The following is a 278271-nucleotide window of genomic DNA, read 5'->3' on the forward strand; positions in this document are numbered from 1 at the left end:
CCTCATTAAGCTCCATCAGAGCTGAAGTAAACCCGAGCAGCAGCCTATCATGTGGTGTGACCAGCTGATGTCTCCAGCACTGTCAGAGACCACACTGCCTCCATGTGTGTGAAAATGACAGGCCAGGCTTCAGCGAGAAAGTCATAATTACACACTGCCATGTAAATTGCATGTCTGCGTGCCCTGAAACAATAGGGAGAGACAATAACACCTGGGATAAGCATGGCCCATTATGGCACAACTGTAGGCATGACGGGAGTGAGGCAACAAGCCTCTGAACCTCCAGGCCTCCTACGACAGGACGAGCCTGGCTCACTTCTCTCTGAGTCTCTGTAGACTGAGAGACATGCCCCCGTTGTTGATTTGAGGAACAGGATTGGAGGCCCAGTTTTGCAAGCAGTCCTGGAAATACAAGGGAAGTGGTTAAAGCTCTTTTTTTTTCTTCTTTGTTCCTGCACATAAATCATAATCATGACTTGGAGATGTGTTTTAAATGCATGGTAAAGGAGCGCAGGGTTTGCTCACACAGCATCGAGAGTCGCAAAGTTTTCCAGGTTGCAGCATGCACAAGTTCACTGCTAAGTTCCCCATCTTGTCTCCAGCTTTCTCACTCCAAGTCCAGTGGACCTCAGACTTCTCTGTACTTCTGATGCAATTCGACAGGCTTCCCCTGTTTGAGAAAAGAAGTCATTGATGTTGTCGACTGCGTGTCAGCAAGCTGAGGGTTGACTGACAAATTCAGCAGTGTCTCCACGGGCCTCATTAGATCCTCACTCCTCCTGGGTGTTTGTGTGCGTGTACACCTCACTGTGTGTATTTGTATTCAGTTAAAAGCAACATATACGGTTGCATACTGCATCTTCTATGAATTGCACGCTGGGTAGTTATGGATAGTGGGTTTCTCGTACACAGAAATACACAGGTTTGCACTTGCTTGCACACACAGGTGAATATTTGCCCTCAGGGTACATATCATTGTTTTTCTGGGCAACAGTATGCAGAGAATGCATTTTCCAAATGATGCTCAGAGAAGATGTTCATTTTGCTCACCCTGATTTATGATGCAACCCTTTAGTTTGACTCCGACCTAGTCTATTTTTCTATACCAAAAAAACAGCACAAAACAGAGAAAATCCAGATTTTATTCCTGCACGTATCACATGTCAGAGATGTAATGGACTGTGTGTGTCCCAGCAGGTGTAATTACAAATATTCAGTGTTCATGCACCATAGCCTCATGAATGATTAATACAGAAATCAAATATTAAAACAAGTCAACACAGAAAAATAATAATGACATGCATAAACAGTTGAGCAGGAATATCTCTTAAATGCTGACACTTCTCACACACACATAAGTTTCAGCAGGGTGTTATTAAGCACCGTTGGCATGCGGTAAGTAGACTGTTGTTCGCAGTAAGCTGTAGCAGCACAGTGAGATATAACACTAATGTGATAAATTAAAAAAAAAATAATACAGTGTATCTGAAACGTTTGATTCCAACGTGAGAAAGCCACCATTTCAAAAGGATGCTTATTGTTACAAAATGGTTGCCGGTGTGTGAATAAAGCACATTAATTGATTTGCTTGAAAGCAATTCTTTTGTGGACAGAATCACACATATGCATATAATTACTGAAGCATACAGTTCAGCCATGTTTTATGTGCTGGGACGGATCGATGCACGCTTCTCTTCAAAGTCGGACAATCGGGTATTCGATGAAAATGAATTTCCTCATAGCTGCAACACCTGAAAGAGGATTTTATCTCCTTTTATATTTACCCATGCCTCCTTCCCTTCTCTCTATGACTGCCTTGTTAGAGTGGGATTGGTTTTAACTGGGAGCTGATGAGGGGTCAGGAGAGATGCGAACAGCCACAATCTTAGCCTGGGGGCAGATCGACTGGTGGCCAGAAAATTTATTCAGAGGGTGCTGTCCCTGCATCTGCCTTACTTTGAAGTTGCTCTCTCAACTCTGGCTTGTCGTACGTGACTGTGTGTTCATCCCCCCCCACCCCACCCCCTCGCTAAAGAGAGTGCGAAAAAGCAGAGATGGAGCACTCATGTGTGTCGATACCCATGTATGTGTTTCTCCCTGTGATGTGTGTTCCTATCAGAGTGTGTGTGTGTGTGTGTGTGTGTGTGAGACAGTGAGGGCGGATGAGAGAAAGCAGGAGAGGGAGGAGAGAGAGATGCTGTGTGCCAATCCATACTCGCTTTGGAGGATTCAAGGTCATTCTTTCATGTTTTGCCAACCATCGGTCAATCAGTTTCCAATCAAAGCGGTGCTTAATTCAGCAGTAATTCCCATCCCCGCATCACATTTTCGCCTCACTGTTTCAGAGGTGTTAAAGCATTTCCCTTGTCTTCCCTCTGATCTGCTGCAGTGTGTCCAACATGTCTTGCCAGGCCAATCCCGCCCTGTCAAGCTCCATAATGATACCCGTTAAAGTGTGCGGAGGACATGTGAGATTACACAATGTGCTACATCCATCTCACTTCAGGAGATTTAGGTCTCACTTGATTGTCTTTGAAGCGTACCCAAGTTATGTTCTTTTATTAATCTGACGAGCCCTCCAGAACATCTCCATTCGGTTTTGTAGAGCTTGAATTTTGCAAGATGGAGCAAAAAAAAAAAAATACAAAAAAATATGGAGCTCTTATAATAGATGTGGTGCATAAGATAATTTCTTGACAATATGTGAAACACATTGTTGCTCACCTGTTTTTCGTATCTTCTGATTGATTCAGGGCCACTGGTGTTAATTTATCCTTGATATCTATATATTTTTAAACATCCTTAAGTCCTTTTTCCCCTCATATGACCCCATTATGCAAACATCAAGTGTGTACCAACTTTCTTTCAGACATTACATAAGGATCAACAGATTTAAAAGACTAAACATTTGTCTTTTCGACCAAAGGGCAGGATCCACTGCAGATGAACTTACACAACTCGTTTGCCTCACCGCTCTGCCATATTAGCTCACCTCCTCAGTCATCACACTAAGTCTGGATGGGAGTGCCTCGTGCAATCATGGATCTCACAAAAATAACCTCATATCCGTTTTAATCCACAGAAAGGTCCCCTTTCCAGCCTGGTATGGGCGTATATGGCATTTAAGACTGTGAGGATATGATTAGATGACAGTTTTTACTGCCTAAAGGGTGTAACTGAAACACTAAACTGCGCAGAGAAGGGAAAAGAAAAGAAAAAAGAAAGTTTTATTCCTGCCTTTCTCCTTCTCTCTGGTGTTTTGTTGCATTTGTAGTATCCTTTTCCAGAGGAGTCCTGTTTGTGAGATGTTTGTGTGCAGAAAAACACCGAATGAAGGCATCTTATTTTAATGGAATGAGTGTTGACTGTGTTTATTTCTATATGATCAAATTAGAACATGTGACACAGTGAGATACAGACCGAATCAACACATTTCCATCCAGCGCCTCAGACAGACTCCAGTAAAGATAATGAATGTCTGAATGAATGAATGAATATTGCCTTTGCGAAGGCTAATCAATGCCGCTCGTGCAAAGGGTGTAACATTATAAGACTTGAAAGACATCAAACATGTCCGAGTCCTCCAGTGCGGATTTACATGGCTGCTAAGAAGAGCTTGCTCACGCCTCTTTGCTGAAATACATGTTCGTGTTTTTCTGTATTGCAGAGGATGCTTTTAAGGAGCATTATTTCTGAGAACTTCAAAGCCTGCCAAAAGCACTCTCCTTTTGGAGCGTGCAGCAGCTTGAAAAAGTACTTATATTTTCCAAATGGACAGGAAGAGGCCCTCACTGGTATTGAGGTGATGCTAATGCAGGGTGGCGCTAGTTTTTCAGTGCAGCTCAGTTTACAGCACAAAAATACAGCCTGTGTTAGATACCATTAATCTTTTACAGGCATGATTAAGTATATCAACTTTAATTTCCTGTAATTTTAATTACTAGAAGACTAATATACTATTTATTTTGCTGTCTACATGGAAACCTTTGTTTTATGGTTTACGGAAAAAAAAACAAGCACAGCCAACAAAGCCAACAGGTCCTCATGGACATTTACTATGCACAGCTCAGTGAGCGCCATAAAGCCGGAGTCAGACTCTCCCCAGATGTTGCATCCAGGCTTTCTGCTATCGCCTGGTTTTATTGATCCAGTTAACATTATCGCTCACAAGGTCACAGTCTTCAACTGTCTGTGTTTTCTCAGCTGAGGACGCACTGCGCCGCTCCTCGGAGGATTGGAGATTCTTTCCTGTGATGTGAACCCTGCCCAAGTGAGAGGCTGTTGACTTTATTTAATATGTCCGCCAGATTTTTATGAGCATTACGCAAATGAAATGGTTTGCATTATGCGTGAACTATACATTCCGCAGAGGCATGCATGGCTGCAGACAGCTGGAAGTAACTTGAGCCTCTCGGTCACTTATCAGCCCTGGCATCCCTACCATTTCCCATAGCCATCTTCAAGCCAGAAGAATCCAGCCATTGTTTTCATCTCTGTGGGGCTCTGTGTTAACTCAGCAGTGCCTCGCTGATTGTTGCACAGATATTAAAGAAAATGGTAGATTTGTCTTTGTCCATATAACCCTGTCTTGTGACATCCAAGCTCTGTGTGTGCGTGCATTTGACTGTGTGTGTGTGTGTGTGTGTGTGTGTGTGTGTGTGAAGGGGGCTCTACTTGATGCAGTTGTAGAGAGCAGCTGCACCTGCCCTGTATGTCAACACCAGGCTCTGGAGCAGACACTCAAGAAGAGAGGTGGCTTTCACACCACTGGCCTCACTGAAGCTGCTTACTTTCCAAAGACAACAATGACCACGCTGCTGTGCTGCGCCACGGAGCTTTTAGGCTCTATAGGCTTGGCGCCTGGTGTGTGTGGCCTCGAGATTATCTCCCGACTGAGCCCTCTACATACAAGCTTATTGGACTTCCTCATGTCCCCTTGTTTTCGTGGCTCTAAAGTTTCCAGGATGCTTTTTGACTGTCTGTTTTACACATAGAGACAGGATCCCCCGTGGGGGTTGTTAGGAGGTTACAGGGGGGTAGTAAAGGGGTCAGGGAGAAACTGTCAGTCTATTTCCTTTCTCTGGCCTTGGGAAACTGCACCACAAGTCTTCTGCATATTTTTAGCGTCCTTGCCGGCTGTTGTGTGTGTGTATCCACAGGAGAAGTTATTCCCAGTCCATGAGGACTTTTGTTTTTCACATGGATTACTTATTATTAGTGTTGTGTTTTTGGTTTTACCCTCTCTCACTATAGAATGACCATGTGCAGCTCACTATCAGAATAATGCAGCGGGTCTGGAAACCATCATCTTTACGCGGTGGTGCGTAAATCTTTCTTCCTTAGAATTACTGCACAAGCCTCCGCTGGTGGAAGCCTCATGCTTGAGCGTCTACAGCTGGTAGTGTAGCATGGGAGGTGGGGTTGCAGTGGAGAAAAAGATGTGTATGTATTGCATTCCTTGTGTACGCTTTAACTTGAATTTTTGGGCATAATGAGTAATGAGGAGATTGAAGTCTGTCACATCCAACAAAATAGATGTTTAGACCTATGTTGATTTGTGTTCATTTATGTGTTAAATACCATTTAAATTAGGTCATTTATAAGTCTTATAGTAATCTTGGATAAAAAGTGTTCTTGTGTCTAAGCTGTGAGAGAGCAGATACTCTTGGAAAGTGAAAATCTATTTTCCTGGTCCTTTGAATGCTCTTATCAATTCAGAGATGTTAGATGTTTTGCTGTTGGTGAATTGATGTGCTGGCAGTGCACTCTTTTCAGGGAACTGCGGCATGCTGATCAGACGCATCCAAACTCAAAGAACTGAAGATGGATATAATTGTGAAAAAAAAAAAGAAAATCCAAGAAATGGCATGAGATGACTTGGATAATTGAACAAGGCACAAAAGCCAACTCACTCTATTCTTTGGCGAACTTCGTTCCAAGGTTAGAGCGGATGAGTGATCGCATTCAGCCGAGAGACTGAGTTCCCAGAAACCTGCCGGGCAGTCATGCTCATTTACGTTCAGACATTATTTACAGAGAATCACCTGAACGGTGCCATAGCCCAGATAATATTGCTCACAGACGTGTCTTACCTGCTGCACCACATTTCTGCCTGCATTATCTCCAGCTCCATCAACACCTCTCTCCGTCTCTCTCTGCAGCTCATGCCTTCATGTGTGAATGAGCTGTTCATGTGTGGTCGTTAAAAAAAGCAGCTGTGGGTCTGTGAAATGACTCCAACCTTTTTTAATACCTGTACATGCTGTTCCGTGTCGAGTTTACATCATCTTTAGGCTATCTAGGTTGTTATCATTCTTTGAGTTCTGGTGACACTTTCAGGTTCTTTGTGCTGCGCTTCAACACACAGTGAGCGCTGCTGGCACAGTGTGTCTTTAGAGATAGAGGAAAGAGAAATTTAACTGTGGGGAAAAGAGCTACTGTAAAAATGCTCCAAGTGAAGAAAACCACCTTGAATATGTAAACAGAAAGCATGTTTAACCACATTAAAATTTTCCCGAGCCGTGCTGTTGTTCTTGCTTAATTCCACAATACAATTATCACTCGGTGAATGGGAAGGAACGTGCCAATAAAAATAAGTCATTTCTGTTTTGCTTTGGCCCTCCTCTGTATAGTGCTGCACTCTGCAGCTGCACCGTGCTGTGGAAAACAAACAGTGCAGTGCAGCTGGGCTCCTCAAGACAGCGATGAGGGAATTTTAATCCCATTTTTTTTTCTTTGGCACCAGTCAGATTTATTTGGTCATAAAGAAGGAAAAGCACCCCACCATCTGAGAAGGATTGGGAAGTGAGAACGCAAATTATGCCAGAACCCCACTTGCAGACTTAGAAACACAACAGGCCAGGAAATGAATCCCCAATAGGTCAAAGTGCTCAAAGCACAGAGGAGTCTAATTAACTCAGATAGTGACACATTTCTGGGATACCTGGAGCGCTCCGATCAGCCTGTCACACTTAGAGAGAACTCTAAGAGCAGACTAAATATGCTGCAGTGCAGATTTTTACAGTGATATCATTCACAGGAACAGTTTTATCACCATGAGGCACATACGCACTACAGCCAAAGGCTAACCTACACGTGTCTCTCATCCATTCCCTGCAGCGTGGTCTGAAAACAAACTATCCAGAGAGCCTCAAACCATTTCCAGCTGTCACGTCTCTGCTCCAGTATAACTCCTAACCTGATATGACAGGGCAAGACGAGGTGAGGGTCAGGCCTCGAGGAAGATTCATGACATGTAACTCAGACTATGAGCGTTATATCCATAATTGCCTGTGGTTGAAAAGATGGCCGTGTGCTGCACCTATTGTGTCTCATGTTACCTTTATTAACTTCTCACCTTACATAAGACACTACAAGTCTCCATACATACAATAACAAGATTAAGAACAATGAAAAACCACAGTTATGCAGTGGTGGAATGTAACAAGTACATCTACTCAAGTACTGTAGTTAAGTATAAATCTGAGCTACTTTTTACTTGAGTGCTTCCATTTTGTCTCTGTTATTTTATACTTTTAATCCAGAGGGTTTTAGAGGTAAATATTGTGCTTTTTCTCCGTTACATAACTTTTATTTGGCAGCTGCAGTTACACGGCAATTTGCTGATTAAGAATTACCCAACACCACAATAACACAGCTAAAATTGGCAAAACAGTAAATGCTACTTCCAAAGTCATGAACCAGTAATGTGATTTAAAGTATAACAGCAATCGCAGGGTTTATCTGCAAAACAGACACTTTTTGCAGACAATGCTGTGCTTTTAAACAGGCTGAGAACACAATGTTGACATATCATCACCTTTTAAGCTGATATTGAGAACTTGTTGGCAAAAGGTTGCTTATTTACACAAGCAGCGGCTGTGGAGGAACATGATCATTCATGTTTTTGTCCATCTGATGAATGTCAGGTCCAACAGTCACTCTCTTTTAGCTCTGTTTTTGGTCTCTACCAACTCCTGAGGGAAATATCTGCCTCTTTAGCTGCTCAAAGCTCCACTATGTTCACCCATCAGTTGCTAACTGTGTCTGTCTACCATTTGTTGAGCAGGTAGTGTTCAGTGGGTTTTTAGGCCTTTTTCACTGAAAGCATCACTTGAAAGAGCAGTGACAGTGACTGAGACTCCCCAAAGCTCCGTAAAGCCGGAGGTAGCTGCAGATTCAGGTGATAATTCTCTATATGCTGCTGTAAAGTGATCCTTGTCACATGATCGCATTGTTGCATGTTCGTTTGATGCATTGCTATTATAAAAGTACTGATTATTGCTACTTTAAGTAATATTTTGAATGCAGGACGATACTTATCATGGAGTATTTTATACTGTTTTTGCTAATTTTTAGTGAATTACCTATGAATGTGAGAGACAGTAGATACACTCTGTTATCTGTTTGCATTATACATCAAATGTGATATAAAAATAATATAAAAAAAGATGACTTTTCTTAACAAGGTTACAAGATGTTTTGCAGAAAAAGAAAAAAATCTGTTGATGAAACAGATAAAAACAAGAAAAGCAGACAGAGAAGAACCAAATAAAAATAGTGCAGGGATCATAAAACATCAGAGTTTTTGCAGGAGTAGAATTATAAAACCCAGTAACTTCTATTCAAAAATTCATGAAAGTCTTCTTATGCTAAAAGAAAGTTTTAAGAGATGATTTGAAAGATGCTGTAGCCTGATTTCAGTAGGTAAAGCGTTCCAGAGGCTGGGGGCTCTAACAGTGACTGGATCACCTGCACGATCGAGGAACAACCAGCTGAACTGCATCCACTGATCTCAGAGAATGCCGAGGCGTGTAGGGACTCAATAAATTGTTCACATAGAAGAAAATAAACTATATTAGTTTGAGGACAGATACAAACATAAAGGATCGCAGCCTGTTAGTTGCTGTCGAGGTGCTCTGGATAGCAATCCATTAGTATTAGGCTGATAAAATGCAGTGCAACAGGCATCTGGATTTTTGTTCAAAGCTCCAGTTAGCTTAGCTCCATAAAAAAGATAAATGTGTCCTCGTGAAGGTCCAGAGAATAGCTTGTCTACTCATTCCATTCCTCCAGTACACTGCGGCACAGGACAGGCTGCAGGCCCTAAAGCTCTTTGGTTAAAGTGCAATAAAAAATAAGACTCTTGCTCAAAAGTCTTAAAAAATTAACTTCACAGGAAACATCGCATGGCTGCTGTTTCACGCAAAAGCTCAAACTGAGTTTGAATGTTGTCTCCAGAGAAGTGCAAGAGGTTCCATTATGGCTGCATGGTGTCTCTGTTTAACTACCATAAACGTCTGCTGTTACGAGGCGACATGTTTAATCGGGCTGCAAAAACAGCATTTATATGAGTGTGTATGTTCTATGCTGTTTGAAATGTCACTGCAGCCAGACGCATGTATCTGCTCCATAGTCTCAGCCAGTGTTTTAGCCCCGTCTGTGGTTAAAGGATAACATTTGTGTGGCAAAGACGGTACGATACAACCACTCCTTTCTTGGCTGTTTTTTTCTTTAATGATATGCCTTACCCCGTGTTAGCTGCTCAGATTGAATTTCCCTTTTTTTGTATGGGAGACCTTGTGGAGTAAGTCCTCCATTAAAGATATGCAAAGAACGCAAGCAAGGAACAGAGCTCTACACATGAAGAAAGGCAATCAGGATGTTCAATATAGAAGAGTCAGTCGCAGCATCGTCCTGATTTCATTTCCTGAAACTCCTGATGATGGCTGAGACTTCGAATGAAAGACGGTGTGACAAGAGAGGGAAAAAAGAAGCAGTTTTTGTTTTGTTTTTTAAGGGGTGCGTGCATGGAGGGGGGGGTTAGCTCTTTATCATGCCTCACTATCCAACCTCTTACCTCCCCTTTTGGGCCTTTAGGAGCATCCTGTGACCCCCGACCTCTCGGACAATAGAGGCCAGGACGTTTCCCAGTGAGCAGCGATGGAGCCAACAACAGGAACATGAGGGGTGCTCCTGGGAAACAAACTGTTTATTGTGCAGCAGGATGGACAGCCCCCCCACGTCCCAGTCAGTTACTTTCACACACAATCACAGACACTAACTCCACACCTCTGCACGGTAAAGTCCTGTCAAACAACAGGTGGCAGCTTTAATACCTCTGAACCATGTTGAAAATTCAAATCGTCTGAAGAGAGGGTGTGTGTGTGTGTGTGTGTGTGTGTGTGTGTGTGTGTGTGTGTGTGTGTGTGTGCATGCGTGTGTGTGCGTGTGTGTACTTGGCTGTAACAAGAGTACAAAGAGGATATTTCCCTTTGACCAAGGTCACAAAATATTACAATATATGCTGTGACTGGAAGGATGCTTTCCATTATTTGTTTAATATGGGTCGACTCTCTTTGCACATGTCTCAGGACATGGCCTGTAGAAAATATGCACTCATGATTTCAGCTGTTACTTTCTCCCTCATTTCTGCACAGGCTCAGGCTGCAGATGATAAGTTTATATTTAGTCAGACTTTCGATATGATAACAGTACCAAGCCGTTTGTTGGTGCTGCCACTGCCTGTCTGTTTCAGAGGAAATCCCTCCTTTGTCTCTTAAGGAAGCTCAGCAAACTGGGAAAACCTGACATTGTCATCAGAACTCAAACAGCTGGAAAGCATTTGATTACGGAGAGTCACCGCTAAATGTATTAGTCAACACTCCAGACTAGTTATTACCTAGGCTCTGGAGACTACTCATTGCAAGAGCTGCACAGTAAAACTGTTTCCAGAGCTGTCAATCACTGTGCCAGAACTGTGGTGCAACACGGAGACACAGAGGGCTCTGTGGATTGCTCTTTAAGTGCTTAACCCCAAAGGATTACTGGTTCTTTATGACTATATGTGTGGTTTGCGCCTGTGCTCCACATGATGCACATCTGATAAGGGTGGATCAGAGGTGAAAGACACAAGGGACTGGATCTGAGCTCATTCTTTTTTTCTCTCTGGAGAGACTTTAAATCCTGATAATCAGAGAAGAATTAAAAAAATATAACCCAAATCATTTTGGAGATGATGAATCCATAACTCATGCTTGGTTTTATAACAACAACAATGTTTAGTCCAATCCAAATGTGGAAAGTGAAGTATGTTGGGACAGGAGCTTAACATAAGTGCACTTCGGTTTTACCTGAGTTTTTCCATTTTGTGGTGCTTTTTTCTTGTATTTTAGGACATTGCAGATGAAAATTCTTCCACATTTAATTCACCACATTTCTCCAGCGGCTGAGGACACGAACAGATGATGAGCTTTAAATCTGATGCATTGCTGTAATTTAAACAACCGAATATGTATTAAACAACAATTACAGCAGTTTAAAGGTGACCATTTTTTAAAATTAGTTCTTGTATTTTTGGTGCTTGTTGAAGCCGAGTCTGAAGTTATTCAGTAAACAAGTCATCACTCAGCCTGTCACTTTAAACAGGTTTGGTCTCTGAAAACACTGAAATGAAGTATTATTTTTATGCTATGGACCTCTGCTTGTAAATGAGACATCCCGTAACCAGCTATGCAATTAGAGCAAAATAAAACCTGCAAAGTTCTCTGCAGCCACAGTTAAAGCATATAATGCCTTTTAATAAGCACATCCTTGAAGTCATAAATGTTTATATGATTGCATCATTTAAACTTTGCAAGCCAAAAAAAACATGCAGTCACCAGCTTGTTTTAATGCCCAAAACACGAGAGGACGACAAGGGGAAGCTGCAGAAAGCTCTAATAATGCACTTCTAGTCATTGATCCAAGTTGTAAAACTCACTAACAATGATAGAAGAAAGCAGAAGTAACATTTTGAGGAATAATTCAGAGACTTTCTAGGTCAAAGGCCACCTTAACACTGACAAGCAAAATCAAATCACAGCTAAGGAAATGAGCCATGAAACACTGATTGCCCCATACATAATGACCCTTTTTTCCAGTTGCTTAGCTCAAGAATTATTTGATTGTGCAGAGTGCTGACTTCACTGCAAACATGAGCACTGCTTGCACATATTGCCTGAATGTATAATCAAATCAAGACCATTGATACAAGGAGTGAACAAATATCTCTTAGTATGTGGGAACAATGGATCTTTGTTCCATAAGAGAGCCCTCAGAAAGCTAATACACTGACCGAAGGTAGAACACCTCTGGGGACTGTGAGCGCAGCTTGTGCTCAGCATTAATTGCTTGTGCTTTTATTGGATAATTCAGACATTAGCGAGATCCATTTAAGTTAATTTTGAAAATGACCGTGAGCGTATGTGCTTTGTCGTGGCAACCATGGGAAAAGTGCCACCGAGAGAAATATGCTTAAGCTCAGACCATAATTGCCACAATAAGTGGAATGCTTTCTGTTATACAATAGAACTTCTACTAATGATGATTCATGTGACCAAAAAAGACGGATCACTGGAGTCTGCTGAGTCCATGGTTTCAAATAACAGCACTATAGGCTATATTCCTCATGAGAGAGGTCAGCTAAGCTCCTACCCCCACCCATATCATCCCAGTTCTGACATGTTCACACCTTGGCTCATACATCAATTCAGAACTTGGGGCACCAGTCATGTAACTAAAAACTCAACTTCTGGATATAGGTGGGAAATTCCCCGTACAGGTCAGTGATATGTTGCCTAATAGAAACAAAGACATTACTTGCTTATTGCTTTGAACGTTTACAAGGTAGCATCACCCCATAGCTGAAGGACTCACTAGTCTATCTGTCAGCTACGAACCCTATAGGTTTAAAGTACGCAGTAGCAAGCAAAGCAATGTGATTTGAGATATCAGAGGAAACTACAGTAGGGTGACTGTGGGTGGCTTTGTGAACTGAGGCTTTAAGCTAACAAAGTGTGGGCTTGACTGTGTCTGAAAACCTCATGCTGACAAATGGCCTCTCCAAGTAGACAAACTCAGAACACAAGGCCCCTGCTGCACAAGACCCAAACTGCTACCTCTGCTGCTGGCTGAATCTGATTACAGGCAGGCCCTGAGGACAGGCAGGTCATTGAGAGCACAGAGATGAGCAAACAATAAGATATTATCTGAAGGAATCTTCTGCTTTCCAAAGGAAAATGGTCCCTCTCAGTGTCACATTGACGGTAGGATCCTCAACCTGACACTGAATCAGCCATTTAAGAAGAATGAACACTGCAACCCATTCATACATACTCACTAAAATAATGAGAGCTCTTTTTTCACTCTTGTTTAAGACATATAAAGGGAAGCTCATGAGGCTTTGCAAGACAAGGCTGCGCAGAAACCGGAGCATGCAGCTGACTCAGATGAATATGCCTTTACAATGATTGGGTATTGAATGAACAATTCTATAGTCTTTTTCTTTATTCTCATGTATGTGTAAATAATACACGTGTTTGGCTTCATTGTACTTTGTTGCTCCATTGTCTTGCACTTTTGCACTTGAACAAATTCATGCGAAAACAAAACTGTAAATAAAGTCATTGATTGTGAGCATGCAACATTCATTTTGATAAATTACTGTATAAATCTTGCAAAAACGTTTTCCAGTTGAAGCTGTACTTAATCTGCTCTGGCTGTCTTTCCTTTGTGTGTTTTTGCTCTTTTCAAATAGTGACATCTTGTGGACACCTGGCCTCAGTTATTGAGTTGAAGACAGTATATGTTGTATTACCATATACCATGAATTACCCGTTATTACAACACAGTATTCTTGTCTCTAATTTTTAGTATTGTTAACTTGATGATAAAGATGATCGTATTCATCATAATAAGGATTTATTTACTTTAATATAATTTCAATTTTATACAACAAACAAAAAAAAATCAAAAATTATCTTGATTTAAGGCAGTGTGTGATAAAGTGGCAAGCAGAAGGGACAGAATTGGTAGCCACAGCCAAAATGTAAGAAACGGTCAATTTCAATTTCTTGGAAGCATTCATATATCGTGATAAAATTTAATTTGATCTAAATAAGTCACATGCACTTGTTTTGTAGAAATATGTATGATGATTAAATGCACTAATAACTGGAAGCCATATAATTTTGATTTTCGAGAAGTGGACCGCGTCACAGGTTCGAAATAAAACAAAAAATTTATTTTGAACTACAACTATGGAAGCTGTAATAAATACACGATTTGTCGGGAAACTCTCGCGATATTACCAAAAAACAGATCGCCAGGCACGGAGAGGAGTAGGGATGAGAGGAGAGAGCAAAATATCTCGGCTGTTCAGTAGCTTATGAAAAATCTAAATTTAACATACAGTTTCCCGCATAGATTGAACTAGAAACCAAAAGCTTCCAGCCAGTTATATGTTAGACGTGATTTTGTGATTATACGTAAAGTGAGATTTGGAAGTACGTGGCCACAGAAGCCAAATTGTATGTGTGAAGTGCTAACCGTTAGCTGACAGGCTACCTAGCATAGCCATTGATGCAATGGCGTTGAAAAGAATTCAGAAGGTGAGTGTGTTTTTTTGTCTTTCGTGTGCTATCCATACCTTCAAGTAGACATATTTCTCTCGGAGTCGGAGGCTCTGTGAGGATCATACCAGTGTGCAGCCTTTTCCATAGCTCAAGTTAGCCATACCTGCCTGCTTTTCTTGCTCTTTTTAAAAAATAATTCACAGACAAAGACGAGCTAACCACTGGTGGCCCTGTTGGTGCATTGCTACAGTAACGTTAGCTATCAGTACCGTTAACTAAACCCCTCATACAGTGGCATTATTTTGACAGCTACGTTTTGTTTGTGTTTAACGTTTCATTCGTCCTTCTGACGCTTTGTATATTATTAGTAGTTAAGTCAGCGTTGCTAGCTGACGTACCGGCCAAAACAAGTCGTTTCGCAATGCATTTCTACGCTAGCAGTAAGCTAACGATAGTAGGTGCTTTGGCTGAAGTGGTTGACAGTACAGGATTTGCTCTTAAATTCTTCGCTTGTCAGTTGTCTTTATCCCTGTGGTTGGTCACTAACAGTATGGCTGTCGATGTGACTGACAGCTGCTTGCTGGTTGCCAAAATTGAACCCTAGTGTCAGTCTCGCCATATATGGAATGGTAAATGGGGCACTGGAGCAGGCCACGGTGTGTATTTATATAACAGAATAGATACGCTTCCTTTCAAGAGATGTTAAATAACGGGCTTAATTTCTATTTTAACCATCTGTTGTTTTGCTGTCTGTGCTTAATAGTACGTAATGAGCTTCGGCCATAGCGTTTACATACATTATTGGTATAATATCTCCCTTGGTTAGCATATTTCTTTCTTTCTGTTGAGCTTTGTTGAGTTGAAGTCAAGATCCATGAGTTAAATTTAACTGATGACTAAAATGTTTATGAAGTCATCCGTGTTTTAACCACCATTTACACGTCAACAGCCCTGGATCATGACTGTATAGCAAATATGGCTGCCACTGAAAAGGCAGGAAGTAATTATAGCCCCCAGACCCCCAAAACTTAGCCAACTTTACACAAGACCAGACATTGTATGGATAAAGCTCTTGCTAGGTTTCAGAAATGATGCGCTAAAGCTGTACTTCTCTCTCAATCCCTCAGAATAAATAGAAGTTATTTCAACAGATACATAATTCATCCATGATCCACCATGTTGACATACAGTGCTTTGCCCAATTGTTTTGATACCCATATTTCCCTGTGCACATGTACCCAATACAAAAATATAACAACCCCTCTGTTCATGAATGCATTTTAAAATGTACGTGAATTCCTTGTTACAATCCTGCGACGGACCAATGAATTCAAGGCTGTTTTATTATCATTGTCTTGCTTTTAGGAACTATCAGACCTGCAGAGGGACCCACCTGCTCAGTGCTCTGCTGGACCAGTTGGAGATGATTGTAAGTAGTTATAAAATTGCTGCAACCGTGTATACCTAAACACATTTACATCATGTGATTAAATCAGCAGTGTGTCATTGGTGTGTCTGGAGTTTGCATCTAAATGTTTATACTCAAGACATTATTATTTTTTCCTCCAGTGTTTCATTGGCAGGCAACGATAATGGGTCCGGTAAGTGAAACTGTATCTTAACTAAAATGAACGATGACCAAAACAAGATGCAAAAACAATGAAACAGTTGTCAACTACCTTATCTTGTTTCTATTCTTATTTCAATAGTGTGACAGCCCATATCAGAGTGGAGTGTTTTTCCTCACCATTCACTTCCCGACAGATTACCCCTTCAAACCGCCCAAAGTGAGGATCTGCCTTTTGTCACCTAATAAAGCACATATTTCAACTCGATTAACTGACTTTTACTATAGTAAAAGTTATTGGCCTTACTGGAAAATTACAACATTCGTCTCCTCGTTTTTCACAGGTTGCATTCACAACAAAAATTTACCACCCTAATATCAACAGCAATGGAAGTATTTGTCTGGATATACTGAGATCACAATGGTCACCTGCACTTACAGTATCAAAAGGTAAGGCATTATACAAGATTTACACGAGTGTATCAACATTTTTATGTATTAAACAGGGCTGTCTGTCATGGAAGTATTATTGCTATTTTTAACCCCAGTTATACAAGTCAGATAGATCACTCTGCCCAAGGTGGAAACCTTCATCATCTATCATGACGACAAGGGAAAAAACCTCTCAAATAATACACATAGATTTGACTGCATAGATTCAGAAAGAATAAACACAAATACGTCACTGCTACTTGGTGAAATGATCAATCCTGATGATGAAACCTAAATATAAAGTCGTCCTTTTGTCCAAAGCATGTTACATTTTCTTCTAGAACCATAACTTTGATTATTTCTTGGACTACTAAATGCCTCCATCTCTGTCACCTTTCAGTTGTACTCTCAAGTCCAGGGCTCTCGTATGCCTTCAGGTGGTGTTTAGTGTTCTAACCCAGTGCTAAAATACTGTATATGTCGGAAATCTTCATTTTCTTGCCACATTGCAATGTGCAAAGACCACTGATCTCGTAGCCTTGTCTTTTTCTCTCTGGTCTTGCTTCTTTTCCCACTCAAGGCTGGTGGAGCAGGTTTGTATCATGTGAAAAAGTGACGTTGACACATTCCTTCTATTTACTCAGTTCAGCTTTCTCCAGGCGTCTTCAACCTTGAGTCAAGTCAGGTGTTGAGACTGAATGTGAAGTACCATGTCAAATCATATCCGTGACATGAAGCGTCATGTTTACATTTAAAAAGGCTTCTCAAGTCAGAGCAGGTGGAATCCATTATGAAGGATGTGATCATTAAAAAAATATTCTCAAGGCACAAATACGGCCGTTACATTTTAAGGTATTTGTTCACGTATATGTTGATATTGTCTTTTATCACTCGGCCCTTTTGTGACAATTATCTAAAGATGTCAAAATCACACTTTGCTGTGTCGGTGTTAGGAGTAAGTCTGAATAAAGATAAGTGCCTTTTACGCCTCCAGGCCAATGCCAGTGAATCCCCCCTCATTGTCACATTCAGATCCTAATCGAAATACTTTGTGATTCTTTCTTCCACAGTATTATTGTCTATCTGCTCTCTTCTTTGTGATCCAAACCCGGACGACCCACTGGTACCAGAGATCGCCCATACGTACAAGGCTGACAGGGAAAAGTGAGTGCAAACCTGACCACATCTCTCAGCTTTGCTCATGCTGACTCGTTATTTTTGGAGATAATGTTCTGACTTTGCGTGTTCACCTGAAACCTTTTCCAAACTTTGCATGTGTTTTGCAGGTACAACAAATTAGCAAGAGATTGGACACAGAAGTATGCAATGTGAGAATGCCAGGGAGATCAAAATACGAATGAGAACAAAAGAAACACGTTTGATTTGTAACTTGAGGCAAACAGAGGAAAAAAACTAGACAGCAGCCCATCTTTTGGAGGAGGATGAGATACAGTGAGGTACAGTGCCACCTGGCTTTCCATGTGCTGAGCTGCTACCATGTGCTGTCCTTCATGACTTCTATGGATCTGTTGAGCAGGACCTGATGGGCTCCTTAAAGCACTCCCATATGGAATACCGGAAACTCTTCACAGTCCATACCGTCACACTCAGACTTTAAACTGTTACTCCTGCTATTGTGATTATCACTATCATTGTTGCTATTACGCATCATTTTCACTGTCCATGATTCATTATCATCGTGCTACTCAGAAGCAAAAGGTTTGATTTCTTTAGGAGATTGGCTGTCCCTTCATTTCAGAGGTACTGTGTCCCACTGGATGTCTTGTTATTACTGTATTTCCATGTATTTAGTGGCCTTTCTGTGTTAATATTTTCGGTATATGTGCAATCGAGGCAGAATGTTCCCTGTCCAACGCAAAATGGTGCAGTGCCATTACCAGCAGCTGATCTGTTGGCACATACTACCCCGAAACAATGTGAAAGATGTAAAGAATCATTGGTCTCTAACACCCACTGCATTTTAAATTGCAACAGTATTTAGTGGTTTTGATGACACTGGAGAGCTGCTGTTAGGAGCCAGCGGGCCCTCGTCCCACTAGTGTGGGGCTCCGTAGGGTGAATGTCAGCTTCCATTTTTCTCACACATGCCGTCATTGCCCTTATATCCTGTATAAACAAACACCCACGGCTGGTGTCCATAGTGCACAAAATACTACTGTTGTTTGACTTGTTACTTGTTGTGTAGCTACGAACATAGCAACTCTTTGGCCTATAGCTAAGCTGTGTGCCACCTCCTCAGTACAGTTACTCAGGTATCTAACCAAATCATCAGCCTTTACATGCAGTGACCCATGGTGAGAAAAATGAGCAGGGCTCGTATCATCAGGCTTCTAACAAATAGTATTTATCTGAGTTCACTGGTTTGTTCACATAGAAGAAAACACGCTTCCTTAAGAGGCAAAATGATCAAAGACAGATCAGCACTCCTGAAGTTCTTTATGCATATAGGCCCTGATGTCCTGTGTTGCACAAACATACGCTGTCCCAGACGTACTGTCATTTTGTTCCTGTCATCACCATTCTCCTTTTCTCTTTCTTTTGAACAACTCTTGGATGTTGACAGCTTTTAAATGATGCTGTTAAACACGTACATGCTACTGTTTTTCTAAAACGAAATGGCCTTTGGTTACGGCTGGTGTCCCTTACACGCAAAATGGGAACTTAAACAGATCTGACATTTCGCAGAAGCTCGTCATTAAGTCGTGTGCATCGTTACTCGAGGTGAATAAATAAGGTGACTTGCCATGAAAGTTTAATCTGCTTTAAATATCAGGTGATGTTATGTTTGTCAGCGTTTCCTTATGTTCGTATTCACGATCGGGTCCTCAAAGGTTTGTTTTGTTTTGGGATTAATAATCGACACTGACAGTAAAATAGTTTATCTGGGTGATTCGTTTGTGACCTTTTGTATTGTATCTTTGAAAGCTTTAGTTTTAGGCTTTTTTTTTTTTCCATTCATGTCACCAGAATTGAACATGATTGTGATGTGTCATAATGTAATATTAGTTTAATATAATCCATTGTGACTGTTGGATAAAGTAGTTAGGAAATGATTTGTTTTTTTCTATCTTGGCTCATAATGTGCTGATGCTGCCAATATAAAGGGAATTATTTGATGTTAAAAAGGAGAAAAAGTTTCGCTATTGAGGCATTATTGAGTGGATTCATCCAGAAAGGTCCATAGTAAAGCATGAAAATTTTAGAAGCTTTGATTGTAGAATTAACACCATGGTTTAGGCGCCAAATATAGATTTTCATAATTGTTAGCTGCTGTAGAGAAAATAGTCCTGAAATACAGTATATACTAAAAGGTTTTGAAATATATCCTCTAAATGCAGTGGAAGTCTTTTTTTTTTCTTTTCTTTTTTTTTACTGCTCGACCACAATTGAAAATGATTTGTGTGTAATAGTACTAGTTCAAACTCTGTGTGCTTTGTTGTTTGTTAATCCGGCTATTTATTTATTCAAAAGCTGAGTATCTTCCAACTGTATGATCGGACGCAGCCTCAATTCATCCTGTGAGTGACATTGACTTCCTTTGTCCAGTGTGCTCAATAGAGTTTATATAGGCAGCTTGGCATGCTTTGCACTCTGGAGAACCTTCTCACAGCCATTTGCCAGATATCAGGGATTTCGTTACAATTCATCTGCCTAACACCTCTGACTAAAATTTTAGCCTTAACCCTCATTTTGTGTGTATATAAAGAGAGAGAGCGTTGTCATAAACTGTAAATTTGCTATCAGGGCTGCATCCCCCAAATGGGTGATTCATTTCATCAGTAGACATGGAATCCTGCTTGAACACCACCAATATTTTTTGTGGAAAATTTCGGCCTGGCTTTCTCTGAATGCAGGACCAGCCTTCATTGCATCTTAAAATTTGGAATATGTGTGCTTGAACTGCCACCACGACCGTCCACATGTCCTCACATAGCCTACACAAGATAACTATTGACCGTGTCATAGCATATGAATAAAGCTCATCTTGGTTTACTGTTGTCTGCAGTCATTTTTCTGTGTCTTTATGATGAACCAGAACCAGCTGAGCGTGGTGTTAAAGGAGGAGAAAAATATGAAAACAATGCACATGCCCTGCATCTTACTTTGCTTTCCACATAAGCTCTATTAAAGTTGCCCTTAAAGTACTTTGAACAACCACTGCATACCTGTGAGCGCTCCACTTTTTGGTGCGTTTGTTTCAAACATACAGCATGCGACGGTTGTGCGGTGCAGACAACAATCTTCGAGCAGAGGAACGATCTCTGACTTTATCTCTCATTTCTAAAGTGGGGATTTACAGCATCTTAATGAATCCTCGTTAAACTGGATAGCGCAGATTAATCGCTGACTTTGGAGCACTTCAAAACGCACAGTAGCTCCGCGCTTCCGGGGTGTCCGTGCGTTACATATGCAGGACGCCGTGGCTGAATGTAGCCACTAGCTAAACTAGCTTCCTGTGCAGCTGAAAGTCAGCATCATCGCCACTCCTCCGAATAGGAAGGGCGCATCCCGGATAGCTAGCTGGCTAGCTGTGCTCAGCATAACGATGGCAGTGAACCTCAGCAAAAATGGCCCTGCATTAACAGCTGCATTTAAAGAAGTGGTAGATGAAAAATCCAGTACCAACTGGTAAGGAGCAGCTTTTTTAAATCGGTGTTAGCCTCATGTAGGAGGCATTGTGTTAACATCAGTGTTGGCTAGCATTGAGCCGGTCGTCAAGTAAGTTAACGTTAACTTAACGTTAGATGAACTTAACCTGCGACTTAATGGTACTTTGTTAACTACAGCAGACCTTCTGTATATTAAATCGAGGGTAACTGAAGCTAAAATCAGCGTTTTTCTACACGGGAGTTCAGCTTTCTCACATTTATCACCAGTCTGACGTGTTTTCACGCTAAAGATAAGCTAACCGAACAGCTAGTAAGGTCGTTAATTAGCTAGCTACATTAACAAACTAACAGGCTAATGTTAATCACTGAATCTCTATGCACAGCATGCATTTTTGAAACCTCTCGTCCGTCACAGAGAGTCAGATGAATACGCGTCCTCACCCACTTCCTGGTGAGATATCAGAAGTTAAACATGAGCAATATGGGAAAGTCTAAACTACGAAGTTCCTCTATGCGTTACTTATCGTTACAGCAGTGTGTGCGCCTGCCTACAGGTTCAAATGAGACCTGTTGATGGCAGCTCCAGTGTTTAATGATGACCTCAATTCATTAATCCCAAGGAGCAATTGTCATGGGACTCCTGCTGGCCCACACTCCTAACGTTAGTCTGCCACCACGACTCTCAGTTCCTGCAAAACGTGTCTGAAATGGTGCTGACAGCAGCATGCAAAGATGTCAGGATGAAACAAAGAAGTGATCATTCACTGGTTTCAGTGTGACTTCCACATACCTGGCTCTGACAGGAAGCACTGAAACCACTGATCAAAGCAAATGCCTCTATAAGGCCGCTGAGCCTGACAGTGAGCTGGTGCTCCAGTGTTTTAAATTTTGCAAACATGAACATAAACTGGTCTGAAATTGACATCCCAGGTAGATATTTAGTTGTTGCTGTAACATGTAAGCTGATTATCATGTCAGTTACAACATATCAGGTGGCTAAATACCAATGATATAAGCAGATCTTATATGTTTCAGTGTGTTAGAGCAGGCCAAAGGATGATTCCTCCGAGAAGTACTTATTTAAATCAAAATCATAACACATCTGTGTCTTTTTATTAAATGAGACCTAAAGGCGAAAATATTATTTGCAGTAATAGTTAAGTCTTCTCTTTGCACCATTAAATTAGGGCTGCAGCTCAGTGTCTCTTAATGTGCAGATTATTTTCCAGATTAACCGGTTACTTGTTTTGACTGTTAGAAAATGGTGAAAAATGCCCGTCAGGGTTTCCCAGAGCCCGAGGTGACATCTTTAAAAGGCTCGCTTTGTCTAACCGACAGTCCAAAACCAGAAGATATTCAGTTTCCGATTATATACAACTAAGACAAGCATTAAATCTGCATGTCTGAGAAGCTGCAACCACAGATTATTCTCAGTTCTTCACTTGAAAAATTACTGAAATTATTAATCGGCTATAGATTATAGATCAATGGAGAGCTTGCGGATTAGTTTTTCAGAAATCAAATTACAGTTTCAGGTCTGTATTAGATCATAGTTTTAGCTCTGCATCATTTCCTAGTAGCTGGAAATTACTACAGAGTACAGTAATATGATATTAAAGGCTTGAAAATGTCTATAGATTAATGGATTTACTGGAAGATGACACAATTAAAGCCTCTGCATGTCAGCATAATGTTCTGATTTATTTGATTATGTAGTATTTTCTTTCTATTCAGTGCCTATAAAAATACCCTCCAGTCCATATTTAACCCCCCCAAAAAAAGCTGTTTGGCCAAACCCAGATCACCAAAACAAAGACTTCTTTAAATGCATCTGTGCTAATGAATGCTAACAGAGAAACGACAGTAAAATGTGCCTTTCCTGCAGGAAATGGCCCAGAATTAACGAGGGATTCACTTTATATAGGACTGCTGATCCGTACTTATTTTTATTGGACATTTTATATATTAGGAAAAGTCAGTGGAGGCCTGACTGGTGCAGGGAACACGACCTGTAAAAGTTACCAACATGGCTGATTAAAATGGGATTACACTTCTTCCAAAACCAACTTCTCCTTTGAAATGTATCCTCTGAGAGGATGAAGGTTGCTTAAAGTCAGTTTACAAAACATCCAGTGTTGTGTTTAGTGTGAAATGGTGCACATCATCTTGTGGAGCAGACTTCTGTCTTTAGCTGGTGTTTTAATGTCCCTCATCGTGTGTTTTTCACAGGGCCTTGTTCACCTATGAGGGAAACAGTAATGACATCCGCCTGGCAGAAAAAGGGGGTGAGTAGTTATCAAGTTTATATGATTTCAACAAGACATGATCAAATGTGTGCAGGAATTTCATTGTCAGCATGCAGCCGCAGCACTGGAATATCAGCACAAAAGGATTGCGTGCCTCTGCTTTCTCACCCCATCATTTGTAAAGGGAAAAATGTCCGCAGTTACACAACCGACCACAGTAACCATTCGAGTTTTCCACAATGTTTATGTATCAGATGGAGGACTGGAGGAGCTGGTCGAGGAACTGAACAGTGGAAAAGTGATGTACGCTTTCTGCCGGGTCCAGGATCCAAATTCTGGTCTGCCTAAATATGTCCTCATCAACTGGGTTTGTGCTGCGCTTAACTGTTCTCATTGTTTGCCCTCTTTGAAGTGGCCATCCCTGAACTTTCCGAACAATCCTGTGTGTTTCAGACTGGAGAGGGAGTGAAAGACGCCAGGAAAGGAATATGTGCCAATCACGTCAGCTCCATGGCCAATTTTCTTAAGGTAGCACTGCAATTATTTTTCAGTGCAGCTTAAATATGCATTTTCATGTCTCCTGCAGTCTTTTTATGCTTACAGAGGAGGCTGTATGTGTGCATGTTAATGATGGTTTTGAGCCAGACTTAAAATACTATCCAGCCTGCTGCAGGCATTGTTGGAATAATGCTAGAGCTTTGTTGGATTGGTGACATTCACGTCATGCAGACAGCTCAGACTGCTCGGTTTCCCTGTTTGTCTGAGCGTTGGAATGAACCTCTGTTTCATGCTGTTCCAGGGGGCTCACGTCACGATAAACGCCAGAGCGGAGGAGGACGTGGAACCTGAGGTGATCATGCAGAAGGTGGCCAAAGCCTCCGGAGCGAACTACAGCTTCCACAAAGAAGCCTCCAGCCGCTTCCAGGACAGCGGTCCGCAGGGTCCTGTGGTATGCAGCGCATGCAGTTCCTGCCTTGTGCCCTCCCGTTTGTTTGTGCTTCGTGCTAGAAAGATAAGCAGAGAGGGCAGGAGCTTTACAAGGCTCCTTAATCTCAAAACGTGGGCGCGTTTAAAATGTTTGTGGTTTTTTCCCTCTTTGTTGCGGCCTTCCATTCACTCCCATTTCCACCGCTGAAGACTTGTAGTCTTCTAACGAAGCAGAAAAAGCTGACTTAAAAGAGCAACCCAGCCACACTGAATTTAGTCTCTTTGTCTGTTTGTCTTTTTCGTCTCATGCTCTCTTTACGAGAGAAAGAAACCATCGATTCATATCTGATAGTTGTTATACGATCAAAACAACTGGTGCTACATAAATCAGGCACATCCTGTGTTAAAAAATTAACTGAATACATGACGTGACATCAGTTAGAGGGAAGCTAAATGCTTTGATCTTTATCAGTTCGATCGGTAACGACTGAATAACGAGCGGTAACAAAGATTCGAGATGGATTAGGTTTCGGTTAAGTGCCAACAAACAGTTCTGGTAATTGAATCCACTGGTTTTTTTTTCTTATTATGTGCAACCCCGATTCAAAGAAGCCTGGACTCTGTGTAAGACATAAATAAAAGCAGAATAGAATCTTTGCAAACAAACTGTTTACTGACAGCGGCTTCATGAAGTGTCCCTGAGCTCATGCAGTAACATCCTTTATCCAATCATGTGTTCACAAAGTGGTGAACCTCGCTCCATCTCCCACCCCGATCATGACACTATCACCTGTTAACAATCAACCTGTTCACCTGTGGAATGTTCAAATAGGTGTTTTTTGGAGTGTTCCACATCTTTCCCAGTCTTTGAAGCGTGTTGCTGCATCAAATTCAAAATAGTGTTTTTTTTCTCGTAGGGTTCAGTGTACCAGAAGACCAACGCCATGTCGGAAATCCGAAAGACCAACAAAGACACCTTCTGGGCTCAGGCGGAGGTAACTACCTGAACATGTGTGACGCTCACACTGACTTCAGCCTCACCTCTGTGACAGCGCGATGAGCCCCACGAGCAACTCTTTAAAAAGTTTTTGTTTTCATGCAAGATGTGTTTGAATCATTGACTCATTGAAATTGCAAGAACTTCCCACAATATTGCAGAAGTTAGCACTTTGGAAAAATTTGACAGATATTGCCATTTCTCCTCAAGCCTTGTGTTAAAATACAAGGCAGGCAGTTTTCATCCCTCGTGGATGTAACTGTAGTCAGGAAAAGCTTTCCTGTAACTTTCTTTGTTTGCAGTTTTGACTCATCACCGTCCCTGTCACAGCTGCACTCAGGCGTCGGTGGTGCAGTTTTCTTCGATAAACTGCAGTGAAATCAAGCTTTTTAATGACAGCGGTATTTGCACAACGCTGACCTCGCTGCTCTGTTTGGCTTTCAGAAAGAAGAGGAGAAGCGTCGGCAGGAGGAGCGGCGCAAAGCAGAGGAGGAGCGCCAGCAGCTGGAGAGAGACAGGAAAGACAGGGAGGCCAAGGAGGCGATGCAGAGGGACAAAAGGGACAAGGAGAGGGCCTCTCAAATCGAGCAGCAGAAGTAGGTGTCAACTGAAGCAAATGCATGCTGGTTAAGACCGACCGCAGCCGCACCTGTTAAAAGGTTTCCTCTGCTCTCTCAATCGTCACTGTTTGATAGGAAGTACCAGCAGCAGCTGGAAACCGAGAGCAAAGAGAAGGAGAAACAGCGTTGGGTGAGTGTCTCACTGTCCCATCATCTGACAAGATTACACCTAGTGAGGTAACCTGACGGAGACGCACAGAGCAGATGCTGAAATGACTGTGAATGTGGATTTCTGTGAAGTTTCATATGAAGTGTTTCTGTCATGATGCTGATAGTTAGAAGTTTGGGCAGTGCGCACATCTCGTAAAGGTAGCTAATGTCAGCATTGCCAACACTGATATCGACACCATCAGGAGGAGCAGGAGGAGCCCCATGTGGTCCAGAAGAAGGCAGTCAAGAGAGGTGAATCTGTGGAAAAGGCCAACGTGAGTTCCCCGTCCTGAAAGTGCTCTCCTCCGGCCAAAGTGCTCTCCTCTTTCATCTCAGAGTTATTCCTCTTCCTAACCGAATGTGAACCCTTTGAAGCTCTTCTTCCGGTCTTCACTGCATGATCTTTCCTCTCTCTGCCATCATTTACAGAAATCAGACATCTGTCCGCTCTGTTGGCGTTCGGCCTCTACATCACGAGTAACCCGTCGCTGCGTCGTCTTACTGTATGGTTTGTCTCCTTCTTCTAGGAGGCGGCGTCTCTCATCTCTCAGCGTGCTGTAAACCCCAGAGAGATGTTCAAGCAGAGAGAGAGAGGAATAACCCCCAGTGACTCAGACGTCCCCCCTGCTGCCCCTGCCAGCCCCCAGCCAGGTATCACCCCTGAGTACACCGTCACCTCTCCATCTAAACCTGTCTGAATGTCACTGCTTCACCTACGTTACTGCACAGCTTTCTGAGCCTCTCAGGTAGCGGTAGGTACAGGTAGCAGGTGATGTTTCCACAGGACTCTCTTTCCCAGAGCTTTAACTCTCCATCAGACTGTCTACTGGTCTCTGGTCATACTTAACACTGTCCCCATCATGGTGTCCTCTCTCCTTCTGCTCAACCCTGTCTGCACTTTGTTTCCTCTCTCGTCCATTTTTGGTGGCATGTTGTGGGGGTTCCATGTGCGTCTCTGCTCAGGGCGTCTGCAAAGCCCTTTTCTGTCTAAGCCACTGTATGAAAGTGAGCGAGCCAGCTCACCTCAGCGCCAAGCTTCTCCTGTGCCAGCAGGCTCCGCCTCTCCTGTCCGTGCCACAGGTGTGAGCTCGCACACACACACATACACACGCGCACACACAGTACATGCATACACAACATACTGGGTGACAGTCTCATACTCAACTAAAAGCCGCATGCTTCATCCCTCATTGTTGTTTCTGTGTGTCATCATCTTCATATTCTGTATAATTTCGTCGTGAGTCATGCTTCCATTCGGTGTAATTTCCAAAGAAACTCCCAGATCAGTGTTTTGTTACCCCATAAGTGAAATGTGCCAAGTGTGGCCTCATGTCTGGTGGTTTTCAGCCTGTGTGGACTTGTGAACGTGCTCCTCTGTGTACATGCATGTCTGTGCTTGTGTTTTTGGTGATAAGAGCCCGACGTGGATGATGGACAGTCCAGGTGTGAGTATGATGAGCGGGAGGCGCCTCCCCAGGAGCAGCCGAAAGGTGGGGCCCATTTCACACCAGCCTCAGTGGTTAACCCTCTGCACACCAGCTCCCCACCCCTCCCATCTGCTTCTCATAAAATGCTGTTGTGAGCACATATTATTCCCTCCAGCAGAGTGGGGCTGTCAGGAGCAGCTGATGCCACCTGCTGGTAGAGAAGCAGCTCACACGCAGTGAAACTGATGGTAATCTCTCTTTTCAGAGGAAGTGCCAGCTGCCAACTCCTACGTCCAAGAGACGGCTTATGAAGAGCCAGCTCAGGTAGCTGTTTACTCGCCTTAAACAGGAAATGCGATGACTGTTTTTTCCGTCGTGAATAATTCTGAAACACAACTTAACCTCATTCCACGTCCAGGTGGAGGAGAGTAACTCCTATGAGGTGACTGCCGAGGAGGCATCAGACAGAGGAACCTGTGCCAGAGCCTTATATGACTACCAGGCTGGTGAGTTGTTTTTTTTAAATCACGACACAGCTGATGCATCATCTGTCGAATAACTGTGACGACTATTAAAGGGCAACTTAACGCCCTGTTTAGCTCAGACATGTTTTCATGAATTCAGAAAACCCACTCAAACCCACATTCAACAAACAAAAAAGACCTACTTTACACTTTGGATTAAAATATGATCTGTATCCCGGCACGTTATGTGGGTAAAGAAAAACAGATGTCGTGTCGAAATCAGTGAATCACTGAAAGCAGCACAGGAGGGAAATTAATGATGTACAGTAAGAAATAACTGTGTGTGACAGCGTGTGCTCGCCTCATCTGTGCAGCTGATCAAACAACAGATGAACAACCCATATAAATAATTAATTAATGAACCCAGAGAGTGCAGGTCCTGCAGCACACCGAGACAAACTGACACAATGGTTTTTATACAAAGAAAAGAATAAATGAACGTTTTACATTTGCTGAAGTTACAAGAGGGGACAGATAGTTAAGAATTTGTTGTAAACAGCGTTTCACAGAGTTTATAAAGTTTCCCTTAATTCAGCAGCTCAAAAAACAGATTTTTTTAAAGGGAGTCTGGGCTGATTTGCCGCCACCTCAGATGACTCACGTGCAGGTTTTTTCTCTCAATGAGGATAATGAGAGTGCATTAGAAGTTCAGATCAGATCGTATCTGCAGAACGTGTCCGGATACGGATCGCAGTTTAATACCAGGTGCAAGTCAGGTGTCGCTCTCTTTGCTCTTTAAGCAGCTGCTTGTTTGTAAGTTTGCAGAATAGGTTTTATAGTCTAATGAACTTTTGCTTAAATGTGAGGTTTGAAAATGTCCATCACTCAGTACGTTTGCTGACGCTGCTCCTCCCCCTCAGCTGACGACACAGAGATCTCGTTCGACCCCGACGACATCATCACCGGGATCGAGATGATAGACGAGGGCTGGTGGCGAGGCTACGGCCCGGACGGCCATTTTGGAATGTTCCCGGCCAATTACGTGGAGCTCATCTAGCCCCGCGCGCCTCTCCCACCCCGCCGCCCCAGATTGTCACACTGGCAGCCCCGGCAAAGGACCTCTGCAGTAAAACAACACACAGCAAAGTCAGACCTCGCACACACGTGAGCTGATCAGGCCGGGAGGGAGCAAACGACCCTCCACGCCGTGGACCAACAAGCCGACGGTAATCGTGGGCCGGACGTTTTTGAATCCTCTCCACATTTCAAGAAAGCAATTCCATTAAATTGTTGATGTTGTAAGCAAATGATGGCATAGTTTAGGGATTTGTGAAGAGCCGTAGGCCGACCAAAACTCCCTCCCGCTGCCCCCGAATGCTCCATCTCTTACCTGTCAATGTGATGCAGTACAGTCTCCGCCTTTGTTATGTCTTAAATTCAATTGTGAGCATTAACAGCACTTCTTGTTATCATTCCTTACAAAGTGACTTCAGTTCTATTTCAGGTATAATTTTGTTGTCACTTGTAGCAAATGCTCCTGTACATTTCAGGAAAAAAAAAAAAAAAAAAAAAAAATCAAAGATGGCGGTACCGGCTGCAGTGTGATCCTCTGCCTTGTTTTTGCCTTTCTTTACCGGCAGACTGAATTTTCCCTTTTTTTTTATGTGATCAAACTTACATCCTGTGTGAATTTCAAGCCATGTTTAGTACTGATCTGACTGTGGTTGAAGTGAATATTTAAAAAAAACAAAAAGACAAAAACCGATCATGTTTGCTGTGCTCTGGAGGGTCTTCATTAAAAAGGCGTCGGTGGGAAACGCTTAAAAACGGTTCTGAGTGTATAACAGCTGTTTTCACTTCAGGTCCTTTGTCATCTGAATCAGATTATTTCAACATATTTTACTTGTGTTTTTTGGGATCTCGCTGGTCTGAGGTTGATTTTGAGTGCACAACAGATCTCTAATAAGTAATACGTGGTGTTATGATGCCAAAATGAGGGGAAGCAGATTCATGATTGGTGACGTTTTCATTGAAAACTCAAACAGTTCGCTGTTTTTATCCTGCAACAACATTCTTCTCTTTTAAGCTTTTAGGTCAGTCGATAAAAGGAAAATTGATCATGAATGGAAAAGGGCATCATGTATTCACTGCATTATTCATGTTGGTTTTTTTGTTTTTTTCCAGAGTCTATTGTAACGCACAGGCATCCTTCATAATAAAATGAATAAACAAGCCGTGTCGTGATGTCGCCTCTCTCGGGCGGGCCGAGCAGCACCGGCCGCATACGTCTCAGAAGAGTTTGAAATAACAGAGAAGACCTTGAGGGATTTTCAGAGGTCTAACAGGAACTCAGGCGTATACACACACTCAGTATGTGCTCTTCAATCAGTTTCCTGGAATGAGGCAACAGCTGGGGAATTCACCTCTAATGCGTAGGTTTCATTTTCACACGAAAAATCTGATTTTACTTCTCCCACATCCTTCAGTTAAATCTTTGTGCGGGTGATTTTCAAACGATTTGAGCTGCAAACTTATTAAACCGATAAAAAACCTGCATGAAAAGTGAATTTCCAGTATTTTTTTAACCTCCATTATCGACATATTTGACATCTCGTTTAGTTTTTTCACCTTCCGGACGTATTTACATGGTTTAGATCCACATACTGACATGTCAGATGATGCAGACAGACGTTGGTGACAAAATGCAAAGATTTTATTGTGCAAATCGACTCTTTTCTGCAGAATATTTCTCAAAAAGAAGCAAACTTTCACTTTTTAGTTCCTCAGTCGTGTTTCATGAGAGGCAACCTGCAATAACACCTCACCTTAATAACAGTTTATTGTAATGCTCCAGTCCTGTGAAATACTCACCAAATATTCAGTCTCTGTAGTGGAAATTGTCTTTAACCGTAATATTTGCGTGTCTAATGAATCAACCTGGACTTTTCCAGATAACCCACTTTCAGGATGGTTTCCTCTTCCACCTCCACCATCGAGAAACTACACAAATATGAACTCCCACTGCTATATGTAAGTTACTGTACGCAGTATATATCGGTTTTACACCTCTGCTTTTAATGATTGCAGATACACTTCTGTTAGTTTGTTCTCATCCTGAAGCGACCGGATGCATCTTTCAACCCATTTATGGTGGAAAAGCTCATTTGTAACACGGCTAACGACAGTTTCTCATCATGACTGGACTCTCTGGGGCCTGTTCGCACATCGTTCCCAGGATAGTGACTCACCTCAGATAGGAAATCTTTTCTGTGTTGGATTCACAATATTTTCTCCACGCGCTCTCATTTACATCGCGCTGCCCTCCCCTCAACCTCGTGTGTTTATGTCAGTGAAAGTCTGAAATGAATAGCTGGGGATTTTCTCAGTCTTACAGCCCATGTTTTTGCTCATCATCTCCACATTTGTTGTCAGCTGCAGGAGATCGCTCTGCAAAACATACTGTCACAATTAAGTGGAATTAAAATGCATTTCCTATTAAGCCTCATATATTACATTCACTGTGAATATGTTGTTCAAATCTCTAATTATTTTTTAGTTTTTTCACTCTCTCCTCATTAAGAATCACTATTTCTACATTTTAGGAGCCACTCATGCAAATTAAATGTCTTCTTTCTCCACTAATCACAGGTAACCAGGTGTCATTAACATCTGTTTTAAGAGCTAATTTCTGTCCATGTCACTCATTTTTGCAGAAAGCAATCGTTGATCAGCTCGACAATCACAGTTTCTCAAAAGGCAAAACGAAAACTTGTTTTGTATCTATCAAAAAAAAAAAAAAATCCCTCTGAGATTTGGACAGTTTGCAGATATTTGGTTATTTTGACATTTAAATGTTAATCGTTTTGAAATGTCATAGTCTATCCGCAACAGCTGGGGGAACAGGGCATCCCCCTTTGTAACAGATCAAAAACATGCGGAGGAAATGTGGATCGTGTCGAGTGCAGCTTCATCACTAATCAGTGTTTTTATCACGAGATCTGTGAGAGTGTGCTGAGTGGGACAGCCGGAGGAAAGTGGAGGGAAAATGTAACAAGATTTAAATATGATTTGGTGAGAAAATGTCAGAAAATGGTTCAAACAAACGCTGGAGCAACTGTGAAGCCAGTCACGCTTTATATTAAGGCTCACGTATTCACCATTAACCACTTCCTTATTAGCATGCTTATTAATGCCATATTGGCTCTTTATTAACCAACAACATCCTTACTTACTATCACTAAGCAGTGGTTAGGAGGTTATTGAGGGAAAACTCTATCTGTTCTTAATTAATGGCCTAGTTGTTGTAGAATATGGTCAGCAGAATAAGGCTTTAATGAGTGCTTTATAGTAAAGAGCCAATATGCTGTTAATATGCATGTGAGTAAGCAGCTAATGGTGAATATGTGTACCTTAAAATAAAGCGTTACTGACATAAAATCTCAAGACTGCTCCCTCTGACTCATTACTGGCAGCAGAGAAAAAGATGACCGTTTTTGTTTTTTTTTTATTCATCTCTAGTGGAAAAAGCTGCTTCTGCAGTGTCCTGGCATTTTATTTTTAACCACTACCTTTCGGGCAATGGCCAGCAGAAACCATTTTAAAGAAGTAGTGATTCACCTCTTCCTTAAAATGTCTTGAATCCCTGCAGCGTCCTGCCGGCCTCTCTACTTTCATTACCTACACATGAGCTTCTTGAGTGCGTTCCCTGAGCTACCTGTTCTTTATTTTAACACCCCAAATAAACAACAAATTAAGGAAGGAAGAGCCTTCAGAGTGCTGCAGTAATTCGTTGTTGTACTTCTTAAAAGCATTTTAAACACATGAACACACGCTGTAATTAGCCAGAGACAAGAAATAATTGATGCTTACTGACTCTCGCTGACAGTAAGCAGTTCAATTCAGTTCTTAAAATACACTGTGTTTTTAATGCAGACATCTGGGAAATGTTATTCCTATATTAAGACGCCTTTCAAGCTTTATTCAGCTGAATGTTTCTTTCACTTCCCAGTGAGTCCAGTCTATACGCTGAAGGTGACGAGGCTTTAGTCATTGCCTCACTAACAAACTTGGTTATTGTAAACTAAGAAACTGTGTGGAAGGAATGGATTCTTATTATCTCTTGTGACTGTTATGTTCCTCATGCTGTAATTTGTGGTAATACATACAAAAGCACTGATGACAGCCTTGTAAATATATGATAGCAATTTATTTTTTAATTTTCCTGATCTTAATTTATCTAAAAATAAATGACAAAATAAAGGACAAAAGTCTCTAAATGAAGAGTTTGATCAAATAATTTAAACGCAGCTGTTGTTTTTTTGCCTGAAACTCAGGAGATGAAACAGAAAACAGACATTGTGAGAGAGAAAAAAAAAAACTCTGTTTCCCAGACTCATTTGCTGCCGACCGATTTGTCGACCAATGAAACTGTTCTGTGGAGACGCCTTCCTATTTCATGGTGTGAAGTTGAAGAGGGCGCCGCATGAATTACTGTCACAAAACACAGTCCAGCCAGAGACTTGAAGACAACTTCTGGAAATGGGTGAGAATGAATTTAATCTTTCTTGGAGGCAGATTCACAGTCACTGATTGCTGCTTTTACCACAGCAGGTGAAGAACTGTATGAGTTTAGTTAGTGTTTAGTTTTTGAATGTGATAGATATTAACACTTTACATGAGCTTGTTTCTATGAAAAACTAAAAAAAAGTTCGCTTTTAGAAAAGTAAATGGATGTGTGTTCCTTTAACATGTGAAAGAAATGAGCTGTTCTGATGTAGAAAACGTCTCAGGTATTTCTTATCAGCCTCAATCTTAAGAAGTGCTAAATGAATCGCTCACAGTGTTTGACTGAGATCACTGTCTGGCAACATAAACAGCATCGCGAAAGCATGTAGTGCACAAAGAAACAAACCCATAAAGAGCGAAGTGCTTGAAAAATAACACTATAGCAAAATATGTCTTCAAGGCACGAAATGGAGAAGTTAGAGGCTACTGAAAGCAGAATTAAAGGTTCAAGCCGCAGCACAGGAATCAAGTGATCTCAAAAGAGAAGCATATTGGTTTTGCATACAAATGATATCACTGTGGGTGGAGGGCTATGAGGTTTGTGAAGAATGACATTTCATTCTCAGAATCACATTTCATTCCCACAGCGTGTGATTGTTAATATCTGTTTTACTTTGCTCACAAGATGCACTTAAAGAACAGCTTTAAGACGTGAGGATAAAATGTTCAGCATTTCTCAAGAGCTCGTATCGTACGGCTGATATTAACAGTATGTGCACCGCTTCCCCTCATGCTTACCCAAATACAGGGGATAATAGGCAGTTTTGCTTAAAGTTCATTGCAGTTGAGATGATCTCAATATTGCCAAATACTGTAGTTTTCGTGTTACAATATCATACAGTGCAGCATACAAGCGGTTTTGTTCATGAGCAGGAAGTGGTTTTGCAACCTGTGGTTTTATATCACACTCAGTCGACAATATGTTCTACAGATTTCTATTTTTTTGTGCCGGTCGATCATCTGACCATTATGCAAATCATCAAAACGGCTTCATTCCCAGCAGCGATGACGACAATTCAAATCCACACTCTCTTTTGGAGTAAAATCTGAAATGTGTGTGTGTGTCATGTCAATGTTTGAAGCTCAAGAGGACCAGAGCGAGACGTCGCAGCAAACGGCAGCCAGCGACGAGGAGAAGGGGACGGAGAACCAGGTACTGTACAGACCTCAGGCCCAGAAAATGTCAGTTGGCCTTCTGGCAGCAATCTGGGCAATTTCCATCAGTTACAGTTAATCAGTGACTACAGACATGACTCCTCAGAGTGAGTTCTGTGTTGTGTTTTCATTTCCCTTTTTAGTGAATTTGAGATGGTGAATTTCTGAAGTGCTGATGGTGTGTGTACAGTTGTTTCATCTTTATGGCTGATTGTGAATTGAGTAATGAGGAATAAGTGATTCTGTATTCTGAGAGGGCTTTGAATCGCACGCACATCTCACCCATACAGACGTAGGCCACCGCAATATTTCATTGCACATACAGAAACTGCAGGAGGTCGCTCAAAGCCAGTGTTCTGGTAACTGAAATGAGAGGTACAATATGAGAAACACAAATTAGCTCATCAAATTTCCAAAAGCTGATGTTATTTGAAAGCCTGGTGGTTTCTGTGGTGACTTCTGGCCTGTCGATTGCATCAATCCAGCACGCCACTGACAATCATTGTGAGAATCGCATATCAACACACTGACATCTACATCACCCACACAGTTTTCCAAAAAAAAAAACAAAAAAAATTTAATCTAGTGGAAATAAACTGAGCGTTTCACAATGATATTCGCTCTGTGGCGTAGAGTGAGAGCTGCTGCGAAGGGGCTACAGTGTGTGGCTTCGAGTGCAGACGTTTCCTGTAGGCAACCATTGATGCATGAACCTGAAAGTTTTGTGAATCAGATCTGAAAACTGTAACTGAAAGCTGAAAAGCCCTTCGTGAATACCGGTGAATTTTATGCAAGATCCAAAGCAACCTTTGTCAAACTGATTGTTTTAGACGCCGGCGGGCTTGTTCCACGTTTATCACTCAGCGACGATTCTGGAAATACTGCGAGCGGTTTTTAGACATTCAATACAAGCATTATACGTGCGGTGGGAAAAGCAGGTGATAGAGAATAACAGTGGAAAGTCAGAGCTGTTAGCTGGGAACAGCAGTGTGGAGCCGCTGCACTGTGACTCAGTAGGGGCTATCTTGGTTTGAGGCCTGCACCTTCACTATTACTCACTGTAGAGGCCTACTTCTCGGAACCAGGAACCACATAGAGGAACTTGATTCAATATGAAACCACCTTGAGCAGTTTTGTTGTACAATGACTGCCTCAGTAATAAAGCAGCCTCTGCGTGTGAGGACTGAAAGTAAAATATTGAAATTGCCCACTGTGGTCTCTTTTGGCACCCAATCTACTGAAACTGATGGACACAGCAGCGATGTGAGATTCCACATTTAAATATGTGACGTGAGATACAGTAATCTGTGATTTCATTGCGATAATAGAAGTGAGTATATCAGCATGTGTGCTGTTTGAACCAGTGTTGACACATAATCTCACAGAAGCTGCGTCACTTCTCTTCTTAAGTCTTCTTTGTTTTCTACGTCTCTTACCGAAATCTCTTCAACTGATGATTTGAGGTCTGCGTGCCTTCGCTGTTTCATTTCTCCTTTCTTGCAAACCACAAATAGTGACATTGGCAATTTCTTGCACTGGACTTCTGGGTAGTCTCACACTTGATAGAACTAATTTCTTGGCATTAACATCCTCTTCCAAGTGACAGATGCATGCAACCACTTTGATATCAGCAGATATTACAAAGCAGTATTTTTTTTAGAAGGTCTAACAATCACCCCTAATGTACATTGTTTACTACACTTTATGTATAAATCCCCTCTTTGGGCTTATGTTTGTTTTTCAAAGTGACATTTGTGATACCAGTGACAGACAACTCTAGACCAAAAACCCCACAAGTCTGCTGCTTTCTCTCCAGACAGGATGTGTAGCGGTTATCTATTGAAAGTAGCGGTAAAACCCTACCCTCTGATTTTGATGTTTCATTTCAACATTTGCATCCCATGAGATGACTCTGTGCCTTGTTTTTTCCCATCTGCGATAATATCGTCAACTGTAAAACAAGTTTCTATATAAGCGCAGCGGACCATGCTGCGTTTACGAGAGCTGCTTGGTTTTGATGCAAACGCACATTTTCTCCCTCCTCTAATGCGTCTGTTTTCTCTACGCTAGGCTTCTCCCTCCGTCATTGAGATTCATGACTCTATGACTGAATGTGAGGACGAAGCGAGGCCCAGTCTAGTGCAGATGGAGGAGAAGGCATTTGTATCAAGCCTGCACTCTTTTATGAAGAACAGAGGTACACCCATAGAAAGGATCCCACATCTGGGCTTCAAGCAGAGTGAGTTCATGACTGTACTTGCTGTTGAATGAACTTGAATTCGAATGAAAATATTCTCATGTGTGGGTTTTTTTTCCACTCACAGTAAATCTGTGGAGGATCTTCAAAGCTGTGGAGAAACTTGGGGGCTATGATTCAGTGAGTACAAGTTCTCTGTTCGACTGTTGTTCACTTTCCTTTAAGTGATGCAAAAAGCTTCGGCGTTGACAGGTGTCTAAGTGGAAAAGGGGCCATAGGTCAGGTGCTGTGACATGGTGGTTTCTACCACGCCGGAGGACATTTGGGCTGCAGAGGTCTGGGCGTATCACCGCCCATGCCCTGCTGTCTTTGATGTTGACACTGTGGGACAAGCTCTGAGAGTGCAACTCATATTGAAATGGCATTAGAGCGGTGCAGCACTGTGTCCCAGGGGGTAAACACAAGAGCATAATCCAGCTACGTGCGTATAAAGCTAAAAACCAAAGTGTTCTTTCACTACTTGAAACCGGCAGACATGGCATTTCGAGGGTAACCACCCTTTTTTAAGCAAAAACTTGACTTGAAAGCAGGTGTGCAAACGCCTGACTATCACTATCTACACTATTGAAGGGCATATTACGTTTGAGATGTCAGAATGTAAATGCTAAATGCTGCGTTTATATAGCGCGTTACAATTTTGCGTCTCATTCACTGATTCTCTCACCACGCTTGGTATCAAGGCACCATTTGAGGTGATGGTCGGAGCACCTGGAGGAATTTCCTCTATATGGAAAGTGAAAATATAGAGAAAAAAAAAAAGATAATAATATAATCAGCAATAATTTGGGCGCCCCCTGGTGGCAGTCACAAAGTAAGCAGCCCTTTGGTTGTGATCAGGAAGGAGACCATGAGCACCTGGTGTGATGAGCCACTGACTGTCTGTTATCCAACAGGTGACCGTGCGACGCCTTTGGAAGAAAGTGTATGACGAGCTGGGAGGAAGTCCAGGGAGCACCAGCGCCGCTACCTGCACTCGCAGACACTATGAAAAGTGAGGGTGATCCAGTTTCCGACTAACTTGTAAATTCAATCGCTTCATCAACCGATTCATAATCAGAAATGTGTCTGTTTAGGCTGGTGCTGCCCTTTGAGAGACACGTAAAAGGAGAGGAGGACAAACCTCTGCCTCCGAGCAAACCACGGAAGCCTTATAAGAGAAATTTGGATGGCAAGGTCCACAAGGCTGAGAGGAAGAGGAAAAGGACTCAGTCGGATAGAGAGATGGATTCTGAGGTGATATTCGTTAAAATGTCTCAAAAAAAGGACACTTTTGTGCTAGTGCAGAATGTGTCTTAAAATGCCCCCTGTATTATTTCATAGATACTCACCCAGAGGAGTCCAGAGGCTGCGTGCCAAAGTGAAGCAGTGATGCACCCCCACCCGGCTCTCTGGGCTGCTGCCTCTGACAGACACCATCCAGACTGCCCCCAGCCAAACAGAGCCGCCTCCAGTCGTTGCACGTCTGTCTATGCCCGCCTCGTCCAGGTCCCCACATCCAGCCCCTGGACTGCTCACATCCCATCTGCTGCCGGAGAGGTCATCTCTCCCCTGGAGAAAAAGAAGCGAATGGCTCAGGCTAGCCTTAACTTACCCCTGAGTCCTCAGAGCGAGGATAAAGAGAGGCCCTCCGTCATTCAGTGCTCCCAGTCTCCAGCCCAGGTGTCTACCAGTCAGAACTGCAACTCCTCTGACGGCTCTCCGGTTCCTTTATCCTCCTCCTCTTCCCGCAGCCCTTCCCCTTACTCTGTTTCATCAGAGGATGGTGCAACGGGGAGTGAAGATAAACCTGCATCAGTCTCTGAGCTACCCCATAACTGTTCCAGCTCAGAGAAAAATACATCCAGCTGCAGTGAGGAGAGCAAGTCTGTGAGCTGTGGTCAGATATCCAGAGACCCTGCAGGACAGAATAAAGACGTTTCTCACACCAGCTCCAAATCCGCGGACTTGATCAAAGCCCACATTAAAGACTCTGCCTGGAAGCCAATCCGCAAAGGGAGTGGGAGATATTTCCCCCATCCTTCCCACTCATCCTCCCCCTTCAGTGTGAAATCCAGCTGGGCTCCAACATCTACCTCTAGTTTCACCAAAGTTATTCCAAAATCTGCTCAGGTTCTGCGGCCCGCTCCCGTTTGGCCAAGTTATAAAACCCATCAGGGCAGGTTGATGCAGCAGGACGACTCGCTCACCTGTGCAAAGAAGCTGAACAACATGGCTCCGTGGCTTTATCAGACAGAGAAGAGGGAGAAATCCAGGACAATGCTTCAAAAAGTTCCTCCCGCTCAGCAGAGTTTGTCCCATTCTGCCGCCGGCCTGCCGGTGTCGTGCATCCTGTCAAGCTACGATAAGTCGGGGAGAGACTCTCGGCACCAGCCTACTTTGCACCCCACGTTTCTCCCCAACAGAATGAGACTACCTCAATCTCAGCTAATGTACCACCACGTCCCAGTGAGCCCGGCTCACTCTGCTCTCATTGGCCCTGCAGTTTATCCATATCCCTACTCCATTCCTCTGTTAAATCCCCAAAGTGGATATAACTTACCTGCCATGAATCCCATTTATCCTCACAAATTATGATTCTTTGTTTTTCAACTCCAGACATCAATAACTGTTACTTGACAAAAATTGTCATGAGCTTGTTGGCCCACTTTTCTATTGCTCGGTGTAGCTGTGGTGAAGCCTTACTTGTGTTTTAAACATTAGCATTAGTTTGCAACACATACATATTTAGGTTCTGTAGCTTCACACACAGTCACCCCCCCAGTGGCAAACGAGCTGCCTTAATTAGCTGATGGCCTGTGCTGACCCTGTGAAGGGAAATGAAGTCAGTGCAGTGATCGTTAGAGACATTTATAGGATCACAGTGAAACAGTGTGACTCATCCAAGTGCATCAAACAGGTGCAGTATTCCAACCGCAGTGCTACGCTGGTGCCTGCTGATAACCTGTAACATCCCTTTGTAAAGTGAAAGAATGGAAATTCTGTTTACACAAAATAAAAAGCAAACTTCTGGTAATCCCACTCTAAACCATTACAGGTGCAGGAAAATATATGTATAAATTTAATGAAATATCTTTATGGTTGTAGCAGCAGGTTACTTAAACTCACTCGGCCAAGTTGAATCTAATATTACAGTTCTTGCACATTTGTACTCTCTTGCACAATTTCAATACTTGGTGTTGAAAGCAAAGAACCCTCTTATTGTACTGTATTGTGAAGTCTGTCGTACATAGTGATACTGTATGAAAACTTTAAGTACTATGTATCAGTGTTGAATATTTTAGCTTTGACATGCAGATCTCACTGTCATTCAAATGTATTTAAATAGAAAATAAGTAAATGATTTTAAATACTTAGAAAATAAAGAAAAACATACTAAAACCTTTGGTCCTCTGTTTTTGATTAAAGAAATGTTGCTGATTTCTCCATCCTGTAAAAAAAAAAAAAAAAAACTATTATATTCACCTGTGTTTAGCCTGTAGTGTGCCTTTTCGTGTATGTCACTATGCACGGCTGTTCAAGCACAATTTAACAAAATAAAACTGATTTCTCTGAATTCAGTGATTAAACGCCCCAAAAGATCTGAGCTATCCTGAAAATACTGTGGCACTGCAATCCCTCTTCCTGAGAATTTGCTCTGACTTCATTGCACTTAAGGCTGTTTTGGAGCACAAACTTTTCTTCTGGGCATGAATGCCAGTTCTGTTAAGCATCTCCTGATCTGCTTTACAAAGTGACTGCACCTCTCTAGGATATGGTGCAACCTGGCTACAACCCTGCAGGTCTGACGTAGCACAGATAAACCAAGAGAAGAAGCTGCTGTGAAAACAGTGTCCAGCACTAAATGTCACTACAGTAGCATTGCCACATCGGATGCAGGATCATATACTGGTGAAAATAACAATGAATTCTGAGGCAAGAGCAATGAGAAGGAAAGAGAAAGAGGAAATCAGGCAAATGAGATTCTGCTGCAGGCCGCAATGTGGTCTGAAACAAGACAGCTGGAGCAAACCAAGCAGATGATGGTATTTCTGTTAAATTCACACTGTCTGATAGAGATACAAATGGGCGAAGGAGAGACACAATTGTGCACAGGAGACATGGTTTGTTAATTTTGGGACTCTCCGTGGGAAACAGATTTCCATGTTTTGATGGTAGAGATATCAATGTCTTTGTGTGTGTGTGTGTGTGTGTGTGTGTGTGTGTGTGTGTGTGTAAATAATCACATTATTTTTTGCTGTGTTCATTTGCATCAGGCAGCATATACTTGCACATGACATGCTTTCATTGCCTGCAGCTAAGAGTTCTGACCTGTTAATAACACCTTTAAGCATATTTCAAGAGCACTTCCTCATGCAATGCAAATTAATTTTGTTTTCACTGAGTTTCATTCCAATTAAATTTTGCTGCACCATCGTACTCTGCCACCACCATTATACTTACAAAATAGGGTATTCATGAGCAATTATAACATATGGTATAACGTGTGTAACGTGCAATATCCCCTGTGCTCGCAACCTGATATTTGTGTCCACAAATTCCCGAGTTTGGACTCACAGGAAGCGCTGGTCGAAGGCGTTGCTAAAATCCCGCTTCCTGTAATAGGACAGGCAGACACTTATACCGGCCATGATAGCAACCCAAACCTTAATCTCTATAAACTAAAGTAGCTGGGTGTATAGTCCGTTTGTAGGTGTAAACCACATTAACAGCCTGAGAAGAATCTTGCCTTACAGACCTTAAAGTGGGATTGAAACTATAGGCGTACTCTCGCGAGAAGAGCGTCAGTGGCGCCAATAAACACTTTCTTGAGTGCATACACGCCGCAGTGTAGCTAGCGGTTATTTCTTCGGGAAACTTTAAGTTTCGCTAAAGCTTCGGTATTTTGTCAGTTTACTTTTGTAAAGGAAAACATGTCGGACGCTTTGTCTGACGGCAGCGACATCAACCAAGATGACAGTCAGGAGGATGTTATGACCCCGGCGGAGCTGATCGCTAAACTGGAGGAAGTGAGCAGATTTTAACACAGTTATCCCCCTTGACAATGACTGAATGTGTCGTCAACCTCATGTAGTCTTTTGACAACATTAATAGGCTAGTTGATAGACAGTCAGCGGCTTCCTCACTGTCTCCTGTCTGGCCCTGCAGGCTTGGCTGAATGAGAAGTTCTCCCCCGAGCTGCTGGAGAACAAGTCGGAGGTGGTGGAGTGTGTGATGGAGCAGCTGACTCACATGGTAAATTAACCGGGGAATACCTCCTGAACTGTGGGCTGTGCGTTCAGACACACTCACAAAGCTGCCTACATGTCTAAATGTCACCAGACGGCACATCCAGTTTGCTGCAGGCCCGTAAGCAACCGCTGTCTTCATCAGTGATGGAGGAAGTATTCAGGTCCTTTACTCCAATAAATGCAGTAATACTACACTGTGACAATAACCTGCACTGAAAACTCAAGTATTCCCACAAAAACTATTCGTAGTAAACTGTACATAAAATATTGAAAAAATGGCTTTTGTGAGTGTTGTACTGTTTCTGTTTGGCAGTACAAAGAACAATTTAAAAAGTAAGATAAGATAAAACAAGACTTTATTGATCCCACACCTGGAAAAAACAGTGGCAAGGGTCAAGATAAAGAGTATACAGGATACAGAATAAAAAAAATCAACTATGTATATGTACATTATGTACAGATTATAAAAGTACTACTGCCAATAATCTTCTGAGAAACCTATCAATGCCAGACGGTGTCCTGACCTTCCCTCCAACAGGAAGCCAACTTGCAGCGGGTGAAGAAAGGTGACGCGAAGGCCAGCATCCATCGCATGGAGATCGACAGGATTCGCTTTGTGCTCAGCAGCTACCTGCGCTCTCGTCTGCAGAAGGTCAGTCAGGTCGCCAGCACAGCGTGCGAATAAAGCTCTCACCATGCCCGCTGTTAAAATGACCTGATGTTTGCGTGTCTAGATTGAAAAGTTTTTCCCGCATGTCCTGGAGAGAGAAAAGTCTCGAGGGGATGGAGAGCCGTCGCTGCTTTCGCCCGAGGAGTTTGCCTTTGCCAAAGAGTGAGTGTGGTAGAATAATGTCAGAGCTGTTCGTGTCAACTGGTGCTGTTTTTGTGACGCTTTGGGTAAAATTACATCTGGCATGCAGGTACTACGCTAACACAGAGACCTACCTGAGGGCTGTAGCTCTGAAGCGCATGCCCCCCAACCTGCAGACCATGGACATGCTCAAAGCAGGTAAAATCTCATTTTATTCTCTGCATTTTTACCTCACAGCCTGTCTTTATATCTGTTCTGGCTGATGGTGCCATTTGCTCTGATTCGTGTTGTACTGAAACTCCAGTGCCCGAGCCATGCTTGGACTCCTTCGTGTTTCTGCGAGTGAAGGAGAGGCAGGAAAACATCTTGGTGGAGCCTGAAACTGATGACCAGAGGTACATTTCATCCCAATTTCTCTTGAGTTGTTACTCTCAAGTTCCACTAGGTGGCGGTGTTACCTTTTCACATTGAGTGTTGTTATATTTTTGTGCATAGACACTGAAACACTGATATCTCCACTCTTGTCTCAGGGAGTATGTTGTGGATCTTGAAGAGGGATCTCAGCATCTAATGCGCTATCGTACTATAGCTCCACTTGTATCAAGTGGAGCCGTGCAGTTAATATGAATGTCGAGGTAAGTCACAGTGAGTTCAACGGTGTCATCTTCCTCATTAACTCCATGCTGCCCTCACACCCGCTTGTACAGACATCTGCTAATTCATTTCTGCAGATCTTACATAAGCAGACATCTGGATGTATTTTTAGCTCTTTTTTTGCACTGTTCATTGTCTCTCGGTAACAGATTATGGAAGGAAAAGTGACTCTTTTAAGAACCACAATGTGTTTACAGTAAAGCAGACTCGTCATTTCACAGACATGCAGTTGAACACAGTTAACACGTAGCACTTTTTACGTTGCAGGTTAGCGTTTTTGGCTCCAGGTGGTCAGAAAACGAGCAGTGCCTGTTTTTGCCACATAGCAGTGAAGAGGAAGATCAACCTGCAGAGATTACATCTGGAAAGGCACCCATCTGTCTCTGTTGTCAGGATTAAGGACTAACTTGTGGGACGTGAGCACAGACATTTGTGGCACCGCGTTTAGAAGTCGTTACTGACACCGAGAGAAGCGCATGCTGACAAACGAACCGTGTTCACCAAAGCTGCTTCTGCAGTGCTGTGGCGTTATTTTTGGATCTTTTTAATCACGTCACAACACAACTTTGGTTACATAATTATAATGTATTCTGGTGTGTTGGTGTTTGTGAGACTGGGAAATACAAATCTAGTTACTTTATCCAGATGACTCACATTATTGGCCTCTTTCCTCTGCTGCTCAATAACAAGATGCGTCAAATGACCTCAAGGTGAAATTTCATCAGTTCACTCGGCATCATAGCACATATCATCCCAAGGTGCATGTGTTGGTGTGGGTGTATGTTTGACAGAACATTGTTTCTTCTGGACATATTTTAATGGCGTTCACCCTTAAATGAAAATGCATCACTGTCATTAGAAATGCTAGAAATCCTGTTGATGGGAACTTGCTGTCAAATCCAGAATTCTGTTATTTGTGCTTAAGGTCAGGGTGAATACTCCGTTCTGATTGGCTGCAGTGTGTTCGTTCATTCCTGATAACAGCTAATAAGTAGCTCTAATGATATTGTTGCCTGCTCTAAATCAATGTGCATCGTATCAGTCTATCTAAAATGAGTTTCCATGATAGCAGGGACGCGTCCATTAACAATTTATTGCAGCACGTTAACGTCTAACATCATTTTTTAACTGATTAAAATGAGCATGACGAGATGTGACTACAGCATGAAAAAGCTCGGTGCATTCAGTCCGCCTGCTGTTTGAAAAATGTTGGGAGCAATACAGGCGCCATCAAAACAGCCTTGTTAATGCAGCATTGCAATACGTCCAATCTGGCCTGCAGACCTCTGCAGGTTTTGGCATCGACTGGCTGCAGACACCTCGACAGAAATAAATTAGATAAACAAAACTCTACTTCAGGCTGCTGCTGACAGAATACGAGGCCTGTCGTATGTGAAAATATTAATAGCTAGTACTACTTGCTACTCTTGTCAAACATACAGTCAAATTATATAATGTTAGTCAACAATATGCGATGTTACTGACCTCGAATCTCGCCAGCACAGTGTTAGCTGTCAGGCTAATGGCTGAGCTGACAAGAAATATCTCCTGTTGCCATGTCGTGTCCAAGGTTCGTCCTATTTACTGGAGCAGTGAACAATGTTTCCATTGCATAAGATCTTAATGGCATGGTAGTAATTGCTCCTGGTATTTCAGGGTTTGTTCCGGGCCAAACTGTCTGGTGTTAAGGGAAATTTTTTTAACTTTGGCAACTGATCGTGGCATCAGCGGGAAAATGTCCTGCGAGGTGTTCTTTATCAGGAATTAATGGACTCCCCCACCGCCCATTAAACCCGGTTAACGGACCCCTCATCCCTTCAACGCTGCACCGCTTCACAAGTTTAAAGTTTCTTTTGAGTGTGTTTTTAGTTTTAGCCTAAAAGGATGTGGGACATTGTCTTTTCTTAGACGTGATTGTTGTAATAGCATTGTTATGTAAGCGTTTCAGAGGGAGCAATCAGTGCTTATTGTTTGCCCTCACACAAATTGCCCAGCAATTGGAACTAATAAGGGACTGAGGGAGTGTGGGCTTCACAAAACTGAACCACGGGTCAGCTGAATGTCGTCTGCTGCTCTGCACTGCTGATCTGGCTAATGTGGAGGCTTATACAGAACGAATGCTATTCATGATAAAATGCTGGAAAATGAAAGCAGGGTTGTCTCAGACCTTGAAAGTGTTGATTTTTGAGAAGAATAAAAACTTTTATAAATGATGGAGTGGTGATTTTATTTTATCAACGCACCACCGAACATCGTCGTGTTACCTCAGTCAGCCTTACGTGCAAATCTTAACCAGTAACTCTTTGTACACAAGCTGTGAGGTCTTCATTCGTCAAGATGTCCTTAAGTTTGGTGTCCAAATACATCTCAGGAATTCTGGAGCTCGTTTAACTCAGTATGTACATGCTTGGATTAATTCTTGAATAACTTCCTCAGCATGCTGAGAGTCGTTTGTAATCCGGCTCTCCTCGGCTTCACGCACTGTTCGTGCTGATCTGTGGGGCAGACATTCCTCCTCAGCACAGGGGCCAGCACGGTGCTTGGATCCAAGCCTGGGTCTCAGTGGGATACATGTCCATTGAGAGGTCTGAGAATAGAGCTGGGGATGACTGGAATAGTTTCCACAGTGCAGTGTAGAGTTACATACAAGCCTGCATGTACTTAATCTCCACATCAGCAGTGCACAACACAGTTCTGAGGTGACAATACAGACGTTTGACCTAAATCTTGTCGGCTAACACACAGGAGTTTTTACCTGGAACCTTACTGTAAATGAATCGATATTGCATGCAGGTGTAAAACAGCAGTAGAAGAAGAGAAGACCACAAGACTTGGCTGATTGGTCAGGAGAGTAGAGAGGGTGGAGTTATGTAGCATGACATCTTAACGAGGGAGTACAAATAAGATTCTGTGCCAGACTCCAGCAGGCAAAGTGAGACCCCAGACGACAAGTAAGTAAGAGTTTAAGAAATATTTGAGACTCCTCGTGGGTTTTGTTGTGAGGTTATAGTTGCAGAATTGTACACACATTGCACAGATATTAATATATTTTTTTTCTCTTTTCCAGAACTGAGGATCCTTTTCCTATCACTCAGCACCAGACTGCCAGTATGGAGGTGTCCAGTACAATGTAAGCACTTCAGTGTGTGGTGATTCTGCTGCATTATCTTGCATCACTTTAATCTGAATTAGCACATTTGTGGTTATTCTTGTGATGCATTCCTTAATGCAGCTCACAACCCAGATACAGCACAGTGTCAGTATGTGCAAACTCTGAATCAGGCGTGCAGGGCAGCAATCTTTACTGAAATCACTGTTCATCTCTTGAAAGTGTCCTGCCAGTGGTTGGCCTCAGGTCAACGGCCCAGTCAGCTGGACTCGAAGAGATCGCTGTTAGGCTGTGTCTCAACCAGCGGAAACAACTGTGTCCTCATGTTTGGGTTCCCCTCCTGAAGCCCCAGCGGCCTTGCATCCGTCCTGCACTTTCAGATCAGCTGCCCTCTGACATCCTGAGCCAAGTCTATCTCACCTACCCTCTCCCGTTTTTCTTGGATGACTTGGACGATGATGAGGTTTTGCTCCCAATCAAGAACAAACGGGTGGTTTTCGCTGACTCACAGGGATTGTCTCTAACAGCCGTGCGAGAGTTTTCTGATGAGGAGGAGCAGTCTGACCTCAACCCGTTACCGTCGCTGCAGGGTTTAGGGAGGATGACAGAGGATGGCTACAGCTGCACCGTCAGCACCTGCTGCCCGGGAACACAGCTCAAACTGGGCTTCCCGCAGCCCTCCGCAGATTTCCAGGCCTTCCGTTCCAAGCTGGCAAAGAGCATGGTTATCCTGGAGAACTGCAGCATCGATGAACAGGCCCTCAGAGGCACCGTCCGAGTCAAGAACATCAGTTTCCAGAAAGATGTGCGTGTGCGCATCACCTTTGACTCATGGCAGAGCTACAGAGATGTGGCCTGTACGTACCTGCAGAAACGCTTCGGAGGACCTCAGACAGACATCTTTGAATTTGACATTGCTATTCCGAAAGTGCTAGATGCAAAAAGGAAGGTCGAATTCTGTTTAAGTTACTTACCAGGCGGGCACAGCGAGCCTTTCTGGGACAATAACAACGGACAGAATTACAGCATTGATGTGTGTGTGAGCTCACATCTCTGTCGCGGGAAGAATCTGAGTGAAAGGGCGTGAAGCGCTCGACCCAGAAATGATCCCTAGCCTTCTCAAACATAACACATCAGACCCGTGTTAAGTCAAAATGGATATCTTTTATTACATTTGCATTGTTTTAATTTTGAATTGGACGTCTCAATATCATTTTTTTGGGTACGAAAACTTTTTTAACGGGTCGGTTTTGTTGCGTTACTTCTTTTACGGCTTTCTTTCACATTCAGCATCGAACATGTGTTCCAGTCTGTCTTGTCATGGCTTACATTTTGGCCACTCACGAACACATATATCACTGTTGTGTAACAGGGAGGGGATCCCTTTCACATGGGGCATTTGTGGGATTCCCATATAGGTCAGAGATTACCAGGCAGGGACAGGAGCCCCATAGCAAGATAGAAGCTATTCTTAGCTCAGCTCAGTTTATAGAGTCCGGCCTGGCTGACACAGACTGATTGCAGGGAACTTTGGGATACCATCTTCCCCATTACCTTTGTCCTAAAACCCCAACACACTAGTGGCCCTGCATTCATTGTCACATTGTGTTCAATGTCCCATTGCACCATATTTTTCTGTAGTAAGAGTCTGGCGTGCAACATTTAGACACTGTCTAATTAAGGATTGCAATGAATTTCATAATCAGAACTCTACAATTAGCTTTTTAAGGAGCATTATGTTTTCAGCAAGGATGCTGAAAACTAGTCCAAGCTACAATCTAGCATCAATATTAGACATCTGGAAATCTGAGGGGTTTTTTAAAGGGAAAAAAAAACATGTGGCAGTGACTTTATAGAGAGAAGTAAACTGTCTTTGTTTTGACCTCTATAATCTTTAAAACCAACGACTGATACAACCAGTGAGAAATCACATCAAACTAGAGGTCCAGCATAACAAAAAAAATGAAATCTAACACATTTTACGGGGAAAAAAGGAAATTCAACAGTTTTGAAAAAGATATTCAGAAAATGGCACAAAGACACCAGAGAGTGCAGATGACTCTCGACAAATAGGGAGCAGGGAGTTTGTCCGGTCTTCTAAAGCCTATCACGTCTCAGTTATGTTTTGTTCAGCAGTCATGGGTGGATGTTTACTGGATTTCCAGCTGTGATCAAGATGAAGTTCGGCGATGCATATTGTGAAAGTCTTTTATTTAATACTCGCTATTCTAGTCCAGGCAGGAGGGAAGAGAGACAGCAGCATGCACACACCCCGTGAGGTGGGCTGTTTCCACTGCGTTCTGACCTACACGTGATGGTCTCAACCGTTTCATTTCATGTGTCTGTCGGTGTTGTATTCTCACACACGCCCAGGTCTGTCCTCAGCGTCCCACACTGATGTTGCACACCTTGCAGCTGGGGTCTTTCTTGGCATTGGCTGTGGTCAGGCTCTTAAGCTGGTGGTGCCCACTGATCTGCTCCACAGTGCCCTGATCCAGGTGAACCGGCTCCGTGAAAAGCACCTCGAGGATGACGTCACTGGCGTGGCAGTACAGAGGCTCCTCCCCCGGCCTCTGGGGATCGGTGTACGTCAGGAAGGGGTTGGAGGCCAAGTCCAGCATAGGAAGACGGGTGCGACAGAAGGTATCTCCCTCTGAGCCAACGGGGGCCAGCACCAGCACCACATAGTGGTAGGCTGTGTACATACAGTAGAAGTCTGCAAAGTACAGGCTGACGTTGGGGTTCAGCAGGTGACCGGCTGGGATCTGGAAACGCAGTGGGCCGTAAGGGGAGTCTTTGGGAGGGAGGCCTGTATCAAACTCTGTGTTGCAGCTGAAGAAGACTCCTTGCAGTTTGCCGTTGATAGGAGAACCATGACTTCCACTGCAGTCTTTAAGGGCTGGACGCATCAGGCCTCCACATTCCCTTCTGATCCAAGATATGAAGGCAAAAGAAATATGCTCTCTTGACATGGGGTTGATGACAAAGTCAATCACTCTTGTGTCTATAAACTACATAAAAAGCTCCAATGAGCAAGCAGTTAGCTTAGCTTAGCAGAAAGACTGTAAACGGGGGAAACAGCTACCCTGGATCTGTCCAAAGGGAACAAAATCATCTTATCAGCACCTCTAACGTTTGTTTAATCAATGCAAAATCCGACGCTGTGCTCTGTGTCTTCACAGCAGGTAATGTGCCAGACTATGTCACGGCCGGGTGCAGTCATTTCAATTGGTGGATTTTGTTACCTTTGGACATAGCCAAAGCATGTGTGTTTTCAGTCTTAGCTAACCAAACAGCTTCCTATTTACCATGCAAACATGACTGTGGCAGGCTATCGATCTTCTTATTTAACTCTCAACGAGGAAGCAAATAACCATTTGCTACTTTCCCATTGATTGGTGCTGGAATTGCTTTGGGTATATAATGAAGAGATAAGACTGCAGCACTGACCTGACGTAGTCGAAGTAGTCTGGTTGCTGGTTGCGATAAAACACAGAGAATTTCAGCAGCCTCCCTGAAGAGCCCTTCGCCTTGTCAAGAAGCTGCTGCAGGTGTTCCATGGCATAGTCTGCAAAGTTGATAGGAATTTTCAAAAGTCTGCACCACTTTGAAATGCTAATGACTTCTCTGTGCTGAGGCACAATTGTTTTTTTAGCCACTTCTGCACACTGCAGTTCTCTGTTCTTATCTGCTATCGCTTTAGTTACAGCTCCCAAACTCCATATAATACATCATCAGTGTTACTTTAGCTATTAGGCATGGCGTGTCATACCCCCGGTGCAGAACTCCACCACCTGGCTCCACTCTGACACCAGGTAGTCACCGTCTGGCTGTCGGACAGCAGTTTGGACGGCAACGCAGTATTCTGTCCGCGGGCTGAGGAACCAGTGTCCCCTCACTGCCATGGGAAGAGGCACAGCCTTGGCCACCAGCTTGGTTGGGACATCCTGAAGGACGAAGCAGGAAGGAGTTGATATCAGGGACAGGATGCAAGGCTATAACAGGCTGTTTAATTTACATTTCAAAACAAATGCTAATGCAATTGTTAAGTCAACCATTTCCCTCCATAAACTCTGCCGTATTAACATGATATTCCACTTCAAGCCCAAGGTGCTGTAGCTAGGAAACATTGAATCAAATCAGCGGCTTTGTTTTGGCCAAGGCCTCTACGAAGCACGGCTAATTAGCACGGGCTCAGAGGCCCATATATCCATGGCAACATCTCTGATGCAAGTTTGTTTGTGCCACTTTGTGTATCAGAGGGTGAGAACACATCTTCCACTCAGGAGCAACTCACTCAGTCCTTCCTCTGCTTTGACTTCACAAAAGCACTTTTTCAGATATTAAATACCAGCTGCAACAATGGGCCATAATTACAGTCATTCAGCTATTTTGCATCTGAAACGAAGGGAGACCATAAATGTTCAGCTTCAGGTACTGGAGCTAAATTTAGACACCACATTGATTATTTAAATGCTAATAACATTTGATTGTGGGGATTCAACCAATGTTGAAAAGGTAAAAATTTTCCTTTTGCAATATTTTATGATGTTAAGCAGGCATGTTTACGATGTTCACTTCCTCAGTTGTTTATTAGCATGCTAACATTTGTTAATTAGCATTATTAAGGGCCATTGAGGCTAATGGGAAAGCCATTATTTCTGCGGGTATTTGTTCATATTGGATACATTGAAATTAACTTGATAATGGAAAAGATGAAAAGCCACCAAAGTTATCAGGAGTAATCCTGCAGACATGTCATTGCATAACTTTTCATGTCAGCCTCTCCAAGAGCAAGACATTTCTCTAAAAGCCAAAAATGTCAAACTCACGGTGGGGCTAGAGGTGAAGTCAGAGGATCACTAAAGTCATTAGTACTTCATCTACTGGGGACCATGAATGTCAGTATGGAATTTCATGGCAGTCCATCAAAGTTGTTGAGATATTTTAGTCTGGACCAAACCACCCTACAGACTGAATGTGCCATCCCTTGAGCCACGCCTGACTAAAACTAATCTGTAAACATCCTTATATCACATGAAAGTACATGCTGTACGTGCAAGAGATACAGTTGATATGCAGATCTGGGGGACAGCAGATGGAAAGTAGCTGGTAGCTAAATGCAGTACCAAGCGTCTCCTTGCTGTCTGAAATTAATAGTTTCTGACAAGTCTGTTTATTTATTTTTTTTTAAAAAAAGATAAACTAAATTGCTGCCTTATGTCTGAGCAATTTGTTAACATGAAAGCCGTTCTGTGCTGCAGATGAATTTGTCAGTTTTTGTCCACTTTTAGAGGAAACAATGTACAAGTGAGTCACTGGCCTGAAGCTGTTGACTGCACTCATTTTCCTTTTTCGCCTGTATTCGAAGTGACTGAAAGGGCGCAACCGCTGTTTTCTGTGTTCAGAATAATGCAGGATATCATAAGGCGGTTAGACGCATCTGTTGACCCAATGAGACCTCAATAAAATGCACATGTTCCTGTCTCATTTCAGCTGTCCATTACAGTACGGGGACCTCTTCATCATTCCTATGGGGAAAATTGATGCATGTGAATCTGGAATATGAGCAGCAGACACAATGAAGGGATAGACAGACGCATGCGGGGGGAGGATAGATGAAGGTGGTGCAGCAGTTTCAGTATGTCAGACCCTGTGTTTAAAGCGATTGGGGTCCCTGCTTTCTTTGCGGCTCAGGTCAATGAAGAAGTGCGTGGCTCTGGCGGTGTCCTCAGGGGTCATATCCCACACGATGCGGAAGGAATCGCAGGTCACCTCGCAAATCTGGATATTGCAGGGAGTGGAGAGAGGGGCGTCCATTTCTGTCATTAAACCAGAAGATAGAGGAGGATAGTTAGACCAGAGTGTAATGTGGGACTGTAATACCAGCGCTGGAGAATGGCAGCATCTGCTGAAAGAGATTAAGTTGTGTAACAAAGAGCTACAAAGTGGAGACTACAGCAGTTCACAAACACCACAGCTGAATACACCTCAGACAGAATCCAATTAACCTTTCATTTAAGGATCTGTGAGCAGGTTTTCATTCACCGTCCTGGTCTTCTCTTCCCTCCTCCCCTCTTGTCTTGCCCTTAACTGACATTTCCCATCATTACACAACTCGATATGCTCCCAGCTGAGTGACTGGCCTCTGCTTTCCCCCGTGCCTTTCATAATCCACCTACAGTAGTCTCCCAGCAACCACACGTCTGCAGCCTCCCTCAGTCTTCTCCTGTAATTCTCAAGGAGGGGGGGTCACAAACAACAACGCCGCTGCACCCGTCAGCACCAACTTAAAATAAAGGTAACTTTTTAAACACTTGCCTCGCTGAAGTGCATGCCATTTTCAAAACAGCTGAGCAAGTGAACTGCTTGCAGCTCGAGGGAAATCTTCCAGCAGCTTTTATATCGTTTGGGCAGAAATAGGGGAGGTTTAAGTCGGTATCAGCTGCAGATGATGTATGATCATATTTCCTTTGTTGCCCATCAATGGTTCGATCCAGGCTGCTGCGCATGGCCCTGAGTGCTGGGCTGAGGGCAATCTGTTGGTCAGGCTGAGTTTGTGTTTGATTAGCTGTCACCTTCCCCCTCACAAACTGATGGTGAGCCTCTGCAGAGTGTGCACAGTGGTCATCTTCTTGTGCCCTCAGACTTAGTGCACATCTATTCCCCCATAGCGTGCTTGTAATTTGAATCAATCTTAAATGTGTTATTGCAACCATAAAAGCATTTTCTCTTTGTGTCTCTGGAATTCCGGCATCTCAACACCAGGAGAGCGAACTTCATCTTCCCCTTATCAAAATCTCTCTCACACTGAGCATATGCTAAATCACAGATGTGCTTAAAATAGCACTTGAGTACAATCATTACGTGCTCATTCTGTTGCCTGTGTGATCCTGCAGATGCCTGCTGTAGCGTCCCCGTCTGACTGTGAGGTCTGTTAAGGTGTTCTCCAGTCAGTATGATGGACAGGCTGCAGCAGCTCATTAAAGCCTGTGAACTGTGAAATTTGTGCAGTAGCTCGTTCACGCCTGGGCCAGGGGAAAGAGCTGCCGCCTCACGCACGTGTGTTTCCACACGTCTGTTTTCCAGCTGCTGTTCTCATTTCTTTACCATGGTGTCTTTTCCGAGACAGAAACTGGGGCAAGAGGGAGATTCTCACAGGACATGTCATCAAAGCGCCATGTCTCCGTGTGTGTTCCACTTCTGGGTCGACTACATGTGAATACAGTTCAAAAGCAGGTTTCCGTACCATTCACACAAATCCCATCGACCTCATTTATAAACCAGCCTGCAAGAGGAAATATGAGCCAATTATCTCTGCTGCAAAACTCGCTTTGATAGCCAGCTGCTTCAAATCAGACATCTGGGTATAACTAATAATTCTAACAGGGATGCACATTATACATTATAGTTTATCTCAAAGTGTGTATATTGGGCTGTTAGTGCTCAGTTACAGTTCAGAGATGTTGCTATCTCTGTGAGACGGCATCATGAAAGAAGCCGCTGCATGCATATGGAGCAGGACACAGAAAGCAAGTCTGTGGTTCAAAGTCATTTTTTTCTTGCAGGGAGAAGACTTAAAGCCACATTTAGATGGCAGCAGGAGGGAGGAAGAAAAGGCACAATTTCCTCAGTACATTTTTTAACCTAAAGGGGTGAACTGGCCGTTACACAGTATGAAACACTGAGAAATATTGTGTGAAGTTCAATAAACAAGCTGTTATACAGAGATATTGTATGACTAATACAGTTTGAGGCGCTGCACAATTAAACCGAGCAGTAAAATAGAGAGAAATGAACACCAATCATCAATGCTGCTGCATGAAAAATCCTCACAGTCTCATGTGAAACAGCGCTGGAGGGATGTAATAAATGCCCAAAGTTGGCAATAAATCTGATTACACTTACATCCACAGAACAACATGCAAATCAAACTCACGCATTAACACACCAACTACTATATTCATCTGTCTTTATGAAGCACACCATCACAGCAGATTATTTGGTCTCCACAACTTCATACACAGGCAGTCCAACACATTTTGTTCTCTGAGCACTGTGTGCATCTTTAAGTCGTCTGATTTAAAATAATTCCTTACTTGTTTGAGGCTCAGATTTGTGATGGGAGAAGATTGCACTCGGGCTGAATTCTGTCTTCTTCTTCCGCTTTTCTACTCGCCTCCTCTGCTGCAGCTGATGATAGATCTCCCAGGAAAACTGATTAGGAGGTGAAACGAACACACAGGCTCCTCTCCCTCTCTTTCTCTTTCTCCTTCTCTCCGGTTTGATTCTCTCTCACTCTCTGTGTCACACAAACACTCTACCTCCCCCCCGCTCCAACTCGCCGTCTCCCTCCCTCCCCCCCTCCCAGTCTCATTTTTGCTGTGGGCTCTGAGGATGATGTTTACTTGACTCATATATGCAGCTACACAGGATGAATTAAAATCCTAAAAGAAGCAAAAAAAAAAAAAGAAGAGAAATTTCTGTAGTGTGACCACAGTGAGACAGTCAACCTCGTCAGCATCACGCTCTCGACAGCCAATCACACACAACACATCACTTGCCAGTAAGACTGCCCTGAGGCACAGAATCCACACACTCTGATATAGACTGAACACTCAGCTGCTTGCATACATGTCACCTCTCAGACGTGGAGACAGTATGGACACGAGGGCTGTGAGGAAAAAAATGAAACACTATTTTTTTACACGCTCCACTGGCTAAAGGGATTATGCTAAGCGATGCCCCAGTAAATTACATAGAGCACCATCAAGACCTCAAAAAATATACATGTGCCAACTGTTATGCCATATGGACTAACTCCACAGGCCATCTCCCCCCAGCCCAGCCGGAGGCGAGGGATGCCACCACCTAAGTCCAGAGTAAGCAGATTTCCACTTGCATTCATTTTCAGAGGGATGTTTTTGCACTCGTTCAACCTCGGGGGACAACTTAATTTAGGATTTCATTAGAGATTAAAGAGACCCTTCCCAGATTAATGGCTATAATCTGCTGCTAAAACAATGGATATGTGCATAGAATAAAGACAGAGAACAAAGGGATAAACTGATAGTGAGAGTGCAGTCCTCTCACAAACACATCATATTTGTATTTGAAAAATGACAAAGATGTATTGCCATAATTCCACAGGCAGTGTGCAGTATTGAAAAGCTTCATTTATTTCTACCCAGCCGCAGATAAGTGATACCCTCGGAATGTAATTAAGCTGCAATCATCCATCATTAGTCATGCCATGATGGTCTGCCTCTGTCCAAATAACCCTCTCCGCTCCAGAGGTGGGAATAGCCAGTTTGTTAGGGGAGGCCTGGCTGTGTGGTGAGAAGAGAATTTAGCCCCATTTACACGAACTGTTTGTGATGTCCTACAAATGACAATGTCCCTTCCCTTTCAGTGATACTGAAGAGTGTTTTAAGATCATCACAGCCCACCCTTTGCATAACAGGAGACCAACCCCAAGATCCCTGCATCATCAGCAGGACCAGACACCACCAGGCTGGAGCGGATGTCCGGCCAATCAGAAGGGATTCATTTCTCCGTCTTTTTCTTTTGGTGGGAGATGCAGGAAGGTACAAGAGCAATGTCACTTAAAAGAAATTAAAGTGTCATATTTGCATGTCTTCATATGAATCTGTGTGTACCAAATTCTGGACACATTTCACAGGTATCTTAATTCTGACTTGATGTTTATGAACATAACATGAGCAGCTTATACGTTTTCTTTGGGTGCGTGGATGAGCAACATTTTTAATTAGTTTACTTGCCGTTTATTTTTGCAGGGACAGCACACAGAGTTATTGAGCAGTTAATTTACATCATGTTGTCCCTAGGCAGGAAGACAAAAACGACCACAAATACACATAAAACAGCACAACAGGCCTACTTGAAAGTCCATCAGCAGGAGATAATAAACAGAGTCAGTGTGATAAAGAGAGGCATTCACTGGAGGTGACACTTCTGTGCTGACTTTAGGCAAAGCTCAAAGCTGCTTTTAAGCACTGCATAAGTTCCAGAGAGAAAGCAGATTTACCAAAGACTGTCTTTCTGAACTGCGGTACCCAGTCACCCAGAGATGCTATGCTATTAATATAGCACTATGTATATTATTATTATACTGTAGATTACTATCCATTGGCACTGTATTGGCCAATTGCATGTGCTATTACAACTATATTGTGAAAAGCAACATTGTACTTGTAATGTAGTAGCCGACTCCCATGAGACTCCCACAGTATTTATATGTATATGGTCCTACTGTAACTCGATGTATAATTAATCTTAAAGAGTTTATTCTGTATAATAAATGTTAATTATAGTTAATATTAATTATATGTTAACTATTATATATAACCTTCCTCTCTGAATATATTTTTGCTGTTTTATTATGAACTCGTACTATATTAATATATAGGCCACAAAACGTCGTCATAGGCAGATTAATTACGATCATCGCGGACACGTTAAACGATGACTATGCGCGTGTTTCTGCGCAGCTTTGACCCGCGTGAGCGCACAGGCTGATGACACTGCGGAAGTGTCATGGCGGCGCGCAGCACGCAGTGTCAGAGGCAGCGCTAGCACAAAACAACTTGTAATGACTCTTCTCTGACACGACTGGAGTCAAAATCTAGTGAGGACATCCCAGGAATCATCAGGTAAGTCTGCGGAGAAGAACGGTGCGCCAGAGGTTCATCTTTTCAGCGTTAAACCTCAATATCCTGCTTCTGTCGGCTTGTGTTCGTGTTTTGATTTGGCCACGTGTTGCTGAATTCTGGCTGTTGTTGACGAAAACAATCAGTAAATCGTCAATAAGTATTTGGAATCAGCCTCGCGTTAAAGTTTAAAGTTGTCGTTTGGCTGCTGATGAAAATGGCTGCCAGTTGTTGACTGAACTACAAGCGCAGCTGTGAGGCCCAAAGGAATATCTGATGTAACGTAGAACAAGTACATGTTCATGTGTTCTGTAGCTGCTGTTGTACATGTACATGAAGCTGATGTGAATGGTCAGTAAGGTGTTTTTGTTATATGCTCTCCACTTTTCAAATGATGTCATAACATCATGTGCTGATGTAATGAAAACCCGAGATTATAGCAAGTATTTTTTAGATTATTATTATTATAAGTGTTAAACATTATTAATTCCCTTCAGTTAAACGACAACAATCTGACAGTATTACTGCTTTACTAGCTTAGCAGTAACAAAGACAAAAATAACCACAGCATTTTCATCACTCCATCATCAAGAAGAAGTCGGTATACCTGCTATCTAAACGTGCAAACCTGGGTGGCTGACACACAAACATCAGGTCTTTTTTCCTTTTGTCTCCAGTTTAGGATGGCAGATTCAGGCTCAGGTGACCCCAGTGGTCAACGTGTGCCAGCCCCCGGGGGGAGCAGTGTAGGTCTACTGGTGGGACGCCGGCCATCAGCTGCCATCTCTCCCGGCCGCCTCCCCACAATGCGATCTCGAGACCTCACCCTGGGAGGAGTGAAGAAGGTACTGAGTCACATTGTCCATGATCAGCTCCTCAATAACTCCTCATCCACAACACTAATATAATATACTGAGTAGACATTTTCTGATTGTTTTGTAATTCTTCACAGGCTTAATCAGTTTTTGTGCTTTATTCTGCAGAAAACGTTTACGCCCAACATTATCGGCCGGAAAGCCAAGGAGGAGTAAGTTCATATTTGACGCAGGCAGAAAAAACATGTCAGAGAAAATGCATTTTTCTGACTGATGACTTTGTCGTAACAGAATGAAAGTTGACAGCGGGCAGAGGAGGGAGAGGAGGGATGGAGATCGAGGTCGAGGCCTGAGAGAGAGAGGCAGGGGCCGAGGTCGCCCAGAGGTCATCCAGTCCCACTCTATTTTTGAACAGGGGCCCGCCGAGATGGCGATGAAGAAGAAAAGTAAGAGTTCAGCCGGAAAAGCGCTCGCTCTGCACTGCTGGCATTGGCTGAGGTTTTTTCTTCTGTATCACCCACAGTTGGCTTTGAAAATGAGAGAGAAGCTCCGAGCGTGGGACCCTCGCCCATCATCAACATTAAAAAGGAGAAGAGGGAGACGGAGGAAGAGACCAAAGAGATTCTGCTCAGTCTGGAGAGAGATAATGTTCGTCTCATGGTTGTCACTCATCGTCATTTAGTAGCTTTGTTTTGCATTTTCCCTGAATGTAACGGTCCTCCGTTCTTTCAGTTTATAGACGATCCCTTCCTGAAGAGTGAGCAGAGGAGCTGCCCTGTCCAGCTTCCTCTGGCAGTGTCAGGATGGGGATTCAAGGAGGAATTTGGTGCCGCTGCTGTGAAGATTGAAAAGTTCGAGGAGGACGGTGAATCCATAGAGCCGCCGGTTGAAGGTAAATACAGATTAGTGATGTGTAGTGTGTTTGTGAGCTGTTTCTCATGTCAGTCTATTGGATAATTTCAATTGCATCCTGTTACTGGACCATTTTCAAAAATTGTTGTCCTGGTGGGAAAATAGGGTCCATCAAAATGCACATTGTCTCCTCTCTTTAGTGAAACAGGAGCCAGAGGAAACTGAAATAAAGAAATCGGAGGCAATTTTCAAGCCGCCTCCTCTCCCTGAGCCTGAAGTTCTGCATGACCTGCTGCATCGATGGAGTCTGAGCAAAGGGGAGGAGCTGTTCTTCATGCAGCTGCCTGACTCGCTGCCCGGCCAGCCCCCGACCAGAGAGCACAAGCCGGTGAAAACGGAGGTGCAGTCAGCGGACGGACAGTCTGTGCTTCTGAAAACAGAGCCTCAGGTAGGTCCCGCTGTTGTCCTCCACATGTTAAATATACAGTAGACTGACGCTGAGGGTGTGAACGGCATGTTGATTTTAAACAGGAGGAGGAGGCTGAAGACGACAGCTGCAATCTGAAAGACTTGCGGGAGGGTCTTATAGGAAAGATGCTGGTGAGGAAGTCTGGCCGGGTCCAGCTCATACTGGGACATGTGACGCTTGATGTGTCTCTAGGAACGCCGTGCTCTTTCCTTCAGGTGTGACAGTTGTATATTTATGAATGTCTTTCTTTCTGTCTATATCTGTTTCTCTAGTTCTATTATTTTATCATATTCTGACGTGCTTTTCTTCTTTCTCTTCTTCCCCATTTCTCAGGAGCTGGTCTCTATTGGTACTGAAGGAAGAACAGGCGACTTGTCTGTTTTAGGAAATGTCAAACACAAAATGGTTTGCTCCCCAGACTTCGAGGCTCTACTGGAGAGCAGCGCTTGATGCTTGTCAGAGCAGCTGAGCACTGAGCCTCCTCAAGTCTGACAGGTGGACTTTTACTGTGGACTGTCCCTGGGATCTGACATCCAATCCAAATACAATGGCCGTTGATTGTGCCTTTTTGTTTTCAGGGTGGCTATAAGAATATATGGAAATAGACTATCTATAAATATGAAACACAACTGAAGTTTACTTTTTTCTTGTGGGATATTAATTCAGGGTTCAAGGGGTGAATGCTGTGCCAAAATTCAGTACTGTTTAGATTACTTGACAAGACTGTACATGGATGTAAATGTGTGAATAAAAAGAGTTTTTTGTTATCCCAGTATGTCAGAATCAGATCCTTTAAATGTTTTGATTCAACTAAATTACAAAAGAAAAACCCCATACATTTTTGGCTTTGTTTGCTTAGGTTTGAGATGTGTGAGAATTCTGCCACCTCCCAGACATAATGGAGGTGAAAATTTACATTTGATTGCATCCATTGCAGCTCGATGTCTGTGGAAGTGAAATATCGCGTGTGCGCCGCTCATCAAAACATTGCTCTACAGCGCCACTAGCGGCCAAACGTTTTTACACAGGTAATTTAGTGTTGGCACAGTACGTCATTCTGACCACCAGGTGTCAGAGCAGAACTGCGTGCGTATTGTGAGTCCAACTGAGGGCCGGTCGCTTCAAATACGTAGCCAGCATCGAGCCGCCCGTTGTCTGCCCATGTTGTCCGCCGGGTGGAGTTTGGCTACAGTCCGCAAGACAAAGACATCTGACTGACCACAGAAACCGTACTGTACCGGCGCTGGATGTGACTGAAGGTTGGTTAACTATTTAGTAAATTAAACCGTATACGCGTTAACCCGGCGGATTGGAGAATAGCCTGTGAGATACCAACTTCACGTAACGAATCCAAGCTTACAACAAAAAGGTTGGCTCAGCATTTCATCTAACACCCGGACGGTACTCTCGAGGGCTGAGCCAGAGAAGCTAGCTGAGCGAGGTGGAGCACGCCAGGAGACAAAATTTAGCATAACCGTTAGCTCGGAGGCCACAAGCTAACTTCAGACTTTTAAATCGTCCGCGTGAGTACAGGGCTGTTGAGTCTCACGAGCCACCACCAGCTTCGGTTACGCTTCTAATTAATTACCTTTGTGGGGTTAAAAGGCTGCTAAATGATCCAAGTGAGCGCTGGCTGTTAACCGTTTGTAATGGTGAGCCGAGCTAACCCAGTGTGCTTCCACCCGGGATGGAGCCTCTCGTTAGCCGTCCCGCTGTATCATCAGAGGGGATGAGGACGGAGGGCCTCTTACGTTATCTCTGCACCATGGCTGATAACTATACCGCTACCGTATAAACTTATCTGGCCCTTCACTGAAAAGGGATGCTTGACTGCTAATCGGCCGTTTCATTAAGGCATCAGACAGGCGAGCGTTAACTTTGTTCACCGGCATTTAAAAGCTACGCAGAGGACAGGGTCCAGGAGGACACGTTTTCCGCCTGGCGTTATTAAATTACACTGTTTGTATTCGGGTCATAGAGGACATATTGTTGTGACACGGATGGTACTGATCCGTTTGTTTGTACATCCTTGCAGGTCTGTGTGACACTGAGCTGCGGAGCCCCAGACAAGAGAAAACCACCTGCTGTGCCCAGTTGTTGTTCGTTCATTGTTTACATCTCCTCGACCAGCTGGAAGATTTGCTCAGATAGCAACAGGACATCTGCAGCAAGGGCCTGCTGTTAATTCATCACAGCCGCTTCAAAGACTCGACCTTTCTTCTCCTGGAGTTGAATTCAGCCGAGTTTCAGAAGCAGATTGATTGGGAAAATAATGAAATTCACTGACATCGTCCAAGTGGGCCACCTCAAGATGGTCACATGTGCTTGCATCAGTTCCCTGTTCAGTGTGAGGAGAAGCTCCATCCCCTAGTTATCTTGATGAAGGCCTTTTTCTGACAAAAGATAAGGGCCACTTGGGGCCAGGAGGTGGAGGGCTGTGCCTCCGCGCTATCTGCTGTGCCCTCTGATTTCAACTGTTTATTAGAGTTCATCGCCCTCCTGACGTCAAGATGGAGCTCTTCTTCAACCCCTTTGACAACCTGGTGTGCATCCTGCTGGGCATCTCCTTCACCGTGTGGTTCACCCTGCTGCTGGTCTTCATCATCGTGCCTGCCATCTTCGGGGTGTCCTTCGGCATCCGACGTCTTTACATGAAAACCTTGCTAAAGATCTTTGAGGTAAGCGCTTGCTGCATAAAGGACAAATACTCTCTGTTCATTTGTAGAAACAAGCGTTGGCTGGCTTTTGCTGTGGCTGTACATTTACTTTCATGCCATTTAAAGCAAATACTTTTTGCTTCTGCTAAACAGTTGCTGGTATGAAACATGTTTTTAAAGCTGCAGTTCCGGTGAAGTAAGTTAGAAATGTGCTGGCTTCACGTGCACATCTCAGAGTGCTGGTCAGGTGTAGGTGCTTTAGGCTCGTCTATAGCATCCAGCCAGTCGCCTTTGTATTCACAGATTAACATCACAGCCACGGGGCTATTTTTCCCTTGTTATGTAACATGAGAAAACGGTGGTACAGACCTTGTCAGTAACTGTTGCCTGTGACATGGCTCCAGTTTTCACTATCTGTGGATGAGTTTGAGTCAGCAGCGATGGCATTAATGCATCAGCTTCATTGTGCAATGAAACCTGTTAAAGATGCCAGTATTTCATTTTTTAGGTCTGCTCTCTTGTTTGACTCCAGTCAGTCATCCAGTGTCTCCTCTTCTTCTATCTCTGGTGTATCCTCACTAGTTGAGCTGTCACCACTTTCCAGCATGTACCTCTGAGAGAAGATCTTGTACCAGAAATAAATGGACCAGAGGGAGACATGAGAGACGCTCTTAGCTCATGAGTCCAATAGCGACCATTAGATTTAGTGAAAAGGTCAAAGGACAGATGGAGTACAGACTGTACGAAGCTGAAGCTGTTTTCTGGTTTGTAGGTCATATGTAGGTCTACGTTTCAGTGAGTTTCAATGAGTGTTTGTTATGGTCATGATGTGGTCTGACTACATCACTTCAACACAAGCCCTGCAGTGGCTTTTTGTTTTTGCAACCAGTTGCTCAAAGCGAGTTTGTGTTGCTGTCAGCCCATCAGTGTGACAAACATCACTATTTCCTGCTCACTTAAGTGAAAAGTATTTGTGCTGTGATCCCACACCTGTCATCCTTCAGAGGGGATAAACAAGTGAAAACCTCGTCTTTGACACGCAGCTCTGTGCTCCTCCTCTCTCCACCCAAAGACTCATTACTGTCAGCTGCAGCTGCATTTTAATAAGATGACTCAGTAATACAACTCGTCATGACACGACTTAAAGGTATCTGTAAAAGAAAGCAGGAGGAATGCTCTGTTTCCCTGTTTCAGTCAAGATAACTCACATAAATAATCAACTGGACCTGTCCGTGCTGTGGGCTAAATACCTTCAATCATTAAATCATTTGTTTTTAGAAAGTTTGTAAAATGTGTTCGTTTTCTAGTTACTCTCAGGTTTCCCTTAAATACTGTCAAAACAAGTTTCAGCTTGCCCAAAGTTATATAACATGTTTACGTTCAGTTACAGTAGAGTAGAAATATGAAATCATCTGATTTAGTGGTGTTTTTTTTTCTGCAGCCTTGAGGTGCAGGAAGCATGACTGTGTTGCCAGACATTCTTCGAATTTTTTTTGCAAGTGCTCTGGGCAAATTCCATTGTTTCTGGCATATTTTAACAGGCATGTCTGCCATTTCTGTATCCGAGTATGCGTATAGTCAGCATTATTTAATTGTCAGTTTATTCCCTGTCATCAGACAAACCGAGGAGTTATCATGCGCTGTATTCTGGCACTGTTGGTAAAGTGAAACACATCCATCATTTCCTGATCTTCCCCGCTTGTCTTCCTCAGAGAACGCTATGTCCTTTTCCTGCCTCGCACCAGGCACAACCCATTTGTTTTAGTCTCAGCATGCAGTGTGCACACAAAATCCTACATACTGAGGCAGGATATAAATGCTGTGGTCGCAGATAAACTGTGTGTTTTAACTTCTGAGAATTTGTTTCCTCAACTTTCATGAAGTTTTTTAAAGCATTAACAACCACACCGCAAAGATTATCAGCAGAAAACAGTAAGCAGTTGTGGGTCTGATCATAATGAAGAACTTGCTGTGCTGGAAAATTACAAAGTCAGACATTACAACGTGGCAGCTGTTTGCTAGAAAAACTTTTTGCATGTTGTCTGAACTGTTTTTTTTAAATGCTTTATGACAATAAGCAACAGCTAACCTGAACACATCTGTCCTATTGTTTTTGTCATAAACGTGCTGCATTCCATGTATTTTGGGTCACTGTTGTACTTTTACACCCCCCTCGTTCTTTCTTTGTAGTGGGCTACACTGAGGATAGAGAGAGGAGCGAAAGAAAAGAATCACCCCCTGTACAAACCCTACTCAAATGGTAAGTCTGTTTTCCTGATTTGTTTTAGGCTCCGTCTACACATGTATGGATATTTGCAAAACAAACATTTTCCTCTGCCCTTGGGCTCCTGTTCACATGCAAACAGCCTTTTCAGACACTAAATCTGTGTGTTTGTGTAAAATGGAGCATTTGGAGAAATGATAATGCCATTACCTCCATTTGAGCATGTCCATTGTTGCTTTGTGTAACAAGTATGAGAAAGAAAAACAGCAGACTATTGTTGGGTTTCCATTTGGACGGCACTGCGGGGCCGTGTGCCAGAAAGGTGTTAAATAACTACAAATAAATAAATAATCAGCAACTACTGTTTGTGTTTTTACTGCCAAATGAAAATGAGCTCACGACACATGCTCGGAGTGTTCTTCTCTGGTGTTTGATGTATCGCTGATATAGATTTTATTGCCATCTACTGGCCCAGCATGCTTGTTTGAGAGAGGCGAAAGTTTAAAATATCTGTAGACATGTGGTTGAGGCCTTGGAGGCGAGTATTGCTGACATCCTGTGTCTCTGGATTGCTCCAGCTATCATTGCCAAGGAGCCCACCTCTTTGGAGGAGGAGATCAAGGAGATCCGGCGGAGCGGCAGCAACAGAGACCTGGACTCATCCCCTGAGTTTGAGATGTCCGACATTTTCTATTTTGCTCGGCGAGGAGTGGAGAGCATCATGGATGATGAGGTGACCAAGAGGTTCTCTGCTGAGGAGCTGGAGTCCTGGAATCTGCTGACCCGCAGCAACAACAACTTCCACTACATCAGCCTGAGGCTGACCGTCCTATGGGGGCTGGGCTTGCTGATCCGCTACGGCTTCCTGCTGCCTCTCAGGTATTAGAGCTTCTTTGATATTAGAAGAGTGATCTGTTCCTCACAAGCTTTTGGGGAAAAACCTAACAGACTGTTAGAGCTAACCCTAACGTAGCTCAAAGACGCCTCTGCATCGACAGACAGATTTTCACATCTGACTCAGGGAATTAAGGATTTATTTCAACTAAACCAGAGTTGGTGACTGAACAGTGTAAAGAAAAACAAAGACATTTTTGGTGAGTTTATTTCTGTCAAGTTACAATGAAGCGTATTTTATGATGAACTAACAAGACAGTTAAGCTCGTTTTAGTTCAGTGAAAGAGAGAAACTTGAATTCAGAAGGTGTATTTTCCTGTAGTTTGAACCAGGATGGAATAGCTCCACTGCTCCCCACATTTCCAAATGCTTTCAAAATAAAAGCCATAGACACTGTGTAACTGCATACCAGAGGGAGGTTAAACTCACTCAGAACATTTCATTAACAGGTAACTCAGTAAAATAACTCACACCAGGTGTAAGAATATTTCCTGTCTTGACATTTTGTGAGTGTATTTTGTTTATTAGACTAATAAACATAGCAAAGTCGCCCCCGCACACATCTCTCAGCTGACACTGCGGGGGGGTCGGGGGGCCACTATAAGTAGCCTTTATGTTAGAAGTTCTTAAATAGAAGTTTCTCTGTGCATTAATGAGAATATAAACCATTACACCCGTAACAGCTTTGATATATTCCATATTTTCAGTAATGAAATAGGTCTTATTTTCCATTGTGATTGTCACATGATCCTTTTTTGCTGGCCTGACCGAAGCTTACTTGACCTTAGCGTGGTCATATGATAAATACTGTGGTGAACTGACATGGGAAAGGGCTGATATTTGATAAACATAACATTTGTTAAGAGACTGCAGACGGCCTTATTAAAGAATTATGAAGATTCATAGATTTGGGCACACACTGCATGGGGTTTGAGACCCACATGAAATGCTGGCACATGCAGAGAGTTAAAGAGGGAGATCCTCATTCAGGGTCAGCTTAGAGAGGCACAGGGACAGTGACTCAGTACTAAGCCTGGCTGGCTCATTTCCAGCTGCCAGTGGGGAGACAAATCAGGCCACGGCTACACAGACAGACATCAGTCTAGTCTCCCATCCAGCTAATAGATTCTCTCATTCTTTAATTGTCCAGTTGAATAATGGCCTGACTCTCTCACTAGCACGAAACCTTCACCCCTCTGATGTTTGTGTAATCCTCGGCCAATTTAATGAGCAAACCTGGACGATTGGTTCATTCATTTTAAGTCGACCTGTTGGCTGTCTTGGCGTCGCCTCACACTCTCCTGCAGGTTCTGGAGTTTATCGGTGCTGGTGGGGAGGAGAGGAGAGCATGAGACCTTTAATAAATAACAAGAACACTGCTCGGCTGGATAACATTACTCATGACCTTTACATGTTATCTGAGCGGTTCCTCTTCTCAGTGAAAGCCTGTGGAAACTTTGTGGCCGAGGATCATGTTCCAGTATTTAAATTCCAGTTAAAAGACAATTAGTTTTACATTTGTAGAACCAAAACATGGACTCCCTCCTGTCCGTGTCTTTACAGAAGTGCTCTCTGTTGAAGGAGTACTGTAACCTGTCTGTCTGTGTCTCCATCAGGGTAACACTTGCCTTCACTGGTGTAGGCCTCCTTGTGTTCCTCACCTCTGTTGTTGGGCTGCTGCCGAATGGAAGGTAAGACTGCCGACCGGCTGCTCTGTTCTTATTCATCAGAGAGATCAGCTCGGATCTCTGGACGTGATCGTCTGAAATTCGCCGTGTCGACACACAAATCATGCTGTTGTCTGCTCTTTCTTGCAGGGCTAAAAACTTTCTGAGTGAGAAAGTCCATTTGATGTGCTACAGAATATGTGTCAGAGCTCTGACTGCCATCATAACCTACCATGACAGGTAACGCTTGCTGCACCTCCACAAGTCATGTGTCTGATAACTGATTGGGCATGAACAATCCTCAAAGGTAAAACAATAGATAGCAGACCTTCTGGTAAAGTGTTTAGAGTCAATATCAGATTAGGACCGGATGTGTAAAAGGGAAGATATGGGCGAGTTAGTTCAGGCCCTGAAAGACTGAACACAAACACATGAGACGCTCAGGTATAATCTAATTAGATCAGATGAACATGACTCATAATGGTAATGTCAACAGAAATAGCAGAAGCAACACAATAATCCATACAGCAGCCAGACCGGTTTCCTTAAACATTATGTACTGGCAGTGCTGTTCATAGTGTAGTGGTTATGACAAAAAGAATTGAAAACCCAGTATATGTTTAAGGACAGCAGGCCATTGCTGCTGGTGTTTTTACAGACTTGAAAGTTATCTTTGTATTTTGAAGCAAATATTTAAAATCTACTCATTTTGGCTTCGAACATGTAACCTTTTCCCTTCCTTATATGTAGGTTCTTTGCAATATTCCTACAAAACGCAGCTCATTTTGCCTGACAAAGTGTTAGCTCTGTATCATTCACACAAGCTGGCTTTTTTTCACAATGGTTAACACGAGACGTGCTGCTGTGTTTTTAACAAGGCGGCCCCACTGTTTCCATGCAGTTTCCCAATGTCTTGGTCAATTTCTCAATTCTGCTTTTGTGTACTGTGCGTTGGCAAATCTATCTCGAGAAATTATTGATAGATGTGATATTACATTTGTGTCCTATTTCATAATCACTAATTGCATGTAGCCATACCTCTGGCGAAACAGTTGGTTACGAAAGTGTAGCAGTGCCACTGTTGATTACTGGATGTCTAAAGAAAATCAAAGTCCGTTTGGGCAGAGCTCTGCACTGACGCTCACTTGTTCACTTTCATAGACGTAACTACATTTGGCAAACAAAGAGATGATGTGCATCAGATTGGAAATGGTGTTATGGTGCAAATGCATCCAGAGGAATAGAATTTGCAAGCCACTCAAATGCTGCTCGTCTCGCTCACGCAGCCCTGTTATTCTTGTTTCTCAAACATGATCCACCACAGACCTGTTGCTGTGACAGGACAGGGGTCTACATGAGATTACGTAATGACAGACGAGTTATCTTTAGAGAACAGAAACCAGGGTGTTAGCAGTTGAAATGTGAGAACCCATAGGGCAAGTATGAAAGGAAGGGGGCCTGAGCGTAGACTGTCTACATTCATTCACATTGTAGTAGGCATATGAGCGCAGGTGAAGAACAAAACCCCTGTCAGTAATGCTTTCTCATACACAAAGCACTCTCACAGTGATATTTTACACATAAAACACGATGTTTGGAGCTGCTGAATTCACATCGCTGTTACAAGCACGACTTTCAACATCCTGAATGGATCCAAAATTGGGCTTCAGTTTAGTGGTAGTGAGGATTTTGTTCTGAGTGTGGTTTATTTTTATTGAAATGTGAGTAATGATCTAAAAGGAACACCAAACTATTGACAGAGCCTTTGCAGAGAGGGTGGCACAGGCAACAGGATGTGGAGGAGGAAGTTGATGCTTTGTGTATTTGCTTATCGTCTGTTGTCTCACAGCTGGTGGTGTTTTTGGTTAACTGCAGTGCAAGCTTGACTGAAAGTAAACAGCTGAAATGTCATCTGAATCTGAGATCAAAGGACATTGTTGAACTGCTCATCTTATCTGAATGCAAGTTTTAGTATTTATTTGCTCATATCTTGAGGCGCCAGCCAAATTAGAAGCAGTTTCTAATTAGAATGTTCATTTTCATGCCAATTTAGATTTTTCTTGTCATTACTCTGAGAGATTACGTTAGAAATTAAGCTAAAGAATGAAGATTTTATTGATGGGCACACTTTAAAAACTCATTTGGGGGAAAAAAGACATTGATACAGAAAATACACAAAGATCTGAATTATTTCTCGTGTTTTTCTGAATGTCTGCCATCAGGTTTAGCCTGCTGTAACATGTATTCCTCTAGTCTGAGGCTAAAAATACACAAGTGCCATAGGAAGTGTTGCTCTGTCTCTATTTAAGATTGTAACTCTATCATTGGAATGTGGACTCGGTGTGTTCAGGTCCTGCATACTGTGGGGGTCACGCTTCGACATATAAACCATGGGCTGCTTTGTTTCTCCCGAGATGACCGGGGGAGGCAAAGCGTATTCACGTTTCTGTGAAGACTGATTTTCTTCATTGCCATTTTGTGTACTGATTGTGTTGTTTGACACTTTGTTTCCGCTCTTGATAATGAATCCTCCAGGAAGTGCCGTCATGATGCATACACTAACAGCCCTTTGTCTCCAATTTTCCAGTGAAAATAAACCCAAGAATGGAGGAATCTGTGTCGCCAACCACACCTCGCCCATTGATGTCATTATCCTGGCCAGTGACGGCTGCTATGCTATGGTAACTATACTGCTTCCTCTGAGGAAGCGAAAACAACACTGACACCGGTCACTTTTTCCATGACAGCTGCTTGTCTGTTCAAACGACATTCCTCCCAGAAATAGATCTGTTGTTGTTTACTTGTTTGTTTGTGTTGTTGTGTGTCAGGTTGGCCAAATTCACGGTGGCTTGATGGGGGTCATCCAAAGATCCATGGTCAAGGCCTGCCCACATGTCTGGTTTGAACGCTCAGAAGTCAAAGACAGACATCTAGTGGCCAAAAGGTAGTATTACAGCCTTTGTTTTTATTCAGTATCGGTTACTTTTTTTTCCCTTTTTTGGCACTCAGAGATGGCGCAAAGCACATTTTACTAGTGAATTTGAGAGTCAGCCTGTTGGAATTTGTTTGTGTAATTTGGAAAAAATGTAATTGTTCTTTGTAACTTCGAAAGAAGAATCTAAAAAATAGGATTTTTAGTAATAACCTTCATACTTCTTGTGTTGCAGACTGAGTGATCACGTAGAAGATAAATCTAAACTGCCCATTCTCATCTTCCCAGAAGGTGAGCCTGTACAGTGATCTTAACATCCAGTTGTTCTTTCATCTTAAGGCTCATAAATCTCAGTTTATGTATACTCTTAATCTCCAGGCACCTGCATTAACAACACATCAGTCATGATGTTTAAGAAGGGCAGTTTTGAGATTGGTGCCACAGTCTACCCTGTGGCCATTAAGGTGAGAGTGATGTCTTTCTTTCTTTCGTCAGATGTTATCTTTACCTGCAACATCAACTATTTTCTTTTAAATAATAAGGGTAGTGATACTTGATTCTGGTGCGTTCCATCCTCACAGTATGATCCCCGATTTGGAGACGCCTTCTGGAATAGCAGCAAGTTTGGAATGGTCAACTACCTGTTGCGCATGATGAGCAGCTGGGCCATCGTCTGCAGCGTGTGGTACCTTCCCCCCATGTCCAGAGAGGTGAGACTCCATGGTTAACTCAAGGCTTTTTTCCTGGGATAAGTCACATACAAAATGGTGTGATCATGTGCATTGTGCTCCAACAAAGTTTTAACAGTTAATAGCAATGCTGGAGATTATTACTCATGGGCCACTTGTGTGCCTTTGTTATATTCATGTTAATCTTCTCCAACAGGAGGGTGAGGATGCTGTACAGTTTGCCAATCGAGTAAAGGCAGCCATAGCCAGACAAGGCGGACTGGTCGACCTCCTGTGGTAAGATAACACCCACTCAGCTCAGTGGTTTCTGCCACTTTCACACAGAAACGCTATGATTGACAAAGGATCATGAATATGCTTCAACACTTTGGTGACCATTCATACCAGACCTCTGTCATGGCTAAATGCACATTTTTCACATCAGACATTCTGACCTGACATAGCAAGAAAAGAACAAGTAATCAGAAACATTATCGCGACTGTATTCAACTTCAGTGATCTAGTGAAATGGCCCTGGGATCACAAATGCTCACTGGCTGCAATGGCTTACTGGGCCATGTTAATGTCATTGGTTCCACTGGTGCTTTTCCTGCTATGGCAAGTTAAAATTCCTGCCATGATAAAGGTCAAAACCAGACTCAGGTCTGAAACTTCAGTCCCGTAACATCACTTCTAATTGCTAGAAATATACCAGATTTGTTTAATATGCAGAGATAAAAATGGTCACTGTAGACTTTCGACAGTGGTATAACTTAATATCATAACTTGTATTTACTTTTCTTAAAAGTTAATGCAACAGTCAGAATTTTAAAGCTCTGAGTAGTTAGTAAGGAGCAGAATATATACCAATTAAATCTGCTACATTATTAATCACAAATAATAACACAGGGTATTTAGTCCAACATTCTAATATTTCATAAACTGATTAAATTTTTTACTGGTGACATTTTGATGTGTCGATCACAGGTGTATCTAACAAGATAATTTACACCTCTGTCACTCTGCACCATCGTTAACACGATCGCTTTCACCTGTGCTTCTCAAGCAAACATAAGGCAAAGAGACCAAACCTGTTCTCAGTGTTACTCCACTAACCAAGTAACCACTGTCTTTGACACACTGTGGACTACAGTTTAGAAAATCTAAAGGAATAAACACTGAGAAGTTGGTGTTAAGCAAAAGATTATCAAATAGGATTGTATTGTTGTGCACCAGGGTTTCTAGCAAGTTTGGTCTGAATTTCACTGCTTTTGTAGAAACTAAGTAGTGATAGAACCCAGGTTAACTGCATAACTGTCCACTACATTAATACTGACTAATAACTGTTTCATAGGGATGGAGGATTGAAGCGAGGAAAGGTAAAAGATACTTTTAAAGAAGAACAGCAGAAGCTGTACAGTAAAATGCTGGTGGGCACCCAAGAGGACCGCAGTCGCTCCTGAAGGACCTGTGTGGAGGTGGACTGGCTCAGAAACCCACTGGGGTGCCTCTGACTAACCAGGCAGTCAGCAGGACTGTCTTCCTCTCTACTGGAGCTCCCAGACTGGAAAATTCCCTCTCTGATGTCAACAGTACTCCATTTGGCTTCCTCGGTCACTGCCTCAGCCTGGCATGTTCAGTTTGCATTGCCGTTACGGGCCATTCCAAGTCTGCTGCCCTTTGTTGGAATGGCTCGACTGAAGCCTTGTAACAGATTGAAAGCAAGTTGCGCACAGTCGAGGAGCACTGTCTTCCTTGTTGGCAGTCTTTTGAGGGAAAACTTCTATTGTAATCTATCACTGAGTTCCTGTCTTTGTTTGATATTTTCAACTTTTTAATTTTCATTTTACCATCATGTTTGTATCACATGGTTTTAAAGTTACCTGGGATATAGAGGAGAGTTATTGTAGATAAAAACTAGTTTGTTCTAAAGCTAAAACCTGAGACTGAGTTGGGGTTTTGCATGACTGGCTCGTTCCCATGATTTAGCACACAATGCCAGATTTTGTTACATTTGAGATATTTTTATGGCCTTTTTTTAAGAGGGGAAAAAAAGCTTTGTTTTACATTAACACTTGTATCAACACGGGGTTACTATAGGAGTTACATTGCAGGTGAGCTCTTGATATGTAGTCTGCTTTTTCCATGGAATGTGTGAATCCACACATTATGAAATGGAAAACGTGCACCCACGCTTACTCGGATGGATGTTTATGGGTGGAGGCAGATATTCCTGTTCCAGCTAATAATGCGGCAGTAAAAGGATTTTAAAGTCTGTTCATTAAGAATTTATTTGGGATGCTTTTAGCGTCGTCCCATGGCACAGTTAGTGACGTAGGATGATGACCATCACAACTGGACTCCTGACTAAAACATAGTCATAATGACAATTAGCTGATACACATTCACACTAATACACTCTCTAACAGGCACCATGTTTTCATTGGCTTCCTGCTTGTGCAATGACCATTTTGCCGAATTTATTTTAAGTGAACGCTGAAAGCTATTGTCTTTATTTCCCCCTCGTCAATGAGCTTTCTCCTGCTTGGCAGCCTCTTCAAGGAAGTTTCAAGGAGACAGTCCAGCTGTAGTTTGGACTCCCCGTCAGGCTGGAGATGAGGACCGTGGTGGGAAGCCTTCGGGGGTTTCTCCCTGAGGTTCCCATCCCTGTAGTTTGCTGTTATCAGGGATAGTCATTTAGACCGTGTCAAATCTGTTCATCAAAATAAATGTTCAAGAATGTGACTCTACCTTTGACTTCAAGGTTTTTTTTTTTTTTGTGCTTCTCACACTTCACATTGCAGTGTGTCCCATCACGAGTGTACTGCAAATGACACCAAATATAAATGTAGTGTTCACCACAACAAGAGTTAGTGTTCTTTTACTGGATTTTTTCTTTTCCAAAATCAAAGTATTTTTCATTTGGTATTTTTAGAACTGAATGTTTGTTGCTCAAACAGTGCTGCCTTAATTAGTTCTTGCTTTTCTGGGCTATTCTTGGCAGCCGAGCCAGGACTCTTGTTAAGGTTTCCTGTCTGATTTATTGCCCAGTGGGCACCAGGCTGCTGTAACACAGTCTAGCATGAGGATTAAGAGCTTTATTTTGACCGTTTTATATTTTGTGTTTATTTGGTAGCTGACTATGCACTCGGGATCAAATGTCTTTCTGTGGATGTTTATTGTTGATTATTTTGCAGCTGCTTCATCCCAAACCCAGGCATCTCCTCCCGGCTGCAACAAATGTCCTCAGTCTCCTTTCAGAGAGGTTTCCCCTTTAACTATCTTTGTTTCCAAACCGGTGATGGATGTGGCAGCATTCTTTTGCATCTCTGTTGCAATAGTTTCAAATGGATCTGTTGTCGCTGGTGAATAAAGCACACAGTGCTCAGAGGAGGAGTAAGAGGAAGCAGGGAGCTCAAAAGGTTGGCTGTGTAAACCATGCCATGGTTGAACAGCTTACCAACAGCACTATGGAGAGCTCATCTTTGCTCTACCCTGGGCTGGAGCTCAGACTGCTGGATGGCACAGATCTAAGAGTTTTACAGCTCTATGGTTCACTGGGTAGAGAGAAAGCTACTGTAGCTGTGTTGTAAAACACTGTGGTGGTTACTCTGCCGTTGTGATGGCTGGAAGCTGTGGGAGGCAGGCTGTTCTAGAGAAAATTACTAAACTGTGGGTCATGCACATAAAAACAAAATGCTTGCATGCTAGCTTCTGCTTGTGCAAGACTCTGCACAAGAGCAGCTCATGGGCTGTGCAGTTGTAGCTTTGATGACAATGTAGGTAAAGGTGGCAGGGATTACCAATAGGCACAGGCCGAAGGCAAAGTCACATAAAGATAAGAACCCTCCTGTTTATACAATTTTGAGGTTTGCCAGCTGTAAAACGGCCAGAGGAGAACAATTAAAACGAAAGCAAGCCGTCCTCAGTGAGACGATATTTCAATGAAAGCGCTTCACAGACAGAAAATGACTAACTTCCTGTTGAGACTACTCATAAAGAGCCTGTGGTATGTTGAGTGGTGAGCTGAGTCCTCGCAGGCATTTGTAATGTCCTTGGGTAGTGAGGTTTAAATTATGATATTTTAAGTCATCTTACACGTTATTATTGCAATATAGTATTTAATATAGTATATGAGGTTCAGGCTGTGGTAATAAAAATTGGTGAGGCTAAAATGATTATTTGCAACAGAGCTCATGCACACAAGTTTCCTTGGGACTCAAGTATTATGGGATTATGTTGTGAGGAGGTTACACTTGGAGTGATGGCCACGACGTTGGCTCAACAGAGTCAGACTTGACATGAGGAAGAGTGAAATTGACTGCTCGAAGCAAACGGGCGGAGGCGGAGCACCGCAGTTTACGTTACCCAACACTGCACTGCTTGGTCCGGTTATCTGAGCGCTTGTCGAGGCAGCAGCAGATGCGCCGTCCAACCTGGTTTAAGTCCGCTAAGAAGCCACTAGTCCAATTAACCGAGAGGAGGCGGAAATCCACGCATGTGGGCTGCTCCAACAACTTGCTGCTCCTCAGCTCGACGATGGATATGAGCGCCGCTCCGGCACACCGTGACGACCTGATACCCGCCATCAATAACCGAGCTGGAGCAGAAGCAACGCGGTATCATCAGTGACATGTTGGTGTATTCTGGGCTCTGACAGTCGCGATCCGGGCTCTCACTATAAGCCTTCATAAGCCGCTGGAGCAAAGGCCTGCACGCGCGTCATTAGCGACGCTGCGGAGTTTCCTCGCGCTGCTCGTCAAGGTGGATCGTTAACATGGAAACGCACACCGATGTGCTGCTCGTCACCGCAAATGTCGGCTCGCTCTTTGACAATGTAAGTCGATGGGTAAGAGTGAAATTAAAACTACACTACACTGCGGTGCTGCCAGAGGATTATTCGTAATGCTGTTAGGCTGATAGAGAAATAATTAGCCGAGTGGGTACAGGAGGTAAGTTTTACCTTGAATGGGCTCCGCTGCTAGCTTACATCTTTGGTAGCCTTGAGGATGTAACAAGTTTGCTAACCTCCTCACGCGCTTCGTGAGCTGGTCACTAACTGTAATTCTCGTGTATTGTGCGTCTAACATCTTATTGCCGACTAACTCAGCCGTGTTTCTCTGTGAGCTGTCAGTAGCATGTGCTAAATGTTGTTCACCCGCTGTCGTCGATTTAAAAGAAAAAGCCGCGAGCCAAAGTTAGTCAAGTTTCACGCCTCACGTGACCTATTCTCGGTCCCAGCAGGCGAGGGGACCTTTGACCTCGTGAAAAGCCAGACCTGTATGTTTCTAACGTGTTTAAAATCATTGTCTCACTATATCTATTAAAATTAAGTGTACTCAAGTCTAAGAGGGGGCTCACAATTCATAATTGATTCAGTTAAACTCAGTAAAAAAAACTATTCTTTCATAGGAATCTTGGTGGTAATTGTGATTTTACAGTTTTATATGAGTTAATCTGTTGGTGTAATTGCTGCATATTTTAACCAGCACATTTTGGGTTAAATAAAAGTTTAACCCATGCAGAATCTGACCTGTCTGTTGACCATAAGCCACTTTGACTCTTCACATCAATGGACTAAATATAAGTTATATTCCCCCAAACATCCATGACATGTCATTCAGTGCATGTATGCTATTGTGGTGGTCTTCCAGGCCCTCTGCGGGTGTAGCCCCCAGAATCATCACCACCTCCTGTAACTGGCAACTGCATGATGGGCAAGCAATGAAAATTTATATTTATATTCACAGTTTATAGTCTTGGGGGGGGTCTGTGTTACTCAATAGTCACTTTATAGAAATCTTATTGTACTTCAGGGCATTGTCTTTGTCAGCGCCACTCATGTCACTTTTTCCATAATGTCATGCAAATTCTTGTCTAGCCTTGGATGCTTGTATCTTTAAAAAAAATAACAGCAAACCCACTTTTAATACAGTAAAGGATTAAAGAGATTAGATTGGACTTGAAATATTGTAAACACATGGCTGAATATCCAGTGGTTTTGAGTCAGTTCTATTCTGGGCTGACAAAACTTTCAGACACAGCAGGGAGGAGGGCTCTTACACTCATGGAAATTTGGCTCAGGACCATGTTTCCGGTTGCCAGATCTGGCTCCAGTGAAAACATGTTAGATCCCATTGTGGGAGATATGTAAACAGATGACTATCTTCCCCCTGGGGACTTGAGCTTTTCTACTTACTTAAGCCCCACTATTTCTACAAACAAACACTCCTAAACGTTCACCCAGCCTTCAGGATAAGAGCAAGACCTTAAGCACATCACAGGATAAATCCTATTGCTTCACAGTGCTGGACTGGCCGAGTGTCCTGTCACAGCAGGTTAGTCAACTGTAACTGCTCGTCTGTGCCACCAGCTACATTTCTAAGGCACCACATAGCAGTACCCTGGAGATTATGTCCACTGTTTCTTGTGAGCTTGTGTAATGACTGTAGACTCATTTGTATTGGATAGCTGTTATTGTTGCACGAACTTTCCCATAAATCATACAGTTGGTATCAGATTATTACACGCACGCATTATTATTAAAGACACATTTCAGCCAATATTCCTTATCAGACATCTCGGAGCAGCAAAGCATTAACTTAATCTCCGCGCTGGATTTCGGTAAAGCTAACAGTTTCTTCGGAACAGTGATCCTGTGGAAGCTCCCCCAGGACCTCTCTTGTTCAGCATGCCTGGTCTTGTTGCTTGGCATGGGGCTACAAGTTTGTCAGAGGAGTTAAAAAAAAAAACACCTTTGTTTCTGGATTGTGAATGTTTGAAATTCTTTAGGCGTTTCAGGTTTTCCCTCTCTGATCTTACACAGCGAAGACAGAATTGCATCCTTAGTATTTTATCTCTAAAACGTACATTACAGGTACATACAGTATGAATGAATCAAGGTCATTTGACAGAGCCATCGTTCATGAGCGCACTCAGACTGTGTTAGAGTGATGTGAGAGTCCTTCAGGTCACAATGCCTGAGCTGCAGTCATCCCTGTCACACTGCCATGCAAATACACTATGCAAAGCCATTTCTCAGCTGGCATGAATGCACCTGGCCTTGCAGAAGCTTGTACATTACTCTGTGATCACACTGTGGGGCAAATTCTGGAACGAGCGTGTAGAGAAACAACATGTTTCAGCTTAGTTAAAGGGACAGTTGTGGATTGTTATTTCGCTCATGGCCTTTAAAATGCTGGAAAGCCAGTTTTAGAGTCGATTGTCTGATACGAGAGCAGACATAAGAAGCATTCACTGTCAGTCTAATTGTATTTATTATTTTGAAGGAAAGAACTGTCACACTCGCTGTGGACCTGTGCTTTCATTCCCACAATTCTTTAGATTAATTTAATCATTAGTTTACAGCTACACAAGGCAACAGCCATGTTAGATGTGTCCATTCAAGTAAGGTGAATCTACAGCGTCCCACTGTAGATTATGTAAACTGAAGTGTGACTCCACACAGGGGACGGACGGCCTGCTACGTAAGCCTAAACCTTGTTTGACAGATTGCTGTGTGTGAGGTTTATCCGCCTGCTTTCCTCATACATGCTTCAGTCAGCTGTCAAGTGACTATGCAGTATTAAACTCAGCTTTAGGGATAATGTGTGGACGGTGGCCAGATTATGACATGCAGATACACTTGAATGAGACTTAATCCTATAATATTATAATATTTCCAGATAATCTCTATTATTTGTTTTAACCTGTTAGAGTTAATATTAGCTCAGAGTGTTTCCTCTCTGTGATTGATGATTCACTGACTTCCATTTGTTGAAGCTCTAATTATTTTATTCAACTAACAAATATATTCTTTTTGTATATCCGGTTTGTGTGATGGCATGCTCTGACACATTATTGGTAATTAAAGCTTCTCTAAAGATTATTTTTGTATTTACAACAGATGAAATGTATATGTGTTACAAGAGTTTATACAGTGGTGCTACAGCAGTGGCAAAGGCAGAGTTAGCTGTGGCTAGGTTGCTAGCTGACTAGGCTCAGTGTGTTTAATCATAGATATATGCAATGCACATCCATGGGGTTAAAAGTGTTTTCAGGTAAACTAGCTAGACATACAGTCTGCTCCACCGATTAAGAGAGGCCAAGGAAATGTAAGGAGGAAAAGAAACGTGAGGAAAAGGAAATGTTGAGTGGGGACAAAAGATAATTGTGTGCCCATACCAACACATAGGAATGCTAGATAGGGTAATTCCCTCGGGATTAGACCAAAACAGAGCTAAAAGGAGACTGAATGTTGGTCTCGGAGTCATCATGTCACCAAAAATGAGAAGCCGTTTGAGTGATGATGCTGGTCTGTGTCTGCTGCTTGTGTAAACAGAAAACTGTGTACTGACACATTAGCATTAACATCCTTACAAGGGGGTGTCAGTGTTGTGTTTACAGCTTGTTGCACTGCCCCGACGTGGCAAATAATGATAATAATAATAATAATAATAATAATAATAATACTGCAGGTTTACTATTTAGTTTTGCTCTACTACTTCCAGAAAGATTGCTTAATTCTTCTGTTTTTCATTTCATTCATTCAGGTGGGTGAAATTCAAAATGAATGGTTACAAGAATTATTCAAGGTAAGTCAGGGCTTCCTGGGTCTTGCATTAATAATTCACAGTTTTAAACATTTGGTATTTCCACTCATTACTGGCAGCTTCATATTTTTCTCTCACATTTTTCGCCAATCTCGTGCAGTTCAAACAAATAAAAACTATGTTACCTAGTTGGTTCTGGCCCTCTGTCTTTGGCTGCTGACATCCCAACATACACAGCAGCTGTGTTGTTATGGATCCCTCTGCCTGCACAACAGCTCCATGTTACCCTGGAAAGCATACTGTGCTGATAACTGATAACATAGCACACCACGCCTAGCACTGAAATTCAATAATTCAACGACCCCTAATGCATAGTTAACTTCATCCTTCTTCACTCTTCATTACTCTGTAATGTAAAACCTGCAGACTAAGGTCTGTTTGCACCGCTTTCTTTCAGACTATCCACAGCTACAAGCCGCAGTTCATCGCCCTGCACTTCCAGGAGGTGGGAGGGAAGGACTACATGGTCAACATGGGCCATGCCGAAAACTTCTTTCGGTACGACTAATGTGCTGTCCAGTAGAGCTGGAACTCATAATTATTTTCATTATTGATTAATCTGCTTGATTATTTTCTGCATAAATTAATTTTTGGGTTAATAGAATGTCAAAAAAAACTGTGAAAATGCCCATAATGGTTCATAATCAGATGACTTGATTTATCCACCTCGCAGTCCCAAACATAAAGATATTCAGATATTCAATTGTCAGTTAATTTTCTGTCTGTCGACTAGTCAATTAATCAACCGATCTCTTCAGTTTAAACAGAACAAGCTTTTTCGCTCTTTTGTCCAATGACATGTCTGTTGCGTTCTGTTGTTTGCAGGAGCATTGAGTCCAGTGAGGAAATGAAAGACTTCGACAGGGTCTGCATCTACGTGAACAACCAGTTCCAAGCAGAGGACAGCTTCACGGTAAGAAACTTGTTTAGTCGGAGTAGTTCACATGTTCTTCCACTAGATGGGGTCCTCCTCCATGTTAGTGCTCAGAGGTGGGTGGTGTACTCTGCTGTTGGGTGGAAAACAGGAGCTGCTCAGTGCTTAAGGGAAAGCCAGAGTTTGTAGACCCCTGTGGAGCATCAGAGAGGGCCATTTCAGCCACCTGACGGCATCTTTAGGCCGTGCCAGAGAACGTATGAAGTCTGTTTTACTGCACATGAGCATTAATCTTTGCACTCACATTTTATCAGGTTGAAGATATGGTTTCATTGTGAAAATACAGAGTAGAACTGACAGCATGTGATAAATAAGAGGCTGATCAAGATGGATAAAATTTGTACACGCCCGTAATATATTAGATATTGTTGATCATTAGGTTTTAGTTTTATTACTTTAGTGTTGTTTTCTTGCAAAATGAGACAATATAAAATGTCAGTGTCTTTAGAAACATGAAAAATGTCATTGAAAATCAGTGAGATTAGAGTTTAATTCAGTGTGCTCATAAAATGTCACCACAGAGCTCATCTGAGCATAGTCTAAGTCTAAATCTGATTGTTAAAAAAAAAAAAAAAAAACACTTCATCAACAAGTTTTGTTTTTTAGAATAAGTGGCTGTCGTGGTGTGGCAGAGCAGAACTAATGAAATTTTACGGCATCATAACTGCAGTAGTTGTGCAGATCTTTGCAACTTACTGTAATCTGGTTTCATGGGTGTGTGTGTGGGCGTGTGTGTGTGCGGTTGCATGTGTGTTTGTGTTATTGGGTTGGGCTTCATATATCAAGGTTCGCTGCACAATCTCAGATGGTGCAAAACTGCAGCATTGTGTGAGTGATCTCAGATATACTATGAAACAATGTTGTAGTAACACAATATGGGCGCAGACAGAGGAGATGTTCTTAAAGACAGGTTTGTTAAGTTACTCGTGCCACTGCCTACACTTCTTATTGTCATCTATCGTTGAACCTGGAGTCTGTCTCGGTCGCTGAGGTTTGAGCGGGTGCACTTCAGCGCCTGGCAGGACGCTGCTCGAATCATGGGCTCAGGCTCAATCTCCACACCTGTCATGAAAGCCATTTCTTGTTTCCAGCTTCTTTATTAGTGACTCACACACCACGAGCAAGTTCTCCACCTTTTTTCCGCGAGTTGTGCTGTGTTTGTAGATGCTCATAATGAGTTTCCCGTGTTAGTTTGTCTGAATTTCGGCCCTGGCTGACATTAACATCTCCACAACCCCAGTTGAGAAAAGTGGCTGAGTATTTCTTAAACTATTAACCCCTCACTCCTCCCATGTGATACCTTCACACTGGACGTCTGACAGTAGGGGTCAATGGCTGCATCTGTAGACTGAAGGTGTGTGAAGTAAAAGGGGAAAGTCAATGGCCAGGTGTGGGGAAGACAGGCCAAAGTCAATACATTTAACTCTAGATTAAAACTATTGATCCCAGCCCATTTGTGCACGATAAATAAAGTGTGAGGGGAGGTGGAAGACAGCTGGGACTAAGTTTCCCCTGCGCTCGAGTGTTTGCACCCTCCGCTGTTTGCCCTGAGAGGGTTGCAGCCCCCCACCCCACCCCACCCCACCCCAGCCCTCCTAATGCCTCATTCTCATTTCGTCGGTGCCACCTGCATTGATTTTCAATTTGTTTCCCCTTGGCTGCGGATCATCAGTTATATGGCCAAGAGAGAGTTTGGGGGGTTCTCCTTTCAGAGGGGCTGCAGGAGTAGAGGGGGCAGACTTGCATGCATTCCCAGTACAAATGGTGTTTTGATAAAAAATCACTTGTAAGTCAATATTTTTTTATTAAACTGTGCACAAACCTGATTGATGAAGATGGGTGTTTGGCAGAGTATGTGGAGGAGAATGTGTATCTCTGTTTGAGTGTGTGTGTGTGTGTGTGTGTGTGTGTGTGTGTGTGTGTGTGTGTGTGTTTATGTGCTTTGCTGTACTGTTTAAACATAACATTGTACTGATCCAACCTAAACTGGGCTAAATTTAAACCAGTTTTCTTGAGCTACTTATCAGAAAACAGTCCCTGAGTCCTCCCTTTCATGAATCCTCCTTTTGCTCTAATTGTACACTAAAATTACAAAATGGCTCTTTCTGAGCTCGCCTCCCTGAACCTCTCCTTTTTAGTTGTACAGTGAAGTTAGCGCCCCTCTCAGACTCGTTCAAATAGCTCTAACCTTAGTTTGGACAAGTTGGCCGCTAATTGCCGCTCACCGGAGCCGACCACGGAGACGCTTCCATTTTACGGAACGAGGATGACTTTGGCACCGAAGATAAATGATCTCTTCAGGGAGAGATCTCTCATGCTCTGTGTGTGTGTGTGTGTGTGTGTGTGTGTGTGTGTGTGTGTGTGTGTTTGTGTGTGTGTGTGTGTGTGTGGCGGGGGGTTGCACAGCGGTCCGTCACGCCCCGAGCCCTCTGAGTGCCGGCTGATTTTTCTTCGGCCCCCAGTCACAGTGGCAGCGTTGGCAGACAGCAGGGCTACTGCTTAATACCTTTTAAATTGTTTTAATTTTCTGTCTTTATTGATCTCACAGGGCATGATTAATCAGATCAGTGGAGCAGGCAGTTAGTACATTAAAAATTGTCAGTCCCATGTCAGGGATGATTGGGTGCTGAAGTGTGTGTGTGAGAGGCAGAATGTGGATGTGTTGTGCAGTTATGTGTTCTGCTGAACGTCTCTATTCTTTAAAGTTTCATGTGTCTTTGGGTGAGTAACAATACACTGTGTCGTACTGGATGGTTCGATACGAGGCGCACCATTCAGCTCAGGTGATGGAGGAAATGAACAGTTCAGTTCAGTTCATCATCTCCGAGGTTGAGCTGAGACAATTTCTCCTGTTTTTGTCCTCAGAGTTTCACTGTGAATCACTGATGTGAAACCACTGCGAATGGGTCAGACTGAGCTTAATTTTTCCATTTAAAAATCGTAAACGTTGTAGTTTTATAAAGTTTGGTGTTGCGATATCAAACATGGAGAGATGAACGGTGCATTTCCAGGTACTCCATAGTTTTGCTGCAGTGAAAATAAATCCTCATAATCACTGACGACATTTCAAATTGAACACGACAGTCATTTTGTGTGTTTGTTGGGACTTTTCATTGGAGACCCTTTTGCTGGACTGAACGTGTCAATATTTATCTTTTGGTGATTGAAACTAAAGGTGTACACAGCAACTAAACGAGTAATTTCAGTATGAATTTCTTAGATTCTTATCACAGCTGCAAACTCCTGAGCTTTTGTGATGCTTTGGTTTTAAAACTGAAACCAATTTTACATATTTCTGTGCTGTTGCCTTGTACGTTTATCAGATATTGACCATTCCTCTCTCTCCACAGGCTTTGGGCAGCATGTACTTCATCCACAAGACACTGAAAAACATCTCTCAGTATGATTTTAATGGTAAAAGCTTCACTCTTTATGCATAATGTTTGCATTGATTTTGATCATTTTATTGTTTGTCAGCTGCTGGTGGATTCAAAATGCTTTTTTCCTCGAAAAAAAAGATCATTTTGGATCTCGACATAAACCCCTCCCATTGCATCCTGTGCTGTTTTGGTAATGGCTCATAAATGCCTCATAAGAGCAGTGTCGCATATGATTGACCAGATTCTTGTAATTTTTTAATATGAGGCATTTCAGGATATTTCTCTGTGTGTAATGACAGTTTGATGGCCACTTCTTTCCGGCCAGATATTTGCAAAGAACCTGAATTTAAAGTGGAGCTGTTATTTTCCTGCTGCATAGTCCAGTCACGTTAGGTGTGAAAAAGCTCCTCAGAAAAGCTTATGGAAGAACCATAAACATCCTGCAGCTGCCACCGGCTGTGTGGCCCAAACCGATTGTTGTTCACCAAACACAGTCTAATGGCTCACTTATAGATCCTCTCATCACGTATGCTGCTCTGATGAGGTTAACACCAGTTTATTGATCGCTGTTTGCATGTTTTCTCACTCTTTTACATGTCACCCCTCTCTATCCCCCGCCCCCCCCCCCCCCCCCCCCCCCCCCCCCACACACACACACACACACACAGATAAGGATTTTAAAGCAGTGTCAGGCCAGAACAAGCACGTGGGCTCTCTGGAAGGGGTCACCACCGTGGAGAAAGAAAAATTCCCAAAGAATTTCTGGCCTGATGTGAGTATGTATGCATGAGTGTGCATCTGTGTTTGCCTGCATTTGTGTGTGTGTGTGTGTGTGTGTGTGTGTGTGTGTGCGCAGGTGTGGGGAGGGGTACGTGAGGGCCAAAGGGAGATGCTGGGACAAATGAGTCTACTGGGGCTGCAGGGGCTGTCTGCCTGCTCTGACAGGGAGATGAGACAAATTATTTGAAGGAATCAATGATTATCAGTTTGGCCCTTCAAAGACACGGCTCACTGCTGTTTAGCGACTCACTCTAATTTGTCTCTGTTGCAGTTCAAGTGGTCCAGAAAGGGCTTCATGAGGACCCGCTGGATCATACACAACCAGTACGTACTGCATGCTTAACCTCACCCTGATCATCAGGGTTGGACTCGGCTCGCTTTCACTTTTGGTTGTTTGCTGACTTTTATGAAATCCTGTTTATGGAAAAACTCTGAACTTTTAGAACAAAACCAGCTCGCAAAACAGCCTCTTTCAAACAGCTTGGAAGGCCAGTGAGGTCGTCTGTTAAAAGCCATTGATGCATAAATACAAAGAAGGCCTGGTTTGATACAATAGCTGTCAAAGAAGTGAAAGAAAGGAAATCACAAATGATTTATCTGTCGTCAAACAAAGGACAGTCTGTTTTCCTTTCTGCTTCCTCAGAGGAAGGCTGATATCATCGGAAATGTGTCCGTGCTAGTGCTGATACAACACTTGACTTTTGATATTTGTGACACCTTACTTTGAGATTTAGGAATTTGTTTTCTACAAAACCATTCTTTTAATTTAGAATCGCAGCTTAATATTTTATTAACAGTGGATCATATGACTACTTGTAAGTGGCAGGGGTCACTCTTTGTGACAGATTCACAGTTATCACCTGATTCTGCAGGTTCTACACAGCGTTTTAGCATCTGTTAGCTGACTGCTTTGGTTGAGCTCCATAACTCTTAAAAAACATTGCACACTACCTGCTCTGCAACAGCAAACAGACCAAATTAGCTACAGGCTAATGGACTAAGTAGAGCATTTAGCAAATAAAGAACTCCAAATGAAAGCCAATGCTGCTTCATGGTTGCTGGATGTGTACATACGCAACTGTTAGCTGTCACGTTCACCATATCAACTCGGTGATAATATGCTAATGTTTGTGCACAGCTTGTTTCCGCCGCCCACAAGACGCCATCAGTCAGTTAATGCATGTGTAACACAGAAGCCAAAGTTCAGATGATTAGTGTTGCCTGAACGCAAGCAGCCAAACAAGAACTTTACCTGAATACAAGTCTAACATTTTGATTTAATCAGTAAACATCTGACCACACATTTGATGCTCACTTGCGATACTTGACAGTTTTCGCATTTTGTTTAGTGCAAAAAAATAAAAAATATTGAGGCACAATACCTAACCCTCCCTCAGAGTTGTTTGAGCTTTCACAATTCAGAAACAATCACTCACAGCTGCTGCAGTGGCTCAAACTCACACCTTCTGTTTTCTCATCACCCCAGTAAGTTTTCTTGTGTTGGAACTTAGATTGATTTAGTTTGCTGACTAAAGTGTCCAATAAGAAATTATCAGCTATTTTATATGTATGGTTATATGTCTGGCCAATGAAGCACTGTGCCCTGACACTGTATGATGAATCTACAGGACTGTGAACGCATTTATTTTAATTAGCAGAGGGTATATATTTGAATTCTATGTTTGGAATCCACTGAATTGAAATCAAGTTAAACATGGCACTGAAATCTGTGCGGTCGGTGGGAACGTTGGTCACTGTTTGCTCCGCTGTGTTGTTACCTGGGGGCAATAACAAAAGGAGCCCACAATCTGTGTGCCACAGCATCACGCTGTGAGTCAACACAGCTCCTTGGTTGGATGTACATTAATTGTTTTCCGGTGACAGCCAAAGAAAAGGAGCGAACGCTCGGCACACAAGACGAATGTGCTTGTTTGTGGACTCAGTATTAACACGAGTGCACTCGGAGATTAGAAAGCTCCTCATAAGTGACACCCGTTTGCACAAGCACACACACTCACCTATCAGCTGTCAGGCTTTGGTGTTAACAGATCGTTTCCTGTTTCTAATCTCCACCTGCTGCGTATCACCATATTTTCTGTGTGTGTTTGTGTGTTTTCGTCACAGAGGTCTGGACCTGGTCAATGTTCACCTGTTCCATGATGCCTCCAACCTCATTGCCTGCAACTCCAGTCCTTCCATTTACTCAGCCAACCGCAAAAACGCTCTCAGATATGTCATCAACAGGTCAGACTTCCAGCTGCACGCAACTATAAAACACGTGATGGCAAAATATACATTAAAGTTAAACATTAACGAAAAGGATCTCCATGCTTGACTGAATAACTTCTCTGGAAAGAGGTTTCTTAAAGTCTCAGCTAATATCACAAAGCCTTTTCTATCTTGTAAACAGGATATTTCAGGAATTTACATAAACTCTGACCTTTGAATGGAACAGTAAACTAGTAACTAAATATAATCATATTCATGTGAATTTGTACAAACATCTGTGCTATGTCTTTGCAGGATATCAGACAGTCGCTACACTCCTCTGCCTTACTTCTTGTTTGGAGATTTCAACTTCCGTCTGGACACACTTAGTCTGGTCCAGGTAAGTTTAATGTCTCCTGAAGCTCAGGTGATAAAGATGTTTGTCAGCCTGCCATTTTGACACCGACCCTTCCCTCTGCCTGTGTTTCTGTGAGCAGCATCTGTCCACTTCAGCAGATGTGCAGACCGTGAAGAAAGACAGCAGTAACGAAGTGGAGAAAATCATCTGCGAAGAAAAAGACAACGACCACCAGGTGATTAAAAGCGCCTCAGTTCACACAACGACTGACATTTTATTTTTAGCGCTGCTCTCATTCACCTGCGTTCACTTCCTGCAGGTGCTGCTCCACATTGAGGAGAAGCTGTTCGCCTACCTGCACCAGGCGGTTTTCAGGGAGGACAACGGAAGAGCAGTGAGTTCACAATTTCAACTTTAACCCACACTGATCCCATCAGCTACTCCACAGTCTCTGAGAAGCTCTGCACTGTGACTATAATACAACAAGCCGCTGAGCAACAATCTGACATGTCTTCACTGATTTTAGATTAGATCTGTTGGCGGAAATGAAATCCTATGAATGACAGTACAGTAAATACAGAAGTTTGGAGATAAACCAAACTGATAACTGACAGGGTTTTCACTCGTACTTCAGTTGTACTCGCTCACCTCATGATGTTTTTAATGTGTTGAGGTTTCCTGTAATCAGTGCTGGCCTCTATCCCTCAGCTTTTGAAGTATGACAAAGAAGCTGCAGCCTTCCATGATGTTGTTGGGGAAGAGGACATCAAATTTCCACCCAGGTGAAATTTCTAAATGAGCTCCTTGCTGCAGACATACTGGTCATAAACTCCCACCTCTCCCTTAAATGTCTCCCTCTGTCTCTCTCAGCTACCCCTACAGTGAAGAGTACACTAAACCGACCCAGTACATGAACACTCGCTGTCCTGCCTGGTGTGACCGTATCCTCATGTCTCACACTGCCCAAGAGCTCATCCACAAGGTCAGTCAGTGCTTACTGCCACTGTAGCTGTGTGGTAAAGAAAATTCAGTTTTATTTAAAGTGCAGAATAAACATTATTCTATGGTTTTAAAAAAAGTCCTTGATTTGATACAGAGTCAGGCAAAAACAGGTGTCTTATGTCTGGACAATGGCCCTCGAACTGTTACTATCTAACTGGCTAAGAAATCGGTAGTCTCTGATGCTGATTTTTCTAAAATATGCACTTCATGGCTACATAAATGATTAAACCATGTTTCCTGTGAGGCTAACTGTGCATGTTCCAGGCAAAAAGTCAGCATCATCATGAGTTGGTGATCCGCCTAGAAGACGAGGGAATAAGGAAGCATTCTTGCATTGAAGTGCAGAGCGAGTTAGACCTAGTATTAAAAATATAATAAGGTGAAAGATGACATCAGACTGTTACTTCACTCCAACAGCACCCTTGTTAGCCAAAGTTGACTTAAATGCTATTGGAGTGCAGTATCTGCTATCAGATGATCTAAAAATTCATTCTTCTTTGCAGAGAGAGGACGGTGAGAAGAGTGTCGTTTACAACACAGTGGGTCCTAATGTCTGTATGGGAGACCATAAGGTAACAGATTAAATACTGTGTGCGTTGTTAAGTATAAAAACAGCCCTGTAGAGTAACTGTACAGTAACCAACTGTTTTCTTGTAGCCAGTTTTCATGTTCTTCTCACTGAAGACAAACAACCAATGACTCGGATCCCTCTGAACGGTAAGAGCACATGCCAGTGAGTGTGTTTCTGTGCTGCACAGCATGTTGAGGCGTGTGTGTGTGTGTGTGTGTGTGTGTGTGTGTGTGTGTGTGTGTGTGTGTGTGTGTGTGTGTGTGTGTGTTGAATCCAGAGGGGGGGATTTAGTGCGTGAGAGCGATCACAGTAATCTTGCTCCGCTCCCCAGAGAGCCATAACCCAGCCTGGCCCATTGGAGTCGGGATATGAACTAAGACGAAGTGCCTGCGGGACACCAGCGCTCCTTTGTGTCCAGCGTAGTCGGATCACAGGCGATCAGCACCTTTCACTGATCTATGTCTATTGAATCCTCTCCACTGTCACTGTGGCTACACACTAAGTGCATTGCTGGCCTGCTTTTCATTAATTACCATCTGGATGGTCGGCGGGAGAGACATGCATTGTGCCAGACAGCGTATTGGCATTTTTACGGCCATGATTTTGTTTTGCTGCCGTTTAAATGTATTTTTTTTAAGGATGGACGGCTGTTTCATGAGGGTCCTTCTTCACAGGGCTGCAAAACGATGAGACCCATGCAATGAAGGGACTTAAAAGATGCTACAAACAGCTCGCTTTTTCTGTTGTGTTTGACGTTTGGAGATGCAGAACAAGTTCAGTGCAGGAACTCGGCTACATTTTATTGCATCATAACAGATTAACGTATGATCATGTGGGAATGGTTCGCCTTGTTTGTAAAGGGAGGTTTTCTTTGCAGCTTTTCGTGACTTCTAATGACCGTGGTTTTAATGGTGAAAGATAATAGGGCACTTTTTATAAGCCCTGTCAACAGAATACTGCGTCCCCACCTGCTTCGTCATTCCTATGCTTCTGTTTCTGTTGGTGCGTGATGTATGAGGTATATCTATGGATGTGTGTGTGTCTGCTGCAGAGTTAGCCACAGTCTCAGTACCAGAAGGTAATCAGCATGATGGTTACCCGCCACAACCCGCCCGTCAGCCAGCTGTGGGTCTCGACACGTAGCCCCCGCCGTGAAAACCGCGTCCTCACATCATCGGCGTCTCACATCTGATCTCACCACCACACACCGTGGACCCCAGCTTGAGTGGTACCAGCACAGCACAGCAGCTTCCCTGGATTACTGATTCTCCTCTCACTCTCAGATCTTAAGTCCAGCGACCTGAAAGCTCATTTCATGGAGGACATTCCTACGATTTCTACTCGCAGCCGCCAAGATTGTTTTTTTTTTTTCTTACCTCTTTTTTTAACGCAACCAAACACAGACATCAGAAATTGATTTATTTCTTATTGGCCCTTAATAATTTATTAAATGTCTCCAGTCAGTCAGGCCACTTAACTGAGCTGGATAGCTTCCACTCAGTAGGTTTTAAATTAGCAGTTGAATTCAGTCAATCAGAATCCACTGTCGTGAAACTTACATGTAAATATTTTTTAGCTAAACATTATGAATGAATTAGCCGCAGTCTGTGTAAAAACTAAGTAATGAAAACTAAAAAATGTGGGATTTTTAATCAGACCAGGCCTACTGACTGTTTGTGTATGCTTTTATTTTGTATTTTGTGACAGTTTTAGGTCAGGTATTTACTTTCTGAAGTTGTTTACTATCACTGTAAGCAGGATTGGACAGTAACGCCGGAGACACAGCAGAGGAATGCTGCTATCTCAGTTTATGAAGAATTACTCACTGACATGTTATTGTTTTCCCACACATGTAGCTGCTCCCTCACCGCGGCTTTAACTGTGTCACTCTTGATAGCATACAAAAGTCTATCTCAGAATTGATTTTGATAAATTATATCATGATTTTAATATCAAAATTATGTAGAAATGACACTAGACGGTGGATAAAAGACAACAACAACAAACCGACTACAGCAGTCTCGTCTGTTCATGAACGTTATGGTAGGAATTAATTCACGTAACACGGCAGCAGAGTTTCACCCTGCTGAATTTAAAGTAGCATTCCTTACTGTTTTACTACCAACTGTACATTAATACCAAGTGCTTTATTCCACAAGCTACAGCTCAGCAGTTCTCAATGTTTCGATTTCCTCACTCAGAGAATATCTATCTATCTACAGTTTGTGTGTGCTGCAGGACGTCTGCACAGAAAGCTCTTCCACCTGCTCTGGTTGGCACTGACCTTTATGACATTGCCAAAAGAATTAGACTGTAGGCCTCATGTGTTTACTTCTAACCGTAAGGAGTGTGGATGTTTCCAACACACGGTTTCACTTGAACGTCACACAGTCCTGTATGTATACAGTATACATGTACGTGTGTGTGTGCGTGTGTGTGTGTGCGCGCACCCACACGCAACACAGAAGTTTGCTTTTGGATTCAATTTTTGTTTCGTTTTCTTCTGTTGATTCAGTCTCATTCTGTAGCACCAGTGCTGTCATATATTTTTTTAATGTGTGAATTATGGGTTAGATTTTTTTTTTTGTGAACTGGCTTTAATAATGACTAACTGAAAGAATTTAAGATGTCCATCCATTAGCTATGCCCGATTATCCTTGAGGGTCGGGGGGCTTGTTTTGTGAAACTTCTTTTGTCTTGCACAGCTCGGTGGTCTTTCGTGCATAAAGTCACAGATATCCTTATGAAGTCTGGACTGTCAGACGTGTTTGTAGAGAGGGACTGAAGTCTCGCCGCAATAAGATTAAGAGTCAGTGATGCGAATGTGTGTGTGTAGATCAAGAGGAGTTTGTAAGTAATAAACATTTAGCTGTTCACCGTTGACCAGTCATGGGGGTGGACTTCATTGTAAGGCCAGTATTACCTTTAGATTAACTCTGGTCAAACACTACATCATTGTGATATTTCACTTTTGTAAATAAAATATTCCCCTCTTAAATATGTTGCATTGTTTCTGAGTGGTTTCACCAGCACTGTGTATGGAGTCAATGATGCAATCAGGGATGTTGAGACTGAAAGCACTGAATTATGAGAAACAACTGCAGTCATCACAAAGCTCTTCGTCTGAGTGGCACCTGTCTGAAGGTGAATGTGAAAGTGTGATCATGCACGTGTCATTTCCTGCATGAAGCCGATGAACCTGAAAGACAGAGTAACCTGTGTCTCCTGTAAATGCCGCTGCCTTTCAGGTTTTAGTTGTTGCCAGGAAATGACAGGTGCATCTTGACTGGAGTAAATGACAGAATCTTTTAGTTATATTGACATGAATGAAAAAATCACACCAGTGCTTGATTTTGTGCCGATGTAAACCAGAGTCATGCAAAAGGGACTTTGAGCCTGCGCTAACTAAACCCATGGCATGTTTTACTGTATGTCTGTGTAATGTATTCAGTTTCCATAGTTGTAGAAGTCAGCCGTGGGGTGAGCTGCGCTTATTTTGCGTCAGAAGAAGAAAAATGGCATCTATAACGGAGCAGGTATTGAGGCTGCCCTCTAAAGCTGGAATGGGCTGTGCTATTTAGGAGATTTTACTCAGACTGAAAGTCTTCAAGGGCCAACAAATCTAGAGACGGATTCACACTTGTATTGCATTTCATTTTTGTGTTGATTCAGTGGTTTAACCCCGATTAATCCAGATGTTTTTAAAAAAAATCACAGCAGCAGGTTGGAAGGAAACGTGTAATGATCATGCAGTGAATGATACCAACAGTAGCTCAGCTACATTGTTGGCACAGAGCAGAATTGTCTCCTCTGACTGCATCATTCAGCCTGATGTCAGCTGTCTCCACCGTACGGAGTCTGAACCCACCGAGCCTGAATGGTGAATGAACTGGTCTGTTGGTATTGATTTCATGTTGAAGTGGACTGCGGGGGTCATTGTCTTCAATTAAGCCCCACCATCACCCATCACACAAGAGAGGACCTTTGACCTTTGCACTTCTCTTCAGCAAATACACAAGCAGAGCTGCAACCAAATAATGTATACCAGCAGTTTACCAGCAGGTGTCAGGTGTTTTTCTCACAGTGTCCACCTGGAAGGATGCAATAATGAAAAACAAAGCTGTCGACTTTGTCAACACTCAATTTAAGCATTTTGCAGGAATATAAATCATACTTGTTTCCTTGTAAAAACCTTTTAATCCACTTTTTCTCTGTACTGATTTCATCAAAAATGAAAGTGTGTTCCTGCTTTTTAACACCCTGCATTTCAGGTCTGTAGGTCTGTTGTTCATCAGCACATAAGCCCATACACATTACAGCAGAATGTGTCATTTAGCACCTGAAACAGGTTCAACTGTTCAAAAAGAGAACACATGAATTACTTCAGCTTACTCTCTTTTTATTCATTAGTATTAATTATAGCATCATGCAGTCATTTCCTCTGTTTTTACAAAACGATGTGTGCGACACAACCCCCCCTACATACCAGTGTAACATGAAACAGGCCAGAGATCATTTTTTACAGTAACTTAGAAAAGTAAACGTCTTTTAGCTTCATTTTACAGCCTGTTCGTCTGTCATTGGACCATTTGATGCTCTGGATGACCATCAGTGACCTTTTCTGAACATGCGTAAATGCCCATTCATTAAACTTTGTATTCAAAATCAATAACTTTAATACAGCATGCAGGTCTGCTGAGGAGCCTGTGTGTGTGTGTGTGTGTGTGTGCGTGCGCGCGCGCCCACGTGCATGAAGTGTGTCAGACTTGGTGCGGCCCGAGGCGCAGGACGGAGAAAGCCCTGCGGTGTTTGCGCAGCAGCAGCCGGATCTTGTCGTCGTCAGAGTCCGGGTCCAGGGGCTTGTTGTACTCCTCGTCCTCCACCTCGTTCTCCGAGGCCTCCCCGCCCTGCCCCGCGTGGCTGGTCTGCGTGGAGCTCGGCTCCGAGGCGCTCTTCTTCCTCCACTTGGTGCGTCTGTTCTGAAACCACACCTAAACACGAGGATTTACGGTTAGTGAAATGACCTCGTATTTCTTGATATCATCTTGTTTACAGTCTAAAGGCATGAAAAGCATCCCTGACCCTGTTTCCGTATGATGGTAAGATCTGTATTTTCGAGAGATATGGATGCAACCCGGTTATATGGATGCAGGTCAGGTTTTCATGACCTCCTTTTGTAATTAGGGCACAGATTCAGAATTTCAAGTTTCAATCAGTCACCCTAAGAAGTACAAGAGGTGCATATAAAAAGACGAAAAGAGCAACATAAACTTGGAGGGATACGTTTTAAAGTCAAATATAAGCTGTCAGTCACTTCATATAAAAGCATCATTTTAGCAGCTTTGATGAAAATGTGTTGTAATCTCTACCTTGACCTGTGATTCAGTCATTCCCAGAGAATAAGCCAGTCTCGCTCTCTCAGGCCCGGCAAGGTACTTTGTCTGCTCGAATGTTTTCTCCAGAGCAAATATCTGATGGCCGCTAAATGTTGGTCTGGTGTGTTTCTTCCTGCCTGACATCTCCCCCAGAGGACCACTGCCTGAAAAGACCAAAGGAGAAAAATTACTGGAGAAAAGTTTGATTTCCAGGAATTAGAGTCACCCACCGAAATGCTTCAGGTCATGATGAGTAGATTTATCTCTGCACAGAAAAATGTTTGTTTCATAATAAAACAAACTGCTCATCCTCTGACCAGAAACACTTTGTTACTCATTAGTTTGAATATATATCACATGTGGTAACTTTAATATAACCATTAATAAAAACAGCTTAATGAGCAGCATCGTCACATATTACATAAAAATTTTATTTAATGGTTGTATTTGTATTTTAGATTACAGCCCTTAGACATGACTTTCAAATAGACTCATACATTTAAAATCCTACATTTCATTTGTACAAACTGCCTGACGTGTCGCCGTCTTTGAAGTTACTGTGTATACTGTAAATGTGTGTGTCTCATCACACTAGACTGAATGTGTCTCTTTTAGTGAAGACACTGTCGAGTCCTCAGAGACAGACACAGGGAAGTCGTAATGTGCTGATGGTCTGGATGCGGAGTCCAGTCTGCAGTGTTTAGACTCACTGTTGGTGCACTGCTGCCTCCCTCCTCTCCAGTCGCAGCCGCTGTCCGCCCAGCAGCTCATGCTGCGACCCTTCATGGGGCACTCGGCGCCGGGCTTGGAGAAGCCGCCCAGGTTGGAGTTGTAGTCTCGGTTATAGTACATGGAAGTGCTGGTGACGGAGGGGCCGAAACCCCCCATGGTAGAGTATCCGGACAGCAGGGTGGTGGTTCCCGTGGAGCCCATCCCCACCATGGAGCGGCTCAGGATGTCGCTGATGCCGTGAGGGGTCCCTGCCTGCAGCTGGCTGTTGAGGCCCGGGTTGAGCTTGTAGAAAGAGTTGGGCACTGAGTACTGGCACACTGGGGCCTTGAGGTCCGAGGGGAACTGGTTCAGGCTGTTGTTGAACAGGAAAGACCCCTGGATGTTTGGATCCATGGGGAGTGCTGTAACTCTGCCTCCAGGTCTCAGTAACACATCCAATAAGATCCAGGCAGGAAAAGACCTCTGATGGGCCCACAAGGAGTTCTCTCACCTAGCAGGCGATGTCAGGATCTGGGATCACACCCACCGTCCCCAGATACTCAGATAATTAAGAGCACTAATAGCAATTTCAACAAAGTCCGTGGTGTTTGCCGAAGTTGTTACCACATCAGAAACAGTGCAGCAGCAGATAAACTCTTCACTCTCGCCCTTCACCTCTTCTCAGCCACAGCGCGGTCTGTGATAATCCCATATCTGAAGTCTCGGGCGAGCTGGATTTTAGTGTTCTCCTAAAGACGTGTCCCTCCGGCCGCCTCTCTCCTCGGATATCAAAAATAAGCAGTATCTGGAAATGGAGTGGCACCTTGATAAAGCTAGGCCACATTAGAATGCAGCCTGGGATTGGCCTGGGTCTCACAGCCTTAATGCCGTCCTATTGGCTCCTCTCTGAAAGCCAAGCCTTTTATTGGAAGGCAGCAGATTAATAGTGTTTTGAACAGGTGGAGTGGGAACAAGTTGATTTTTTGATGGCCTGCCATGTCTGACCAAGTGTGGTGGAGCAGAGGCAGCTGAGCCTGGAGTGCACAGAGGAGGAGGAGGAGAAGAAGAAGGGTTACTCTGCTTCCTGCTTTAATCCTGGAGAAATTAAGTTCTGGAGGAAATAAGCACGGTTATATTTTACATGATGTGGATAACAGAATGTACGTTTAGGCACCAGTTCATATCGGTTAAGACATTATTTATCTGATCCAGGTCATAAAGAGTCTGTAATTGATCTGACACTGTGATCCAACTGTCTTTTACTCTTCCATGCTTTATGTATAATATATTCAGAAAATGAAAAGGAGTCAAAAATATATTCAAAGAAAAAAAATCCTGTTACTGACACAGTTCACAGTATTCTCAGATTATCTTATCTTCATTGCTGCTGCTGTGTCTTCCAGTTTCAATATGTGGTGGCAGTGCAGCGCATGAATGTGAATGAATGAATGATATGAGTGCAATAAATGTATCATATTAATTTACTGTAGGGTTCTGTATTAAAAAACTGTGCAATTCTGCCTTCACAATATTAATTATTTACAAATGAATTAAATGAAATTGGAATGAAAATCTAGAATTCAAGCACCAGATTCCATTGTATGTTCAATTATGGTGTGTAATTGCTTCTGGGAACGTTGACTCATTTTCGACATCATTTGCGACTTCCGGACTTCACTTTCATGATGCGTTGCAACACTTTTCTGCCAGTGAATACCTCTGTTATACAGCTCGTTAAACCTTGTAACAAACCTGATATGAAGTTGCTTCAGGACCACACACCTAAGATTTTGATAGATGTGTGAATTGATTTTAATATCATGCAGTAATAAAATAAGAGTGTGATACACAAATCCTGTGGCACCTCATGTAGAGAGAGACGCTGAGGTTTTATTCAGCTAAATTCCATTTTACTTTCCACCATATTAACCACAGAATAATTGTAACTGTTTTAAGATGCCTAGTAATGAACCTCATGGACAATTTAATCATACAAATGTTATTATTATGGGATTTAATGTTCTGCTTTTTGAGCAGAGTGGATGCATGATTGAGTTTTTCTAATTGTTACAGTTTTCCTAATTTTAATATGCACATGTTTTAACTACAGCAGATATAACTCACATAAAAGATTGCAAACCTATAATCAAACATTCGGTCTGCGGGGCACGTATATAAATAGATTCTTCACATCAGGTTTGCGTTACATGTTAAAGTATGCAAACACTTCCCAACCCTGGATATGTTTAAGGAGTGGCCTGAGGTTTTCTCACTGTAGGAAAAGAGTTAGGAACTTTCCAAGAGTGTTGATGTAATTATGGGTTTTCCAGTTGAGGCTTCATCCTGTCACATGATCAGGACTGCCGGCCAATGAGGACTAAGTGTTGTAGTTTTTCTTTAGAGTGCAACAAAGCTCTGTACGCCCTGGTGTGTAATTACCCAATAGCAGCTGAGAGGATTTTGAAGTATGGAGCTGTACTTATTGTCATCACATAAGTATGTGTGCAATTCCTGTAAATTCAGGGAGCCTGTCAGGGATGTGATATCCAGTGTTTTGGTGGCATTTTCCATGACGTGTAGAATCAGGTGACTTTTCCAGAGTTTCTCTAAAAGGAGGTCACGTCCTAAATAACTTACTGTACTGTGATAAAATGGGAAAATCATGCTCAGGACATTCAAATGCTAGATTCGCGTCATCTTTGAAGAATTAAGTCATTATTAACATCTCAGGAGGGGAAAAGATGCATCTTGTTTTACAGTAAACACAAGTGCAGTGAAGTGATACCTGCAAGCCAGTGACTTTAAAAGGTTATATACAGGCAGAGGCTGAAGCTTTCTCTCTGTAACATCAAATACAGGCAGCACATCATGAATTATAATTAGAGCAAAGTTGTGAGAAAGACCAGCTGTGCGTTTCCTTTGTATCAGTCGGCTGTATAGTATTTCTTTCAATCAATTTCATTTTGTGCACAGAAATGTGCAAAGCATGTGTTTGGATGATCTTTATCTGTCAGCGTAAACAATCACAAGACGCTGACAAGAAACAGAGTGATTCTTTTCTAATGTCTTTCTCCTTCTTTTCTAAAAAGACCTCACGAGGTTTTATTGCTGCTCCGACAGTCACTGATTTCAAGGAAGTCACATGGATTTGCACTAAAACAATGTTGGCACTGTGCCCTATCTGGCGTCAACTTTAGGTGAATTTCCAGGCTGTGGTTCCTCCCTCGGTCCCTCCCTTTTCACTCTCCATGTGATGTAGGAAATGTTTGTGTTTTCAAGGCACATGTGCTCGCTGTTTTAAAGACAGCCAGCTCTCCCCCTTCATGACAACTGAGCCAAGATCGAGACGTGAGCACATCTTGCCTCAAGACACGAAGAAAAGAGCCGTCTGCGTCTTCAGCATGGAGAAGGAGAGTGACCACAGGGACTCTGGTGAGATATTTATTGTTGCTCTTTTACTGGATATGCAATTTTACAACACTGCTCTAAATACCAAGTAGGTCCTCTGCTCATCACCATTTGTGATTTGCTAAAGTTAACAGAAAGAATCAGTTCTGATGTTATTGCTAAGCTAAATACTCATACTTACAAATAAGCTGATTGTAATTAATTCACAATTTTACATTTTAATAACAAGTTTAGTGTAAGTTGATTTTTTAATATTTTAAATTTTTTAATGTTCTTTTTAATGTTGACAAAACGTATATTTCTCCTGTCTGAGGTAAATTACTTTGGTCTGAAAAAAGCTCTTTCAGTTTTTTTATTATGTGCATCATGAAAACATCCTCGTTTTCCCTCCTTTTTTTGAAGCGCGACAGAAAACCACATATCTGTCCATTAAGACGGTGACTGTTGTTGCTAAAAGTGGAATATATGAAACGGAAGTGAGTTGTTCATGCTCTTACCATTTATGAGTGCTGCAAAGCATAATTAGGGAAGAGGGAGAAGACTTGAAACAAGTAAGGGCACTTGAAGTAATAAATGTATGATAAAGGAGAGATAACGTGGTTTACTGGAAATCTCAGCTCTTGACCGAGGGGAAGAAGCTTTGCATTCAGCAGCCGTAGGCTTGTCGTATAGTGACACGTGTGTGAGTCACACCTGCAAGATGCATTTTTGTGCTCAAAGGCCGGCGAGTGACTGTCATTCACCGCAACTAATTTTTTGACAAATCAGCTAATGTCATGAATGGACAGTGTTCACTTGAATTCATCTTCTCCTGCATGACCAGTGCACCTTCACCTGGTCATCAAAAGCGAAAGTGTCTGCTACTTTCACTATGACTTGTTTACAATTTAACCGAATGTAAAATCACAACTATAATGCTGTAATAAAATAAATGATTGACTAGCATCTGTTTTATGTGGTCATAATGTGACCTTGTGGATCAAGAAATAGGGTCACATATTCACAACAGCTTGAGTTTATTGGAATTAGTTATCTATGATTCCATATCATTTTAGAATTAAAGAGAAAATGTCCATGTAATTATTCACTTCTTATTGTGTAAAATTCAACAGAATCCGTGCAAAAAGTTTCCTGTTTACTCCATTGCATTCAGGTGACAGTGGCAAAGCTTCATGCACGTTATTGTACAGATGTAATCCACGTGTTTGGACTGAAAAAGAATTTACTGCATGCAAACATGGCTTGCACATCAAGATCCTTAACTGTGATTTTGTTGTTTGCAGTTACTGAGTCAGAGAGGCCACACAAGTGTGGCTTGTCCTGCCTCGGTCCTCTGACCTTCCACCCTCAGGCTGTGGGAGACAAGGTCTGCCTCAGCCAGGGCTGCCGACTCGCAGAGAGGAAGGAGGTCACTTTCAAGAACGGCCTGGTGTTCAGCAGCCGCCCAGTTAAGATCAATGAGAGGATTCGTCTGCGGGTGGAGAAAGATACGTATCGCTGGCATGGAGCTCTGCGCGTGGGCTTCACCAATGTGCCGCCTTCATCAACATCTCTGCCTCTGCCCGCCATGGCCATCCCCAACCTCACTGAAAGACATGGGTACTGGGCCTCTCCTGTGCACGAAACCTACTGCCAAGCTGGCTCACAGCTGGAGTTCTGGGTTTCTTATGGAGGCTCCATATACATCACAAGCAGCAACACCGGGCCGAGAAAGATACTTGAAGGAGTGGATCTGAGCCGGCCGCTGTGGGCCATGATAGACATCTACGGACAGACACGCTCCATTTACCTACTGGGTCAGTTCACATGTAAATAACTATGACGTGTGGTTTGCAGTACTGTCTGTTTTCCTCGTTCTAATTTGTGAGCAGGATTTTTCACATGCGCTGACAATTCCAAGTGACTGTTTGAGCTGAATGTAATAAAAAGAAGAATTAACGCTTTCACTCTTTGCTGCAGGCTCAGAGAAAAGAGGGGTTTTTTACACCAGACGGTCCTGTCCTGCACGTGAACGCCTCACCTCAACTGATGTTGAGAACCTCTGCAGTTTGATTCCTGATGGAGACAGTGATGAGTCCACATCATCGCTTTCCATGGAAGAAGGTGAGAAAGAGTCTTGCCAGCAAAGTGCTATCTGATTTCAGCATTTTGCACATTTTTAGTCAGAGAGGAGGAGGAGGGCGTAATCAGTGAAATCAGGTGCAGGAGTGCTTGTGTTCAGTTAAAAAAAACGGCATGTCAGTCTCGTAATTGTGATTTCCCTGTTTCGATCGTAGATAACAGCAGTGTACTGGACTGTGTGGTGTGCATGAGCAGAGAGGCCAGGACCTTCCTGCCTTGTGGCCACCGGTGTCTGTGCAGCCACTGCACCCCCAGAGTGGTCCAGCTATTTGGGAAGTGCCCGCTGTGTCGACTGGACATCGGCGCTCCATCGGTGGAGCTGTGCTAAGCTACTGAGTGACTGTAACAAAGAGAACACGATGACTGGCACCTGCCCAGCGTGCCCTGGTGGTGACCGGAGAGGTTTGCCATCTGTGTCCCTGACGGACCAACCAGGGAACTTTGTGACAAGTTATTCAACGGTCTCCTCCTTAATATGTAAAATATTGCACAGCACATGTAAGATAAAAAATCCTGAGATGCTGATGTGAAGATACTGAGCTCTGATAGCGTAAAAGAACGTGTGAAACTTTAGGAAACAGCATTTTTAATGTGGCTGTTGAATAAGGATAAACCTAAGGGGGTTTTTGATGAAGACAGTTGATGGCACTGACTGATAATTTAAAATGTAATTTAAATGTTCATACTGTACAGTATATTTTACCTCTGTGGTAAAATCAATCTATTGTTTTTGTAAAGTTGTTTTTGTTCTCTGAAAATGATGTTTTATATCATTTGATTGTGAAAATATGAATGTAAAAAAGGAAATAAATTTTATTGTATTTATCATGATATTCTCTTTTCGATCATTCTTATTTTGTGTGTTTGTGTGATACAAATTCCTAAAACAACACCAGCACATGGCAGAAATCCTGGATCTTTGCAAACGGAGGTAGAGATCCATGTGCACACTGCAGACAGACTACTGATGAAACTAAACCTGAAGCCTTAAGAAAGACTCAAATACAAGTTAATCAACAAAACTACATGAATACAGTAGTTGTTGTTGTTTTTGTATATAGTATATTATGTGAAAGTGCATCTATCAGTTTCGTTTTTACTTGTTTATAAGTTGGACTCTTTCCATAGTTGTAAAATGACCATAAAAATCAACTTAATGATTTGCAGCAAAGCACGTTTCACACAGTAGCTTACAATAAACCAAAGTACAGGCAAGGTGTTTTGCAGTTTGATATTGATGATTAAATGTGGCTGATGGTGCAAGAAATCAGTGTCATCAGCACCGAATGTGTTTGTCACTTATTCACATTTTCACTGTCCAAAATGAAAAGAGCTTCATGTGTTAATAGTCTACGCGGGTTAAAGGGATCTCAGTTTCTATCTCACGGGTGCAGTTTGTTTTGCAAATATAATCTTCATCATGGAAATGGAGACAAAAATGTCAAATGAGGGCACAGGTTTTGTCTGTTATGTAAGAGCAATCCTTGTGCTTTATATGACGAAAATATGTAATCCAGTAAGATCCAGCATGTGCTGTATAACGATCAAGAGCAGATCAAACTGATAACGTGATTGATGTCAGCCATGACAGATATCTGTGCACATTCATGACCTATTAACTGGATAAATTGGTTCATTTCCCATGATTTTTTGTTTGTGTGTTTCAAAATGTGGCCTTTGTTTTCCAGTTTTCACTCCCCTGAGATACAATCATGGTTTGAATCTAACATTTTCCCTCCTTTGTAATAGTTCATGCAGCAACTTTTAAAACATTTTATTTAAAAATGAATCCGTTTTTCATGTTTCGAACGCATTTTATACTATTGTCTTCCCTGTGTTGCTCCTACATTAGCAGTATCCTATCGGCCACGGAAGCGGAGGAAACAGTTGCGAGCATTTTGACCAGTGACACTGCAAAGCCTCACTTTGCACTTTTGACTCATGATGGAGGTCATCCTGACACATCCTGCTTCAGCATTTCACTGACAGGATGAGGAAGCGCTCAGTCCCTTCATATCTCATATCAGCCACAGGCCTGGGAACCTTTGGCTGTTTGATTACTCTTGGCTGTGCTTTGTCTTCATTTCCTTTTGGACAGTTATCCCCTTTTCTGCTTTTCAGGGTAGATGACTCCTTTGGCAGCATCCAACCTAAAGTCGTCCTGACACTGGTGTTTCTGTCCCAATGCTGCTGCACCACCCTGGTGGAGAAGCCATGTGTTATTGACAGCACTGTCAGCTGTCTGCCAAAATCTACACCGTACCACCGGTGGGACTTGCTGGAATGTGATCCAGGGCAATCATCGTACCAGCCAAATCCACTCCTCCTGTGTGAGTGCCGTGCTCAGACTCAACCTTATCTTCCTCTTGTCCTCTTGAGAGTGGCATCTCACTTGTTCAGCAGGGCTGACAGAGGCACAGTAGTTCCTCAAGATGACCGTTTTGCTGTTTGCCCATTTGACCAGCAAGCTTTGCGTTGTTGTCTATAAAGTGACAGCTGGGCCTGCCTGTTTGTTGGAGGTCTCGATTTCTCCAATCTACAACCCATCAAGTGTTTTGTTTGAATGGTACCCAAACGTCTGAGGCTCATAAACTCTTTTAGATGATGATGTGGAAAAAATTGCCAGAGCTGCACAGCTGCAAAACAGCATTTGCACCTCTTCCAAACTCAGTTTGAGCAGCACCATCTAATGCAGACTTCCCTTTGTAAACCATGAGGTCATACACAAAGCCAGACTCACCAGCTCCATAAAGATCTCAAACCCCCAGTTTTTGGGTTTGCTGCAGAGATACTGCAGCTGCATTCCAGTTTTTCTGCCTTTGTAAAGAACCATCATCTCATCCGTCGAGAATTGGTTCTCCCTGTCAGTTTTCATACACTTGCTCCTCATGTGGTCGAACACAGGCCTTATTTTCAGCAGGCAATCGTCACTGGAGTTCTGTTATCTTGAAAGTGGAGCATGCTGGATAGACATTTGTGCCACACATGTGGCATGACATCTTCTCTTTTGTCATATCTTGGATCTGTTGCCCGGTAGTTTTCCACTGCAGGCATTTTCACTTTACCAGCAATCAGCTTCATTCCAACGAATGCCTTCATTACAGAGGCATTAGTGTTGGTGCTGCATCCAATGAGCTGACACGAATACAAGTTTGTCTGGTGAGCAATGACCGCAAAAATGTCCTTGTCAAACAGTTTGCACAAATGGCTTAGAGCTGGGGAGCTCGTCCGGTGCAATGGAGCAGTGTGGTGTAGCAGTGGAGTGGTGTTCGCACTCTGTGGTTCTCCAACTGTGAACAAAAAGTGATCAGAAAAAACCCCACATTCACCAACCTTCCCCCAGTACGAACCACCTCACCAAATGTAATTATGCACAAACTCTGGTCTGTGTGTGTGTGTGTGTGTGTGTGTGTGTGTGTGTGTGTGTGTGTGTGTGTGTCTAGGTAGGGGCTCCTTCCTTCCTCTCATTGACTAACATACATCACCATACACACATCATACTTTACTGTAGACAGTCACATATAATATGTAGAGCAAAGCCACTCAATCCCACTGATGAAGCTACTGTTCAGCAGTCACTGCTGCTGTCGCCTTCCTCACACCGACCCTCTGCACACAGCTCGTCTTCCTCGTCGATTACCTCTGTTGAACCTGATGATTCATCAGCTGTCTCCTTCATTAACTGTGAAACCGCTGACTGAAATTCCCTGAAAACACATGTACTCCAGCAAATTATTATATAATACACATTAAAGAGTAAAATAAAGAATAATAAATATTTCACACCTTTATTTTACAGCTTATCTGTAGAGTATAGGCAGTAGTAGATAAAGTATTTAGATCTTTCACTTAAGTATTGTATTTTATACACTCATAGATTTCTAAAATCTCCATTTAAAAAGTAACTAAAGTCATCAAATTGATGCTGTGAAATTACAAACTACAATATTTCCCCCTGAAATGAAGTGGAGTTGAAGTCGAAAGTAGTTAAAATTCAAGTACAAGTACCTCAAAATATTACTTAAATGCAGGACTCTGACTTACTCGTCACCATCTTTGTCCATGTGCACTGCCATTTTGGATTTTGATACAAATGATGGGTATATTTGTGAGTGTTGGCATGAAGCCACGTGACCTGAGGACCTGACCCACCAGTGTTTGTGCACCCACTGAATGCTTGTTTGTGATCTGTTGATTTGCTCCACGTGGGCTAAAGGACACTGATGCTGGTCCTCAGCTTCTGTCTGACACGTGCAGATTGTTTTGCAGATTTAATCATACGTAATGAAAATAAGCAATCCAGTAACATCCAGCATATGATGCATGAGAAACAACAGCAGATCAAACTGATAACATGTTTGGCATCAGCCACCTGCTGAGAGCCACGACAGATGTCTGTGCACATACTGACCTCTGGTAAAGAAGAAGTTATTTAAACAGGTTAATTTCCTTTATGTGGTACAGGCTCTTTTTTCATGTTCTTCCAATTTATTGGCCTTATATTTCACCTGTATTATTAAAACCCAACAATAGTATATAACAAAATGATTACAGTTTGTACTCAAGTAATGCCCTCAAGCCAAGGAAGACACAAGAAAAACATGCCTCCGCCAGAGGCAGAAATTCCACCAGATCACTATCAGCGTCAACTGGCAGGACTGAATGTCAAAGAGAAAATAATTCTACTGTGAGCACTTTGCATGTGGCACTCAAGAAGTGACCAGCTGCTGGTAGATTTTCAGTGACATATGCAGTTGTCAGGTTGACTTGGACTGGAGGAAGTGGACCGTGAATAGAAATTATTTTGTCAGCTTCTCTTAACGAGGTTGTGAATGAACCGTCCCGCTCAAAATAGGAGATCTTTCAAATGTGAAAGTGCAAAAATTTGCTAATGTCATTTTTACATTTGTACAGTTAGAACTGTTTCATATTATTTTCGCAAAGCAAATGATTCAAAAAGCAAGTTAAGATAAACCAAAGTACAGGCAAGGGGTTCGATATTGATAATTAAACGCAACTGATGGTGCAAGAAATCAGCATCATCAGCACCAAATGTGTTTGTCACTATTCACATTTTCACTGCCCAGAATTGAAAGAGCTTCATGTGTCAACAGTTTGTTTGTTGTCTGTTGATTTGCTCCTCGTGGGTTAAAAGACACTGACAGATGTCAGCTTCTGTCTGACGTGCGGATTGTTTTGCAGATTTAATCATACATTTATAATGAGAACATGCAATCCAGTAACATCCAGCATATGATGCACGAGAAACAACAGCAGATCAAACTGATAACATGTTTGGCATCAGCCAGGACAAGATGTCTGTGCACGTTCACGTTTATTAACTGATCATTTCCTGTACGTGCTACAGGCTCTTTTGTCTTGTTCTTATCGTTTATCGGCCTGATATTTCACATTCATTTCCTTTTGGCTATTATAACAATGCATTACACTGCAATGTATAATATTACATATTTTTAACTTGTCCTAATTATGTATATGTTGAACCTCACTTGCTGTGCCTGTTACATGTAAACGTAGGGAAGAAATCATGTTTTGCACTAGTGTTTTATGAGACTTTGAGCCTCGAAACTACCTCTACAGATTGACGGTGGCATGTTTGTGATTCTGGCGACATCTGTCTGTGTTCATGGTGAAGTATGATCTCCACACAGTTCTCCACTAAGGGGCAGTGTGATACAGCTTATCTCATGACTGTCCACTGTGAAAGTGAGCTAAGAGGATATTTTTGGGAAAGTGCGTGTTCACTGATTTTTGGAAGCAGACTCTAGATTCCAACTTGGACACAAACAAAGCATCAGCCAAAAGAAACGATCCATTTACTAAGATTACAGGCATGCTGTCAGACCGCTGATGGAAGTAAAATTGCAGCTCCTACTTGTTGAGATGTACCAAAGCAAAAGTGTGCGTCATAAACTTCTTTCCACATCTGTTGTAGCTTGTTTCTCATCCGGACTGTGATCCCACTGAAAGTAACTCGAGGTGTCACTGTGGAGCTGTGGGTCATTATCTCCTGGGTCCGTCATGAAGATGGACTCCAGAGAAGCAGAGTGACCTTTGGATGCTGATCTCACAGCCAACCTGTTAAATATTTATCTTGGATGTCTGAACTGAGAGCCGCTTCTGGACTCAGTGCAGGAATCCAGCAGGCATCTGCACACTAGTGTCTCGGAACAAGGAAACAAGGGAGTGGGAACAGACAGATAAACCTCTTGGGGAGCTTAACAGAAGCTTCAGAGTGTGGTAACAGAAATACAGCTGATCTGCTTCGATGACACCGTGGACTTAGCAGCAACAGCACGACTTCTCTTGGCTTTGCCGCAAGCTTTAACTCATACTGGGTGAGTACATTTGGCCCGGTACTGGAAGAGAACATGGAAATACTGAGACTTCTCTGAGTGCTCATATGTTTGTGTGTTGGGGGGCCTCAACATATGTGTGTATGCATCAGAAACTCACTCAGGAATAGATAGCCCTTGCGATGGCAAGACAACACAGAAATCAGAGAAAGCACTCCAGGCTGCCTTTTGTGCTTGATCTGAATATGACAGACACAACATCTAAAGACCTAAAACAGTGAACAGAGCGTGCTATTATGATATGTGTGTCACGCAGGCCTATTTATTGAGACGGCTGTGGAAATCGCCTCCTCTTCCCTTGCATGTAAAACACTGGAGGGCGGTGCCACTGAGCCCGTGTCTGTATGAGAATCTCTATTATTTCCAGCTGTGGATGGAAACTATTACTGAGTGCCTTCTCCCTGATGAGCTTTAAAGTGCATGCACACACACACACGCATGCAAACATAAGCCACACAGACACACACACACACACGCCTACACGCCTGCAGACCCTCAGTCAAACATTCAAACCCACGCTGAATCATTCACCAAAGATAAAAGACACCCTGTTGGCCTGAGAAAGAGAAAGAGAAAGAGGGAGGGAGAGGGAGAGGAGAGCACCAGTGGTTCCCTCCTTCTTTTTCATTCACTTCCTCTCTCCCTCTGCACCGAGGAGACCTCACTGCTTCAGCCTGCGCTCGCCTGTAAGTACTGTACAACTTGTGCTGCCACTTTGCACCGTGACTGGAGCGAGGCTTTAGGCTCTCAGGGACGTAGATGTCCACGGCTGAAAGGCTTTCTGTCACTGTCACGTGATTCAGTGGTTTTGAGTCACATTTTTGTTTGAAAGGAAGGTGCCTGTGACACAGGTTTGAGCATCATGTTGTTTTCCTTCATCACTCGGTCTATCACTGTAAACCGCGGAGACAAACAGACAGGGCTCATGACTGCTCTGTCATTGTTGTGACAGCTTTTCTCAGAAGGTCGTTGAGCAACAGTTGAGCAGTTATATGGAGAAGGGCGGATATGAGGAGGACTTCACTACAGCAGATGCCAATCTTTTACTGTCTGTGGTTCAGAAGATGGTTATCATCAGACCTCTGTCCCAAAGCTGCTCCTGTTGTGTCTTTAGCTGTTGTTTTTGGTCTGAAACATTTTAATGTGTGAGTATTTTCCTGTTAGAGATGTTTTCAATCAAACCTTTCAAAATCAGCACCCTCGGAGCAGCATGTCCCGTGAGGATTTATGACTATAGCTTGTTTGTCCTCTGGTCCTGGGACATTCAGAGCTGATAAAAATGTTGTTTATGACTAAAATAAACCCTGATGTTTTTTTGGTTTTTTTTGGATCCACAAGTGCTCCATCAGAGCACAACCTGTGGTATGAATGACACGCTGCTCAGAGCTCCTTATCTCTCATAACTGTTATGCTTTACCCGCTGACTTGTATGTTTTCAGTGATATTTGATGATCACTGTATCTTGTGATTTTCACAGTTGTTTCCTCAGAGTAGAAAGAATGCTGGTGGTTATAAAAAAAAAAAAAAAGTGCAGGGCTATAGTCATCAAGTAATGTAGTTTTTGATTATATAACAGATTTATGTCATGGTTTGTGCACTCGCTGGAATCTTTGGCTGTCAGGCGCTTTAATGAGCGACTGTAGTAACATACTGGCACATAGCACTCATTGTTAAGGGACAGTGGTTGACCTTTAGAGCAGCATAGTAAAAGTCTGCTGGAATCCATCTATCTCAGAGGGATTGAGGTAAAACATCGTGCCTCGTTCCTCCTGTTCTGACAGCGTTTCTCTGTGATAAAAAAGGGGAAGTGGTGAAGCCTTGTGTTTGTTTAGCAAAGAGACAAAGTGAACAAGGAGCCAGTGTGGGGAGAGGTGTCAGGTCCCGGGCCAAAGCTGCAATTGCCTCTTGCGTGATTACCTCATTTAGCTGCAGAGTGACAGCGTGTCAGATGTGGTCACAGCGGGGTGAAAGTCTGCTCGGGCAGGACGCAGATTATGAGGGGAGCCTCCGCCTGAAGTCTGCGCTGCCCAGCCTACCCCTCAGGTTCAGTGGCGCAACTGTTTGGCAAAAACAACCCTGTTAAGAGCACAGGCTCGGTAAAAGGATCTACCCTGAGTTTCGCTCTACCAAGCCAGACCACTGAATTATTAAGAAAGAGCTGAGTCTGAGTCCTTCAATTTCAAGTTGGAAATGGCCATGACCGACACACACACACACACACACACACACACACACACACACACACACACACATTCACTTTTAAACGAATGGTTAGACCATCAACTAAACCCTGTTAAACGTTATTCTTTGTCCTGTCGTTAGTTTACTGGTAGAACTAACATGCACATGCATAGGAGAGCTGATTGCATTCGTAGCCGCGGACTGGATCTCTCACCTGCATTGTGGGCCTTGTAACTCGGCCTACCTGCTGAGCCAAGACAAGCCTGTCAGCATGTTAGATTTCAGGTTTTGCACTGTTTGTCTTCACTGGCAAGAACTGCGGACAAACTGGAAATCCTGGTTTATATGCAAGGGTGACGGTCAGACTTGAGCGTTGTGCTTCATTCCTCTGTGACTGTTGTCCACAGCCATCCTACAGGAATTTGGATTGCGACTGACTTATCTGTGCTTCCCCTACTTTGAATAATTGAGTCATCTCTCAGTGTCAAAGTCAGCAGGACCTGCGCTGTTTGGCTTATAGCAAAGACTCTGAAACACTTCCAGAGCGACTGGACAGATAGAACCTTTCGCAGGCCTTTGCCCTCTCACACACACATAAACACACACACACAAAAGCAGAGGGAAGCATGGGAGAGATGAAGTTAGGAGAGGCTGTCATGGGAGTCACTGGGCAGTGTCTGGGAGGTGGAGGTGACGAACTATTTGCATTCCCCTTTGGTTAACCCCGCGCTGTGAAATATCACCTTATCACAACAATGGGGCTGCTTCAGTGAAGGAGGTGCCCCGAGCTGACAAGCCAAGAGCAGGGCGCCTTTTGAACGGCGGCTGAAGTGGGGTTGCTATGGCGATGCCTGTCAACCGGGAAGTCGTCCTCGGAGGCAGGCAGAGCGAGGGCTGGGAGAGAGAGAGAGATTGTGTGCCCTGGCTAGTTTCAGGAGTGTGAGAGAGAGTGAGAGAGCACGGAGGGTGTGCGTCGTGGTCTATGTGCAGGCAGACAGAAGGAGGTGTGAGCTGACTTCTTGGTGCTACTCTTAAGGTGAGTACACTGTTTCCCATGAGAACACAGGCTTAAATCAGGGAGTGATCTTGAACAGTGAGACTGTGGAAACTTGTGTGTGCTCAGCTGCTTTTCAAGGTGGAGCAACCCGTCTGACTGCTCGGGGCTCTGCGGGATTAGTGCTGCAGACTCTCAGGTACTTTGTGTTAAAGGAGGGATGCTTTTGCAGTGAACAGGTTGACCCACGTGATCCTGTTTCGATGTTGAAACGGGCTTGTTGGAGTTGAACTTTTGGGCAAGGGGAGGTGAGAACAGCTGTGAGTTACAGCTCAGAGAAAGAGAGAGAGAGAGAAAAGGCACTGTGGGCAGTGTTTCCCAACATGTCATCCTTCATTGCTCTGCCCAGCGGGTAGGTATGTGTGCACTGACAACTGCAGCTGAGCTACAGAGAGTCAGAGGAAAACAGTTGTTCTGTCAGAGCGCTTTCCCATCCCGCTGCAGATTCTGAGCCGTAATGACCTGAAATCAGGACGGTCCAGTCATCAGCGGTGGCTCCCCTTACTGTCAGGGTGATTTCCACAGCCGGCTCTGATTCCCTTTGTGATATTTCTTAGGGTCAGAGCTGCCAGTCCTCATATCCACAGGCTGCACTCAGCTCTGGAGATGGAAAATGACAGGCATGAGGATGTGTGAGATTTTTCAGCACTTGCTGTGTTCTGTGTTTTCTCATGCTTTGCTTGGCACATGGTGTTACAGGTTTACCTTCACACATCTTGAACGATATGAAGTGTGTTTGTTGTAAGAAGAAATCTGCACGGCACTCCCGCTCCTCTTGGACGGGGGGGGGCTTTAATTTATTGCCCTGCAGCTCCTCCTGGGAGCACATCGGCTCTCCATTGACAAGAAACACACAGGCCGACTCCTCCTGTTGCTCAGCCTGGAGGAGCACCATACAAGGAGGTGAAATACTTGCCTCCTGATAAATGTGCGTATCCCCCAATAACTGCATATCATAAACTTGCGGCTCCAGGACCTTGTATGGACTGCGTCTGCACATCTGCAAAGTTGCAGGAGGGAAGCATGGTTGTGTGATCAACCTCGCAGGACCTCCAGCATCTCTCACATAACTGCAGAGTGACTCATTTAAAGTGTTTAGAAATAAATCCCCCCTTTATTTATTCACCAAATGTGCTTGTAATTACCTTCTCACTACTTTTTAAGGGAGGATTTCTTCAGTTTTACGACCGTTACGTAAGGTGTTTGGCAGCAGTAACATTGTGTACGTGCAAATGGGTGATAAGACTTTACCCTCCTGTCTGTCTTGTCAGTAAATATCAAGGGAATAAACACTTCATCAGAGGATCGGAGTCTGTTTAGATTATTTTGAAGTTTGTACAACGTGGCTACGAGTGTTTAAGGTCAAATGTAATGCAGGTCAGCGTTCGGCCAAACAAAATGACCACCTTGAGTAAATATTGAGGTCACATTTTGTCCGGTTTCCTTCATGCGTGTGAACAGGACTTAGATCCCTGCAGGAGTTCCCACCTCGTGGAGTCAATGATTAACTCACCATTTCTGCTCATGGAAGCAGAGAACACTTGTGCTAATGAATGGCCATCGCTTTACAATTGACAGTTTTATTTGTTTTATTAAAGTGTCAGGACTTTCAGTCATTGTCGCTGCTCATTACAGACACTTTCTCCCTCACTACATGATTTATGGACGACTCCGGCCACCAATCATTTCCTTCCAACAGATCGCAGAAGGGTCAACGCTGTGACAGTTATTCATTCGGGTATGTGCGGTCACCTTGACAGCTTTGTTCCTAGTGAGAACAATGCAAGAATCCCTGCATGTGGTGGAGGAGAAGGAGGTCATCGTAGGTCAGGGTCTTCTCAGAGAGACCTGGTCGCATCCTTCAGTGGAAGAGGGAAATGCGGCGGCTGATGCTTGTTGAACTCATAGGGAGTTGACTTGTCATCCGTCGGCCTTGCTGTGGCACTGAATGAGAACTGAAGGGTGGGTGGTTTTGTCTTTTCACACACTTCCCTGCCGTAGCCTTTTGTGCATTACTATGTTGCTATTCCTGCTGTGGAAACCTCCCAGTGTGATTCACAGGAGTCACAGGGGTGTGGTGAAGTTCACTGACCTTGTAGCTGCTGAGTAGGTCTGCTCCGGCTCAGCAACCTCAGATAATAGTCTGGTTCCTCATTCGCTCCTTATGGGTAGAAAAGGAGAAGAAAAAAGAAACATGCTTTTTCAATGAAGCTTGCTTTTTTAGGTTTATACACAGTACAGATGCTTAATTTGATGATGTTGATGGAGCTGTTAGACTTCTGTTTCGTGGATCAGTCTAACATCTGGCCCAGTGCTTTGAGAGACCGGATGAGTTTCCTGGGGACAGAGGCAGAGATTTCCACACTAAAATCCCATGATTCTCATTTTGTATGTCCTTAGTTACCCTGTGACAAATGTAAAGCACGGAGAACGCAACAGAACATACCCTGCCGGCTTTCAGTCAGCTGGATGTATAAAATGACGTGTTTAGCAAGTCTAAAGCAGGACATCGTCCCATCTTCAGCTGTGATGCGAATGGGCCTTTTATGGCTCTGTTTTTCCCTCCATCCCAAAGCTGAGCCTGTGGTGCCGCTGAACCTCTCACCTAGCAGGGGTTTACCTTGTAAATATGTGGGTTATAAAGTTCATACATTTCAGAAAGATAACATCAAGGCACTCACACACCACACCACCATGTGGAAGCTTATGGCTGCCTCTGCTGTTGAGTCTCAGTAATTATATAAGAATGTACTGGGCGTTCAGAGCAAACCCGGGGAGAGCCAGACCTCTGGACAGGGATTTTCTTGCTAGATATCGACACTGATTTTTCCTTATTAGGTAGGATTGTGTTTGGTGCTCTCAAAGGGGGAATGCATGCACTGCTGGAGAATTTCTCTGTTGTATTTTTCTCCCCAGAGAAATGAGACACAGACGCTGTTATGACATAAGCTTAGTCATCAGGATGCTGCATCGATGAAGCAGGACAGTTTTTGGGCATCTGACATGGGGGAGTTCCAGTGTTAGCTTTATAATTATGTGGTCTAGACAAAAAGTAGCCCATCATTCTAATAAAATTAAGGCAAATTAGAATTTTATTTGTTGACTTTAAATAAGAAAAATAATTCAGTCCCACAGGAGAAGCGTGAGGATCGGATTTTTGTTGTCACAGTGTTGCTTTCTCTGGATGCATCTCGATCCGTAAATAGCATTTACACAGGACTGCAGTGTGTGTTAAAGGGAAACTCCACTTTTACACTAAAACAGTTGTATAATGTCTTCTGTAGCTCTGGAGGAAATTTTCCAAAGTTCCTCAATGACAATGGTGATGATGATGATGAAGAAAAAGATGTCATCAGTGATATTTTTGCTCTTACTGTCTCAGCTTAGGTATGAAAATTTGAAATGTTGAACAGAAATCACGTGCTGCAGACTGTATGAGTTTGACAGGAGTGGACACTTTATCGAATTAGAAGAGGTGCTACAGAGTTGCATTATGGGAAATGTAGGATCCCAGTGTTTTAACAGCTTGACCCTTTTTTGACCTGTGAGTTTCCCAACACTATAGAAGTGCACTTCATCAGCGCACTGCCTTGTTTTTAAATGTGTTCATATTTTTCAAATCACCACACCCAGAATGAAATGCATGGGCACAGAAAACACAGGGCAGCGAGTCTGAGCTGCGGCAGCTGCTGTTGATGCTTGAATTGCAGCAGCGTGGAGGTGAAAAGGAGCTCCTTTATTTACTCTTCAGGTTTTCGGTATCATATAAGCCTGTTTGGACAGAGTGCTTGTTGAAAATGCCAACTCACCGTCATCAATGTGCTGTGGCCTTTACAGCCAATGGCCGCCTGCTGAGAGGAGGTCTGGTGTAAATAAGGACCAGCATGTCAAACACTTTGTAAATGGGATTACTTTAAGCCATTATTTGTACATGTAGCTGGTTTGCAGTGTCGGGTATTGTTGGACGGATAATCAGCTTGCTGTGATTGCTTTGGCCGATGACAGGTCATCTGTCATGCCTGAGCAGCAGTGGTATTGTTGCAGATACGATCCTCCGCTTCCCATATTTTTCCTGTTATGTAATGCAGTTTACTGGGAGATGATGACTCAGACGGAGTGACATCGTTGTCTGGAAACTGGAACATTGATTCTATCACCGCTGCCTGCTAACCTTGTGCAGAGACACAAAGTGTGTATAGTATTCTTGGTCTTGACCACAGTGATTATAGACTCTAATGCTCAGCTGCAAATGCCACATGGAAAAGTCATCAGTGCAAACTGTGTTGGGTGGCTCTCAGCCTGTTGTAGCCAGGCCCACTCACTAGTTCCTTGCCAAGCTACAAAGCCATTTGGACCAGAAGAGAAAAAAATAACCTAATCCTTGTATTAACCCTATTTTTTGCTTCAATGTGTACTGTCTCTAATGTTTTTGTTTCTTTTTAAAGGATAAGACAAGATACATTTTGACCGCAGTCCATGCACACAAAGAGCCACTTAACAATGTTTCTGCAGAGGCCAGGGTTGCAGGGATGCAGGACTGCTCGGTAGCTGGGGTTTCTATGCCAACGCTGTTATTATGGGCCATTTAGCCGCTGTGGATGAGAGGTGCCTGCCTCATACAGGATCGGAAATGGCCTCCCCCTCGTTTTCCCCATGCCTTTGATGTTGAAACAGCAGGCCTAATCTGTTTTTCTGAGGTGCAGTTGATTAGGAGCTGATCTCCACTTTCAGTAGCTGACCTTCTCCATCATCCAGCCCCTCAAGTCCAGCTTATTACAGCATTGTATGACTGGGAAAAGTGAAGCGATGTGAGTCCCACTCATTGTTTTGGGTGGGTTTTTCCTTAGTAACAGGGAAAACTGGGTGACGTTAACTTTCCCTCTTTGGAATACTAGTGGGATGGGATAATGGAACAGTTGTCAAGGCTGCCTGGATGTAAAATGTGATTTATGAGCGAGGGGCTTTGTGGAACCCCACACAAGTGATGACTCAAAGGGTTAAAAAGGGCGCGTTGTGAGATTCAGAGTACAAATTTAACAGATACAGTGTTCAGATCTTCAGATTATTTTCACAAACATTGGTTATCTGCAATAAAAAAAATAACAGATCTGCAGCCCTCAAAGGCAGTGAGAAACCTGTTTTCCCATTCGGTTTGTACTTTGAGCAACAAAGTCCAAATGAGCACACACGTTTCTGCTCAAGTTGGAACAGTTTATCTGATTTCACATGAGAGATGTCAGTATCTGTGTCTGTGCTCTCCTCCCTGCTTTGAAGCTTTATTTCAGGCTCAGCTGGAAAAAGGTGATGTCACGTATTTCCATGCAGCAATCAGGGTTTAGCAGCATTTGAGTCAGAATGTGATGAAAGCTGAGGGATTGAGAGCTTAAATCAAAGTTTACCTTTGATTGTTACTGATTTTGTCATTTTGTGTAGAACAACCTGAGAGTTAAGTTGAACGGTTTGGACAATAGTGGGACAATTTATCCTCAATCATGAGCAATCATGAACTGGGAAAACAACATCAATGACGTGCAAGTGCTTTGTATCTGACTGCACGTATGATAAAATGAACAATAGCAACGAGGCACGGCACAAACACTTGACTGAAACACAAATTAAACAATCTGCCTCAAAGGTGCTAATCAGTTTCTCTTTTTAAAAAAATGTAGCTTGGCTTATATTCTTTGTAAAACATTTCAGCGACAATGGAAAAGTGTAATTTCATATTCTAATGTTTACATTTTTTGTGTCTTTACAGATATTTTTGATGCTGGGACAAAGAATTTGACATCTGTCAGACAAGGACCAAAACAGATCCCATGCAGTCTCAGGTAAAGCCATTTTTAACTGTGCTGAATAATGACATTAATAAATGCTGTTGTCTTCAGGAGGTGCATTAAAACCCACAAACTCCAGGAAAAACGGTCGTCAGTCCAGTCCAGTCTCACAACAACAGGCCTTTGGTACAAACAGTTCTACCGTTACCATGAGGCACAGGGGCTTTCCCATGACCCCCAGCAACCACACACAGAGGACCAAAGCACCTGATTCAAATACATATAGGAGCTAGACTCGCCATCATGGGTGGGGGGAGTAAAAAGATCACTATGGAGACCACAAGACCACGGCTAGCCCTGCTGGACTTTGAGGTTACCATCAACAGCCCCTTCCCAACCCCTCTGGCCCCGGCTCCACCCCCTGGCTGGAGAATAGGGAGGCCTGGTGAATAGGGAGTTAATGGGCTCATAATGGTCCTCTCCTGTTTCAGTGCCCCCACTCTGCACCTTGAATGAGGCCTTTCTGCGGTTGTGGCAAGAGAGATGATGAAGTGGGTGGAGCAGCACTTCCCACTGGCCGTGCTTTAAATAAATTAGGGGCCTTTTCATCAGAGGCTCCCCCACAGGGGCCAGTTATTCTCTGGAGAAAAGCTGGGCTGCTAACAAGTTCACATGACCTCCCGTAGAGAGCGGTGTTTACCCAGAGCGAACAGGAGGACATGACAGGAGCAAAGTTCACTCATTGTTTTTCTTCATCCTTATTTCTCGTTTCCTCCATGTTTAGCAACGCTCAGCAGTGTTTGGCGATCCAAACGGCTCCCGCATGATCTTCTCCAGGGAGCCCGGAGCTTCCTCTGGTCAGCAGATCCTAACTCCTCCAGAGCTGACCCATGAGGTGGTCATCTCCCCTGGGCTCCCTACACCTCCTCTGAGCCCTTATCATGCTACAGGGCTGCCATTTGGAGAGTATAAGGTATGCACAGTGTACCATGGAGGCTGTGGTAATAACAATGCGGAGAGGGAGTGCATGGAATTCAGTAAACAAGTGCTCCTCCCTGTGGAAAAATTCTGCATGACAGGCTCCCGTCACTGTTGCATTACACTGAGGTGCTTGTGTTTCTGATGGACCTATAATTCTTCTCAAGGTGTCAGAGGTGAATGGAAGTGGACCAAAAGGCCTCAGCTTTGGATCTTACTATGGCCCCTCACAGTCGCATGGTAAGGTCACGATGTTTGAAATCAGTGCATCACTTGCTGTACAAGTCAAAATAAGTGTTCAGAAAATAGATATTTAATATTAAGAGCTGGAGGTGTTAGTTGAAGTGGATGTCCTGAAAGAAACCAACGCCACTTCAAGTATATAAACTGAAGAAGGTGTCCGTCGAAGTGTCAGCTGATGTGTAAACACTGAGAGCAGTGGAGGCTGTGAGAGTTAGAGCTGAAGACGTTTGCTTTTCTTTAAAGGTGATGACCTGAAAGGATTCAAAGTGTCAGTAAAAGCACTGAGAGGAGTTAAAAAGAAAAAGTTTAATGCATTTGAAACATCTGAAAGCCACTGAAAGAGGTTGAATTGTCATTTGTAGAGTAAGAGATGAAAGCAGTTGAGGAGTAAAAGGCGAATGCAGTTGAAATCTTATTGCTGTGACTGTAACTCAGGTGGACTGTCCAATGGCATCCAGAGCTCTGCCACGTTACCACGCGGCTGGACCCCCACCAGGGAGGAGAGGCTCATCAAGTTCTCAGGAATCGGTCCAGTGGATGAAACCGGGATGCCCATCGCCTCCAGATCAGTAAGACAAACATGCAGAATGCACTGTTTCATAATCAAACACCAGCTGTAAATTAAACTGTTTTTATTTTTATTTTTTTGCAGACATTCTTCACGAACATGTGTTTTATGTTGATCTTGTTTACTGTTTTTTTTTTTTTTAATTCTTGTTTCATCCAATGTGCTTTATTTGTTTACCTTCTGCACCCTCCCCTCTTCTCTTATACCAGAGTGTGAACAAGCCCAGAGACTGGTACAAGAGCATGTTCAGACAGATTCACAAGAAGCCAGAGGGTAAGGACACTCCTCCTCCTCCTCCTCCTCCTCTCACACACACAACAACAGAGAATTCCTCTCTGTCAGTGTCAGGTACTGCCGAGGTGATCCTGCAAACAGATTATTGCAGAGGCAAAATAAGACATGATGAAAGAGCCCTAAAGTCTTATGTCATTTCTCCTTATTAGCTCTGACAATAATCCACCTTCTTATCTCAGCCCCTCCTAAATCTAGCCGTTCATCTGTCTCTGTTATGGAGACACACTCCCTGTTATTTGTGTGGTTAATGGCACCGAGGTGGATTTACTGAATTGGTCTGGATTAGTTTCATTTTAGAGGAATAATTTCAGCTGATTGCTCCTCTTAAACAATACAGGAGGAGAACTGCTTCAGTGCAGCTCACTGAGGGGCTACAGGTGATCTTTGGTGGAGCAAACACAGCATTTCCATGTTTCTGAGAGAAATGTTTTTCCATCTGACAGCTGTATGTTACTTTGATTACAAGTTAAAATTTTCTTTCACTTGAATCAACTAGTGGCCCAAATTGAACCTCATGGCAGCTCCACCTTGGGCAGCCCTGATAGAGAACATATAACACCTTGAAAGGTGCCACTCTGCAAAATGCGTATTTTTACTTTTGATACTTTTGCCCATTTTGCTCATTAACACTACTGTGTTTTTTCATAAGTACATTTTGAACACAGGGCACTTGCTTATATCAGAGAATTTTTACACCGTGAAGTTACTACTTAAACTCTAATTAAATACTCTCTCCCTCACTTGAATCGTAGGTTTCACTGTAATATAAATGCAGTCATATTGTAAGGGAGTATAAGAGTATCTAAAGACATGTATAAGTATTTTATTTTGCTTGATTTATCTGTTTAAAGTACTCCAGTGTGTGTAAAAGTCTGTCTGTTGGGCTTGTTTACCAGAACCTGAGCTGGAGGATTCAGAGCGGTGGTCAGCTGAGCGTAAGTGAATCCACTGAAGTCCACATTGTTTTCCTGTCCAGTTGCATAATCAGTTTTTACTTAAGACTGATCTGCGCTGATCCGCTGATCTGCAGGGCTCCAGTTATCTGCCAACACTGAAAAAAGTAATGAAGCAGACAAGAATCTCTTCAGACTAACACCTTATGGAGCTCTGCCAGACTGGTGAGTTTATACTGATTTGATGTAAATGCTTCAGGGTTGCAGGGCAGCTTAGCATATAGCGTCTGGGAAGAAACTGCCAGTCCATCACATGGCACATAAGCACAGAGTGACAGTCGCTCACTTTCACACCGCTGGGCAATTTAATTAAGTATTGAACCATCCTGAGCTGCATGTTTTTTCACTGGACGGTTCCATAACGTGAACATGCACAGAGGGAGGCCCAGAGGCAGGAAACAGGCTTGAAGGAATACTTCAATATTTGGGGAAATTTGATACTCGCTTTCTTGCCAAGACATACAGAGAAGATAGATACCACGCTCTTCTCTGCACTCTAAATAAGTCTAGAAAGGAAGCTGCAGCCAGTTAGCTTAGCTTAGCACAAAGACTGGAAAGGGGGGGGGGGGGTTTGGAAACCTCATGGTGACAAAAAGGATGAAATAAATGAGATATAAGGTGTTCATTTGTGAGCTTTAGAGGTGCCGGGAGCTGGTTTTGGTTACCTCTGGATGGAGCCAGGCTAGCTGTTTCCCCCCGCGTCCAGTCTTTGTGCTAAGCTAAGCTAACCCTGGCTACCTTCATATTTAGCAGACAGATATAAGAGTGGTATCGATCTTTTCGTCCATCTCTCAACACATCTTTGCCAGTCAAGCTTTGTTCAAAAGAAACACTCAATAAAACAGTAACACATACGAAAAACTGATAGATAGTTTGATAGAATGCAAAAGTTCAGTTTCCCAGCATCGCAAAAATTATGAAAAATTCAAGAAATGTCAGAATTTAATGTGCAAATTCAGCCACTGCAATATGGTGTTTTAGCACGAGGGGAGATTTAACCTGATGTCCTGATGATGATAAACGCTGCAGATGACGTCTTATGTGAATACCAACCAGATCTCAGGCCAAGAGCGGTGGAGGGAAAAACGTGTGCGACAGACAAGTTTGGATTTGTTGCTACAGGCACGCACAATGAAGCCATGATTAAGTTGCTGTCCATGGTCTGTGTGTGTGTCTGTGTGTGTGCTGGGGTGTTATGTTTCAGGAGTGAGGATGTAGATAAGCTGTCAGACCCGGGAAAGCAGCACCCACAACCGAAGAGCATATTCGACTTTGAGCCTGGAAAGAGCACCGCCTCAGAAAGCTGCAGCCAGGTACGACCTCACATGCCGTCACGGCTTCAGAGCAGGCTGTGATATCACTCTGATTCCAGCAGAAAAATACCGTTTCTGCATGATTCAAAAACCTCCAGATTTATCCGGCATTGTTGTTGGCTTGAATCACTGCAATTCTTTGTGCAGCCTTGCACTGTTTTCCCAGCGTGGGGCTCAGGAACAGGTTTGAGGACGGGCACCTTTTCTTTAAGGATTATAGTCTAAGTCCTCATATTTCATCTTCTCACGCGAGGTATCTTGTGAGTGTGATCGTTCCACAGCGTGGCTGCTGCGCACCACCAGATGTGCTCACTTCTTCCTTTATTCTGTGATCCAATAGCCTTCCAGCTTTCATTCATTTAGCTTTTCAGACAAGAAAAGACATGATCCAGGTATTGTCCTGACAGGCAGTGACACTTTGACTAATTTATTGTCTCGTGTAATCTGCACCGTCTAGTAGCTGTTGTAATTGAGTGTGCAGGCGTTTGTATGCGCTCTGTGTTTAAACACCCCTGGTGAGTTACACAGCGGTGTCTCTAAAGTTTTTTTCTTTTGTCCCAGATCTGGCGCATATTGTACCTTGAGTCTGCGCCCGTGAAGAAAAGGAATCTTTGTTTCCACTCCCCCACGGGAGCCGAGGTGTCTTGTGATCCGTATTATGGTGTTAACCTCTTGTGATGTATAATGGCTCACAGCATGGGGACTTATTTCATTTCCTCTTTATGACAGCGGCCTATGTTCTATCCCCTGGACAGCGTTCAGAAGGCCAGCGCACAGACCATATCAGGTGTTGTGCTGCTTCACAGTGACATTACAGTTTGTGATTGTAGTGAGGATGACTCCCAGCCGAGGGGAAGGCCTTGGCGTTCAGAGAGACATGTTCAGCCAAGGTTTTACAAAAAAAAAAAAGGCCTGAAAATGGAGCCGAGGGTCCGTGGTTCTCGCCAGCAAAGCCTTTTAAAGTAATGCTTGATAGAATCAGCTGGTGTTAAGCCTTTGTAAAGAAAGAAGGTGAATGCTGGTTAAATCAAGTTCTGTATGATATGGACGAAAGAAATATGTGTGTCCTCATATCTCTGCTGGCATCTTGACATCCGGCCTGTTCACATGTGCTTGACAAGCTGTAATTAGTGTGATACACATTCTAAAATATTCACCAAACGGCTTGAAACTAAGGTCCGCCTCTCCCTGGGCAGATAGCCAATCGTACTTTAGGATAATTGGGTTGGCTTGTGGGTGGGCCAGTCAGATTTCAGGGTTGACCGTTGCCACCCCCTGGACTCGCTCCTGATGTTAAGTTGTCTTCTTTTTGTTTAAAGAAATGGTGACTTGCTGTAAGATCAGTTAATTCTGTGCAGCAGACTGTTCAGATGTCCTAAATCCCTCTTAACTCCTAAACACACTGTCAAAAAGGTGTTAAATGTTGGCAGCGTGGCTGGATTAAACTGTAGGAAGCACCAGGACAAAAGCTGATTGTGGTCCATGTTGAGCCCCGCTGTAGGTGGCAGATTCATTACTCCCAAAAACCAACCAATACTCCTCAATACACTGGAATAATGTTATCTGGTCCAAGTTTTCTGTGTACAAATTTATAAAAACACCCTTATGTAGGAATATGCACCATGCTAAAATAAACTAAAATAAAGATGGTATGAAAACTAGATTTTAACAAGTTACGTACAGCTAATGGAGTAAACCTCCTGTGATCACTTTATTGACAATGTTTGAAAAAGAAATTTCTGTTCAGTGTTGTTTTTCTGCTTTTTCTTTAGGCTTATTTGTCCCCGCAGAAACAGCCTGAGAAACCAAAGTCCCCTTCTATCGAGGTGAGCAACTGTGACAGCGTCTCAGTTTCTGCTTTTATGCATTCACTCTATCGAGGTTTCACTCTATGAATGACTGAAAAGGGACACCGTTAGCTCCAAAAGTCACATTGTTTCAGCACACAGTGTATTAGTGTTTTAATTTTGCCCTTCCAACTCCACCATTGCTCGGCCTCAGGCCAGTCTGGTCTCTGAGCTGAGTCGGTTTGAGGCTGAGCTGGACTCGGAGATCCAGGGCCTGGAGAGGAGACTTTCCCAGAAGAAGCAGCATCGAGGCCGGGGTGAGGTACTGAGCCCCCCTCCTGACTCTCTCTGTTGAAGCACCCCCCACTTCCCGGTCTAGCAGAATCCTCACCCTCACCCTCACCCTTACTCCCCCTCTCTCAATGAAGGCCACGTGTCTCAGAGAGACCCTCCCTGCTTGCTAGCTTTGACCACGTCTGTTGTTTTCCCTCTGTGACCTGGATGACAGCCCTGGAATCGCCTGCCTGCCTTGCACTTGGATTGATCTGCTATGTTAATCACCTGCCTGCCAGTCCCCCCACCCACCCCCCTGCAAATTTGGCTGCCAGAAAATGAAGAACTTTTGCAATCAATTCCCTTTAAATCATATTTTTTGATCATGTTGTTTCCCTTTGCAAACCCCCTCGTGCTTGTTGTAGAGAGCCACTTGGACGCAACCCTGCCGACATGTTGCTGATTCTCACGCTGTTCCTGATTCCTGTGCGATGAAATTTGCTTCATAGCCTGTGATTTGACTGAAATCACAGACAGCTCAGACAGATCAGGAGTGGTGTTGTTTTTGAGCCTGAGGAGGATAGGACCCAGGGGATTTCGTGCTCCTTTGGGAGTGGTCAGCACCTCGACTTTGTCTGAGTTGTTGTGAGATTTCCTCTGAGCTGTGAGATACAGTAGGCTGCAGGGAGCAAACAGTGCTTAATGTTCACTCTGCTTTCAGGAGGCCCGAGGCAGGGATCCAGTAACCGCTCCAAAGACTGCGACTACAAACTACAGGTCAGTGACAACATTACTTAAGAAAGCTATGTGGAAGATGATTACTCTGAAGGATATTTAGCAGGTTATAATGACATCTTTACTGACCTATTTTCGGCATTACAGCGTAACTTAAACCTATGTTGCATTACATGACAAGTAGATTCAGCTTTCAGTCCTGACTTTGAATGTGTTTCTTTGCCCTTTTTTTTTTTTGCATTTTAATCATTTTTGTAAGCTGAAACACTCCTGTTTTCTGTACAGTAATGCGGTTTGTTGTGTGGATAAGTGCAGCTCACACACAGAGATACGTCAAGCTACTTAATAAACTGGAAGTAGATAACTAAATGTAAATAATGTTATTGATGGTGATGTTTAGCAGATCTTAACATCACTTTCATTGTATTCTCGAGGCGCATGCAGGGCAGGTTAAGGCCCGGGTCAGTCGCCGCACAGCAGACCTCCTGAGTCCAACACTCGGCCTCTTAATCCACTTTGATATTACTTCATCAAGTGGGAGCAATGGCTCACTGCTTCCTGCTCTTTTAACAAACCGAGCGCTGTGATTGGACAGCACAGACATTAATGCTTTGCGGGGTACCTGGTCTGTAAGCCGATCAGGTGACTCTCTGTCTGTTGAAGTTTAACAACTTCGAGTACAGTATTTGTTACTTCAAACAGCGGGCTGCATTCCACATTTCTCACCATGTGTGTAATGCTTTCTGGGAGGATTCTCGCTGTTGTTTGCTAAGTTGAGTTCATGGGCTTTGACCTTTCCGGGCTTAGTGGGATAAGGGGGCTTTTTTTTCTTATTTTAAAGACCCTGTTGCTAAGCACGTGTGAAACCAAACCATACAGCAGCAAGAAATTGTCTGTTTTTTACTGTTTCCTGTTATCTAGACAAGTTAGCTGTGTGTGAGTCCAGCTGCAAATACTGGAACACAAAACAACACTGTCTGGAAATATGCAAATAATTTCAGAGGAAGCCAGGCAGGAAGCTTTGGGTTTTGGATTAATTCTTAACAACCAGACTCATGGTTCTGATCATGTTTCGGGGCTGTAAAGATAATTTAAGCTCCAAACTTCATCTAAACCAGATTTTTCAATTCAAGGATAACGACATGACTCACACAGTGTCATCTGCATGCCCTTCTAGCCAGTCTGATTATTTGTCTCATCCCTGTCCAATGTACGAAAACCAGCCGCTGCAGCCAGATGTGTTGTAATGTAAATCTGCAGGAAATCACCACACAGGCTGTCTCCCAGCAGAAATGGGCCATGTGGATTTCAGTGTGTGTCTGTTTGATGTCATTAGAAACCCCCCCCCCCCCCCCCCCCCCACTGGGAGACACAGTAACTTATATTTTTTCCATCTTTTCAGCAATTCACCAGCATCAAAACAGCCTGTCCATCGCTCTGTTGGCACACCACTGACCTCTGCTCCCACATATGGTAAACATGGAGTTCCTTCCCTTTTGGCTCTGCAGTACACATGCACAGGGTGATTTCCCCAGCAGCTTCTGATAGGAACACTTTATAGTGTCGGTACTGTCCATAAATTGACCATGTTTCACCTCCCAGCCTGAACACAATGACCCACCAAAAGACATGAACGTTCTGTGAGCAGGCCTCTCATTTAATCAGCCAGCACATATTTGATGAAAGCTTCTGGTAATCTAATATATTTTGACGGTCTCATGATTCTCTTTCATGGCCGCTGTTGTTCACTGCTCTGGCGTTTTCGACGTGGCGAGCGGTGTGCTCACGGAAAGCTTTTGCAGTTTTTTCCTATAGAATCAGAAAGTGCCGTAGATGGGTGGGGAGGAAGCCCACAAAAATAGGAAGTGGAACTCGGAAGAGCTGATTAAAGATAAGCTTTATCCAATTGTTTTTCCTGGTAGAGTTCAGCGGCAGCCAGCACTGAATGAGATCTTTTTTCAGTGTATGTAGTTGTTAAGGCTGTGATTCTCATCGCGACACCTTCGAAAACAACATTTCCTGAATGAAAGAGTGTATGTTTCAGACTCCACTCTTACTGTTGTGCCCTGACTTTGTTCCTCAGTAGAGCGTCTTTCCCCTGCAAATGAAACCATGGAGCTCCCGCCTAAGAAAGAGGAGAAAAAGGTATGTTTCTACAATGTTCTTGTTACCTAAAATGCAGAGAAATCTTTCAGAAATCCATTTAGTTGTGTTCTGTTAAGTTGTGATGCTTTGTTTTAGTGATCTGAGCACATGCTGAATTGTTCACACGATAAAGGCATCTGTACAAATCTTCCCCAAACACCGAATGATTTGTTTGTTTTTCCAGATGAAAGCAGCGCGAGCCAAGTTCAATTTCCAGGCTCAGTCACCCAAGTGAGTTACACTGTTAGCTGATATAATAAATATGCCATTTCCTTCCTTGCATCTTCATTTGCATGTCTGAAAGAAAACATTGCATTATGGTAATATCAGATGTGAAGCTCTGCATCAGATCTGGAGTCTAAATTCTCCTCCTAATCTACATTTGAAATAGCCATTATATACGCATGCATTTTGAATTTGTGTCTTGATTCTGTAAACGAATGGATTTTCCTTGTGCGTCCTTATTTCTTATTTCTTCAGGGAGCTCATGCTGCAGAAAGGCGACATTGTTTACATCCACAGGCAGGTTGACGCCAACTGGTATGAAGGAGAACATCATGGGAGAGCTGGCATTTTCCCCACATCTTATGTGGAGGTGAATTTCTTCATGTCTCTAATTTGATGCTTTTTCTCTGTACTGTTGCTTTGTGCTGATTATCTGAGACCCTGTGACGCTGTCTCAGATGTCTTTCTTCTGTCCCTCATAGATTCTGCCTCCTACAGAGAAGCCCACCCCCATAAAGTCCCCCACTTTACAGGTGTTGGACTACGGGGAAGCTGTGGCTCTGTTTAACTTCAATGCTGATCTACCTGTTGAACTGTCATTCCGTAAAGTGAGTATTACGTATATCAAATGAAATGAAGTCCTTCAACCTGTCAACAAGTCTCCTTAGTGCAGTTTTAAAAAATATCTGTTATATTTTCAAAGGTCTGTATAAAATAATGATGGCGCTATTGTCATGTTAGATTTGATGGTGTAGCCAATGTGTTTAAACAAACTTTAGTATTTAATTCTCATTGGATGTTAGATTTTTCTCTGTTTAACTTTTCAGAATTGTATTTTTTTTTTTTTCTCAGGGTGAAGTGATCGATATAACCCGGCGTGTTGACGATAAGTGGTTAGAGGGGAGGATCTCAGGGACCAGCCGGAGCGGCATCTTCCCAGCCAGTTACGTCCAGGTCAACAAGATGCCCCGCACCAAATACTCCACGGACGAATACTCACCTGGCCCCATGTCTCCCGTCTCCCCTGGACCTCAGAGTCCAGGGCCTCCACTCCACTCACCCAGCCCGCGGTCACCGTTATCCCCTTTCACCCCCACTTCCCTCAGCCCCAAACCTGAGCACTCCCCCCTGAAGCCGTCCTCACCTGTGCCTTATGGCAGCCCAGCTTCACAGTCACGCTCCCCCACTCAGACGCCTGTACCCAAAGAAACGGCCAATCGGTGGCCCCACAGCACCTCCAAAGCTGCTTCACCCACCAACCAGAACAGCCACTGGGCTGGGACACACTCGGCTAACCAGAGCTCCACGGCTAGAGCTGTTTCACCTTCCACTCAGTCATCAGCGTCCGCACTCAGAGCAGGAGCTACCACAGCGAACACTCCCACATACACTGACCCCTCACAGGTCTGCTCGCACTGCCTGCCTGAGAAAATCACTGCACCTCCTCACCGCTGGTGTTACTTTTTGTGTTGGCAGCAATGTTCTCCATCATTCCTTTGTTCATTAACCTGACATGAGGCTGTTCTGTCTTCCAGGGTGCAATACCGAACCAGGCTGCTCCGTCTAATCCACACGTTAACTCCCTGCCACACACGCAAAACAAGCCCGGCTCAGCAGCGGTGCAACGGCAACCGTATGTCTCCAGATTTTTGTCACATTGTTGCAGCTGTGGTGAATTTGTGGCTCAGGGCGTTTGTTCATCTGTTGTTTTTCCATGTTCTCTATTTTAGATACAAAGCTGTTTACAACTATAAACCACAGAACGCAGATGAGTTGGAGCTCAGAGAGGGAGACATCGTGCAAGTGATGGAGAAGTGTGATGATGGCTGGTTTGTAGGTAAGGAATAATAATGATGTTTTTGTAACCAAATAATCACGATTTTGGGCCCAAGAAGTGTTTGCAGTGTAATCAGGCCGAAACTTATGTGTTTATAGGCAATGCTAGACTATTGTTTCCAAAGTTCATATATGTATAATGTCCTTGTTTAGGCCATTTAACATGATTAGCAGATGGATTATATATAAAACAAAGAAATTATCTCTTTTGTAATTATCATTATTACTCTACATTGTTTTACCTGCTAGATTATAACCTATCCGATCATTTTTACCAGTTGAAATATCTTCAAAAAAAAGACTGCAATCATTTTTTGGTGGATGATCACAAAGTGCTTTTTAAAATAAGCATTGTTAAAAAACTACCTACCTACCTAAATACCTCATCAAGGAATCACTAAAGACAAACATGGGATTTTACATTATGTTTACAGTATTAATAGAGAAATAGAATAGATTTTTGAGGCACCTAATATTTTTGTGTCATTGTGATCAGTATCAAACCATTCTGCAGTGTCAGCTCGCCCTCTAGTGGACACCACGAAACATTTCAGATGTAACCACCACTATAAACTTCACACTGTTTAAGTCGTGGAATATACTGCATTCATACATGTGTTTGTTTCTGCTCTGTTCTCCGCAGGTACGTCAGAGCGGACTCGTGCTTTTGGGACTTTTCCTGGGAATTACGTGGCACCGGTTTGACCTCCCCACTTCCTGCTTGCCCACATCCACCTGGACTCACATGAGCCCGACCAATCACTTAAATTCACCCCAGCAGATCGTGCTTTGACACCCCAGTGTTTCTCCATGCCAGTTACCCTCCACACTCCATCTGGTGTAGTTGGCCCTGCATGTTCTCTCTGTTTCCCAGAACGGAGGGGAAGGCAGGGGACATTTCTCACCTCACCTCCCTGCATGAGTGCATGTGTGTGTGTGTGTGAGAGAAACAGTGTGTGTGTGTTCCACTGAGATTTGGAGAGTGTTTTCACACACACCACTTGAGAGGAAAGACTGAATGCTGATGATTCAGTTTCAGATGCAAAGAATGGACTTTTTTGTTCCGCAGCTATTTGCAGCTGCAGGAAATTTGCATTCCTTCCTCTGAACAGCTGAACAGTTCCTTGAGGTCCTGATTCTGTGTGATGCTGCATTCAGCTTTTTGTCACCACGGTGCCATCACAAACCACTGCAGAGAATTTTTAATTAGGGTGGCACATGCTTCTGGTAATTAAATGAATTAATGTTTCCTTCAAATATCTTCCTCAGATTTCCTTTCAGATCTGTGAAAATACCCTGGGCAAGTTTGAGGAAGCAACATGAACATCTGTAGATATGTGCTTAAAGTGAAGCGCAGCAAGGGCTCCGGCATGCCAAGGTCACGGCCCTTCACTAGGCTATGCAGAAGAGCAAGTATAATTATTGCATGTACTGGTTTTTTAAGCAGGTTATTGATTAGAGAGTATTTGGCTTTTATTGGAGGCCCTTTGTCCCTTTTAAGCCATGGAGTGGGATGCCAAACGCCACAGTAAAGAGAGAGAAATCATGTTCTGTTCAGTGCTGGAATAGAAGCTGCTTTGCTCTGAAATTAAATTTCAAACCTCTGTAAGTTGCACAAGTTAAATCTACATAATTCCTCCAGAGCTAATAGTTGAATGATCTTTTGAAGTATTTGAAGTAATGCCGTACATGCCAAATCTAACATTTCATGACATTTCTCTTTTAAATTCTCTCCTGAGCAGTCCCAATTATTTCTGCTTCATTTACTACTACTGCTTTCATCATGTTTTCTCTGTTTTTGGGGGGTAACACTCTCAGTTTGACAGTATTTCCAAAACCACTTAGCCTACTGTATGTTTGCATCAGTGCGACTTTTGACAAATGTGGCCTTTCTAAGCCTGATTAGAAATCCTTATCATGAAGTCATTTGGCAATTTTATATGATATATTCATGATTTGACTGTAAAAATGAATCATATTTAGTAGCCACAGGAGATGATTGTACAGATTGTAACCTTTTATCAAATTGAAAATATAATATATATTTGCTTATAAAACTATGTATCTCATGTGTACGGTACGCAATTTTTTAAAAAGCAATTAAACATTACAGAGTGATACTGAGAGTCGCTTGTGCTCATGTGTTCATTTTGTTAGATGCTTCTATGTTAATTCAGTGAACTCTTAAAGCAGGAATGGAGCTACGGGTATTTGTTCTGAATCTTTCAAATGTACACCTAGAATTCATATACATATATAGTCAAAGGTGGTGTTACACAAGATGACATTGTATTTAAAGATGTTTCTGATTTTCATCCTCCCCATTCAAACACATGAGCAGGGAAGAATATTACAAACGCAGCTGACACAACGCCACCACTAATATGACATCAGTGCTAAAACATATAATTGAATTAACACCTCTGTAATTGTAAAAAGCATTAAAGACATAATGAAAGTAAGCTTCAGGGCAGAACATTTTGATTTTGGATTGGATTTTATTAGACTCTACAGGTGTACCTAATAAAGTGGCCACTGGGGGTACCCTACACTGACGCTTTAATGATAAATTGCAATGCATAAACACTTCTACATAACAGTGGCACAGACAACACAAACCACAAACAATACACATGCAGCAGAAACACACATACAAACAATTTTGCTTTTTAGGCACAAAATGATCAGAAACTTTAATAAACAGAGATGAACTGTTATTGATCTCGTTGCTGCAGCTCTAAGATTGAGTAATTTCCTTTATTTTAAGTATAAAGTGAAATTAATAAATAATAATAATAAAACATAATTTTTTTTAAAAAAAGAAACAGCTTTATCCAGTGACAAAATTAATAAATAACTAAATGGCAAATGAGTTGAAAGGAATTAATAATTGACAAATGAAGCGCAGTTTGTGTTTGTTTGTGTACTAACTTCAGCGCAGTAACCTGCCACATGCATTTGATCTAAACCAGTTATTGTCTAACCACGTAATCTGTGACCTGTTTCCACCTGCGCTGCCAGGTAAGCGATGAACCATTATTAAAAAGCTGGCAGGACCGGAAGCTGTGCCTCCGGCTGGAGCGCGTCATGCTCTGCCGTGCGCCGTCAGCAGGTGGCGCGCAGACACAAAACGCTCCCGCGGTGCGTTTCGGGATAAATGACTCAATTATGAGCGCGGCGCCCTCCCCTCGTGCTTCCCCCCTCACGCGACACGCCCCGCTTTGCTGCTTATGTCAAAACTTTTATTTTGGTAACGGCACATGGCATCCTGAGCTCGCCCCGGTGACACCGTAGCGCGCGCAGCCACAGGTGGCGTTCATGCGCGCCACCGGAACATCTGAGAGAGCAGAAGGACGAAGAGAAAGGAGTACGGTGCTCCCACACTGACGAGCGAACCCAGAAAGCCGCTTTCTGCTGGTTTGTGCGCACTTTGGAGGCAGTTTCAGGCTGAAGCGGGACCTGCTGTCTGCTGGGTGAGTTCTGACGAGGAGCGCGCAGAGATTTGAGCGAACAGGTGGAGACCGCACCTGAAATCACGCCACACTCGTCTTGGTACGAAAACATCGCATTGTTAGAAATGTCTGGATGTTCATAAAGTATTGTAGCTTGTTCAAGATTTGATTAGACTGCCTGGATGAAGCTCAGTTAATCAGAACTCTGGTGGGTGAAATGTTTATTTGTTTGGAGTCCATTTTCCCTTTTTTTAATTCTTATATTTCTGTTTGGACCTTAAGCGTCGTTCTGTTTTTTAATGGGTGATTTATGATGAGTTAATTGTAGTAATTAAACCTGAAAGGCTCGCGCCAGTTCATAAAAAGTGTGGGAACCTCGGGGAATGCAGTGAAGCCTCGCTAAATTATGATTGATGCCAAGTATGTACGCGGTTTAAGCGTGCAGTGCTTCCCACATAAGAGCCGTGTTGACTAATGGTGCATGATAGAAGTGGAAATTGCAAGTCAGTCTAAATGAACAGAAAAAGTTGAGCCCACACAGAGCGGCACCCACTGAAGACCCTCCACCCTGTCAGTGCGTCCGTCTGCAGGAGAGCGCGGAAGGTTATTTTTGCGCATGAAGCAGTCGGCGTGATTTACGGAGGAGCTGGACCAGGTGCAACCTCGGGGCACTTTAAGTCATTATTCGTGTCACATTAGTTCAAATGATGAAGCTGCTGTCTTCTCTCCTCTTAAAAGTGGCCTGCTGAGGGTAATGACTGAATTAAGAGGTCCACTAATTCAAGTTCAAGCCAGCTCTGTGGCTTTAACGTCTCCACCCTTCAGAGGTGTGGAGACATGGCTGTTCCTGCAGCTCACTTTGTCAAATGTTCAGAGATAAACAGATCTGAGCTCAGCAGGTGGGAAAAAGTGTTTCTCAGGGTTCATGAATAATCCAGAAGAGCCCCAGTGGAACCTCATATTCCCGAGCCCCGACCGCTTGCTGTTTGTGTACCCTCCCCATTGTGCCCGTGCCTTTCATGTGCTGCTCTACCTTTCCCTCCTCTCACTTTATATTGTGTTTGTTTCCTGATGGCTTTGCTGTTTTTTAAGAGAACATGCTGCTGTGACTCAGACAGGATAGCGCTGGAGCCAGAAGCCAAAACAGACCACTGTATAATTTTGGATGGAGCAAAGTGGTGACTTTTCAAGAAAAAAGGCCAGCTGGTTACCTTCTAATTCAGGGAGAGAGTTTTTTGTTTGTTTTACAATCTCATTGAGGTTTTAGCTGAAGCAAAAGAACAATTTAGTCTTCTACTTATGCTAAACACTACTGTGCTGTTGTGTTTGTTAATTCATTTCAAGGCCTCTAACAGGCAGCTGCTCTCTGTGATGAACATGTGTACAGTTATTCAGGAAGTCTGGGTGATGGGAGTTTTTTTGGCTGTGGTTTTCAGTTTTTCGCTGAGACAGAAACAGGATGGTTCTGACTGTTCTTTCATTCACGCCGCGTCAGATGGAGAAAGAGCCGTTTCTGAGGCAGAGGACGTCTACAGTTTGAACCAAAAAATCTGCTTCTCAGCAAGCGTTAAACACACTTCTGAGTGATTTGAGGTGCACTGTCGCAGCAGTGCCTTTCAGGAGCGTGCATGTAACCAACAAAGTGGAGGTTGTTGGTGTCTTTGTGATGGAGGCCTAATGGTGCATGCAGAGGATGTGGTGAGCCGATCTGATTGAGGAGTCTGTACAGTGTGAGCGGCAGTAACATGATCTCCTGATGATGATGATGATGATGCAGAGGGAGATAAGTGGAGCCAACACCACAGTGTCCTTGTCTTGCTGCAAACCTCACTTCACACTGGACACAATCCAGTCCGCTGTAGCAGCGCTGCAGCAAGGTGGTAAAAGAGACGACTGGTAGAAATGGCCTTTGTGTCCTGCAGTAGATAAGATTACCTTACATTACGGCATGAAACCCTACAGGAGCATGCACCCGAAAAGGGAGTAACCTACAAAAATTACAGGTATGGCTCCATCTGTAATTATTTCGATGACACATCCGCGATTAGCTGTACATATAATGAGACAAAAACTCATCCACCAACACCCTTTTTTGACTTCATTTGTTATTGTTTGATATTTTCTCATCTCCCTAGTGACTGCAGCTATATCTGACCGAATGGGTGTGATTTGGAGAATGCCTAGAATGTTATTCCACTCTGCTCAGTCCAGGGAGAGGCTCGCTCTCGCATTCTTCTCCTTATTATTCAGTGGGTGTGTGTGTCCAGGTAAGTGCCGACCTGTCAGGGTACGGCATGACACGCAGGGCAGAGCCGACAGCAGACGGCATCGCTGACGACGGCTGTGGAAAGTTCGCATGGTTGTATGGCCACCAGCGAGAGCCGTGACAAGCGTGATTCATGCCGGGAATATTCCCCCGCAGCCACAGTGGTGGATCTGAGAGAGAGTGTGTCTTCGCACCGAAGCTCAGCCAGAGCTTTCGGTTGATCATCTGCTATTTTCATCAGCCCTTATTCCAGCATTAGCCTGCTGGAGAGCCAGAGCTTGTTCATTTCAGTCCAGTGGATTTTGGCCCAGAGTTCAAGGAGAGGAAAACAGTCTCAGTTGAGGAGATTCAGGGAAGAGGTGAAGAGTTGACGTAGGTGGCCAAGTTTGGCTGCGAGATGCTTTATTATACAGAGCTTTAGTCTGCTATCTGCTCGTTTGATTTCCTCTGCAGTGCGCATGGTAACAACTTGTTTTTCCGAATGTTTCATTCCTTGGACTAAATGAGGTGTTAATTCTTATTAGCTTGGTTAAGCATAATGATGGTAATGGTTTCCTGAGATGCACATATTTATTGGTTGCCGTTTCACTCTGCATGTCCAGCAGGCCGTGCATTCTTTCCATCTGATGCATTCATTCAGTTTTCAATATTGAACACCAGCTGAATCATGAGCTTGGCTGCTGGTTGCCATAGCTGTGTTGTGGTGATCTGCTCATCAAAGTTACTGACTCATCAGACGGAGTTATCATAATTTTTGCCACACTCCAGGAAATTACACACACAGTTTCAAACTTGTTTTCGCAGGTTTCACTCATCCAGCCCAAACTACCCATAACATTTAATCATTAACATGCTTAATTTTAAGATTGCACATAATTTAGGTGTTACTGTGTGTCTGCTAGCTTCAGCCTTAAATGAAACTTAGGCTTAGAGTTCTCTACTGAGACTTGTAGCATGTGTCTTTTCTCATGTCTAGTCAAAGTCAAATAACAATACTTGCAGTTATGCTCACATCATATGCACCAAACACAGTGCGACGTGTGTTTATATATATGTGTGTGTGACAAAAGAGTTTAAGCTCTGCTACATGTTCCGCTGTACAAGCATCCACACGACAAACATTTTCATCTTTATTCAGTTTGTCAAAGAGATATGTTATGCAAAGTATCAATAATAATATATCAGCCATTTATTTTAGCTTTGCCAAACAGTTAAATGTGTCCTTTTAATTGATCCTTTAGTTTTCACCACAAGCACAAAATGTGTTTTGAAAACCTTTTGCAAATGAAAGCCTTGGGGCTCTCTGCGTGTTGGAGCAATTCTTGAAATCAACATTTGGAAAAGGCCTGTTCTTCTCCTTCATACCTCCGATATCTCTTTTGCCCGTAGGAGCAATCTCTCATACATGTGACATGTGCCAGAAGGCCTTTAACATGTGGAGCACAGTGTTTCCCACAGATTTACATTCTGTTTGTGATGATTGCCAACGGGGCTGGTCTAATTATTATTATTATTATCAAATAGTGCTGTATATAAGACGCGCCGCTGCACATGTTTTAATTGCCTGGTACTTTTCTGACAAATAACTGAACAATATGTACAGCTCGACTGCTTCACGCTGTGTCAAACAACAAAATATACACCGTGCTCCATTGCTTCGCTTTGTACAAGTAACTGCCAGTCGCTTGTCCTTTTTTGGCTGCTCCAAGCACCTGTACTGTAATAGCATGAATAGATGAACCCAACTGGTGGCTGCCTTGACCGGGTTTCATAGATGACGACTTATTTTGACTGCAGTTATCCTCACCAGCTCAGCTCCTTTCATGCTAAGAACATGCACAGACTAAAACGATCAGAGTTACCATGAATGCATCAGGTCTTGGACAGATGTGTGCAGATGCTGTCATGATACCAACCATTTGTGGTTGATCCGGGGAAAAGCCAACAACAATCCATTTGTAGGTTTTGCAGCTCTTTTAGGCAGCGTGACCCTCTGCTGGTGCAGTGGTGGAGGAGACCTGGTGGTCGTAAAGCTGAAGTGGCTCACCTGGCATAGGTGCTTTGTGAGATGCACTGAGGAAAATCACATGTAAACACAAATTTTGGGAGATACGGATATGACGTCGCTAATTATAGTTGATATTTATGTGTTTTGTCTGATCAACAATCCAAACCCTGAAGATGTTTGGTTCACCATCACACAAAGTGGAGAAAAGCACTAAATCAGCAGTTAATTATGAAATTTGGGGCATTTTTGCTTGAAATATCACTGTAGCCATAATTTAGCTGATTATTTGATAAATAAACTCAGTGCTACAAAATAGTAGAAACACCTCTTGTAATGCACTTCAACAGCCTTCAGTCTAAAGTTAAATCAACACCTCTTAAAACAGCTTTAACCCAAACTGAATCTAGGATGTAGGGTTTACTGCAGTCCGCATAAAGTGGATAAACCCGTGTAGGAAATTCAGACTCTGCCTGTCGAAGCCTGTCAAACTGGACATGTCGCTCTTTGTCAGCAGGAATGCAAACTTGTCCATTGTTTTTGGTGGGAAGTGAGAGTATTTCGCTGCACCTACAGCCCCGCTTTCCATCGCGCTGACCTCCTGCTGCGCGTCCGATGCTGCCCTGCGAGCCACAGAGATGACTTCATGACTAGAATTCTTCTCATTGTGTTGGCCGTGCTGAACGGTAATGCCAGGTTGGCGTGGCAGCAAAAGCAGCGAGATGTCACCAGAACAGAATTCACCTTTTATGCGTATTGGCAGCCGCCCAACAGCACTTTTGTGTGATAGTGAGGTTCCATCAAACTGTGTTCAGCACTTTGCTTTATGTGAACAGCAGTCTTAAAACCTCATCAGTGGCCAATTAAGCACAGCCCATGAGTGTGCCAATTATCCTCACCACCACTATGTTGCTTTTCTTCTCCGCTGTTTGTCTGCTCTGCCGCATTCCTTCACCACCCTTTCACTTTGAGTGTTTTTATGATGCGAGCAGTGAACGTTTACGCAGAGCATTAGCAGGGCGCTCGGCTGATAATGGCCGCTCTATGGGAGACGCCGCAGAAGCTCATGGAACTAATTGACACCCCCAAAGGCTGGGAAACTTTGGGGCGGCTGCTCCCTGTCATAATCACAACTGCACTTATTTCTGGAGGCCACAGCAATTAAGAGACCCCTAATGATGGTGAGCCCAGTAACCCTGCTAATTGGCCCAGACTGTTAATAACTAACTGGGTCTGCACTGCGTGTCCCAAACACTTGTGGAATGTGCGTCCGATGAAACGGGCCAGTGTTCGGAGGGATTTAGGGGAGTAGCGTGGCTGATGTCCTAGATCCACTTCACTGCGACGCTTTCCTTGTTCATCTGCGTTATGCAATGTTTGTAATCACTGGCTGGCTTTTATTATGTTATTTATGGACATTGAGCAAGATTTTAATTTACATTCCACTGTTGACCACAGTAAGTATTTCTGTCCACACTGTCTGATATGCAGCGCTTTGGATCAGCTTTCAAGTATGACAGTAGGCTTGAGCTCATCAGATATTAACCTGTGATTAACTGATCCAGAGGTGCAAAAACATGGCAACCCTGTAATTGGCATCTAAATACACGTTTTTGATCTGCTAAATGTTTCCATGCTTCTGGATGACTTTCTTTGAACTAAAGCGTGCATGAAAACATCCAAATTAAAGTGCAGTTTGTCTTGATGATGTGGGAAAACAACTCCAGCACATCATTGTGCCTCTGCAGGAAAGAAATGTCAACTGCTGTTTGGAAGTTCTGCATTTACTGTCAAAGGTTGATGCAAGACCGAGCTCTGTTTGTGTTGTGAGTTAAGCAACAGATGATGTCAAATTGTCTGGGTGTAGACGCTTTAGTTTTCGAGAGGAACAGTCTATACTTAAAGTAGCTTATGTCATTGTCTGCATGTGCACCTATATATTACTTACAGTAAGGTTTTCTCAGTGAGAGGGCTTTCAGTCACAGATCCAGCAGCTGTGTGTGTTTGCACTGTGCAGGCGTTGATGTGTTTATGAACCTGTGAGCGCTCATCCCATCATCGCTGTACGCCACGGAGATCTGTGTCTCCACATGCAGTCACACAGCAGGCGAGCTTCATCTGCTGAGCTCAGTCTCACTGAACTGGCCGTTGAATCGTAGCTTGTCTTCAAGTGGAGATGATTTAAAGTGTGTTCTGGCCCAGTGATATTTTAGAAAATAGTTTAAATGCTAATTTGAGTTGATTATCTGAATACAGTGACAGTGGTATAAAATACTGCTTGAGAGGTTTCTTAAGATTGTATTGAAAAGGTGTCATGTTTTGTAACCCACCCGCTCCCCCCGCAGCACCTCGCTGAAGGAACGTTATCATCCTCGTCGTGCTGTTTGTGTCAGCAGTGATGACGCCGATAACCCGAGGAGAGCTCGGCGCTGAGCGACTTGTTGATAGGAACGTTCAAACACAGCAGTAAAGCATGCAGGTGTTTTGTCATGAAGCACCTCGAGTGGAGCGACGTGAAGCTGGAAAGCCGATAATCATTGCAAGATCAGCGGAGATAACCTCGCTTTTAACACGGTGTTTACTCATATGGATCCTCGTTTTAGTCTGCGCTGATGAGCTCATGCGGAAGGTTTCGCACGCTGCTGGAGAAAATCTGAGTGACACAGACAGTAGCACACACCACACTGTCATCTCCAATTATAATTCTGCAACGTGGAATATTTTGACAGTACTGATTAAAGATCTACATCTGGGGGATCTGCCTTGTCATGTAGCTCTACAATAATTAACACAGTCAGTATCTTCAGCCTTTACAACCACACAATGTTGTTCACATGAAGTGATTTGTCCCATATGGAAAAGACGAAAAGAAGCAAAAAGGCCCGTGGACGATGTCAAGATATGATTTGTTCTTCATAACGCTGCATTAATGCCATTCCAGACAAAAGCATCTACAAGAGAATAGAACAATCAGAACCCCTCACATGGTTTCAATACTGATGGCGTCTCCAGTGAACTGATGTTAAACACTGGATTTACAGCTTTACATTCACAAACTCACAACAGACTTTGTGGAAAGCAGAATCTGTACATTTTTGTGCAAACCTTACCCATACAAATATAAAATACCCGCTAAATGACTACAGATTTATGCCACAGCCGAACATTTTGACATGTTTATTTATACAGCCCGTTCCTCTAAACATGTCTTAAAGGGCTACCATACTGCATGTCATATATCATGCAACAGCATTGTATACTGTAGACATATACATTAAACACACTGGTCACAGTGCTGAAGCTCCTTTGGACTATTTGTTTGCGTTTGTTCTCCTTGTCTCAAAAGGGCATTTGGATTTAATGAAACTCTTTGTCTTTGCAGGCACTTTAGCAATGTTAGTCATGTGTCTTTGGTTTCAGATTCCTCCCATTCCTATTTTCTGCGGTTACACAATTATGTCAGGGGGACTTAGGCCAGTGAAAGTTGCTGGAGATGAAAGGCGGCTTATGCAAACGTTCACCTGTTGATCTGATATTAAGCCTCGCCAGCAGAAAGCATCTCCTTCATGCACGTGTTTACACCCCACATGTTCCTCATGCTCACTTTGTCCCTCTCTTTCAGGGTTTTCACACCACCGTGTTCTGACCCGATCACTCCATGGAGCTGACGGTGAACCTTATCGGCCCTTCGCCATGGGGCTTCAGAATATTTGGAGGAAGGGACTTCAAGAAGGCCATAACTGTATCAAAGGTACTCGCCGACAGCCGCCATGTTGCTGAACCTCGTCACACCTCGTCAAACCGTATCCTCTGTTTTTGCGAAAGCACAGTCTGTAATGGCATGTCATGCAAAGTCAACTTCCTCCTCACTCCGACTCTTTTCTTGTCTTTGTTTGTGTCCGTGGGCTGCTTCGTACCTATTTCCTTCAGTGCTGAGCCCGTCAGAACAGAATGGAAGCAGATTACATTAGAAGGAAACCACTGATTACAGTTACAGTGGAAGTTGAGGTGGGAGGTGAGGGGTTCCTGACTCCAGAGTGTGGTATGTGAGTGTGGGTTTATGGTTCTGTGCTAAATTGCATGCATTACCGCTTGCAGCAGTAAACTGCACTTAAGCACAGCATTTATTATTTATGTTTTTTGCTGTTACTCTTAAAAAGAACAGGGAAGATGGAATAGAGGAAGCAGAAATGTTTACCACTGTAAGCAGACAGCAGACAGTAAACACCACCAGGAAACTCGGGCTCGGACTGACTTCTGTCAGTTCTGGCCACTGCACATCCTGGCCCTGCATCACCACCTCAGCCTGGCTGTTTTCCAGTGAGACGTCCCCAGTAGCTCCTCAGACCCATTAATGATAAATTATGGCAAAACCGTGGCAGGGTACCAGTGCTTCACACAAACTTTGACTTCAAAAGCGTTTATTGTTTGCCCCCTCTTGACAGCTCATGCTAGAAAAACAGGTCTCCTCGTGAATAATGGACTCTAAGTCTGATTTTGTTACTGCTGTCCAATAAACACCAGCATGTTTGCTTGTCTCAAATATCAAAAGGGTCCTCTGAAGTGACAGGGATTCCTGCTTCAGGAGAAACTTCATCACTGAAAGTTGTTGGCAAAGCCCAGTTTGAGAAATGGCTCCCCCACAGCAGTTAAGCAGGGTTGGACCATCTGAAGTGGCTGGCACTTGGCACGGAGACAACATGGGTGCCCTCTTTTATTCTTGTTGGCCTGAATGATAGCTCAGCCCTGATTCACTCTTGTACAGACCCTAGAAAAGAACCCCCCCCCCAGCTGCTCTTAGTTTATGTGAAACCAGGCGTGTCCTGATCAGAGAAGGCACTACAGCGGGTCACCACAGCAACCCTTAATTGCCTCTCGAGTGGGCCCACAGACATGGCACCTCTGCCCTCGTGCTCGGCTAAACTGACAAACATCCTGCTGACTGGCGTTCTCTTTGCATCCATTTTTCCTCCAGAAATGTAAGAATGAGGCTTTCATCCTCTCTGATTGGCTCTTTATTTATTTTGGTTTGCATTCTTTGTTTTATTGCCTCTCTCTGCTTTTAACTGCGAGGCGAGCTCTGTTTGTGGCAAATGTCGTACTTCTCTAAAGTGTAAGCAGCACTCCTTATTTTGCCTTTTGTCTTATTTAGCCTGTGCAGGAAACGAGCTGAAAGTGGTGGCTGAGACGTTATGTTTCGCCCCATTAGTGTGGAATTCCCTCTGATGTGGTGCTATAGCATTGGCTTTGACATGCGGTGAGGCTGGTTGCAAAGGTCAGGCCCAGTCAAACCATCAAGTAGTGTCACACTAATGACTTCTCCCCGAGGGTGTCATGAATCTGTCCGCTGTTGACCGGCGCTGCCTCATTCCATGTGTCCGGATCACTGTGGTGTCTGTGGGTATTTACTCTTGAGTGTTGCAGAGAGACATTTGGATTCAGAGTGTGGCAGAAGTGTGAAGCAACTCAACACCTTTTCTCATTTACTCATGTTGTGATGCTGAATATCGGCAGCTGACAAATTGTCCACGCGGCCACACGTTAGCTAAAGAGCTGTCTATGCTTGCCTGATGATCCATAAATTGTTCAGAGAAGCACCTGGGGCCAGCGACAGGTAACTGCAGCTCATTCTTCTCTTCAACAGGTCAACGGGGGCAGCAAGGCAGAGCAGGCAGACCTTCAACCTGGCGACATTATCCTTGAGATCAATGGGGAAAACACGTCCGACATGCTGAACGTGGAGGCCCAGAACAAGATCAAGAACTCCAAGACTCAGCTGCAGCTGGTGGTGGAGAGGTACGCCGGCCTGCAGATCTGATAAATATTCCTACTCCCATGACTTTATGTTGGATTTACAGCATTAAATTATGTACAGTACAGCGCCATGGGACCCTCTGAAGCATAGTTCTGCATACTGATATCTTAAATGTCCAAAATGTCCCCAAACGCCTCAGCTTCCATCTTCCCTCACACTGTTTTTAACGTTTATCATGCAAGCACAAACAAAACAAGTGATTATAATCAGGGGAAATGCCAGCATGTCGGAGAGCCACGCAGTTCCTTTCCCTCGTCCTCCTTAATAAACTCTGTTTTGAGATTTTCCAAGACCTTGTTTGGATGACAGGGAGTTGGCCACTACAAAGGTTTTCCTTTGAGCGAGTGCCGCTGTTGGCTGGCAGTTTGATTAAAGGTCCACCCAAAATCCTCATTTCTTGTCACTGTTGCACCTCCTCACTCTCTTTCTTAGTCTTTCTCTTTTATTGCAGCCAGACACACACACACACACACACACACACACAGACACAGACACACACACACACACACTCACACACACTCACACACACTCACACACACTCTCACACACGTGGGCTTTCACACGCTTCCTCCTTGGATGTCCTACGTCCATGTGAGTGAATTTTTCCCTGCTGACCTCATGTCTCCCACCAAGCCAGAAACAACACCATTACTGCTTGCTTGCCCAGCACAGTGCCACTGTGTGGCTCTGCCATGTCTTTAATCCCACTCAGTTCGCTGTCATTGCTTTTCAGCACCGACACTCTTGTGTACTCCACAAAGCTCCTGTCTTGATGCCACTCATCAAGCATTTTACCTGCTCTCAAGATTTTTTGGACCTGAGAAGCACAAATCTGTAATGCTTCATTTCTTCACTGAGCTGCGAGGGCTCCTTTTAATTATCTGGTTGGCTGGTTGATGTGGATACTGGCCGTCATCACACAGATGGTGTTGCGCGCTGGAAGAAGCTGGCTTCAGCTCGTCCTACTGGAGGAGTGTTTTCTTTTAGGTGTGTCTGCTGTATACAGTCGCAGTGGTTTATTGTTGGTGCATCCAGCGACATGTTAATCCCAGGCTTTGCTCACTGGGGTTATTTTTACATCACAAAACAACCACACCATCACTGTCTTGTCATTGACCCTTAACGCTTTTTAGTCAGGCTTTGTTCGCAGCTTCTTGTTTGGGTTTCATTGTTCATTGATGCCTCGCGGATGATGTCACGGTGGCTAAAGCACTCTGTGAACCTTTTGCTCTCTCTAATGGAGTTAGGCGAGAGAACTCATGGGTGTTGCTTTACCACACATCTATACTGGCCCCTCTTTGATACTGAGATGCTGCAATGAGCATAACTCATCGCATCTATCGAACACTTACTGTGAAAGTGCTACGACAAACGCCGTATGAACCTCACTGCAGCTGTTTGAGGTACACTCAGTAAAGCAGCAGAGCTCGGTATCAAACCTCAATAGGAAAGTCGACTGGGGTCAGTTTTATTTATATTGGCCAAAATCACAAAAAAGCATTTTAATATAAAAGGAAATCAAAACATGTTATTACATAGACTACTAAAACATGTAAAGTAGCTAAAGTTGGCATTGGATTTCTGATTCGTACCGTTCTTGTGTGTCGGCTCGTGTTTGGACAGCAGTGAACATTTGAGAACTTTGGGTTGAGGAATTTTTAGAAAAACATGATTGTTTCTAAAAATAAAGCAGCCCGCTGAAAAATCACTTCAGGAACATCACAGAAACTGAGGTATGACACAGCACTTCTGTCCAAAAGCTTCTGTCTCGTCATATATACTGGTGATAGCTTGACACACCGTCTGTACCTTCGCTCTGGATTTGACTCCTCTTGAACTCTGCTCTGTGTTTTTTAATATTTCATTCTCAGAAAGGAGAGATATTCTTACAATGCACACATGTGAAGAATCTGCCTCAGGCGGGTTAACTCCAGGTCCCCTCAGACAGCTGTGAACAGCTTGTATCAGCAGAACGTTTCCAGTGCTGATTGATGCCAGTTTCACATCCCTGTGGTAGAAAGTCATAGTTAGCATTTTTACCAGAAGCAAATTCTTCCTCTGTAAAGGAGACCTGTTACCAGAGGTTACAGACTAAACCATGCACTGATCTGATCGCTGCGTCTCATTGTCTAAAGACCGCAGCTTCCTCTGGTGTTCTGATGTACATGGTAGAAAGTTTAAACCTCAAGGTGCTCCTAATTCAGAGCAATGAGTTTTTCAGACCTGCCACATTATCTCTCCTACGGGAAGAAATGTCTTACGGCTGCTGTATCAGTTTTCATCTTCGTGCCATCTCTCTTTTGTAAACAGCATGTGGAGCCTGGGCCACGAGAGGTGTGTTTCTGGGTGATTTACCACAGGCATCCAGGCCTTCCTGTGTGCCTCATTACCCCGGGCTCAACCCAAAGCCAGTCAGCCGCTGGCCCTGCAGCCAGGGGGGCACTGTGTGTTTGCATTGGCACTTCTACTGCCCAGATTTCCCCTCCAAATTCAGAATGTGTTTTCTATTTAAGACAGTAAAACAAAAGTGACTAGTTGGAAAGACGAGATCCACCGAGAGAGTATTTTCAAAAGGGGGACAGAGTCTTCAGTGCATGCCTTCTGCAGTAATCTCTAAGATTGATGGGAACATACCGATGGATGCTCGCCAGGACATTTACAAAAGGGACATCCAAAAAACGAAGTTCACTCAGACTTATAATCCTTAAAAAGGCTTCACTTTTTCTTCACTCAGCATTTTAGATCAGTTTTAAACAACTTTCTTATTATTTAACATAAACTTCCTCACTGGCTTTATCCCATTTGCTATAGCTTGAGAGTGAAACTTAACTTTGGGTGGTCAGACATTATCCGTGTTCACAGTCGGTTGATCTCTGTGGTTTTCTGTCTTTTAAGACCTGAACCTCCCAGCCCTGGACAGACCAACGGCATCAGCACCCCTGAGCAGCTCACCGGACGCTTCCAGGTCAGTGCTGCAGCTCCACAGGAGTTTAATCTGTCTGCAGTTTGTGTGATTACTGGATTCAGCAGAACTGTGTTTTCTGTATCTGTTTGATTCACGACAAGTGGCTGCTTTATTTGGAGGATGTGGTGCTGCTTCATTTCTACTAATGCATGTATCGCACATCTGTTTCTGACATATCTGCTTAGTTCACTGTGCTGGAGGTGGAAGCGAAACAAGACATTGTAATGATTTAATACTTGTTCCTGTGTTTCATTGAGATCATGAGTCCCAAAGCACCACCTACAATACATGACATACTGAATACAAAATGTGGAGGCTTGTTCAAAGATATGTAACATTTACTTCTGTGTGCTGACGTTCTCACAGTTGGACTTTATGCTTCTCAATTAAGTCTTTCACTACTTATAAGGCAAAAATTTTGTTGTAAATATACAAATTATGTTCAACATAGACAATCCTGATTACAAAAGAAGTTGGGATGCTGTGTAAAACATGAATAAAAACACAGTCCAATCATTTGCAAACAAACTGTGTACAGTCATGTTCACAAAGTGGTGAACCTCGCTCCATCCTCGCTTGTGAACGACTGAGCCTTTCCAGGACGCCCCTTTCATTCCAATCATGATACTATCACCTGTTACCAATCAACCTGTTTACCTTACTTCCCCAGTCTTTAGTTGCTCCTGTCCCAACTTGTTTGAAACGTGTTGCTGTATCAATTCAGAATAAGCAGATATTTACAAAAATCAATGAAGCTGATGAGGTCAAACATTAAATATATTGTCTTTGTACTGTTTTCAGTTGAGTTTTGGAATTGGCGTTGCACTAATGCAGTAACTTGTTTTTTAGGAGGCAGTAATAGTGAGTCGAGATGAGAATCAGAACTACAGAGAGTACACCATCTCCAGCCCTGCATCGCTGTCCCCAGGACCTTACTCACCAGATCCTCCTGCCAGCCCCGACGGGAAGAGGGAGAGGCTGACACCCACCACCAACAAGAGGTAGCTCACTTGCTGTATTGGGAATCAGCATGATGGCATTCAAGCATGCAGATCAAAGGTGTTTTTTTTATTGCACATCTGATAGAAATCAGTCACACTGATTGGCTGCAATGCATGTTTGATGACAAGGAGGTCTTTGAGGCAGATGGGGTTGGCCCAGTGATGAAAAATATTGCTGTAAAGATGATGATTTGCACATGTTTTATATGGTCCTATCACGCAGCCCTAGATGCCCTCCTTTAATGTCAGTAAAACTGTGCAGTGTGAATCCACTCTGGACCACAAAGTTTGGAATTTACCTTAAAAAAAACGCTAAAAACGCTGAATCTTCAGTGTTTGCTTGCAGCATTTTGGCCAGATACTGAACCCTCAGGGAGCTCGTCCACTCTGTGCTGTTGATGATACTTAACCAATGTTGTAATGAAAGTAAAGGATTTTACAGTCTGAAATCACACACAGGTGATCTGGTTACTTGTAAATTACAGTTTGGACAATCAGCCTGAAAGATTAGACTAAAAAGAAATTCTTTCAGCATGAACGGGGTCCAAGATAAAGTCTTAGGACGTTTTAGAGCTCCACATTTCAGATGGACAATTGAGTCTTTTTCAGAAACCCGTCCATTCACGGCTTAAATGGGCTTACATCTGGACAAAAGGTTGCAACAAGTGCTCTCTTGACTCCACAACAGGCCCAGAGTCAATAGGTATGGGAATAACAGACAGAAAGTGGAGCCATGGGATTGTACTGTAGTAACAAAGGATATGCACAGGATATCACATTCCACCGTTTGCATTCACTGCAACAAAAGGCAGAATGTGGAAGGTTCACCACCGACTCTCTGAGCGCGGCCGTTTGTTGCCTCTGCAGGACAACTTTTAATAGGTCAAAGTTTAAAGTCAACGTTTCTCCCTCGTCTGAAGCTTCCTGCCCTGCACACACCTGATTTCCATCTCATCGTTAATTTCTCAAATTTGAATTTGTGCAGATGCCCACAGTGACCTGCAGGAGTAAAATATGTTTACTCATGAGCAGGGTAATACAATCCTGTATCACAGTATATGTACTTTTATATCACAATGTTGCTGTTTATCATACTGGATTTGGAAGGTCAGGTAAGGTATGATGTATTCATCTGTCTCATGGTGTATACCGTCATGTTGCTCAGCCCCAAAATCACTATCTGTTGTCTTTATGTTACAGTGTCCAGCTGCGCTCGTGGTCTCCAGAGGACAAGAGTCACCGGCTGTCCAGACCGCTGTCACAGGTTGGTTTCTGCAGTTAGTTTAAATCAACCAAATCCTCCATTTATTCTTTTGTATGTTTTCAGCCCCTGCAGTCAAGAGCTGTCCACCGTTTGTTGAGCGGCTAACTGTAACTGTGCTAAAGAACAGCCGCTGAATTCCAAAAATAAAACATCTTTAATTAGATGGGAAAATTGGTTCTTCGGGTGCTTTCACACCCAACATGTTTGGTTTGGTTAAATGAACCCTGGTGTGTTTGACTGGTTAGCCTGGTTGGTTTGAGCTGCTGTGAAAGCTTTTAACTGAACTCTGCTACAGACCAAACAACCAGAGACCTTTGAGAGGAGGTGGTCTCGATCCAAACCCTAGAGTGGTTCGTTTGTGATGGAACATAATCCAACCTCGACCTGATTTAGCTGATCTGCAAGTTTGAGCGAAGCGGCTCCAGTAGCCAGGTGTGCTTTATCGAGGTCAGACCTGGACCAATGCAATGTAGTACTGTGTATGTGGCCAGCGATCCTCCTTCAGGACCTCCTTGTGTTTACGTTCCTGCTCCTACCTTAGGTCTGAGAGGAAACCCAACCAAGTGGAAAACGCACCAAGTTCACCAACTCATCAACTGATTCAGACCAGAGCAAAGAAAATATATATGTGCAAACACCCTTAGTGAGCATTAAAATTATGGTCCTGTCCAACCAGAAATGAGAGAACAGTGTCTTTGAAGTGTCTCTGCTGTAAAAAAATGTTTGCTATTTCTCTTTTGAAGATTTCCTGAGTATCATGGCACGTGCACAAGGTTGGGATGTAGGAGTAGTACAATATACATGACAGATGCAATGTTTAGATGAATGTTATTCATCCTCACAAAGTCAATCTGTATTCTGTAGCTGCAGTTTTGGATTGCTTGCTCAGTACAGCTGGAGGTTTTGTCCTCTCGTCTGTGTAATAAATTAAAGAAAAACATTTGGATTGTTAGCCTTGCCTTACCAAAGGTTTGTGGACTCCAGTGTACTGTATGTGGGCTCCACAGTGGAGGCAGGATCCAGAGAGGGTTTGACATTTTTATAGCAGGGAGTGGATAAACTTCAAAGGTCAGTCTTTGAAAAATATCTGACATTAAGCTGAACAGCAGTCTGGAGCTGTTTCATTCAGAGACGGCTGCATGGAAAAAAATGATTCCTCTCTGTCAAAACAATGGCCTTAACCTTTAATTGTCTGAATGGAGACTTGTAAGAGATAAAACATGGGAAGTGAGTAAAATACAGACTTGGGGTTATCATGAGACTGCAGCTAAACTGTGCTGTGCTTATTTACCATTCCAGCAACAAAACCAAGAAGGGGACTTGGGCGTCTGGAAAGACTTCAGTGAGTTAAAGGGAGAAAATGTTGTGGGAAAGTTCATCACAAGCTATTTCAGCTATGCCTACATGCTTCGTCTCAAGCGTGGGTCCCGCTGAAGATAGAATGTGTGAGCTGACAGAACAGGAAAAAACATACAAGACCTTTTGTAATGGCTCAACGAATTCCAGCCATTTTTATAACTCTGGACATAAAGTTAGATAAATATGCAGAGGTTTGAACTTCAAAACATTCATGCGTTCTTTGGAAGAGGCCACTGGCTGAGAAGATCCTTTTTTAAAATTTCTCCTCGAGTTTGGGATTCTTTGTGTTGTTTACATGTTAAATGGGATTCAGATGTACTGTCAGTCACAGCGGGGTCCGGTCTCTGGGACCGGTGGCTTACGTCAGAGTAGATTTGATCTGTTCCTGGGAGCAAGATGCACCGGTCTGGCCGTGATGTAACTGGCGTCCGAGTGGCTCATTTGAGGATGCCGTCATTACTTTTTCTGATCATTTTTGTAGAATGCTTCAGTCAGTCGTGACCATGAAATCTGGTCCCAGCAAAATATAGTCTTTAGGAATGCAAAAGTCCCTCCTAATAACTAATTTGATGTGACTGCAAAGCCACATGGCATGTTGTCTCCCTCCAAGTTGTTTTAGGGCAGGGCGGGTGTGTAGGCTGTCTCTGTGTGCAGACATGAATCAGCTCTCTGACTGGCTCGCTGCTTAGGCTCATTCAGCTGACATGAGTGTGATGTGTGATGTTCATTTGGACGCCTCAGGGAGACAGTAGGCTGGACTGGAGATGATAAAGTTGTCTCGCGTCAGATCCTTTACTTCTGGAAGTGAAGTTTTCTGCGCTATGGATTATTTGGCTGAGAAGCAATTTTAAATTCACATATTTCAAATTCCATCTTGTAAGTGTTGGAGGAAAGTTCTGATATAATAATAATAATAAATCTGGGGCGTCATTGACAAAGGCTGCTTCGGTTGTTGCTGGAAACCTCCAGTAAACCAGCAGCAGATGATTGCAGCGTTCTTGAAAGCTAATAATAAACAAAGGAGTTAGCACTGTAGCCTAGTCCAAGCCCATTAACGACTTTTACACATGAAGATCACGTCACTGCTCAGCCTGTGGGAAATCTAGGATTCAGTGTTGTTGGGTTTTGACCCATGCTCAGCAAAGTCAGAATATCTCGACCTCTCCTTTTTTAAAATCTGTCTCTTGTGAATGCTGTGACAGTGCAGTGCTAAATTGCCAGAGTGCCGCTAAAAGCGTCTTTAAAAATCTTAAAGTTTAAGCTGCAAAGGGTCCGTCACACCTGGAGAATGGTCCAATAGTCTGAACCAGCTCATGCTCCGTTCAGCTTGATGATATTACATTTTATCATTGTATTATTTCCCACCGAAGGCTTTGTAAGCCTCTACAGATGCGGATGTTTTCACCATCAATCCAAAACCACATTCAGAAACCCGCTGTGGAGTTATAGTGAGGCTGCGGCCAGCAAACCGTGGTGGAGCAAACTTCCGTATTGGCCTACCAAGAAACACATTAGGAGCTGTGTTGTGGCCGAGAGCTCCATCAGAGAGCCCTGAGGAATGAACGCGCTCCTGTCATAGCCGTCCGTATGGGCCTGCCTCGCATGCTTGTGGTATTTATGGAGTCGCCCGTTCTCCCATTCTCCATGCCATATTTAAATTTACCCCTTTCTCTCATTTTTCTGATGTTGGAATCCGGATCGTCCTGTGGGAGACATCACATTCCTTCTATCTCCTTCTACTCCAGCGTCAGCTTTGCCTTTTTTGGCTTTTTTTTTTTAACTGTTCACTCGGGATCTCTGAATTAATATCAAGCTGTATGTTTTGAGAAGACTACAGTTTCAGATGTTTAATCACTGCTTTGTCCGCCCTTTCTGTTCCTAAAGCTGATTTGGATTGCTTGCTCTGCCTCCTCGGCCTGACAGCCTCAGTGTTTACCATCATCCAGCCTATTGGATGAGAGTTTGGGGTTTTGGCTGACCCCTTACTTCAAGGGATGTCTACCCTGGTTTTAAAGTGGTGACGAGCCTCCCGCCGCAGCGCAGTGATTAGTGAGTGGAGTTCTTTCAGAGGGCTCGGTGGGGAAATGGCTGGGAAGAGGCCCGTCATGGGCACACTGTGTATTATGCTGCTCGGGCTGGCAGCAGCACAGCAGCCCAGTGAGCGCTAAGATGTGGAGCCTCCATGACAAGGGCCTCTGTCCTCCCTGAGAGGTGCAGAGTGCTGCTGTATCAGGTGATCAGCCCCTCTGAAAAGCTCCTAAAAGGCTTTTCCACCCCTGTTTTGGCTCCCTGAGTGAGGAGAGTGGGATGCGCAACAGGATCCCCCATTTTCCAGGGTGTTGGATATCCTGAGAAAAAGCCTGCGCACAATAGTGGCTGTGATGGCAGAGGCTGTTGAAGGCTGGTGCTGCTTTTTCCCTCACGTCACAAGGCCCGCCGTTGTGTGATGGGAGCTGGAAGAGACAGGGTCGTGGTGGAAAGGAGTGGACACCGGGGAGCATGCTGACATTCCCAAGCTGTATTTAAGGCCTCACACTGCTCTGCTCAGCCCGGAGGCTCCTGAAGCACAGCAATATCCTCTGTGCCTCATCATGGAGGCCAAACTGCCTGCAGCACCACACAGAACACATGTATGATAATATGCAAAGATCAGAAGTGCATGTTTGAAAACTGACAATGCAGTTGTTGGCTTTTATTTAGAAAAGGCTTTCACTTGAATGCACTTCATCCTCACTGATGGGCTTTTCTCCACATTTTTACATTGCTGTGCAAGTTTCCTTTGGGTCAAGAATGTCTGAATTGACCTTTACGTTCCCCAAAGCATAAACTCTTGGCCAAGGGAATGAATGTTTTCAGGAAATCTATCAGTACATCTTGACCATGTTCTAAAGGGTAGTGTTGAATAAGGAAAGTGGCCCTTTAATCAGAAGGTGTAGGCTGCAGGAAGCATTCACTCTATTAAAGTGTCCTGAAGCAACATTCCCAACCTCCTGGCTCACCCTGACCTCCAACCTTCATTGGAAGGAAGACAAATGCAAACAATAGGAATCAGTTCGTAAAGCTGTTTCCATTAATGTTCTAAATTAGCACTGATGCACTTCATTAGGTGCAACTTTGTACCCTGTAGTTTTGTTTTGTCAAGCCGTGATGTGACTGGCCGTGTTTATGGAGTTTAATATCTATAAGCTCACCACCATGACAAAAGGAGTAAAGGCATCCTAGATTCCTTGAAGCCGGGCATGAGATTGTGTCTGAGCTGGCCGGCCACCGTCATGATTCAGAGCATCTGTTTATATCATCAAGAAATGACCACAATGGGATCTCTGTTACGATGCACAGGGCCAAAACCAAACTGCTTTGACCCGTCACCGGGCCATTAGGACCAGGCTCCATGTCTGGGTTTGTAGTTGCTGCGCTTTGAGGTTCTTGAGGGTTGCCGTAGCGGGCTGCAGGATCCTGTGCTGGGATAGGGTGGTAGCTTTATAAATATATCCTCCTGGTGCCGGATGGCCAGCTGCTGCAGGGTGACACTCAGTGTTGGCCCTGTGCAGACCAAACTTTTCCTCTTTATGCTAAATTGGGTGCCGTGGCCTTGGCTGCATGACATGTGTCACTAAACTCTTTATCCAGAGAGGGCAGGGTGAGTATCCATCCATACCTCCCATACGCTTCTCTGTCCACCGTTCTCCTCACAGCAGCCCAGCCTGCCTGCCAGCGGCTGACTTTGTCCTGCTCTATTCTGGAGGCTGCGGTGGACTGGAGTGCAAAGCTGCGGTCATCACTTTGGATCAGAAATGGTGACTTGGCATACAGGAATAGAACTAAGTTTATGTCTTTAAATGGAGTCAAAATGTAAAACTTTATGTTGCACGCGATGTTGGTTGCAGATTGAAGTTATTAGAAAGTCTTTCGTCTTTAGAAAGAGTGGAGACGTGTAGAGGTAAATGTGCTTCACCTGTAGCTGCTTCTCCTCCAGCACTAAATGCAGACATGCATATCTTTTCCTTGACGATGATGGCTTGGAATGATGTTCTATTTCAGGTCTGACATGAGTGGGGCTGCTGTTTGGTTTGGCAGCGCTGTGCTGCGCTAAGCCAAGCTGGTGTCGGGGGAGCGGAGCTGGCTGTGGCCGCGGTGGAGGGATGTTTTCTTCTTCTTTTCTGCACAGTGAGCTCTGTGACTGGACAGTGTGAGGTCTTTTCACGTGGACTCGTAGCCGTTAAGCTCGGGGTCCATTGTGGCCGCCGTGCAGGCAGCGTGCCTCTCCTTGTCTCCGCTGATTGATCAGCACGCCTGTTTTTCTTTCCCCTGGAGTGGAAAAGCAAACTGGGGCACTTTTGATTCCCCGTGCTTTCCAGGCCCCCTGGTGCACTCATGGGGACACTCAGCCCTGCAGGTTTATGGGGAAATATTGGCCGGGAGAGATGGGTCTTTTTACTAGTTGGTGCTGTTTACGAAGGTGGTCGAGCGGAATGTCAACATTCCAGAAGTTGTTGTGAAGGGAACGACGTGTATAACTGCCCCTCAGTGTATTCATGCCAGCAAAAACAGACATGTCAGCATTTATTCCCCTCATTTTGCACAGGACAACACCTACACTTTAGGTTAATGGCTGCATTTGTTGGTCATAAATCATAATTGTGAAGCTGGTAAAATGGCATCTGCAGTTAATGCTGAATAGTAATTCTGCTGCACTGAGACAGCGTGCATGCATGTCTTGCTGACATTTGAGATTTATGTTTTAGCCATTCACGGAAATTCCAGTAGAAATATGAGTATTACTGTATTCCATCATGTTGTATTGCATTATAAATCAAATACCATGTTATACAGTGGAGTCACTGTACCTCTGTGTGAAACCAGAGTGAGCCGTGCCAGGTGGTTTCTGTCTAATTACTGCAGTTGCAATGCAATCAGGCTCATTAAAAATTAGAGCTTTATCGCTTCAATGGAGGGATTTTCACCAATGAGCTGTTAAATGCAGGACCTCTAAACTCATTATGCCAATTTTGATCAGTTGGTTTAAATTCAGCTTCTTTTGTTACTGTGCTTTTTTGATGCCTATGAAAAGGAGACCATAAATTAAAAGTATCATGAAGTCCAGCGAATTTTAGTCCAACCATAATGAACTCCAGATGTCTAATGGGCTTGATATGCTGCTCCAGTCGGAGCCTTGTGGGGAGTTTAATAGGGATGAAAAATGTGTTGCTTGTAGCGCCCTTCGTGGATAAATAAGCACTCAGCCTCGAATTCTCTCCTCATTGTGTCTCTGACTTTTGGTGGCAGTGTGGGTGAGTGCCTCCCTCAGACCACCTACACTACGATCACATGAGACGGCTTTGGCCTCAGGGGTCTCAAAGTATTTACTGTGCCGTTACAGTTCACACACACACACACACAATCAGGCTCATCCACATTGATGGTGTGCTGAGTTTTAGGGATTATGAACAGCACAGTGCAGAAAAACCAAACTTTTCCTCCAGCATCCAACTCTTCAGTGTGTCTTTTTGCACTGATACTGAGTTTAGATCAAAAGATGGAAATGGCAGTCTCACTGGCACAAAGTTGAAACGACACACAGCTCTGTTTGAGCTGACAGTGGCGACACACATAGTGAATCACTGTCTGCTCACCGTCATCCTCTTGTCTTCATCTCTGCTGCTCATTTGGCCTCTAATCTTGCACATATGGTTTATATCTGTCTGATGGTGTGTGGCGGCAGTGAACGAATGGAGAGAGGCGGAGGCATTCGCACTGGCATCACATAGATCTGTCACTTCATTCCATGTTATTGAATGCTGCACAGTCTAAGCCCGGGCCAAGGATTTTTATGTAGGAGGCATCATAGAGGCTTGAGAAGATTAAGCTTAACTTTTAAAACTCGCTCAATATAATGCGGGATGGACCGAATACTGTATATGAAGAGTTCTACATCCCTATCTCAAAAAACTTAAATTAAGCATGTCCTAAGGTAAGAAACTAGATCCTCTGTACAGCTTGCGTATATTAAATGTTGGACTTGAAAATACATATGTGGAGGAGAGAAGATGGGCTTATCGCTTGAAGCAGCCTCTATAGGAGATGCAGCCAGTCTGCACCCATCACCTTGAGTCATATCATTATTCCAATCAGCAGCAGACCTTCCATAAAGCAGCTGGAGAGGGATATGAGGCGATGAAAAAGGTCAAGAATGTTAATGATGTGCATTTTGATATAAAACGATGCCCCCTGTTCAGCCGTATGTTCTGTTTATTTGTTTGAGAGCGCGGACACAGTAATGCACCATTGCTCAGACATAATTACAGGGCAGGGTCCGTCAGTGACAGTGGGTAACGAGCAGCTTACCGGCAGCCTCAGGTGTTCGCTCAGGACCTCCACCACTGCACCCTGCTGGATAGGAAACAGTGTACGCAGCTCTGATTATTACCCAGCCCAGGATGTCTGTCCCCCCCGCCTCATTGCAGTGCAGCAGTCATGTCTGTGGTGGAGACAGTGAATGAGCAGTTATAGCACTTTCTTGCAGCAGCACCAAGCTTCCCAAAATAAAAGCTCCCGTAGGCATCACTCCTGTGCGCTGCTGGCCCGTGCCCTGTAATTGAAGCTGCAGGGTGGTAATGATGATGATGCAGAGTGGCTTGCTTGGAGCCAGACTGAAGGCTCCTCCACTGGCACTGTCCCCAGCGTCTCCCGTGGTCCTTGATCTGAAACAGCTGCCCTCGCTTCACTTCACCATTTCCTGTTTGTTTGTGTCTTGAAGTGGCCAATCACAGACGAGAGGCTTGTTTTTGTTTGAGAGCCATTCTGTTGCATTTTTGACGCTCAATCCGCCAGTTTTTCCCCTGCAGCACTGAGGCTCTTCTTGAGCAGAAACAAGTCACAGTTGGTTATTGATTCACTTAAATCAGATGATGCCAAGTTAAGTCATCCAAAAATGCTTTTTAGAGCAACAAAGGACATTTTAGTCTACAAATTGGCTCAATTACGTGGTTGATTTTCTGCTTTGAGAAATGTGGCTTGCTATGTACATTCGGAGCAGGGCAAGCACACATTTCATGTTTGGATTTTCACATGTCGAGATCAAGCTGAATCCCATTAATGTCAGATTTTGCTGACACACAGGGATGTACCCTCTCTCTGTCCCGATGCATGCCGAGGTCGGCTCCAGCCCCCTCGCCCCTGCCAGGATGAAGCGGGTAGAGAAAATGGATGGGTGGATGGATGATTCAAATAAACAGCAGGCTTCATCACAATCTTCCACAGCGAATCTGCCATCTTTGCTGCAGATGTCCTGCCGCTGCAGAAAGTCACAGATTTTAACATTAAAGCCCCAGAAAACTTGGTTTCAAGTTTTTAAGTACAGCCTCGATTCCCGAAGTTGTTTGGGACACTTTGTAAAACGAAAATTAAAAACAGAATGCATTTTCAAGCCAACTGTGTTTACCGACAACAGTTTAATGAAGTGTTCCCACGCCTGTGTAGTAATATCCTTTATACAATCATGAGTTTCACAAAGTGGTGTAGGACACTAAGTGGTGACTTCACTGAGGAGGAAATTGCAAAAGGTATAAGAGTTGTAAGGCTGCTGGCATAAAGAGTCTTGAATCAATTACGAGCACAGCTCACATGTTCTTACCTGTTTGTTCAGGGATGAGTTCAGTGACTCTCCATAAAAACTGGGTTACTGGTGTTATTGTCCAAACATACAAAAGGGAATGAGGATACTGAGGATTGCAATAATTATGTATGTGTTGCACTTGTGAGTTGCTGTGGTAAGTTCTTTACTAATATACTGAATGTAAGGTACAAACTCTCTGAAGTATTTTGAAGGAAAACAAAAATTCATTCAAGCCATTCATCTATGTTTAAACATTACTGTTACAGACAGATAAACCGAGGACTGAAGAGGAGAAACGTTTCGCATCTCTTTAAACAGCTTAGTTTGTGCTAAAGATCTGTCTTCAGACAGAAACGCAAATTGAGAAATCTCACATTCAGACTTCTGACTTTATTTATGCAGGACAAGAAACTGAGAGAAATGAGGCTTTAGTGTTTGAATGCACTCAGGCATGAACTCAGTACGAAGACCTTAAGGCTCTTAGTTTAGATATGTTACCGTACATGCAGCTCACCAGCACAGCATACCCATGACTTGCTCTAATGATCGCGGGTATGTTGACTATGAGCTGCTGATTACAGCTCAGTGCAGTTTTAATCAGAGCTTCCTCCTCTCAGCAGCCACAGCGACCAGGAAGAACTGGCTGATTTTCTCCAGTGGTCTCTGATCCACGCTCCCATCCAAGACCAAATACTAGGCTCTCCTCAGCTCGCCTGTGCCCCTCCCTGAGTTTGCTGGTGCATGAGACTTGCGGGCATTGTTGGCACTGCCATGGCGAGGTTTACCAAATGCATTGCAGCTCTGAGATCAGCCGTGTGTAATGGTGTGATGGCTTACAATGGAGCAGTGAGGATTTTAGAACAAAGATGTTTTGGGGAGCCCAGTTTAAGGCTGCTGGCAGCCATGCCATGGTTACTGCTATAAAAGGCTGGCATCGGGGACAGTAGAATGGACGGTGAAGGGGGGACTGCTTGGTGGTCAGACAAAGTTTTTTTGAACTTTCTAAGGTCAAGCTCAATCACAGCTGCATACTCCCTGTCACAGCGGAGCGCTTGTTTTTTCTCTCTCTCCCTCTTCCTTTTTGTTTTTCTTTACTTCATTGCATTCCTCTTGAGTCTCATAGATCAGACTTGTGATTTTATCCGCTAGTCTTCTGCTGTTGGAGAGCATGAAGATCCACATTCAGCAGCCAGACACTTATATAACATAGGCTTGGTTTGCATTAGTGTGGATTCATATGCACATGCTGTGTGGCTTCACTAGGCCTTCCTGAAAGAATCCCTAAAGCATGTATGTCTGTCAGGTAGATGCCCTTAAGATTGGTTCACAGCAGGAGAGGACGTGGGTGCCTCTATTCTTGCACTCTGATGATATGGAATATGTGATCTTTTGAGCCTGCTGTTATTATGCTGCGTTTATCCTGCGAGGAATCACAGGGAGACGTCCCAGTGATCGTTTCTGGTAAAGGCTTCCTGGCACGCACTGCTAATCTACCCACTCGCTAAGGAAAAAGGAGAGGAAAATTGGACCCAATTGAGAACAGAGACATTGTTCAAAGAGTTGCTGAATTGGAAGCGGGTGCTGGCATCGGACACATGAATCTTTGACTCCGTCAGTGCCACTGTGTCAGCGCCGAGCTCCAGCATCAGCTCCCACTTCAGTCTCAGACATGTACCGGTTCAAAGAGGCGGGTGGAGACGGCTGTCCCTGGGATGGAGCCTGTGTGACAGCGATGCCAGCTGATGACGGCTGAGGCAGAAAAACTCGGTGAGCTTTGTTGTGAAAGCCATACTGTTGTCTGTGGACTGTTTTCCTGGACTGTGCGCAGACCTAGAAGAAAGCAATCACTTTGTTTCCCCAGCAAACTGGAAGTTGCGAAGCTGTTTGGAGATTTCTTGTTTTGCATGCTGCAGCAGTGCCTGAGTGTGCTCTGTTATCAGTCAGCGGTCAGTATCACAGGTGGACATGCTTGGGTGCCAGACAGTGTTGTGGTTAAAAACAATTAGTTTGTTGGGATTCCTGACAGTAAAAGTGTCTGGCTTGAGTTATGTGCTGTGCAGACTTGGTCCAGGTGTGCTGAGTGTTTAGTGCGAACATGTGCCTGAGGTGGGTTTCACCGGTGGCTCACTCCTGCTCTCTCATGACATAATGAAACTTAAATAAATCAACCTTTGCCTGCAATGTTGTAACTGTGTGCTGCAGCTACAATGAAAAAGGGCAATTGCACTTCAGCTGAAACCTGTAGTTTATGAGCTTCATGTGTACAGTAGGCATGCAGCGCCCTCTTCTGTCAAAAGTCCAATATTCACTTAACCAAGACTTTCCTGCCTGAATAACACTGTTGTTTCTACAGTAAGTGTTCAGTTTAGCTGAGTGAGGGTCTCGCCACGTGGAATGACTTCTCTCATGTCGTGACCAGGGACACTGTGTATAACCACCGTGAATAATTGTGACATTTGGCCTGCATCTGGAACCCATCGAAGTACATGCTGGCTCCGTATTTCCCGTCAGACCAACGCTAGAGTCAGTGCCAAACATCTGTTGCCACACAATCTATCATCTATCAGCTGAGGGGCCGAAGTACAGCTCTGATGTAAACGGTAATGAAGATAAAAACCGTTGATGTGGGTTGCTGTGATTGTTGAGACTGATGGGCTGCAGCAGAGGAATGCTGGGTGTGACTCATGCAATAGAAACTTTATTTGAGAGCGCAGGGCACCAAATACAATCCAACAATGACAAAGCGTGTTGTTTATTCTGCACTCGAAACCAAGGGACTCACTCAGGTTTCAGTCAAATGTGATAAGGGTGACGACGATGAAGCAGAGTTGTCTCAGTGGTTCTGTATGTGATGCTTCTCCAGGTGGATCTCAGTTAAGCTACTGATAAATCTCTCCCGCTCTGATCTTGACTGGATGTATCCTACACGATGGTGGGTCAGGCTTTCTTTTATTCCAGGTTGTCGTACAGTTCAGTCACCTCAGATTTAGAGCTTCCTGAAACAAGGAAAGGTACATTTGTTCAGTGCCGATGTGTGCTTTGTGTAGCAGTAATCCAGAAACACTGGAGGTGAATCTCTGCGTCTGCACTGGACGTCGCTCTTGTTGTGATGCTTCACAGTAACATTGCATGACGCTCTATGAACTTGCAAGCTGTCTCAATCGATTCCTCAACTCTGAACTGCAAAGTTGCTCTCAGCTGCTGCAGGAAGTTGGACTTTCATGCTTACTGATTCTCTCTTTTGCTTTCGTTGTCCTCTTCCACAGGAGTTCTCCCCTTCAGACTTCAGAAATAACTCCGTGTCCAGCAGAACCCCGACCCCACCGGGGCGCTACTCACCCCATAGCCCCATCGATCGGGACGTGCCCATGTCCCCTCGTCGCAGGTAAAGACCACTCGTATCACACGTTAAATCACCACAATTCACTGCAAGCATCATGTGAATCACATCAGCTGATACTGATACACACCTGTAATCTTTTAGTTGCACCATTTGTTGCAGTGAAACATGAAGTAATTTTACAATCTAACCAGACATGCTCGAGCTATTCTTAATCTGTCACTGCATCTATGGGGAAAAAAGGAAAAACTGTACTTTATTGAATATGAACAAGATGCTTTTACAGTCCACAACATGCACAACATGCAGAGCAGCATTCACTTTTCACTTGATTTTAGTTTTTTAAGGCTTCATGAGTAAAAAATGAAAAAAGTTTTTACTCTCATATGATATTATATTAAAATATATACAAATTAGCATTTTAATTTATAAAAATAATAGAAACTTCAAAGTGTAAAGTACAACCTAAAGCTTCCACATAAACAGTGACAGGATGGTCTCCTACCTCACAATATTGTTTGATACACAGGCACAGTCATTCAGCGCCATCTATAGGCCAGTAGTGGTTACACCCACAGATTCAGGCCAAAGAAATCAGCATGACCTGGTCCTGAAAAGCTTGGTCATTTCATACATGCTGGAAAAACAACAGGAAAAGCTTTCAGTATAAGCTGGTCTAGCTGTGATGACTACCTTTGGTAAAATAAGTCGTGACAGAAGTGCTGATTCAGCTGTATGTATTTTCACTGCAGGGATATTGTATTAAATTACATGAGATCGGATCAGTGGTTATGATATTGCAGCATGACCCATTTCTTGGATTTTAAATGGGAAGCCAGTTTCTGCTACACACATTTCTGTGTGTTTGTAATTATTGTTTCCTCCTTCCAGAAGTGTGTGTGGAAAAGCAGTTGAAAGTGCAAATGGACTGAAAAGTCTGTCAGAGCAGCACATTCATTGAGTGTGAGTCAGCTTGTGAATTTGCCGCTCTGCTGCAGCTGAGTCTTGGTGCTTTGAGCCATTTGCAGCTGCACTGCACAAAATGAATTTTCAGCCTTTGGGAAACTCTATATTGTGTCCACCACCTACACTGCAGTTTGCTTTTTCCTGCTTCGCCCCCTCTGATGAGGTGATGTAGCTGTAATTTGACTCAGCTCACAGCTTGCAGGTGCTGCCCTCTGAGCATTTGTTTTTGGATTCGCTCAGACTCACTGATGTTTTTTGTCCAAGCAGAAATGAAAATCTTCTTTGAGTCTCTCACATAATCCTTTGTGTCCACTGTCTCAGCTGGAGAGCCTGGTGTGGCTGTTTTCACAGTGCCGGATGGTTGACTTTGGCCCCTGTTCCCCCCTGGGTAACCGCGGCTCCTGATATGACATGTCAGCAACTGCAGTCATATCCAAACACTCCATATTCCCAAAAATGTCTGATTTGTACTTCTCCCCCTGATTGTCCCCCAGTCTGGAGCCCCCAGCCTGCACACCAAGCCTCTCCCTACTCCTCCCCAGCCAATCACAGACTCAGTGACACCCATCTACCCACCCCTTCACGTCGCATGACCAATGAGTTTCAGGCCAGAGGCACACCTTTCAGTCAGACTCTTGTTTTTCTGTCTCGTCTGCTTTTGATAGAGGTGTGTGTTCGGCATCTGCGTGTGTGTGCTAATGTTGTCTTTTCTCTCGTGTGTTCTGAGTCGCTCCGGCAGTGTTAGAAATAAAGGGACATTTACTGGGAAGAATAGCTGAGCTGCCTTTCTTTGTTCCATCGTTCTTTACTTGTGAGGTGAGTCATGTCATTTTGTCTTTTTGTCATTTGGATTTCTTTTGTTAGGAAGTACCGACTTAGGTTGAGGTGTTTGTACTGAGCCAGTTTGAGCAATGTGGTTGGAATTTAGCCTTGTGATCTTGGATGTGTTTTGGCTACATGCATGTGCGATGAGGAGATCATTATCATTGTTCGTCTGTTCTAAGTCTGGCTATGGAATCCAGCACACATTCATCTTAGATGCAGACATTGTGCAGATACGAGAACATTTAAAAGCACAATTCCCAAATGACAAACTACCCACGAGTTGTCTGTACTAACTAAAATGTAACTGCGAATCCGTGCACTCGACCGCTTGTTCAGATGCCCTCTCACCCTCATTTCTGTTTGTTTTCCTCCCATTTGACCCAAACTTTCCATTTGTCTCGAGATAGCACTTTCAGAAGGGATGGTGAGCGAAGGGAAAAGGGGGAAACGGACTGAGGGTGGAGCTGAGCATGTGGAGAACTTGGAGGGTGTTCTTTAGAGGTCTGTTTTCAATTTGAAGCATGTTCAGTGATGCAGAGGAAAGGGTCTGAGCATTTGCTTTGGCCGCATATTTGTTGTCTGTTTGCCATCTCCTGTTTCAGCCATGTTCATTTCGCGGGAGGCCAAAGCCTGAAGCTGAAATCCAGGCAGGAACAACATGCGTATGAAAACACATAGACAGCCATGTTTGATGCTTAGAAAACCCCTGTGAACATACACTATGAGATGTAGTTTTATAAGCAGCACAATGAGGAAAACTTGTGTATTTATTCTTTTGCATATCTGAATTAAACCCATGACTACGATGTTAAAGTGCTGACTTTCAGCTTTAAGGGAGACTTTCTCATCCACAGTACCCCTGCTAAACAGCTATTAAACTCAATCCAACTGAGCACGTGCTCCTCAGACTGAAGGCAAAAGCCTGAAACGAGCAAGAAGTGGAGCTTACTGCTGTACAGGCTTGGCAGAGCATCACCGGGGAAGGTACTGAGTATGTGCTGATGTCTGTGGTTCAGAAATGCCTTAGACTACAAAGGTTTGACACCAAATATGCAACATTATCTGACTTTATATGAGATTACTTATCATTCCAGTAAAATGGGGGATCATGTAGAAAAAGCACTGTAATTCCTACACTGTTCATCCAAACTAAAGCTTAAATAAACTTAAATTAGCAAATTGTCCAACTACTTATGAAATGTAATGTTGTCCTTGTGCACCAATCTAAGTAAAACAAGGCCTCATAGTGCAGTGCCAGTTACATGTGTATGTGAATTCACAGTAATGGAGCCTCTCTATGGGTGAAGCTTAGGTGGTGCACATTCTTCACAGCACAGGTGTCAGTTGAAGAGGAAATATTTCACCATCTTTGTTGCATCTGACAGAAGGAGGGACAGTCAGTCATGTTAAGTTAACAGAGGCTGACAAGTTGGCTGCAGGTGGAAGGCATCAAACCGCACCTGGCCTGACTGGTATACCCAGCCAACCAGTTCCTGTTGAGAGAAACACTCACCAGCTCCCTCCAGACAAACACAGTGACACCAGAGCAGGCTTTGTGTCTCTGTGTTTGTTTTTACTCACTGGCACATCATCCAGATTTGAATGCATACGTTTCCTCAGCAGGGGTAGGGAGAGATTGGTATGCAGCCGCACATTAAGTATGGAAGAAGCAGTAAAACGTAACCACTTTTCCACCACACCAGGGGTAAAGAATTTGCTCGTAAAGTGAGCCACTGGTCTTTTTTTCTAATTTCTTAACGAGTTGACAGTTTGTAGTACCCAAAGGTGAAAGCTTCCTCTCCCCTCCTGCACCCTCCTGTGCACTGAGTGTCTGGAAACACCCACAAGATGCTGTGGAGAGAAATTACACCGCTAGAACAGTTAGAGGCAGCTTTTTCTTCTTGTTTCTCGGCAGCTTAGCCTTAAGAACAGTGGTCTGGTAAGGGGATATGACGGGGTCCTGTTGAACGTCTGCGATTGGACGCTGTTTGGCCTCTTGCCTGTGGTGTGCAATCTAGACTTCATGCTAGAAGGTCAAAGTCTCGAAGCCAGCTGCATTCATTTCCTCTGGATTTAGTTAAACCAGACTCACAAGTCTTTCGTAAGCATACATTTTCTACTCAACACATCAGCACAACGCATGATTGTAGTGGATGTGATGACCTGTAACCTGTCATATATGTTTTATTTGCAGCAGTTCGAGCTCTGACTTTGCCATGCAGAGGTTCGACAGGGACTCGGAGGTGTACAAGATGATCCAGGAAAATAAGGAGTTCCGCACGGCGCCTCGTCAGTCCAACACCTTTAAAATGCTGCAAGAGGTCCTGGAGGCTGATGAGAAAGGTTAGAAGCTCTCTGTATTTCAGACTAATGCACACAGATGACAACAGTCACTGCCTGTACTGCAATACTGAATAATCACTGCACAAATATTCACACACACACACACACACACACACACACACACACACACACACACACTCTACTTTGGGTTCAAATCATCTAATTTTTGTGAAAAATGTCTAGAAAATGGCTGGGACATGAATGTTGCTGCTCCGATTTTAAAATCATCCCTGTTAAAAACGCATCATGCAGAACAAGCCAGCATGAATTGGACCTCCATGTGGTCGTCACCTGTGAAAGATGTAGAGAAAAGCTGTCCTGTGTGCAGTTTATATCGAACAGCATATCATGCAATGCATCTGTGCTCCTTTCCTCCCTCTGCTTTGATAAACGGATAAATCCAGAGTGTAATAACATTCTTTCATGACGGGATAATGACCAATGTGTGGAAAACTGGTTCGTGAAGCGCATCCCATGAGCGCTGAGCTTCCGATGACGAGTGGGAAACACAAACAAGCTCCGCTGACAGAGAGCAGTGAAGTGTTGATGAGCAGACAGACTATCAGAGCATCCCTACGAGCAGCTGTGTTTGTGTGTGTGTGTTTGACTCCAGAGGCAGCCCAGCGGTTCCCAGGGAAGCTCTCGCCCAACGTCCCCAAACCCACCACATCAGTAGGAGGAGTGAAAAAAACCCACGTCTGTGAGAAGTGTGGCACCAGCATTCTGTAAGTCCACTGTCACCTGCAGTGACACGTTCACCCGAACAACACAGGTGTGTGAGCAAACGTGATGATGATTTGCCCTGCGGTGAAGGATGTTCCACATGCAGAGTGAGATATTAAGACAACCGGTTATGAGGTTAATTACTGAATTATTATAACTAAGTCAAGTTGAAACAAATCCACCAGCAGGGCAGTTTTACTTCTTTCCACAGCAGATGAAATGCTTGAGTTTTTTTGACTGAAGTGATACAGATTATTTTGGATACTTAGATAATCTGCCTGGACAGGTAACGCTGCCCTGGAACAAAATTTGCTGCCACATTTGCGATGCATTTGTTTATAGGAAAACAAGATTAAAGATGTCTTGAACATGCTAATGTATTTGCTGTGGCGTCAACTTGTCTCTTTCTCTTTAAGATACAAATGTTTCTGTGATGACCTTAGCATCTCTGGGCTTGACTTACATTGAAAACGAGGAAATGTGCGGTTGTACGATGTCTGACTGCATTCATCTCCTCCAACAGCACGGTGGCAGTGCGCATCACGGACGACCACTTCCGCCACACAGAGTGCTACACCTGCACAGACTGCGGCCTTAACCTCAACATGAGAGGCCACTTTTGGGTCGGAGATGTGATGTACTGTGAGAAGCACGCCAAAGAGAGGCACCAAGGTATTTCCCCACGAGCCACCGTGTCCCCTCGCCAATGAGGCCGCCGCTCCTCGCCTGCCCCCGCTCTGGACGTAGAGTGCTGCTTGTCTGCCTGAAGCTCCACCTCATCTGACACAGTTATAGACCTTGGGATGGGGGCGTGGAGGTGGACACTGGTCAGCGATATGGCACAGGATGTTCTTTTCTGATAACATTTAACCATACTTTGCAATATTATGATTCACTTTCTTGCCTTTCTTGTAATTGTATGAGCATTGGGGCTTTGTTTTTCATATGGCTCAGCCTCCAGTCTCTTTAGGTTATTATTAGCTCTAACGATGCACAGCTGCCCTGGACTCCAGCCACATCACAGTGTACCAAGGCCAGATTTACATAGCACAAATGCTTTAGACAAACTCAACAGGACTGGCTCTCTGACTCTCCGAGGATCTGGATAATCATTTGAATCTCCTGCTGGCACAAAGGGACCAAAATCTCATCTACACTGCATGCCATTTTAAAGAAGTACTGTACACAGACAGTGCTGTGTGTGTGGGTGTGTATGGGTGCATGCTTTCACATGCAGAGGTGTGGTGGCTTCTGCATGACTTCCTTGCATCTGTGCGTGTGTGACTGTGTGTGCACGAGAGAGAAGGGAAAGGGGGTCCGAGTTGAGTACAGACGGAAAGGAGTATGTGAATTTTGCGCTAGAGTCAGGCCAAAAGCCCTTGAGTTTTTCTATATTTCTTTTGTAAGCAGAATTTAAGAGTAGAAATAATGAAAAAAATACATATATGCTGACTTGTTTTGCTGTTTTGTTGCTTATGAGGGACTATAGATTCATTCACTATACAGATATTTTTGATGTTTTTGTGATTGAGCTGTATTCTTTAATATAGACCATTTAAAATGCATAATGTATGCACAGGACATTTCGTGTGAAAAGAGTTGATACTACACTTGTCCAGTCACAGCAGTACTCAGAGATCCACTATAATGTTCGCATTTCATGTGGCACTTAATAAAATCACACAACCTGAAGCTTCTTCAGTGATGATGACTGTGTTTGAATAAAGAGTGGGTAGAGGGTAAATGTCTTCCTAAACCACGACTGCTCCTTCACGCTTTGGTGCTTCCTGCTCTGACTTCCAGTATTTTCACATCAAACACAAAAGTTTGTTTCTCTTTGCCACACAGCTATGGCAAATATTTAACTCATAATGATTAACATTTATAGATAAACAAAATAATTTCATGTTCCTGATGATGCTTTAGATCATAAAATTGCAAGTCTTTAAGTGTCACAGCTGCCACGTGGTTGCGTCTCAGCAGTAAAACACAGGTGTAACTCATTACATTAATGATGACTTCATATCAGACAGCATGCACAGCAAGAGGGCCCTGCAAGTGGGGGTGCGTTCATTATTAATGTTATTAATGACAGCTGTGTCTTTCTTTCTATGACTTGTCAAAATATCTGAAGTGAAAATGGCCTCCTTACAATACATGTAAGTACCCCAACTAATCATTAACCTTCTGTCATTTACCACTCAAAACTGAAAATAGGTTTAAAACGTGACTTCATATCAGAACTCTCTATTTGGGATAAACGTACTTATGCAAATGATTCCTTGTTAATGCCAGGAGACATATTACAAAGCAAACATGAAAGAGTTGCACTGTTGACACCGACTTGTCTCTGTTTGAGTCACGCCGCCGTCAATTTCACCGCACATTTACATGTAAAAGTACAAGATCTTTGAGGCTTTTCCCTCAAACTGTTCAGACACGCCTGAAACCATACGACTGACAGCTGCATGGAGGACACGTTCCTGCTGGAAGAGGACAGGTTTGACACGGAGGATGTTACCCACATCTGACGGGGTCCAGCTATGCAGCACGTTGGAGGTCTAACATGGATCAAAGCTGAAGGTAACAAACAGCAGGGGTCTCTGTGTGTTCTGTCAGCAGGACTGAACCCCGTCCCCCTTTGTTGGAGTCCAACTGCAATCAAACTGCAAAGATCATTTCAAACAATATTCATGTAATTCACGCTGCTGGCCAGAAGAGGGCACCATTATTACGGTTTGAAAAGCGTCTGACCTGAACTGTAAAAGTCACAGTACTGCTGTGACTGTACAGAAAGTTTATCTAAATGTTGAAGAGCTGAAATACGGTTAATTTTAATGTAAAAGGACAATTTTGTTCCCTTTGGAGACATGTGAGAGTAGAAATGAGGACTGGTTTATGTAAACATGGAGCAAACAGCCCAGGTGAAAACGTAGTTTAGTGGATTAGAAATATAAAATATAGAAAAGTCATTACAAGTACACTTCATATACGTTTATGAAGCGTACTTCTAAACAGATGCCATTCAGTTCTACTTAAATGCATTAAAAATGAATATACTGAATTCGCAATTAAGTATACTTGAAGGCAACAAAAATATTAAATAACGGCCGATGCTACATTAAAGGTCCAGTGTGTAAGATTTAGACGGATTGATCGGCAGAAGTGAAATGTTTGTTTTCATTTGTGTGTAATCACCTGATCACTGCATTTTCAAGGTCTTTTGTTGAACTGCCGTGCTTCTACAGCAGCCCAGAGTGGACAAAATATAACAATGGTTCAGAGCCTTTTGCATTTTTTTATGGTTGTAATCTGCAACCTCACCACTAGATGCCACAAAAACCTAAACTGTTCACCCTTTAAATGCTTCTGCCACTGTTAGGTCTACTGCTAATATTACATTTTAATGATGACAGAGGTATTTAGTGCTGCAAAATATATCACCGCATTATGATTTGATAACCCCATAAATTGTGGGAGCAGTAGGTTTAATGTCCCCATAAATCCTTAATTAAAACCATTCATCCAGGAAATGCTCATGACTGCAGGACTGACGTGGAGATTGACAGAGGGCGGGCCCTCTGCGTGCTGCTGGTCACGCCACTAGATGTCATGAGCTCCCCAAGAAAGACTCAGCACCAGCCGACGGCCTTAGAGAGCCTGATGTTTGCTTCCCGGCTGGAAGTTTTCTTTTGTTTATCCTTTGGCAGAAACACAAGCCTGAGCTATGCCTCAGTCTCAGCAGTCCCTCGGTCTGCTTCCCATCTCTGATTGCACTGAAAACCTCATTATTTTGAACTTTTTCTGCTCTAGCGTGTGATGTGAAGGACAACAGGAACACGCACAACACGAATCATCAAACAGCCATCTCACGTATCGTCTGTCCGGCATCCCAAAACTTGCGTAACTTCCACCAAAATCTCCCCAAAGACATTATCTCAGTTCTGCTTTTTGAGCCTCGGAGCTTCTCTGCGTTCCACCTTTCCTTCCTGACAGTCTCCCCTTTCTCAATACCCCACCTGGAATGGAGTCCAGATGTGGAACAGGGAGAAGGAGAGATTGCTTGCTTGGCTATAAGGAGCGAGAGGGGGCTGTGGGGTGCACAGAGAGAAAATGTTGGAACGACATTAAAGTTTGTCTGGATGCCATTAAGTACAATTTGATGTAATGTGCAGTTTGGGACGTGACATTTTAAATGGAAACTGTGCTTTCCAGATGAGAGAGATTTGGGCCTTGTGGAGTTGGAGGGGGGTGTTGTACTTGAAGCCTTATTTAACAGCTTGGATAAACAGCCCTCTGTTTCGTTGCTGAGCAGGCGCCCATCCACTCCTGGTGCTTTCTTTCAATAATCATGCTGGTTTTCTGAGCCTGCTCCAGTGTACAGTATCATATACAGGAATAACAAACCCTGGGTCCACTGTGTGGGTCAGAGCACAGTGCACCATTATACTGCCGGGCATACTTGCACGACTGAGGTGCCTGCAGTCTGGGTATGTCAGTGAATACATGTCAAGCCCAATTGCATAGAGTCCCTTTTCAAACACTTTCCTTGTGCACCTTCTCATGTTCTGAAATGCTCTCCAGATTTGAATCGCTTCGGCTGCCGTCCTCCCGGGCCTCTCGTATATCAAAAAGTATTTTTAAAACAGAAATCTGTGGAGTCCAGGACTGTATTTTGGGAACTTTCCATACACACAGGCAAAAATGTGAAAAGGAGACTTTGAGGAAGTTTATGATTCCTTGTATTTGTTGGACTGATTCTTTTAGAGGGGAAAAAATTTAATGTTTTTAAAAATATTATTCTTTCAACAAGAGATTTGAGTTTTTGGAGTATTTTTCTACCTCTAAATCTAAGTATGTAGAGATAGATGGATCAGCATGCAGCATCTGTTAGGCCACGTATTAAATCTACTCTGGCAACAAAAACAACATCTTGTTTGCAAAGAACAGCCCTCTCACTCTCAGCTGATTTTGAATTCGGCTTCCAAACTTGTTCATGTTCAGCAGGTTAGTTGTCAGACCTGCAGAAGCTCATTTGCCTTCAGTGGCAAGCTCACTTCCATTGCACCATCCTCTGTCTAACTGGAGCCATCACCAGGTAGAAACTTGCATTAAAGAGCCTATCTATTGCAATGTTTTATGGGGAGCTCACTGCTGCCGATGGCCTCCAAGTGGACATGAAAATAACTGTTTCTGGAGCAGAAAAATATGGCACTATGTCATAAAATTGACATCCACAAAACGACAACTCAGCCTCATTTTATATTCTGGATCAAATTGTTCCACACTGTCATAACTCTTTCTACAGCAACACTATAGAATTTACTGAAGTGTATCTATAAAAGTCTTTACTTCCTCTCCTTCCCGCTGATTGAATGAAAAGCCTTTGATCCACTGAAACACACAATACACAAGAGACCTGCAGCATTCATTCATAACTTCAGCTGGCTCCCCCAACGCAATCAAGACCTTCCTGTCTTCTACAACCTGGATGGAAACAGCCAATTCAAATCAAAAAGCAGCAAAAAAATCAAAATATGGCACTGAGCTCATTTATATGACTATAAACCTCTTCTTCATCGTCATCATTACTGCTGTCTTCCCATTTACAACAACCTTTCTCTTACAAGACCCTCTAAAGACACAAAATGATGATTTGTGTTCATCACTTGTAATGCAAATGTAAATTAAATCCAGCAGAAGAGATGCAAATTATTTAGACTTTATGTATTTATTTAATTTTTTTTTTTTTTACACCATATCCTTTAGGCCAATTATAACACAGAAAAAAAGCCTTGTGGACCTTGTGATGACGTTTGATGAAGGTGAGCTCAGGTGGGTTTACCCTGGTCACATGTAGACCCTCCTCTCTGGCTCTCTCAGGCGGACTGGATGCGCTAGGACCGCGGGGACCAGAGCGCAGACGGAGACGGAATGGGCGCACTTGGGGTAGTTAGTAAGTGAGTTTGAGTGTGACAGAGGCAAGTAGGCAAAACCGCTAGATTTTGGGAACTACACAGGACCCGATCCAGACCAGCTCACTTCTGGTCCTCTGGACAGAATTTCTGCCAATTTAAATTAATTTCAGTTTGAGAGAAGCCTGCGGAGACCTCCGGGATCGGGAAAAAACACGGAGGGAAACTTTTACGAGCAGCGAAACAACTGACAAAAGTTTTAGAATATACTTTTTCCTTTACTCCTTCTTATAGATGACAGTGTGGCTCTGGGTGGATGCTCAGTCGTGAATCTCGTCAACCCCTGGATTAACTTTTAGAGAGGGAGATAACGGTAATGTGGACACTCCCAAGTGTCCTAAAAGTGATGTAAATCTCTGAAGGTAATCAAAACGACCTCCAACTTTTTAAGACGGGATACTGCGCCGGTTTTGGGAGTTTCAGACGTTTGGATGGACTCACGCATCCCTTCAAGGTATTAACTATTTGGAGCAAAGGGATCCGTGCGCCCGGGCTGCCATGACATAACGGGACACTTTTGGAAAACCAGTGCTGAATATTTCTGACATAACCGGATGATGAGTGTTCAGTGCTGAGCGGCCATTCATTCAAGACCTGAAAGATCATTTTGTTCCCTCTCGCCCTCCTTACACCCCCTGGAAGCTTCATGGTGGAGATATGGGATGACTGGAGGCGGGGGTGCAGCTGAGGTGAGATCCAGCCGAAGGACAATGTTTGCGCCCGGCGTTGGCATCCCTCTGCTGCCGGGGCGTCTGGTACTGATGCTGCTCCTGCTGTCCGCCTCCGAGCCGAGGCTCTCCCAGGCTTGTCCCGGGTTGCTGGCCTCCACCAGCGGCTGCAGCTGCACGGACGAGCGGTCCAAGGCGCACAGCGTCCAGGCTGTGGGGAGAAGGGTCAGCTGCAGCAAGGAGGAGCTGACTGAGCCTCCGGATGGCAGCCTGCTGCCCAACAGGACCGTTACTCTGTGAGTTGGAACAGTCTGACAAGTTTACTGTTACCTCTGAAATGATGACATATATGATGATCCTGTGTGGCCTATAGTGCAGGCTTATTCTGTGGCACATGCTCACCTTTCATTATACCTCATATAATGTCCTATAAAGATACAAGGAAACCCCTGTCATGCTGCATTTCATGCTGGAACAGCTTTGGCCACAGTTGCAGTCTAAGTGTGAACTTTGACTGGTGGAGGATCCACAGTGTTTCCATGTGACAACACAGGATTTAACTACCTGAATGTTTAGTTTTGATGGTGTATGTTACATCCAGTACATGCATATGACAAACTGAGCGTACAGCGTTCCAATCAGGCCCACACACCCATGACTCTGAACCCATGACCTTAGGTTTAACTGTATTGAGGACTTGCTGCAGTAATAAGACTTATTAGGTCAGAAGTTTACATCTTGATCTAGTTTAACTGTGTAGTGGAGGGCTGAGCGTCGCCTCTCTGTAAAGAATTAGGAGGATCAGTGAGAGGGCAGGCTGACTGCAGCCATCATCTGGCCCTGCCTCTCTGACACAACTCTGTCACTTTAAATTTGACTGTGACCCAGCCAGGCAGCTCTGAGTTCAGCTTTCTCTTTCTCCCACCACCACCTCCGCCCTGCGCACATGGTCCAGCAGACTTGGCCGTGCAAAGCTAGAATAAGCAGAAACAAATTCCATCTATTTTATATTAAAAAACACCAAAACCATTTGGTGAGAACTGGACCGCAATGATTCTGGGCTTAGTTTGATATTTTTTAATTAGGAAGCAGTTATTCATTGGTCTATTTGGACAAAACTTGAAAGGGCCACATCACGGGCCAAAACACACTATCTCTGGTGATGGATGGACCACCAATCTGTCAGTGACACATTTTTTGGGTGTGTTTCTGCACAGTTGTAAAGCAGCGCTTTCTTCACAGCTGCTCAGACTTTCTGAAGACGTAGCTCATTCCCACAGTTTGTTACTGTCTGTGTACTCTGACCCAGTGGGGGGAAAGCAAGCTGCATATGGGCACAGTAAAAAAAAAAAAACATGTTCAACTGCCCCACTGCAGCGAGCATATGAGGTAAAGTAAGGGGATTTATGCCCCAGGAGAGTGTAACCTAGCCAGCAGTGCATTTATATGGCCTTATGTTTCTTGCTTAATAAAGGCGGAATAAACATCTGGGGAGCACATTGCTGGAAAGCAGAGGGAAAAAAAGAGGCTTGGGTGGCAGTGGTCGAGGTGATTGAAGATAATCTTCCACCCCAGCATCTACTAATTTTGGTCGAGTTGTTTTTTGTGCAGATGTCCAGCATTCTGTGACACTTTTGCAAAGCTTTCTACGAGGAGCAAACACCCATAATGCACCGTTCTACCTTTACCTTCGCTGGGAACTCTGATGTCTGGAAACTTCATTTTCCTAAAGTTTCGGTGAGCTCCTCGAGCGCCCGTGCTCCCATCGTTGCTCATGACATTAGCTCCAGATGTGGAATGTGAGGAGCTGTGTTGATATTCGTGTTATTCCTGACATTCCTCAACCCGCTCAGAGACTGCAGACAGTATCCCAGGTGCAGCAGGGGAGCTTTCCCCGTGCCCTGCGCCACCTCGGTCCCTCCCCACATCGGACGGCCTGACAGCCACCCCTCTCTCCTGGAGCAGCCTGGAGGAATGCTCTCTTCCATGCTGAGCAGGCAAGGGCTGGAGGACACCAGGCCCAGGGCTTCCGGGGCCGGCTGCTACGTGTAATGCACAACAGCTGGCCCTTGTGAACATTCCAGCTGAGGCCCCTCAGCCTCATGGGAAATCCCAATGGAGATTTGTTTATTAAAACTATTAGCTGGCTGTTTGTTGTTCCTGCCAGCCATAAATGAGCAACCAGTCGCTCCAGTATTATCACCTCCTCCTTTGGCCCTTCAGTGCCTGCGCTACACTTTGATTACGTTACTGTGTGTCCGATTATGCGCTGCACCGTTTCTATAAACTCACACTTATCACCAGTTTAATGATGCATCGTGCTATTCTCAGCCTTATGCCATGAGAGCCGGTCTTCTGTTCCACTTTCCCTCTTTTTCTTCATCTCCAGCTCCCAATTTCTCTTCCCTTCCCACCCCCTCTATCATGAGTTCATCCACACGCAGTAACTCTCAACCTAAATATTTAGTCGTCTTGGTAGGAAACTGCCATGTCCAAACTCCTTCCAGATGTGAGCCTGCGCAGGCTTGTGTTTAGGCCTAATTATGCACGGCTGCAAAGGAGCTGGATCACTGAGAGAGGAAGAGGAGCGGAAGGGTAGAGAGGGGAAAACAGATAAGAGCGAGAGAGCAAAAAGCGCCGTTTTGGAGGGGAAAGTAGGAGCAAATGATGGAAGCTGAAAAGGGTTTGAAGCGGAGGGGAGAGATGAACATGAGGAGGTGAAGAAGTGGGACGAGGGAACCGAGAGGGGAACAAAGAAAGAGAGCAGAGCAAGAGAAGAGGATGGAGGAGGGAGAGGAGAAGCTTGGCAGGCGGTTCAGAGGGATGTGCCCCTGGAGACTGAAAACTCCCCAGCCCCTGACTAACAGATCTTCGACACTGGGGTGAGAGGGAGGAGGAGGAGGAGGAGGAGGAGACAGGGCTCCTCAGTGCAGCAGCATAGCTTCACTTCATGAAGCATTGCCCCATGTCTCTATTATTATCAGTCTTTTCTGTGTGAAAGAGGAACTTTAGTTTTTTTTGCGCTGAAAAAACAAATCAGGGCCTGTGGATGGATACATATCATAGACGTTCAGCCTATAGCCCCAAAACACATGGAGCAATAACTCGTTTCTCAGCTCTGTGTGGTGGCAGCTGTGTTTGTTTTAATGTTTTAATGGATAACAGACAAATGAAGAGAATGTACAGTGGCAGTCTATGTGTGAATGTGCTGGTGTTTCATAGCTTGTGGTTTTTACCCAAGTCAAAACCGTACTCCTCCCTTGGCGTATTTTGTTGTCATCGTCAGTGACTGATGGCTCTGGCTCAGTGGGTGCCAGCCTGAATGAGTGGGCACAGATGGTCTGGGTGGGGGGTCAGCGTGCCCACCCTTGGCCTCATGCCCCCTCACCCAAGACAGCTGCGGAGCAAGACAGTTGCTCCCAGCGTGGTTGCACTTGAGCCCAGTATGTCAGTGTTGCTGGCTGGTTGTCAGGGGGTAAGATAAAAATATTCCAACTAGGGCAGTAATATTTTTATCAGTGAGGGTCACAACTGCATACGAGCAGCTGTGAAAGTTCCACTTTATACTGGGGAGGCTGCGTCTTAGCTTCGGCTTTCTCTTCATAGCAGTAGTTGATCCGGTTAGCTTAGCTTAGCAGAAATACTGGAAACAGAGGGGAATAGCTAGCCTGCTCTGTCCAAAACTAGCAAATTTTTATGTTAGTAACTTCAAGACTTTTTAAAGATTTTTTTTCATGTATTGAAAGCTTTCAGTTGCATTTGACTTCTTGGGCAGCTAAAGCCATTTAAAAACGGCAAAAACTCGGCTGCATTGCTCTCTGCAGACTGAAATAGTTGAAGTGATGGTTTCACCGCAATTCAATAAGTCAGCAGTGCAACAGCGGTTTTCTGCACATTTACTCTTAATTTACTGTTAATTATCTTTTCCATGGGGTGCCTCATTAGGGTTTCTTAAAACAATAGTCTGGATTTTTGGAAATAGGCTTTTTTATTACTGTTTCTTCAGGTAACTACTGCTCCTTTTTTACACATTTTACACATCTGTTTTTTTTTACAGATTAAAGAAATGAGATGTAATATGTTCATTAATGAGCTTCAGAGGTGATGGCAGCCAGATTTTGTTCCCTTCTGACAAAGCCAGGACTAAGCTAAACTAAAGTAAGCTAATTGGGTCCTGGTTGAGGCTTTATATATTTACCAGACAAAAATGAGAGTAGTATCAGTCTCCTCATTTTGTGTATTTGGGAACCTAAAACAAGAAAGTGATTCCTGAGAATGTTTTTAAAGCATCAGCATATAGTGGTGAAATCTACATAAGTACATTTACTCAAGTGCTGCACGCACAGTGTTGAGGTTGAAAGCCGATAATGTATTTTTTACTGCATTACATTTATTTGGCAAAGTTAATTACTCTGTAGATTCAGATTTTTAATACAAAATAAAATCAATTAATAACATATGATGTAGTATTTCAGATTAAACTACCCAGCGGTATATAAAGTCGTTAATTAGCTCCAGCTTCATCAGCTGCAACATTAAAGCGATGAACATGTTGATGCAGCAATGAAAATACTACTACTACTACTAATAATGATGATAATAATAATGATCCAATAATATGCCACTCTGCATAATCAGTACTTTTACTTTTGGTAATACTAATACTGTAGTAGCATGCTTTTCTTTAAGTAATATTTTGAGTGAAGTATTTCTACATTGTGGTATTGCTGCTTTTACCTATGTAAGTGAAGTACTTAAGTACTTTTTCTAGCACTACCAGTGTAGCTACACCTCATCTTGTCATTGGTTAAACTTCGGTGTGTTGTACTTATTTCAGCCGATCAGAAAGGTTTCGAGGTTGAATGTGCTCATTTAAGAGGACCTAACAGGAGCTTTGGGTGCCTTGTTTTTATGCTTAACCCACATTTGTCTGGCTTCCCTTCATTCAATTTTGGTTCCATTTAGCCGCCCATCACACAGTCTGTTATCGTTTACTGCAGCTCACCTCAACAGTATCATCGATTGGCCACAGCATGAATCCCTTTAATCACCATTTTATCTTCTGAGTCACATCGTCGGCCTCTTACTTGTGGCCCACGTGTGGACGGAAACCAAAGGGCCAGCAGATGTGTCGGTGGTTTATGTTGGGTCTGTGAGTCAGTGTGTTGAGACGGGAGTATGTCGATGAAGCATCATGAACGGTCGCCTTATCAGCAGGGAGAATTCCAATAGCAGGGAGAGCGCTGGACCCCCGGCATTCCTGCAGCGATAGGGTTTATTTATGTGAGGAAAGGTGTTGAGAGGAGGGGGAGCGGGCTCTCCTCCGCACATGTTAGGTGGGGCAGTGGTCAGCAATAAATCAAAAAAGTAAACAAAGGCCTGACACTGGATACTGGGAGCTTTATACTCAGCTGCGGCACCTGCCAATGCCACACAAGCCCCGGGTCTTTACCGTGCCCTCGCAGGTCAAGGTAACACGACCTCAGCGGGACATCTCCACACACCTACTGTGCTGCACTGTAGCTGCCCGCCTGCCCACACGATGAATGCGAATTTCACTTATCACCTTGTGCGTTTGTTGATTAAAAGGCTGCGATATTTCAAAACCTGGCAAAAACAGAGCGACGTGTTGTCATAGTAATCCCATACCCCCGAGTGGCTTTTTGTTATTTTAGTTTTTCCTTTCACGCCGCTCTCTTCTTATCTTACTCCAAAAATGCCTGACTTTGACTTTTCTTTGCCAGTGCTAACTTCCCTCTCCCTGCGTCTGACCACAGCGGCCCCCAAAGTTCCTGCTCTGGGTCGACAACACATGGATACAGATGGAGATAATGGATGTCTGTAGTGGGAATGCCTGTGGCTTCAGTGTGCGTGTGTGTGTGAGTGTGTGTGTGTGTGTGTGTGTTCCGATATGCTTTCTCTTGAGAACTAATCTGTGACAACAGTGCAGTCATCTACTGGATTTCAGCCTTTTTAAGAGAAGAGTTAAAGTTGCTAAGCTGATCTAAACTACAGAGAGCTGAAGTCTTAACGTCCTGCTAGCTTCTTCTCTCAATCAGCATTTCTTTAATCAGTCTTTCTGAAAAAATGAACCATGCTCCTGGAGTTTAGTATCCATGGTTTTATGATTCGGCCTCCTCTTCAGCACTTGCTTTTTGAGAATTTCAGATTTAAACAAACTGATGCAGAATTAATTTGTCAGCATAGAAAAAGACTTTGTGCAGGAAGTCAGTCAGTGAAGGATCTTAAAAAGACAACACACTATGTGTTTGCTTTTGGCCCTTAGCCCTCTGTTAAGTTTCAGTTTGGGTCCCGCTGGTCAAGGGCTTCTGAGAAATGCTGTTTGTTAAAGGCACCTAAAAACAGAAATGTTGAGTAAAGAATGATAATAAATTGTTTTTAAAAACATACTGTTGAGACATATGGAGCGAACCACACTGCTTACTGTCGAGAAAAACTCTGTTCCAAGGCTCGATTGTTAGTTATTTTGGTTATTATGAAAGGAAATGGGATGTTGAATGAGGTTTTCATATTTCTGGAACAGAACCTGGAAGTTTTGGTTTCAGTTTGACTCTCTTTAGGATATATTTTGACATTTCGTTTGTTTGTATTGCCAAGAGTTATATGAGAAGATCAATACCAGTCTTATATAAGTCAGTTGAATATGAGCCAGGAGACTGTTAGCTTAGCTCAGCATAAAGCCTGGAAACAGCTAGCCTGGCTCTGTCCTAATGTTTTTACATTTTGGTTTGTGTACTTACTAAACAAAGGAGATGTTACCAGCTGAAACTGAGATGTATTTTTATCTTTGGACAGATCCAGGCTGGCTCTCTCCCTCTCTAGCTAACTCTATCATCTGCTGGAGTACAGTGAATTGTAATGGTAGAACGACCGCCATCAGTAGATAGAAAGGAACAGCCTCTGCAAACATTTCTCAGTTGCATCATGAAAATAAGGTTCAAGTCAATCACACACAGATTTTTAGCCACCAGTTTCACATTAGCTTCCAGATTTGGAAGCTTAAAGGAACAAATAGATTCATCTCAGACTTTTTTAATAACCCAAACACGCTCATGTCTAATTTTAGTATTTATCAATATAGACTGTGGCTACTTTTTCTTAATTATCTGATGACATGTTGACCAACCGACAACAACTTCATAATCACTCCAAACCATTTTAATGTTGGATATTCTATTACTGAAACACAGAACCACGAGATATTAAAAATCTGTCACTTCTTTTATCCTTTGCTCCTCCTGTAAACATGAGTGTGTTTACAGCCTCAATCAAAGGGACGCAGCCGGTTGGGAAATAAAGCAATAAGCTTTTATTAAAATCTTTGTTGATGGAGTGAACCACTATTTAAAGATACAGTCTGGATGTGTGTTCCTTCAGCTGAAATCAAATCATTTGGAAAGCATGTTGGTCTACCATGTTTTTCTAATACATGCCTCGTGATTATTGAATAAATTCTGCTAAATTCTGGTCTCAAACCTGATTGATGAGCAGTTATTAGGATTGAAGCTTGAACACTGGTTGTGATCCTCTGCAGTCACACAGATTAAAAAAAAAAAAAAATAGAAAATGCCTTCTCACAGATGCCTCTAAGGACATGGTGAGAGTATCTGGGGCAGAAAGATTTTAGCCAACCCTTTGTAAAAGCAGCCTAATTTCCCAGCAGTCTTTGCTCAGCAGCAGAAAACAGAGGCTGGTTATGAGACAGAACAATGAGACAATGTTAGGCAGGCATACACCACATTCCACTCACTGTCTGAAAAGGCTAAATTCACTAAATTGCCTCATTAAAAGTGTAAAAACACTTTAGACGGTGATTAAACTGACTATTGTGTTCCTGCTCTGCAGCCATAAACTTTCCAATTTGGTTTGTCTTGACTTGTCTTTGACTCTAAATATTGCAATAATTTATTGCAGCTTTACAGTAAGGCGGCGGTACTTCAGCTTGTGTTCTCTGGCTGTTAATATTCACAGCAGCTTCTTGTTTACGTCTTTAGAGTTCACTGGTTGTCCAGCTTCAGTAAATTGTGTATAGACGGGACAAGAAACACACTTCGTGGACGGTTCCTGTTAGCAAAACTCGATGAATTGTCTAATAAGACTAACTCCAAGTGGGGGACCTTCCTCTCCAACGTGGGTATTGTGTGTGTGTGTGTGTGTGTGTGTGTGTGTGTGTGTGTGTGTGTGTGTGTGTGTGTGTGCCTGCTTGCCTGTGCACACACATATGGGAAGGGCGTGCATGGCCACAGCTCTCAAAATAGGCTTCAGTCCGCCCCTCTCTAATTAGAGACATTTCAAAAACCCAGATTTTAATTTTAGACTAGTAGCTTTTGGACCACTTATGCACACACACACACACACACACACACACACACACACACACACACACACATTGAGTTAAACATACACACTTTCCGTATAAATAAATCTGATAGGTCACACACTTGTGCATCTAAATCGACGCGCGCACACACACACACACACACGGCCACAAACCACAAAGCCTTACTCCATGGCCCAGCCTGGTAACCCAAGCACAATGCAGTGTACTCTATAATAAGTGGTTGCGCATATCAAATGCAGGAGCTCACTCCCCATATCTAGCCTCAAGGCAGGAAAGTATGATAATAACGCTAAGTAATGCAAGATTCTCTACATGCTATAAATCATCCAATTCATTTATTTGTCGCTTTAACATCTATGACAAGAATCCGTTCCACCCCTTAATGTGGCTTCTCTCGGCCTGCTCTCCCCGTTTGATGACTGAATTACTCAATCAGGCTTCGCGAAATGATTTCATAAAAAAATATTTTGCATGCAATTACATGGATGCTCCTTTCCATGACAGGCGGTAAATGGGCCTTGTAGCTTGGCAGCGTTCCCTGGTGGCTGCTACAAGGCCTCTGGTGGGTCAGGCACAATGGGCACATTCACATCTTGACATGCATTTGCTGCTAAAGTGCCTGTTGTGCTGGAGGGCATTTAGTCTCTCTGTCGCGTTCAGTGCCGTGACTCTCTGAGGACGGGCTCAGGGTGCAAGGGGCTGCTGGGAACGCTAGCTTCGGTGGCTCTCCGTCCTTTCACGACGAAAGGGTTAAGCTATTTGAACGGACCCGGGTGCTGAATAGTCAGCGTGGTCTGGAGGCCTCTTATAAAGTACTTACTGTAACAAAGATGACACAGCCATCTCCCAGTCTGAGAGATCCCCCTGCTTATGCTCTCTTTCATTCCTCCTCTCTCAACCTTCCTCTTACTTGTCTCTGCAGAAGTGTCCATTAGCAAGAGAGAGACAGAGATGAGGGCTGGTTCAACTGATGCCGGTTTGAAGCCTGACATAAATACCGAGTCACACATGTGCGAACAGTCGCCGTAAATGTCACTGACTTGGATCATTTTATACCATAAAATGAATGATAAGAATTATGATTATGTCATGCACAGCCAGCACAGTAGCGAATCTATAATATACAATCCAAACATAATCAAACCATCTGCACCGTATTCATTATATGGGGCTGGGTGACACAGCCTGGCCAACACGAAATTTTTACAGTTTTATTTTTTTCCACAGCCCGCTTACACACATTTCCTGAAATGACAATTTACTTTCCCAAAACTATAAACACACAAAAAAAGCCACACTTAGTCTGGCCAAACCTCAGACATCGGAGACTAAATTAAACACTTTATTCAAAACATGTTATCTTCCATCTAAATTAAACTGCAGATTACTTCTTGCCTCTGGATGACATACAGGAGCTGCCAAATACAGAAACGCCACTGAAGTAAGTGCTGCTATCATGAGTCAGGACACTTGGCTTATTGGGACAGAACGATAAAATACTGGGCTTAATTCCATCATTGTCCCTGGCGTTTACACAGGCCACCAACTTTCATCAAGAAAAGAGACAGACATTTAATAGTAGTGGATTAGAAAAGCTGGAGAAGCAGAAAAGACATGAAAATAAACACGCCATAACAGCCTGTGTTTTTAATTTTCAGCTTTTTTCTGTCCTCGCTTGGGAAGCTGTCCCACATTAAACATCAACAGTAATGATAACCAGGAACATTAACGACAATGAATACTGAAAAATGGTTAAACAATGCTCATTATAATAGTAACCTTATTTGTATAGCAGAGTTTGCCTCTGTGTCATCTCTGCCGGCTTTCAATAATTTAATGTGTCACAACAAGAGAAACACAGGTGGAAATAATAAAATCAATGCTGGCTGAATTCCTTTTAGCTGCTTCAGTTTCAGGAGCCTGATATTATGCACAGTGTCACACTGTCGAGGTTTACTTGAATGGAGCCATCGTTAATGTTAGTAACATGCAATTAATGAACCCTGATTTGTTGAAAGTCTCTCTTTAGTGCTTGCGAAAACCTGTGCATGCCCCATATTTACCAGCACATTTATGTACCAGTGACACACACACTCACACACACACACACACACACACACACACACACATCCTGTGACATGTCATGACTGAGAATTCTCAGCCACTAATGAAGGTCCACACCAATTACTGCTGCAGGTTTGTCACTGCAGGAGCCCCAACCAAGCAAGCAGTTATGTGTTTGTGTGTGTGTGTGTGTGTGTGTGTGTGTGTGTGTGTGTGTGTGTGTGTGTGTGTGTGTGTGTAAATGTACACATGTGGCAAAACTGTTAGAATCCTGTCTCGTACAGTTAATCTCTTATCTCAACATGAATACATTTCATATTCCAGGATACACTGATTTGTTCATTTCAGAGCTGGTTTACCTGCAGACCGGTCAAATATATCACAATATCAAATGGCAATTATTTGTTTAGCCTGCTGAGAGAGTGAATATATCATCCTGAGACTGAGAACTTACCTGTCATCACCTGAAATGCCCTAATGAAGCAAATCATTAAATCTGTGGTGCAGCAATTTGAAAAATTTCCTTATTTGTTTCCGTGCTGGGAGAGAAGATTGATGCATCTCTCAAATATAAATCTGAGGCTACAGCTAGCACCCAGTTAGCGTAGCTTTGCATGTTGTACCTCCATTTATTTAATCTGTACAAAAATGAATGTGTAAAATCAGTTTGTGGTTTTATGATAGATTATATTTGATACATACTTTGTGTTTTTATTCTTATCTGGCTCTCGGCAAAAAGTGAATAAGCTCATTTTACCAAAATGTCAAACTACCGCTTTAACACTTTTTAAAGATGTCATCAGTTTTTGCACGTATCAGGTAACACAGGTACGATCATGTCATCCCTTCTCACTGACTCTTTGATTGACTTCTATGAGGTAAAACTGCAGTATGACGTAGTTTTGTTTTTTTTTTTTTTGATCTGCAGCAGTAGACCGGGCGTTCGGATGGATTCTGCAGCTTCGGAAAACCTTGTAACAGCTAAATTAAGTAATACGTGTTTCTAATCCTTCGGTTTTTCATCTTTTGATCCAACCACAACATTTTGTTGATCCACTACGTCTGTCCTCATTACTGCGAGTGCAATGTGTGTGATGGGTATATGAAGAGAAATGTTGCCATGTCCACTTAGTTCTCCTCTGCGGCCTGCCAATATACTCCAAATGCAACTCTGGCAAGCAGAAGCCGCTCAAATGGAAAGCGAAGAGGGAAAATGCAGTAAAAGAAACACTGCTGGTTTTGTATAGAATGTTCACAGCTGTAACATACACAGTTAAAGTGCTCACAAAAAGCTGGGCTGTTAGTGCAAAAGTGGATAATCGTATTGCTCTCAGCAGAATTTAATTACCTCTAAGGAAAATTCCCTCAAGACGAAATTATTATTTTTTATTTATATGAACTTAAGTACTGCTGTGACACAGACCAGCCTGTGCATCAAGTCAGCATGCTAATTAAAGCGGGCTTAATTCAATAATGACGCTCTGAGACTCATTGAAAATCACTCTCATTATCTGGCTCCCATTGGTCTCTGAATTAGGACTGGATTTATGGCACGTTACCAACCTCTTTCAAGGGTTCTTGTCTTTCACCTCGCCTGTGGTCCTCGAGGGTAAGAGACCTATCCAGAGTTAAATGATGTTTACACAGTGGCCCCGTCGCGTTGTTTTGACTCTCTTTATTATGTTGAACCTGCGTTGCTCTGTCTCTGCTGGCCTTGGAGCGCTCTGGGTGGGACAGGGCTCATCAGAACTCACATCTTCATGCTGTTTCATCAGTTACCGTTATGCAGCCTCACTGCAGCGGCTCCAGGTTTGTCGCTGGTGAAATGCTTCGTATTCGCTCTTATTCTGAGACTGTAAAGAGTAATACATAGGTAATGAGAGCAGGCAGCTTAGCCTGCAGATGAATTCTTATTAAATATAAATCCCTCCTTAAGACTCTTATTGTGTTTGTGGTTTGCAGCAGAGGCCTGCAGCTACACAGAGCTCAGTGTCCAGGATGCTTAAATATTTAGAAGGCAACAGGGGCCAGCTGGAATCAGCGCTTTTTACTCAATTGCATCTCATTCCCACTCGGGACTAAATGCCAAACCAGGATGGAGCATTTCCTGTATATAATTCCCACTTAAAAAACAAAATGTGTCTAATACGGAGACAGTATGAAGGGTGCAAAGATACTGACACCAAAGCTTCAGCGGTAAACAACTGCAAACAGGACTTCTGACAGGGTCAGGTTTATAGCTGTATACCTGTGGTTAGGACAGGAGAGGATGTGTTTCCCCTCGCTGTCCCTCTGCACCACGTTGCGACGTGCAAAGCTGAGAGGACTCTGATCAGCTGCTCCCTGCGTTGGTGCCGTACACCACACAGCAGGCCTTCCCAGCTCCACCACAGAGATGATTCCTCATTGAAATGATTGGTTGACAATGACCCCAAAACCAAAAGCAGCTGGAGGAAACATGCTGCCTTTGACAGACAGATCCAGTTTAAAGGACACACAGGTACACACACATACACATCAGGCCTTCCCCCAGACCAGAGGCAGTATGTTACAGTGAGACTGCCTTCCAGTTAGAAGCCGGGGGGGCGGAAGTAAATCAGTGAGCAAATACGATTTGCGACATGCTGTCATGCCCCTGTGTGGCTCTCAAAGGCTTTGTGGCTTTAGGAAGCAAATTGAGCAAACCAACAAAGTGAGTGGCACGGTGCAGGGAGGAGCTGCTGCGGTTTACTAGACAAGACTCTTTGTATTGGTCTTTACTTTTTCACACTCTGTCACGCACCAGGGAAACCCTGAGCTAACACTGAGCTGTGGCACATGCAACTGAAACACCAAGCACACTAGTCGTAGTCATACTTTTCATTTTGTAAATGATGACTTGAAATGGCCACAAAAATGCTGAGTGCTTCTGTGAATCCACACTCTCCATACTTTGTTAAAATTTGCTTTGAGAGCGATATATTTGTTTGTATGTGGAGGATTTTTCATCCGTTAATAAGAGCACTTCAGATATTTGTCATGTTGAATGATTACTTTGTTCCATGGTTTGAATTGTTGGGGTAAAACATTACAATTGTACCCCAACATTTTGTAAAGATATACATTTTTCTGTTGTGACCCCTTCGCTGTACCTGATTATCTGTGTATTTTTAAGGTTTTTGATCTTTTACTGTCTCTCCTAAACATAATACATCTACAAGAGACCTGAATTTAGTCAGACTTGCACCAGAGAGCTCAATGCAATTAACCAAATTCCCGTAATTACGATCATGCAAATGCTTTTTAAATATTTGCTTATTTGAGCTATTTTGAGGATATGTTTGGGATCAGGTAATTAATTCTAAAATTGTTTGCACACTTTCCTTCAGCGGTGGATAATTTTCAGCCATAAAATGATGATTTTATAACAGGTTCAGGTTTGTCACCATTCAGCAACACTCAGAGGTTTTTACCTTGGTTTTACGTGAACGAAAAGATTCACATGTATTCATTCTCATTTCAAGGTCGTAGGAAATAGAAAACACTGCAGACCATGCAGAGAAGCGGTGGCATATACACGTGCTCTCCATGTCTGCTGTGGTTTTCCTGACCCTATTTAACCCCCCCACTATGAGTGCACCACACATAGAAGCTCTGGTGTCTGTGCTTCTGTTTGACCTGGCTCTTTTCATATGACCTCCTGCTTTTTGATCTCCATGTAAATGAATTAGATGAAATGGGTGGATGGGATTCTGGAGCCTGACATGTGGCCCTGTTTTTTTCTTACATAGATTAGATGGATTCAATTAGCCCGTCTGATTTCTCAGAGGCCTTTGTGGTCTGAAAGGGTTAAGTGAATGAGAGATAGTCTGGACTGAGTTATCGCAGTCGTGCCATGTAGCATGCAGCTTCTTGCCCTTGATTAACTCAATCTGCCATCTGATCTGTCACTTACGCCACTCGTGTACAGTTAAGGCATCAAAACTGAGCAGATGTTAGACCTCCGAGTAGCGTGGACCTCTACGATTAAGATGCTACTCATCTTCTTTGCTTGTAAAGCTCTGTTAACCTCTGTATACTCCAGTGATGAAGCGACACACTCGTATATGTCACCTGCCTCCGGACACTGCTCCATCTGTCTGTTGGCTGCCCAGGAAGTGCTCTCTCTGCAACCCCTGACCTCTGGAACCGGGTTCTGAATAAACAGCTAATTGGCTGGGTTTCCTGTTTAGCCTGATGGGAACGCTGACTATTTCTGTCTGTTTACAGAGTTCTGCCTCTCTCTCTTTCTCAGAGTTGTACTCTCTGTATTGTTTATGAAAGAACAATGTCCTTCACTACAACTGTGCTCCAAACATCAGGCTTTGGGGATTATACAGTAGTGACCAGCCTCTGCAACTCCCCTGCGTTCCTGGAAATCTTTTGTTGTCTGTGGGAGGGTTTCAGTTAGCTCATTTTGTGGCCTCTGTTTATTTGTGAAAGGCAGCTTTCAAGTCCTGGTGTACAGAGTAGCAACCTAATTGAAATAATGTGTCTTAACTTGAGACAAATGAGGGTTATTGTGATAGGATGCCACATGCGAATTTCATCTTTTTCCAAACATGCACGCATGCACACAACACACAAATAAACACATCTGCATAGGCTTTAAGAAGGAAGCGTTGCAAATCATATTATAATTTTTTGTTCCCATAGAAGCAGCATTGATATCAACGCACTAAAGATTTCTGCACACCTGCACATTCAAGTACACCAAAACCAAATATGTGCCCTGCCCTGCCGCAGGTTTTCTGCAGAGTCAGCTTAGTCAAAAAGGAACTATTTGTATCTAAACTGCCTGTGTTGAATTAAATGGCTTGCTTCTTTGCCAGATGTGACTTTCTCCTCTCCTATCTGTATTGAATTATTCAGGCAGTTCCGGATCTTCTGTAGCTTTCATCTCGGGCCTGCATCCAGTTAGAGGAGAGATACTGTGCCCAAAGTCAAGTGAGAGTCCTTAAGGTTCAGGAGTCAGAGGTTCAAATACAGGCTGCACAAAAGGAGGAGCGACTCTGCTCTCATCTAACATCCTCTCTGAAAATGTCTTGACATAATAATTTTGACTGATTTCAACAATTCAGTGTGGAATTGTGAACATGACATATTTTTGTTTTTTCCCCCCCTCAAAGCTAGAAATAAAACTCAGATCTGGGATTTGGAATGATTTCAATTTCTGAGGCTCCAGCTTTGAATGTGGTTTCTGTGATAGTAATTCTACTGATATACCACATTTTCACAACAAAACCTGAAATAAAGATAATTTTGGTTTAGATGTCAAGTAAAACAGACAGAGAGGCCTCAGTTTCAGGATTATAGTGATTATCAGTGGAGCAGCCCTCATCCCTCGATTGCAGCTCAGTTTGGAAATACATGTCTCTGGTGTTCTTTCTGGTAGATAATTGTAGGAAGATATTGACTGAGGTGTCTGGACCAGAAGATGATTTACTTTCCATGTTGGCTTTTTGTTTGCTCTTTGAATGGACAGCCTCTGACTTCGAATCATCCTCATACTGTGGATGTCAGTAAAGCAACTAAAGTGAAGAAGTGAGTTAGGTCAGTTTGTCCCTGTGTACCAAGGCTGGATGATTAAATCTGGTCATTAAGTGAGTTGGAAGGTGCAGAGCTGAAGGCAGTGTTTTTATTGATGTGGCAGGAAGCAGGGGGGCTGACTGCTGCTGCTGAATCTGTAAATCTCTCAGACTGTTCACAGTCCGCTCCCACTTTTAAAGGCGCTCACACAGCTCGGCTCTCTCGATTAAGAACACACTTAATGTCGCAAACAGCCCATTAAGCACTATGTGGTAGGGGCGAAGATGATGTGAAACTGAAGGGCGTGTTAATGATGGCGGGCTGTCGCCGGAGCCAGGCCCCTGCTGTACCCTGAGCTCCTGCTGAGGGGACGTGGGTAGCTGCAATAGCGAAGGGGTTCTTGGTCTTGGTTGAATGTTGAAAAAGCCAACATTCACTTGAGGCTCGAGACAGGATGCACTGGCTTTTTCAATATAAGCAAAACCACAATCTTTCCCTCACATTTCCCAAGTGCCTTAGTGGCCTAAACTTAACAACACATGGGATGCACAAAGCAAACCCCAGACTCTACGTTTTGTGCTGTGGAGGCTCAAATGTCCACCTTCAACCTCCTCCTTTAAAATCCTGTGTGCTGTAAGAGCCTCTCGCTTCCTGAATTTGAAACAAACATTGCCAATGAACGTAATCCAGGCAAGTACTTGGCAAATTGTATACAGTTTGGACATATTTTGCAGGAGACTGGGTTGGAACAACTGTCCACAAGGCTTCAAACACAGGGATGGATGCTATTTTCTCAACATGTACCCAATAAGAAATGTCACCATTTTTCCAGTGAGGTTTGGGGAGCAGAGATTGTTGAAGAGTAACGTAATGCCAGACTGAAAAGCAGTGTGTTGCTCCCGCACACCTTACATCACTGCAGCAAGGAGAGAAAAGACAAGAGTTTTCGCAGGGTTAGGTGCAGGAATTGTCAGCCCTGTGCCCACCATTCTTATAGCTTCCTCCTGGCTGCGTGCTGCGGTCTGGCACCTGGTCACTATCTTTTTATAAAGTCCTGACTTCCCCTGCATGTTGTTATTGGTTGGGTACACACTAAGTGCCCATAGGTTGCAGCCCAGAAAAATCCCAACCACCAAAACAAGAAGCAAAATATGAAAGGAGGGCAGGGTCTCTACAGATAAATACACCACCACACACCCTGGGAGCTGTTGTACCAGTGCTTTCAGTCTTTGTGCTAAGCTAAACTGAACACTTGCTGGCTGTAGCTTCATATTTAGAGTTCAAAATGAGATTGGTATCAAGCTTCTCTAACTCTCTGCAGAAAAGAGAATAAGCGTATTTCCCCAAAAAGTCACACTACTCCTTTGCTCAAAGTTCTATCCTAACTGCCTTTTTCAGTGTCCTTCAGAGCAAAGTGATTACTGTAAATATCCATTTCCCATAATCTCCTGTCAGAGAAATCAATCTCAACCTCACTTCCAGTGTGTCCTGTGGCCCTCTGCCCTCTGGTCAGATAAGAGTCATATAAGCCAAATGATTTGCCAGTAGGGAAAGAGCTAATTAACAAGGCCTGTACCGTCGTTCGTTTGATGTGGAAAGACATCCTTTTGATGTAAAAATGTATGCGAAATGATTATCAAGATTACAGCTTCCCTCCTAATCTTGATGTCCTATTCTGTCTTTAGCATTAATTGGAAACATCTTAAGCTAATGTCTCTAGTCAGACTGGTCTGGTGTGTCTGCAGCACCGAGTGGACGTTTCACATGGCTCTCATCCTCCTCTAGTGACCCCTTCACTGTGTGTTTGCTTAAACCTGAACTCTCCCTTGGCAGTGAAGCTGATGTCCAAGATAGTAATTTAGCATATTTGAGTTTAATATCATAAGATATGCTCCAGTTTAATATCTAATATTTCTAACAATACTGTGGCGTTTCTTTTTTTTTTTTTTTTAATTTTTTTACAGGATACTGAGCCACAACAAAATCCGAGTTCTGAGAAATGGATCCTTCCTTGGACTTTATGCTTTGGAGAAACTGTGAGTAGCCAACTGTTTATCTAAGAATAGTTCACTTCTGCAGAATCTATAATGTCATGTTTATTGTTTACATAAGATACAGCTTATGCGTCCATGCATGAGCTGTTGCTTTAGCTTGCTTCAGGGCCTTTGTAGAGAAATACAGACAGTATCAGTGAGATCTGAGTAGCTCTGTGCGCTTCTATCCAATCATGGGCTTCTGTCCAGCAGGGAGGATGATAGACTCAAACTGGCTATCACAGAGTTTAGTTATGTTGAAAAGTTCACATAATTACACTTCAGTTCTTCATTATCAGGTAAGCCCCACTCCACAGGACAAGATAAGGGAGATCTCTGGGAGGAGGTATGTGTTGGCAGGTTTGCCTGCGGTTCACAGACAGTCTAGCCCTCCTTAGTAGCATTGTAATCTGTCTGAATGGGGTGTGAGACGGATGATGGACAGGATAATTCAGGGGAAAAATAAATTAATGTCAACATAAATTAATGTCACATCTGGTGACAACAGGAAAGGAACCAAAGTCAGAACTGGGGCCTAGTAGCGTTTTGCTTTGACACTCCTTTTTAGCCATGCTGGCAGCATAGCTGTATCCAACTGTCTATTGGTTTCCCAGATTTTTCCCATATTTCAAGGCCATCTCCCAGCGTCCTCCTGTTTTTTTGTGTCCCGGGAAACTCCCATAATTTGCATGGTCCTCAACCTTTATCATGAGTAATGGCCATAAACGTTAAATAAAACATAAAATGTTGTGTTTTTTGTCCAGCAAGTTATCAGATCATCTGTGAAACATAATCTACACACACAACCCACACACGATGCTACATTGAATTTCAACCAATGTGTCACCACAACCTGGCAACCCACAACCCAATTCAAGGAGCATGTGCAAACGTGATCGCTAACTTTTCATCTCGCACAATAATCAGGTTAGAATTTCAGTTTGTCCAGTTCTTTGATTTGTTGCTAATCAGCAAAGGTTAGCGTGCTAAGATGATAAACATGCTTAGCATCAGCATGTTAGCATTGGCTTTGCATCAGCGTGTTTGCATGCCAGTATTATAGGAGAGTCCAAACAAAGACTCAGACTACAGTAGCCTAGTGCCATTTTAGTGCCATTTGACGTGTTAGATTCAATCACCAGGAGATGAGACCGCTGACAGCGTGCAGGTTGAAGATACAGTATGTGTGATATGTGTTTACATTCATCATAGTCAAGCTTTGGCGTTAGCAGCTACAGGCTACCAGAGCTTGGATTCTGTTATCCAGCATGTGTTTCCCACCAGAAGGTGTGCTGTTTTACAGAGCATCCCAGTAAAGCTTTATAGCGTCCTGGTAGCTAACTGCACACATGGAGCCGCTTCAGTCTGGATACTGTAGTCTGGCAGACGCACTTATTTTGCTGGAGGGCGGGTGGGTATGTTGGGGTGGGTTATTAGTTCCATATGCCACTCAGAGCTGCCACCCATGAAGCGTCTCGAAAACGTCAAAAGAAAGAAAAATATGGTAATTTGCTGGAGTTGTTAGCTTGTTAGTATCTACCTGCTGGAGCTCACACCAGACATGCCAGTCGAGAACAAAAGCCACATTTGCCAAATTGCTGTTTTTGTGTCTGGCATGTGAACGCCATGGGTGAATACTTCCAAGGCCAAGTTCTCGGTTCTCACCTCAACTGTCTTGCACCGATGACGCTGGTAAAGCTGTTGACAGGAAGACAGTAAACCAAAGTCCTGTGACTAATACTACTTGGGAGAAAAATTGATAGTAAAGCCAAAGCAGCTTTGTGGCTTGAAGTGTTTGATGTAAAATGAGCTGATGTTGCTTGTTTTTCTAAGTGCGGACAAGGTTCCCTGTAGCGCCGTAGAGTCGGTGGGTCGGGTAACCTGAGCTTACCCACTAACTGGGCCTTGTAGCTGGAGCAGTGATAAAACTAGCAGGGGGCAGCAGGGTGGAGCTTTCCAGGACGCTTGTAACTAAAAGACCTGGGAGAAAGACACAGAACAGGCAGTTAAAGTAACACACACACATACGTATGCTCCACAGAGGGAGATATGGGCGTCTGGTGTAAAGACAGGACATCACGTAAATCATCCAGGCCTCATTTCACTCCTCTGCCTCAACCTCTGCTGGCTCTCTGACACACAGCGGTGGAGGTCTGCTCACTCACTCTGACGTCTTCAACCTTTAATTGAGCGCTGCACAGCTTATAATTACATCTGAGCTCATGGTAAAATTGCTGTCTGATGTGAAAAATGCCACATTGAAATTCACTGTTGCAGTGATGGAAGGATTTGAAGGGATGAAAACAGAAGTGAGTTTACAGTGAAGGTCTGTACGGGAGTTTTCGTCTCTGTTCATGTTCATACTGTGAGTTTTGTTTTGTCTCTTCAGCCCGCCATCGCTCTTCAGGTCTTCTCATTGTTTCCAGTGTGTCGTCTACATGTGCTTGTCATTTGGAGCAGTAGTGAACAGTTACTCATATTATGTGGTCAGTGCTGTAATCAAAGGCCAGCCCACTAGGGCTGAGTAAACACACATCAGGGAATTACACTGCATCTCTTCCCCTACATGACAAGGATAAACACGGTCTGCTCCCTGACTGCACACACACACTCTCACTCTCGGCCCATCTCTGTTGTGACTCCAGTAACTGAGTGTGTTTCCTAGTATGGGCAGGCTCCATTCCTGTCCAGTCATTTCAAATGAGTCTGCTAACTCTCTTAGCACACTCACACCAACACACTCACACCTCTTGAGAGCTGAATGCAGTCTGATCTGCTGCTGTTAGTTGGAGAATACAGCTCCAGGGCAGGCTACCCTCCTACAGGCTTGGGCCAGACACTGCAGCAATCTACACAGTTAGCCTTTCATTGGGACAAACCTCCTCAAAGCCACTATTGCCTTCATAACCTGCCAAACCACCCAAGTGCAGAGGAGCAATTTAGCCTTGTTTGTTTTTGCCCTCTTACTGGACTACTGTGTTTTTGTAGCTCTTTTAAATAGGTTTGCCTTCCAACAGCTACATTTGGATCTTGGAATACCTCATTTTTTCCCAGCTTTTGGGATGAAACACCAGTTGAATCATACCTGGCTTCTGTGGCGGCGCTTGCCGTATGCAAAATAAGTCACATTCATGCACACCATCAAGCCTTCGATACTGTACTTGTGTACCTATTTGAGTACCTCCACCTCTGTGCACACCCTTTCTGATGAGAGCTGACGCTGGCAGTCCCACTAACGAGCCGGGACCTTTATGAGTTGCGGACAGATCCCAGCAGCCTGTCCTGCGCTGATTTGAGGCGAGGTAATGAGAATAATGAGCAATGAGGGCCGAGGCAGTCTGGCTCTTGTCCAACTGGGCCCCACTGCACCATGGGACACAGGACAGGCAGGGCACAAGGGGCCCTCATTACCAGGTCTGTTCACCCTACAGGGAGAGAGGGAGCATGGAGCAGAGAGGGAGAGCAGAGGGCAACGATGATGATGGATGAGGGAGCAGCAGGGCGCTTGCAGTGGACAGGTCTGAAAGGCAGGAGTGAGGCTTGTGGTTAGGACTGGTTAGAGGCTCAAGGTGTTGGCAGCATGATAGATTTTGTCAGCAAGAGAGTCTGAAATTATCCCAACAGTACCTGACATGACTGTACTTTTACATTTGTTGCACTACACATGCAACAGTATGCACAAGAAATATCATGCAAGATTCAAGAACTTCCTGTTGACTTATAATAACTTCATTCAAGAGCAGGAAATAAGGAGTTGCTTGTGATTTATGCCCGTAGAGCAACAAGAATTAAGGGAAGTTTGCACTGAAACCTGTGACCAATAAGTCACACAGTGCATAAGAATGTGCAGATGTTGGATGTGTTTAGGAAAATGTCTGCATGATAGAAAACATATACACTATTATCACATCAGGGTCAAGAATTGGCCCGGGCCAATTCATTAGGCTTGATAGTATCTGCTTTCCAAAAAGGGGAGACAGGCCACTCAGTCTTCGCTTGAGCCTCACTGGAACCGACCTTGAAATCGCCTCTGCCATTCTGAGCAGCTGGGGTTAGGAAGTAGTCCAACTTAAACAACTTTACCATCTGACACAGGGGAAGTGGAGCCGAGATGGCTAAAGATGGTATGGTGGCTGGAGAGAGAGGGAAAGAAGGGAGGGAGGGAATGAAGGAAAGCACACTCGCTGCAGTTTGGCTTATATAAATCTGAGGCTGTTTTTCTTCGTGGGAGATTAACATTATTTCCACACAGGCTAAGCAAATTACCTTAATGAGTGGGAACAAAGCAGAGGTGGGCAGCAGTATAGCATGTAAAAACAGTGGAGAATGTGCGGACATGGCAAGAAGCCTTTCTGTCTAGACCGGTCTGGGTAAGACAAGGTTCAGATTGTACCAGCCCACCACTCTGAAGAGACTAAGGCCAGCTGTGGAGGTTGCACATGGGAGCCTCTTTCCTCCCTCACAGAAAAATGCACATTTGTGTTGGTGTGTTTGGCCGCACACGCCATTGAGTGGCCCCCGGTTAGACAACAGTCACCTAATGAGAGTGCATGACATTAAGGGGTGGAGTGGGTGAGGAAGGGGTTAAGCGTGCTGGAGTGTGGAAACAGAAAGGGGGGTGCTGCTGGAGTTGATAGACTCCAGATGTGTCTTTCAGATAAACTGAAGGAACGGGGTGTGTTTGTATTGCAAGCCTAGCTCAGTCATGGCTCTGGGGGTTTATTGAAACAGCGAGTGAGCCCCCTCATAAGCCCATTACCAAATTGTACGCTTTATATGCCAGTAACTCTCTCGCGCACACTCATTCGGCAAACTTGATATGGTTTCAATGGCATTTTCCTGCAGAGGAACTTGAGCTTTCTCTGGACTTACTTCCCCCCACTTCCGTTTGTGTTCCTTTTCTGCTTTATTTTTGCATCTCCCCTCTCCCAGCTCGCTCGCTGTTCCTCCCCCTTCCCACTCTCTGCATGCTGTAGTCCACCTACTGGCTGAAAATCCACTCACGGACATGAGTCTCACTTTTCATTGATAATTTGAATGAAATGTGTTTGCTCCTGTTTCCTTTCCAGCATTGAAGAGTGTATTGTTTCTGTGCCTATTCATTTATCAGCTAACTTCAGATTGAATGACTCAATTTGACAGAATCAAACTGCAGCAATATTGTTTCATAAATATTAGTACGATCTGGAACAGGAAAAACAGAAAAACAATAGCATGGCATCACCTTTTCTCTCAACGTTTGACTTAACATGATCATTAATCTGACGGACAAATATTATGATCTACTGTGTGTCCCACTGAAACCATAAACTTTCATTGTTTCTGATTGCTGCGTATGCCAGTAGAGCTTGTGAAATTAACAGAGCTGCTCAAAACAGGCATGGCCCCCCTCCTCACTCCAAAAGCCAGAACTGAAGTCAATAACAGCCCATGATTCCAGAGTTTTCTTTGGCAGAATAATCTCCAGTTCCTCTTGCTGCAGACTATAGAAACATATAATCAACGTAGAAAATTTTACACTTCAAATAAAAGTGTATATCGCTATTTCTGTGCACCCTGCAGTTGGATCTGCAGTTTATGTTACTGCTTGATTTGTACATAGTACAGTAATGGCAGTGGATGATCAGGCGGTGATTGTCCAGGTTTGAAAGGAAATATCTAAGTATTTCTCCAATGGTTAGCCAAAAGACACTAAATTTTATGAATATAATAGAAAACGTCTGTTTGCTCCTGTAGCTTCATGGCTGCACCAAAGCAACTGGTTTCCAGATGAACGCAGACGACAAGCTGATTACGTACGTCCAATCTGAGAGGAACCAGAAAAAAATAAAGAAAATAATCTGGGGAAGGGGCAGCAAAGCAGGAAATTAGCAGAAAAACAAGAGCTCGGCAGATCCCGGCTTCCTGTTTTGGGGGGAAGGCAGGAGTACGTTTGGGGCCTGTGTTACAGAGCCCCCATTGTGAGCAAGTGTGTTGAGGAGTAGGGAGGTGGGGTCTGCGGGGCCATACACAGGGACGATTTTGCTCCGCGCTGAAACCCCTAACCCACCTGCCCCTCCCTACAGGGGAAAGCTAGCTAGTAAAAAAAGGAGAAAAGGAAACTGTAAAAATAAACGAGCTCTGGTTGGTGTGTCTAAGCGAGACACACCAACCAGACAGGAAATGACACGCGGCACAAAAATGGTCTCCGCTGACCTCTTTCAGGAACCAAACTGCCAGCCCCCCCCCTCCCCTTTTTTTCCAACATACCTTTAATCCATCCATAGACATCTAGTATTTGTTTCTTTCTTCAGGCAGTTGCTTGTATTGCTTTGCATCAAGAGAAAAAAACAATTATAGTATAGAAACTGGCCCTCTAATGTCATGTCTTTCCATTAAAAAATTCCAGGAACAGGAAATTCTTGATTCCAGTCTGGCGATAATGAGTGGCCATTCCCTGGCTTCAGTCATTTTCCCAGCTCCCTCCGGGGCCAGGGCCTAAACAATGTCAGTGGAGCACTCCAGTCCCTGCTGCTGCGCTCCTGATAATGGAGCACTCCACGTCTGGAGCGCTTTACAGACCATGTCTTCATTATTACCCTCTTGCTGCCCTACAAGCACGTCGCTCCTCTCCAGCCTGCATGGGGCCCAGGTGCTCATCCCATATACCCACAGAGAAATGACTCTTCAGAATGGCAGAGGACCAGCCCCATTGATCAGGAGGAGTTTGGGGGAAAAAAAGACATTCTTAATGGCAGCCGCTGGTGTTAGGCCCAGCGGCAGCAGACAATGGCCCCTTCTGGACTGGGAGTGAGCTCGAGTCTGTCACAGCCCAATCACACGGGCCACATGTGGCGAACGGGATAAAGCACTGCACTCCCAGGGTTACAAAGCATAATTCAAAGGGGATGACCATGGTCAAAACAATAATGTGTCACCACCAATCATGTAGCTTTTTGAAGAAACACATGCTGCTACTGAAGATAATGAAAAAGTAATAGCTACAAGTTGCAACTTCTAACCTTTTGAACCAGAATATTTTCATGCTCATCAAGCGTGAGGCTTTGAAGTTGTCTGCTATGATCCTCTTGCTCGGTGACAGCAGTTGTCATCAGTGTCAAGGCCACTGAGCTGTGAAGCTGTTGTCAGAGAGGGCGCTGCCTACTACAGAGGGCACACCGGCTAGTCATCGCCCCAGCATGAGGCCTGCTAGAGCTGTGGCTTTTATTGCACTGTAGGTTTGAAATGAAGCTGGAAATAAACCTGAGAGTGCAGCAGGAGAGTGGCTGCAGCAGAGATTTCATTTGAATTATGGTGGTGGACAGGAGGTGGCATTTGGGCTGCAGCAGGGCTAAGCGCTTGGCTGCCGCTTACGGTCCTGTTGACTCTGGTGACCTCCTCTACATTCCCCAGCTTGGTGATAAGAGAGTGTATCAGAAGTAGTGGACTGCTGACACTCAGAGCACACACAGCACCGTAAGCCTCTCAGGCCGGGTATAAAGGAAATGCAGATGTTTGAGGTGGGATTTCTGTTTAGTTGAAGTTTGTAACAGTGGGCAAAATGTTCATCTTAAGAAAGTTTGACATGCTCATAAGCTACATACTATCAGTGCAATGTGCCAGTGTGTGGCTCCCAGCGCCTGTTTCATTGGTATAAAATCTCCGTGGTTCAGTTCAGGTCATGCCTCATGTCTCCAGGCAAAGAAGAACAAGATATTCAATTCCAATATGAGACACTTGATATCTAGTAACCTAATCAGGTCAGGATTTGGTGTTTCCATGAGTTCTTGCTTACGTAGTGCTGCCTTCATCCCTTTGTAAATGCATGTTTGACTGCATATACATGGAGGTCAGTGTTACAATGCAAATGCATGGGTGTGAAAGGGACAGACAGGGAGGGAGAGACGGTCATCAGAGAGAGGAAACAGTGGGCAGTGCCTCGTCTTTCATCGCTGCACTAATGAGCCCCGGGACACACAGGCTGGAAACAGCAGTATTGTTCTCCTGGTCAACAAATCCTATACCGCTACTGGCACAAAAACACATGTACATTCAGAGCGGGGCACATGGGCACACATAGATTACCACATGCATTTTAAGGCCACACACACACATACACTGCAGATTGTCCTTCTGTGGCAAACACTCCTCTTTAATTGTGAGGTTTATAAAGCTCCAAGCTGATTTTTTGTGACTGCTCGGTCAGATTCATAGAGGTGGAAACGTCTCCACCTTTTTAAGAACTTGTTGCAAAGTGTTCCGTTTGACAAGCTGGCAAGCTCTCAAAGAGCTGGGCTGAGCTGTCCAAGGCTGTCTGCTCGGAGACAAACACAACAGACCTCAGTCTTTTCGTCCAAGACCAGATAGATTTGCTCCATCATTATAACCTGCCTCCCATCTGTAATCCAGATATGAGTGATGGTCGCTTGGACCAACAGCAAAACCCCTGATCTCTGACAGTATCCCAGCTATACCACACGATCTAATCCTTTACGGGAAGCCATTTTCTGAAACAATTTTCCTGCCCTACTTTGATGAAAATAACTCATCTCTTGGAAAGTGGACAAGACAATGGTTAAGAGATGCCTGAGGTTGCACATGGTGTGAGGCAGCGCAGTCAAGAGCGGCGATGACAGATAATCTTTGTGGAAAAAAGGACCAGAAAGTCCCCTGAGGTCTTGCCTACCACAGTGGCATCTTGGGCAGAAGTGAAATAGACAAAAATGCAGCCACAGTGGTGATGCATTTGAGCTCCTGAAAGGAAATCCTCCTCTGCAACCGGTCCGATGGGAGCAGACATTTTTCATGCTGTAGGAACATGGATCACATTCCAGCCACGTCCTGACGATAACCATCCGTCTCCTGACCTGCTTTAACCTCGCTATTCCCACCTGGCCAATAAAAAACTTGGACTCAAAGTCTAATGCAGGTTAGCTGATGGAGAGGGGCATTTGGCTGAATAGATGAGCACATGGGTGTGGGTACGGAATGGGAAGAGGGTGGAGAAAATGCAGCGGATAGTATGAAATTAGATCCTCAAAGGCAGTTAAAGGAACGGACATTTGCAAAGTTTATCATGGGAAGAGTCATTTTGTAACAAGCTGAAAACTCCTTGCTAGCAGTTTTAGGTTTCACTAATATTTTATTTGGTCAAATCTTGCTAGCCTCAAGCCCAGGTGGCTGATGGGATAAGATTTCCTATCTGTGTGCAGAAATTCCCGTCTGTGTCCCACTGGAGGAGCCAGTTTAGAAATGTGTCTCCACTCCCCTTCATTTTAATCTTGAAGAAGTCTTCTCTTGAAGTCTGTCTCAAAATAATAGTGGGAAATATGTTCATTCGCTTTCTTGCCAAGAGTTAGATGAGTTGATACCAATTTCATGTCTGTCCATCAAGAGTGAAGCTACAGCCAATTAGCTTAGCTTAGCATAAAGACTGAAAACTGGGGCAAACAGCGATCTCGGCTCTGCGCAAAGGTAGTAAAATCTGCTTTAAAGCTCAGTAAATTAACAAATTGCATTTCATGTTTTTAATTCTTCCAAAAAATAAAGTGTAAAAAAACAATCATTTTACAGGAGTTGTGCACCAGACTATTTCCTGGTTCTGAGCTGGAACTTCTTGGAGTATGCCAGCCAAGGAATAGTCCAGAACTAATCCACTGTTAATCAGCAGCTGTCATCTTTACACCTCGGTTTTTCTACCTGTTAGACACACGAGACATGCTAATCAATAAGCTTGAGGATTTTGTTAGCTTCGAACTGATCCAGGCTAGCAGTTTCCCCCTGTTTCCACTCTTTATACAAAGCCAAGCTGCTAGCTCCAGCTACAAATTACCTTATAAACAGGCATTTAATTCTCGGCAAGATATGTCAGCATCATCCCTGCATGTGCTTTCTGACTGACCTAACATTTTCTCTCTCCCCAGGGACCTCAAGCACAACTTAATCAGCACCATCATGCCCGGAGCCTTCCAAGGCCTGTCTGAGCTTCGGAAACTGTAAGTAGACATTAACATGATTCACATTCCATTCAGGTTCAGAGCAGCAAACATATTAACAGAAATTCTAAACACAGGCAGGGAAATTTTGAATTCAGCTGTTTGGTATGAGACAAGTGAAGGAGTTTTTTCTGATGTGTGCAGCATCCTTTGCCAAATTCACTGTTGTTGTGGGAAGGGACAAGCCCACACGTCCCCTCACATCTATCTTAAGTAGATTGTGTTTTGGCAGCTCGTGGCATGTGTTATATTGAGCTCCTGGTGTTAGTGTGACAATAAAGGCCTCGTTCATCAAGTCTCCGCCGAGCCTTGTGGGGGCCTTGCAGTGTCATCTCTGGTGCCCCGCCGCACCGCTGTGGAAACCTCAGGGCCTCCTCACACGTCATTGGATGTGACAGGGCGGCTGTTTGCAGCCACTCGCTGCTCACTCATTGTGTTTTTGGACACCGAGGTCTGGTTGCGGCGTGGGTCGGAGCTGGTCGCCTGCACTGCACCGCGTGACTCCCCTTCCCTCCTCCCCCTACTTGTGTTTTCCCTGCAAGGTCTGGGGCTTCTCAAAACAAACAGGGGGAGATAAACACATGCTCTGGACAGCTCTCCGCTGGGTAGTGTCAGAGGTGCAGCAGAGCAGATCCCTTTCTGGCTGTGGCTATACATCACACTCAGAGGTGGACGGTAGAACAGGGGCCCTGCTTTTACCCCAATGGTGATAAAGCTTTACTGGGCTCCCATGGAGTAGAGATAAGGGAAAGTGGCAGGGACTGTGGGCATGCTTATTTAGATGTTCGACTTTCTGCACCTCCAAGCTGTGGACAATATAAGAGGTAAAGAAAATTATCAGTATTTATTTTATTAGAAATGAGACCTGGAAAGAGGTCCTGCACAGTTTTACTTGTGCGCTCAGGTATGTAGGGTTTGATGCGATATCACAAGAACAACACTGAGTCAAGATATCACAATCTGTGACTGAGATGAGCCCTCTCGATTCACGCATTCCTTTGTCTTTTCAACCTTTTAGCGACCTGTCCAACAACCGCATTGGCTGCCTGACTGCAGACATGTTCCAGGGGTTGACCAATCTCACCAAACTGTAAGAGGCAGATAAACTGATTCCATGAAAATACTGCACTTTCCAAACTGTGGGGGAAGCCACCGAGCTGACTTGTTCATCTCTAACGTGTTTTCTGCTAGAAATCTCTCCGGCAACATCATATCAACGATGGACCCAGGAGTGTTTCAGGAGCTGCCGTCCCTCAAGCTAGTGTGAGTGTCAGAGACTGTCTCACACGATGCCCTTCCATGTCGGAATAAAACAACAAATATTGTAGACAGAGACGACATTTATTATTTCAGTTCATATTTATTTTGCTCCCACTGACAGAACTCAAATAAACAGTGTGGATTTATTTGGCATATATTTATTTAAATTTGGATATTTTCGTCTGTGTATTATTTTTGGATGAGAAGCAGATTTGAACTTATGCTACAATAAATCAGATGATAAGATGCTGCAGACTTCTTCTTTTTAAATAAATTCTTCTTGTAACTATGACATGAAAACGAGAGCACATCAGCCGAGTTTTAGCCAGACTTTTAGGATTGATTTTAAAGTTCTGTTACTTGTTTTCAAGGCTCTTAATGGTTTGGGATCGGCCTACGTTACCAAGTCTTTTTTGTTTGTAATCCTTCACAGCCTCTTAGATCATCTGCTGCCAGTTTTAAAATACAAACTGACACAAAGAAAGAAAGAAAGTCAGCCGATCAGCTTTTTTAATTAGGCACCAAAACAGTAGAACATTTTTAAATAACAACTGAAAATGTGTCTTTAACTGTCATTCTTCCTTTGTTTCACTATTATCCTGTGCATATTTCATTGTTCTTATGTTTTCCTTTGTTTTATTTCTGTCTTTAATGGCATATCTGCTCTTGCTGTTAGCTGCTTCTTTTATTTGTCATTTGATTGCTTTTTATCTTGCATATTTCTACTTGTTTTAATTTGCCTGTTTTTGTTTATTCTCTTGTGTCTTTGCTCTCTTGTAAAGCACTTGAGCTACACCCCCTGTGTGAAAGGTGCTATGGAAATAAAGTTTTTTTATGATTATTACTTATTATAATTGCAGATATTTCAAACATTTGCTTGTTTTATATGCAGTACTGGTAGTTCTTACATAAAACAGTGAAAGAGAAAACAATAAATCCTTAACATGTAACAGATATGAGGTTTTCTGTAAGTATTTTGTTTTCATGTATTGGTATGATATGTTGAGCCTATAATGAGAGACAACGCTGGCCTGAGCCATGAGGAGGGAAAAGTGAAAACTCTCTTATCTCCCATGATAAATCACCGTCTCTTCTCTCTTCAGGAACTTCAACTCAGACTACCTGTCATGTGACTGTGGGTTGCGTTGGGTCCCGGGCTTCATTCGCAGCAGTTCAGTCCGGTTGGGGGATGAAACCCTGTGTGCCTACCCCAGGAGCCTGAGGGGAAAGCCCCTGCGTGGACTAAGGGAAAGCCAGCTGAGCTGTGGTGAGAGCCTGGCTAGAATGAGACATATGAATGAGGCGGTTCACCGCTTTGTTGCAGAGAACATTGGCTTGTGGATGTCAGTGACAGTGCACTTATAACAGTGTTCAAGATCGTCCCAGTATTACTAAGAATTAGCAACCAAAAGGGTGGAAAGGGATCAACCCCAGCAGCTCAGCAGGGACATATTTCTGCAAGTATCAGTGAGCTGTGTTGACAACTAATCCTGTGGGTTGCATTTACGAATTGCCGCTGTCTGCATCCAATCTGCACTCGAACAGCAGACTCATAATAGCTTCTGTGGAAACATTTAGCTGAGGTTGAGTAATGAGAGAGCAGCAGAAATAATTCAGGGCAATGTGTAACGGTCACATCTGCGTCCTTTCCCACCATGTTGCTCAGATGGTCCTCTGGAGCTGCACACCCTGTCTCTGCTGCCGTCCCAGCGTCAGGTGGTCTTCAAAGGCGATCGGCTGCCCTTCCACTGCACTGCCGCCTTGGTAGACAAGATCACCACCTTGCACTGGCGTCACAATGGTCAGCTGGTGACCTCTGACCCAGAGATGGGTGTCCAGCTGGAGAACAACGTGCTGCATGACTGCACCTTCATCACCAGGTACAGAAACTTACTCTGTCGTCTGAAGATGCTGTCTGTTAATATATTTTATTCCAATTTTGAGTGAATAAACTTAAAGAAGAATGTTTAACTAGCTCAGACACACATTGCTGAATGTGGTTGTAATGTGTTATAATGAGCTGTCTCTTGCCTCTTTATCCAGTGAGCTTATTTTATTCAACGTACATGTGGAGGCCAGGGGAGAGTGGGAGTGTGTGGTTTCTACTGGGCGGGGCAATACGTCTCGCAGTGTTGAAATAGTGGTTCTGGAGAACAGTGCCTCCTTCTGTCCAGAGGACAAAGTTGTCAACAACCGTGGAGAGTTCAGGTTAGTTACAGTTACAGTGATGTTTATTGCATAATGTAGGATTCAGCATTGTCATTACTCTTCGTTTTTTATCCCCAGGTGGCCCAGAACTCTGGCAGGTATCACCTCACATCAGTACTGCCTGCAGCTGCGTTACCCCTCCCTGTCTGTGGAAGGAGGTATCGAGCAGAAAAAAGCCTCTCGATACTGTGACCGCTCTGGAAAGTGGCAGGAGGGCGACTATTCAGACTGTCACTACACCAATGGCATCACCCGTGTCCTGCATACCTTCATCTTGGTCAGTAGTGCTGTCAGAGCAAGCTTTAAGACAACGCACGGTTCCTGTTAACACTGTGTGGATTCACCTTCATGACGTCACGCTGTGTTCTGCTTTTGCTCTTGTTTTACAGAGGCCCATCAATGCCTCCAACGCCGTCACTGTGGCACACCAGGTGCGCACATACACCCTGGAGGCTGCAGGCTTCACTGACTCTGTGGATGTGTTGTATGTGGCACAAATGATGGAGAAGTTTATGGAATATGTCAAACAGCTGCGAGAGGTGAGAATTGTGTGTGTGTTTGATGCTTTCTTTGGACTGAACTACCCGTTCACTGTAAAACTTCTGTGTGTTTGTTCCAGTTGTCAGAGGTGTTGGTCGAGATGGGGAGTAACCTGATGCAGGTCGACGGCCAGATCCTCGCTCTGGCCCAGAGAGAGAAGAGAGCCTGCAGCTCCATCGTCTACTCTCTAGAGACGTTGGCCTGGCCTCAGCTACACAGTCATGCTCAGGACTTCTCCATGGTAGGCACTATTGACTTATGTTAGGAGTAGGTGTAAAATGTAAATAAAAACACAATGCAATCATTTACAAACAAACTATTTATCAACCACGGTTTGCAGAGTTTTGCTGAGTCCATGTTCACAAAGTGGTGAACCTCGCTGCATCCTCGCTTGTGAACGACTGAGCCTTTCCAGGATGCCCCTTTCATATCCAATCATGATACTATCACCTGTTACTAATCAACCTGTTTACCTGTGGAATGTTTCAAACAGGTGTTTTTGGAGCATTCCACATCTTTCCAAGTCTTTAGTTGCTCCTGTCCAGACTTGTTTGAAACGTGCTGTTGCATCAAATTCAGAATAAGCAGATATTTACCAAAATCAATGAAGCTGATGAGGTCAAATATTAAATAAACTGTCTTTATACTGTTTTCAGTTGTGTATATGTCAAAAAGGATGAGAAAATTATCACATTCTGTGATAATTTATGTTTATTCAACTTTTCTGGAATTTGTTTGCATATTTTTAGTTATCTTTTTATCCTTATTTTGCAGCCAAACAATGGTATTTCCAGAAAATGACAGCTTACCAGTATGAACAAATGATTCTATGGAAGCAATCTTTACCATTTACATTTTCTGATACTTACAGGTATCTAGGAACATTGTGATGGAGGCCCATTTAATTCGACCGGCCCACTTCACTGGCATTACCTGCACTGCGTATCAGCGTCGTGACGTCTCCATGGTCAGCCTGGGAATGGAAATGGCAGAATCCACTCATGAGCAGCAGCTTCGTTTCCGCTGCAGCACCGGCTCCCATAACACCTCCCTCAACAATTTTCCACTGAAGGTGAGGCATGAGCTCCCTCATGCGTCCACCTGTGGCTACTATTACTACATGCTGTGCTTTCAGTCACCTATTGCATCTGCACGTACTGATAGATTTCAACAATAAATACAAAATGTTCATGTGTCTTGTGGGGTTTTTTCTCCAGAATTCGGTAGCCCTGGCCTCGGTGACTCTTCCAGCTAGTTTGTTTCCTCCTGATGCTCCTGCAGACTGTAAGCTGCAGTTTGTAGCTTTCAGAACCGGCAGCTTTTTCCCTCTGTCTGGAAACTCAAGCAGCACTGGGGAACACTCTCGTCGACGTAGCGTCAACACTCCTGTCATCTTTGTTGGTCTAGGTGAGGAACTTTCTCAATCTATGCAGTGAAAGCACCTTTGTTTTCTCCCATTTAAAGGAACAGTGCGTCCTAAGATACTATTAACAGTTTTATATGGATTTTCAGCACTAACAGTAGCATTGGTTGTATTTTTGCATATTTGTCATTGGTGTTGGACAACGGGAAGAAACTCACATTGGGGAAAAAATGATTGAGTTGTCTTTTTCTGAGCTTCATTTTTCTGGACCTTGATGGTCTGTGCTATCATTTTAGCTCTTTCAACCTACATATAAAGAGCACAGTGAGTCCCAGCCTCCAAGGGCAATTCTGGGAATTGTGGAAACTCAGTATAAAAGAATATGAGACAAACTGAGGGAACATGGAATCACAAATTGACTTATCTAACAATAAAAGTATCCATGACTGATATTTCAGCTCAGTGCACAATAAACATTCCAGTCATTGGTACAGTGTTGCATTGGTCATTTTCCCCCTCTCTGTGGCAGATGGCTGCAACATGTGGAACCACTCAGAGCCCATCTGGGTTTCGCTGCGCCACTTGTCCCCTGGTACTGATGCTGTGGCAGCCCAGTGGAGCCTGAAGGCACTGGAGAAACAGGGAAGTTGGAGCCCAGACGGCTGTCAGCTGGTCCACAGTGACAGCAGCACATCCACGATTCGCTGCTCCCTGCTCAGCAACTATGCTGTGCTGCAGGTAGGACAACCTCAACTTGTCAAGTCAGCATTCATCCAGGGTCACCGGGGTTGAATGAGACTTTCATTTGTGTGTGATTTCTCTGTAGGAGGTGCCTGACTTCCCCAACTCCACACCTATCTCCGTAAGGGTGCTCCACCCTGTGGTCTATGCCTGCACTGCAGTGCTCCTCCTTTGCCTCTTCACCATCATCATCACACACATACTACACCACAGGTACTGCAGAGCGTGTGCATAAACAGACTTCTTGCTGCTCTTTGTTTTTTTCTTCATCTTCTCATTATTTTACGCTGTGCCCCTGCAGTTCTATTCACATATCAAGAAAAAGCTGGCACACATTACTGAATACCTGCTTTCACATCGCCATGACAACAGCCATCTATGCAGGAGGCATAAGCTTGACCAGTTACCCAGTGGTCTGCCAAGCAGTAAGTCCTGAATTTACACACTCTCCTTGTTTCAAATAGCGTCATGTAAGCTTGATGTCTGACTGTAACATGTGACAGGTGGGCATCGCCCTGCACTACTCCTCGCTGTCGACCCTGCTGTGGATCGGAGTCAGTGCCAGGGTCATCTACAAAGAGGCTGTGTGGAGAATGCCACGGCAGCCGGAGGGAGAGCCTCCTGCTCCACCTACTCAGCGACCTATGCTCAGGTCAGTGAGCAAGCCACAACTCACCTTCACCCACTTCCTGTGCCATGGGTTTGTTGTTTGCTGTCAATACGGTTTATGTTTTAGGCAGATGCGGGACTGCTGGTGCATGGCCACCCAGACTGTGCTAAATCAAAGGGGGTCATTGTGCCCAACAACCAAAGTCCCTCTGTTTGTCAGGAAACCTTGGAGGGACATAACAGAGTATTGCTGTAAGGCACAAAAAATATAAGCCAACATGAATTCGGAGTGGGGGAAGGGAGGAATGTATGCATGGAACCAATGTAACAGCAGCAGAGGGGGTCATCATAAATCAGAGCCGGGTGGCTCAGGGGGTGCGCTGTCTTTCAAAATATTCCATTCTGTGTCTCCTCCCCCTGCCCCTGTGGTCCTGAAGCTGCGATCATACACTGACCTCACTGGCCCTCCCAACACCCCTTTGTTGCCCACTCAGCCACATGGGATCAGACCACAATAAATCACAGACTTCTGGAGCCTGTACTGACCCTTGTAACACTCTGCCCACTAAGGGTGAAGGATCACACAGCTCTGTTCAGATTACAGACAGGTCAGAGAGACATAAAAACACGAAAAAGAAAATGACACTGACATGCACTTTAAAAAAACATCGTAGCAGCCAAAGGTCGCACAGCATCCTGTGGCACAAACAAGAACTACTCTCTATTTCTAAAACTGCAGCTTGGAACTTGTTTTTGATATGTTTTCCGTTGTTTTTCAAGGTTCTATTTGATAGCTGGTGGAGTCCCTCTTATCATTTGTGGGATCACTGCAGCTGTCAATGTCAACAACTATGGAGACAACAGCCCTTAGTGAGTACTTCTCTTTTTATCTTTGAGCTATTTGGCCCTTGACTTTGTGTTTTTTTGCATGGTGCTGAAGCACATAGTTCTTTTTGATATGTTGAATACACAGACATGTCCTTGTTGTGCACTGACCCCCCTTACTTCTTTTCTGCCTCTTGCAGCTGTTGGCTAGTGTGGCGCCCCAGTCTGGGGTCTTTCTTTGTCCCTGCTGGCTTAGTGGTGTTGGTGACCTGGATCTATTTCCTGTGCACTGTGTTTCGCCTGAGGCACCGTGAGACCAAAGAATGCACCGGAACCACCCTGTCCTCTCCTGTGACTGGGAGCCAGCCTGCACTGGCAGGAAGCACCAGCCTCCTCTCCACAGACTCAGTGGTCGGACCTATAAACCCTGTTGTGGCGCCAGAGGACCAATATTCACTGAAGACACAGTTCTTGGTGCTTGTGGCAACCCACTTCCTGTTTGTGGTTCTGTGGTGTTGTGGAGCCATGGCAATGTGGCTGACGGGGCACACTAGCTTGTTGTTTAGCTGTCTTTATGGGATGGCTGCCATAGTTTTGGGGGTGTTTCTGGTGATACATCACTGCTTCCGACGTCTGGATGTGCAGGCCTCATGGCTGGCATGTTGCCCAGGCTATCGCCGCTCCCATCCCATGACTACCTACACGCACACCTGCACTACTGGGAGTGGAGTGCAGACCTCTGAGCAGGGATCTCAACTTTTCATCAACTGCCATCCACCAGGTGACTCTCATAACTCCTCATCAGCTCGGTCATCATCCACGCCAAGTGGAATCAGCAGCGTGGGCCCCGGGCCCTGCAAGCTCACCAACCTGTTGCAGGTGGCACAAGACAATCCAAACAACTCTTCACGTGCTCCTGCAGGCAATAACACCAGCACCAGCACTGACAACATCACCAAGCCAACAAACAATGTTCTGCCAACCATTAACTCTGCAGCCCCAGTACATCCCCAAAGAAGGAAAGTGAGTAGCAGAACTAAACAAGGAAGCAGCCAGTATCACCATCGTGGCGAGGGCCGAGGTCACTATCGTCTCAAAGCTTTAAGGACTGCTGGAGGTGGGGGCAGCCTGGGAGCTTTAGGACCCACTGGTTTAGAGCACCTCAGTGCTTCACATGGGGTTTACAAACAGGCCACGAGTGAGAATGGTAGCATCCACCACAGCCTTTCAGAGACCCAGGCCAGCCCGCTTACCAATGGGAAGCGCGTTGGAGAGTCAGTGGCAACCAGCCCCTCAGAGGGAAGCGATGGGGGCAGCAGTGGGAGCCGCAAACCCTTCCCCCTGCTGCCTTCTATGGCCAGCAGAGCGGCCATGCACGGCGCTCAGAGACGATGTGCCAGCAGAGACAATTTGAAACTGGCAGCTGCTGCAGAGCGAGAAACTAAGCGCTGCTCCTACCCTTTGAACAGTGTCACCACCACTGTGCCAGGGGCCGCTGCCCCAAATGGCACACTAAAAAACTCAGTGCTCGAGCTGGAGCAGGACATGAGTGGCACAGACCAATCTCAGAGCTCCGTTGGAATGAAGAGTGGTTTGTGGAAAAGTGAAACCACGGTGTAACCTATACTTATATGTGAACTTCTATGCATGACCTTAATGGACTCCTAAATGATTGGGTTATGTTTTAATGGTCTCTTGATTATAATAATTATATAATTTAAGATATAAAATCATGAAGGCATCCAGGACACTAAACTGGTACTTTTGCCTCCGCATTGTAAGAGTGCTGTGAAATGGTAAAAATAATAAGGCAGGTTTTTTTTTATTGTCATTTTCAAACATAAGATACTCACTTATTTTATTCATTTCACAAAAAAGGACAAGATGTCTCTGAAATTGGCATATAATGTTGATTTTGGATGTCTAATGAAAGCTTTACTGTTTTAGTTGTGATTTTTCTATGCATATCAACTATAGCATGAAATGGATTGCAAGATGGTCCATTTCAAAAGTACAGCTATATGCATTTAATTTGTGGACAACTTTTCACTCTTATATTTGCTTCAAGTAATTGTTTGCATGTGCTCGTGTGTGCTGCTGAATGTCTTGTGTGTGTGTGCGTGCATGGGAGTGTGTGTGTGTGTGTGTGTGTGTGTATGCACATACGAGTAATTGCATGGATGTGGCTGTACAGAATCTCTGAATGAATTAAAAAAGCTATGTGAGACTTTTGAATATATGATGATCATGTTTCATTTTTATTTCTATGTACTCCCATCAGCACTGGCAGGTGTCCCTCTTCGAATAAATTAAGAAAGAAAGGGGAAAAAACAATTGGCTTTCTCTCAACCAGTCACTTTATTCCATTTCCACTACCAGAGGAATAGTTTTTCTGTTGAAGTGCATGGATTACTGCCCCCTCCTGGGTGGCAGAGAAACTTCTCGGTCATTTTCAGGCATGAGAAATGTGTAAGCTGAATGTCACAGATGAATCTCACAGATGAATCTCACAGGTTTTGTAGTGACAAACTCATCCAGCCCATGCTGACTTAACAGGGAACTAAAATTTTAGAGGTGTTAGTATGGAACATTTCTCAAAGGAGTATCCACAAAGACCTTCTCACGTATCAGGAGCCTGACCAAAAAACGTCACTGCATAAGCTTTTTGAATGAGTTCAATCAGAATGCAGCCTTCACATTGCGTGGACTTACGAAAACCTCAGCCGGACTTCTGTTTTTAGACAATTTGAAACACTTGCAGTTCAGGAAATTACATTAACAGGAAGTAACGTTTCTACTACGCAGCTCATTGTCACAGCTTTTTCCCCATTGTTCTTTGGGGGGAAGTCTTCATGAAATCCAGAGAATCACTTATTGTATGTTGTTACTGTTAGGTGTTTAATATGGTCAATCTGTCATGCATATTATTGTATATTATGTGTGCACTATAAGCTTGTGGAACAGCCCTGAACAGGATGTAAGACATGAAAATGATCTATTCCATGTGACCGTGACAAATACAAACATGACGACAGAGTTGTCTTGTTCATGATTCAGTATGAATTTCAGTGTTATTATATTCAGGTACTTCATATGTGTGGTGGAGATACTGTTATCTGTGCACACCTTCTTTGATGGCCACAGCTGAATACCTAGATCGAATCTGTATCAGTAATGATTTTGCTCATAATTTCCAGGTTGCAAGATAGAGCAAATGTTTATTTAAGCATTGTAAGACATGTTTTGATGCAGTGTTGATAAAGGATGGAGCAACTGTCAATGGCTTTTCAATAATTCACATTTCTAATCATTTACAAGTGAAAGTTAGATTCTGCTAAATGTCTCAGCTTTCTTCACTTACTGGAAGATTCAGTCTGTCGCGTGTGCGCTGTTTTACATATTCCACAAGCCTCCATAAACCCATGGAAATGTGGTGATGTGAGACATGTTCTTAACTTTATGCCCCGGATATGATCAACTATTAAAGGGATTGTGCCTGAAATCCATTTGCTCTTAATCATCATGATGAAGGCCTGGCAGGCAGATGAAGTTCTAAGACACCAAGAATTCAGTGAGAGATAAAAGGTGGGGTGATTTCATCCGGCTTTGTTCTGGATGACTCACATTTTATAACTTAATCACTCGTAACCTGAACATATTGTTCCTCAAACAAACAACACGATGATCTGATCAGATCTGTTGGGCCAAAACATTCCTCATGAGAAGACAAGGGGAGGTCATTAGATTTTCATATCTGTGGCTTATTTGCCTATTTGCCTATTATAACTGAGTTTCCTGTGGCTTCTATTGATATTTTTAAATAACATATTTTTCACGAAACCTCAAACAAAGCCTTACAATTTTAGACGCGTTAAAAACAGTTTGTGTGGACGTCTCTCTTTTAAATGCTGAATTAGCATCACTGGATTGAGTTCAGTCTTAACTGTTGTCCCACTTAACTCCTCCATGATTTTTGCGAGGGTAAACTGATTCCTGATCAGCGCTGACAATACTACTTAACGGTCCTCAACGTCTCAACGCCCTCCTCCTCCACCATCCAATCACTGATAGTCTCTAAAAACTGACAGAAATACTAGCCAATCAGACAGCTCTATGTAGAGTATGGGTGGGAACTCGTAACATCAGGGAAGTGAATTGTTTTACTTGGGGGAGGCAGAGCAGGAGGGCTGTTTATGAAAGCCTCTTAAAGGAATTAGTCGCACCGCAGTGATGTCCTGGTCGGGTTACACCGGCTAGTACCAGCGTGAAGTTGGTTAACCGACTGTTAACTCAACTCAAGTGTTATCAGAGACTTACTTACATCGTTACAAAGAGGACAGAAGCACTACGACATCAACCTGAGCTTCCTGAACTGAAGTCAAGCTAGGTAACCCGAACCTCCAGCCGCAGAGGACGCCGAAGGTGAAAAACCGAGTTCAGGAAAAGGTGTATCGACAGCCTGACGGAGTGAGCCGTTTTATAAGACAGTCCGGATTAACTTTTCAGAAAGTTTAAGGGACTTACGCGATGTCTCTGGCCGACCAGAGCCGCCAGTGGTTTCCTACGAGTGTACAGGTAACGGTGCATCAGGCTCGGAGCCTGCGCGTCAAGGGCAAGAATGGAAGCAACGACGCTTACGCCATCATCCAGGTGGCCAAAGACAAGTTTTCTACCTCCGTGGCTGAGAAAAGTGTCGCTCCAGTGTGGAAAGAGGAGGCTTCGTTCGACCTGCCGCTCTTCCACCCGGGCAACGCCGAGCGCTGCACGCTGCATGTTATAGTAATGCACCGCGCTCAGGTGGGGCTCGACAAGTTCCTGGGTCAGGCTGTGGTCAACTTACTGGATCTTCATGACAACAGCTCCCGCAAAAAGACAGAGTAAGTGACCACTGTTACGAGGGCCTGGCCTGTTTCAAACTGACTCACAACGATTGCTCACATTCGGTGTTTTCCCTGGTTTCAGGCTATTTCTGGTGGTTAAAAGCGACACACAGGTGCACAAGATCAAACAAACAAAGTGGGATTTTTCTGCTCTTAAATCCAGCTTTGATTTTAATTCCAGTTTATTTCCAGGAAAGTCCACTCACATAATCAGTCCAAAACACTAATGTTTGACTGCATTACCAAACTTAACAGCGTGACTCACCTGCAACCAGCAAAAGAAACCAACATTAGGTTGCCCCTCCCCCTCCTCCAACATGTTATTGAATTTTTTTTCATATAAATTGAGCTAAAATTGATATTGCACCCTTTCTGTAAAACTCCTTTGCCCATATTTTAGTCCATATGGTTAAGAAGCATTAACCATTAACCTGATTATGACTTTCATGGTAACAGTAATCCAATGATGATTTGGATTTTGTCCAAAATATAAATATATTGCAATTTCTTTATGACGAGCAGTGGTTATATTTTGTTGATCTGTCTATTTCCCAACAGGTAGTAAAAAACAGGTTAAATGTGGCACATTTTAGCTGTTCTACTGTCACAACAAGAAAAACAATAACTCAAACCAGCATTTCTCTCGTTAAAGTGTCTTTGACAATTGCTGATTGAGCGTTATTCCCTTGATTTGCACATATGTATGAATTGTGAAACCTAGCTGTAAATTATCCATCAATCATTGGCTTTTCTCTACATTGTGTTGGCCGTCAGGAGTTTTGTCCATCGAATCAGGTCAAGTCTAGTTTAAGAGACAAGTAGAAACACCAATTTAATCTTTTCACGACACTTTTTGTGTATATACTTAAAGTCCAGGACACATTAAACAAGTCAGAAAATAAAAAAGCAAATTAAACATTGTGATGGAGTCTCTCCCCTCCTATCAGTGTCTAAGAGTAAAAGCAGAAACTTGTGATAAAGCAGTTTTAAGATAACTCTAATCTCAGCTCTTCTCTCAGTCTTCTCCCCTGTTGTTGAACCAAGCCCAGCGTTTGACTGACACCTTTACTTCATAACTTGGTGTGAAGCCAGCTCTGTGATGGAGCCCTAACTGGAAATCATTTTCTCACATTGCTGCTGTTACTCTTGTACATTCTTCAGGGCTATTTACTACCATACAGTATGTCTGCTCACACCCAGGTATGTTGCATTATTGTTAGGATGACATCTGCGGTCTGACGCAGCATGGGTGTAACGTGGGTGTAAGACGAAACATAATGAAGCCTTGCATTAGTGTTGAATTGGGATGTACACTCCCTCTTATGTAAGAGAAATTTAAAAAGTTCAGAAAGTCTAATATAAACTCTGATAGCCGTTTGAAACCTTTTCAGATGTGGCCTCTAATTTTGAAATGACCTTTGATAAAGACCGAGTGATGTGGTGGTTGTGAGTTCTTAGCAATCGCTGAACCGAGGGCAGCCCTGATGTAGCGGTGGGATGACCTCATTCACTTGATTATTGCACCGGCATATCTGAAATGTTATCTTGTGTTTGCTCAGTACGTTTTTCCACTTCAGTGACAAAGTTCATTCCTTGTATTTTCCTTTCCAGCCGTGAACTCTTTCTCTCTCCCCGCTTGGCTTCCTCCTTCTGTCTGCTTTAAGTGCCAGTATGCGGGCTGGGTATTGGATGTTGCTGTTTTCGCCTTGAGGCGTGTGGTGTTCGATTACCGTCCTGCTTCTGTGTGGTGCTGATACGTGGTGTGACATCAAGACCTTTGTTATTCTGCTGAAAGGAAGCTCTGCTGCTGCCTCTCATACAATAGAGCGTATTCGAGATGAAATGAGGTTATAGGGCCATATGTTTGAGTTTATCTGTGAGTCATTTGGTATCATAAATCGCCACGCAGTAAGATAAACAACCCAGTAACTGTTTAAATGAAAGGATTAGTTGGAAATGGATTATTTGTATGGCTGCAACCAGCAATCGTTTTCATTATTGAGCAATCTGCTCCTTATTTCCTCAATACCTCTGTTATTCATATTATCTATAAAATGTGGAATTTGCTTTGTCCAACCAATGGTCCAAAAGATAAGATAAGATAAAACTTTATTGATCCCACGCTGGGGAAATTCAGTTGTTACAGACGGTAAGAATAAAAAGGAGAGATAGAAAAAGAGCAAGTACACAATCAACTACATGGATGTGCATTATATACAAAAAAAAGTTTGTATCTAAACTCAGTTTGCACTCAAATATGACAACAAAAAGTAGTAAATTCTCACAATATAGAACTTCATACTAGTGAATGTTTGGCATTCCTTCTTGAAAACTATCTTGAATTATTAATCCATTCTCAAAAGAGATATTCAGTTACAGTATTGGAGTCGTTCCATTTGTTGCAGAGCCAGTTCTCCAGAGTCCGGTTCATCTGTTCAGAGACCTGAGCCACAGTATTTATGTTTTATACGAAGAGTAGAACTAAAAATATCTTCCATCCAGACTTATTATTTTTATTCAGCCGCCATGAAAATCACCATCAGAGAGTTCAAACACAATCTGATCTTAATTAGATGTTATTACCTGCCAATCACTGGAAAGCTTTGAAATGCAGTTGGCGAGCGTTAAACCAAATATTTTGGACGAATCTGACTGTGACTTTACAGTCTTGACACCCCATTGCTTGATTGGCTGAATCCACTCTGGTGTTGACTCAGAGGATAAATACAGCCTCTCCTGTTAATCATTAGACATGAGACAAGAGACGTGCCCTTGACAGTTAACTAAGGGGAACCTGTCCAGCAGGACTGGTGAGAGCATGCGTCAGGCACAGCTCTTTACTTCCATGCCGACAGAACAGAACATATACACCCTGTCGGTCTGTTAATTACCAAACAATGCATTGTCTCTGTACAGTCAACTAAGGTGCATTCACTGCTGTGATCCGCAGACATGAGAACCACCAGGAGTTTCTCGATGGGCTCGAGAAAGTGTGATCTCTCTGTGCTCGTGTTCAGGCTTGGTTAGCGATTGTTTGTCTTGGCACGCTCGGTTTAGGGTGGGAAAGAGGGAGTTTGAATTAGACTCAGTGTAACTTCAATTGCATCACGTATTGCACAGCACCTCCCTGCATGTTGGAGAGTGTTTGAGGAATGCCGGGTCACTCCCATGCTTGTTTCCTGACTGTTATCTTCAAAGGAGTCTGTCTGGATGTCTGTTGCTCTGCATGACATCAAAATGAATTCTGCAGCAGTAAAATACCAAATGAACTGCAGATCACTGCCTGGAGCAACACTACACTTTGTATTTAAATTCAGTGACAAGTATCTTCCCTATTCATCTCTTACAAGGTTAAATTGAACCTTATTCTGATCCACGTGTTATTATTCAAAATGATGAAAAAGGAAATCACACAATGACCTTTTACAGTTTTCAACAGTTGCCATTTCTCAACGCTCACTTCACTTTTTTAAAACTCGTCTCACAGTCAGCTCAGCAGAAGTCAGTGTGGACTCGTCTGCTGATGCCTTTTTATTGCTGGAACACAAAATCATGAGCTGATTTCAGGAGGATGCAATCACTTACAAGCAAACCGTTTCGTGAAGTGCTTTTGATGCTCCTGTCCCAACTTGTTCGAAACGTGTTGCTGCATCAAATTCAGAATGAGTGCATCTTCACAAAACTCCACGAGGTCGATGAGGTCAGAGGTTGAATGTATTGTCTTTGTACTGTTTTCAATTGAGTATGTGTCAAAAAGGATTCACAAATGATCAAATCCTGATTCATTTATGTTCTAGGCAGGATCCAAACTTTTTGGAATCTGCCGTGTATATTTACGTCCAAAACCACAAAACTACAGTAAATTAGACTGTTAATTAAATTCAGCTACATGGAAATCTAAAAAGAAATAAATAAGCAAACGCATAAACTCCTAATTGCGCCTGTTTGATCTCTATGAAAGACGTATGGTGAACTTTATGCAGAACATTTTGGAACTGCATGGGACAACTGTGGCATTTCGAGGTTCTCCTCCAGTCACAGAGGTGTTTACAGCTCATCCCAAGATGGTGTCACTTTTCCTCCCACCTCATTCTCCAGCCCTGGTCCCCACAGAGGTATTCTTTATGACCAGCAGCCACGTGATCTTGGGTGCAGTGAAATGGTGAATGTCTGGCAGAAGGTTGTCGGGCGCAGATCAGGCATCCAAAAGACTCTTTCCCGGGTGTTTTGCCTGAGGTGACACAAAGTGTGACATCAGTGAAAGCACTTTTTTTGCACTTGGAACGCAAGAATGGTAAACAAATAAAGCCTGTTGGAACACATTGCAGCGTTTCTGATTAATATCTGTGACGTATACTGTAATGTAGCACAATCATGCAACAAAGAAGTGACCTTCTTTTTGTTGCGACGTAATCTTGGTTTATGCTAAATAAATAGTGTTTATGTAACTGTTGTTAGTGGGTCTTTTAAGGTCATTGGTAATGAGTGTTACTGTTGGGAGACGTGTTGAAGCAGATGTCAGTGTTTTGGTTTAAGAGTTGATCCTGAGGTGTGTATGAAGTGTCTTGGATGCATGAGTGTATTTTGGATGTCAGATTAGGTGTTCTGCTGAGCTGCATGTCTATAAAGAGAACTGTCTGAAAAGTGTTGAAAAGTGAACTCTGTGTAGAGAAATGTGTGTGACCACAAAAAAAAAAGCAAGTGAAACAGTTGGAGGGCTCTGCTGTGGAACAAAGGAGTTCAAAGGGGAAAGGCTTCCCACAATGGGAACTTCTGCTACAGTATTAGTACGTCTAATAATAGCGAGGCTTTAATTACACCAGCAGAAAGCGTCCGCATGTAATGGCACTAATTGCTTGTTTTGGCATGGTTGCAGAAAGGGCTCTCCAGAACACTCCTACCTTTCCCTTGCAGACAATAAGTGCTGATCCTATACAACAGAGAGGACATGAGGGGGACTAAACAAAGCTGTAATTGTCAGGCTTTATCTGTGGTTGGCATGGCGCACCCAACAGGAACTGGAACAAGCTGTACGCTAGTTAATGACACCTATCAGTCTCAGGTCTAATGAGACACAGCAGGCCAACACACAGATCTGAAGCGTTTAAAGTCAGAGCTAGTAGGAAACAGGGCAGTTATGATTGATATGATAAAATTGTGATACTGCTCTTATCAAGTCCACAGTGACGTCCGATCAACACTGCAGTAGCCAAAGGTAGATATAACAACAAAATACAATAGAAAAGCAGCAAATCCCCACATTTGAGAAGCTGAAACCAAAGAAGGTTTGCTTTTCAATGACTTGAACAATTAAGCTACGTTCTGTTTATTGACTAATTGTTTAATCCATTAATTGTTTTACCTCTAATGGAGTGTTTTTGAGAATTTGAGCACAAAGGAAGATTATTTTAATTTCATACAAATCAATTCATTACGGTTCAGGGTACTTAGATAATTGATTAACTTGCAAATAAGAAATTGTTTTACATGCTTTATCAATGAGTTAAACAATCGTTGTTTGTTGATTGTTTCTGTTGGCCAGTTAATCTAAAAATGTTATCTTACATACTAAAAAGCTGGAATTGTTCCACACAGTTTCAGACATGTAACGTTTGATTTGATACCGAGGCAGTGATCGGTCTTATTCCTCCTCACTGTCTGAAACAAGGCTAAATCCACAGCGGTCAAGTGGAAATGTGTCACCTATTGACATGTTTTTTATTGAATTAGGGGTGAATAAGTCTTGAATGGAGAATATGAGCTAAATGACAAGATAAACTGTGGGTTTGTTGCAGTGTTATGAAAGTTTATTCTTAGGAGTTTGCTATGATCTTGCAAAAATTCGATCTTAAATATCTGATTTATTTCGTCTATCCTTTGCAGTTGGTTCAAGCTGGTGGACAAGTCTGGAAAAGAGGACAAGGCTCGAGGGGAGGTGCTGCTAGATATCCAATTTCTGAGAAACAACATGTCAGCTAGCATGTTTGACCTTTCTATGCAGGACAAACCACGCTCCCGCATCTCTAAGCTGAAGGACAAAGTCCGTGGGAAGAAAAAGGATGGCTTCTCTGACTCTGCCTCAGCCATTGTTCCCTCTGTCAGCCAGGTCCTCACAGACAGCGAGGCGGAGGCTGATGCACAGTCACTCAATCAGTCTCCAGGCGTGAAAAAGAAATCTAAGCTCAAAACACTCTTTGCTCCCAAAACAAACTTGCAGCGTAACATCTCGCAGTCCATGTCGACACTGGGGTCTCTTCCAGAGAAGAATTCATCTCTCAGTGGCAGCCGCTCGTCTGGCCTCAACGTAGATTCTCCTGAAGGTAACTTTATCTTTCTAAACTCAGTGTGTACAGTTCTGCCTTTCCTCTGCTGCACAGTGCAAGGTAAATAATGGTGCTTTGCATGTCAACAATGACATCATGCTTCACTGTCTTTCCTCCCACAGTTAAAAAGAAATTCAAATTCCTGGGACACAAGCGAACAGGCAGCTCTGACAGCAAGGTGTCTCAGGGTCCCTTCTCCCTGCTGGGTCGCTCCAAACAGAGCAACAGTGACCTGAACAACCTGTGCATCAATGGAAGTCATGTGTACACAGAGGAGACAGAGTCCAAGAGTGGATCTACGCTCAGCCTGAACAGCTCAGGCCAAGGATCTGTGGAGGACGTCCGCAAACACACCTCCGACGCAGATCTACCTGTCCCCTCCCTGCAGATAGAGTCGGACAGGGCATTACTGGAGCAAAGGCGCCATCAAGAGGAGGAGGAGAGAAGGCAAGCAGAAGAACAGCGCACAGCAGAGGCCAAGAGGCAGGAGGAAGAGGAGAAATACCAGGCAGAGGCCAAGAGACTGCAGGAGGAAGAGGAGCGCAGGTACCAAGAGGAACAGGAGAGGAAGAGGCGCTTCCTTGAGGATGAGGCAAGGAGGAAGAAACAGAGGGAGGACGAGGAAGAGAGGAGAAAGCAAGAGGAAGAAAGCAAGATGCTGGAAGCTGCAGAAAACCAGAGGCTTGAGCAGGAGCATCGCAGAGCAGAGGAGCAGAAACGACAGGAGGAGGCCTCCATGAGCGACAGGCTGACATCTCTGTTTGGAATGATCCGAAAGAAGGAGGAGAAAAAGGAGGTGCAGCCACACGCTAACGAGGGGCTGCCCACTGAAGCCCCTCACAGTGACTCAAGAGATCCCGATCAACAGATCTCCCCCCAGTCCACCAACCCATTTGAGGATACCTCCATCAGTTCAGATCCTCCAGTCAGACCAGCTGATCATGAGAAATCCAGCCGCAACACGCAGATCCCCTCTGCCATGGTCTTCCTCAACCGCACTGCTAAGGTGTCTGCAGTCAAGCCCAGGTAGGCCTTTGTCTCATTTGTTAGCATTATACACTCTCAGCACTAATGTTATGTAATGTTATTGTTCTGTCACTCTTACGACACTGATCCTGCTGGCTGCCTGCAGTCACACTATTCTTAAACCTTGCTTGACTGGAAATTTGCATACTGCTTTCTATAGGCTCACAGGTGACACTGCCCATGCTGTCACCTTTTTAGTGGTATGTGCATTTTATTTGACAAAAGAAATGCTAACACTAATTACAAAGTAGAAACATGCTTCTTTGTTGTCTGCGCACAAGTAAAAGCAACATTAGAAATATTCTAACACTTTTTTCTGATCGTTAACTTTTGCATGACACCACGTCTGTCACTGAAACTTGGTCATTTCACAACTTTCCATCCTGTTTCTGTTAAAGTTGACTCAACTTTGTGACTGTCTTGAATTACAAAAACTTTGAATTCCACCCAATGGTCGATGGACCTGTTTGACCAGTTTGGTCTCTGTGCAGATGGGAATCGGGGTGTGGCTTGTGTTTGTGAAGATGTTGTGGAACAGGTCGTGGACTGAACAGAGTTCATAAGGAGTGACTGAGCCACTGTCTTACCTCCTTTGTGGACGTCTTAGCTGATTGTTCATGGATTTCTTTTTTTAAAGTTGTTTGTTGATTGGATTGGAGTGTTTTTTTCATACTTGAATCATAATGGTAAGGGCCTCGTGCTTTCTGTTGTTACTGATGTTACAGTGGTCTTTTTATCTAGAATGCTTTTTAGATGGCAGATTTAAACATTTTTGTATTATTTAGCTGTTATATTTTGATGCCATGTTGGAGTACCTATGGTCAAAGTGGGATAATCTTGGAGCAGAAATGTCACATTGTAGTCTTTTCATATTGGACAATGAAATTTCTCAACGTGAGCAAGTCACAGCTAAAAATAGAAATGGTAACCGCAAGACATGTGAGTCTTCTAAGTTCTGTCTGTACATTTGCCGTGGCAGTTGAACAATGAACCATGTTGTCAACAAATGGTTCTGTCATATTTTATATTTTATGGAGGCCTTGTCTAGTGCAGATTTAAGAAAGGTTTTAAGAGTAAATACTGTCTAAGGGTCTGTCTAAATTATGTGAGGTTGAAGAAAGGAATTTAATTGCTTGTTGACATGTGAGATGCCAGTTAAATTGGTGATGGGTTGTACATTGGTGGAAGTGATGTCAGGTAATGTGATGGTCACACTGACCTGTAGGCCTTTGTTTTCACTCAGATTGCCTCAGTCTCTGGAGTCTGAACCCGCTGACTGCCAAAGCCCCAGTCAGCTGTGTCCTTCCCCAGCCACCTCTGAGTCCACCCTCTCTAGTGTCCCATCTGAGTCCCCTGATACTTTCTCCAACCTCCACTCATCCCTGGCTCCACCAAACATAAGGCAAAGCCCGTGTGGTTCACCTCGTGGCAGCGTAGAGAATTTGACGCTGGTGGGATCTTCACCCACCATGGCAGAGAAGAAGAAAAGAGCCCCTCTGCCACCCTCACATCCAGTGCATGGGACCCAAACTGGGAATAACATTAGAGAGATCAATAACCCTGCATACGTAGAAGTAGATGGATCACAGCAAAGCAAAAAAATGTCTCTTCCACTTCCTGATTATGAGACCTTATTCCCTCAGAAGAGACACGGGGTTCAAGGGCAGACTCGATGGGACCACATAATCGCAGAGGTCACTGAGAGACACAGAGTTGCTCCACCTGAATATCTTGGTCCAGAGATGAGTGTGGACGGCCCAGTGGAGCACAGACCCAGTCTTAGGCCTTCACTCCCACAGGAGAATCCTGTGATGAGACATTATCAAACACAACCACAGGAGACCAAACCTGTGTCATCAAAAAAGGTAGCAGCCCCAGCGCCCCCTAAATCAGTCGCACCTCCACAGATTCCAGATTCAAGTCAGAGACAAAGCCAGATTATTGCCCAATCTTTGATGAGGCCTAATCCAACTGCAGTCCCGGGACCCGGTAACACTGATGCTTCAAGCAGAGAAAGTCTCTCTGTGAGGTCCAAGGCTGGAACAAGGAAGGCGTTACAACCACCACCTGCATCCAGACCAGCTAGCCAAATCGACTGGGATACTGCAACACCAGATGATGACGTACAAGTCCCCGAGAAAAGAGAGGCACCCACAGCCAAACCCAGACAGAGGGTTAGTGGTAATGACCCAGTGCAGGAAGAGTATTCTGTCTCTGACAAGCATATGAACGTCCAGACGTCATCGAGTTCAGGCATGAGCAACATGGACAAAAAAGGCAGGCAAGCAAAGGAGACCTTTGCAGGGTTTGATCCCTTCCCAAGCACTGATCTCCTTACCGAAGACCCCTGGGCTCAACTGAATCAGAAGCAAGAAGTAGACGCCCGTTTTGCCAGCAGGGTGCAGAACGAGCAGAGACTTGAAGATCGGGGAATGACAGCAGATGATCTCAACAGCATTTTCAGTCAAGATAAACCAATAGATCCATTTGCTGGTTTTAATGGCAGTGATTCAAACAAACACAGTGAGAAGGGGGAAGAAGATGATACAAAGCAAGTCAGTCCTGCTTTCCAAAGAAGGAATTCACAGAGACGAAACCAGATTCATACATCCACAACTCACTCAGATAATAAGACTTTCAAGTCTCAACAAGAACCCGGATATAAGGAAGACACAACTGTAACCACAGCTAATCAAGGCCTCTCCACAAGAGATGTCATGAGTGAGTCTGTCACACCAAAGCATCAAGCTGAGGTGAAAGCACCCAGCCGTTTGTACGGAGGAGAAGATCCATTCGGAGCTGATCCTCTTAATGCAGCTGCCTGGACTCCCTCAGAGCCCCTCCAGGCAGTTATGGAGGAACCAGAACCTCAGGCAGGTGGTCTGTCTGGCGGAAAGGCCCTTTTGAGGGCATGGGTCGCACCCTCTGAGGGTCAGCCTGTCAGTGCTCAGAATAGCAATGGAGGTGGGCTAGCCTTGAGTCTACGCAGGTGAGATTGAACAGGGTGTTTTTCTGGACTTTGCATATGGCCTCTGCCTGCTGTTGTTGTATGAGGAGGCAGATAGGGTGCTGGGATTTGTCTTGGGTGTGACTGTATTGGAAGCTTTTGATTTCTTGGCTACTTTCCTCTTCTTGAGTTTAACTCTGGATTGGACTTGATGATTTGTATTATTTGCAAAACACCAGATTCAATTCTTGACTCTCTTGCTTTTTGTACTTTCTGTTATTTTCTGCGAAGTTCCTGTGCAAGGGCTTTATAATAATGTAAGCACTATCTTTACAGGCCTCATCCTGTGAAGCCCATGAGCTCAGTTGAGAGCCATCCAATCAGCACCCCCGGTGTGAAAGAGATAAAGGTCCGTGACAGCACATCAGGGAAGATTCAGGTACTATCATGTTGACACTAATGACCAAAACACATCTGTCGGCATTTCTCCTCACAGCAAGTGAATTTGCTTTTGCTGGAGGAGGAATTCAACATGGCATCAGTTAAATAAAACCTGCTTTCACCCTTTAACACAATCTGCATTATGCATATTTACATGTTGGTTGCGTTCATCTTCAGACATTTTCCTGCAATTGAAACATGAATGATACATTTTTTCTTACCTTGGAAATAGCAGTTTGACAAAAACGATTCCCATCAAAGCTCCACTTACAATGTTTTTCCACTCAGAAGATGGCGTTTCGCTGTACTCACCTCTCCTCACTCCCCTCAGGTGGCAGACTCGGTGCAAAGTGGACCGTACACTCAGCTGACACAGGAAGAGTTGATCACACTGGTGGTGAAGCAGCAAACCGACCTGTCCAAGAAGGACGCTAAGATCATTGAGCTGGAGGAGTACATCGACAACCTGCTGGTACGCGTCATAGACGAGAAACCCTCCATCCTGCAATCTCTTAAATCCAAGCCTGTGTAAGAGGATGGCCTCTGGAGGAAGAGGCCCACTTTAGGACCCACTTATGTTTGTTGTGTGTGTTTGTACTGGTTTCACTGTGTACTGAGAGACATGATCTCCATGAAGTCTTAGAGCATATGCACTTTTTAGTTTCAGAGTCAAATTTGTTTGAGAATGCAGGAAAATTGTCTCTGAAGTCGAAACATTTTGTGATTACTTAATAACAAGCAAGTAAAATAATCTTTACACAGGCAAATGAATGTATTTGATTTAACACTAAGGTACTGGAATTTGCTTTAAAAAAAAAACATAACAGTAAAATATTATTCAGCATCTTATATATCATACTTGATGACACTTGGGTTGAGCTTTATTTAATATATTAACAATATAAAGAAAAACTATGTTTTTTAAACTATTATCTGGCCTTTTTTACTCTTTACACCGGGCTTTGTCTAACTTAATGCTGTGTGATGATCATACATAACCTTCCACAACCATTACAAATTCATGCACCAGCTTGATGAGGTTAGAATGTAATATTCTTTGAAATATACTTGCAATAAATTGTTTGATTGAATACATTTCTGCAGGTCATAACCATGAATTAAGACCTGACGAGCTGAGTCACAATTAAGACTGTTTATATAATAAGCACACTGACTTTCCCTCCAACACTCAAGTCTTATTCTTTGTTTGCGTTGTCGATCCTTGATGGCTGGCATGTATTTTTTAAGCAGCCCATTAACAACATTCCTCCCCCGTATTACTCACCACAGTCGAATGTCAGCTGGTCGTCCAGTCCTTAAAAAGATACTGTGCCTATTTTTGCTTCAAAGAGGTCTTCTTTAGAAAACCAGCAATAAATAAAACAAGCAGCTACGATGTAGTATGTACAGTTTGAATTACACAGTAGTTAAAGTTGTTTTTCTTTCATGTGGCTGTAACTCAGCCTGTGTGCAGGTAGAAATATTATGCAGGTAATACCACAGAATCAGACCTTTTGTGTTGTATGTATGAAATGAAAAGCATGAGATAATCAGAAAGGAATCGTTGGAGGAGCAGTGATAGGCTCCAGAAACCAGCCTCGTCTTTGCATTTGAACACACTAATGAATGAACCCTGCATGGTTTATGCCTTTCTATGAAATATTATTGTGTCTTGGCAGAAATGATAGCAATATTAATCCTCAGAATGTACAGACCTGTGCCTTCAAAACCTTTCTCCTGACCGTTCTGTCTGATTTGCTGGATGGACAGTTGTCGGCTGCCTCTCTTCTTTTTCTGGAGTGAGAGCTTTGAGAACGAGTTTTTGTCTGACACGATAATACTACAGTCAATGTAAAGCTTCTGAAAGAAGTGATGCTGAGCAAAAATATGGTTTTATTTGAAATAAAGACATTAATTATTTCTCCTGAACCTCAACCAGATGTTCTGTGTTTTTTAATTTCATGTCCAGTAAATAAATGTGGGGCTCTCACATAATATATACAATACGGTTGCGAAACAAGTGCGGACATGAAACATACACCATGTTTTACTATAACGTTATACAACAGCTGAATTTGAGGTCAACGGGCAATGCAGTTTTTATTTTCTGCTAATTTTATTAGTGGTAAGTTTGCAAATCATTCTTTCCTTTTTACAGTAACAGGTTCTCAAATATAAATTGGTCTCTTTTGTAACTGTGCTGCAAAATTTACAAATTTTCAATCCTTACAGTTTAAAAAGAAATAGATGGGAATGATCTCTGAAAATGCAAATGCAACACTGTATATTTGTGTAAATATATTTTTTCTTATCAAATAATGACAGAAAAAGACAAAAACCAACAATGAATTGATCCCACTAACAAGTACTGTGTATCCGTAGGCAGACAGAGCAAACACATCGAGCCACACAGTCTGCAGAGTGACATGATCCCTCGTTATTCTCAATCTAGCCAAATCCTGCCATGAATACTACAAACCAAACCTGCAGCTGAAAATAGCCCCCAACAATTTGCTCCTGCTTGAGTAACGTTTGCAGAAAATTACAATTTAATTAGAAATGACTTGGTTTGGTGCTGAGAGTCAAAGAAAGGCAAAGGCAGTCAGGAAGTACTGAGAGACTGACTGAAACGCTGTTGGTTTAAGTCTTTTCATGAGATAAATATAGAAAAAAATTACGTATTTTGCTTGTCTTATCCTTGGGGTTATATAAGTCAGTATTTTAATGGCAAAAACAACATCAACAAACACCAAAAATAGATCATACAACAAGATTTTGCCAATAAACTGGCCATATGTGAAAGACATTTCAAAAATAATTGAGTCATATAATTTAATGTAAAGTCAGCGTGGTTGAATCTATGCACACACAGCAGCTGACCGTCCATCTGCTTTAGGAAACTTCACTGATTTTACACAGTGTGTGTTTACAGGGCTTATGTACCACTACTGCATATGTGAAAAAAGTTGTATAAACCCTCCAGAGGGAGCTGCACAAAATCTGACAAGTCGCCTCAAGTGATGTCACTTGAGTCAGCGTTGGCTGGCCCACAGGCTACAATTTTGAAAATAAAAAAATATGTGTGTTTGTAGAGTTAGAAAGAAGTGAGCTTACCCAACCACCGTAGCCCACTCCTCATCTCGAGGCTAGCAATTAGAGGCTACATTAGCCGCTACTGCTTTCACACCCAAACCTCCAGCTGACCTGTCAGCAGTCAAGTTGCATTGTGGGTAGTGTTGGCGCCAGGTTAAACAAGAAAGAGGCATGTGTGGATCTCTGGTTCTGCATCATCAATTTTGACCTTTTCAAACCATCCTTCATGAGTTCGACGTGTTACAAATATGTAATGCTAAATTTGTTGGAGTGCTTTTTTAAGTCTATGGGTAACATTTACAGGCTAAAGTATGGCGCACATAATGTGGCTGCTAGCATACAGACTTAGCAATCAAACCAATCTACGCCTAATTCTGAATGCACCAGAATGAGATGAGTACACTCAACTGTCCAGAGAAGCAAAGGCTAACGAACTGTAGTCTAAAACACAGGAGCTTCACAAAACCACGCTGGCTGTGGCACAGTTGTTGGCCGAGATGCCGATGCGTCGGCGGCAGGTGAACATTTTGCGGAGCTCAGCACGGAAGCGGTCATGCAGCCAGGCGTAGAGGAAAGGGTTACAGCAGGATGAGCTCATTGCGCACAGGTGACACAGCAGCTGGATGAGCAGGAAGTAGCGCTTATCAATCAGGTCAATGTCAATATCACGCAGCACGTTGAACACGCTGATGGGCATCCAGCACACGCCAAAGGCTGCCACCACCAGGCTCACCAGACGGAAGGTCTTGCGTTTACGCATGCGCTGAGCCTCCGCCTGGCTCTGGGTGTGGTGGCCAGGTACGACACAGTTCCGCAGTTTGACCGAGATGCACAGGTAGGAGATGCAGAGTGCGGACAGAGGCAGGACGTAGGTGATGAAGAGAGTGCTGTACGCGTAAGCCAGCCGCTCCTTCTCCTGGCCCATCCAGAACTCCTCGCAGATGGTGAAGCCCTCATTCTTAAACTCCACGTGGTAGGTGTGAGCCACAGCTGGAGCCACCAGGCCGCAGGACAGCAGCCAGATCCCGGACAGAAGATAGGTGCACGCCAAGACTGAGATGCGCTTTTTCAGAGGATGAACTGTGGCGTAGTATCTATGAGGAAGCAGAGAGGAGGATAGCCTCAGTTTGTTTGATTAGAATTGATCTATCTGTCTAAACTGTTGGGAGAAATGGTGGAAACGTGCCAAACTTTGAGCATTCAAGTCACTGTTTACCAATCAGCATGCAGATAACCGTCCAGTTCTTGAGCCCCGCAGATAATACAGCCTCAAAAATGACTTCAGAATGCAGTGAATGCCAAGTCTCCAACAGCAAATAATCCTGTCTTAACTTCATAAAAACCAAATCGAATTCAGCTCTGCCACTGTTTTCAAGGTCTACAGACAAACCTTGGATTTCTGAGCTGCAGGGAAAAGTGCTATAGTCTGATAAATCATCCTACACCCTTTCTGTCCTCCACCCAGACAGGTTACATCTGGAGAATCTCAAGCCCGGAGCTGAAGAAGATATGCAGTGTATTGTGAGCAGACATTTAAGAAATACCATTCCCTCTTTATAGAGATAAGTGTTAATGCACTCTTTAACAAAGCCAGATAATCCTTAAGTGGTAGCATGAACGTATCCGAGTACTGAATTTCCACAACGTCTCAAATCACCAAACTTCATTGAAGCTTTGTTAGAAATTCTGGAGTGCAGAGGGAAAAGCACTCTTAACTTTACCAATACAGTTTGGGACTTTTATTCGATTGTTCAAGGAAGACTTGATATCACCCAAATTATCAGTACATGTCTGTACTATTAACTTGCATTTGTTCGCAGTATTCCTGGAAATGCAGCATGGTTATTGTCAGAGCTCCACCCAGGAGCTTAAAGTTACATCTGCCACTGCAATTTTGTGCAATTTCTTTCCAGGAAATAGTGACATTCACTGTGAGGAATTATGCACTGTGTAATTTCTTTATTAATGTGTAGTTTGTAACAAGGGGGGCTATGAATTAATGCTTCAAGGTCTGTTGCTTTTGCTCATCTAATGACACTATTCTGGGGGATATGTTAATGAATGCAGGACGCATGTCAATAAGGTTCTACAGGAGTCCCCAGGAGGTTTATTTATAGTCTGTCTACAGTCCTTCGGCTCAGTATGACTTACCTGTCCACGCCAATGGCAGTGAGAGTGAAGACTGACACGTACACCGTCACAGGCTGGATGAGGTACACCAGGTAGCACATGAAGCGGCCAAAGACCCAGCCGTGAGGGTTGAAGGCATAGGCCAGCGTGAAGGGCACACATGTGGCACACATCAGCATGTCAGAGAAGGCCAGGTTCCCGATGAAAAAGTTGGTGACGTTGTGCATCTTGCGGGTGCGGCAGATGACGTAGAGGAGCAGGTAGTTGCCAAAGACGCCCACCAGAGCGACCAGAGTGTAGCAGGGAATGATGAGCAGCTTGAAGGACTGCAGCAGCTCCACACCCACGAACTGGGGGCTGCGCTTGGAGGAGCCGTTCTGCAGCGCCACCTCAAACACCTGATCGGCGTCGCTGCCGTTCACCTCGTGTGTCACCCCCGGGGGGGTGAGCTCAGCTGCCCAGCCGCTGCCTGTGCTCTCCATGCCAAAGGGCTGCTGTCAACATGGAAGGGTGAAATCATGATTACTGTGCATAAACTTACCACACACTGCCAAGCCAAGAATATGCTGAACGACTAATGAACATAAAGCATAAAGACACACCCCCCCCACCCCCCACCCCACACACACACACACTGCTGCAGCCCTTCGTGTTAATTAATTGTGTTCAATGGAGATTTCCCTTTTATTATAATCCGAATAAGACGTGCAATTAATGAGCTGTCCAATTTTAACTCTTGTCCTCGTGATACACTATTTTCAGTCCAGTAAAGCTCCAAAGGAAAAATCCCTACTGACGGTAACTTCCTTTTGTTAGAATATAAATGTTTTTCTTGACTAATCAAATCTTAATGAACTTGCTGCTGTACTGCCATTCAAACTCTTCTTATCTATCACTGTCAGTCATTTTCCTTTCATTTATTTCATCAGACTTTCAACACAAACACTGAATATTAAAGCAAACGCTGCTGTGTGACTCAACCTACTCTGGACTATTATCTGTCATATGCAGTTTTCCTTTGCACGGCACAGGAGCTGTTACGTCCAGTGCACATCAGTTCACTTCAACTATATATAGCCCAGCTGAGGAAATGTAAAGGACATGTTATGACAAGATAAACTGGCGTGTTGAAAGCTAAAGCCTGTTGTTCCTGTGGAAAATCTGAAGTGACCAAATATCTGGATATCTGTGAGAAATGTGGATCAGATGAAAGAGACAAAAATATCACTTTCTTACCGTAATAACTGCCAAATATAAAAGAGAACGGATTCCTGTCCCGGATTCACCCTAAATGTCCCAGAATTGCACAGTTTTCCTGATCAAAATTAGTGGACACATCGGTATGAAATCATGGTTTAAAGAGAAATCTGATTAAGATGAAGAATTTGTTAGAGCATATTAACATTTGTTTTTAGTTTTAACTGATCTGTAATAATCAGATGGAGGCTCTAAGGACAGAGGGTGTCTCAGAAAACCCCTTGAATCAAATATGTGGTTTCCGATATCGGTTAGAAAAATAAAGTGACTTCATGTTAATTCGTTTCAGTCAATTTACTGATTTTTTTTAATCATCTCTATTTGTGACTATTATCTTTCAGCTATTATTTCTAAAGACGTTCCTTGAGTTGACAGCATGTGTGATCAGAGCGTCGCGATAATTAAGCCTGAAGTGTCCTCGCAGAAATCAGACGTCTCTGCATGATGGTCAGCAGCCACAAGACATGTGAATTCAGAAGTAGCCCGACAGAGGAAGCAGTTTCTCATTTTTTCCCTCAACAAGTGCACAGAATATGTTACATTTATGCGCATGAAAATATATTTTTGGCTCATCTGTTATTATTAAATTGGTTTTCACTGTGGTCTTTTCTTCGGGCAAGCATAAATACACGATGAACACTTTAAACAACCAATAATGTGAAGTATTAAAAATATTTACTGCTGCCTTGAGTTGTCTCATAAAGAGATGCGTCAGAAAGAGATGCAGCCTTGGAAAACTGTGACGCAAGTAAAGCGAAACAGCGCAGATACAGAAAAGTCTCAAACACATGTACATGTGATGAACAAATGAAAATCCTCTAAACTGAAGCATTGCAAGAAAAATAAATAACAGTGACACAGATGTGATGCATTTCTTTGCATCATCTCAGTAACTCTTAGGCTGAGCTAAATGTAGGTCATTTGGCACCTGGAAGCGGAGCAGGAGTGGCGCACCTACCGTGTGTTGATTCCTCAGGTTTCAGGTCCAGAATGTGAGCGCAGAAGTGATCCAGCGCGGAGCCTTTGTGCGCCTCTGGAGAGATGCGCGCCTCGAAAGCAAATCAACGCATGGCGGGTCTCCGAGCGGCACCAAAACCACGCATCCGCACCCTTATCCGTTTGTATCTCAGATGGGACAGTTGCTGTGCATTGCAATTACGTATGTGACATGTTCTCAGCGTTGACGGCGCGTTGTCAGGCGATCAACAGGTACAGTCCGGCTGACGGGGATGGCTCGCTTTTATACCTGCCTTTAAACTTGAGTGACAGCTCTGATGACTGGAGGAGCTTCTGACGCGGGTGTCTCCGTGGAATATATATTTTAGCCTGCATAGCTTCAACGAAAAACCATATACAATACTCCTCCTGCCCTCCACATGGGCTCACTGTAATATTCCTCGATATAAAGAAATACAGATTAGCAATAAAATGTCCATTATTTGGAGTTCTAGCATCAGTTGACAAGCACCGTTTTAGGCATGTCGAAGGTCAAACTGCTGTCTGCATTAATGCAGATGAGGTCACTGCCACAGTGGCTGTAATCTCCTAACTGTCATCCTTCACTGCTCACAAATATTTGTAAAAGGGACTAAGGTGCAGGCTGATAAGGTGGTGAGGTGATGTCTGAATGTTGAGTGGCCTTTGTGAGGAGGACGGCCACTGATGGAGCTCTGTTGGCATTGTGCACCTGTGCAAACTGACTCCCAGGTTCTCCCTAAGCAAGCCAAGGCAGAGACAAAACAATCAGGGCTCTATGCTGGCATTAGCGGATTGATTCTGAATCAGCAGCCTGGTGTGAGGCCTGATGACCAGGCCTGGGATTGGAGACCCTGGTGTGACGTTCACAGTGGAAGTTGAATTCAGTGTGTCTGAGGCTTTGGCGTGTTCATTTAAAGCTTCAAGAGTTTGGTTGTAATCAATAGAGGTTAACTCGCCCCACTCTCCTTCCTGCATGCAGCCAATCACAGCTCCATCCCCTGTCAGCAGTGTCTGTTTAGGCAAGACGCAAGCCAGAACTTAGCCTTGAATTTATTGAAGGAGTCAAAACACAGGACAACGGTAAAGATACAACAACAACAAAAAAAAAGATGTGCTGAAATGATTATAGTTTTCAAGTCAGAACCAGCACATTTTGTCCCTGCAAACCAAGGACTTCCTGCAGATTCTTTGTGGTAGTTACATTAGCAGCAGAAAAGGAAATTTCTTCTAAAGCAAAAAAGTAATTAGAGAAGATGAAGATGGGATGATCTGCAGCTAAACGCACACACAGGTTGGAAGAGCATTAATTTATCATTTCTCACATCTGCCTTTGATCACTAACATGACTGTATCTTACTGTGTTTATTTACATCATACACTTATTTAGCTGGTGATTTTATCCCAAGCAGCTTACAAAAAGTGCATTTAAAAGATTAAAAAGATGAATAGTCCTCGAAAATACCCCCAAAAGAGGCTACATGCACAAGAAAACAATGCACATTCAAAAAAAAAAAAAAAAACACTCCAGACAATTGGTTCGAACTAATGTCCCGCCTCTCAGTGGGCTGATAGCCAATCATACAGTAGGATTGTAGGGCAGCACCAGGCCCCCCCTTCTGGACTCCCCTGCTTCAATAGGAGTCAAGTCAATAGGAGACAATTAAAGTGGTGAGACAAGAGTCACTCATTACTGTGCCCAATCAGTGGTGCTACCAACTATCTGGATTCGTCCAAAGACAGTTTATGTGAACAGGCTGACCCTTGTTCACTCATTTATGTAATCTGCTGAGTGGGAAAAGGGTCTTACAGCTGCACACTGTACAGTAGATAATTGTGCTTGTTTCTTGTCTGTGTGGCTTTGTAAAGTGTTTCCAGATTTCAGGGCAGTCCAGAGCTTGCATGTTCTCAATACATGTATGACCATAAAAGCTGTTTGACATTATACGCTTAATTTTTGTATTACTAAACAAGCAAATGGTTTTGGGGGGGGACATATGTTTTTAACTTATATATTCATTAAAGTAGGATTTACAGTACAAACAATAGATGCAGCATTTGATCAGAGTATCTCTTGTTCTTTGTGCGCAACATGATCACCAGCAGCTGGGTAATTTGTACAAAGGGAAGAAAGTAAGCTACTGGCTGGGAGAATTCACCCAGAATGCCTGTAACAAACTGCACATGACAGAGAAATCCTTTTTTTTTTTTTTTAATTCTGAAAGACTTCCAGATACTGTAAAATACCTCAGATTTTGCAGCTTTATGCAGATTTGCTGTCATACGTTGGGAAGATTGATACTGATTACCGCCTGGCCATCAACACTTTTGTCTGAAATGTGGGGACGAAACGGACCAAACTTGAAGAACAATTTCCAAAGCAAATGCAACCACAGTGATCAGGGTCCAAGCAGATTACAAGCACTTGGAGGTTGTTCCAAGTTTAACTGACAAGAGGCACTTGAAACCACACAAACACTTGAATGCATATGCATGAATTGCCCCATCACTGGCAAGTATCCTGAGGATTCGAACTCTTGACCTTTGCATCCCCAGAGAAGGCGCCTGACTGGCTGCAACACTGGAAGACATGGCTTTCACACACCTTCTTCCAACATGAGCCACGTCTACTTTAGTCAATCAGTACCACATTTTATGCATCCAGATGCTGAGATACTCTACCCCCTAGTGGTAGAGTATCTCAGGACTGTGCGGCGAAGCTTCATCCTAGCATCTGAACATGTGTAACTAGTTTGCTTATAATAGCAAATAGAATCATTTTCATTTATGGCCATTTATGTAAAATTGCTAGATATGCTATGTGTTGATCTGTGATAATGCCAGTTGTTCAAAATTTGTCGGAGGAGTTGCGAAGCACAGAAACCCACAGTATCCAAGAATAAAATGTTAGAGCCGGATATGTTTAGGGCACAAGAAGTAGAAGAAGAACGAGGAATAACCCCATCAGACATCCCTGTTCTATCTGATAGGACTCCTAATTATACAGGGGCATCAAAGATGGTGATCAACAGTTTTTGAGTTAAAGTTACATCAGACATAAACAGAGGTTTCAAGGTCTCAACGCAAACTTACCGACTCTCCTGCGAAGTGACAGACATCTCACTCAGCACGACATTATGGCATTAAAATCTACTGCAGAGGTGGCACATGTCACAAGCTTCACAGAGGCAGTGTTTCCAGCATTCAGAGTGCACTTGTCTCCAAGGCCAAAGAGAAACACATCAAACCCTGAGCAAGACAATTTGATGAGTCACCACGTTGGGTTTCTACCTACCGACAGCTTTACATTGGATTCAGACATTTCAGCCTGCAAAGATAAAGCATATCTATTAATGGGGGGTAAAAATGTGTTAAAATCTAGTCTGACATGGCTCCCATAGTCACAGTATTTTGACACACTTGAATACACACCGCTGGTTTCATGAATAGCAACTCTGTACATCATAAAGATATCTCTTAAATACCATGAGCTTGAATTACTTTTTATTTTACAAGCTGGATTTTATTTTCATGTAGTTTTGCACCCAAAATATTAATGTCATATTATTTTGAACCATGTTAGCTGTGGTGATCTGGAAAACTCTAGTGTTTTCTTGTGTACTGTGGAGAGGCGTGGAGCTGGGCGTGGTTCCCCAGGTGTCTTGTGAGCTGGCTCCAACACAGCTGGGACTCATCACAATCAAGCACAGCATAAAGCCTGTGGACTGCAGAGGACTCATTTCCAGATTGTTTCTGCTGCTTAGTGGCAGAGGTGGCTCTTTATCAGTGCTACCTGTGAGCAGAACTGAATATTTAGTTTTTGTTCTCTCGCGTTAATCACCAGTGCCTGATTTCCTTTGTCTTTGTGCTCAGTGAGTTCTCCTACACTGATCTCCAGCTCCACTGTCTCTGCCAACACTTACCTCGAGCCTCAAGTTCTCAGCCATCACCACCTTGTTTCACCTGTGCCCCCCCCCCCCACCACATGCCCTCAACACAAGTGCTCACACCAGCTGAGCTCTGTGCGCTCCAGTGTATCTCTGAGCTGCTCTCCACCTCAGTACCTCGTGCCAAATGATTGATCCCCAAACCTTTGCTATGTCAACAACACCAGATTGTGTCTCCACAACTATTGGATGAATTGTCATGAAATTATACATTCATGGTCTCCACAGGGTGAATTAAAAACTGGTGATTCCTTAAAGTTTCATGTAATGCAACCATCAGGTGAAATTTGCACCTGACTGAGCTGCTTTGTGTCCAATTATAAGGTTAGCATGCTAACACGCTAAACTAAGATGGTGAATATGGTAAACATTATACCTGCTGAACATCAGCATGCTGACGTTAGCTTTTGGCACAATGTACTGCTGTGCATCAGTAAAGCATCAGAGTCACCAGCATAGCTGTAAACTCATCTTGTTTTTGTCTCCAAATGCATTAAAGTTCAACTGAAATCACTTATAGTCTTCCCTTTTAGTACTAAACACAGACCAAATGTTTGGATAACAAATCTGACTGGTAGAGATCCTCAATTGCCCACTCAAACACAGCTGTTGTTTTACTGCTATATTCACAAACCGAACAGGTCATGTGTTGAAGCCTCTGCATATCAGCTCACACCTGAATAACAGATGTATCACAAAACATCTGAAGATAATGCTGTGCAGCCTACTGCAGCCTGTTAACTGTTTTAGAGCATTTGCGAGAACTTGCTAAAAAATGGTCGCACAGTTCATAAACATCAAACGGTGCTCGCCTGACTTATGACTGAGTGGCTAGATAAATAGAATTAGATGGTTTTTACAACAAACCCAATTTACAGATAATAAATATTTCAATATGGCAGTGGAAGCTCACCCTTAATATGATTTCATTAAACATTCATAATATCATATATCCATGAATCAGAAGAGGCTTTTTGTGAAAGCACATTCTGACGCCAGTGTTCAGGCTTTACAGTGTTTAGTTAAATTAAATGCATGAGTTCGACTCTGTTTATAATTAATTAATGACACGGTTCACATCCCAGTTTATTCTTAGTCCACTTGACATTAATTATCGCTTCCAGGGGGTAATGTACAGTAATTGCCATTTAGATTGTATAATAAGCTTGTTTTGCATGAGGTTAATAAATAACGATACTGATCACAGTCTGATATCTGGTTTATGATTACTCCTTCAGAGTCGAGGTTAACGGTGTTTGGATGTGTTTGCTGAGGAGACGACGACATGAGAGACAGAAACTCATTGGCTGCTCTGTGAGGCCGGGGGGCCGCTAACGTTAGCTATTTACAGGCATCGACATGCTAACGTGTTGATGTTTAGAAAGTATTATGTTAACAAATGGTCAGAAACTGCCGCTATCACGGCTAAAAATGGTTCCACTTTCTGATAAGGCTCATTCCTAAAAGTTCATAAGCTGTAATTGATGACTTCATCAATGGCTCTAAATCACTGATTAATCCTTTGTAGATTAGATACAAGCCAGGTGGCTTTTGGGTTGCCAGGTTGTGAAGAAACCCTTTCATTAATGACTTATTGACAGTCATAATTACAGACTTTCTGGCTCATTAGAAAATTAGACCCAGTGACCGTGTATAAACATTTCTAACTGGATTATTACCAAAAATAAAGCAATAGCCAAGAGCATCTGCAGCAGTGTGTACATGTAAGCATGCTCCAATGCAAATCAAAGGGCTGCTGACAGCGTCTAATGGCTCAGACTCTGTATGATGTTGGACACTGATTATCCTCATTGTTTACCCGAGGTCACTGAAATGAAAAGAGCGGGCGCACTGCCTCCATTAAATACCTTGTCTCAACCTGTTTCTCGGAACTAAATAGCATACGGTGACAATGGTGGCCTGTCTCACAAATGAAAAGAGGGCACCCGAGGATATGAAGTTAGTCACATAAAAGCTGCATGTTTTCCAAAAAAAATTTCTTTTTCTTTAACAAAATAAGAAAACAATGCTGATTCTTGTATTGCTGCATTACACCCACAGTGACATGCATAAAAGAGGGGAGGATTACTCATCAATGTTTCCAGATAAACATTTGCTGTATAATACATCCACATCAGCTGGAAATGTTTCAGTGGGAAGGAAATGCTACTAAAAACATGATTCAGACCATGTGACAGTAAACCCCCCAAACATTCAATACAAATACAACTCTTTTCAGATGAAAGGTTACTCTGTGGGCCCCCAGCCTCCTTCAGCTGCAGCATCAAGATATTATTTTTGAAATAAAATGATTTAAATAAAAATCCTTTGGTTTCTTGTTTCTCTAACTTGGTCTTTCTGCCACTTTGGCACTTTGGTGTTCTTCCTCACAAAGGGCAGTATACATCCACAAAAAGATGTAATGTCCTTGTTGATTTTGCAAAATTCAAATCAGGGGAAACAGCTGGCCGGGCTCTGTCTGACGATGAAGAACAAAATCTGCCTACCATCACTTCTCAAGCTGAATAATTAACACATTCTATCATTTTTTTTTTTTTTTTTTACTTAACACAAATCCCAAAGCACAAAAACAACAATTTGTGCTTTTGTCACTGTGCCCAGCTCCCCTGGAAAACCCAAATGGACATTTTTACACTTTAACAAACCAGATATAACTTGCTGAATTTGAGCTTTAGAGGTGGTAGTAAATTAATTAATTTTGAATTTTGAACATTTGAACAGATCCAAGCTAATGAGCTAAGCTAAGCTAGGAAGCTTCTGGCTTGCGCCTGCAGACAAACGCAGATAAAGGAACACAGTTTTCACAAAGGCATCTGTGCTTAAGTACAGTTTTAAGGTGCTCATACTTTTACTTCAGAGTACTAGCTTCTTAGCAGATTTAGATAAACAATACAAAACACAATCAACAAATAAACTATGATGCATTACTATAGGCTAAGATAAGACAAAAGCTACTCATCTGTATATCAAGTATGTCAATCAGCTCCACCTTGATTAGCCATAACATTAAAGAGTTGCACACATTAATGCATCAATACTCGCAACCTAATGATATGAGGAAAAACTACTCTGAAATGGGCCATTCTGCTTATCAAGTACTTCTACTTTTGGTGATTTGAGTATATTTTGATGCTAATACTTTTCTGAATGCACTACTGACTATGATCCTGCATGTAGCACACACAGGACACATGAACTCATCGCATACCCTTCTCAATCTGAAGGAACATCGAGGCCTGGTCCCTGCTGCAGTCACTAATAACTGGACCTCAAAGTCACTGTTAATTCAAAATGCAGTCATGATTTTCTCCACATCTTTTTCTACACATTTAACAGCATTTGCTTTGCAATAGCTGGACCAGCAAGAGGAACTACAGCAAACTTGAAAGTGAGCATTTCAATGTGGAAGGTTCAATCAGGCTGAAAAGCCCCTTTGACACTGATTTCAGATGTTGATCAAAAGCCACAGAGTCAGAGTGAAGTGGTCAGAGCCAGATGGATGGACTCAGCTATATAGTCCAAGTTACGACCGTTGATTGCGCTGATGTTCAGACAGCCATCGGAGAGCAGGTACACGTGTCTTCTCTTTGTCAGGAACTCCACCTGCTCACCTAAAGTAGAGAAAGAAACACCTGAAATACTGTGAAAGTACATAAATATTTATGATGATATCATGGGCCTTCGTGCTTTATTGTACAAAAAAAAAATAAAAAAAAAATGGTAGTATTTGAACAAAATGTTCATCAGGAAGTATCAACAAGCATCCACATTGTTAAATATTCCCCGAAAATCACTTTGATGGCACCAAACTCATGAATACTAATTGCTTTAATTGACTGATTAACTCTATGTGTGGTGGTTTGGGAAGCTCTTTCTTGTGTACTGTGGAGAGGTGTGGGACCAGGTGTGATTCTCCAGGCAGCTCCAACACAGCTGGGACTCATCACAGTCAAGCACAGCATAAAGACTGTGGACTGCAGAGGACTCGTTTCTGCTGCTTAGTGGTAGAGTTGGCTCTTTTTCAGCTTGATCTCTTGTGTCTCTTCTATGTACTGGGTTCTCCTGCACTCATCTCCAGCTCCAGTGTCTCTGCCACCACGCTGCCCAGCCTCTTGCCTCTGCCTGCCTCGAGCCTCTAGTCCACAGCCATCACCACCTTGTTTAACTTGTATTTCTACCACCACGTGCCCTCAATGCAAGTACTCACACCACCTGAGCTCTGTGCGTATCTTTGAACTGCTCTCCACCTCAGTACCTCGTGCCTCACCTGCTCTTCCCAGGGCTTCCCAGCTACGTGTTTCCTGCATACCTGGAGTCTCCTTTCATTATCCATTCAAATAAATTCCTATTTTACCCTTACTCCCTGTCTGCGTGTCTGCTGATGAGTCCAAATCCTGCCGAAATGTAACAGTACAGCCTGTAACTCGAAAGGCATAGTAAGGCAAATATATTTCATAACTACTGTATGTATGAAGTGCAGTAATTGCATATTATTCAAACAGAGCCAGAATGTCAGGCCTTGGTTCAAAGTGATTCATCTTTAACAATGAACTGTAAATGTCATTTGTTTCAAAGGAGCACAGAAAAGCAAGAGCTGAGAAAATGAATGGGGATATCAGACAGCGTTTTGTGTTGTGCAGTGACTCTTTTGCTACTCTAGATTATTTGAAATATGGCTGAAACGGCGCTGTTTGCGACTCACCGTTCAAGCCTGTGCAACAGTAGAGTCCACCTTGTTGAGTCAGGTGGTCCCAGCAACCTGGAGCTCCCAACTGCCTCAGCCTCTCTCTCAAAATGTCTCTGATCAGCATGCATCTCTCCACAATGTGCTTTACTTCTCCCTGCCTGGACAACATTTTGGAGCAAATAATCTATAATTATATAAGTATATAATTCAATATCTGCAAAAGATGACAGACAGTGAGCAAAAGCTGCATTAAGGACTTTGTCAGTAGTGCCAGTGTGAAGCATCACATGCCTGCCCATCACTATGGACAGAGACTGATAAAGCAGCAATGTGGCCGCATGTACCGCATTCTCCAAATATCAGATTATTCACTCAAATGGAGCGTGACTCACCATTCAACAGCATGGGCAGGGTTACTGAGCACTGTGGCAACGACATGTGCTCCTCCTGCAGATGGCCGGGCCCACAGCGATCGGACTATTTTGTCAGCCTGAGATTGCACAGATAACCGGAGGGCGTTCTGCTTAAAGACGCACAGCAGGTGTCCGACCGCCTCACCTGCCAAAGGGAAGGAGACAAGCCTGACGTAAATGAACACAGTGTTCCAGCGACTGTGACGTAATGCTTTGTCTGATATTGAAAATGTGGGCGAGTGAATATTCACCAGGTCATGCAGAAAGAGACACAAGCTGAGCTGCTTCACAATGAGTTACTTGATGCTAATACAAGACTCACGAGAGTAAAATTGGAAGGCAACAGAAAGCGTGACTGTGACTCTATAGGTAGCATGAGCTTGAATTTTGGGGTGATGAACCGGTGAGACATGAATACATATGCCCTTGTCTGTTGTATGTTGGGCTAACACAATCTGACTGCAAAAAAGAAATGAAAATTGAGCTCAAACTGATTTGCTGTATTTCCTTTCAACAGCAGAACAGCTCTGGGCTGTACTTTATGATCAGAGATTACAGTTTTCATGAGTACATTTTGACCCCATATAAGAAAGCATTACTGATCCCCGGCAGGGAAATCTGGTTGTTGCAGTGAAAAGAGTATAGAAAGAGGTATATGAAGTTAAAATAAGAAAAGAATACAAAGAAGAAACTGTACAAGAGCATTTGGAGGCAAAAACAGGTAAAGTGAGAGAGGTGTGATTGACAGCAGCAGTCACAATCTATGTAAACAGCAAACAGCAGGCTAATATATGATATGATCAACTCATGGAACATGGAATATGAGTGACACATAAATCCTTGAGCGATATCTTTGCGTCACTTTCTCACCATATAGTCCAAAGCAGTGGGAGAAGGACTGAGCACAGAGGAGCTCCATCCCCTGCGATGCACAGTACTGCACAGGCCAGGCATCCCGCTCCAAATCCCCATAGCAGAGCGCCTGAGCAGGAAGCAAGAGGAAAGGGAAAAGCCTGCGCCTCTGTGGAAAAAGAGACATCCAGTGATGCTCTAAGTAGGAGAGAGAGGCTGCTTGTCTAATAAATAAATCCTCTCCTCCTTTAAAGAGCATGAAAGTGCACATCAGTTACCGTGATGAGTTGTGTAATCACAGGCCATTGATTCTGAGAGAGGTCTGCTCCCGTCGGGTAGTGGCCAGACGCTGTCAGAACAACAACGCTTCGCTCCGGAGCCCTCTCCAGATCCTCCAGAAGTTTCTCCAAACAAACGCCCCGCCGCCTGTCATCCCAGTAATAATACTCACGGATATCTTGGATCCCCGCTGCCTGGAAGATACCAGCCAACGAGTCTGCAGGGAGGATCAAGACAAACTCCTCAAGATTAGTAAACGGCAGGATGTAATTACAGGATGGAGCCATTACTATGAGTGAAGAGCCATTACTATGAGTGAATACTTTTTTAAAGATGATTTAATTATCCAACCTTTTGACTTCCAGTCTGAGCAGCAGATGCTAATAAAGCACTTTTAAAGCTTCCACCTGCTGTCTTTATCACAAACTGTGTATTTGCACCTGTTTAAACATCATATCCTGATTTTGCAAATGAAAATAAAAAGAGCACACCCTGCAATTTAACAAGTACAGCAATGCATATAACGCACTCTGCACACAGACACGTTCAGATTCACAGTTCACAGGTGTCCTCCATCTCCATATAATCATCCACGTCAAGTGAATACGCTCCATCTGAAAGGTGCAAAACTCAGTGAATGTCGGGCATGTTTGTCAAGGATGTGTATGTGTTTATGGCCATTTATTGTCCAACCACATGTTTACATTTCTTCAGTCTCCTTCTGTCCATCAGAAATCTCCCTGTGTGTATGTCACAGTCACTTAATTGCTATAGATACAATGAGTCCATTGTTTGCCTGTCTGTCATTCATGTCATCTGCAGTGTTGTGCTAGTCACTGAAAAAGTACTAACTAAATTACTGATTCCTTCCACAACAAAATATGATAAATAACGTTTAAGTTACTTTTTGGAATGTCTACTAATGTGCATATAGCTTTCATTTAAGCCTTTAATGTCTGGTCTGCAGTCGAGCATACAGTTGCATCACCACACTGGGATCATTGGCTCCAGTACAGTACTGTTTAAGCCTCTTGCACTCTTGCAGGTGTATGTTTAGATGCTGTTAAGAGGAAGTGAGGTTTTATTTACCATCACAAGGGGAAGAGAGGTAGACCGGCCCGCACCAGGCAGCACAGGCATCATACCAGTGCTTCAAGAGTTCAGCTCCAAGACGCACAGCAGCGGTAAAGCCAGGAGTCTGGACACCTAACACCTGCGACAAAAGTGAGGAAATGCCAAGAGTTGTTATTATGACTGATGCTGATCTTCTATTCATTTATTCTAAAGTAGACACTGGATGTAAATCCATGATTACTGATTTCTGCTCGGTGCCATCAGGTAATCACAGTGCTGATTAACTGAATGATTAGACACAGGCTACTGCTTCATCTCTATGTGCTTATTGCTACGCAAACTGAGGTGTACATAAGTACCTAAGCTATAATCACTTGTAGTGTTTATGTACAGCAGATTACCCGATTCTCCACTATAGCCCGGCAGCTCTTTCCCAGAGCAACCTCTGTGGCTCGCCGGGTGAATTCTGCCAAGCCAAGAGGAGGTGGGTACTCTGGGCGAAGGGTGGGGTCAGCGCTTAACTGTTGCTTTATCTTTCCAACCAGACGCAGTGCAAAGGTGTTCCCTTCTTCGCTGTAATACTCTGTGAAAGACAGTTGCTGGCAATGTTTGTTTTCAGGCACCACAGCACAAACTGCAAAACATCATTAACATATCAAAGCTTTTGCAATTGGAAAGGAAAAGAAAGGGCACAGTGAGAGCAAACCATAATGGAGCCCCTCAGAAAGTCCACCGTGGAGTACTATCAACAGACGATTTCTTAAATATGTGCATTCCAGTGTTAATGTGAGATTTATGAAGAGGCAGCAGGCTGGTAAACCTTTAAGTCAGTGTGGTCGTGCCTTCAGCTGATTTTGAACACGATTGTTCCACTGAAGATAATAAGGTGAAGTCATTTCATGACTTTTTCCCTTTGCAGGTATTTCAAGAGCACTCAGGTCCACCTTGAGCCCCCCTGCTGCGCCATTTTCCAACCGATAAACATCTGATTATGGGGATTTGGGGATTTCTGGGGGTTTCTGAAAGCTGTTGTAATCACAGACACTTGATCCCTGTCTTCCACAACTCATGGACACAAATCCTGGAGCTGCTGGGTCATGAATTAAGAACTACCATCCTAAAAGTGTCTGTATTTAGAGTTATAATTCAATTTAATAATTCAGTGTTAATGGACTATCCATTGAAGGCTTATGGTCAGATTTAAAGTTTAGGGAGCCTGAATAACTCATACACTGCACCTGCTAACTGTGACTGCAGGCCTGCAGAAGAGGACCCTCATAACCTGTTCTCCCTCACTTCCACAATATTACGACGAGCTTTGAAACAACAGATTCGCCAACGTCGCCATGATGAACCGAAGCTCATGAATGAAATATGAGCTGGAGAAGTCCTTCCTCTGCTCTCGTTTCCAGCTTGAAATGAGTGAAAAGGAGCGGACTCACCTCTCCCCGCCAGGTAAACTTTGCAGGCCTGTGTGTCTCTCTTGAAGGCGGACAGAAGCCTTGTTTCAGGACTCACTGCTCCGCTTTGAGTGCTGGTAAACACAGACAGGCGACCTCCTGGGTCTGGGTCTTCATTTTGGCTGACCCCCCTCTCATCCAGGCTGCTGCCGGGTCGGCTCATCTTGAACCCATCGAGGCACATCAGCCCCGCTAGCCGCGAGCCTTTTGTTTAGCCACTGTTGCTAGGCTACAGCACGTATGTGGATACTGTCGCCCCGGCAACGCTGATGGATGAGTTGGTCACAGGCTAATTTGTGGCTCCGCTGAGTTTACTTTGGCCTTCGCAGTGATCAGTCATCAAATAGGCGAGCCCCTCTGGAAATGAAGGCATCAGTTTGCAGGTTCGGAGAGGAGGAGACTGGCCCCGCATGAGTCCGCTGCAGCCTCTGACACTGACAGCCGGTCAGTTCACAGAAGACCCCCCGCTGCTCGTTAAGGTTTGTTTGGGTGGTTCTTGAAAAGGCCTCCTTAAATTAAGACACGATGCCTCAAGAGGGAACATTTAATGATTGTACAAAATCAACACGAGCTGCACAGAGGCTTTTCCTGCACGTTTTGGAAAGGATTTCTTGGATTTCATCAAACTTACCTTGATTGTAGAACTAGTAATATTCTGCACGAAGAGACACCCTGATTCCCCGCAGTGCAAGGCTCTTTAAGTTATAACAGAACACCACAGTGCTTGTGCATCATGCATCTGAGAAATTGAGCTTTTTCTTCTGGGCAGAAAATTACTTGGAAATGAAGAAGGAGCAGTGAACTGAAAGCCTAAAAGGACTGAAAATCAAAAAAAAATGTAAAAAAATCTAGGTAAAAAAAAACTTGAAGCTTTTTAGAGACAATCACTTGGTTGTGAAACTCACTCTATAAGCTGGTAATCACAAATAACTGCACTAGATGGCAGTAGATGGCCAAAGTAGGCAGTTAGTGCTGTCCATTAGCTGACCAGGAAGGAGTAATCAAAGGGCCACATTTTTCACGAGCCTGCCTCATCCACTGTGTTTTATCTATGAATACCAGATTCGTCTATTTAAGAAATAACATTTTTATGTGTAAAAGTGGATTCTGAGTCAAAAGGATAGAGGAGGGTTGCCTCCTGCAGCTGCCAGCAGAGAAGTTTGTATCTTTGCCCTCTCTGAGAATTTTTCGGTATGTGATTATTAAATGTTAGCACATAATGGTGAGTGTTGGGAAAAAAAAAAAAAAAAAAAAGAGACAGGAAAATATTTACCTTTGAATTTGTTGATTGCTTGGCTCGTTTTTCTTCTATTAAACTGCATTGTGGCTGCAGTTCAAATATCTGTGGGATATTTGCCCGGTTGGGAGTAAGAAAAATTGCTGCCTAAGATCAAAATGGGCCCAGAACTACAAAGGTAACAGCAAAAGTTGGAATAATGAAGCCACTGTTGATTCTCTGACACCGGGCTTGTGGTCATTTTCTGGATTCTTACATCTCCTGCTTTACTGTCATATAATGAGGCTGCTGTCAGTGTGAGTAGTGAGATGGAGGATGTCATGGAGGAGGTTGGAAGCTGGACTCAGTGGTTTGTGCCGCAGTCATGCTGCCACATTGACTCGATTGGATTTAATGGCTCCTAACTGGTGAGCTCTGAAATCTACATTTGACGTCAAAGGACTTTCTTTTTGTCCGACACGCAGCGCGTTCTGAAAACTGGCCGTAACGCCGGCTCAGGACAAGTTGTTGGCATATTTTAAGTCTAGAGAATTTAATGTGTAATCAAGAGAAGAGAGAGAAAAAACTAATGCGCACTTCAAAGTAGACCCGCGATTGAAAACGTTTAATCAGACACCAGCGTTTGAGCAGAGTTGTCACGCAGACGCATTATTTAAAAATGATTGAAGACAAATGAGTCATTTGGAGTTGAGTCTTCCTTCGTGGAACAGCTGCTCCTCCAACAGCAGTTTTCTGAAGTCTTCCTGAGCCCATGTAGTCCTTTATCCAATCCTTTCCAGGACGCCCCGTTCATACCCAATCATGATGCTCTCACCTGTTTACCTGTGGAAGGTTCCAAACAGGTGTTTTTGGAGCATTCTATGTCTTTCCCAGGCTTTAGTTGCTCCTGTCCCGACTTGTTTGAAACATGTTGCTGTATCAGATTCAGAATAAGCAGATATTTACAGAAATCGATGAAGCTGATGAGGTCAGACATCAAAAATATTGTCTTTTCCATCGGGTTTATGTCAAAAAGGATTATCAAGTCATCACATTTTGTTTTGTTTTCATCCCTTTTGAATCAGGGTTTTGCTTTCACTTTTTGTTTCCCGCCATGTCTCAACACTCCCAGTTGTACCTCAAGCAGTGGTTTCTCTTTTTCTTTTCCCTAAAAACATGTTTAGATATGATTTCAATCGAATCCTGCTTGTGGAAAACATTGTAACAGGAATCAGCTGATAAGAGTGTGGCTGAACTCTCAGACAGGATAATTGCTTTCACTCCGAGTTGTTGTGGCTCTTTGCCGGATGACACTCAGTCGTCACAGCCGTCAGGCAGAGCTAATGTTGCTCACAGTTTGTTTTCAAATGTCATGTGTTCTGCTCTTTGTTTTTTAATTAAAGTCACAAATCCCTCTCCTACCATAACGTAGTGTTTGTTCAAACAGTAGTGGGCCTGAGATGATGGTGGCTTCAGTGGGTGGAGGATTACATAAAATAAGAAAAAAAGTTGCTTACGATCGCCTCTTCCCAACACGAGGATCAAAACCTTCACAGGCTCCCAAGATGAATCTGAGGGCTCACAAGATGATTAAAGGGGCCGGAAGGAAAATAAATATATCTCTATGAAACCTTAAATCTTTCTACCACTTTAGGCCCCTGAAGTCTGTCTTTAGTCAAACTGATCACAACTCTGGTCCACACTGTGGTCGTAACCTGTGAGCAGAGGTCACAAGACAAGTGTGGGAAGCACTTCAGTACAAAGTATTGACGCACTGTGAGAAGCGACTGCGGTGTGTGGAGGCAAATAAAGGCCACAATCATGACAGCTAGTAAATAGAAAGGTTGTCATCTATCTGGATTCATGAGCTTTGAATTCAACTCTGAAATGTCCTGTTGGTTACCTTTGCAATTTCCAAAATTTGGGGTTCATAAATTCAGATGAAAGTGTTCACAGTTTCCAGTCGCTCACCTTTTTTGGATCATGTGTCTGACAGAGTGTAACCTGATAGGATTTCTTGATTCTAGCCAGGCTTGATTACTTATCCGCCGGAGCCCAGATGTTCAAGTATCAATTTTTGATCTTGAATTTTGTTTTCTGAATTTTATGAACATGGGACAGGTGCAACATTAAAGACAATGTTGCACCTCAATCATCCAATCAGAGGACTGCACAGATTGGTTTGGCTGATTATCACCTTGAACTTACTGGAAGCATTTGTGTCACCGTTACAGTTTAAACCATATTCACCCAGATAGATGAGCTCCAAAGTAAAATATTTCAATTCTAAAAACTCAGTGGTTTTCTCAGCATCCATTTGTCTATGTGATTTACATCATTACGGCCTTGCACACAGAGCAGAGACGAGCAGTGGTACACAGTTTGATATTTTATTTCTCAATGCAACAGATGATGTTATGTAACACACAACACGGACACTTGATGTAACGAAATAATGGATGAGGCGGAGGCCACATCTCCTCCATTAAGTCCATTACTTCTCTATATTCGGACATTTCAGAGTGTGTCATTGACCTTAAACATGGCCAGGCAGGGAGTTCACCGCTAACATAGCATTTAGCAGAAGTGCTTTGCTATGGTTACCTGCAGACTTTAATAGTGTACCTTGCACGTTAGTTTATACTGCAGGTTAAAGGTGGGGTGAGTCATTCAGGAGAACTGTTGTTGTTGTTATTGCCATCTTCTCCTTCTCCACAATGAGATTGGACGTTAGTTTTACGCCTTCTCTTGTGCAAGCACAAATCAACACCACTTGTTGCTGATTGGACGGAATAGTGTACATTTACAAGTCAGAAGAGCCCGATTTTGACTCAGCGCACACCCAGAACAGACAGCTACTTGACCCTGAGGAGATATTAATATCAGCAATCTCTCTCCAGAAGGACTCACCCCACCTTTAACTGCTGACAGGAGTTATGTTTTAGTTGTCCCGACAGAAGATTTTAACAGCCAGCCAATCAGAAACAAATATTCACCATAGCAATGGTATAAAACGGGATTTAAGCAGGATGAGTGTTGTGTGTATGGAGTCCAGGATCAAAACAGGACTATTAAGACTGAAAACAGACACCAGAACTGATTATTTGAATGCACAGCCCTTCGGTTCAGCTGGAGGATTTTGTGCCATAAAAATGAATCTTTCTTAACAGTTCAGTGAAGACAGCCTCACCAGAACTATGACCTTCTATTGAGTCTTTTTGTATTTTGCTACAGATTGGGTGTATCATAAATAGATAACTTACCAGATAATATACTGTACAAATTAGTATTACGCTGTCATTTATGAGACCACCGGCCACATAGGCTGCATTCAAAGTGCACTGGAATGCGTTCAAAACTTGCAGTGAAAGATTGTCTCATTCAGCGACAGTATTTAGGAGACACTGGGAGGCTCGGCATCGGCGTCACCTAAAGACTGTGAAGTGCTGAGGTGCAGCGGTCCGTCTCCTGTCCGCAGAGTGCTCCTGTCCAGACCTAATCAGCTGTTTCTGTACAGTCAGTCCGGCCTCGCTTGTCTTTGGCTTGTCCTCACTGCCGTTTGGTCTCAGGGAATCACAGTATCTTCTGGAAAACATAGTTTGCTTCAGTAGCTTGACATTTTACAGTTCATCCGTCCTTTTCCTGCAGTGTGAAGCTGAAAAGAGACGGACATATTAGCATGAAGTATTTCCCTCACTGCAGCAGACATGAGTGAATCTCCCCTGAGTAACATGTCGAGCAGGTGACATCACATTGGGAGGAATGTCATTATAATCACTAACACATGGTCTAATTTTTAGCCTCATTGGTTTTGTATAATTGAAACGCACCAGACACCGAGGCCAGCAAGCTATCTCATCATGAACCTCATTATATCTACGACTTCGTGTGCTGCTATGGAAGATGTGACCCGGCCAACAAATGTACCGTATGACTTGTTGGCCTGTGCTGATCACACCCTGCACAGTGTTTCGGGGTCTATCAGATAAGAAAGCTCCTCAACAACAATGATGGTTTGTTGTCCCACAGGTTATCTTTATGTAGGTAGTAGTTTTCAATTGGAAAACATCATCAGCGTCATTGCTGCACCTGTTCCCTTTCATTTAGTTTTGCTTGCTAATAACAGAAAGTTATAGCAAAGTTGCCGTCCTCCTTTGTGATACTTTTCTTCCCCAACAAGACAAGAATTCTGATGCTATCACCTCCACCGTACATGTCTCCACAGGAAGACGTAAATTACCTGGAACTGTAAGCTTCACTGAAATGTGAATGCAGGAAAAAAAACATCGGCAGGAAACAATTCAGAGTGTGGCCTCATCTGGACGAAAATCCCAGTTTTGTGGACTTTTTTACAGTATTTACTTTTTCTGCTCATGTCTCAGGTAAGAAGGATGACTGAACAGAAAGACTGCAGGAGAAATATTATGGTACACTGTACTCTGTTGAATCTCACGTTCACATGTGAGTCATCGGATTATTTTAAATCACAAACCACCGACATAGTTTGTGGTTTCCGTTCATGTTAAAGCGGCTAAGATCCTCTAAGTGGTGGTGAACCTCGCTCCATCCTCGCCTTTCCAGGATGCCCCTTTCATACCCAAACGTGTTGCTGCATCAAATTCAGAATAAGCATATATTTACAAAAATTGATGAAGCTGATGAGGTCAAACATTAAATATATTGTCTTTGTTCTGTTTCAAGTTGATTATGTCAAAACAGTCCTGCAATAAATCCTTTAATGTCCAGTTTTGGTTGAAAGGGACAGAGGTGTAGAATGAGGCTGCAGTTTATGGTGCTATTGAGCTCTATTGTGATATACTGATAGGTGTTCCTAATATTTTGTCCATCCCCTGGGTAGAATAAGTTGCAGGAGCACCTTTCTAATGCAATACAATCAACAGCACCACAAACAAAAGCCTCCAAAATGGTATAAAGTCAATTTGTCATTAAAACGCATTAGCTTTTGTTTGATATACGTAACAAACTGAGAGTAGAACCACAAAATTCAGCTACTGAGGAGTGTCCATATAAAAAGGCACATAAACATGGTCCACATGTTAAATTAATATATACGATAACAAATATTATGAATTTTACACCAATGTCAGATTAATCTCAACACAGTTTTCAATGAATAAATTCCCTGAATCACATATAATTAAACTAAGAGCAGCTAGCTGCAAAAACAAAGCATCAGGGAACCAAGAAAACAACTTAAAGTTCTGTGCATCATGACGCAGAAATTGTATAACCCTATAAGCATCCATGAATCACTGTGGAACACGGTCTTGATACTTCAGTCATGCAGGAGTAGTTGATTTCAACTGCAGCAAAAACAGGGTGCAATAACACCGTAAAACCCACTTAGGATTTATTGCTTTTTTATCTGTCCAGACCTCAACAAGTTAGAGTTACACCACTCTCGAGTGTTTGCTCAACTCTCTGCCTCCACTTAAAGAGCGTGATGCATTGTGATTGGTTCTGATATCAGCCAAGCTTGAAAGGGAGTGTTGGAGGTTTCCCACAGGTCACTACCAGCATGTTTTGCTTTATCCTGCTCCTTGTTTCATGCTCTCTTGGGCCTGATCTCGCTCTAAGCTAACTAAAGGCACATTATGGATGCAGGTGTGTGAAGTGAGGTGAGCATGCTGCGGAGAGAAGCTCAGAATTACAGGGTTCACAGCTCAGGAAAAAAAAGCATTAGCGCATGCCGGCCAGTCCTAAAACACCATCAAAACATCAGGTTGTCCTAATGTGCGCCTAATGATATGCTCGCTGCAGTGCTTTAACTTATTATGTCAGCATTCAGGCCACTTTCACATCACACAGGCTGCAGGCTGCCACACATTAGCAGCTCTGTGGAGTAAAAAGCTTGTGAATCACAGGCTCTGCAGCAAAATGTTCGCCACTGATTCAGATTCCTGTTAAACACACAGCTTGTCATTAGAAATGAGTGCTTACACTTTTCTTGACTTGTCTTCCATATTTACAACATGCTATAATTTAACACCCCTGCTGCAATGACAAGGTGTCCATTAATACAGCAGTGGGCACCCTGGGAGGACACAGCATGCATGTGTGGGAAATAATTATAATTGCAATTATATTTACATATTTAGCTGCTATAAAGGTGCAGTTTGTACTGGTAACACAGGCTTACTTATAAACCTGAGATGCCAGCATTATAAACACAATGTCCTTTTAGATTTGCGCTCATGAGAAGTCAACTAATATGCCTGAAATATTTACACAATCATTTGGAGTAATGAGCCACTTGCAGTGTCTTTAGTGAGTCATTATTTATACCAGGAATGACACTTTCCACCGTCTCCCTGTGCTTTGTGTGATGGCTGCTGATTTGTGCTTCTCTACCTCACCACAGCTGAGTATACAGGCTGAGAATAAGACCATATATCCAAATATATGCCAAATTTATTAGTTTTTTTTATATCATGAGAAACTACCAGGGAGTGCAAGTTCCTGCACTGCTTGTTGTGACCCATCAGATGTTGCTTCAGAGCTAAATGTGGACAGATCGACCTCAGCGATTTCTTGTCCCTTTGCCATCACTGCCTGCTTTTCACATGACATCTTATTAATGTTTATCCTCCTGTAGTTTAGCTAAGATGGAAAATATTTTACTTGTTTTATTTTTCAGCTTTTTACAGGTTTTTTCTCAGCATCACGATGACAAATCATTTCCTCATGTGTGGTTCTTGATATTCTGATTGTGACACAGCGCTGTAGCACACAACATGTTTCCTGTAGAGCATGAGCTCTCTAATGATGATATTGTTCTGTGCTGTCAAAGCCTGTGTGGCTCCTGCACTGTAACTCTGCAGGGACATCCGTCCTGTGTCTGTGCTCCAGAGGAGAGCTCTATCAGACACAGTCTCCTCACTTCTGCTCCACATTCGCTCTACAATTTAGTTCACAAACTAGCCGCTTGTTGCTCTTTTGAAATAAAATATTCCGCTCTCTGTTAGCTTAGTTTTAGTGTTCTCAATCATGGATAAACTGTGCTAACAAACTCCCTCAGCTCATAACACACAGCGATGCCTTTCAAATACGTAATACGTAATAAGATTTTTGTCTTAAATACCTTCAATACACTTGTTAGGACTAATGCAGTAGCAGCCTGTCTGACAAAAACAAAAAAAAAGACGCAGCTAAATCCTTCTGTGGAAAAACAAACAGACGGGATGGATTAGCACATTTGCCACCACTTTGACGACCAAAACCATCTAAATTTCTGCGATCAGGAAAGATGAATTAGGAATGCTGTCATGCAGGGAACCCGTGCACGTGTCATATAACATGGTGCATACGTGACGAAGCCATAGGTCGCTGCGGGTGTTGATAAGGGCCGCGGTGATATGCCTGCATGTATTTCTGTGAAAACAAACTATTGATAATGGCCATTCTGTACAGTGCAGTGCAGCCACTCGTCTCTAGTAACCATTCCTGTCAGTGGTTGTGCCTCTTGTTTTATCAGCCCTGTCATACATCAGCTCCTGAATTAGCTAAACCTGCTGTTGCATGTTGTCCCAGGGTTTAAAGGAAATATGCTGCTCAGTTGCTCCTTTGTGTTGCTAGTTAAACAGATACAGAAAGTCGACAGGGATGACTGAGGAGCGCTCGGGCTCCAGCAGATGCCTGGCATGGCGTTATTGGTGAAAAATAACCACCTCAGCAGACCAGACTGGAACTGTTTTGTCATATTACTTCATTAAACCCGTCTTCAAGCTGCGGCCCCGCCAGAGTCATTCTGGAACGGCTGGTCTCACTTACGTTTGTAATCCTGCTCAAAGCGCAGGGTGAGTCTGCTGAGCCTTCCCCTTGGGGTGATTTACTACAGAACACACCAGGCTCCTTTTAAGGAAGCCTTTTATATGCCCCTAAATGTCTCTCATTTTACAGCCCCATTGATTATGACTGCAAAAATCCACTGAGAGGAAAAGAAGAAGAGGAAAGTGATGCCGTGCGCAGAGTAAATATTTAAAATGAAACACATCCCCTCTGTCATAAAACTGGGTTATTCATGGGAATTCATATAGCAAGATGACGGCTGTAGTGGAAGTACAAGTTGCACCACTTCCAATATGAAATTGAATGATTTGTGAATTAAAATTTTATCCTCTGACATTGAACTACTCATTTTATATTTGTATGTACATCACTGAAATGAAATGTATGGATTTTAATCAAACTTACTGTGCATGTGTGAATAGAAATCCACCTGCACAAGCCACACTTCCAATCTGTGACAACACAACAGCACTTAAAGCCTTCAGTCGTGACGCATGTTGGAGACAGCAGCCAAACAATATCAGTGTTATGAGTTAGTTTGAACAATCATGAGTCTATTCTTTGTCTTATTTGGCTTTTAACAGTTCTGCTGTGATAATGTGGAGTTGATTCTGCAACAAACAGAAATCCTTTGAGGACTTTAAATTGAAATCTTGTGCGATATTTTAAATTTCTGATGACAATAAAACTTTTGTTGAATTTCCAAAACAAAAAGTTTCAAGTGAATTGAAATTCAGAAGACAAAGTTCAATTTAAGAGAAACTCTTAATGGATAGAAAACTCTGCAAAAACGTTGTGGAATATACATCTTCCTGTCGTCTGTGACAGGCCGGCTGTCAACATGCAGTGATGTATTAGAATAATAATGACTCAGATACTGAGCTGTCCAACCCCAGTTGACCTGTGTCTACGAGGGTGTTCTCATTGGCTGCCAGTCGTGTAAACAGCCTCTCCAGTTGTGGGGGAAGTCTTGTGCATAAGCGATAAAGATTTATCTGCTGCAGGGGGTGTTGGGCAGGGCACACGGAGGCCCACTGACAGGCAGAGAGCCACACTAATATTTAGAAATGTCTTCAAATGTGCCAGGAAGCTCTTCAGCCTTTTACACAACACCCAGTGGTTTTACAAAGCCACATTACATCATCTTCATCACTGAAAACTGACCAAAAAGATTATGAATTTACACTGTGGAGGTTTCTGTAAATACAAAACAAATCCATGACATTGTTTACAATTATTAACTACCGTAAATAAAACATGCTATCCACCCAAAACTGTGCACATCTGTTATTTTTACTCCACTGACATCAGCTGGATTCAAAGATTGATTACAGGTAACACAGTGCACCGATACAGCTACAGTCCTCAAATGTTTATCGAATCATGCATAAAAATCCAAATATTAAATTTCACTTTTACATCTGTAATACTGAATCACCCCAGCAGCATCCAATGTGTCAGAAATGATTTATTTTTCTGCACAGTTCCACCCAATCGATTTTACTCCTCAGAACAAGTCCAGATATGGATTTCTGCTTTTATTAAATACACAGTGGACATTAAAGCGACAGTTTTCTATCAAACTCCAAATTGAAAAGAATCTTCAGCCCTTGAACTGTTTTTTATACGTTTAAAAGCATCCTGGACAGTATGTCATGAAACACTATATACAGCAGTGGAGATATGTGGAACTAGACCTTTACCATTATAACAAGCTAATAATGGATTATAATTTGTTAAAAAGCAAAATATCCCATAAATGTTAAACTTATTTGAAATATGTTTAAACTTTTATGATTTCACTGAAAATGAAAATAGATTTTGGGTGACAGATGATTCCAGTATTTTATAACATCTTGTCCTTTTGGATTATTTTGTCGTCAAGTATTATTTTTCAAACTGAAACAAGCACATGACTACTGCATGGGTGTGTTGTCACCACCATCATTGTGCTAATCTGCCACAGGATGTCCAAAAGCAGCAAGTCATGTAAATTGTTTGATTCTCCATGACATTGATTCTTCACCCTTAATCTGCTCACATCACATGATAGACCACTGATGTGTCACTTAGGTCTGTGAATTAATAGGAAAAAAATAAATAAAAAGGACAAAGACAAATAAAAATTGTATGATTTCACAGCAGTGGCCATGGTCACAGACTCCCTGATAGACCTCACCCTCCTCTCAGTTTCAGAGAGTTTTGTTTAAAAGTCTGATTACTCTCAAATAATTATAATTATTTTAAATAAATCTGAAAAGTGGACATGTTAAAGTTGTATTGAACATTGTGCGTTTCCATTAACTAACGTTGTGTTCAGGTGTCTTTTAGCTCAAAACCTGCATTTGAACGAGGACAAGCACTGTTTGAACATGCAGAGGAAGAAGTGTCAATGTGTTTGTAGGAAGAGGAGATTTGAACAACATTCATCATAATCTAAAAAAGCGTTTGTGTGGGTAAAATAAGACTTACTATTGGTTTTCTGGTTCTGATAAGTCAGTGAACTGCGTGCTGCCGTTGGACTGCAGAGGACCAGAGGAAGCCTCCTCGCTTTTGCTGCTTCCCTGAATACTGGCCAGACTTCCCTCACTCCTGCTGGCTGCAGACTTTTGGAAAGAGGCGGCTGTGCCTGACTCAGCCTGCCACAGAAAGCAGGAGCAGCGAGTCCGGAGCTCTTTATAGAAAGTATTGAGGCGCAGGGTGGACAGCCAGGGGCAGCCCAGCAGGTTCTTGAACGCTGTACGGAACTCTGGACTCCTGCAGTAGATGATAGGATTGAGGCCGGAGTTGATGTAACCCAACCAGTTTAACAGTCGGAAGACCCTCTCTGAAGGAACGTCTCTGTTGAATGCGTTGATGATGTTGGCAACAAAGAACGGCAGCCAGCACACGGTGAAGGTCCCCATGATGATACCCAAAGTCTTGAGGGCCTTGTGCTCTTTGACGAGTATTAGCCGCGACGGCCTCCGCTTGGCGCTCTTTCGCCGCACCACGTTGTTGCAGCTGCTGGAGGTTGCACACGCCAACGGCACAATATTGTTGATGTGAGGCCCAACTTGCATTTGTGCTGACGGACACTCGCTCTGGAAACGCATGCGATTCTTATCTATGAGCTGGACCTGCCGCGTGGCTATTAGAAAGACTTTTGCATACACAAATATCATAATGAGCAGAGGGATGTAAAAAGACACTATAGAAGATATGATAGCAAAGGCCCTGTTCGTCACAAAGTCACAGCATTTAGGGTCATCGTAGCACGTCTTCGCTTTCTTGTCATCATCACGCCAAAACCCTTTCATAATTGGCACAAAGGAAATTAAGGAGGACACAGCCCACACTAAACAAACTATTACTCTGGCACGCCACTTATTGAGTAGAACCTTGTGTCGGAGCGGCCTCGTAATGGCTATATACCGGTCCACTGCTATGACACAGAGCGTCTCTATGCTTGCCGTCACACACAGGACGTCCACAGAAGTCCAAAAGTCACAGAATGTGTCACTGAGCTTCCATTCACCCGTCACCACAATAGTGGCCCCAAGAGGCACCACGAAGACCCCCATGATGAGGTCCGCACACCCCAGAGACATAATGAAAATGTTTGTCGTCGTCTGTAGCTGTGAAGTGCGAGCCACAGCGATGATGACCAGCAGGTTCCCCACCACTATGGTCAGTATGATGATTACCAGTATGATGAGGCTCCAGGGTCCCGCCGCTTCGTAGGGGGGTCGTGTGCTGTTGGTCACATTAGATACTGAAGTGTTGAAGTTGCCATCCATTATTCACCGGATCAACTCAGTCAGAAGTAGTTGGAGTGTTTTTCACGTCAAAGTTAGCAAAACTGAAGAATCTGCATTTCCCACAAGCATCATAAATCTGCTCACAATCAAAAGCTCCTCAATAAATAAATAGTTATTCTTCACTGTGCAGGTACTGCTTACATTTCAAACCTTGGGAGGTTTGTTTGGCTGTGTTCAACAGGCAGTCGTGGCTTTCCATGTTTCCAAACACCTGATTGCTTGTGGAAGTTCTTCTGGTGTCGGCAGCAACAGCATATTCCCCAAAAAGATGCATCCAAACTGTCCACAAAGCCGAAACAATTGTAGGTCACAGAGTTGCAGCACTTTCATGAATCCAGGAAATATTCAGTGAAAAAAAGTTTTTGAGAGGAAAAACCCGGCCCTGTCCATTCAAAATCCGTCCACTGGGATTAGAAGAGTTTGCAGTGTTTTCTCGCTAAATCCTGCAAGAGCCACAGTGCCACAGTTGGACTGTTGGAGATCAAGCAACAGTGACGCTGTTGCAGGAACCACCAGAGTGCACCAAAGTGGCTGTCCACTCTTTCTTTTGCTCTCTCTCTCGCTCTCTCCCTCTCTCCCTCTCTCTGAGTGCAGGTTGCCCAAGATTGCATTGGCTCTAATCACACCCTGGCTGAAGGCAGAGGGGAGGAGTTGAAAAGTGTGCCTGTGTGCCGAAGCCATACGGGAATTAGTGCCTTATTACAGCTACACACATGCAGACAATGACACACATGCATAGACACACATATATAACTTTAAGCAAACTTACTTTGAGAACTGATCCTGTATTAGAGCATGTAAAATGTAGGTAATGTTTGTCAAAATATGGAATTAAAACTGCAATTAAAACTGCTTATCAGTGTGACACATTATTTACTTTTCAGTTTAAAAGTTAAGCTGATGTAAAAAAGCTGAGACGCCGTGTGAAACACAAATAAAACACAATGTGATAATTGGCTGATCTTTTTTGACATATACTCACTTGAAAACAGCACAAAGACAAAATATTTAATGTCTGACCTCATCAGCTTCATTGATTTTGGGAAATATCTGCTTATTCTGAATCTGATGCAGCAACACGTTTCAAACACGTCGGGGCAGGAGCAACAAAAGTAATGTGACGCTCCAAAAACACCTGTTTGGAACATTCCACAGGTAAACAGGTTGATTGGTAACAGGTGATAGTATCATGATTGGGTATTAAAAGGGGCATCCTGGAAAGGCTCAATTGTTCACAAGCGAGGATGGAGCGAGGTTCACCACTTTGTGAACATATGATTGCATGAAGGATATTACTACATGGGCTCAGGAACACTTTGTAAAACCATTGTTTGGCAACAAAGGTCATTAGTAAATGATTGCATTCTGTTTTTATTCATGTTTTACACTTTTTTGGTATCGGGGTTGTATGTGATGACCATCAGATCTTTAACCTTAATGTCAGTGATGTGTTGGATGTAGCTGTGACTAAGCTTGTTAACCTATTAACTGTATCTGTCACCTGACTGTGTCAACATTGAGACAGGCTTTTCCACTGCTGGCTTCTGTTCTCACTGACAAATGATGCTGGCTTATGTCAAACACACACTGCTACGGCTCAACTTTTTTGTTTTTCTTTTTTCTTTTTTTTGTCATTCATTTGAACAGTGCAGTAAACACAAAAGTATTAGACCACTTTGGGAAGTTTAATTGTGATTGTTTACTTCTACCACACAGTACTTACAGTTTGTGGTAGACCACAAGGCACGAGACACCCCCGTTGTGTAGAACAGGAAATAAGTTCCCTCCCTTTGACTCAAAGAAGTAAAAGAAAATAATAGATCTCTATCTCGCTGTTACTCAGGTCAGTGCGCTGAAAAAGAACAATCAGGCGAATGAATGCCTTCTATGCGATTCACTTCAGATATCCAACGCTCCGAGCTCTCGTGTCAACAAGCAGTTCCTTCTTTGGTCTGATCAGCTCCACAGCTGCAGCTGCGATTGCTCTGCATTTATTCCCACCTTGCATCACACTTAATGAGAAGTTTAACATAGGAATACTCATAAGAACTGCATGTCTTGGCAGTTTTGCACCTTTTAAGATTATTTTCCCCTGAATATTTCCAATGATATTTTGTTCAGATTTTACCATTTCTTCTTTATAGCTGCTATAATCAGTATTTTATAATAATATATACGAATTAACACAATGACAACAGTGTGACAGAGTGAAAAAGGTCATGGAGCTCTTTCTGGAGCTTTGTTGTAAGCTTCAACTCACTGTTTAGTTGTTGGACCCCAACTTTAGTCGTTCACTCTCGCTGCTCTCAAGCATCGTTTTCAACTGCAGCAGGAAGTTGTTTTCAGCAAGAAAGCTCTCAGACACAGTTAGCAACTAGCTAATGAACATTTAGCTGCTAAAGAGGCAGATGTTGGCCTCTGGAGATCAATCTCCGAACTCCAAATGAATGATAACGTTGTCCTGTAACTCCTGGATGTGAAAATAGCAACTGTTTGCTAACAAGTTTGGCCTGACAATAAGAGGTGAGGCGTTATTGTTTCCACTGCCCCGTATCGGCCAAATTTAGCCAAAGCAGCTAGATTTTGGCAAATGTACATATTCTTCTTCTTTCCAAGAGTTAAAGCAAGCAATCAATACCAACTCTCTCATCTAGTAGCTCAGTATTAAGCTAGAGCCAAGAGGCGGCAGCCTTAGTTTAGAATTACGAAACCCAGGACAACAGCTGGACAGCTATCCAACCAGCAGCAGCTGTAAGCTCACCAGATGTTCATTTTTACACTTGGTCTTTCTATGGATGAAGCAAACAAGATATGACATGTTCATTTGTGAGCTTTAGAGGTGCTGGTAGGTGGATTTTGTTACCTAAATAGACAGATCGAGCCACCCGAACAGCCCGAAATGTCAAACTGTTCCTTTAAGGGTTTCTCAAGTGATTTGTAGGCTTACTTTACATGAAGCATCATATTCAGGTTAATACTTTGACACTGAACACTTCACAGACTACACAGAGGTTATTTCTTTGCCATCATATGCCTCCCTTCCCTTTTGTCCAGCTTCGGTTAAAATAGAATTTTTTTTCTTTTTCACTTTGTCACTCATCGGACAGGAAGTTGTGGAGTTGTGAGTGCATTCACAAAAGGGAAAAGCGGGCAAAAGCAAAACACAGGCGCCTTTTAAAGTTGATGACCAAGAGGCCCCATCAGACGGCATTTCTGTGGATGGAGGTCACCGCTGTGGAGCTGACAGCTTGACAGCTGCTCATTTGTCTTTGCGTGAGAAGATGCCATTGGTGGATCTGGACCTGGTCCTGGTGTAGTCAAGCATGGCAGCTGGCACAAGCTGAGATGTTGATAGTGGAATCAGCCGTGACAGCGTTCTCACCATTACAGAAGAGCTCTGCATTAGCGTACTGTGCATGATTTATATTGCATAAATCATTTTCGAGAATAACTTCTTACATTCACTTTGGACGACTGACAAGACTAATGTGAATGATGTATTTACCCATTAAACCCAAATATGTGACGTCTCATCTGTAACATCATGTGCTTAATCATGTGCGAATTCTTCACATTACCATGGTCCTCCAGTGCACTTGACCTCAGCAGCAAGTCAACAACTCCCGTACCTGTTCCCTGCTTTGTGTGAAACGAATTGTAACTATGGAGATATATTTGACAGCAACTGCAAAAAAAAAAAAAAAAAAAAAAAAAAAAAAAAAAAATTGGATTTACATTGTGCAGAACAGTCCAGGATTTGCTCTCTTCATGATGGTAAACCATGGCTGTAAATCATCAGAGCACTCAATAAGTCTTCAGAAAGTCCTTTTTTATTACCTGCTCACCCCCCACAGGGAGTATTTCCCTCCTCTCCATGGAAACCTTAAAGATGATTTGTTCCAATCAGTTGTATTAAAAAAACTTCTGGTATGTCTCTGTTAAGACTAACAGCATCAGCGAAGGACTGATCTGTGGCAGCCATCTGGACTTCACAAGCTTCCATTTCAATTCACAGCACAATCCATCTGATCGGTGCCAACGCTCCCATGCTTGGAAAAGTCCACACAGTCGTCACTCTCCCGCTCGCTGCCAGTGGAGAATGCCAGACGGTGTAAATCTTGCTGGTATTCAGAAAAGAAATGATCATAGGCCATTTGTTAAACACGAGATGTGGATTTTTTTATTGAAGTGGCTTCTCGAGGTGTTGTTTGGATGTGCCGAAGTGTGACCATTGCTTTTCCAGGAGGAGACAATTGAGACGTTTAATGTCTTCATCCTGTCAAACAAAAGAAGAACAGGAGCTGGCGGGATGATTGTAAACACCCAAAGCAAAAGGGGTCAAGCTCTTCCATTTCAGACCAGCTCTGCTTTAATCTTACCGCACAGTCTGTTTCATGTTCACGACCCTCGACTGAAACCCAGATGAAGTCACGCTGTGATTTCAGCTTGGACTCGCTTCACACCACACCTTCATCGCAGATTGGATTGTGTCTGTGCATCAGATGTTTACAGATGCCTTCTGTGAGTTTGTTCGGTAGCTTTTCCTCTGCACAGGAAACTCTGCATTAGCTGGAGAAGCTAATCATGACTGGAAGGAGGAGTAAGGAGTGGCTGCAAGTGCAAAACAAAACTTCACATCCCTGAACACTAATGATGGCTCTGCTTTATCTTATAAAGAATGTGTAGTATAAAGCATCACATTGACTGTAACATACATCAAGAATCTTGAGAAAATTAATCGAGGAACTGGCATTGGAGCAGAGGACATTTCCTCCTCGAGGATGCATCCTGTGGGGCTCAAAGCCCAAAAGCATTTCCTCGGCCAGCTGATGTCTATGGAGATGTATAGATGTATGAGACCATGTGTTGAGGTGAGAGGAGGGTGGCTTAAAGACCGAGCTGTTCAGCCTTCCGCGACCAGCATGTTGTGGGTAAATCACGCTCATTATGCTCTGAGTGGAACCACATGCAGAGATTTTGTGGGGTCTCTTCTGGGGGCTGTATACAGGGAATATTGAGGTTTTAAGGCACCAATGTCCCACCGTACACTCTGGGGAGGGTTGTCTGAGACCAATGTCAGGCTATTTTGGGGAAATTTTAAGTATTTCATTCTGAAAAACCACCCTGAATGCATACAGATGCCTCCAATCTTTGTGATTCCGCAGCATTTTTAACATAAAGCACATCTCAAAGCTTAAATGTCTCCTGCTTCTCTTTATATTTGCCTTTGTGACTGACAGGAAAATTTGCATCCACCTCATGGCATGCTTCGTTAAAATGTATTTATGCTCATATTGTAAAGGCAGAGTTAGACATTTTGGTAACCGAGGAAGATGAGAAGATTGTTCCTACTCTCATATCCGCCTTCTTAATGTGAAGCTTCAATGAGCATCCAGTTAGCATAGCTTAGCATTAAGACCTCTGAGCAGCTGCCAGGCAATCAGCCAAGAAATCTTCCTTTAACTATTGTTGTTTTTATATAGATCCCAGAGAGGTATTATGGAGTCACTTCAATTATTCACATTCACTGTGTTTAATGAGGAGTTCTGATTGGCCAGACTCCTGCCAGCACATAACAGCCGGCCAATCAGAGCTCTGTATGTAAGTTGGGCTTCATTTTTAGGTGCCATACTGTATCTTAAATCATTAAACTGAGATGTTTTTCCATGAAAGCAATGATAAAACAAAGCTGTAAATGTGAAAACAGGCACTGTACTTGCAGTGCTACACTCCAGCCTCCATGAAGTGTGTCCATCTGTACATTTTTCAAAAACACTTATCCTGTTCAGGGTCATAGAGGATCCCAGAGAAGAGATCATTCTGATGTGTGGTTTATTTTCTTAACTCAGTTTCGGTGGCTGGTCCCTCAGCTATTTATCGTTGTTGTGAACACCAGAGAATTTCTTTCATGCCTGAATGTATGATGATCCACAGATGTTTGTCATATATCTGCATGTGGAGGAGGTTCATCATGCCACTCAGCTTTATGTCTACTAAGGGAAATCCTCCGGCATTGCGTCTCTCCTTGAGGCAGCCTGTTAATTAAGTGTCCATTCTTCAACATGTAGGAAGCTTTGCTTTTGTTTTCTTTGGGAGTGCCCGTGTAGGACCAAGCGTTACCTTCAGTGCAAACAGGACACACAGGCAGGCCAGTTGAACGGAGTATCTTGTTTGGCTAGTTTTGAAAGCAATGAGCTGTCACGACACATTACGATTAGTAACCATGCTGGCGTTTCCATTTGGTAAACACTGAAGTAAAAATACATGTGACCTGCCTCGGCTCACTGCTTGTGATACTCACATCAAACTCCTAACCTTTGGTCAGTAGGAGCGGGTCGTTACGAGGTTGTAAATCTGCGAGACTGTTGGCGATGGCCATTACAACATGCTACTAAAAGTCCAAACAGCCATTATTGCTTAAAGGCAGACAGTAAATTAGAGTCAGAGGTTGACACCGGCTTTATATCTTAATAAAAGAGGCGGTTTGCTTCTGATCATCCTCTGCATCAGTGTCAGATCGAGGAAGGCCGGAGTGCAGGGTGCTGGCGCCAGAGACAGAGACACACAGACGGAGAGAGACGGGCTCTGGTTCAGCTCTCATCGGGTCCTGTGGGGATCAGACTGCAGCTTGTGTCAGCAGCTTGTTGGCCCTCTGCACTCAGCTGGGGGTTTAGTTGACATTAATCACCATAATTAGTCATTACCACCCGTGAGTTCACTGAATTATTGATGGCGGTCCAGGTGAGATCCACCTGGAGATGAAATCCTCTGTCAGGTAAACATGCCAGATAAAGATTAGCCACATTGGATATCTTGATGGCCGGACTGATGACAGTACAAAAGAGGAATGTGAGCAAAACAACAGGCAGTTAATTTAGCGTAAAAGGCTAAAATAGGGGCACAGAGCAAATAAGGGAGAGCAAACTGTTGAACAGACAACTCAAAAAGTGGAATATATATAGTAATCTACAGTATGCATACACTGTTATGACAGTTGATTCATACTGACTGTATGTGCATTGCTGTTTATGTTAATGGTCATTTGTGGCCTCTTGTAGAACATAGCAATAGTTTTATTTTCAGTGTTTCTCAACAAAACGCATTGTGTGTACCTTTAAGGCCCAATGGACACGTTAAATGTATTTCCTACATCCTTTGGAAACCTGAATTCTTTTCATCGTCTTTTCTTCGCCGTAATTGCCACATCTCTATCTTTTACCACACTTTGCAGTGGGCAGTGTGTGTGCTGAATGCAGATACATCAAATACAGGTAATGATCATAAATTCCACAGGGCCAAATTACTGTCTTGCCTCTCCAATAAGTAGCCCACAGTCAACATCCGTCCATCAATTAGACTCAGAGTCAGGGAATAAAGAGGCTGGAGCCTATCCTTGAACATACTGAGGGAGAGGCGAGGTGCACCCTCTCTATCACAGCGCTATTGAATAAAGAGAGACAACCACTCACACTCCAGTTTGAAGTTTCCACCTTATATGCATGTCTTTGAACTACTGGAGGAAACCCTGGAGAGGGTTTTCTGCAGAAAGACCGTTGTGCTGTGAGGCAACAGTGCAAATGACTGACATCTGAATATTTCTAAATATACATACACAGTTTTTTTTTCTTTTTTTACTGTTTTATTGCTTATTTTTATTTAAACTGTGTACTCTCTGCACATTCATTTCTCCCATGTTGGGAACTTTGATATTATCTGCCGGACACGGAGGATTAATACGCAGAGACATTAAGCGCCACAGCTGCTCTCTCATAAAATGTTGTCCTTGAGACTTTAGAACACCACTTCTTGTTTTGTAGCTCAGCGTATTGTTAGCCGCTGAATGATACGATCAGTGTGGAGCACTTGAGCAGGTTTGAACAGATCGGACATTTTGAACATGTACAAGATGGTAAGATTGGAGTATTTACCTTGTTTGCTGGTCATCCTTATCCCCCAAATGATCGCAAACTGAAGATGCAACTGATTTCAAGGCACCCTGTGGCATGTGAAGTTGCTCTTATTCTGTCTATTTATACCACATTTGTATATTTGGGGCTGTTTACATTGTTCCAAGCAAATGCTTTTGTATCCATCCACAGCAGCCATTCTGCACAGCTAACGCTCATCGTCCTGCTCCAATATTCTAAACATTAGAGAAAAATGAGACACTTTGTGGGCATGACCTGGAGTGAGGTGCTGACATGGTCCAATACACAGTGTGTGCAGTCACACCGAAAGAGGGAGAGATATACGCTCATTTTCCAGACTGATGCCAGAGTCCAGCCTAATTTGAGCAAGAAGTTTGGGCTTTGCTTAAAGAACAAGGTGTACCCATTTTCTCTGGCTGCATGAAGTCCACTGTACAATAATTAAGACATGAGAAGCCCGTCAATCAGCATTAAGATGTTTTTATTTGTAACAGGGACATAAGCAGTCCTTATTTGAGCTCACAGAACCTCTTTTGACTGGCCTGCATCCTCAGTGGTCAAACTGCAGTAACCAAACGTTTCCACCGACTTGTCATGTACATTTGCAGACACAGAGCTCCAGCCACAGCGTCTCAAGGCGGGTCATTGTATCTTGCTTTGCACCACACCACCCATCTTAAGTGGCCTCATTATGGACCAAGTCGTTTATTGTATTTTAAGGGTCAGAAGATCGCCGTATAATTCTGGTAATTCTGGTGCAGTTTTTCACGCAGATGAATCTGCTGAGGCCACAGAGCATTTGACCTGTAACCAGGACTTTGTCCTTTACAAATAATATGTGGCAATTCGCCTGATAGAACAGATGAAACACACCCACATATCAAGCTGCACTCACTCACACACACACACACACACACGCACACACACACACACACCCTTGTTCTGTTAAAAACTGACGCCTATTCATCCTTTAATCTCTAACCTCAGCCTGAACCCTCATCTCTTAACCTTAATACTTATGCCAACCCAATACTGTGTACTACATTCCTACCATTATATTCACCCCACAAACACACACGCCTAAGCGCTTTCCTACATTTACACTGAAGTTATATGTACTGAGTATGTAAACACTGGTCTCACAGGAGAAAACCCATATATGCTGGCTGACAGGGAATGTAGGAAGAAACCTGCATGGAAAGATAGCAGCAGATAATCTCAGGTGTGTGGGAGGAGAGTGGGCACTGCCAAACAAACCTGTGCAAAGCAAAGACGTGTCAAAGTATTTTTAGCTTAGCACGACGCTTAAGTATATTAAGTATCATGTGTATTCATGAAATTACAGTTTAAATTTATCCAACTGAAAGACCCAAACAGCTTTAAAACTGTTGAATCAACATGTCTTTTGATTGGACATTACAAGCTTCACAAAGCTAGAATGCACATACGGGCAATAAATGGGCAATAATACTATACTTTACTGCAATTTACTGCAGACATTCTGCTACACAACTTTTCATGGTCTTAAAGATTAAATCTAATTAATTAATTTAAATTAAATTAATTAATTAAAAAATAAAAGTAATCTAATTAAATAATTTTCTTCTTGTTTTTTATTGCATTTATTTTAATTCTAATTAATTTCAATCATTCATTCATTGAATTAATGTAATCAGACTCATTGAAATCGGGACATTTGCATAGAAATGAGCAACTTTACACAATGCTGATGAAGCCAATCACCGGCAGTTAAATCTGTCTGTATTTCACAGTATTTCTGAGTTTTTAAAAGCGGTCACCGTCCCATGCTGGTGCACCGGTAGCGATGAGTTTTACATCAACCACCAGTGACTGGTTTGCAAGAGCTGGACGGACGATGGAGGAAGCTACAGCAACTAAGAGCATGGTGGAGCCTAAAGCGCCTTAAGCACAACAACAGTGTTTATGTAATTACTCTCACTGCCAGAAGGGGGAGACAAACATTACACTTGACAGGTTTAAAAAATGTAATCACATTTAATCGAAAATTTGATTTAAATTGAATTCGCTTTGAAAATTTGATTAAATTAAATCGAATTGATTCCAAAATTAGATTAGCTAAATTTCATTTTGAAAAACAATTAGATTGATTCAACTTAATTGAATAGATGTTAGAGCTGGTGGAGAGTCGTTGCCTCAGAAGTTTCTTGCACCGCGAACACCTGCAGTATTTGACCTGATGTGATGTGAGCAGGTCTGAGACACTTTGGAGTCCTCTGGTCGGCCTCTCTCTCTGACTCAGGAGCTACGTTTAGCACTAAAAGGCTTCATGACGTTACTCTTCAACCAAAATGAGTCCTACTTTCAGGTTTTCCCTTAACTTGGTTAGGGCGACTTTTAGCCTTATGCTTTGTGAACACAGTCCCAAATGTGTTCATTTAACTGATTACCTGCAACCCATCACGCTACATTCTTCACAAGCTGCAGGTGACAGTGTGCTGGGAAATAATGGACATGGCTGTGCAAAGATTCAGCTGTGCAGTGTGCACATCTTGCTGCCAGGTTGCCATTTTGCCAGTGACAACATGCCAAATTAAACCTCTTCTAAGGTTCACTACCAGCTGTGTCTGTCTGCACACTGTCAATATGATCAGCTGTGTTGACATGAGACAAAAATGTATTTAATATCAAGATAACATTTAAAAATAACAAGCCAATAGAGGTGCTCTTGGCATCCATGCGGCACAGTGTTATGTTGTTTCTTTTGAAAATATAGCTACCAGATTGATAACATAATAAGGTCTGTGCCAAAAGCTTTTTTCATCCTAAGTGGTAAAATTGAGCAGAAAAAGATTTTCTGTCAGCTTCTATCAGGCTACCAACATGAGAAAGAGAAAAGACGGGCTTCCAGAACAATAAACCCAAACAAGAATCTAATAATAATGCAATAAAATATAACATTACAATATGAGCAAATAAAGAGTCTGTAGATAAAAACACAGACCTTTCCGGGTTTAAAAGCTGATGCTGTGTAATATTAAAGGGTCTGACAGTAGTTTGGTTGCATACAGCAAATATTTACTGTTACTGCTTGGCAACGAGCCTAATGTGATCCGTGTTGTGAAAACATAACTTTCTGTCAGTTACGGGAGCTTGGAGGTGGGTGGAAGACGGTTCCAGCACCGGATCCCGTGATGGTATGAGCTAACAAGACATCTGTCCAATAGCTGAAGACGGTTGGATTGTATAATAAGGGACTGTATGAAAATTATTGGGGAAGAGATGTTTTTGCTTGAGCTATGGGAGGACAGTATTGTAGTTTTTTCTCTGGGTCTGGGAGGGGGCCAAAGAAAATGTCGATAACACTTTTTTATAAAATCAAATTCACCCCCCCTCACCACCCCAGTAATTTTCATACAGTCCCTAACAGCTGTGGTTTGAGTGGTGCCATTTGCAGCTGATGAACAGGTTTACCTTCAGTGCGACTTTCAGGGCAGGGCAAGAATTTGAGTTGAGTGGAAGGTAACAGCTAACATTCAGGAAATCTCAACCGCCATCTGCCTGTCTGTCTCTGTCAACCTTCTTTAATGTCATAACCCTGTACAACTAATCTGCTGGAGCCTGCGGTTTAGACACGTGAAGGATGTACAATTTAGCTTGCAGATGCAAGCGTCCCAAAAAATCTCAAAAGCTGGCGCTCAGACAGCAGCACAGTTTCAAATAACGCCTGGGATGAGCGCCAAAGTTTCTAATAGAAAAATCTCTAAGCCCTATTGTTTGCATGGAGCTTCTCTGTTTTTGTTCCAAATGAGTTTTATAAATATGTAAATAGTTTGTTTGTATGGCTTCCATCTTTGTCTTTTCCTCTGAATTAATAAACAGTAAATATACTTAATCTGTAGTGAATCATCTTTCTAGAAAATCTCTCTTTAACGCACATAAATTGATGCATAAAAATGTCATTCCCTGGTTTCTATAAGCCTCAGTTTGAGGCAGGGGCTGTAGGGGCTCTTATCTCACAACACGTATTATCAGAACTGTTGTTGCAGCTTCATCATTTACATTTCTGTGCTGCTCATAATAAAAAAAAACTGTTAATGGTTAATAGTGTTTATGTGGGTGTGGGTGTGCAGTGGAGTGGGTGTCAGCATTATTTATCATGCATTTCATTTCAAACACTCATTAAATACACAGAATAACAGAACATAAGAAAATGCCATTTTCTCCTGTTTTGCCTTTTACCTTCAGTCTCACTTTTGTTTGTGCTCACTTTTTTAATTGCAGTCCCCTAAAATCTCCTTTTAAGGCATTTTCTTTTCAGCTCTAATTGCTCTCACCCTCTGCCTATCACTGCCTCATCAAACAACACAAGCTTACTGCTCACTGTTATTATCAGCAGTGCTGAGAACCTGTTGACCTGGGTCAACGCTTAGGTCCATGAATACTCTGTGCACTGTTTGGATGTGCTTTAGAGTCGACATAATGCGAGTTTGTACCTCTTTATTCTACAATCTTTGTTTTCTTCTTCTTGTGTTAAATGCTAAAGTGAGTGTCCCATTTTCTCTACGTAATGCATTATTCTGCTCTAAAAAAAAAACAAAAAAAAACACCATTTCTGGCTTGCTTATATATACAATGTTAAAAATGTCTCATGCATAATCCATCGCATGTGTCTCCTTTGTGCGTGCATGAATTATATATTCCATGTTGGGATGTTGACTGAAAGGCTGATCACTAAAAATGCGTTTAACCCGGACTCTGACAAGGAAGCATTGTTGCTGTGAGCCTTTCCGCTATCAAGTTACCACTCAGTTAAGCCACTGTCCTATTTTCCAGTATCTGCGGGGGAAATTAAGCTTTTATTTATTTATTTATTTTCCAGATTTTGGCTCTCTGCTTGACACATTGCAGCTGTACCTGGTCTTTCTCTGTTGTCAGCTGCAGGAGAAGTGATCGCTGATGTGGAGAAACCCCTGGAAATCTGCTGCTAAAGCAGCCATAATTAATATTTTTACATTAATATTGCCTCACATTTGAAAGGGCTCACTGATGGACGCATTGAGAATTATCACCTGAGTCTGCAGCTCCCTTCAACTCCATGGAGATCTTAAGCGTCTTTCAGCACATTATTTAGATTTTCTGGCCTTACTGTTCACGCTCTCATCTCATCTCGTCTCATCTCTCCCATCAGCATCATTTCCAGATGCAGGGGGCAGCTGTTTTCAGCTAAAAAGCGCTACGCTAACTACAGAGCACCAAACTGTTGATAGACAAAGCGACTAGCTGGTGAACAAAGTGGAGCATTTAACAGCTAAAGAACCAGACAGCCTATTTCCTTCAGGATAAGAATATTTTGCAACTGAAAGCATTATTTTATTGACTGTTAATGTCATTTTCAATGAAAGTGAGTGACTGCACCTTTAAGACGTTGATAGAGGGCTCAGCCCCTGGCGCCATGTAAAGCATATTGTAATAAGGCTTAACATGCTGATTGAAGATAAAGCTTAGAGAAGGAAATGTAGAGGAAGGGGAACTGGGTTGTGTAATCTACTACTGAATGATCCCTCATTGAGAAGAACAACATTCTGTGGCAGCATGACTTTTTTATTTTATTATTCTTTTTGGAATAAATCACAGTCCGTGTTATTAGTTTGGGAGAGCTTCATGACAGTATCTCTAAATGCCCTGTTGGTGATCCCAAGGGGCCTTAGAGATAGAGGGACAAGAGGCCAGTGGGGGAAGGCGGCATCTGCCTTCCTTTGTTCCTAAATTCCTGTGCTGCACGCAAGTCCCTTGACATGCTCACCTCCTGATGGCCGTCAGACTAAGATTAGAAAGACACACCTCGACGCTGCTTTCTAATGCAATATGGCCTGTTTGCCTCTGTGTTGGCAAGAATCTTGACTGGCCAGTTTATGCTTGAAATGCACTGGGGAGACAGAGCGAGCGAAAGAATCGATGTGAATGTCAGTGTGCGTGGGTGGAGGAGGGATAAGCTTGAAGGAGAAGATAGGTAGGAGAGGCTTTGGGCTTGAGATTCAGACAGCAGAGGGACACGAATGGCATGAAAACATGAGAGCGAGCCCTGCGATAGCATCTCTTCAGCCGGCTTCCTTTTGCTTTGGAACATTGCTGGCATTGCTAATGGTATATGTCGGCAGTGGACGAGCTTAGACCTGTTCCTCTGACTTTTAAAATAGAACAGCCAGTCCCTGTGTTTGATTCTTTCGTTGGGGCCAGGCCAGTCGAGCACCAGCCCAAAAATGCAAACAGGACATCTCGTCGCTCAGGGGAAACCAATCCTCATTATGTGGGAAAAAAAAACAACACGACTGGAGAAACATGCCTTGTTTTCCCAAAGTCATCAGAGATACTGTTCTGCCACTGGGCCAGAATGCGGTAAATGCTGCCTTTTTTCGAGAATTCTGGCATAAAATGCTCAACCTTTGCTTTCTGCATTACACAGAACAACAGGCCTCACTAAAACCAGAGGATATTGCACAGGGTCAGGTGGATTTTACATTTCTTTATGTGGATGTCCACCCTCTTTCTCCTTTACTGCAGAGATTTACAAGGCGAAGTGTTTGTGCAGCTCATGTTGTCACTCTATTTCCACTTAGTCAAGCTGGTTGATGCATGCAGTGTTAGCAAGGTCAGCCAAAGTGTAGGGGAGCGGGAAAGGCAACCAAGATAGCACAGTTTTGATTACAGTTCAGGACAGTAGGACAGATTTTTAATGGAATTACATGTCATTGAGACTTTGATTGCTCCTGTAATTACCAGTTTATCAGAAACAGGCTAATGACAGTGTGGTCAGAGCTACCTCAGTGCCCCACTGTGTTTCACTGCAGCTGATGAGAAACAGATCAGATATTACGGTATGTTATCTCTCAAAATCTACACCAAGCAGCAGTCTTTGTTCTTTGGAAATGACAACCTGGAGCCATTTGATAAATGTGCCCAGTGCTCTGGATGAGAGACTCAGACTTCAATGAGACTTCAGTCACAGAAATGGGGATTTCAAATGAGTCATTATTTAGATTTGACTGGGTTTTGACCTTAAAATTAAATGAGAGCACCATGCAGGCCTTGTATAGTAACATGCTTAGCGTGTTTTGCATTTTGAAGACTCAGCTATGTTTAAAAAAACTTTTGGGGGACTTGGGGGAGGCAGAAACAAGCTGTAACACTGAGACATTATCATCATGTTATGATGAACTTGTTAGCAAACAGTTGTTCATTTGCACATCCAGCAGATACAGAGCAACATTGGTACTCATTTGGAGAACTCTAATATTCTACTATTAGTCCAATAATCACTTTCAGCTGTATTTTGGTCTTCACTCACTCCTGAGGTAAATGTCAGGCTCCTTACATGTCAAGCGTTCACTATGTTCCACCATTTTTTTCACTGAAAACAGCATCTGGAAATGACACTAATAAGATATGGAGACTGAACCAAAAGAGTAAAATCTCAAGCTGCAAATCAGAAACAATAAGCTTAAAGATGCTAAAACATTCCATGTGTGACCCATTTCGCATACACATAGATATTTGATCCATTGTTGATATTAAAAAATGATAATGGCAGCTTTAAAAGCTAACCCTAACCCTAACTTATTTGCGGTCTTGGTATCTTTAGACTTTATTTGCCTCAAAAGATTTACAAGCAGCTCTGCATAAGCCACAACTTAAATGGGATGTTGGTGTTTGTTGATGCAGAGTGGTGGTGGAATTCAGCCTTTATGGTACTTGTTGTATTGTACACTGCGCAGTAAGACATTAGTCTTCTATGCACTCAGAATGCCATTTATGTCTTTCTGTGCAGTTTCCACCCAACTAACAACTTTCACCTTCTTCCTTTATGAATGTGCCTCCCTGTCTTTCACTCAGTCGGCTGGAGAAATCTCGACTTCCCATTGCTGCTGCAACCTGATGTTGGCTGATTAGCCTTGGAGTTAGTAGAAGACTTGTCCCTTTATAAACTTATTTTAATGGCACCAAACAGCAGAGCCAGGCCAAATGGGCACTTAATAGCCAAGGGGAAGTTGTTTGCTGAGATATGGAAGCAATTGCCTTCTCTCGCTGTGGCTCCATATATGTATCTTATACTTATCAGCTCTATCAACACTTTCATATTGACGTGATCTGTTGCTCTTGTGCTTTACATATTGGATTGAAGAAGAAATCATCTCTTCCATGTTTACGCCTACAGCAGTTTCCCATCCCTGTGATTTGAGCCATGTCCTGTTTTCCTTGATTTACTGTCGCTGTTGTTCCTTTTCTTGCATGCCATGAGAGAATTGTTTTGGTTGTAGAACGGCCTTCAGAGGACAGGCTCAGGTTCAATTAAGCTAATTAGTGTTAAATGTGAAAAGTGTTTGGACAGCTACTCAGAGATGAAGTGAAGCGATTTGGGTCATGAGATTAAATTCATTGCGTTCCCGTTTCCCACAGCTACATCATTCACTTCGGTTGAGAATAAAAATAAATAAAAAATAAGATAAATAACAATGATTTCATTGTAGATTTGTGGATTTTCAGAGCGATTGCCTGAACTGAATCCTGAACATGCAGGTTCATCTACTGCTCTGCGTAGCTGCTGGTCAAAGATTAAGCTGCACAGCAGACCATGATCCCATGCTCATCCACGCACAGAAGTTTTGTCCATTATTTTATGCACTCTGCACGTGTGTGTGTGTGTATGTGTGTGTTTGCACGTCTTGGTACGTGTCTGATGGGCAGAAAGCTGACTGCACAAACCATTTTGTAATGATGGTTTTCCCCCAGTGTGCCAGGGGAGACATGTCTGTAGAGGCTGCTAAATGAAGGACGAAGACCATTTTTCCATGCTGTGTTAAATGATAGCTACTTTTCCAACCAGGGAACCAGAAATGTGGAAACACAGAGGGAGGTCAAGCATAGTAACTACTAATCTAGATATTGTGTGAGAGAGCAGAGAGAGCCTTCCCACCAAGAGACAGACCCACGCTGCCAAGAGTCTGTAGTTTAAATCAAATAAAGTTATCTGATTATCCTGTCTATTGTCATGACCCACTTAGCCTTAATGGAGTGGATGATAAAGCCGGTGTGCCAATGCTTTTGTGAGAGTGCGCTGGAAGAGATGAGCTCAGCTGGTGTTAACAACACAAATAAAAAGTTCATCAAATATGCTTCAGTGATTTCCCAGGCATGTTTTGAACACCCCTCTTCTTCTTACGTCAAGGGAGTTAATGCAGGCATCCACAGTGAGCCATGGGAAACCGAGAGAGGGAGAGTCTCTCAATTGGATTGGATTAGTGTTACCTCAATCTATTTTGGTCTCTTCCAACGTTGAGTCTGCGAGTTAACTGCTAATCTATAGCCATAAAGTCAAAATTGTTGTTAATGTAAGAATATTTTTTACTGTATTTTTAAGGCTGATTTTACACAGCAGTTAAACACGTGCGTTATTTAATTTTTCGCCTTTCTTGTTTCACTCTGCTGCTTCTCATTCCGGATGGTTCACAGAGTGTCTTCTAATTGAATTCCTTGTTTATCTGTGAGTAAAATCATGCTTCCTTCTTGAGTTAGAGTTTCCTGGATTGCTGCCTGCTCGGTTGTCTCCAGCATTCCCCTATTCCTCCCCCACCATGATGGATCCCTGATGGCAGGAGGGCAGGTCCAGGCTTAGGCCAAAGACAATTTGATGCTTGAGGGGTAGGCTTAGTGTTACTGAGAGTTCAGTAGGGGCAACAGTATTAGGTGTGTCTGTATTATTGGTAAGAAGCAGTTTAATTGGTCCATGTTGCATTGTTTGACTGCATCAGATTGCATGGTTTCTGTCTACATTAGGCATATACAGTAAGTCAAAATGTCATCTCAAAAGTGATCGTAACTCAATGGTGGCTCACAGCCTCATGACACTCGCATTTTTCACATTCTTCAACAGGTGTGTGGCACGTTTTGTCTCACTGTAGCCTGCACAGTACCTCCATCTCCATCATATGTCACCGATGTAGGAAAAAGAACTACATCAAATGAGCGATATGACAGTATTTTAACATGAAAGTTTTTTAGTCGTTTACTGAAAATCAAAACGGGTTCAGAAAATGCCGCTGATAGACAATAGTTGATACAACACACCCAGTGTATCAAACTATGTGTTAATTCATGACAGGTGCACACTCTCAGGCTTGTCACTGACAATTTCCAGAACCACAGTGAATCAAGTTTCCCCACTGAGCTTTTTTTAACCCTCAATGCGATCATGGTACAAAGGAAATTTCCAGAGCTGCTTGTCCCCGTGTTGAATGAATGGCGTTGCTGTGTGTGCTGTGTAAACTCGGCCTCCATCTGCGGCTTCTAAAGCAGGTAGAGCCCAGATGGCAAGATTGCAACAGACCACGCTTTGACCCTAAAGCCCTCCAACCAGCAGCATCACGACTTCAGGGAAAAAAGACAGTATCTCACTGAGCACCAAAGCCACATTAAAGGGAAGAGTCTGACTTGTTTTGCATTGCTTATGTATCACTTTACATCTTGGTAAGAGAGTAGATGAGGGATGTGTTCAGCCTGGGAATCTCATCCTCAGGTCACTTTGCTTTGACAGGACATCATATGAGAATTGATTTTTACAAAAGTGACTCACGCCTTAGATGATGTCAGCTTGTCTGATTACGTATTAATGTTAACTTTGGTTGCAGTAAAAGGATCCTCCTTGTCTAAGTGAGTAGAAATAGAAAGTCTTTGATCAGGCGACAGACTTTCCGCTGCAGAAAACAGCTGTAGTTGTCAGTGTGTGGTCTGAGAACAAGTCTCTCTCTTCGCCAAACACTGTATTGTGTTTGCCCTCTCGGCATCGTCTCCCCCGGGCTTTACAGAGTGACCTGGGTCTGTGGGATGGTATGCTGCTTCAGTCAGACGCCGTTTGTGAATCCAGACACATTACATCAGATGATCAGATTCCCTCAGGCTTCCAGTCCAGATCAGATAAACCTGCATTTCACCTTTCACCTTGTGGCCCATACCTCACACCCGCCTGCAGTCTGTTTGTTTTCCAGTTTGAAGGACAGAAACGAGTCAGCATCAGCGAAACTGTGAGCTGATTGGACATTGTGACATACCACGGTGCTGAATGCTTAGCATGGATTACATAACTTCAAAAATATGATGATGTTCGTGATTAAATTGCTGTGGTCGCAGTACAAGGAGTAGCCTCACCCCAGCTGGTTCTAGGGGAACAGATCTGTTTTTAGACTCGTGTAATAAGTTTCACTCCGATAGTGGCTGCAAAGTACGGAGGCTTTTCTGCTGAATTTAGCCTATAATGGCTGAACAAACAGTGTTGCATTTATGCGACTAGCATTATCAGCAATCCAGGAGATAACGCAGGCTGTTTTTACTGGAGGAGACAATGGGAAATGAGGACTTGGGGTGGGGGTTGTGGGAGTGAAGGGTGGGGGTACATGAGACCATTGTAGACGTGGAAATGTCTGGGTTTCTTTACGCCAGCATGATTAATCTCACACACACACCCACAGAGAGCTGTGGCCTATGGGAGCTTGTGGGAACTCATCTCAGACCAATGGGAATCCTCAGTGCAATTACATTCTTCAAAGGCCGATTCCCTCGAGCAGCAAGGTATATGTTTTAAACAGCAAAACAAAAGATAGCTGCATAAACCTATATATTTATTTATAGTGCCTCTGGGGTTTATTTCAGGCCCAGTAGTGCTGTTTACAGTTGCTTGTGGATTGGTACGCTGACATTCCAGTCTTGTTCTCAGGCCCTCACGCTGGTCTCCACACGGCCATCCCCTGGGTCGATCCCTGCCACAGCACAGCCACAGTTGGTTCTCGTTCAAGTTTTCTTACTTCCTTACGCCAGCAATGAGGACGGAGACACTGAGTGAATCAAAAGGCCTAAACTTTTCTTGTACTGCTCTTCAGTGCAAAGAAGATATAGGATAGGACGGATGAATATAGGAAGTCTCTCTACATTAAATTTGATTTAATTGGCTCTCATGTGTTGGGCTGTAATGCATAATTTAGTAATCATTTAATCATGCGCTACCGTAACATGTATGTAATGTGAAAGTATTGTAAGGATTTACAATTTTAAATTCAGTGACAACATTACAGGAACAAATCCCAGTCATGCTCAGTTACAATAACAATCTGGGGTTCAACTTGTTCACTGCCTTAATGGGAGTTCGATGGATGTTTGATATCAGTTTGCTGTCTGGGCTGTGACTATTAGCTTGGGGCTGGAAGGTCGTATCTAGATGGTAACCCTGGATTTATGAAACTCTTGGACGTGCGCACTTGATTCAACGCAGACTTTAGGAGGTCACGTTATGTGGTTTAAAAGTGACAAATACCACAAGGGAGGAAGTGATGGTGGATGTATGGGTCAAAAACAGGACCATCACCCATGAGAACAGGGTTCCTCTCCTGTGTGAAACCAAAAGTCAGTGTTGCATTTTTATTTTTAGACTTAGCTGACTTTTTATTTTATCATTTTCAGGATTATTATTATTATTAAAATTATTTTCAGCTTTCAGTCATAGTTTGGTTAGGTTTAGGTAACAATATCACCCAGGAGAAAGATCGTGGTCTGGGTTAAAATAACAAATCAACATCGACTTCACATGGGACACAAACAGTGGGTTTCTGCCAGAAAGGCTTTCTTGCTAACGCTAACCACAGGTAAGTCAACATGCAGCGTGTATCAGCATATCGTATCAATTCCATTTAGCTGCTTCAGTTCAGGGTCGTCCTGTCATGCATGCTGCCTCACTGTCACATCGTCATGACTTACTGGGACAGTTGAATATTCTGTTCAAATGTCAGAGTTAATATTATTAGTATCACCTGAGCAGGATGTCACCTATGACAAGTCAAAATGTAAACGACAACTAGGCGAACTCCATCCACGGACACAGTTGAAAGCTCAGAAAAAAGCTGCTAAATGGACCGTGAGTTGGGAGTCAGACTTATTTTAAGTTAAATCAGACTTCTTCTCTGCCTAACTGTGCAGCGGCATAAATCCGACAGCATGTTATCTCGCAATTTGGTAATTACTGATAGTAGCTGCTTCCTAAATAACTGAGTCGGAAACTAAATAATCAATAATGTATTTACTTAGACTGCTGGATGCCAAGGTAATGAAACAATATCTGATGATTATTTCCTCTCTGGGAATCTGAATACTGGCCACTGTGTGAATGTGTCCTTCCTGTTGGACACAGAAACAGGATCTTCCTCATTACACACATTTTTGCCATTTATTTTGAGTCTCTTGGTTCGTACTGAGTTCTCAGCAGGACTGTAATTACTTCACGAGTCTTAAATTTACAACATAAACTGACAGAAAAAAAGGTGTTTTCTTTAGTTTCAGCTTGTGCAGTGATATGAGAATCAGTGACAGTCTGCCTCTATCTATCTGTCTGTCTATGGTGGCCCTCACTACACCATAATTCACCTTCTGTTCAGTTCCAAAAAGAAAAACTCACACTTTTCAGAGGAGGTACAGTGAGAGCCACTTAAGGTGTGTATTACGTGCGTTGATGTAATGCATCAGACAGTGTGTTTTGCACCTTTGGACCTTATGACACAGTAGGTTATTCAAGTATGATCAAATCTTTGGAGAGCTCTCTGAGAGCTCCTTGGGACTACATCACATTAATGGATGTGAGTTCACCACAGGGCTGTTATCGGCAGAGTCATGGCACTCTGCCACAGTGCAGCTCAGTGCCTGTCTCTTCCCTCATGATAACCGGCATGATAACAGGACACATTAGACATTTCTAATTAGACTGGGAAATGGTGTTTTACAGACACCGAATTGCCCTATATAGATACGGTTTACAGTGCAGAGTAGCCTTGGAAATTAATGCTGACCACGTACTTCATGCTGTCAGCAGCTGAAAGCAGCCAATTCTCGGTTTGAGCCTTGTAACTAACATTAATGACGTGGTGACGGGTAGTGTTGATCCTTCAGGTCAGAGGCCAGGAGAGACACTGGGACGAAATCAGTTGTGTCTTTTGAGGTGAAGTGAACTTTCTGGTGCTTTCTGTCAGCCCAATCTCACACTTCGTTAATCCCCTCCCAGCCGGCTGCTGCCTGTGGCCAATGATCTATTGGAAGAGGGGGTTATTGCAAATAGTCGTCCCTTTGTGATTTATAACCCAACACAGCCAAGGAAAAAACATAAGGACATTGCTTCTATGTGGTTTAATTTGATGATGTCTATTTACTTGTAAAGGAAACAAACATACCCCTCACCTATCAAATAGTAGTTAATAGTAGGTGACAGTGATTTATTGAATTGGGTCAGCAGAGAGAAACCGTATTCCTTATTTCCTCTGGATCAAGCTTATCTGTCCGGCTGATGAAAATGGCTTTAAAACATGGAGACAAACGCTGACTTCCAGAGATTCAGGTTAACATGGTGGTGCCAAGCGTCAAGGTTATTGGTTTCCCACATTACCCACAATAACATACCCTGAGTTCTTATTATTCTTATTTGAAAGCAGGCAGTCGCTTGTGTTAAGACACAATGATGAGACATTCCGCTTTAAGGTCAATTTAAAATGGCAGCTTTGTGAATGGGCCCTAAGTGTCGTTTGTCTCTCATTGATGGCACTTTTCTGTTGGCTATGGGAAACTGTAGTCGTTCCTGCTGGTTTTGAAAATATTTCACTCTCCAAATTTCACTAATTGTTTATATCTTGTGCCTCAGGGCTTGAAATAGAGTCCAAAGGAAGCAGGGTGAGCAAAACGAGCAGTGCCATGATCATTTAAATGAGATCAGATTAGTGAAAAATGTAGCACAAAAGAAGCGGTAGTGAAAATATTTTGAAATTGGGAAAGCTAAATCATGCGCATTATTTTTCTGCTTTACAGTAATGTGCTGTGAAAACGTGCAGCAGCATATAAAGGGTGTCTGAAATCAGGCCCTAAGCAGGAGAAAGCATTATCCTCCTGCTGCCGCTCAGTTTGTTATTTCAATATGGAGAGCATTCCCTGCCAGAAACCTGCAAGTTATTTTGGAGAGCAGACATGAGATGTCAGACGCAGGAAACATTACTGATGCGTATGACAACCCCTTTAATGCCTGCTTCGATTCACACCATCCATCTCATTTTACAGTGACTGATCATTCGTCTTATGTTTGTCAACCTTTTCCCGCAGCCAGGCATTAAGTAGGCTTTAACTGAGCCTCCTCTTGGGGGAACTCCGATCTGCACGTACGCAATGAAGGTTCAGTGACGGACTTGAATCTATCTCATGACCTTCAGAACTCTTTATTTAACTCTTGTTTATATAAGGTCCTTGCAAGTGCAGCGGAAGCGTGCTCACATTATTCAGATCAGCATGAAATCATTAAGATGTCAAGTATATTTGGGTCATTTGAACTTTGGGGCCACAGACAGCTGCCGCATTAAGTAGGTAATATTTTTTAAACGGGATCTTTTGTAATAACATTACAGTTACTAATAATACTTACACTTTGTTTCTTAAACAGTTTTGGTGTCAACTGTCTTACCAGAAGTTTGATGGATCATTGGTGCTTCTGTAGGACGCGTTAGCCTGACGCAGAGGCTCGATTCGTGGGGAGGCAATTGGCATCTAACCGTGACTCCCAGTCACTACAAAGTTGTCATATTTTTATCTTGTGCGCTCTTCGCTGGTTTGCTAACGATAGACAGTTGTAAGTCCACATGTAGAGATTTATGAAACCCACAGCTTCACTGTGACAACCTCTGGAGTGTTTCCTGTTGTTAGCTAACGCTTAGCTACGTCACAAATAAGACGTAAGCTGGCTGCTTGTTAAACCTCAATGCTGTGTTCAATTAGTTATGTGTAATGAATATATGTTTCTAGTAACTAAACTAGTGGAGTACCAGACACACATCTCTGACCTGCTTCTGCACTATTTTGATTGCACTTTACAACACAGGCTGCAATTTGCAGTGATTTCATTGCATGAAGCCAATAAAGTAGGAGCCTACTTCAAAACAAGACTATGGGGACCAAGAGAGGTGGGCATTTTAGAGGTAAGGAGAAATAATATAGACTTTTTAAAAATAATTTTTCTAACTTGTGGGACACAGTACTGGAAAGCAAAACTGAAGTTTGGGGAAAATGGTGTCAACACTGATATTTTGAAGAGCCTATATCGTAATTATAGTTTCATGTATCTCACGGTTATAATATGATACCAAAATTGTGGGATTGCAGTAAAGTATGATAATAATAATTTAAGTACCAAAAAAAATGGGAAAGTCTTTTATTGCACAACACTCTAAATCATGGGCTCTGTTATTAAGTGTTCCCGCTACTTTAACTGACATTGATGGCAAAGTAGAAATTTGGATTAAATAAGACTGCACATTAAAAAATCATTAACGTGGTGTTTTGGACCGCGCTCGGCGATGTGATTAGATAAATGCCTCATAAGTTGTACCACTGATTGCTGTGAGCACTCAATAATAATGTTATCTAAAAACAATAATTCTGGCAGCACAACTGCATAAATACAAATAGTTAGGCTGAGAGTCCATGTCGCCACTGGTCCAGGATAAAAGCAGAATTAAGCTCAGAAACAAAAGCCTCGCCGTCCCCGCTTGTCTCATCGTGCTTTTCAACACAGGAGGTGAAGCCAATGTTCACTCTAATTTTGGATCAGACACGGTTTCTTTCCTTTTATAGCACTCTTGCCTCTGTGGGTGATTACAAAGTGTTTCATTGCATTTTCTGTTGATGAAAGTGGCCACGTTATTAATCATCACTATTACTAACTGTCAAATGTGTGTCCCCTTCGTTTCATTCAAGCTGTTGTTGCTGCAAGAAACTTAACATTTATCACTTCCCTTTGTGCCAGAGGACTTTTCCTCTAACGCTGAAAGAAACCAGAACAACTTAGAGTATTATTTAGAGTACAATGAAAACCAACAGAG

The 278271-nt window shown here is 43.3% G+C and overlaps 18 protein-coding genes across 42 annotated transcripts; 13 read left to right on the forward strand and 5 right to left on the reverse strand.

Moving 5' to 3' along the window:
- The first annotated feature begins 14132 nt into the window (after positions 1-14132).
- On the forward strand, positions 14133-20411 carry ube2d4 (ubiquitin conjugating enzyme E2 D4). The gene is made up of 7 exons (XM_076730817.1): positions 14133-14429; positions 15759-15822; positions 15963-15994; positions 16103-16180; positions 16305-16410; positions 17463-17556; positions 17679-20411. The coding sequence occupies exons 1-7, from the start codon at positions 14406-14408 to the stop codon at positions 17722-17724; spliced, it is 444 nt and encodes a 147-aa protein (XP_076586932.1). The 5' UTR covers positions 14133-14405; the 3' UTR covers positions 17725-20411.
- Positions 20412-20617: 206 nt separating this feature from the next.
- Positions 20618-30086, forward strand: dbnlb (drebrin-like b). Of its 8 annotated transcripts, XM_076730835.1 has the most exons (15): positions 20818-21042; positions 23253-23308; positions 23524-23636; positions 23723-23797; positions 24069-24218; positions 25114-25191; positions 25638-25789; positions 25889-25943; positions 26167-26238; positions 26491-26614; positions 26927-27043; positions 27379-27453; positions 27656-27714; positions 27809-27896; positions 28775-30086. In XM_076730835.1, exons 1-15 carry the CDS (start codon positions 20960-20962, stop codon positions 28909-28911), a joined length of 1434 nt encoding a protein of 477 aa, XP_076586950.1. In that variant the 5' UTR covers positions 20818-20959; the 3' UTR covers positions 28912-30086. The 8 variants fall into 8 exon arrangements, with proteins under 8 accessions (XP_076586956.1, XP_076586950.1, XP_076586953.1 ...); XM_076730838.1 differs by lacking the exon at positions 27379-27453; XM_076730839.1 differs by lacking the exon at positions 26927-27043.
- A 3219-nt stretch (positions 30087-33305) lies between these two features.
- On the forward strand, positions 33306-40205 carry arid5a (AT-rich interactive domain 5A). The gene is made up of 7 exons (XM_076731125.1): positions 33306-33396; positions 34502-34572; positions 36645-36813; positions 36899-36951; positions 37725-37822; positions 37905-38064; positions 38152-40205. The coding sequence occupies exons 1-7, from the start codon at positions 33393-33395 to the stop codon at positions 39403-39405; spliced, it is 1809 nt and encodes a 602-aa protein (XP_076587240.1). The 5' UTR covers positions 33306-33392; the 3' UTR covers positions 39406-40205.
- A 1425-nt stretch (positions 40206-41630) lies between these two features.
- On the forward strand, positions 41631-45736 carry gins4 (GINS complex subunit 4 (Sld5 homolog)). 2 transcript variants are annotated; one of them, XM_076731161.1, is made up of 8 exons: positions 41631-41837; positions 41977-42063; positions 42598-42711; positions 42794-42891; positions 42980-43068; positions 43175-43265; positions 43401-43505; positions 43792-45736. In XM_076731161.1, the coding sequence occupies exons 1-7, from the start codon at positions 41742-41744 to the stop codon at positions 43495-43497; spliced, it is 672 nt and encodes a 223-aa protein (XP_076587276.1). In that variant the 5' UTR covers positions 41631-41741; the 3' UTR covers positions 43498-43505; positions 43792-45736. The 2 variants fall into 2 exon arrangements, with proteins under 2 accessions (XP_076587276.1, XP_076587278.1); XM_076731163.1 differs by having other exon boundaries at positions 41731-41837; positions 43401-43509; positions 43797-43891.
- An 877-nt stretch (positions 45737-46613) lies between these two features.
- On the forward strand, positions 46614-47795 carry ppp1r3c2b (protein phosphatase 1 regulatory subunit 3C2, duplicate b). The gene is made up of 2 exons (XM_076731688.1): positions 46614-46654; positions 46856-47795. Exons 1-2 carry the CDS (start codon positions 46635-46637, stop codon positions 47718-47720), a joined length of 885 nt encoding a protein of 294 aa, XP_076587803.1. The 5' UTR covers positions 46614-46634; the 3' UTR covers positions 47721-47795.
- Positions 47780-54905, reverse strand: phyhip (phytanoyl-CoA 2-hydroxylase interacting protein). 2 transcript variants are annotated; one of them, XM_076731687.1, is made up of 5 exons: positions 54733-54905; positions 52286-52455; positions 50406-50580; positions 50084-50201; positions 47780-49561 (listed from the first exon to the last, which is right to left on the reverse strand). In XM_076731687.1, the coding sequence occupies exons 2-5, from the start codon at positions 52451-52453 to the stop codon at positions 49015-49017; spliced, it is 1008 nt and encodes a 335-aa protein (XP_076587802.1). In that variant the 5' UTR covers positions 52454-52455; positions 54733-54905; the 3' UTR covers positions 47780-49014. The 2 variants fall into 2 exon arrangements, with proteins under 2 accessions (XP_076587802.1, XP_076587801.1); XM_076731686.1 differs by lacking the exon at positions 54733-54905 and having other exon boundaries at positions 52286-52462.
- A 2271-nt stretch (positions 54906-57176) lies between these two features.
- On the forward strand, positions 57177-60272 carry polr3d (polymerase (RNA) III (DNA directed) polypeptide D). The gene is made up of 9 exons (XM_076731092.1): positions 57177-57306; positions 57981-58148; positions 58287-58330; positions 58410-58564; positions 58642-58766; positions 58851-59010; positions 59171-59418; positions 59502-59654; positions 59773-60272. Exons 2-9 carry the CDS (start codon positions 57987-57989, stop codon positions 59887-59889), a joined length of 1164 nt encoding a protein of 387 aa, XP_076587207.1. The 5' UTR covers positions 57177-57306; positions 57981-57986; the 3' UTR covers positions 59890-60272.
- A 255-nt stretch (positions 60273-60527) lies between these two features.
- On the forward strand, positions 60528-73231 carry LOC143320474 (glycerol-3-phosphate acyltransferase 4). Of its 2 annotated transcripts, none has more exons than XM_076730153.1 (13): positions 60528-60698; positions 61475-62117; positions 64287-64356; positions 64899-65199; positions 66831-66905; positions 67032-67121; positions 69469-69562; positions 69710-69825; positions 70049-70104; positions 70192-70277; positions 70395-70523; positions 70699-70778; positions 71836-73231. In XM_076730153.1, exons 2-13 carry the CDS (start codon positions 61950-61952, stop codon positions 71942-71944), a joined length of 1374 nt encoding a protein of 457 aa, XP_076586268.1. In that variant the 5' UTR covers positions 60528-60698; positions 61475-61949; the 3' UTR covers positions 71945-73231. The 2 variants fall into 2 exon arrangements, with proteins under 2 accessions (XP_076586268.1, XP_076586269.1); XM_076730154.1 differs by lacking the exon at positions 60528-60698 and adding an exon at positions 60860-60962.
- Positions 73232-74722: 1491 nt separating this feature from the next.
- inpp5l (inositol polyphosphate-5-phosphatase L) lies at positions 74723-91328 on the forward strand. Of its 2 annotated transcripts, none has more exons than XM_076730155.1 (16): positions 74723-75318; positions 79034-79075; positions 79491-79591; positions 79919-80006; positions 83378-83441; positions 84076-84179; positions 84459-84511; positions 86312-86431; positions 86711-86795; positions 86893-86988; positions 87073-87147; positions 87462-87535; positions 87624-87735; positions 88259-88327; positions 88413-88472; positions 89378-91328. In XM_076730155.1, exons 1-15 carry the CDS (start codon positions 75259-75261, stop codon positions 88452-88454), a joined length of 1185 nt encoding a protein of 394 aa, XP_076586270.1. In that variant the 5' UTR covers positions 74723-75258; the 3' UTR covers positions 88455-88472; positions 89378-91328. The 2 variants fall into 2 exon arrangements, with proteins under 2 accessions (XP_076586270.1, XP_076586272.1); XM_076730157.1 differs by lacking the exon at positions 89378-91328 and adding an exon at positions 88658-88789 and having other exon boundaries at positions 74824-75318.
- Positions 91329-93086: 1758 nt separating this feature from the next.
- Positions 93087-94953, reverse strand: nkx6.3 (NK6 homeobox 3). The gene is made up of 3 exons (XM_076731282.1): positions 94412-94953; positions 93696-93865; positions 93087-93317 (listed from the first exon to the last, which is right to left on the reverse strand). The coding sequence occupies exons 1-3, from the start codon at positions 94824-94826 to the stop codon at positions 93087-93089; spliced, it is 816 nt and encodes a 271-aa protein (XP_076587397.1). The 5' UTR covers positions 94827-94953.
- Positions 93092-100773, forward strand: LOC143321135 (E3 ubiquitin-protein ligase NEURL3). Its single transcript, XM_076731280.1, has 5 exons — positions 93092-93336; positions 97692-97844; positions 99104-99616; positions 99780-99923; positions 100097-100773. Exons 2-5 carry the CDS (start codon positions 97736-97738, stop codon positions 100267-100269), a joined length of 939 nt encoding a protein of 312 aa, XP_076587395.1. The 5' UTR covers positions 93092-93336; positions 97692-97735; the 3' UTR covers positions 100270-100773.
- Positions 100774-106249: 5476 nt separating this feature from the next.
- Positions 106250-128798, forward strand: sorbs3 (sorbin and SH3 domain containing 3). 9 transcript variants are annotated; one of them, XM_076731780.1, is made up of 21 exons: positions 106250-106300; positions 115312-115384; positions 116115-116303; positions 116476-116548; positions 116987-117120; positions 117329-117392; positions 118310-118348; positions 118444-118531; positions 119571-119679; positions 121452-121505; positions 121681-121788; positions 122461-122516; positions 123877-123947; positions 124558-124619; positions 124804-124850; positions 125100-125214; positions 125327-125452; positions 125697-126248; positions 126380-126477; positions 126575-126681; positions 127324-128798. In XM_076731780.1, the coding sequence occupies exons 2-21, from the start codon at positions 115373-115375 to the stop codon at positions 127383-127385; spliced, it is 2166 nt and encodes a 721-aa protein (XP_076587895.1). In that variant the 5' UTR covers positions 106250-106300; positions 115312-115372; the 3' UTR covers positions 127386-128798. The 9 variants fall into 9 exon arrangements, with proteins under 9 accessions (XP_076587895.1, XP_076587893.1, XP_076587897.1 ...); XM_076731778.1 differs by lacking the exon at positions 106250-106300 and adding an exon at positions 106904-107004; XM_076731782.1 differs by lacking the exon at positions 106250-106300 and adding an exon at positions 106904-107004 and having other exon boundaries at positions 127950-128798.
- Positions 128799-129924: 1126 nt separating this feature from the next.
- Positions 129925-164316, forward strand: pdlim2 (PDZ and LIM domain 2 (mystique)). Of its 4 annotated transcripts, none has more exons than XM_076731879.1 (10): positions 129925-130153; positions 138026-138154; positions 140048-140199; positions 143114-143183; positions 144033-144184; positions 145385-145448; positions 157689-157807; positions 161748-161896; positions 162510-162621; positions 163143-164316. In XM_076731879.1, the coding sequence occupies exons 2-10, from the start codon at positions 138062-138064 to the stop codon at positions 163327-163329; spliced, it is 1098 nt and encodes a 365-aa protein (XP_076587994.1). In that variant the 5' UTR covers positions 129925-130153; positions 138026-138061; the 3' UTR covers positions 163330-164316. The 4 variants fall into 4 exon arrangements, with proteins under 4 accessions (XP_076587994.1, XP_076587995.1, XP_076587999.1 ...); XM_076731880.1 differs by having other exon boundaries at positions 129955-130232; XM_076731884.1 differs by having other exon boundaries at positions 129955-130153; positions 161751-161896.
- Positions 164317-168643: 4327 nt separating this feature from the next.
- On the forward strand, positions 168644-208185 carry adgra2 (adhesion G protein-coupled receptor A2). Its single transcript, XM_076731960.1, has 19 exons — positions 168644-169558; positions 187200-187271; positions 197171-197242; positions 198261-198332; positions 198434-198505; positions 199606-199769; positions 200169-200382; positions 200546-200710; positions 200789-200987; positions 201100-201249; positions 201330-201491; positions 202122-202322; positions 202468-202657; positions 203143-203351; positions 203440-203567; positions 203656-203779; positions 203858-204006; positions 204744-204833; positions 204989-208185. The coding sequence occupies exons 1-19, from the start codon at positions 169257-169259 to the stop codon at positions 206406-206408; spliced, it is 4155 nt and encodes a 1384-aa protein (XP_076588075.1). The 5' UTR covers positions 168644-169256; the 3' UTR covers positions 206409-208185.
- Positions 208186-208940: 755 nt separating this feature from the next.
- On the forward strand, positions 208941-222338 carry rab11fip1a (RAB11 family interacting protein 1 (class I) a). Of its 2 annotated transcripts, XM_076731566.1 has the most exons (6): positions 208968-209665; positions 215552-215988; positions 216114-217017; positions 218261-220006; positions 220301-220403; positions 220737-222338. In XM_076731566.1, the coding sequence occupies exons 1-6, from the start codon at positions 209316-209318 to the stop codon at positions 220935-220937; spliced, it is 3741 nt and encodes a 1246-aa protein (XP_076587681.1). In that variant the 5' UTR covers positions 208968-209315; the 3' UTR covers positions 220938-222338. The 2 variants fall into 2 exon arrangements, with proteins under 2 accessions (XP_076587682.1, XP_076587681.1); XM_076731567.1 differs by lacking the exon at positions 218261-220006 and having other exon boundaries at positions 208941-209665.
- Positions 222339-222514: 176 nt separating this feature from the next.
- Positions 222515-228101, reverse strand: prlhr2a (prolactin releasing hormone receptor 2a). 2 transcript variants are annotated; one of them, XM_076731273.1, is made up of 3 exons: positions 227844-228101; positions 225650-226122; positions 222515-224592 (listed from the first exon to the last, which is right to left on the reverse strand). In XM_076731273.1, the coding sequence occupies exons 2-3, from the start codon at positions 226108-226110 to the stop codon at positions 223956-223958; spliced, it is 1098 nt and encodes a 365-aa protein (XP_076587388.1). In that variant the 5' UTR covers positions 226111-226122; positions 227844-228101; the 3' UTR covers positions 222515-223955. The 2 variants fall into 2 exon arrangements, with proteins under 2 accessions (XP_076587388.1, XP_076587389.1); XM_076731274.1 differs by having other exon boundaries at positions 222703-224592; positions 225650-226119; positions 227844-228000.
- A 6269-nt stretch (positions 228102-234370) lies between these two features.
- Positions 234371-240877, reverse strand: got1l1 (glutamic-oxaloacetic transaminase 1 like 1). The gene is made up of 8 exons (XM_076731184.1): positions 240576-240877; positions 239535-239716; positions 239149-239272; positions 238059-238276; positions 237799-237949; positions 236908-237073; positions 236531-236673; positions 234371-235439 (listed from the first exon to the last, which is right to left on the reverse strand). Exons 1-8 carry the CDS (start codon positions 240775-240777, stop codon positions 235300-235302), a joined length of 1326 nt encoding a protein of 441 aa, XP_076587299.1. The 5' UTR covers positions 240778-240877; the 3' UTR covers positions 234371-235299.
- A 3314-nt stretch (positions 240878-244191) lies between these two features.
- On the reverse strand, positions 244192-253978 carry adrb3a (adrenoceptor beta 3a). The gene is made up of 2 exons (XM_076730999.1): positions 252091-253978; positions 244192-245464 (listed from the first exon to the last, which is right to left on the reverse strand). Exons 1-2 carry the CDS (start codon positions 253395-253397, stop codon positions 245437-245439), a joined length of 1335 nt encoding a protein of 444 aa, XP_076587114.1. The 5' UTR covers positions 253398-253978; the 3' UTR covers positions 244192-245436.
- Positions 253979-278271: the final 24293 nt, after the last annotated feature.

Source organism: Chaetodon auriga, chromosome 5 (genome assembly GCF_051107435.1).
Source record: "Chaetodon auriga isolate fChaAug3 chromosome 5, fChaAug3.hap1, whole genome shotgun sequence".
In the NCBI taxonomy this organism is placed as follows: domain Eukaryota; kingdom Metazoa; phylum Chordata; class Actinopteri; order Chaetodontiformes; family Chaetodontidae; genus Chaetodon; species Chaetodon auriga.

Excerpts from the sequence above, each read along its gene's own strand:
- sorbs3 (XM_076731780.1), top strand. Across the intron at positions 124,620-124,803 it reads CTAAGAAAGAGGAGAAAAAG|ATGAAAGCAGCGCGAGCCAA; the intron begins GTATGTTTCTAC and ends TTGTTTTTCCAG. Across the intron at positions 124,851-125,099 it reads TTCCAGGCTCAGTCACCCAA|GGAGCTCATGCTGCAGAAAG; the intron begins GTGAGTTACACT and ends TTATTTCTTCAG.
- ppp1r3c2b (XM_076731688.1), top strand. The coding sequence starts at position 46,635 with ATGGAGGTGTCCAGTACAAT. Across the intron at positions 46,655-46,855 it reads ATGGAGGTGTCCAGTACAAT|TGTCCTGCCAGTGGTTGGCC; the intron begins GTAAGCACTTCA and ends ATCTCTTGAAAG.
- adrb3a (XM_076730999.1), bottom strand. The coding sequence starts at position 253,397 with ATGGATGGCAACTTCAACACTTCAGTATCTAATGTGACCAACAGCACA. Across the intron at positions 245,465-252,090 it reads TCAGAACCAGAAAACCAATA|CTTCACACTGCAGGAAAAGG; the intron begins GTAAGTCTTATT and ends GTCTCTTTTCAG.
- adgra2 (XM_076731960.1), top strand. The coding sequence starts at position 169,257 with ATGACTGGAGGCGGGGGTGCAGCTGAGGTGAGATCCAGCCGAAGGACA. Across the intron at positions 198,333-198,433 it reads TTGACCAATCTCACCAAACT|AAATCTCTCCGGCAACATCA; the intron begins GTAAGAGGCAGA and ends GTTTTCTGCTAG. Across the intron at positions 204,834-204,988 it reads TATGGAGACAACAGCCCTTA|CTGTTGGCTAGTGTGGCGCC; the intron begins GTGAGTACTTCT and ends TGCCTCTTGCAG.
- phyhip (XM_076731686.1), bottom strand. The coding sequence starts at position 52,462 with ATGACAGAAATGGACGCCCCTCTCTCCACTCCCTGCAATATCCAGATT. Across the intron at positions 50,581-52,285 it reads CCAATCGCTTTAAACACAGG|GATGTCCCAACCAAGCTGGT; the intron begins GTCTGACATACT and ends TTCGTCCTTCAG. Across the intron at positions 50,202-50,405 it reads GGTGGAGTTCTGCACCGGGG|ACTATGCCATGGAACACCTG; the intron begins GTATGACACGCC and ends TCAACTTTGCAG.
- LOC143321135 (XM_076731280.1), top strand. The coding sequence starts at position 97,736 with ATGACAACTGAGCCAAGATCGAGACGTGAGCACATCTTGCCTCAAGAC. Across the intron at positions 97,845-99,103 it reads GAGTGACCACAGGGACTCTG|TTACTGAGTCAGAGAGGCCA; the intron begins GTGAGATATTTA and ends TGTTGTTTGCAG. Across the intron at positions 99,617-99,779 it reads ACGCTCCATTTACCTACTGG|GCTCAGAGAAAAGAGGGGTT; the intron begins GTCAGTTCACAT and ends TCTTTGCTGCAG.
- gins4 (XM_076731161.1), top strand. The coding sequence starts at position 41,742 with ATGTCGGACGCTTTGTCTGACGGCAGCGACATCAACCAAGATGACAGT. Across the intron at positions 42,064-42,597 it reads TGGAGCAGCTGACTCACATG|GAAGCCAACTTGCAGCGGGT; the intron begins GTAAATTAACCG and ends TCCCTCCAACAG. Across the intron at positions 42,892-42,979 it reads GAGTTTGCCTTTGCCAAAGA|GTACTACGCTAACACAGAGA; the intron begins GTGAGTGTGGTA and ends TCTGGCATGCAG.
- pdlim2 (XM_076731879.1), top strand. The coding sequence starts at position 138,062 with ATGGAGCTGACGGTGAACCTTATCGGCCCTTCGCCATGGGGCTTCAGA. Across the intron at positions 143,184-144,032 it reads AGCTCACCGGACGCTTCCAG|GAGGCAGTAATAGTGAGTCG; the intron begins GTCAGTGCTGCA and ends CTTGTTTTTTAG. Across the intron at positions 144,185-145,384 it reads ACACCCACCACCAACAAGAG|TGTCCAGCTGCGCTCGTGGT; the intron begins GTAGCTCACTTG and ends TTTATGTTACAG.
- nkx6.3 (XM_076731282.1), bottom strand. The coding sequence starts at position 94,826 with ATGGATCCAAACATCCAGGGGTCTTTCCTGTTCAACAACAGCCTGAAC. Across the intron at positions 93,866-94,411 it reads GAGGCAGCAGTGCACCAACA|GCAGTGGTCCTCTGGGGGAG; the intron begins GTGAGTCTAAAC and ends TGGTCTTTTCAG. Across the intron at positions 93,318-93,695 it reads TGACTGAATCACAGGTCAAG|GTGTGGTTTCAGAACAGACG; the intron begins GTAGAGATTACA and ends CCTCGTGTTTAG.
- inpp5l (XM_076730155.1), top strand. The coding sequence starts at position 75,259 with ATGGAAACGCACACCGATGTGCTGCTCGTCACCGCAAATGTCGGCTCG. Across the intron at positions 80,007-83,377 it reads AAGCAGAGGACAGCTTCACG|GCTTTGGGCAGCATGTACTT; the intron begins GTAAGAAACTTG and ends CTCTCTCCACAG. Across the intron at positions 86,796-86,892 it reads ACACACTTAGTCTGGTCCAG|CATCTGTCCACTTCAGCAGA; the intron begins GTAAGTTTAATG and ends TTCTGTGAGCAG.
- dbnlb (XM_076730835.1), top strand. The coding sequence starts at position 20,960 with ATGGCAGTGAACCTCAGCAAAAATGGCCCTGCATTAACAGCTGCATTT. Across the intron at positions 27,044-27,378 it reads CTCTCCTGTCCGTGCCACAG|AGCCCGACGTGGATGATGGA; the intron begins GTGTGAGCTCGC and ends TTTGGTGATAAG. Across the intron at positions 27,454-27,655 it reads TCCCCAGGAGCAGCCGAAAG|AGGAAGTGCCAGCTGCCAAC; the intron begins GTGGGGCCCATT and ends CTCTCTTTTCAG.
- prlhr2a (XM_076731273.1), bottom strand. The coding sequence starts at position 226,110 with ATGGAGAGCACAGGCAGCGGCTGGGCAGCTGAGCTCACCCCCCCGGGG. Across the intron at positions 224,593-225,649 it reads ACTGCCATTGGCGTGGACAG|ATACTACGCCACAGTTCATC; the intron begins GTAAGTCATACT and ends GCTTCCTCATAG.
- rab11fip1a (XM_076731566.1), top strand. The coding sequence starts at position 209,316 with ATGTCTCTGGCCGACCAGAGCCGCCAGTGGTTTCCTACGAGTGTACAG. Across the intron at positions 215,989-216,113 it reads CAACGTAGATTCTCCTGAAG|TTAAAAAGAAATTCAAATTC; the intron begins GTAACTTTATCT and ends TTCCTCCCACAG. Across the intron at positions 217,018-218,260 it reads GTGTCTGCAGTCAAGCCCAG|ATTGCCTCAGTCTCTGGAGT; the intron begins GTAGGCCTTTGT and ends GTTTTCACTCAG.
- LOC143320474 (XM_076730153.1), top strand. The coding sequence starts at position 61,950 with ATGGAGCTCTTCTTCAACCCCTTTGACAACCTGGTGTGCATCCTGCTG. Across the intron at positions 64,357-64,898 it reads GTACAAACCCTACTCAAATG|CTATCATTGCCAAGGAGCCC; the intron begins GTAAGTCTGTTT and ends GGATTGCTCCAG. Across the intron at positions 69,563-69,709 it reads GTGACGGCTGCTATGCTATG|GTTGGCCAAATTCACGGTGG; the intron begins GTAACTATACTG and ends GTTGTGTGTCAG.
- polr3d (XM_076731092.1), top strand. The coding sequence starts at position 57,987 with ATGGCAGATTCAGGCTCAGGTGACCCCAGTGGTCAACGTGTGCCAGCC. Across the intron at positions 58,767-58,850 it reads TCAGTCTGGAGAGAGATAAT|TTTATAGACGATCCCTTCCT; the intron begins GTTCGTCTCATG and ends CCGTTCTTTCAG. Across the intron at positions 59,419-59,501 it reads TTCTGAAAACAGAGCCTCAG|GAGGAGGAGGCTGAAGACGA; the intron begins GTAGGTCCCGCT and ends GATTTTAAACAG.
- got1l1 (XM_076731184.1), bottom strand. The coding sequence starts at position 240,777 with ATGTGCCTCGATGGGTTCAAGATGAGCCGACCCGGCAGCAGCCTGGAT. Across the intron at positions 238,277-239,148 it reads CCTCTCTTCCCCTTGTGATG|ACTCGTTGGCTGGTATCTTC; the intron begins GTAAATAAAACC and ends TCCTCCCTGCAG. Across the intron at positions 235,440-236,530 it reads CTGTTGCACAGGCTTGAACG|GTGAGCAGGTGGAGTTCCTG; the intron begins GTGAGTCGCAAA and ends TCTCTACTTTAG.
- ube2d4 (XM_076730817.1), top strand. The coding sequence starts at position 14,406 with ATGGCGTTGAAAAGAATTCAGAAG. Across the intron at positions 15,823-15,962 it reads TGGACCAGTTGGAGATGATT|TGTTTCATTGGCAGGCAACG; the intron begins GTAAGTAGTTAT and ends TTTTTCCTCCAG. Across the intron at positions 16,181-16,304 it reads ACCCCTTCAAACCGCCCAAA|GTTGCATTCACAACAAAAAT; the intron begins GTGAGGATCTGC and ends CGTTTTTCACAG.
- arid5a (XM_076731125.1), top strand. Across the intron at positions 36,952-37,724 it reads AACTTGGGGGCTATGATTCA|GTGACCGTGCGACGCCTTTG; the intron begins GTGAGTACAAGT and ends GTTATCCAACAG. Across the intron at positions 38,065-38,151 it reads ATAGAGAGATGGATTCTGAG|ATACTCACCCAGAGGAGTCC; the intron begins GTGATATTCGTT and ends ATTATTTCATAG.